General features: G+C 40.7%; 3 protein-coding genes across 8 annotated transcripts; 1 reads left to right on the top strand and 2 right to left on the bottom strand.

Annotated features, from left to right (window-relative positions):
* The first annotated feature begins 68109 nt into the window (after positions 1-68109).
* GLS (glutaminase) lies at positions 68110-141168 on the top strand. Of its 6 annotated transcripts, XM_060780623.2 has the most exons (18): positions 68111-68459; positions 80850-80946; positions 81259-81380; positions 84725-84854; positions 86195-86274; positions 87715-87878; positions 91097-91155; positions 100543-100575; positions 101093-101151; positions 102152-102218; positions 103844-103894; positions 107105-107281; positions 108137-108268; positions 109844-109936; positions 137209-137270; positions 139171-139247; positions 139344-139407; positions 140639-141168. In XM_060780623.2, the coding sequence occupies exons 1-18, from the start codon at positions 68155-68157 to the stop codon at positions 140790-140792; spliced, it is 1926 nt and encodes a 641-aa protein (XP_060636606.2). In that variant the 5' UTR covers positions 68111-68154; the 3' UTR covers positions 140793-141168. The 6 variants fall into 6 exon arrangements, with proteins under 6 accessions (XP_060636623.2, XP_060636615.2, XP_060636606.2 ...); XM_060780640.2 differs by lacking the exons at positions 137209-137270; positions 139171-139247; positions 139344-139407; positions 140639-141168 and adding an exon at positions 113885-114846 and having other exon boundaries at positions 68110-68459; XM_060780632.2 differs by lacking the exons at positions 137209-137270; positions 139171-139247; positions 139344-139407; positions 140639-141168 and adding an exon at positions 111734-113658 and having other exon boundaries at positions 68110-68459.
* Positions 141169-143334: 2166 nt separating this feature from the next.
* On the bottom strand, positions 143335-197292 carry STAT1 (signal transducer and activator of transcription 1). The gene is made up of 24 exons (XM_060780611.2): positions 197189-197292; positions 192595-192723; positions 191078-191222; positions 189371-189469; positions 188806-188895; positions 176408-176486; positions 174290-174381; positions 172378-172529; positions 170268-170426; positions 169648-169740; positions 168386-168445; positions 166485-166517; positions 166286-166376; positions 164427-164465; positions 163892-163975; positions 159269-159367; positions 157766-157901; positions 155826-155875; positions 154907-155001; positions 153562-153701; positions 151670-151855; positions 149911-149983; positions 147606-147702; positions 143335-146555 (listed from the first exon to the last, which is right to left on the bottom strand). The coding sequence occupies exons 2-24, from the start codon at positions 192720-192722 to the stop codon at positions 146532-146534; spliced, it is 2244 nt and encodes a 747-aa protein (XP_060636594.2). The 5' UTR covers position 192723; positions 197189-197292; the 3' UTR covers positions 143335-146531.
* Positions 197293-205393: 8101 nt separating this feature from the next.
* On the bottom strand, positions 205394-284866 carry STAT4 (signal transducer and activator of transcription 4). Its single transcript, XM_067470800.1, has 24 exons — positions 284483-284866; positions 281310-281438; positions 278395-278539; positions 277389-277487; positions 275758-275850; positions 274166-274244; positions 271021-271106; positions 266362-266513; positions 231889-232047; positions 230850-230942; positions 230133-230192; positions 224954-224971; positions 224769-224862; positions 223971-224015; positions 221733-221816; positions 219361-219459; positions 218663-218798; positions 217835-217887; positions 216739-216833; positions 214765-214901; positions 212812-213003; positions 210744-210810; positions 208008-208116; positions 205394-206716 (listed from the first exon to the last, which is right to left on the bottom strand). The coding sequence occupies exons 2-24, from the start codon at positions 281435-281437 to the stop codon at positions 206690-206692; spliced, it is 2250 nt and encodes a 749-aa protein (XP_067326901.1). The 5' UTR covers position 281438; positions 284483-284866; the 3' UTR covers positions 205394-206689.
* Between the last annotated feature and the right edge of the window lie 3492 nt (positions 284867-288358).

Below are 288358 nucleotides of genomic sequence, written 5' to 3'. Positions count from 1 at the left end.
TTGTGGCAAACAAAAAATCCACTGTATTGTTGAAGGCTTTCATGGCCAGAATCACTGGGTTGTTGTAGGTTTTTCAGGCTAAGTGGCCATGTTCTAGAAGCATTCTCTCCTGATGTTTCACTTGCGTCTATGGCAGGCATCCTCAGAGGTTGTGAGGACCTCACAGCCATAGATGCAGGCAAAATGTCGGGAGGGAATGCTTCTAGAACGTGGCCATATAACCTGAAAAAACACTCCCCCCCCCAAATATATATATATATATATATATATATATATATATATCCACCTTCACTTACATACTACTGGGTCTGAACTGCCAGCCATCCATCAAAAAGGGGGTTGTGGTAAATAGTTCAATAAAAATGTTGACTTAGCATGCAACTGCTGTTAATGCAGGAGACCCTTGATATCTACTGAGGTTTGGTTGCAGGAGCCCTTCTGAATACCAAAATCCATGGATGCTCAAGTACCATTACAAACAATGCACATCTGGTTCTGGAGGACCTAGGCATGCTCTAGGAATCTCTAGATCTTTCAGCGTAAATTCACCATAGAATTACACTGGATCACCTAGATATCCCTAGCAAGAACATTTTATCTGGATCCTTGAGTAATCAAATTCACAAAAGTCAAAACCACAAATGACTGTGTAAAGACTATATCATACAATTTGACAGCTTTACTTTGAATGTTCTGTTCATGGGACTAATTGAACATATGAAGGTCAGAGTTTGTCTTGTTGATTCTTCCCTTTATGAAACTGCCTTAAGATTATATGAGCATAGACTCATATAATCCAGTTGAAAGTAGATCATGTGGATTATCTACTTTGATAATCTGGATTATCTGCTTTGATAATCTGGGTTATATGGCCGTTTAGATCTAGCCTAAATTGCTGCCCCGAATTTTTCCCTTTTGTTGTTTTTAACAACAGAATTATATTAATCAACAATAGCATATCACAAAGGCACCTAGGTAACACTTGGGACCAAAGAAAAATATGGAAGGATAGCCTCATCCTGCTTTACATTGCAATACAGGATCATAACTTCCATTCCAGTCTGGCAGAGACAATCCCACTTGATTTCTCTGTCATCCTGCTTTCAAACCATCCAGTTTCTCTCCCTGCCTCCCACTTTCTTGCTTTGTCCTAATCTCACTTCAGTTCGTGTAAACAGTCTTCAAAGTGCAAAAGTACTGGTAGTCCCGTTCAAGTCAGCAGAGGAAATAAGGGAGGGGACAAATTGCTGCCCTTCCCAATAGATTGGGCAAAAAGCAAACCATTGTAGCCTTCCCCAGTTTGCCTGTTCTTCCTCATTTATAACTCTTGATCAAATTCAGATATTGCTTGGTCACAGGTGTCCCTGTTTTCATCTGTCCAACGTTGAAAAGCATGCAAGATTAATATCAACATAGAAAGAAAGCAGAACTCACTGGGGTTCTCCTTGTTCAGTACTATTCTGCCTCCCTTTGCCTACAAAGGAAGCTTCCTTCTTTGGAAGCTTTTAAACAGACGCTGAATGGCCATCTGTCAGGGGTGCTTTAAATGCAATATTCCTGCTTCTTGGCAGGGGGTTGGACTGGATGGCCCATGAGGTCTCTTCCAACTCTATGATTCTATGAAATCATGCATTATATTATCCAGTGAGTACTGTTTCAATACTCTCTCTCCTGCTTCAAGTAAGCCGCCTCACTTGAAACCAAGGATGAATCATAGCAGACATGGAAGAGACCCCAAGGGTCATCCAGTCCAGCCCCATTCTGCCATGCAGGAGGGTGGAATCAAAGCCCTCCCAATCATTGCCCATCCAATATCTGCTGAAATACCTGCAGAGAAGGAGACTATCACACTTAGAGGCAGTTTGTTCTACTTTCAGGCATCTCTTATTATAGCTTGGTATACTTAAAGGGGAAAAAAACTTCATTCTTTGCTTCCCCCTTTTAAGAGGATATGCAATGGAATTAAGGTTTTTAAAATATTTTGCACAGGCATTTAAGTTAGATAGGACAGGAGAGGGATGTTGATGCTACTACCCAATCAGTACCATGTAAAGGTGGCTCTGGCTCTAAATTGGGGGCACTCTTTCTCCAAACTTGAAATTAGCTATGTTTAACTACAATAAGGTAGTCCTGTTTCTTCTACAGCACCATCACGGCTTTTTTCCATTCAAGTATTTGGAGAAGTCAAAGGAAATATAGGAAATATCCCCCTCTACTGGACACGTGTAGGCCTACTGAAGAACATTGTACTATTGAGATTTGTGTGTTTGATGGTTTGGTATACCCTATTTGGGACCCAGTGTGGTATAGCGGTTAGAGCACTGGACTATGACTCTGGAGACCAGGTTTCAATTCTCCACTTGGCCATAGAAACCCACTGGGTGACCTTAGGTAAGTCATATATTCTCAGGCCCAGACACCCTGTAATAGGTTCACCATAGTACAGGGCACACAACAACAACAAATATGGGAGATGATTAACAAATATCAGGTCACTTGTATTTCAGAAGAAGGAAATGGGAAAACCATCATAAGTTCACCATGATTTGACAGGTGATTTGAAGGCACATACTGACATTGACATGAGAAGGGCCTTTGTGGTGGCTGCTCCCAGGTTGCAAAACTCTAGTCCAAAGGAAGTTATTGTGAACCCTGCACTGCCAGCCTTTTTATTCTGCCTGTGCTTTTGGCAACTTATCAGCTAATGAGAAGCACTGTGTTTCCCCCCTTTTAAACTAGATATAGATATGGCTTTTGATTTGCTTTTAATTGTTGTATTACATTTCATTTAATTGAATTTTAATGCATAACTTATTTATTTATTTATTTACAGTGCTTATATTCCGTCTTTCTCACCCCAAAGGGAACTCAAAGCAGATCACAGAACACAAATACGGCAAATATTCCATAATACCATGACAAGACAGAAAACAGATAGAGGCATATTTGGGCTTTTTCTCAACATTTGGTATCTTTTGGAGGCTGTCGTCAGTTCCGGCCACAGGGGGTGCTGTTGCTCCATCTCCTTCTGAAGAGCTTTCTTTGGTCATAAACGTTCCTCCAAAATGCAGTGCCTAAAATAACTCCCCACTTAATGCAGTTCCTATTCATTTACTCACTATGATGTTTTCGATCCGTTAGGTGGGTGGGGGAGCTGGGCTGAAGGTCAGAAGCTCACCCTGACCCAGCTTCTAACTGTCAACCTTTTGGTTGGCAAGATTTACTACAGCTAGTGATCAATCTGCTGTGCTAAAGTCGGTCCTTTCATGTGTTGCTTTATTTTAGCCTTGTTATGAGCTGCCTTGGGCTCCTTCCTTGGAAGCTTTTAAACAGAGGCTGGATGGCCATCTGCCAGGGGTGATTTGAATGCAATATTCCTGCTTCTTGGCAGGGGGTTGGACTGGATGGCCTATGAGGTCTCTTCCAACTCTTTGATTCTATGATTCTATGAAAATAAAATAAAACAAATTCTACAAAAGGAGCCAGCAAGGAAATGTTACTGTATATCAGCTCACCCTGTCTTTCCACACTGTAGCATTTGCTTGAAAAAACTGATGTAAGAATTCAGCTTCTCTCTCTTTCCTCCCATTATTCTTTCTTTCTCATCAAACTGACATTTAAGATCTTATGATTAGTGAACATACTCTTTCTGGACTGGTTTTCTCTTTTATAAAAAGATTTCTTGAGTCCCAGCAAATGTTGGGTTTCTATCCTAATGGTCCTTGACCATCCCAGATCTGAATGCTTGTCTTGCTGGCACGCACCAGCTAGGTTAGCTTTTAGTAGGAGAGATGCTTCTCATTCTGTCAACAATGAAAGTGTTAGATGTTATCATGAAACTGATGTAATGGGATCTGTTCAGAAATGATGAACTATTACTTGCATGAACTTTTATGACTCTTAGAGAAGAGGTGCGCTTGGTACTATTGCCAGCCTCAGCTGACACAAAATAGGTCTTTCCACATGGATGAGCATTGATCAAGAACTTGAAAAAAGTTATTTCATGGATTAACATTTGTAGAGTCCTCCAGTTAATATAGTTCTTGGTCATCTGAAGTTTTGGAGTTTGATGCCACCTGTACACAGATGACATCCAACTCTATCACTCCTTTCCACCTGCTGCTAAGGAGGCTAAGGAACTGGTGTTTGGTGGCTGTGGCGATCTGCATGAGGGCGAACAAATTGCAATTGAATCCAGACAAGACAGAGGCACTCTTGGTCTCTCAAAAGGCCAAACGAAGGGTAGGGTTACAATCTGTGCTGGATGGGTTACACTCCCCGTGAAGACACAAGTTCACAGCTTTGGCATTCTCCTGGATTCATCACTGAGCCTGGAAACCCAGGTTTTGGCAGTGGCCAGGGGAGCCTTTGCAAAATTAAAACTTGTGTGCCAGCTGCACCCATACTTTGGGAAGTCAGACTTGGCGACGGTAGTCCACACTCTCATTACATAGACTACTGCAAAGTGCTCTACATGGGGCTGCCATTGAAGACTGTTTGGAAGCTCCAAGTAGTCCAATGGGCAACAGTCAGGTTACTTAAAGAAGTACCGTGGAGGAGCATACAATCCTCCTACTATGTCAGCTCCACTGGCTGCCAGTCTGCTACCAAGCAGAATTCAAAGTGTTGGCTTTGGCTTATTAAATAGCTCTAAATGGTTCCAGCCCAACTTATCTGTCCGAATGTATCTCTCCCTATGAACTAGCTAGAGAGTTAAGATCCGCAGGGGGTCCCCTGCTCTCAGTCCCACCCCCATTGGAAGCAAGACTGGTGGGGAACTCCCTATGGAACTCCCTCCCTAGTGAGATCAGATTGGCTCCCTCCCACCTGGTGTTTAGAAAAAAAGTGAAGACATGGCTCTACAATCTGTAGACAACTCCAAGATCATGTGGCCGGCATGACTGCACAGAGTGCCGTTACCTTTCCGCAGAAGCAGGACCTATTGATCTACTCACACTTGCATGCTTTCAAACTGCTAGGTTGGCAGGAGCTGGAGCTGACAGTGGGAGCTCATCCTGCTCACTGGATTCGAACCACCAACCTTTCGGTCATTAAATTCAGCAGCTCAGCATTTTAACCTGCTGTGCCACCAGGATGTAGTGTATTTTATCTTGTTTAATTTGTGGCATTGAATATTTCAATTTGTATGTCGCTCTGAGTCCCTTGCAAGGGTGAGAAGAGCAGTATAGAAATAAAGTAAATGAGATAAATAAATGCTGGCCGGGAGATTCAGGGAGTTGCTGACAAAAAGTAATTTTCCTAAGCTTTCTGCAAAGCAGAAGATGGCTATTTTGTGACACATTAATAGTAGACCTTTTATTGCTTGGTCAGATGATAACAGGTAAATGCTAATCATGTGTCTCTTTAAGCTGGGAACAGGCCCGTAGCCAGGATTTCGTTTCGGGGGGGGGGGGGGGGGCTGAAATTTTTTTCAGGGGGGTTTCGGGGGGGCTGAGTTTCGGGGGGGGGGCTGAGTCTGAGTGAAAGAGGGTCTAGCCTAGCAAACCTTTTGTATCATTACCCCAATACCCCCCCCCCATGCATATGGGATATATTGAGTATGGTGATCAGATCATGATATGAATAAACATAACAGTTTAAATAATGCACCAATAAGGCCTTTTTGCGAACCACCATGAAAATTTCGGGGGGGGGGGGGCTGAAGCCCCCCGAGCCCCCCCCCCCCCCCCCCCGGCTACATGCCTGGCTGGGAATTTCAATTTAATAAATTCTAATGCAGAAGAATAGAATGCAGGTGCAAGCTGACTGTTTATTTCTCCATTTGCAATAGCATGTAAACTGGGGAGTCCAGGACTATTTCTGTAGCCAGAGCCTTGCTAGAGACTTCTGGTTGTGTTTTTTTTCCTAGGAAAAAGGATGAGAGTAATCTTTTCTGGAAACCTCCTGGGGAAGTAATTCACCACCTAATTAGATTACAAAGTCCTTGCATCATTTAGCATTAAAAACAAGCAAACAACCAGCTTGTTTTTCATCAGGTTCTCTGTTAGTGCAATTTGCAGGTAAATCATAAAAACTAAGACCACATTTACACTGCCATATAATCTAGTTTCTGGATCTAGATCAGTGGTTCTCAACCTGTGGGTCCCCAGATGTTTTGGCCTTCAACTCCCAGAAATCCTAACAGCTGGTAAACTGGCAGGAATTGCTGGGAGTTGTAGGCCAAAACACCTGGGGACCCACAGGTTGAGAACCACTGCTTGGGTGTGACCCTGGACTCATCGCTGAGCCTGGATCCCCAGGTTTCAGCGGTGACCAGGGGAGCATTTGCACAGCTTCGGCTCGTGCGCCAGCTGCGCCCGTATCTTGGGAAGTCTGACTTGGCCACGGTGGTACATGCTTTGGTCACATCCCGCCTCGACTACTGCAACGCTCTCTACGTGGGGCTGCCCTTGAAGACGGCCCGGAAGCTCCAGCTAGTCCAGCGCGCGGCAGCCATGTTGTTAACCGGAGCGGGACGCAGGGAGCACACAACGCCCCTGCTGTCCCAGCTCCACTGGCTGCCGATTTGCTACCGGGCCCAATTTAAGGTGCTGGTGTTATCCTACAAAGCCCTAAACGGTTCCGGCCCAAAATACCTTGCGAACCGCATCTCGGCCTACGAGCCCACGAGGACCTTGAGATCATCTGGGGAGGCCCTTCTCTCGGTCCCGCCTGCCTCACAGGCACGCTTGACGGGGACGAGAGAGCGGGCCTTCTCGGTGGTGGCCCCCCGGCTATGGAACTCCCTCCCTGCTGAGATCAGACAGGCGCCTTCCCTCATGGCCTTCCGCAAGGGCCTGAAAACCTGGCTCTTCAAAAAGGCCTTCAACTAAGTGCTCTTTTTTTTTTTTTTGGAATGACCACCGGAATGGACTATGACTATGAGATTGACTATGACCCCAAACTAGACGAAGCGGATTTTTAGATGTTGTGTTATGGTCTTGATCTAATGTAAATTGTTGTCTTTTCTATGTTCTGTACACCGCCACGAGTCGCCCTCGGGCTGGGAGTGGCGGTTAACAAGTGCAAATAATAAATAAATAAATAAATAAAATAAATTTGTTTTGAACTGGATTATATGGCAGTGTAGACTCATATAACCCAGTTCAAAGCAGATCACCTAGATTCAGAAACTGGATTATATGGCAGTGCAGATCTAGCCTGACTTGACCCATGAACCTGATATTTTGTGGAGTAAAATAATTGTACTTTCCCCCTTTGCGGATTAAACAAAGACCCATATTTCATTTTTTTTGTCCTTGGAAACTTGGAGGAGCATTGTCCTTCTCTCACTTGAGACATTTAACCTACCTGTCCTAATCTCCCTTAATCGGTGATTAAGATAGTTTGGGAAGGTCCTGCTTTCGGTCCCACCTTCTTCGTAGGCACAGTTGGTGGGGATGAGAGGCAGGGCCTTCTCAGTGGTGGCTCCTTGGGTGTGGAATTACCTCCCTAGTGACATCAGATCAGCCTCTTCCCTATTAACCTTCAGGAGGAAAGTCAAAACCTGGCTCTGGAATATGTACAATTTGACTACAGATTGGCCTTTAGACTACGACTCTGGATGACGTGATTCATTGAAATGTATTTTTATTATGCTTACTATGTTTTAATGTTTAACTTATGTTTTAACTGATATGGTATGTTTTAAGGCACCACAGAGGTGCTATTGTACGCCAACTTGAGTCCCATCCGGGGTAGAGAAAGGCGGGATATAAATAAGATAAATAAATAAATAACATTTTAGATGGAGTCCCCCTCACAAGGAATAAAAATGTGATTCAAAACCACTGAGTTCCACAACAACAACAAAAATTGCCATTGCTATTTGGGGGCACTTCACAAAGAGTTAAACAACAAATCACTTTTTCAATGTGCCTTTCCAAATGCTGTCCAGGCACTCCAAGGACCTGCATTTACGTCACAACAGACCTGTAATTTAGGAGCTTCTATTCAGATGACACTCGGCTCACTTTAATTGCAAAGCTCGCTCGCTTGATTGGGAACAAAGCTATTTAAAATGTGACAGAGGCTGTACATTCCCAGCCTCTGTTCCTTCCAAGTTGTGATGTGTCCTGTGAGTAGGCAGAGCGTTTGCCAAATGGAGGCCTGCTCACCTCAGGGTGGTTTGGGCTTTTTCAAAAGAGCTGCACCTCCCGACAATAGCTTTGATGTGGCTTTTGTTAGAGGCACTGGGAACTGATGTTTCCTGCTGCGGCATCAATGTTTCTTCCTCTCCCCTCCAGAACCGACCGCAGACCAGCTGATTTTTAAATTCTCACTCAAATTCTGGAAGCCTGGATCAACTCATTTCCTCTAAACAGTCCACAAAATGTAGCTACAGAGGTATTTTAAACAGATGGTGGCTTACTTACTTACTTACTTAGGCGATCCTTCGTAGTCCGAGGATGATAGTCCTCCAAGTGTAGCATCCTGGCGGTGGGTCCGTAGGTGACTGTGGAGCCCTATTCTTGATCTGTATCTTCTCCCACAGCGAGGGCATCGGTTTCCAGGTGGAAGGCGGTCCTGGTCGGGGTTGGATTGATGCGCCTTCCTCTTGGCACGTTTCTCTCTTTCACCCTCCATTCGTGCCTCTTCAAATTCTGCAGCACTGCTGGTCACAGCTGACCTCCAACTGGAGTGCTCAAAGGCCAGGACTTCCAGTTCTCAGTGTCTATGCCAGAGATTTTAAGGTTGGCTTTGAGCCTGTCTTTAAGTCTCTTTTCCTGTCCTCCAAAGTTCTGTTTTCCATTCTTGAGTTCGGAGTAGAGCAACTTCTTTGGGGGACGGTGGTCGAGCATTCAGACAATATGGCTGGTCCAGCGGGGTTGATGGCGGAGGACCATTGCTTCAATGCTGGTGGTCTTTGCTTCTTCCAGCACACTGACATTTGTCCACTTGTCTTCCCAAGAGATTTGCAGGATTTTTCGGAGGCAGCGCAGGTGGAATCGTTCCAGGAGTTGCACGTGACGTCTGTAGACTGTACTCATATCACAGGCGTATAGCAGGGTTGGGAGGACAATAGCTTTATAAAAAAGCACTTCAGTATCCCTACGGATGTCCCGGTTCTCAAACACTCTCTGCTTCATTCGGAAAAATGCTGCACTCGCAGAGCTCAGGCGGTGTTGTATTTCAATGTCAATGTTGACTTTTGTCGAGACGTGGCTGCCAAGGCAGCAAAAATGGTCAAAATTTTCTAATGTTACACCATTAAGCTGTATTTCTGGCATTGGAGAGGGATTGGCCGGTGACTGCTGGAAGAGCACTTTGGTTTTCTCGATGTTTAATGACAGGATGGTGGCTAAATTCCAATGTTAGATCTCAGTAGAGCAGATCCACCAAATCAATGAGAGTATCTTATACGTTGACTTAATGCTTCAAAAGTTGATCATCAGTTGATTCAATGTGTCTTGGGATTAGCCAATAGGATTATAATAGGATATGATTCAAATAGGATTCTAAAAACCAATCCTATTTGTGTATAGTGTCTAGATACAGGGAAGTCATGCTACCCCTTTAAATACAAGTATCAAGTCTTCAAAATGATTGTCTTCAAATTCCAGGAAGAGTTCAGAAGAAAGTCAACTGCTGCTGAATAATATCCCCCTCCTTTCCTCTGACACATCCTTCTAATTTGCTCCTCCATGGTGCAACTCAGTCATAACCACCCACATCCACTTGTGCGCAGCCAGTCCTGCCCCCAGCTCTCGCCCTGCCTGGTCACACTGAATCATCCTTCCTGAGTACCCAGCCATGCCACTGCTGGCTGCTTTACCACTGCCTCTTCTTCTTTTCTTTCTTTAATCAAGAAAGCTCCAAAGAATAGGATAGGTATTTGAAATAATGAAAGTGCCCACTCGCTTCCACACAGCAAATGCCACCTTGTGATTCAAACAAAACAAATGCTGCCACCTCGAAAGAGAAAGAAATAGGAGCTTCTCTTGTGCCTTCAAGAGCACAGAGACAGAAACATTGAGAAGGTTATCTCCCCCCCCCCCCCAAAAAAAGAAAGATTTGTTGTAGATGTCATTTATCATTGTTTATGTTCCCAGTTCCTTCAAAAACCAGATCCAAAGAACTGCTTTGGATGCGAACATCTTCTGAAAGAGCCTCACATTGATCAAATCTGTCAGTTGAACCAATATCAGGCCAATCTGACTTGGCTGAATCTACCAGTCAAGTTAACACCCATGCTGTCAAGAGGCAAACGTAGTCTGCAACCAAGGGCACATCCACATTATAGAATTAATGTAGTTTGACGCCCCTTTAACTGCCGTGGTTCAATGCTATGCAGTCCTAGGAGTTGTACCCTGGAAGGCACTCTTTGGTGGAATGAGTTAAAGATCATGTAAAACTACAGCTCTCAGGATCTCAGAGCGTTGGGCTATGGAAGTAAAGTGGTGGCAAACTACATTAATACTGCAGTGTAGAGCCAGTTGCACAGGGGACCACTTTTTTAAAATCGTGTCAGAAGCAACTTGAGAAACTGCAAGTCACTTTTAGTGTGAGAGAATTGGCCATCTGCAAGGACATTGCCCAGGGGATGCCTGGATGTTTTATTATCCTACGGGAGGCTTCTCTCATGTCCCTGCATGAGAAGCTGGAGCTGACAGATGGGAGCTCACCCATCTCATGGATTCGAAACACCAACCTTCAGGTCAGCAGTTCAGCCAGCACAAGGGTTTAACCCATTGCACCACCAAGGGAAGGGAGGTATGTTTTCACAGAGCTGAAGTTACCACAAAGTCTGCACTTTTACTCAATATGCCACTACCATCGAAAAGTTTTAAAGAATATGACATCAGAGCATATTATATTTTGCAGGTTTGAGTTGTTTCCCACAGGGAAAAGAGAAAACAGTGGTTGTCGGTCCCAAGAAGGATTGATTGGCGGGAGATGGCTTTCTATTAGACAATCATTCCTCTTCAGGCCCCTTCTATACTGCCATCTAATCCAGATGATCAAAGCAGAAAATCCATATTGTCTGCTTTGAAATGGATCGTATGAGTCTACACTGCTATATAATCCAGGTCAAAGAGGATAACCTGGATTTAATATGGCAATGTAGAAGGAGGCGTAGACTCATATAATCCAGTTCAAAGCAGATAATGTGGATTATATGTCAGTGTAGATGGGGCTTCAGGTTGGATCTTCTGTAGCAAACATGAATAAAAACATTATCCCTGCACGAAAACACCATGGATGTTTCTCTTCCTATTCAATCCTTATTGATAAGAAGGCTTTCAGGTGTCACCAGGGTCATCCCTCCATTCACACCTCACCTCCACGATTGCACTTTCTTTCTCCCTTCATATATACCTTTGAAACAGCCAAAAGAGATCATTTTCTTCTGCTAATGCCAAGATTGCAGTTGCTTCCTCCTACTCTTCATCCTCCCTAACCTAGGAAATAAAATAAACCCAATCCCCCCAGTTTTTCTTATGCCAAAATAGTGAATGACCTCACTCACCTCATGCTCTCAGCTTTCCTACCTTGCTTAACTAAAGTGAACACCAAGAAAACCAATGTGCTCTTCCAGCAGGCACCAGCCTATCTCTCTCCAGTGCCAGATATACAGCTTAATGGTGTAACATTAGAAAATGTTGACCATTTCCACTACCTTGGCAGCCACCTCTCCACAAAAGTCAACATCAATATTGAAATACAACACGGTCTGAGCTCTGCGAGTGCAGCATTTTCCCGAATGAAGTAGAGAGTGTTTGAGGACCAGAACATCTGTAGGGATACCAAGATGTTTGTTTATAAAGCTATTGTCCTCCCAACCCTGCTATACTCCTGCGAAACATGGACTGTCTACAGACGTCACATGCAACTCCTGGAACGATTCCATCAGCACTGCCTCCGGAAAATCCTGCAAATCTCTTGGGAAGACAGGCGGACAAACGTCAGCGTGCTGGAAGAAGCAAAGACCACCAGGACTGAAGCGATCGTCCTCTGCCATCAACTCCGCTGGACCGGCCACGTCGTCCGGATGCCCGACCACCGCCTCCCAAAGCAGTTGCTTTATTCCGAATTCAAGAACAGAAAATGGAATGTTGGAGGACAGGAAAAGCAATTTAAAGATGGGCTTAAAGCGAACCTTTAAAACGGTGGCATAGACACTGAGAACTGGGAAGCCCTGGTTTTTGGGTGCTCCAACTGGAATTGCTGCCAATTTGTAAGCCGCCTTGAGTCACCTTCGGGCTTGAGAAAGGTGGGTTAGAAATATCATAAATAAATTAATAAAAGGGAGGAAGGCACATCAAGCTAACCCTGATTGGGACCATCTTCCACCTGGAAACCGATGCCCTTACTGAGGAAGAACATGCACATCAAGAATAGGGCTCCACAGTCACATACATATTCACCACCAAGACACTATACTTGAAAGGCCATCATACTCGGACAACGAGGGATCACCTGATGTAAGAAAGTAAGTCACTAAACCCCTGGCCTTCCCTGCTCACTTCTACACTTACTGGAGACACATTCCCAGCTCTCTACAATGTAAATGTTTAAGAAATTATCAGGTGTTCCGACTCACAATAAGGGAACATACGGTAATGTGGTGTAACTGTAATAACATGTCAAAATATATCCTTAATGATGGATCACAGCACTTTCTCTTTCAAGCATAACATTAGCTTCAGATGAGTGCCCGTAAAGATACCACTGAATAAGAAAGAAGACTCAGTTTTATCTTATATATACTTTTTTACCAATAAGACTTTAAACTTAATTACACCCCTGAATGAATGTGAAAGCTTAGAATCTATTACCTCTGCAACTGTCCAGCTACGAAAGCAAGATATTTCAAGTAGAAGGTGATGGAATCACCAGTGCCTCCAGTTGCTCCAGTGGTAGAAGCTGTCCCTGTTGCTTTGGTGGTCCCAGTGGTGTTGCAGCAACCCCAGTTTCCGACATCTGTCCCATAATTGCCACTAACCAACAGGTCCAGCTACCTAACACTAAATTAAAGTTTGATAATATGGCTACATTTCCCCTAGACTCATCAAGCAGCCCTTTTCCCTCTTCAATGTGGCTACAAGGACAATCCTGTAATGGTCTAGTTCAGTGGTTCTCAACCTGCGGGTTCCCAGGTGTTTTGGCCTACAACTCCCAGAAATCCCAGCCAGTTTACCAGCTGTCAGGATTTCTGGGAGTAGAAGGCGAAAACATCTGGAGACCCACAGGTTGAGAGCCACTGGTCTAGTTCCATTTCAGATTGACCAAAGATCAGCATGTTGTCTAAATATCAAATTCTGATTATTTTAACATGCTTCTGGTGTGAGAGGATTGGCCATCTGCAAGAATGTCGCCCAGGATGTTTGATGTGTTACCATGTGGGAGAATTTTCTCATGTCCCTGCATGGGGAGCTGGAGCTGACAGAGGGAGCTTAACCCACTCTCTCCGGATTCAAACTGCTGATCTATCAGTCATCAATCCTGCCAGCACAAGGGTTTAACCCATTGCACCACCGGGGGCTTCTAGCCACAGTTTCATAAAATATGCATTGAAATTGGTTTATCCCTACTATCCATAGTTGAGATGCATTATAGTTTGTTTGAACACAGCATACATCAAATTGGTGAACTTTGAAGTAGGTGAATTGCTAAGTAATCATAACTGTTATAATTTAACTTTCTATTGACTGCCAGAATTGGGGGAGAAATTAGTTTAGTTTCAATTAAACCAAACCAAATTCATTTATTTTCAAAATTCTCACGTCTCCAAATGTTGTAATGCCCTTCTCCAACCAGGGAGCATATTTTAGCAACATCTACCAATATTTGGGAAATAAGTGCACAACTAGTTCAGAACTATATGTTGTAAATGAGTTATTTCAGGGGTCCTGGAGGGACTTGGTCTCTCATCTTCCACATTTTCACATTGTCTATCGGAATCCTAACACCCACCTTAGAAACTTCTGGGGTGAATCAATGTGGCAAAATTATTTTCACTAAAAATATTATATTGTATGTATTTTCCCCAAAAGCTCAGATAAATATTTTTGTTACTACATCTTCAAGCAACCCAGCAACTTTACATATAGTATGAGGAGAAAATGCACAAAGAAAATTGTGCATGCCAAACCTAGCCTGGTTTTTCAACCGATCGCAATCAGAAATCCTGACAAATCTAGAGGATTCTGACTGAAGGGTTCACAGGGTTGCCCCATGGGCTTCTTTCGCTAATTGTTGAAGTATTTTTATTCATAATCAGTATATGAAATTCGCTTGTGTCAAGTTAAATAATTCCTCTTGAATGATTTCCTTGTCAGGTATTCATTAAAAAGGATTTTGCGTCAAACTGATATAGTCATTAATATAATGAAAACATCGGAGGATTGCGGGTGGTTAGATGGCATGACAATCACGTTACATTCGATCCAAATTCATAGTCCTGCTCTTATGTAAGTTTGGAGCTTTGTGAAAATTACATTTTGGCCAATTACCCCCAGAATTCCCCAGTAAACATGGCCAGTGGCCTGGAGAATTCTGGGAGTTACCTGCAGAAAAACTAATCCTTTCTATTTCTAAACCCTGGATAATGCGGTGGTGCAGTGGGTTAAAGCACTGAGCTGCTGAGCTTGTTGATCGAAAGGTCGCAGGTTCGATTCCAGGGAGCGGCGTGAGCTTCCGCTGTCAGCCCTAGCTTCTGCCAACCTAGCAGTTCGAAAACATGCAAATGTGAGTAGATCAATAGGTACCGCTCCGGCGGGAAGGTAACGGCGCTCCATGCAGTCATGCCGGCCACATGACCTTGGAGGTGTCTACGGACAACGCTGGCTCTTCAGCTTAGAAATGGAGATGAGCACCACACCCCAGAGTCAGACATGACTGGACTTAATGTCAGGGGACTACCTTTACCTATACGTACTGTGGGAACCCTGGTGGCGCAGTGGGTTAAAGCGCTGAGCTGCTGAGCTTGTTGACCGAAAGGTCGCAGGTTTGAATCCAGGGAGCGATGTGAGTTTCTGCTATCAGCCCCAGCTTCTGCCAACCTAGCAGTATGAAAATATGCAAATGTGAGTAGATCAATAGGTACCGCTCTGCCGGGAAGATAACGGTGCTCCATGCAGTCATGCTGGCCACATGACCTTGGAGGTGTCTACGAACAGCGCCGGCTCTTCGGCTTAGAAATGGAGATGAGCACCACACCCCAGAGTCAGACACAACTGAACTTAATGTCAGGGAAAAACCTTTACCTTTACCTATACATACTGTATTGTGCTTAAGTTGATGACAAAACTTTGCTGGCTCCAGCAATGCCTCTCTGTCTATAAATATCTGCAAGTAGAATTTTATCCAAGCATGGTAGGACTTTCTGGGCATGACCTTAGTCTGAGATCTAATAAAACAGCCATGATCAAACTAGAATCAGTAATGCTCAAAGCAATTCTTTTTAAACTGTGGGTCCCAGCTCGAAACGGGGTCCCTTTAGTCCAATGTTGGGGTCCTTAATTCTTTTTTTGAACATCACTAAGTGACTGTTTTAGACATTTCAATTAATCTGTTGTGCAGGGTTTACAGTGGCCTCAAAAATAGCAAGTCATGAACAGGGCTTCTTAAATTTTTCTATTCGCAACCCCTTTCGGCTCAAGAAATGTTTACGTGACCTTGGATATATAGGTATATAACATAGGTACAAAACTCAAGCATTGACTGATGACATACCAGCTTTTGCAAGGCTGCCTAAACATACTGATTTCCCTTTTTTTGTAGTATAACCTAGGCCTCTTCCACACAGTTGAATAAAGTCCCACATTATCTAATTTGAACTGGAATATATGGCAGTGTGGACGCAAATAACCCAGTTCAAAGCAGATATTGTGAGATTTTCTGTCTTGATATTCTGGGTTATATGGCTGTGTGGAAGGGCCCCAAGAAGCAGGTTAGAATGGAATTTTTCTCTCAATATGCTAGTTTCCTTACTTGCAGAAATAAGGGAAAGCAGTTCTTTAAAATGGCTTTCAGCCTTAAGCATATACAGACACCTCGCGTTTTTCTACTTCATTGTATTGTGCTTGGAATTCAATTTCACCTTGGTTTGTCCCCTATGACCAAACCAAGGTTTATCTATTTGCATTGGTTCATTCAGACAACCTTTTTTATGCCCTCCCAAGAGAAGATGACCATAAAATTGGTAACCTATCAAATGGGAGCAGTAGCATCAAAGGAATCTCTCCCTCCCCTTCTTGCAGACATGCCGTCTTTTGTTCCCTCTAAGACAATGCTTTGCGATGCTTAGTTATGCTCAGACTATGCTAACACAATCTGGAGGTGCAAGCTGACAGCACAATAAAGAAAGATCGTTTTCTTATTGTATTTTTACAAAATAGGTTTTTGTTTGCCTCTTCTTTTCTAGGTAAAACAAAAGAGGAAGAAACAAGGCAGCATCGTGAAGATTAACATCTCATCAACAAATTTGTCTTCTGCTGCTCTGGAGCAATGGCTTCAAACTGTGGGGAAAGAAAGTCAATTTCAACATTAGGAAAAAAAATCCTGATGGCAAGAGCAGTTTGGTTGCCTTGGAGTGGGGTGGAGTATTCATCTCTGGAGGTTTTTAAGCAAAGGCTGGATGATGATCTCTTGGGGGTGATTTAATTGTGTATCCCTGGATGTTAGCAGTGATTCTCAACCTGTGGGCCCCCAGATGTTATGGCCTTCAACTTCCAGAAATCCTAACAGCTGATAAACTGGCTGGTATTTCTGGTAGTTGTAGGCCAAAACACCTGGGGACCCACAGGTTGAGAACCACTGTGCTAGAGGATTGGACTGGGTGGTCATTGTAGTCTCTTCCAACTCTGTGATTCTATAAAATGGCATGTACAGGGGATTTCAACTCCAGCTTGTACATAAACGATCACTAACCTGGTACCATATCTCCAAAACCAAGGTCACAACAACATCTTTTATAGAACTCCAGTATGTTGAAGACAACGTTGTCAGAAGAATACCTACAAGCCACTCTAAACACCTTCGCAGAAGCATACAAGAAGCTCAGCCTCTCATTGAACAGCAAGAAAACCAAAGTGCTCTTCCAGCAGTCACCAGCCAATCCCTCTGAAATGCCAGAAATACAGCTTAATGGTGTAATGTTAGAAAATGTTGACCATTTCCGCTACCTCGGCAGTCACCTCTCCACAAAAGTTAACTTTGACACTGAAATACAGCACTGCCTGAGCATCACAAAGCATTGTCTTAGACTAGAGGGAACAAAAGACAGCATGTATGCAAGAAGGGGAGGGAGAAGAGGTGGGATGCCTGGATAGATGGCTGGACAAGGAAGAAGCCCCTCCACACATGGGAGACCCAGAGAGAGAAGCAGAGACCACACTCACGTTGAGACTTTAATGAGGAAAGGGAGCAGAATTCCCGGAAATGTAGTTTAGGGCAGGGCCTTTTCAATTCTCTGGCGCTGCTGAGCTGGAGGCAATGCAGCACCTGAATTTTAATACTAACTTCTTCAACTTGGAGAGGGAAAACCCAAGTGCTTTAACACCGTAAACGAGGAAAAACTCTGAGAATTGCATTTTAGAGTGGGCCCTTTTGAATTCTCTGCCACAGGTGTCCTCGCCTTCCCAAACTACATTTCCCAGAATTCTGCTTAACACCTTGTGCCTTCTCCTCCCTGAAAGTTTTGGTGGAGGAAAAACCGTGTTCATTCTCTAAAGGGATTTTGAGATAAAAGAGGTTGCTTGGAGTTGAATCAACCCAGTAAGGTAGACAAAATTGAGAGTCAGTAACTCCGAAGTTTACCTAGGATTCCTATTATTATTATTATTATTATTATTATTATTATTATTGGTATTATTATTTCAAAGGCTGGATGGGCATCTGTTGGGGGTGCTTTGACTGTGCTTTTCTTGCCTGGCAGAAGGGGGTTGGACTGGATGGCCCCTGGGGTTCTTCCAGTGAAGAACTGGTAAATTTATATTGGCTAAAATTCCCTAAAAATCAATGGATGTGCAAATCTATATGAAACTTGGAGAGAATGATGCCCAGGTTATGTTGTATCATTGAAAATAGAAGAGCTTAATAGTTCATTGGTCAGTTTTCCAAATCTTTGGAACTAAGCAAGTGAGTACATAATTTATTGGCATTGTATGCTTAAGGCATGTTAATGCTTCCTGTTAATGAATGTAAAAGGAAGTTAAAGAACTTCTCTGGGAACTTCAATGGAACTTCTTTATGAACAAATGTGCTCAATGACTGTACCTTCACACTAGGTGCACTTTTGCATGTGATGGTTCCATAATTCCTTAAGTACCGTGTGCACTTGCATCTGCTTTGTACTCTGAATCAATAAAGATCACAAGTTGACACAGCTTGGCAGTAAAGCTTGGAACACATTCCTTTTTGAAAGATAACAAGGACACAATGACTTTATTTTGCTAAGCAATATGACTAGTGTTAACAAAAAGTTTTCTTTATAACATTTAAAACGTGAGTTTTGGATGGGGAGCATTCTGGAGATTTTGTCCATTTTTCTGTTCTGAGGGCATTTTTGGAGGATGAAGAGCAGTAGCAGCAGTAATATATTAGTAATGATGTCTAAAATATTTCTTTAACCTCTGAAGATGCTTGCCATAGATGCAGGCGAAACGTCAGGAGAGAATGTCTCTAGACCATGGCCATATAGCCCGAAAAAACCTACAACAACCCAGTGATTCCGGCCATGAAAGCCTTCGACAATACATTTCTTTAACAGTTTAATATTATTTTATTATCTTGTATATATTGATTACACTAGCCATGTTTATTACACAAACCCACTGAGCAGTTTCAGTTATATGGGAAGAGCTTTAAATACTGTGGGTTCCCTGGTGCCGTAGAGGATTAAAATGCAGAGCTGCTGAACTTGCTGACTGAAAGGTTAGTGGTTCGAATCCAGGGAGTGGGATGAGCTCCTGCTGTTAGCCCCAGCTTCTGCCAACCTAGTAGTTCGAAAGCATGCAAATGTTAGTAGATTAATAGGTACTGCTTTGGTGGGAAGATAACAGCACTCCATACAGTCATGCTGGCCACATGACTTGGAGGTGTCTACGGACAATGCTGGCTCTTTGGCCTAGAAATGGAGATGAGTACCACCACCCCCCACCCCCCACCCCAGAGTCGAACATAACTAGACTTAATGTCAGGGGAAATACCATAGAATCATGCAGAAAGTCTTCAGGCTTGTGATTCTAGGGCCAACATCTGGTGGAAATTCTGCCAGATGTTGACCATAGGATCTCACCGGAGTTCTACAGAGAACACTATGCATTTGTAGGATCTGCAGTGCAACTCCATGATATTCTTCAGCCAGAAGCCCAACACATGGTTGATTTCAGATAAGAAAAATAAGGTTCCAGTTTATCTGCAAAAATTGTATAAACAAATGGTCCTGGAACAGATCCTTCACATAATATGCAATCTGACTGTATCATTTAAGTTATATTTGGATTCTGTAATTTGTTTTGCATAGATTCATATTTATATTCCTTCCTTCCCCTGTGTATGTATATATATACTGTGTTTCCCGGCGTATAAGGCTATTGGTTAACCCAGGAAAATCTCAGAAGTCAGGGGACGTCTTATATACTGGCTGTAGTCTTACAGGGTGGCTACTGAAACTTCCGAGCTGGACTGGAGAATCTGCGGGCATTGCATATGGTGGGGGGAGCTAAAAAACAGCCGTGGCCACATCCCCTCCGTATGTGGTAGAAGAAAATCCACTCACCAGGATTTGTGGAAAGAAGTGACTTAACGCGGTCCAGATGACGAGGTGAGGGGACGCCTCACCGGGAAGGTGTAAGTGAAGGGTGGAGCAAGCTGCCGGCATCTAGGACGTCCGAGGAATGGAAAAAAGAGATAGAGCAGTGCAGTGTATATATGTGTGTTTGTGTATATATGTGGTTTTGCACATGTGTTGTAATGTATTTTTTGTTTTTTGGCTTTTTGGTCTCTTCTGCTGCATTTTTCAGTGTTTTTATGAATGATGGTCACTCGTTGGCCTGGTTGGCGTATTGTGTCCAAATTTGGTGTCAATTCTTCCAGTGATTTTTGAGTTATGTTAATCCCACAAATGAACATTACATTTTTATTTATGTAGATGCTGTGCAGGAGTATGACACAAACAAAACAATGGCCAGGAGAAAGAAACTAAGCTTTACTATAGGCACTCCAGGGAGCAGATTTAATGCAACTACATCTTAGAAGGTCAAGAGGGGACTCATGGAAAGATGAGATGGAAAAACATCTCTATAAATATCAATTTACATCACGCAGGAGTCAGGATAGGTAGACATATAGGGAGAACACTTCTGGTCATTCAAACTATTTAACCCTTTATTGACCCCCGGTGGTGCAGTGGGTTAAAGCGCTGAGCTGCTGAACTTGCTGACCAAAAGGTTGCAGGTTGGAAACCAGGGAGTGGCATGAGCTCCCGCTGTCAGCCCCAGCTTCTGCCAACCTAGCAGTTAGAAAACATGTAAATGTGATTAGATCAATAGGTACCGCTCAGGCGGGAAGGTAATAGCACTCCATGCTGTCATGCCTGCCACATGACCTTGGAGTTGTCTGTGGACAATGCCGGATCTTCAGCTTAGAAATGGAGATGAGCACCAACTCCCAGAGTTGGACACAACTGGACTTAATGTCAGGGGAAAACCTTCACCTTAACCTACTGACGTTGACTGTGAGCCATTCTCCAACATCTCTGAATACTGGTTGCTGGGGAACAAGAGTGTGAGAGGATGATTGTGTCCATGCTTGCTTGTAGTCTTCCCTGGATGATCCGGTCTGCCACAGTGAGGAACATGAAGCTGAATGAGACAAACCTTCCACCTGATCCAGTTGGCCTCTTAAATTATAGTGAAATGTAGTACCAATATATACCAGTGTGTGGCATTTGTGAATGACATATCTAGTTTACAATAAATGCTAAGGACCAGAAGTGTTTTGGATTTCAGATATTTTTTCAGAGATTTTGTTGAGTATTTCCAGATTTTTTTTCACACAAAAGAAGAAAATATAACAGGTGGAGAAAAAGAAAAAGAGAGGGGTGTGTGTGGGGATAGTGGAGTTACTGTTAGTAGATTAACTCCTAGATTAAATATGTAGTACAGTGGTTCTCAACCTGTGGGTCCCCAGGTGTTTTGGCCTACAACTCCCAGAAATCTCAGCCAGTTTACCAACTGTTAGGATTTCTGGGAGTTGAAGGCCAAAAGATCTGGGGACACACAGGCTGAGAACCACTGATCTAGTATGTCTCAAGAGGATTGAGGGGCCGGAAGGAAAAACATTATACAAAATTAAAATTACATCTAATTCTTCATAGCTATTATCCTTACACACATTACTTAAAATACTACAAATTCCATATATCCTCTATAACAAAAAGAGAACTAATAATCCCCTAAATTGTCATCTAATTTTAAACCTTGAGTCGCATGTGGGCTGAGAAAGGCGGTATACAAATACAGTAAATAAATAAATAAATATGCTCTTATATTTTCTGTGTTATTCCATATTCTTCTTGTGTTCTGCTCCAGCTCTTCTTCATTGAAAGTTCATCTTGATTATTCTTATTTGCATTGTTTATTTTAACTCTTTTATCACATTGTAATTGTTGTCTGAATTATTGTTGAAATAATCTAAAGGCTTTAATCTATTAGTAAATTAGGGTAAAAGTATGATAGCTGGGACCCAGTGTTTGTAGCGCTACGCTGGTTGCGCAACGTGGCTCTCGCCAGACAGCACACCGAGTGAGAAACGCAGCTGTGGCAGGATACCAGTGAAGTAATGTAACGCAAGTGGGACAGGATAACAGTTAAGTAATGTAACAGTAACTGGATTGGATTCCTTTTTCACCACTGCTCGTACTTCTCCCCTTCTTTTTATCCTTCTTTCCAATGCAACAACGTTTCTGAACATGTTTGCATAGGATCTCTGGATAGCCTAAATCATTCTGCTAGTCTGTTTCCCCTCCCCCTTTCTACTGAACTACCTTGTCGACTCTGTCACAGCTGCATCTCTCACTGCGTCCGGTCTCTTGTGCACATGGTGCTGTGTCTCGCGGACGTGTTCCCTTCTCTAATTCAGAGCTGCGTTATGCAACCAGTGTAGTGCTACCAGCACTGGGTCCCAGCTATCATACTTTCACCATAAATTAGTATTGTGAAGACAAAAAATTACTATATAACACTATCATCCCCCCCCCCCCAATTGATCCAAATCTAATTAGGGGGCATCAACTCCTGTAGTGTCCAGAGATTCTTAAATGAGAGGTTAATAAGTATTACAAAGAGTATATGTAGCGTAATAATAGTGTTTTTAGCCAACAAATCTTGAGATTTTACTCTTCTTGAACCACACCCCACCAGAAGAAATGGGGTTCTGGTGGGAGCATAAAGAAAAGAAGAACTTCGGAGATGGGGAGCACAAGGAGTAGCACAACAGGGGAAAGGAGAAGAAGTAATTATATGAATTATAGAAAAAAAATGGTAATGAAATGAATATAAATGCAATAAAATTATTTTAAAAAAGAAAGACAATTGTGTGTGTGGTTATTAGTTATATAGCCAAAATTAGTATGTCCATTTTGATCCCTTCACAGACTTCTATGTTCTCCCCAAGTCATTAAAAATGATGGTTTTCTTGACATCCATTTTTACAAGATTCCCCTGTTGTCACCTGAGGATTGAGTTTCTTAATCTCCTCTTGACAAATGCTACTGCCAGTCCATCCAACCATTTTGGCTGTACCTTGGTGGTCTGCTATCTGGGGATCACTCTGTTATTGTTCCAATTTAAGTATTTCTACTTGGCTGTGATCTTGATCACCTCACTTGATTCCTGCCTCGCATACCGCTGCTTCATCTTCGATTGGTCAACTTCATAAACCAGATTTCCCAACCTGATGACCATTGATTGGATCTTATTTGAAATGCCATCAAGTATATCCAATATATTATTAACTCTGTTCACTCATTCATTTAGATTTTTAAGCTGTAACCCAATGAATTGTATCCAATCATTTCTTTCTTTTTTTTCTCTTGAACCTTGAAATTAGTCATCCTATCAAACATTTGGATTAATTGTCCACCAGATGTCCTCCTTCAGTTGTCTTTTGCAAAGATATCTATTAAAAAAAATCCAAGATCTGCTGTTTGGAGTAGAATGGAATATATTTTGACTCGGTGATTTTTTTTCAAGGTCATGTTGTCAAGAATCTTTTAATTTTTTCTCTTTAGTCAAGCAGCTTCCAAATATTATTGCTTTAGATTTATCAATGGCTTTTTTTTTGTCGTGTCAGGCGCGACCTGAGAAACTGCAAGTCGCTACTGTTGTGAGAGAATTGGCCGTCTGCAAGGACATTGCCCAGGGGGCACCCGGATCATTTGATGTTTTATCATCCTTGTGGGAGGCTTCTTTCATGTCCCCGCATGAGGAGCTGGAGCTCATCCGCCTCTCCCCGGATTCGAACCTACAACCTGTCGGTCTTCAGTCCTGCCAGCACAGGGGTTTAACCCACTGTGCCACCAGCTAATTCCTTATAAGAAAATACTGCACTTTACACTTCAATTTGAAAGTATCTTTCTCTCCTATTTCTATTTCTCTCCTATTATTAAAATTTCTGAACAACGTCAACTACTATTAATTTTATATTATCGTTTTTCAGTCTTTTTAATATGTTCTTTTTGAAGGTAACACAGTTAAAGACATAAACTCATTAAGTCATTCTTTCTTGGTATTTACCATTAATTCTGTAACCCACAATTCATTATTATTTTCTCCTTCTCTCCTTTCTCCTCTTTCTCCTTCGACATATATTTCTTTGTCTTCCTCCTGTGCAGCTACTGCTGATCCAAGAGTTTACACATTACCCTTGACCATTTATTTAAGTGACCTTCCTGACCCTTAAAGGATACTTGGGAGACACTTCAAATCATTGCTGTCTGGAGCAGGTAAATTTCTCCTACTGTTCTCGCGCCATGTTCAAGCCATCTCAGATTTTGGAATCCCTGATTTTACATGTATGTACACGCTAAGATATCTGAGAGTCTAAACATAGAATTAGTTTATATTTAATGTACACCTTACTCACAGGTTCGGCTGGCGGGGACGAGAGACAGGGCATTCTCAGCGGTGACCCCTTGGCTGTGGAATGCCCTCCCCAAGGATATTAGATTGGTCCCCACCCTCTTAACGTTTTGTAAAAAAGTCAAAACCTGGCTATTTGAGCAGACTTTCCCAAATGCAGTGTCGCAGACAAACTCAGATCTTGGAATGACTGGACAACTCGACTGGATAATAATTAATTAGTATTAATAATTTTGGTAATGAGATGCAGAGTATTTATGTTTTTATTCGTGTTATTATTTAGTGAATTTTATCTGTGTTTAAATGTTTTAACTGTTTTTATATTATTGGGCATCGAATTGTGCCATCCTGTAAACCGCCATGAGTTGCCCTCGAGCTGAGAATGGCGGTATAGAAATATAGTAAATAAATAAGTAAATAAATAAATAAGATAGTTTTGTAGAACATTTTAAATTTATGCACGAAGCTGAGCCTGTGTACATTGAACCATCAGAAAGCCAAGGTGTGAAGATCTCAACCACCCATGAGGACAATTTCAGATTCAAAAGATTTCAGATTTCAAACTTCCAGATAAGGGATGCTCACTCTGAATTGCATAGTAGCTACTTTAAAAGGAGTGGGCTTTCTAATGGTGAAATCTTCATCACTTGGATTCACCTTTGAGGATGTATAGCAGATTTCCCAACCCAGAGATCTTTCTGATGTGTTGAGCAACTCCTGTGATCCTCCATAATAAGATTATGGGATTTGTAGTCTGACATATCTGGAAAATATGAGTTTTGTCAAATAAGGTTTCATTCTTTGAATGAGAAAAGAAGAAAAAAATCACTAGACCAAAGCAAAAGTCTCTATTGTGCTTTTTACACTGGAAGTAGTTTATAAATATCCGGACAAGTAGCCAGATGAATATGAAAAACAGCTTTACAAAGCCACTACTTTTGTGGCCACTGAGAGAGTGTTGCTGTTTCTTAGGGTAAAGAAGGGATATTTCCCAGGGCTATGGTGCAGTAGAAAGGACTAAAACACTGTGTACTGCAGTCTTCACCATATTCCCTCACCCCATCCTACAGCTGCTATTTTTAAAGTAAGAACAAGACAGGTGAAACGCCTACATGCCTTTACCATAGCAGCTGTTTTGGTCGTGGCTGTACAAGAACAGTTTGTGTGGTGCTCTCTCCTCGCCCACCTCACCTCCTGCCATTTCACTTCCTAGTTTGTCGTCATAATGCAACTAACATGGGTAGATGGAGCTACCTGTGTCAGCAGGGCAGCAATTCCACCTCAGGTTTTAATTCAGACTTGTCAAGAGCTTTTTAAAGCATTGGACTTTATTCTTAAACAGATTTGGCATCTTGGAGAGCTTTTTTTTTTTTACAGCTTGGACAAATCCTGAATGGGTGCACCACTTTGCTAGTGTGGAAGCCATTAACTACATGCTATAGATAATATTTAATAGCCACATTTGGTATACATATTTTTTGCTGTTTATTCATTCAGTTCCTTCCGACTCTTTGTGACCTAATGGACCAGCCCACGCCAGAGCTCCCTGTCGGCCATCACCACCCCCAGCTCCTTCAAGGTCAAGCCAGTCACTTCAAGGATACCATCCATCCATCTTGTCCTTGGTTGGCCCCTCTTCCTTTTTCCTTCCATTTTCCCCAGCATCATTGTCTTCTCTAAGCTTTCCTATCATCTCATGATGTGGCCAAAGTACTTCATCTTGGCCTCTACTATTCTTCCCTCCAATGAGCAGTCGGGCTTTATTTCCTGAAGTATGGACTGGTTGGATCTTTGCACAGTCCAAGGCACTCTCAGAATTTTCCTCCAACACCACAGCTCAAAAGCTCAGCCTACCTTATGGTCCAGCTCTCACATCCATAGGTTACTACGGGGAATATCATTGCTTTAATTATGCAGACCTTCATTGGCAGTGTGATGTCTCTATACATCACTATTTTATCAAGATTGGCTATTGCTCTCCTCCCAAGAAGTAAACAGCTTCTGATTTCCTGGCTGCAGTCTGTGTCTGCATTAATCTTCTTTGCCTTTAAGTAAAGGTTTGCCCTTGACATTAATTAGTCTAGTTGAGTCCGACCCTGGGGGATGGCGCTCATCTCCATTTCTAAGCTGAAGAGGTAGTGTTGCCCGTGGGCACCTCCAAGGTTATGTGACCAGCATGACTGCACGGAGCTCCGTTACCTTCCCACCAAAGCAGTATCTATTGATCTAACCACATCTGCATGTTTTCGAACTGCTCAGTTGGCAGAAGCTGGGGCTAACAATAGGAGCTCACCCCATCCTGCAAATTTGAACTGCTGACAGCAAGTTCTGCAGCTCAGCGGTTTAACCCACTGCACCACCATGGCCTTAACATTTGCTTAATAGTCACACAAACCTGATCTCAACAAGTATGGATTTTAATACATCTATTCATTGTAATTATCTGTATAAAAAAAATTAAAACAGGTGGATTTGTCCTGCTCTCCTAAATCTCACCCCTCTTCAACTGAGTTTAGACCTCAGATATTGCATGAGTTTCTGCTCTTCAAGCAGTTGCTCGAACTTTCAGTGAATTAATCTCTCTACTCATTTTGTGTAGTACTCTACTGCCATGTAGTGGGAGGAAAATGAATCTCTGGTATATTTGATTTTTACACAATAAGCTATTTTAGAAGTGGGCAGAATGTAGATCAGAGTATCTTGGTATTCATTCATTTCTCAAGTCGCTCCTGACATGAAAGAAAAATCCATTCATTCAATAATGAATTCATTCAGTTAGTTCAGAGCTTTCCAGATTTTTAATTTCGGTGACATACTTTTTAGATATGCATCATTTCATGACACAGTAATTTAGTTTTACCAGCATACAGGCACATACATATATGGGGATGCATTATATGAAAACATTTCATATATATATATATATATATATATATATATATATATATATATGATTAATTGCTTATTTTACATGGATTAAATATTTTTCCATTGTGTGTTCATGCAACACACCAACACTCTTCTGCCAATGCACTGACATGTCACAACACAGTTTGATTTCATTCATATCCCACCTTTCTCCCAGGAAGGGCCCCAAAGTAGTTTACAAAAATTTAAGATAAAGGTTTCACTTTTAAGAAAGAAATTTTTAACTTTTGTTTTCAAAACAAAAGTTAAAAATAATAAAATACAATTCTGATAAAGGGCACACAGGAAAAATATTTATAGTACTCTTAAAGCATACTTAGATACAAGAAAAAACAAAACACATCCCTATTAATTAACATGCCAAGGGGTCAACAGCAAGAGTATCGGAAACCTACCACCACCTTTTGAATCTTCTCTAGAAAAGACTGATACCCCTGAAAAACAGTGCCCCAGGCCCCATCCTTGAGAAATAGCCCATAAGGATACCATGGTTGATATACTGAAACCTTCTGACAAGTCCAACAGAAGCAACAATGTCACTCACACCTTGCCTAATTCCCAATATAGGTTGTCTATTAAGACAACCAAAGCTGTCTCTATTCCATCATCAGGACTTAAGCCAGATTGAAAATAGATCCAGACAATTTCCTTAATTCAAGAACTCCTTGTAGATTTCTGGGTGATTTATAGCTGCCAGCAGCTTTCCCAAATGTCTGACTCCAAATTTAAGGAGAGATTATTGCTTGTGTATGGTAGGGGGACGAAAGAAGGGGAATTAAAAGCCTTCCTTTCAGATTGTGTCTTTCTAGTGGCTATTTTATACCCCTTTAGTCAAGAGCAAGCCTTATTGAGCACAACCGTAATGCTTCTGAGTAGACATTATAGAATTTCACATTCACTTTCTTACTAAAAGTTGATGAGGAGCTTTCTCCAGTGGTTTAGAAAAAAATTGTAGGTACATTAAAAAACAGCCTACTCATTTCTCAGAGGTAAAATAGTCCGGAACAGCATTATTTAATTTGGACGGTGCCACTATTTTAATTTGGACAGTGCCACTATTTTAAAAGTGTATCTAAGTTTACAAAGCACCTTTGTTATTTTAGCTCAGTAATCTTGACTTACTTCAGGTATGAATGCTGATATTTGAATTTAAATCTCCCTCTTTGTAAAAGAAAAACCAGATTTCTTGTAATTTATTAGTAGATTATTTCATTTATGTTCAGAATTGCAAAATATATTCTTTTGAAGACAGCTAGTGTGGTGCAATGGTTTGAGTGTTGGACTACAACTCCGGAAATCAGGGTGTGAATCCCTCCTTGGCCAAAGAAACCCACTGGGTGGCTTTGAGCACATCATACTCTTTCAACCTGTGGAGAAATCTTATTCAGGAAATCCCGTGATAGGGTCACCTTAGGGTCGCTAAAAGTCAGAAATGACGTAAAGGGACATAGAAACAACACTGATTGATTAAATCTTGAATCATAACTGTTCTGAGGTTATCCTTTTTACTGAGTAATAATTTTTCACAATATTTGTAACCCTCAAACTCTATCATATCTAACCCTTTAATAAATTGTATCAAATTAATGCTTTATGTACAACTTGTATCTTTCTTACTGTGTGCCAAATCAATTTCCTATATGAAATGTATAAACTATTTCTTGTATATATCCAAATGTATCTTGAAGGCAGACACCTCCCTGGGACCCTATTTGCATAATCCTTTGGGAACATGGACGTTGGCCAAATCCCTCCGGCTATTTCCCAAGACAGATAACAATCAGATTCATCGTGTGTATGTTAAGATAAGCAATCATCTTTACCAGCCAGATAAGCTCAAAATGTATTGTTAAAGGCTTTCAAGGCTGAAATCACTAGGTTGTTGTAGGTTTTTTCGGGCTGGATGGCCATGTTCTAGAGGCATTCTCTCCTGACATTTTGTCTGCATCTATGTCAAGCATCCTCAGAGGTTGTGAGGATGCTTGCCATAGATGCAGGCAAAACCCGAAAAAACCTACAACAACCCTGAGCTCAAAATGTTGTCCATTTCACCTAAGGATGAGAGGCTGCTGCTCCCATGGAAGAGGGGGCTTAGAGTCTATGCATTCATTAACTTTCTATACTGACAGCCAAGTCCTTGATTACCTAAGATAAACACCTTTGTCTTTTGAGCTCTGCACCTTTGTTTCACAAGGAACTGGATACCTGAGTTCAAAACTCATGATCAAAACTCATCAGCATATCTGTACCACAGTCTCTTCATGGACTGCACCCTCCAAGGGGGCATCTCTACAGCTGATTGGCTTCCTGCATAGACCAATCCCTAGCTGCAGTTTCTCCCACACTGGGAATCCCCACCTGCAGGCGGTAGTCAAGGGAATCCCCAGCCAATCACGGCACAGATCCTGGCCAGCCCTTTTCTCAGCCAATCAGGGGAGGGAGCGGGAAGTTTAAAGGGCTGTCTGAACTGTATAAGATGTCTTGCATTTCTCTGTATGCTTATACGTGAACCTTTTGAAGCAATTTGCTTGTACTTGCATCCTTTTTGGCTGAATCATATTAAACCTCTGTGGCGTAGCCTTCAGTCTGGTGAGTGTGTTTCTCTATCCTAGCCTATCTGATTTAGCATATTCTCGCTGGGCATGGACTCTCTAACCACAGTCCTAGCTAAATAACTACAAGGACACTGTCCTTCAACAACAACAAAATAAAAACTACAAAGGATAATTGGAAAGGGAAACACTGGAATTATAATATAGCCACAAACTCCAGTTCATCGACAGTGGATTGAACAGAGACAATAGTCTCCTAGCAAATTACACATATAATAATACTTGTTAATATCCCAGTCAAATGAGGGCCCTCTTGGCCAGTTTATCACATATCTTTGCAGATTTCCAGCCAACATCATTCTATATTTTAGTTTTCCCTCCACCATTCATTTGTTTATCAACTCATCCTGGCTTTAGGCAACATTTTTCATTCTGCCTTTAAACTTCAACAGCCATAATTAAAACTGAATGTGTGACTTCAGCACCATAGGTTTTGCATTTCTGCGGCTGTTCTGCCTATAAAGGGCAGTTCCTATGCACCTCACTCCATGCAGCAGTGGAAGTAAACATTGTGTGCATCTATCGTAGGTTCAAATCCGGGGAGTGGTGTGAGCTTCCACTGTCAGCCCCAACTTCTGCCGACGTAGCAATTCGAAAACATGCAAATGTAAGTAGATCAATAGGTACCACTCCAACAGGAAGGTAATGGCACTCCATGCAGTCATGCTGGCCACATGACCTTGGAGGTGTCTATGGACAACGCTTAGAAGTGGAGATGAGCACCAACCCCCAGAGTCGGACACAACTGGACTTAATGTCAGGGGAAAACCTTATCCTTATACTGTGGAATGAATGCATTTTAACACAACAATAGAATCCTGGGAGTTGGCAAGGCACCAGCACTCTGGCAGAGCAGGCTAAAACCCTTGTAAAACTACAAGCTTTGAGTCATGGCAATTAAAGTGGTGTCAAACTGCATTCATTCTGCAGTGTAGATGTACCCCAAGCCTACAAAAAGCTTATGCTTCCAACCTCTTTCTCTCAATCTTTAGGGGGCGAAAAGTGCCTTTTGCATGCTAAGAAGATTTGACACACTCCGCACATGGGGAACATTTCTCTGTTGAGCAAGCTATGTTCTCCCTCCCTACAGAGTACTGAAATGTCATTCTTTAACATATATTAGCTAACTAATGTGAGAATATATAGTCTAAATCTTATTATAAGAACTGCATCTTATTGGATTTATATTCTATACTGTAAAAATATTTAATGCACTAAATATATATGGGAAATGGATGAGGTTGCTTATGCTGCATGAAAATATATCCTACCAGGGCTTAAACAAGCGTTCTATATCTATTTCTGGGCATACTTTTTTGGGCACAAGTGCTGGTGGTGGCTGCTTTTAACAGCCTGAACGGCTTTAGCTCTTTGTTACCAGAAATATCACATCCTGTGATGTAGGTCTACTTGAATGCTGCAGCCATCTTCAAAAACTCTCTTCCACACGTCATTATCATTAGTGATGAGAAAGAATGCAAAAGGACACAGAGTTTTCACAGTGTTGGTGTCCTGGTTGTGGAAAGATCTCTATAGGAAGTTTTGTCTTTTTGATGACCACCATAATGTATGTGTGCAAATCTAGGCTGCTTGTAAAATTGAGGCTTAACCTGAGATACCCATCTCAGGCTGCATCCACATTGTAGAATTAATGTAGTTTGACTCCACTTTAACTGCTTTGCTTCAATTGTTTGGAATCATGGGAGTTTTGAGTTTTACAAGGTCTTGCTTTAGGCCATGCATTCAGGATAATTCTTCCTTCTCTCTCATTGGTGAAATCACACAGCAGTGTCTTCAGATTGGGTTGGGGAGGGGGGAAATATTTTCCCCTTTTCATCAAAAATTGAATTTTAATCCCAGATTATCTGTTTACCACTGGGGAATATGAAAGCATGTTATGAGAAAACACTAGGCGGATTAAAGAAAGGTTATAGAAGGACACCATGTAGAAAATCTCCTCCCCCACTCTCTAGATTGAACTAGATCAGTGCTTCCTGAGCTCTTAGTGCTTCCTAAGATCTGGGGGAACTGCAGGGTTTTTTTGAGCCTAATGTACCAAGGACCACACCTTTTTTTTGCCCCTTGACTACAATTGACTCTTTCTTTCTGGGAAACGCAGTGTAGACTAGCTGACAGTAGCTTGCAGACTACCACTGCTTTGTGGACCACCACTTTATCTCAATGGCTGCCCTTTTCCAAAGAAAATGGAATCAATCTTGGTCTGCCTGCCTCTAGTAAGGATTGGTGCTTTGCTTTTCCAGAGTGAAAATCTGCTGGGAGAGATCTGTGCTTTATTTCTCCCAGGCGCTGACTATCCTCCAGCTGTATAGATTTGGCAGTGCCCCCATTAATCATCTGTTCCATTCCTTCCACTGGTTTTTACAATGTCCCTATTTAACCTCTTTGTTGTTATTTGTTATAAACTTAATTCAAAAGGGAGTTTGCACTCAAATTGGCAGGAGGACAGAAACCAAAGGGGGAAGAACCTTCCCCTTCCCAGCAGGGTTAAGCAAATGTAAACTGCTGCAGCCTCTGCTAGCTTCCTCATTCATTTTTTATCATCTTTGGTCTCAATTTCAATCTGTGACAAATTGGTAGGGTGAGCCTTTAGCTATGTGGCACTATGTGGCACTGATGTGGCTATTGCCTTTAGCTCTACTTCTGCTGTACACTGAACATGAAAAGATTATGTAGGAAATTAAACGGGCAGCTCAGCTGATGCTAATAACACCGGGTCAGAAACAAAAAAAGTAGGGTGATGGAGGAAGCTGAATAGAGAAGGCATTGCAAGTAGTGGACTGTCCTGAGCTAATGATATAAAGGGAGCATACAACCCCCCTATTACGCCAGCTCCACTGGCTGCCGGTTTGTACTGAGCACAATTCAAAGTGCTGGCTTTAGTCTATAAAGCCCTAAATGGCTTCAGCCCAATTACCTGTCCGAACATATCTCTCCCTATGAACCAGCTAGAGCAGGCATGGGGAAACGTTTTTGCCTTGGGGCTACATTGTGGATCTGGCCAGGAGGGCCAGGCCAGGTGGCAGGGGTGCTGGGCACACGCTGGGTGGAGTGGGTCTGGGAGAGGGCAGGGCCAGGAGGGGGCAGGGCTAGGCCGGGCCAGTCCTGTGTCATCCTCTGGTTGGCCTCCCAGTATAACAGCGGGGCAACTCGTCTCATCCTTATGCTGGGAGAAAGATGGAACATGCGGAAACTGCACCAATCTTCCTTCCTATCCTCCTCCCCCAGTCCTAGGGCTGTTCTCTCGGCATTATGCTGGGATGAGAGTGGGATAGGTGGTGACTGAGTGTGCTCTAGAGGGCTCTCAGCTGCCACATGCCTTCCTTGAGTCATCCTTCCAGCATAAGGATGGGGTCACTCGTACTGCTCTTATGCCAGGAGAAAGGTGAAGCACATGGTGGTTGAGAGCACTCCAAAGGGCTCTCAGCTGCTACGCGCCTTCTTCCCCCATCATTCTGGCATAATAATGCAGTGGGCCACCATGCACAGGGAAAATGAGAAGGACCTGGGGTAAGCACTCAGGGGGCTACATCTGGCCCTTTGGCCTTAGTTTGCCCACGCCTAAGCTAAAGAGTTAAGATTGGCTGTGGAGACACCACTCTCGGTTCCACCCCCTTCACAAGCACAACTAGTGGGAATAAGAGACAGGGCCTTCTCAGTGGTGGCCCCCCGGCTATGGAACTCCTTCTCTAATGATATTAGATTACCCCCCTCCCTCCTGCTTTTCAGGAAAAAAGTTAAGTCCTGGCTCTGGAACAAGGCATTTGGGGAACAGGGCAATAATGCAATATGGAACAGACACAAATGCAATAGCATATTTATTTATGATTTATTTATTTGAAACATTTATAATCTGCCCTTCTCACCCTGAAGGGAACTCAGGACAACCATGAGTTTAGGATTGTGTTTTTAACCGTTTTAAAAGTGTTATTGTATTTATATGTTTATTTGTTTGTTGCTTTAATGTGACGTTTTTATACACTGTGTTTGCTATGTGGCACTGATGTGGCCAAATTAGGGTCACTCTGAGTCTCCTTCGGGGTGAGAAGAGCGGGGTAGAATTATAGTAAATAAAATAAATAATGAAGGGGTCAGGTCCTGGTGTTGATCCTGTTCCAAGGATGCGACTAATTTCCTCTCAAAAAAATTATTCATGTTTACATTCCTACTGCTGCATCTTGGACTTATCTGTTGCAATTTACTCCATGTCTCCACTGCAGTCCATGTTTATCAGACTGCTGCAAGACCTAGATAAAACCAGGGTTCTTTCTTCTTAATGAAATTTAATTTTAAAAGCATTCTAGTATTTGGAAAAGCTAAAATATGTAATACACCAGGCTCTTGGTTCCAGGATTGAAGACCTTGTAAAACTACAACTCCCATGATTATGCAGGATTGAGTCATGGCAGTTAAAGTGGTGTCAAAGTGCATTAATTCTACTGTGTAGATGCACCCGAATTCATCTTCATTGCTTTCCTCTCATCGATGCTGAAATGAAGATTTAACTGCCAGTCTGTGGAATGATAGTGGCATCTTGACCTTCATCTCAGGCAGCAAAATACCTTGGGCCAAACCTTTTCTGAAACGACCTCAAAGTGTCCTCTGTCCTGATTCCAGGCTGTAACTCTGACGGCGTGGGAAATGGCAAGCCAATAGCATGCGCTCTGAGCTGGTGCTATATATGGCAACTGCTGAAACGAGCAGTTCGTCAATGAGATTCTTTTTCTGAGGGCAAATTTAGGGAGGAAATGCATTCACTCCCAAAATCTCACAAGTCTAAATGCAGGGTTTTCATTTGATCATCTCTGCTCACGCAGCCATTCTGAAGTGCTGTGATGCAAAAAGCAAAACTCTCATGCAGCAAATCCTTTCTTTAAATCAGAAAAAGCAGGTGCCAAATCAGTAATCCTTTCGTAATAGCATTTCTAACACAATCCTGTATTGAAGTTACCAGGGAATAAACCACACGGAACTCAATGGGTCTTACTCGGAGCTTGGGAAGTCAGAATGTTGCCTTCTGGAAAAACACTTTTTATTACTTCTTTTGGGTAATGACTGCTAATAACATTTATTTTTAGTGCAGGTAATAACATTTGGATTTCTTTTAAATAGAAAGGTATAATTTTTGAAGAGTCATTTGGGATTTTTAACCCAGTGTTTATATTCTTAAGTGCATTGTAAAATTAAAAAGTTAATATCTGCTATTAATACATTGGCCATAAAGTAATGAGCAAAGAGTAATAATTAATGATTTTTTAAAAAGTAATCTCTATTATGAACCCATTAGTTTTCCAAAATAGCATTCCAATGTGTCTTATTTGTGATAGGATATATTAGGATTTGGTTGTTGTTAGTTGCCTTCAACGTAACTTTGTTTTACAGCACGCCCATGAACAAGAGCTTCCAAGTCACTTTGACTTAAACAACCTTGCTCAGGTTTGCAGATTTGGAACCATGGCTTCCTTGATTGAATTTATCCATCTGGGATGTGGTCTTGCTCATTGCCTTCTCCCTCCTACCTTACCAAGCTAAAGGCTAAAGACCTTGTGGAATTAAAACTTCCATGAATCCTTAGAGCAGTGGTTCTCGATCTGTGCGTCTCCAGATGTTTTGGCCTTCAACTCCCAAAATCCTAACATCTGGTCAACTGGCTGGGATTTCTGGGAGTTGTAGGCCAAAACACCTGGGGACCCAAAGGTTGAGAACCACTGCCTTATAGCAATGGCAGCTAAAGTGGTGCCAAACTGCATTTTATTCAACAGTGTAAATGCATCCTAAGATAGGAAAATTCCTTTGGTATGTGTTGAAATTTCAAGGGGAGTAAACCTGAGGAATGTGAGTAGTGAGGTTGAAAAGTCCATGTTTGAAATTACAAAATTCTGCTCTAAACCAACCTGGATCAAGCAGACAGAACAGGAGGAGGAGAAAGAAAAATAAGACACAAAACACAGTCCAGGCTGAGTCCTTTTGAAGGAAAAAATTAAATACACACTGAACTCTCCAGCAGCTGCTGGAGGCTCTGTGAGGACCTAGCAGCAACTGTGCCCCCAACTATATAAAAACTAAACCCTTTCATAAATATGCTAAATAATATATTGTGCAACTTGTATTAATTGTGTACTCTATTAATTCCGAAATGTATACAACTATACATGTATTGTGAAGGCATCTGTTCCTCCAGCATTCGGAAGCAGGAGATCACTGAGACCTCCAGCAATCTCCTGAACTTAATTAAATTTCCTTTGTGTATATATGAAAAACCCTTTGTCACCAGGGTTGTGTTTTTACTGTTTACTTGATTAAATGCGGCCAGAGGCTTATAGAGAAAGCTAAAACAAAGATGAATAAATTAGTCTTTTGAAAGGACAGATAAGTCTCTGGTTACCCAAGATTACCACCTTACACTTTTGTCTTTTCGGAAATGGACACTTAAATCAATCAAAGAATCATCTGCATACCCACATCATCATCCTCTTCAGCTTCCTGCCCTATATGGGGGCATAGGCAAACAATGCACAAGTAACTATAATGACATAGAACAAAAATGAACATTTTTGTTCTATGCCATTTTTGTTCTATATGGGGGCATCTCTGCAGTAGATTGGACCTTTAAACCAACCAATAATCAGGAGTTCTTCTTTCTGTTATGGGGATTACCTCGTCCTGTCTGGGACAAAAGGGAAGCCCTCAGCTAATTCCTGTATAGATCCTAGTCAGACCATTTCTCAACCAATCTGGAGGATGTGCGGAAAATCTGAATAGCTGTCAAAAATGTATAAAATGCTTTGTATTTTACTGTGAAGGTGTACTTGCATTTTTTAACAATGGCCTAGCATCACTTTAGGCCAAATTTTAATAAACCTCTGAAACTAAGTGCTTTGTTCTACATTCTGGCTGATCTGGTTTAGTGGAAGCTCACCAGGCATGGACTTTCTAACTGTGGTCCTAACTGAAAGCGCTCCAACTGGATGTCTGGAAATGCTCATTTTTCTTTCACATTTTAATGGCAGGATGCATTGAGTGCATTCTGTTCCTGGTGACACTTCCTTTTTTCTCCTCTCCCCATGAACCCGTCAAAGCAGAGACTGTTATCACCCAAGCAGGCATAATGAGGGAGCCTAGTCTTCAATCCTATTCTAATTTTGCTTGAATGAAAGCCACCACTAGGAAGGGGAGGGGAAATTCTCTGCACCCCTTTGCATGGAACCTGTCATATGTCTCAAAACCTGTCCAGAAGCCAGAGGGGAAAATGGTGGGCTCCAAAATCACAAGTCCCAGACCTCCTTTTTCTAGCAGTCATAGCAAGAAGGAACACTCTTAGGGCAAGAACATTGCCTTGACAGCATTTAACTGTTAATTTGCAATTATTGCACTGATTAATTCTATTTTAATATTTGTATATTTCTGGATTTAAATTGTATTGGAATACTTTAATGTAAGCCACTTTCAGTTTTCTTTGTGGAGAGAAAAAATGGAGTATAAATAAAAACATCATCATCATCATAACAACAACAACAACAACAACAACATGCATGTTCTTCCTATCTTAGACTTTAAAAAAAACTTGTATGGCATACTCTGATCAACTATGACCCCATCTACAAAGACATATAAAATCCATATTATCTGCTTTGAACTGGATTATATGCCTGTGTAGACTCATGTACCCCAATTCAAATCAGATAATATGGATTATATGCTTAGATTATCTGGATTATATGGCAGTGTAGATCCAGCCTATGCTGATGCTTCATATATTATATTTCATGACATCACGAAGGATCATCCTTAGGTCTCTGTTTTGAACTCTGAAATGGCAGGATCTGAGCACCAACATTAGTCAGAAGGCCAGAAGAAAGAGGGTAGGAAAGAAATAACAGTTGGGATTGTGGCCACTTGCTAGCACAATGTCAGATCCTATGTTCATGTCTTTGCCATTACACAGGTGTCCCCTGAATGTCTTATAAGATATTGGAGCAGCTTTGAGATCCACCAAGCACTATATACAGCCAGCATTTGACATGAGGGAACACGAGATTGATTTAGCAGTTCAGTTCATGAAAAACCTTACTCTGTTTTTTTTGGTAGCTAAACATAAAACCCTTCAAGAAAAATCCAAGAATAGGTGACCCTGACCTGAGGTGGTGTTAGTGGGAAATAGATGAGCAGCTAAAATCCATGAGTAGACAGGCAGTCAACGGAGCAGGTGTAGCTGAAGAATGTGGGATGTAGTGTAAAACAAACTGATCTAAAATTAGGTGTACAGGAAAAAAAAGGGGACACAGCGCCTATATCTTGGAGGAAATTCTGGCAGAGGTAGTTTGTCATGCCAGAAGCAAGAACGCCTGCCTTGGCTAAGAGGCTTTTTCCTACACAATGAACAACAAAGAGATAGAGAATGTATAGATCTCTGGATTATGTTGGATTGCAACTTCCATTGCCCTTCATAATTGGCTATGGTGTTTGAGACTGCTGGGAGTTATAGTTCAACAATATCTGAAGGGTCTCATACATTAAAAGTGCAGGAACATAGTCTTAACTTGCATCTGAAACCAAACTCTCTGTCTGAGAGATAAAATTCTGAGCAAGGTCATATTTGGAGAGCTAGCATGGAGCTGTGGTTTGAGGACTCTGCAAACCTGGGTTCAAATCTGCTGAACCATGGAGATCTATTTAAAGGCAAGCTAAATTATCTCAGTCTCTTCTGAATGAATCGTGCCAAGAAAATCTTATCAAAGTGTGGTCATAAGCCAAAGCCATCTTGAAGGCACATCACAACAACAGGATCATATCAAAGCCTGTTGTGAGCTATTGTGAAGAAGAAAAAGATAAGACATATATACAGGCATAGGTAGATAGATAGATACCCCCAAAAAATCATAATTAGATCAGCCAGTCTTAAGTGGGCTATGGATTCCTTTCCCCTCTTTGCATTTGCTTTAGCATTCATTCTCAAATAGGAATTAGAATTTTCCTAATTTAGCATCTTTTCTTCCTTGAAAAATGGTGATAGCAGTGGAGATTTCAAGAATTTAGAGAGAGCATTATTAGTGTAGGGCTCCAATATGATCAGATTGGTCCTATTAAATCCACATTCTAGGCATTTTGCCCAGTACCCATTAGGGCTATTATCCAGCCCAGAATCAAAGATTTTATTTTCAAAATGAAAATAGAATCATAATCCAAAATTATGCCTCACCTACAGAGTGAGAAGAAGGAGAAATGGAAAGAATCTGTGCTGGAGTTCAAGAGGAAATTGACCACACACAGGATATGCTGATAATCAAAAGTAATTGGAATGCAAAAGTAGGAAACAGAGCAGAAGCAAAGCTTGTTAAAGAATTTGGCCTGGGATCAATGAAAGAAGCAGGAGAGCAACTGAATTAATTTCACGAGGCCCACAGTCTGCTCACTGCAACTGCATTTTTCGAGCTATGAAATAATATATGAAAGCTACCTGATATCAAATAAAGACATCAAATAGACTAAACATTTAAAGCAGGAGAAGGAGAAGCTCAATTCTTTCTGCAAAAACAAGACCAAGAGTAGCTGTGTCATGTATCAAGACCAGTGAATATCCAAAATTAGAATGAAATAAAAAAAAAACACCAAACCAACCATCATGCTCAAATACAACCTGAAGAATGACCACACAGAACAGTAGTTGCCAACCTTTTTTGACCAGGGACCACTTTGACCAGGGACTACCCTCCAACATTAGTACCAAAAAGGGCTACAAATCAGTTTTTGCTCAACTTTAGATTTGGTTTGGTTATTTGTGGCGCTGATTCAGAAAATTGCATTGGATAGACCACATCAGCTCTAGTTTCTGATACAGAACATATGTAATCCAGTAGTCACCATCTGCTCACTCACAAAAACCCATTTTTAATAATCTAGAATTGATGTAGTAGTAGTAATCTTTCATGGGTAGTCAGCTTTTCCCCTCCCGACATCCCCAATGCCTCGGCACTATAAGAAGGTTTCCAAGACCAGTTACTCTCATTGCTGCACGGTTTTGAGGGAATGGCATAGTAATAGTGAGGCCGCAGACCATATTTTCGTTCTTGCAGACCACTGGTGGTCCATGGACCATAGATTGGGAACCACTGCCATAAAATATGAAAGTATTTTTACTTAATTAAAAGAATGATTGGCTGCGTGTAGCATACACCATGGAACTACCACCACCATCTCTTCCATTTTTGTCTGCTTTAATCAAGGAAATTTCAAAGAGGAGGGAGGGAAGGCAATCCCCTCGTCTTGAGGAAGGTTGTGAATATTTGCTGTTCAATTTGTATTCCTCACAACCATGCCCCTTTTTACTGTTACTGAACTTCAGCGAGAAGGTAGAGTGGGGACCTCTATTGCCAGAGGCGGTTCTAGGTAATTTTCAATGTTAAGCAAACAGTATTTTGGTGCCCCCCCCAACCAATCACTGATATATATTTTCTGTTCGTTGTGGGAGTTCTGTGCGCCATATTTGGTTCAATTACATCATAGGTGGAGTTCAGAATGTTCTTTTATTGTAGGTGAACTATACATCCCAATAACTACAACTCGCATATGTCAAGGTCTATTTTCGCCCAAGAGCGCCTCAAGAGCACCCCTGGGCAAAATAAACCATACTGCAAATGCTTACTTTGCGTAATGGGTTAAGCCGCCCCTGTCTATTGCACACTCTTATCTTTTGCACCCAAGGTGAAGTGTTTGCCAGTTCTCTTTATGGTCCACCACTGCCTCTTTCTCTTTTGCCCTTGAACACAAGTTTCATACAATTTGGCCCAAAGAACGATATTCAGGCTGTAACTTTTGGCCCACTTTAAGTGAATAGAGATTGCTTTTGAACTGAATTATACTGTTGGACATCTTGTAGGCAAATATAACTTATCCTAATAGTGACATTCTGCTTGGTAATACTTTGTATAATATTATCAGTCTTTGTCAGTATTTTGCCTCTTGCTCTGACCTTGTGCTTCTTTTGTAAAACATTTGTTCCTTTCGTGTCAGGAAAAGATAAACGTCACTCCAGCTCAAGCAGTGCCCACAATTTTAATTTTTTTTCTCATTGTCGAAAAGCTGTGTGCGCCACATTATGACAACTTGGAACTCTGGTCTCTGGCCTTTCATGACTCATATGCATTATTATTATTCATACTTTGCCAGAAGCTAGTAAATATTCCCCATTTTTCAGTTGCTTGCTTGAAGAACACAACTGCCTGGTTGTGTTGAAAATAAAAACACGGTGCATGAGTCAGCTGTAAATATAGAAACATCCTGCAAAATTCAATCTACTGTGAGAGCTAACCTGACACCAACTTCTACACCCAAAAACACACACCCAAGCCAAAAGGTTCATATAGGATTCTTAAAAGGTCACCATGAAGGAAAACAGCAAAGCTAAAGTCAAAATGGCAATGCTGGCTGGCAGGTACTTTCTCAGAAGTTTATATAACACAAAAAATATACTTACGAAGCTACAAATACCATCCCTAATGAGCTGTTAAGTAACTCCTATCAGAAACATCCCAATGATGTCAAAAGCTGATGTGTTCCACCTTGTGGCCAATTTAGGTGAGCGTGAATGCTTCGGGCATCAAATGTGTCGGATTTTTCCAGATAGCATGACCTTCCTAAACTGGTTTTGGTTATCCAGAGTGACATCAGTTTCTGATAGGTAATGACTGAATTTGGGGACAATTTATTACAGCATAAAAAGAAGGAATGATCGATCCTTCTCTACAGCTCTAAATATCCCTGAAAACTTTCCCACCATCCTCCATGATAGACAAATGATCTCTTGGTACTAATAGCACCAAAGGTTATAGGGAGACTGGAACTCCATGGGTTTCAGCCTATTATTACCTTCTCTAAAGGGACTAATAATTCATTCTATATTTGGCATATCCCCAAGATGTCAAGGCATGTATCATGATAGGCAAACCTGAACCAGGGAATCTGGCAGCAGGGTCCAGGACCTTCTCAGTGGCACTCCAAGGGAAACCAGAATGGTCATCTCCTTCCTCTCTTCCCAGCTGTATTGTTCTTTGCACATTTTAAGTTGCCTTGAGTTTCAACTTTAGGAGAAAGGTGGGGCTAGAGATGCTAATGATGGTGACGATGATTTGCAGAGGGGTTCCTCAGGCTTCACTTTTTATGGAATGTGACTGTCCTCATGTCAGTGGGTCCAGCTAAATGGGTCACAAAATGTGAGGCTTGCCCGGAGTAGCAATTTTTTGAACTAGCCCCAGTGGACAGCTACAATTACATCACCCACTCCTGCCCCACTATAATTGCAGATTGGAATCACAACCGCCCACTTGATGTGAACCCAGTTGGTTCTGCTGGTCGGTCTCCCTTACCTTTTTCGTCATGTGGCTACAGACCTCCTGAGAGCTCCTGGCTGTTGCTAGGCGCTTTTGCCAATGTCAGTCAAGGAATTTCATTTAGGAAAGGAAAGCAGGTTATTTTCAGGAATAACACACCCCTCTTAGCATTTTGCTTACTCTGCAGTTTGAGAGTCAAAGAAGACAAGAGAGAAATATGAATGTTTTTTTCTTTTTCTTTTAGCACACAGCATCATGCCCACACCTCCAGACCTTTATTTATGCTTGGCTGCAAGGGTGATTAGCAGCTTCAAACATTAATGCATCTGGGTGTGTATGCATGAGAGAGAGAGAGAGATTGATTCATTGGGCAAACAGTATGGAAAAGTTAAAGCCCAGTAGTCTTGGTTTTGATTCACTCCACTCTTGCCCCCCTTTCTAGGTTTGAAAATAAAATAAAGATACAGATACATTTGTGCACTTTTCTCCTTATACAGCTTGGTTCTGAACAATTCATCTTTTTATTTCTGTTCCCTTCCCTAGGTACCTTTTCAAATCTCCCTACTTTGATTGTGGGCCCTTCCAAACAGCCATATAACTCAGAATATCAAGGCAGATAATCCACAATATCTGCTTTGAACTGGGTTATCTGAATAATAATAAGCATATTACAATAATATACTTTATTTATATTTCGGTCTATCACCCCAAGGGGACTCAGAGTGGATTACCGAATACATGTATGGCAAACATTCAGTGCTGTTATACAATTAACAGCAAAACCAGACAGTACATAGACAGAGGCCAAAGCTCTCCCCTTTTTCATTTCAGGCTTTTGGAGGCTGTACTCACTCCGGCCATGGGGAGGTGCTCTTGTTCCATATACCATGCCAAGGACCCTGTTGTCTGTGGACACCTTCCTGATTGAATTGCCAGCATGTCTACATGGGTGCCTTTTACCCCACTGCCAAAGCGGTACCTATTGATCTACTCACATTACTGTTTTCGAACTGCTAGGTGGGCAGGAGCTAGGGCTGATAGCGGGAGCTCACCCCAACCCACAGCTTTGAACTGCCAATCTTCTGGTCAGCAATGTTGTCTGCAGCTGGTGGTTTAACCCACTGTGCTACCGCGGCCCCACACTGAATCCACACTGCCATATAATCCAGTTCAATGTGGATTTTATATAGCTGTGGGTCTATCTTATACAAAGCCACAAAAACCCTGTTTCTTCTTGTTATGGCCAGCCCCCACCCAAATTGCCTCCTGAGGCAAAATACAATATAGTGACCCTTCTCATTCCATGTATGGAAACCAATTTGACTAAATCTTTCTTCCACATTGATGATCATATAATGTTCTCTGACACATTTAAAGGCAGATGGTTAGTTTAGGAGGAACAACTCAGGCACACAGGACTCCATCCTCTACAAGAGGAGTATGCCCAGAGAAGAGAGTTGTTACTATTGCAACCCAATCCCTTCACAATGCCCTGGGAGATACATAATGGGCTTAATAAGAGTCACAGGTTTCTTTCCAGATGTTATCAATATTTTCCTTGGAACTTTTCCTCATTCTGATTACCCAATCGGACCCCTCCCTGGGAATCCCATTCAAAGTGTGCCAACACCCTCAGCACCCATTCTATGATCATTCCCTTGGGGCAGTTGCTTTATTTTGCCTAATGGTAGGACCGGCCACCTTTTGATCTCTGCTGCTATTTCTGAAGCTGGATCCATGACAGCCCTAGGCCACATTCCTTGCCTCTGGTCTCTGGTGACAACAAATATCACTTCAGCTCTCAATATCTTGCCATTTGCAGGGCTGGGTGACACTAATGCACAGATATAACCCATGAGTTAATGGTTTCTTGGGAAATAAGTGTTTTCTTTACATATTGTTTTTTCCAGTTTTCATCCTGTGGGAAAAAGAAGTGACAGTTAAACAAACAGTCAGCCAGATTGTAATATGTTAAGATTCGCCTACACTGTAGAATTAATTCAGTTTGACACCACTTTAACTGCCATGGCTCAATACTACAGTAGCTTAGGGTTTGTAGTGTGGCATGGCACTTTTTGGCAAAGAATGATTAAATTCCTTGTAAAGCTACATCTCCCATGTTGTAGGAGATATTTATTTATTTATTTACTATATTTGTATACCGCTTTTCTCAGCCCTCGGGCGACTCAAAGCAGTTAACAATAGCAAAATTCAATGCTCAAAACATCATAAAACAGTTTAAAACAATTAAAACAATAGCATAATAAACAATCAATAAAACATCAATATAACATCTCATTAGCGTCTCATAGTTAGAATCAAGATCTAGTCTCGTCATCCTTTGTTCAATGGTAAGCAAACAGTATTTTGCCGCCACCCCCCCCCCCCCCAACCAATCACTGATATATATTTTTTTCTGTTTGTCGTGGGAGTTCTGTGTTCCATGTTTGGTTCAATTCCATCATTGGTGGAGTTCAGAATGCTCTTTGATTGGAGGTGAACTATACATCCCAGTAACTACAACTCGCATATGTCAAGGTCTATTTTCCCCCAAGAGCGCCCCAAAAGCGCCCCTGGGCAATATCAACTATACTGCAAATGCTTACTTTGCGTAATGGGTTGAGCCGCCCCTGGTTCCATATTCCTATATTCATTACACTGCTTATTCAAATGCCTGCTCGAACAACCAGGTCTTCACTTTCCTCCAAAATGCCAATAGGGAGGGGGCCGATTTAATTTCTGTAGGAAGGGCGTTCCACAGCTGAGGGACATCACTGAGAAGGCCCTGTCTCTCGTCCCCGCTAGACGTACTTGTGATGCAGGCGGGACCGAGAGCAGGGCCTCCCCAGATTATCTTAACGTCCTAACTGGTTCATAGGAGGAGATGCGTTCGGACAGCTAAGTTGGGCCAGAACTGAATGCTTGTTTAACTTTCACTTCTTTTTCCCACAGGATGACTGTAGATGCACCCTCAAGTTAGCCCTTTCCTGTCACAGCAGATGTCCACTGGCTATTCTCTGAATCAGTTATGAGTAACACACAATATTTTTATTTTTAGTCTTTCTGCATCTCCACATCATCCAATATCCAACACTGTCTGGGTGGTTTATCTCTTTCTCTTTGACACAGACCCAGAAACACACACGCTCATGACTAGCTGGAGGGTTAACTCTGTTCTCCTCACATGACCTTTCTGATTCAGCTGTAAACAGCTGCTGGCTGCTCTGTCGAACCAACTTCCTCCTCCTGGGACACATCTCTGTAGAACGCCTATGGCTTTGACCCATATTGTTCTCATGAAGCGATTACTATGTCATATGTCAAGAAAGCGTGTGTTGACACGTGATTTCACACAGACTGTTTCCAAAGTATGAGCTTAGGTATAGAGGGGCTTCTGGGGAGATGTTGTATTGTCTCTGGCTATACCAGTCAGTGTGAGTTACAGCAAGAAATGCCAAGTCTCTTTCTCTGGCTGAAAATCACTAAATGATACATGATCTGCATGACCTATTGAGCTGTTGCCTGAAATGAATTTGCAAGCATCACGATGCCTGACGTTGCTTGTACAAGGTAACTGTGGGTGCCCTTATGCCATATGACACAGTTTTCCATTTAAGAGTTACACCTGATGTGAGCTGTATATCATTTACTGTCACCCCCATCGTTGGCTACAGTATATCTCTCAGCCCTGATATTGAAGAAACCTGGCCAACTCAAAACAAAACCAAACCATCAGGGCCAGGTTGAGCTATTCTCTTGCTTTGAGGTGCTGCAAATAACTTGTCAAGGCCCTTCCGGTACAAATCTATTGGTCCATTGGTGAATAGCAGAAACCAAAGTGAGCTTCTTTTCTATTCACCAGTCCCAAGCAGTATGTAGTAGTAAATTCTGAAGGTTACATCATTATATTCCTCTAAGAAAAGTCCAACAATACAAGCAGTTCTAGTAGTTTCTAGGAGTAGGACTTTTATAAAACCAATGCATGATCAGTCCACCCCAATATATTGTGAATTATCACAGAATAGCTCAGAAGAGTATACAGGTTGAGCACCCCTTATCCGAAAAGCTTGGAACCAGAAGTGTTTTGGACATGGGACTTCCCGCCAGATTTTGCAATGCTTCTATTTGTAAATGAGATATCTTAGAAATGGTACACATGTTTAAACACATTTTTATGTTTTATATACACATAATAATTTTGTTCATTGAACCATTAGAAAGCAAAGAGGTTATTGTCTTAGCAATCTGTATGGACAATTCTGGATTTTGGAGGATTTAAGATTTCAGAATTCTAGGTAAGTAGTGCTTAGCTTTGCACCACAAATTGGTCAATGCAAGAATTTGCAACTCAACTCAGAAGAGACAGGGAAGCTTGAATGTCAACATTGCCAGTATTCAAAAAGTCATTTATTTACGGCATTTCTATCTTGCCTTTCTCAACCCGGAGGGGACTCATTTCTCTCCCACTCTGTCAGTCCTTGGTCTGCTACTTCACTGGTTTCAAAGCAACCAATCTTTTGAATCAAGTGTGTTTTCTATCAGAGGATGCAAAGGCCTATGCTGGGAGAGATGGGCAAAAATACTCCTATGCCTTCCCAGAAGGTATTCAAAATCAATAAATGCAATGTGCAAAAAATTAACTCTGAGTTCATCTGGGGCCACAAAAACAGCCACATGTCAGATGCAGGCTATACTTTTTCACCTGTGACCTTAAGCATCAGCTATGTGCTTGCATCAATACTAGACTTGAGCGGAGATCTCTTTGGAGCCGCTTCCTTCAGCTCCTTCGGCCCTTTCAGGAGCCCACAACAGTGAAGGCCCTTCCGGTACAAATCCCTACGCGCAACAGAACCAAGCGGGAGCCAATCTTGATTCCTCCTCACCTATTGTCATGTATCATGTTCTGTAGTTGGTGGTGGTTGGTGGTGGTAGGCCTAGCAGTTGGTGATGGAAGGGTTAATGTAAGTCTTAGTTGAGTAATCTGTAAGTAAGAGTTCATGGGTGAAAGCAATTAAGGGTGGAGGTATGCAAGAGATGGGTTGCAGCTAGGTGTTTCTGGATATAATGAGCTAGCCTTGGGGCTGATCTTGGTGGTAGATGCTGCTGATTTTCCCACAGGTTTGTGGTGTCCTGGCCTGTCTCCTGAATCTTTGGAATCCTGGAGCCTTGAATCTTTGGACTGGCTTTTGACTACGGTATAGACTCTTGATCCCTGGACTTTGTTTATTGAACTCTTCGCGTTTGACCACTGGACTGGACCTTTTGACTACTGAGTTATCTTGAACCTGCAACAGTGTTTGCTCTTTTTGTTTTATATTCTGTGGATGATTGCAATCTTCATGTTTTATATTTTGGGCTATTAAAATTCAGAAAGTAACTGCTTTTTAATTAAACTGCTTGATACAAACTGGGTATTTGTTTGGTTCATCTTTACCTGAATAAGGCAGAGACATGACAGAATACCTTTCCTCCAAAGATCAGTCCCAAGGCTAGCTCATTATATCCAGAAACACCCAGCTGCAACACATCTCTTGCATACCTCCACCCTTAATTGCTTTCACCCATGAACTCTTACTTACAGATTACTCAACCCTTTAGAACTAAGAATTACATTAATCCTTCCATCACCAACCACTAGGCCTACCACCACCAACGACCATCAACTGCAGAACATGATACATGACACCTATTCGGCATCACAGTTTGATCTTTTTGAATCTCCTTTATTTTTCTTTATTTTCTCAATTCTTTTTATTTAGTGGGACTGACTGGGAGTTAGGAATGTGCAGTGGTTGGTGGGTGGGGGGCTTGGGAGAGTCACCCTTTTTGCTTTTTTTCTCTTTCCCTTACATTCCTTCAAATACTTCTAAAAGAGAATTATTATTATTATTATTATTAATCCTAGGAAACAAAAAGAAAATCCTCATTCTCTGAAAACTACTACTACCTAGTTACCTCTCCTTTAGAGTAGAAAGAAACAGCTTTAAGGAAGCATTAAACCCAGAGATTGGAGCGTGCCCACTCCAAATAGTAGAGCAAAAAGAGGAGTTTTTAAAAGGAAGACCAGGGAGATGGCCCCAGGTTGAGCGCTCTTTCTTTCTTGGGAAGTGGGGAGCCTGCTTATATGCCTTGGAAAGCTGTGTGCAGGGAGAGAGTTCACTCGTGCAACATGTCTCCTCTAGAATAGAAAGAAACAGCTTTAATGAAGCATTAAACCCGGTCTCCTCTACAGACAGGAGGGAAAGGATAGCAGAAAGAGTGTCATCTTAACTCTGATTTTTTAAAAAATCAAATCTTAATGAAGGATATGGAAGGGGAGCCTGTGGGAAGTCCTCGCCATAATGGGCCGGATAGGGTTCTTTCTTAACCCTGTTGCTGACACCCAGGTTCCCTTGACGGAAAAAGGAAAGGCTCCCAGGAATGGAAAGGGGAGTCTTGCAAGTTTCCCATTGCCACTAATGGGTCAGACCTAGCTGCATTTTTTGGCTACAGACCGAAAATGGCTATCCGGCTACCCACCCTTTTTTGAGAGTAGTGCATAAACGGACATAGCAGTCTACTGGTATCCGGCCAGCAGAAATGGATTGAAGTTCAGCTGAAATGCACAAGCCTAATCAATACCAAGACCCTTAAACCCAATTGTACCAACACATCACTGTGTAGTAGGTGACCTTAAAATTTAAGCTCTTGCTGTTGTTTCCATAACTAAACTGACAGGACTGTTTAATATCTAGTTGCTAGGCTGCCAAAATACATTACTTGTCAATGGGCTCTGTTTTTGTTTTGCTAAAAAGTGAAGTTGAAGTGTTTTTATTAATTAATGGTGAGCCAGGAGGAACTGGAATATACTAGCTAGAGCAAAAACATACACACAGAAAACAAATATGTTCCTCAGTATGTTAAGAGTAGTCCATTGCTAATCTTTAACTGAACAGGTTTCAAAAATGACCAATGATGTCTGCGAGAGTTGTCCATTCAAGATATATTGTTAGCGCTGGTCTACAATTCTTTTGAATTTAGATTTATTTCATTTTCTTTCAAATAAGTCAAAAGGCTGTGAAGTTGAACATGATTATATTATATTATTCTTTTTAACAAACCAGCGAGCCATTTCTGTTTAGTTGGAGATAAGATCTGAAGGTTAAGCGGTTCCAGATCCTAACTGGAACAAGCTGGTTAACTTTGGAAGTTAAGTGTTGCATGCAAAAGCTTGTAATGGCTCAAATCCCTGCAAACAACCTTAAAGGGAAAATACAGTACTTAACAGCATTAAAAGTAGACATACCTAGGGTTTTTGTTTTCGTTTCAGGAGCAACTTGAGAAACTGCAACTCGCTTTTGGTGTGAGAGAATTGGCAAGGACATTGCCCAGGGGATGCCCGAACATTTTGATGTTTTACCATCCATGTGGGAGGCTTCTTTCATGTTCCCGCACGGGGAGCTGGAGCTGACAGAGAGAGCTCATCCACGCTCTCCTCAAATTCGAACCTCCGACCTATTGGTCTTCAGTCCTGCTCGCACAAGGATTTAACCCATTGTGCCACCGGGGGCTCCTATACATAGATACATGCACATATATACATAGGGTACATATACACTATGCAATTAATGCAGTTTGATATGTATCTTTCATAACTCAATATTGAGGAATCTTAGAGTTTGAGACACCAGCCCTTGTAAAATGACAACTCTCATGATTCCACAGCAAAGCCATGGCAAGTAATATGGTGTCAAATTGCATTAATTCTACAATGTAGAAGCAACCATAGAGAAACAGACCTCCTCATTCCTACCCCATGAAAACTAGTTAGCTCTGTCTAGTACTTGGATTTGGGGGGGGGGGGGGGCAACAACAAATACCATGTATTGTTTCAGAGGAAGCAACTAGCAAATCTGCATCTTAGTACTTGCCTTAGAAAATGGTATGAAATTCAGGAGGTCACCATAAGTCAACAGAAGACTTGGAAGTACATACACGTACTTGCGTTGTTCAATTATTAATCAGGCCAGACCTATTTCTTCTTTTTATGTCATAAACATTCAGTCATCACTAGATGTTCTCAGGCCTAGAAATGGCTTGAAAGATTACCATCTTATTTAAACACTATATGACCTTAGACTACAACAGAACATTGTGTGATCCTAGAAGAGTTCCGTCAGAAACCAGATATATGAGACAATGGTTCCCTATAGAGAAGAAACAAGTATGTTTCAGCACATATTTTCAGCATAGATTTTTTTAAAGTCATAGAAATATCAGAAGAATTCTGCTGCATCTGATCATAGGTTCAATTCTCCATACTGTTTACATACTGGTCTACCAGTTGTCTGTGGGAAGATCATCAACTAGGAATCAAGTTCAAGAACATCTCCATGATGTTCTTGAACATCTCCATGATGGTCATGTATAAATATGTGAGGGGAAGTCATAGAGAGGAGGGAGCAGGCTTGTTTTCTACTGCTCAGAAGACTGGATGCGGAACAATGGCTTCAAACTACAGGAAAGGAGATCCCACCTTAACATTAGGAAGAACTTCCTCACTGTGAAAGCTGTTCATCAGTGGAACTCTCTGCCCGGGAGTGTGGTGAAGGCTCCTTTTATGGGGGCTTTTAAACAGAATCTGGATGGCCATCTGTCTGGGGTGCTTTGAATGCGATTTTCCTGCTTCTTGGCAGGGGGTTGGACTGGATGGCCCACGAGGTCTCTTCCAACTCTATGATTCTGTGATTCCAGAAACTGATTTATGAAAGGGGTGTATCATTACCTTTAAAATCAAAATTAGATACCAGAAATAGAAGGGGGGGGGGGGGAAGCTACATGTTCCGAATTCAAAAACAGAGAAACACAATGGTTTCATTGATTTTGACAGTTTTCCTCCAGTGCTGCCAGAACATGCTACCCATCTTGTGATACGATGGCTTTCTAAAAGTTCAAGATTTTCAGATCATGAGACCACTATTGAACAGAGAAAGGAGAAATTCAGCAGTATAGAACCACAATAAGCACATCAGTGACCCTTCTACACTGCCATATAAAATCCAGATTATCTGCTTTGAGGTGGATTAAATGGCAGTGTAGACTAATATAATCCCGTTCAAAGCAGATAACGTGGATTATCTGTTTTGATAATCTGGATTACATGGCAGTGTAGAAGGGTTCAGTGTCCTCCATCTGCCAATTTTTACAAGTTTAAAAAACTTTTAAAACACATACATTTGTTTACCTGCAAGGCATGATTATAGTTCTATTCACACCACAAAACCAGTTTCCCTTTTCATCTGCCTACATGCACACTAGTGATTTGAACATATGGAATTGCTTCAGAGTCTCATTTTTCAAATGATTCAATATGATTCAATACAAACTGGTTAAAGTTTGTTTTTTTTTTTAAAGAATCCACTCTTTGTTTGTTTGCCTTTTCAGCATTTTTTCAAGCCTTTGACTTTCTTCTGGAAGACTCCACAAGCAGCATTTTTAATAAAACAGATTTTTTTCATGTCAGGAGTGACTTGAGAAACTACAGTTTGCTTCTGGTGTGAGAGAATTGGACATCGGCGTGGACATTGCCCAGGGGACGCCCAGATGTTTTACCATCCTTGTGGGAGGCTTCTCTCATGTCCCCACATGGGGAGCTGGAGCTGATAGAGGGAACTCACCTGTGCTCTCCTCAGATTCGAAACCCCGACCTGTCAGTTTTCAGTCCTGCCGCATAAGGGTTTAACCCATTGCGCCACCGGGTACTCCAATAAAAGGGATTATTTCGTATCAGATGTGGAGCTCCTTCATCTCACATTATTCACGTGACAAACTACTCAGGTCACCTCAGACTGGAAACCTTGGTTAGTTTCAGCCAGAAATGACGGGGAAAGATACCAGAGTTCTTTTGCAAAAGCAAATACCAGCAGCCCAATTGCCGTTACCTGGACCATTGCCAAGGTTGTGAACATGTTGATAAGAGAGGGCAGGAAAGTGGGTAAAAGTGACAGGAAATGTATTTACCCAGCAAATTGAATCAGGTTGATAAATATCATGTGCAAATAACACAAGGTAACGGGAGACTGCTGATGCATTATGTTAGCGGTTGTCGATTTTCCAATAAGGTGCAACAAATGAATGACAAGGGAAGGTAGACAAACTGTTAAGTGTGCTATATTGTTGAAGGCTTTCATGACTGGAGTCACTGGGTTGTTGTAGGTTTTTTGGGCTATATGGCCATTGTTTCAGAAGCATTCTCTCCTGACGTTTTGCCTGCATCTATGGCAGGCATCCTCAGAGGTTGCCTGCCATAAATGCAGGCAAAACGCCAGGAGATAATGCTTCTAGAACATGGCCATATAGCCTGAAAAACCTACAACAACCCAGTTAAGCATGCTGTTTCTCCCATGGATTGCCCCCTTCATGGCTGTCTCACACACAACCTTTTTCCTCCCACCACCGCCATCTATGCCAGTGTAATTATGCTGATGTAATGCACTGACAAGTTTCTGCCTTTAGGTGAGCCAATATTTACACATTTAAGTGGCAATACAACTCAACCTACAGAGGAGAAAAATGAGTTCAGATGTCTCAGACAATGCAATAGGGTTTTTTATTTGGAAATAAATAGATAAATAGATGGTCCAGGACATTTTGTGGCCTGAAGCGAATGAGAATTCCCTCCCTCCTCTGGTCTCCATGAGAAAACAAAGTGGGTTTTAAATTAGATCTTACATGAATGCTGTTAATGGGACTGCATGCATGCTCCACCACATCTGTGGCCAAAGGACGGCGGAGGAATGGTTGGTATACCGCTGCCATCTGTCACCTGAGGCAGTTGCCTCATTAGGACCAGCCCTGAACTGGATTACATAAAGAAATAAATGAAATAATATCATGTTAGCATTAAAATAAAGAACAGCTTGTTTTGCTGCTGTAGTTGGAGCCATCTGCTCATGTTCCACAAAAACCTGTCATTCAGCTGCATAATGTAACGACTTTTGGGAGAATGGAAAGGAAGTTAAGAGGAAGACTTTTATTTTCTCTCTTTATATGGGTACAGCTGAACCATAAAATGTTACTGCTTGAAATACACCAACCATCCCTTTCCTTCATCCCAGCCTTAGCCAGACTGCTGGTTGATGGAAGAACCAGCAGTCTGAGGACATTTTGAGCTAATTTAGGTGCCATCTACACTGCCATATAATCCAGATTATCTGATTTGAATTGGATTTGTGGGTTCGATGCTATTTGTATGCAGCTGACATCCAACTCTATCACTCCTTTCCACCTGCTACTAAGGAGGCTGTCCAGGTCCTGAACTGGTGCTTGGTGCTTGTGATGATCTGGATGAGGGCGAACAAATTGAAATTGAATCCTGACAAAACAGGGGTACTCCTGGTCAGTCTAAAGGCTGAACAGGGTATGGGGTTCTAGCCTGTGCTGATGGGGTTACACTGCCCCTGAAGTCACTGGTCTGCAGTTTGGGAGTGGTCCTGGTTTCATTGCTGAGCCTTGGGTACACGAAGAGATTTAATGTATATAAAAAAGACAGATTGCTTAACTGATTTATTGTATGTTTTGTGTTAAAGTTAGTGTGTGATTTGTATAATTTATTTATTATGTAATAATAGTAATAATAATAATAATCATCATACCACAATTTCCATTATTCTATTGCATTGAATCACTGCAATTGAAGTGGTGTCAAACTGGATTCATTCTACAGCATAGATGCACCCTCATATATCTCCTATGGCTTAGTTTGGTATGGCGTGTGCCAACTCACAAGTGTACTGTTCTCTTGATAATTTTTGCATAATCTTACAAGGGGAATGTGTTTCTGTTGACTGAACACTGATGACAGATATGCTAACAGCAGTAAAATTGAGTCACAGCGAAGACTTTGAAGGAGTAATGCAACACTTTACTTGGAAGATTTTGTTTACATATAGAGCTTGTGGCAATTAAACGGCTCCTCAACTGGTGTCAGCTAACCAGGTGCAATCTCCATGTATACATACACTTAAATTGGTCTAGGAATATCAGTGTAGGTCAAGTTGATAAGATAAATTTATCCGAGTTAGTCAAGAACTTCCACGTGAATGGACTGTGTGACTATCACATGCAGGGAACTATTGATACAAGAGTCACACTATCATTGCCTTTCTATACTTTCTCAAAGATAACTCCATGGATGGGGAATTAGTTCAGGTGTTGGCCGCATTTTTCTTTCTTTGTTTGCTTACTCATATCTCTGAGTTTTGGAATGTGGGTAATAAATGTTCAAGGTATTTCCAAGAATGTGGGTTTCTTCCTGTGTAAGTTAGATGGATTGATTTTAACCGCAATCTGGCTTCCTGTGCCACAGGAAATGATGACCAGAAGTGGGAATTACACTCAGTGCCAGCTGAGATACTCAAATCACAATTTATAGCCTGGCAAGTCAGGTGACAAAAGACAGGCAATCTGGTACTGCTGGCTATAAGAAATCTCTTGATTATGCTACTGTCCCTGAATCTAAATTATGTACAGTAGAGTCTCGCTTATCCTTCACTTATCCGACATTCTGTCTTATCTGACGTTCTCCTTTTCCTCCAGCATTTCCCCTTTAATTAAAGGAGCGCTCCCCAACTCTCGCTCCATTCTCAACAAGTGAAAAAGGAAAGACAAGGAGGAGGAGGAAAGAGAAAGGGGGAAAAAGAGGCAGGACTGGAAGCGGAAGTGTCCTCCCTTCCTCTTTCTGTGATTTCCATGCTCCTCTTCCGCATCCGGGCACTTCCTGCTGGGCCGCTGTAGCTCCACGGCATTGCCTTGCCTTAACCCTCTGAGTCCCTGTTGTTAGTATTCTATGTATCTAGTGCCTCATCACATGGGTAACAGTAGGAGACTCCGTATTATCCGACATTTTTGTTTATCTGACGTTCTGCCAGCCCGTTTATGTCGGATAAGCGAGACTCTACTGTATTGATATTATGATTATTTCTCAGGCAGTAAATTCTGGGCATTATGAAAGGGCAGCAAATTACAGTAGGCTGTAAATAATAAATAAATAAATAAATAATGACAGTGGGCCCTTCCACATAGCCCTATTTCCCAGGGTATCAAGGCAGAAAATCCCACAAAATCTGCTTAGAACTGGGTTATCTGAGTCCACACTCAGATATTGTGTGATTTCCTGCCTTGATATTCTGGAATATAGGGCTGTGTGGAAGGGCCCTTTGTAGTTGTATGCCCAAATTGTTTCAATTCTATGGAAACCCCAAGGCAATTGGTTGCTCCAAATTTTAATTTATGTGTGAAAGGTGCTTCATGGCAGGCTTGTGGGGTGTCAACATAACCTGCAGGCTGTACTGCCACCATTATTCCCTGTGCAAAGAATTGTCTGAGTGGCAGCAACATAGATGAGATATATAGTGGGCCCTTCATACATTCTATATCCATAGATTGAACTTTCCATGGCTTGAAAATATATATATATTAATTCCCGAAAGCAAATCTCAATCTTGCCATTTTATAAGGGTTGTTCAAGTCTTTATTATTTATTCTGCTGTTGTATATAATAAGACTTGAACATCCACAAATTTTGGTTTCCATAGTGGGTCCTGGAACCAAACTCCAATGAATGCCAAGGGCTCACTGTATTCTTCTTCTTCTTCAGGGCCATTGATATTCCAGATTCCTTTTCTGACTCAGAAGTGTCCCTATCTGGGTCCTGAGTCATGATGACTGTAGGCGTCAGTGCTCTTGAAGAACCATCTTGAAGCTCCAGCTAGTGAGGAAAACTGGGGTTTTGACATTTTCCAGAAGAGCACCACATCATTCATACTTTGTTCTAGAGACAACACATAATGTTGTTTTGACCTACAATGACCTAAATGGTCTACAAGATCTTCCATAGTTTCTTTCTCTATGCCTTACTGAAATCCTTGAAATTGTTTGGGAGTTGCAGTGTATAAGAGTTATGTGACACAGAAACTGCATTTTGAACTCTGGTTGGGTTGAAATGTAAGTGTTCCTTGTGATTGTTTTTCCTGCTGCAAAAACATCGCTGTTTGATTCTAGCAATAGCAACAAGGAGGGTATTTATGGAACTGCATCGAAAAGGAATTGTTCACAATTGCAAGATGCGTGCCCATACCATGAGGGGATGAGAGGAGAATGTAGACAATAAAATAAGAGAACAAATGAAGAAAATACAAAGAGTCATGATTACAGCATTCACACTGACCAAACTGCTGCTGACAACACAAATATTTAAGCAGAGCATACAGCAAGCCATCTGTATCCATAGATTTTGTATCTATAGATTCCACCATACCTTGAAAATATTCCTTCTCAAAAACTTTAGAAAAGCAAGTGCTGATATTACCATTTTATATAAGAGACTTCATCTTACTATGTCATTGTTTAAAGTGGGACTTGAGCATCTATTGATTATGCTATTCACGGGGGTCCTGGAAGCAAAACTCAGCAGATACCATAGGCTAACTGTATATATGACATGCTGTTCGTTTGTTTGTTTTAAAGCCTTTATTCTGATTGAGATCTCAGGTGAAAGATTGGAACAGTCTAATAAATTGTGTCTCAGCAGTATTTTTGCTCTAAACTCCATTGGATATTTATATGCTCCACAAAAACAACTTTAAGATCAACAGAAACGCATCTAGGCTCGAGAATGACTGAGTGTTCTTGTAATTCTTTTTGAATATTGTGATTTCTTATGTCAGATTTATGGCCACCATTTTTTACTTTTGCGTGAAATAAACTGTTCCTGGATATGAATCTCACTGTGTTGATCTGCAATAGCTTCCACAGCTTGAAAAATGTCTGATCTGAATCCTTAAATTTAAATCTTTGTCCAAAATATATTTATATCACCAAACAAGGCTGGAGACAAAAGCCATTATCTTCCTGGCCAGCATAAGTGGCAGCAGTAGGGTAAAATGGCTTTGTCCATTGTAGAGTTGGAGGACAATGCAGTGGAAGCCAACTCTCTCGGGTGAGAAAGCCTCCTTACCAGCTCCTGAAAGCTTTATCTGAGGTCTCCTTGCCATCCCTACACAGGGCTCCAAAAGGTGTCTTATGCCCTCTAAATAAACAATACACAAGGAATAAAAGTGTAAGCACACATAATGGAAGAAGAGGCATGAAACTGAAATGTTTCTGTAATCTAGAAAGCCTTTGTGAAAATGGATATGTGGGAGGAACTGAGTCATGCAAATATCTCAAGGCAATGGATTCCAAAGATAAGGTTCTGCTAATATCATGGACAGTGGCATGAAAAAGCAGATGTATCATTAGCCTGATTCATGAGATTAGCACTGGAGGAATGCAGAACTTTGTAATGGTTTTAAGACTTAAAATTTAAGGAAGGAATATACTGCTGTGTACCTTCAAGGTATTTCTGACTGACAGTGATGATTTGTTGACAAGATTTGTTGATAAGATTAGTTCAGGGGTGGATGTGGCTTTGCCTTCCTCTGGACTGGAGAGAGTATGACTTGCCCAAGATCAACCAATGTGTTTCCTTGATACAGCAGAAAATCAAACCTTGGTCTCCAGAGTTATAACCCAGCACAGGCCCGTAGCCAGGATTTTGTTTTATTTTTTGGGGGGTGGGGGGTGGGGTCTGAGTGAAAGAGGGTCTACCCTAGCAAACCTTTTGTATTGTTACTCCAGTACCCCCATGCATATGGGATATATTGAGCATGGTGATCAGATCATGATATCAATAAACATAACAGTTTAAATAATGTACCAGTAAGGCCTTCTTGCGGACCACCGTGAGAATTTCGGGGGGGGGGGGGCTGAAGCCCCCCAAGCCCCCCCCCCCCCACTACATGCCTGACCCAGCAGTCAAGCCACTACACCATACTGGCTCTCTAGTCATGTTATTTCAGGACCCAAGGCAGAAACCCTACAAGCATCACACCCCTTGCATATCATTATAGAATATCATTAGCAAACTACCAATATTACCACAATTTCGGCTGATATGCTGCACCCTTTCCTAGACGGAGGACCTAAAGATAGTAGCTTGGACTTCTGTAATATGCTTTACATTGGGCTACCTCTATACCAACTTCAATTAACTCAAAACACAGCAGCCAAACTAGTGACAGGAAAATCCAGAAGTAAGTATATTGCTACACCTATACTAAAGTCAGTCCACTGACTGCCAATTAATTTCCGGGCAAAATACAAAGTGTTGGTTTTGACCTTTAAAGGCCTACATGGTCTGGGTTCATGTTACTTACAGAAGAGATAGGTAAGCAATAATAATAATAATAATAATAATAATAATAATAATAATGGCACAAGCCAGTCAAGGTGGTCCCAGTGGTGATCGGCACACTGGGTGCAGAGCTTAAAGACCTTGGCATGCACTTAAGCACAATCGCACTGACAAAATTACCATCTGCCAGCTGTAGAAGGCCACCTTATTGGGATCTGCACACATTATTCGCCGATACATCACACAGTCCTAGACACTTGAGAAGTATCTTACGTGTGATCCAATACAACAGCCAGCAGTGATCTTGTCTGCTGTGGACTCATCTTGTTATGATGATGATGATGATGATGATGATAATAATAATAATAATAATAATAATATCAGAGGTCCCTCAACCTAAGGCCTTTGGGCTGGATGCCACACTCCAAGGTCATTTGGAAAGTGTCAGACGTGTGATCCAATACAACAGCCAGCAGAGTGTCTGCTGTGGACTCATCTTATTGTGCTTCAAATAATAATAATAATAATAATAATAATAATAATAATAGTTGCTGTTCTTGTTGTTGTTGTAGTTGTCCTCCTCCTTATCCAACGCCATCAATTTGCTCCTCTTTTATGATGTCCAAGGAGGCTGTCTTACTTGTTTCTACTGGTAGTGCCAACCCTTCCAGTTGTTGATTGAGCACCTTGATTTATTGGAAAGGCAGAAGGAAAAGAGACATTTCTATATCCATCTGCCTTCTCCTGCAATGGGGAAAACCTGCTGTTGTGGGGGCATGCTTCAGGCAGGGAAAATAATTGTGGTCTGTTCAGTACCTGTAAAAGCACTTTGCACATGAAATATAATACCTGTTTTTTCTTCTTCATTGAAATGTCTTATATAATATCTAATCCATTTGTTTTCATCACACCAGATCTCCTTGTCCTTTCTTTCATGTGTCATTTTTCAGTCTGGCTATCAATTACTCTTCTAAATTTTTTACATGTTTCTAGGTTAAAATTACCATAGTTACTGCTCATACTTCTGTTTCCTCAGATGAATCTGTTGAAAATGAACTATTCCCACATGGCTTGGAATTATTCTGACGAATAATTGTAATTGACAGCAGAATGGTATACATATATGTGGAGTGCCAAAAATAACTTTCTATGATGAAGTTGTATACCCAGGGGTCTACTGTCTATATTCACATGGATAATCTGTGTTGACTTAGCAGTGATATGCAAGTTTCCTGGAGGAATGTATTTTTCTCTTAGAAATAAGGATGGATGTCACAGATCTTTGCGTTCCTTCTCAGAAAGTCTCTTTTATCCCTTGTATCTGCTGGGGTACAGCTACCCAAACTGCTCAAAATGGCAAAAGTAAATAACTTAATGTCATTTCCACAATAATCTTTCACTTTTGCTACTTGCCTTGCAGATCTGTTGAATAAATTCATAGTTTCCCTCGTAGTGCAAGTGATGGATTTGTCTGATCTGAAATGATGTATCCAGATTTATTTTCTACTGGAGGTTGAACAATATTTCCCTGTATTGTGAAAATTAAAGTGAAAATCTAACAATGAACTAAAGCAATTGTACATGGAATCATAGATTAGGATGGATTATTTTTTACCTGTTACAGGACACAAAACTGTGATATCTATTTTTTTAAAACAAAGGGTGCTTGTAATGGATAAAAATAATATAATATTAATATAATAAATTGGTTTTCATTCCCACAGAAATTAGAAACTTTAAGTGCTAAACATTTTGAGCATATAAAAGACTGTTGCTGGAAATATTTTTCTTTTTTACATTCCCTCCACAAAAGTTGGAACAAATAGCACTCTTAAATATTGAAGGCCTTATAAAATCCAGATGATCTGCTTTGGACTGGATTATATAGCAGTGTAGATTCATATAATCCAGTTCAAAACAGATAATGTGGTTTATCTGCTTTGATAATATGGATTATATGGCAATGTAGAAGAGGCCTCCATCATTCCCATATGGTGAGGGAACAGAACCAAGATATAGACATATAGTCCAGGACTCACAAGAGACAGCAACTCAATACATTTTGCTACCTGAAGCAAAAGATAAGATTCCCCTCCAACAGCAGGTACAGACAAATCTCACTTCAATGTTACTCTAACCTCTGGTGAAGAACAAGAAACTCACATTAAAAGTGTAACTGAGAACCCTCTGTGTTCCTAATCTCATTTTGAAAGGTGTTTTTTTTCCCCGTTGAGGTCAGTAACTGAATGTCCTAGGAGGCGGTACCTATTTTCCCACTTTTTTAATGTTACTTTTTTTGATGTCACAGTGTTCATTTATTCTTTTGTATGGGGACTGGTTTATTTACACTGCAGAGTTTTTGCCGGGGCAGCTGCATCCATTCCATTTGGGCACCATATCTGGGTCATATAAACCAATTTCTGAATCCAGATTAACTGCTTTGAACTGGATTTTATGAGTCTACATTAACAAATAATTAATTTAATTATTTATACCCCACCTTTCTCACCCTGAAGGGGACTCAAAGTGCCTTGCAACCTCTGGCAAAAATTCAATGCCATGTCATAGACATAACAATAAAACGTACCCTATCAAACTATAAAAGTTAAAACATATAGACAATTCAAAACAATTAAAAAACAATAAAACAGATACAGAGTTCCGAGTCTTGATTTTCCATACTTCCATACATAATCATGATTCAAGCTGCATTATCCTATTCTACAAATGCCTGTGTACAAAGCCAGGTCTTTAGTTTTTTCTGAAGACCAGGAGGGATGGGGCCAGCCTGATGTCACTGGGGAGGGAGTTCCACAGCTGAGGGGCTACCACTGAGAAGGTCTTGTCTCTCCTCCCCACCAAACACACTTGCGAAGGGCGTGGGACCGAGAGCAGGTCCACCCCAGCAGATCTTAAAGCTCTAGTTGGCTCATAAAAGGAGATGCGTTTGGACAAATAAGTTGGACCAGAACATTTAGGGCTTTATAGGCCAAAGTCAGCACTTTGAATTGAGCCTGGTAACAAACTGGCAATCAGTGGAGTTGACATAACAGGGGGTTTGTATGCTCCCTGTACGCCACTCCAGTAAAAAAATCTGGCTGCCGCCCATTGGATTATTTGGAGCTTCTATGTAGAGTGCATTGCAGTAGTCTATTTGAGATGTAACAAGAGCGTGGAACACAATGGCCAAGTCTTGCTTCTCAAGGTTCAGGTGCAAGTTATAATTGTGCAAAAGCTCCCCTGACCACTGCCGAAAACTAGGGTTCCAGGCTCAGCGATGAGTCCAGAAGAACTCCCAAGTTGCAAACCTGTGTCTTCAGAGGGAGTGTAACCCCATTCAACACAGACTAGAACTCTATACCCTGTTCAGACTTTCATGCCCACTGTCACCGTGATTGTGTTTATTGTAATGTTATATTGTTACTGTATTCATATGTTATTTTTTATGTAATTTTGATGCTATTGCTTGTTGCTTATGTTTTGGTTTTATTTTGCTGTAATATGTTGTCTTGGCCTCATGTAAGCTGCCCCGAGTCCCCGTTGGGGAGATGGTGGCGGGGTATAAATAAAGATGATGATGATGATGATGATGATGATGATGATGATGACTGACCAGGAGTACCTCTGTCTTGTCCGGATTCAATTTAAATTTGTTCGCCCTCATCCAGACCATCACTGCCACCAAGCACTACTTCAGGACCTGATCAGCCTCCTTAGCAGTAAATGGAAAGGAGTGATAGAGTTGGACATCATCTACATACAGATGGCATTGAACTACAAAACTGCAGATGTTAAACAACATGGGGGACAGTACTGAGCCGAGAAGTTGTCCCCTAGCAACACCTTCTGTGAACAACCTTCCAGGAAGGACTGCAGAACATATAATCCAGTTCAAAGCAGATAATCTGGATTCAGAAACTGGATTATATGGCAGTGCTGATGGGACTTGAGAGGGTTGGAAGTTCTTGATGATCTTGGGAAAGTTTCATGCTCTGAGCCCAAGAGGAAAGCAATTGAAACCCTCCTTGGAAAACTTTCTAAGAAGTAAAACTTTTCAAGAATATTCTAGATTTGAACTGCTGTAAACTGGAAGTGTCTTGAAGACACATAACAGCCACAAACAGTTGCAGCTGTGCTCAAAAGTCAAGACTTTTGGCCAACAAAAATAATCAAGTTCAATCAGCACAATAATGTTTGGTTAAACATCGATGAACCTGATAACAGGGCTGTGATTTGCATTAAAACAGTATTCACAGTAGGTTTACTAAGTATCTGTAAATTATATGTGATGTACTAGGACATGTACCTATTCTTCCATGACTGAACATGGTTCTTCTTGAACAAGAATCAGAACAAGGTGTGCGCAGCAGAATTGACTGGCTCCTCATTCAGCTCTACAGATTATACTACAGAGATGCCCTTATTCCATTATATTAATAGCTTAGTTTTATAATATTCAGTATTTCAAATATTACATTGACATGGAGAATGATCCTGCAATTAATTTTACTCCTGATCATAATAAACCTTTCTTCAGCTTGGAAATCTACTTATGTTAGATATTTCTCCTGCTGAATTTTTTTTTTTGTCAAAGGACTAGGAATCCAGCCAGGAGACAGATAGACGCACACAGTCAGGTCTCTACTTAGGTCATGGTTAGGGTTGCAGGGAACCCAGGAAAGTTTTAAAAAACTACAAATGAAAAAAGCACTATTTTGTTTTTACCAGGGATAATATCTAGGTCAACGTTGACTACAGAGTTCCACTGGAGGATCTAAATATTCTTAGACAGACCATATTAATAAAATCTGCAAATAATAACATCTGAAAAAAAATTAAACTCATAAATATGAAGAGCTGACTGTATATATTCTGTCCAAAATTGTGTATCTGTAATGAAGTTACTGAAAAGATGAAAGATATTCTCGTGTAGGTGTTTGTGTGTGCACACAGGTTTATTCACAAACAGCTCTGTTAATCCTATTACAATAAATGACTGTCTTCTGGTGTTGTGCAGCACATAGCATCAGATAATTTTGGAAATAATAAATATTACTCTTGCCCCAAAGATCTTGGCTATGTCTGATATTTTTTCTCAAACTGCTAGGTTAACAGGAGCTAGGGCTAACAGTGGGAGCTCACCCCATTCCATAGATTCGAATTGCCAACCCTCGAGTGGGTCAGCAGTTCAGCAGCACAACGGTTTGCTCCATTGCACTAGTGTTTTGAACTGGATTATGAGTCTATACTGCCATATAAAATCTAGATTATCTGCTTTGAACAGGACTATATGGCGGTGTAGACATATATAATCCAGTTCTAAGCAGATAATCTGGATTATGTGGCAATGTAGATCCATCCTCACCAGGTGACCTTGGGTATGTCACACACTGTCAGCCTCAGAGGTCAAACCCCTCTGAAGAAATCTTGCGAAGACATACCTGTGAAACAGTTATGTCTGAGTTGTCATAACTTGGAAAAGACTAGGGTCCCGTATACACTGCCTTACAAAATCCAGATTATCTGCTTTGAACTGAATTATATGGCAGTGTAGATTTATATAATATAGTTCAAAGCAGATAATCCAGATTATCTGCACTGATAATCTGGATTATACAGGAGTGTAGAAAGGGCCTAGAAGGTACATAGCAACAACAATGTATTTGATTAAAGGATATGAACCTTAAACCTATGAAAGGATGAATTGTCAATAAAGAACCACTACATTATTTTACTACACTGTGATATTTTTCACTAATCTTGGCATTAAAGGAATTTCATCCCAAATATAAGCATATGAATTATTACTGTAAGTGCGTGGCTTTTAACATCTCAGTTGAGTATTTTCCTTTTGCCCAGAAGATGGCAGCACGTTTAGTATTTCCAGAAAGCAAACAGTTGCCATGGTAAATATAGCGTAATATTACAGCTGTTCCCTCCAGTGCTAACACATTTTAAAATAAATCAGGAACAGAAACTGCTGCATATGTAATACACGCTTAAATCAACACTTCCTGAAAATCCTTAAATCATTTTAACACCAAGTTGCTGGTTTTTGACATTTTTTCTTCCTATGAAGAAAAAAACATCTCCATTTTAATGGAAACCAATTTAATGTACCATCCTGCGTGCTCTGGCCAACAGGGCACAGAAATGTATTGCTAAAAGTCGGTTGTCTTTTGAAAGCATCCACTTTTGGCAGGCATCCTCCACTGCTTTCTTCTCTCTCGAGTCTAAATGTAACGGAAAGAAAATGAAAACCATATTTTATTTTTTCCCAATGGAGATGTCAATCCAGGGAGGTTTGCTTTCCCACTGCTCTTTAGCATCAGCAAGTCAACTAAGAAAATGAGACTTCCAGAAAGTGAGAGAAAAAGAAAGATGCAGCAGGAGGAAAAGAAGATGCAGAAAGAAGGAAAAGTCTAGGGAGGGGATGCTGGCAGATTGAAGCCCAGCTTGAGCCCTTTTTTTGTGTGTGAGGCCAGCAATGCCTGTGGATCTCATCTAATCCCATCGACAGCCAACTGAAGAATCCTATAGCTACGTGCCCTTTGGCACATCTGCCTACCCACACTATTTCTCCTGGCCATCTGTCCTACACTGGCCAGGGCTCCCTCCCTTCACATCTGGGCCTCCTTCAACTTCTCTTGTTTTCTTTTCGGGTGGAGATACTCTGAGTGAATTCATACAGGTTGAGTGTCTTGCATCTGAGATATTTGGGACCAGACATGTCTAGGATTTTTGGATTTTTTTCAATTTGTGTTCCAAGAGTATGCACATGAAGTCAGCCCTCCATGGATGCTGCATCCAAGGACTCCATCATCATCATCATCATCATCATCATCATCATCTTTATTTATACCCCGCCACCATCTCCCCAATGGGGACTTGGGGCGGCTTACATGAGGCCCAGCCCAAACAACAATTACAATAAAATAAAACACAAAAACACACAGCAATGCAATAAAATACAAAAAGATATGAATACAGTAAGCAATACAAAATATAAAATACAGTATCCACAATTACAATGACATTGAGCGTGCCACATGTACAGGAAAAACACTAAAAACTCAGGGTGAGATAAGGAGGAGCAGATTATTTATGAGGGAGAGCACATAAAAGAGTGGAGTTGTAAAAGGGGGCATTAATATAACCGGGGAATGAGTGCTCAGCTATCCAAGGCTTGAAAATAGTTCCTCCAAAAGCAAACTTTGATTTTGCCATTTGATATATGCAATTGCACATAATGACACTATGTAACACAATTTGAAAAAGATTCTGTTCCTAGTTTGAAAGTGTTATTTCTTGTTTGATTGTGAAGCACTTACTTTGAAAGTGTAGTTGTTGTACTCCAGAAACTTCGTTTTTGTGGCTGCCAAAAACTAGGTTGAATGGGTTGCCTCTCAACGAGATATTCATTGAAAAACTAGAGCAAAACGTCTGCAGGATGTTCTGCAAAAAAACAAAACAAAACAAAACAATTTTTTTTGCAGTTTAATAAACGCTTTCCATAATTTTATGATATAACCAATTAGGAAATGACATTGATAACCCAGAAACAAAAATTGTATTACATAGTGTTGTTATAAATACTAGGAAACAACCTGAATGCAAACAACTGCAACAACAGAAAGCTGGCATTAAAAAAAACCAAACCCTTTAATAACTCCAATTCTAATCCTGCTCTTCCTGAAAGTCCAGCATTGCATGTATATCTATGTCCTCCATCAACCAAATATGGCTCAAAAATATTTTCCCAAAACCAAGCAAGTAAACTCCAGAAAACAAACCTTTATTTGCCATTTTATCTAAAAGACATTTTACTATGCTGCTTTATATAAAGGGACTCAAGTATCCATGGATACTAAGTACATACTGTATCTCCTCAATTCGAAGACACACTCTCCCCCCCCTCCCCGCCATAAATATTTCTAAAAACTGGGTACACTTTAGAATCCTATGTGTTTTACGTGCATGCACATATATACTCTATACAAGTTTCAGCTTTGTTTCTCCTGTTGGTAGTAACGTCTCTTAGGCCCCTTCTACAGTGCCACATAACCCAGAATACCAAGGCAAAAACCCCCACAATATTTGCTTTGAACTGGGCTATCTGAGTTCACACTGTCATGTATTCCAGTTCAAAGCAAAAAAAAAAAAATGTGGTATTTTATTCAGCTCTGTGGAAGGGGCCTGAGGCAGCTTCTACACTGCCATATAATCCAGATTATCTGCTTTGAACTGGATTACATTATTATTATTATTATTATTATTATTATTATTATTAGAAACATTTATATTCTGCCCTTCTCATCCCAAAGGGGACTCACAACATATATACGGCAAGTATTCCATGCCGGAACATAAAATAAGTATAAATATACACAACCATTAAAATTAGTTATATCTACTTTAACATCAGTTGTTTAAAACCATCTCAAAACATCATACCGATTCATATAGACTCATATAGTCCAGTTCAAAGCAGATAATGTGACTGTACAAGGCATTTTAAACTTGTGTAGAAGGGGCAAGGTTCCTGAATGAAGTCTGTAAACAAACGTGTAGCAAATGTGAAGTTTCTTTTTTTTATAATTTATGCTGTATTTTATACTGTCTTGTTATATATGCCAATAAAAGCCTATTGGATTGGAGTGTAGAAGAATTAGAATTAGTCCTTAGAATCGAAGTATGGCATTTTTCTAGAGTGGGACATGAAGGCACAATTGGGGGTTATGAAAACTTTTTTGAAATGTAAACTGGCTTTATAGGAACGTGGAACAATAAAACCTCAAAAAGACTAGATGTACTCCATCACACAGCTTTTCCCTCACCACTTGCTTTGTTGTTTCTATGGCCACATCTACACTGCCATATAATGCAGTTCCAAATGCCATGTATGGTCAGTGCTGGCTCATATAATGCATGTAGGCTGCATTATATGAGCCTACAAACCCTTCCACGCAGCTGTATAAAATCCACACTGAACTGGATTATATGGCAGTTTGGACTCAGATAACCCAGTTCAAAGCAGATATTGTGGGATTTCTGCCTTGATATTCTGGGTTATATGGTTGCATGGAAAGGCCCTGAGTCCACATTGGCATATATTCCAGTTCAAAGCAGAAAATGTGGGATTTTATTCAGCTGTGTGGAAGGGCCCTCAGATCAAAGCACATATTCCAGGTTGTATGGCTGTGTGGGAGGGCCCTGAGTCTACACTGCCATTTAACCCAGTTCAGAGCAGATATTGTGGATAGTCTCCCTTGATATTTTGGGTTGTATGGCTGTGTGGAAGGGCCCTGAGTCTACACTGCCATTTAACCCAGTTCAAAGCAGATATTGTGGATTGTCTGCCTTGATATTTTGGGTTGTATGGCTGTGTGGAAGGGCCCTGAGTCTACACTGCCATTTAACCCAGTTCAGAGCAGATATTGTGGACATTTTGGGTTGTATGGCTGTGTGGAAGGGCCCTGAGTCTACACTGCCATTTAACCCAGTTCAGAGCAGATATTGTGGGATTGTCTGCCTTGATATTCTGGGTTGTATGGCTGTGTGGAAGGGCCCTGTGTCTACACTGCCATTTAATCCAGTTCAATGGGGATTTTAGACAGTTGTGTGGAAGGGGCCTGTGTGTGTGGCACATTTTTGTGGGAAGGCAGGGCCCAAAACCACAAGAATACTGGATGCAAACTTTTCTTCCCCTCAGCCCTGCCTGTGAGGCGCCCCTTCTTTCCCCTCCCTCAGCCTGGCTGGGCCCAGCTCCAAGTGCGCCACATCTTTCTCTCCCTGACAGGGCCAGGCTCTGGAGACGGGCGCGCGTGGAGACCAATCCGCTCCCAGACCGCCTGACGCTTTACCCAATGGCGCGGCTTGGGGGGCGGGGCCGGCGGGGCGCGCGAGCGACGCGCGGGCAGCCGCGGCCACTTCCCTCCGAGGCGGCGGCGGGAGAGGACCTCGGCGCGATGATGCGGCTCCGGAGCCCGGCGCTGCTGAGGGACCTGCTGCGGCTGAGCCAGGGCGGGCCGCCGGGGGTGGCGGTGACGGGCGGGGGCTGCTGCCGGAGGCCTCCGGAGCTGCGGTGGCTCCGCCCGGCGCCTTCCCTGCGCCTCGTGCCTCGCTCCATGTGCACCCGCTCGGAGGGGATCCTGGAGGAGCCCGGCAAAGGCCCGCCGCCTGCCTCCGCCTCCTCCTCCTCTTTGGAAACGCCCAGCAACAACGGCGGCCACAGCGCGGGCCCAGGCCAGGAAGCCGGTGGATTGGGGGACGAGTGAGTATTCAGGAGGGTGAGAAGGAAGGAAGGGAGGAGGGGGCTTTGGAGGGGAAGGATGCTCTGTCTGTTTGTCTGTCTTCCTTCCCTCCCTTGGCATGTGACAGGACGCCGCCGCCTTGTGCCTCTTGGACGGCAGCAATTGAAGTTTCCGCCTCCTCTCTCTCTCTCTCTCAGGCCAGCCATGTGGCCTTTTTGGAGACTGTAGAATTGGCCCACTCTTCCTCCTAACTGCCAATGGTACGCGGCCCTGGGAGTTGTAGACACCGCCAGCACTCTTCGGCAAGGAAAGGTGGAACTGCAACTCCCAGGATGCCAAAGCGTTGAGTCACAGGCAGTCCAAGTGGGGCCAGGCAACATCAGGGCTTTCCACAAAGCCACACAACCCAGAATATCAAGGAAGATCATCCCACAATATCTGCTTTGAATTGGGATATATGGCAGTGTTGACTCTAAGTCTTTCCACACTTACACACAACCCAGAATATCAAGAAAACCCCACAATATCTGCTTTGAACTGGGTTATAAGACAGTGTTGACTCTGAGCGCTTTCACACAACCCAGAATATCAAGAAAACCCCATAATATCTGCTTTGAACTGGGTTATATGGCAGTGCTGACTCTGAGCCCTTCCACACAACCCAGAATATCAAGAAAACCCCATAATATCTGCTTTGAACTGGGTTATATGGCAGTGCTGACTCTGGGCCCTTCCACACAACCCAGAATATCAAGAAAACCCCATAATATCTGCTTTGAACTGGGTTATATGGCAGTGCTGACTCTGAGCCCTTCCACACAACCCAGAATATCAAGAAAACCCCATAATATCTGCTTTGAACTGGGTTATATGGCAGTTCTGACTCTGAGCCCTTCCACACAACCCAGAATATCAAGAAAACCCCACAATATCTGCTTTGAACTGGGTTATGTGGCGGTGCTGACTCTGAGCCCTTCCACACAACCCAGAATATCAAGGCTGATCATCCTACAGTATCTGCTTTGAATTGGGTTATATGGCAGTGTTGACTCTGAGCCCTTCCACACAGCCACACAACCCAGAATATCAAGACAGGTCATCCACAATATCTGATTTGTACTGGGGCCTTCCACACAGTTGAGTAAAATCCCACATTATATGCTTTGAACTGGGTTATATGGTAGTGTAATAATAATGATGATGATGATAAGGCCACCTTACTGGGATCTGCACACATTATTCGCTGATACATCACACAGTGCTAGACACTTGGGAAGTGTCCGACATGTGATCCAATTCAACAGCCAGCAGAGCATCTGCTGTGGACTCATCTTGTTGGGTTTTTAATAATTATAATATAATATAATAATAATATAATATTTTTGTGTCTTGAGCAATTGCAAGTTGCTTCTGGTGTGAGAGAATTGGCCACTTGCAAGGACGTTGCCCAGGGGACGCCCTGACGTTTTACCATCCTGTGGGAGGCTTCTCTCATGTCCCCGCATGGGAAGTTGGGGCTGACAGACGGGAGCTCAGCCTGCTCTCTGGATTTGAATAATTGACTCTTCGGTCAGCAGTCCTGCCAGCACAAGGGTTTAACCCATAATAATAATTTATTTATAACCTGTCCTATCTCCCCAAGGGGACTCACAGTGGTTTCTGCACAAAAAAGTGGCAAGCATTCAATGCCATTGATAAAAACACAAACCAAACCAAAAGCACAACAACATCAATATAACTTACAATAAATAAATTAAAAAAATACAGAGTAATTAATAAAAGCATAAACAATTAATAAAAGCATAGTGTTGACTTTGGGCCTTTCCACACATAGTACTCAGAATATCAAGGCAGAAAAGCCCACCATAGCTGCTTTGAACTGGACTGTATGGCAGTATTATAATATATTAATAGTAATACTTTATTTATAACCTGCCCTATCTCCCCAAGGAGATTCAGGGAGGTTTTCACACAAAAAAGTGACAAACTTTTAATGCCATTAATGAAAACACACAAACTACTGTTTGTGCTGAAGACTCCCATGGTCCAGTTGTCCAAAGGGATGCTAGTTGTAAAAGCAGTGTATATATTATTTATTAGATTACAAGCAGTCCCTGAATTACAAACGACTTACACCTAACAACAGGAAGTGAGAGAAATCTTCCCCTCAGAAGGAAAACTCACTTCTGTAAGAGTTACTCTCATGGGGAAAAGATGTCTCCACCGAAGCTTTCTCACCAATCCTTGTTTCCACAACAAGCCTTTTTTTTTTTTTTTCAAAATCCAGGGACAGAAAGTGAGGTGAAATCTTCTGAATGGGCACAGACAGCAAAACAAACTCCACACACATGTTCCCTATACTATCCAAAGCTTAATATGTTTGGCTGGAGTTACACTTAAAATGTACCTGTTCCAATTCAACTTAAGAACAAACCTATTGAACTAATCTTGTTCATAACTTGGAGACTGCCTGTACTGGTGAAAAGAAACTCAGTAGCATTACTGATACTTAACAATTAGCTGCCATTAACTGTCAAGTATCACCACCACATGTCATTCTCGCCTGACTTGGGGTGCACGTTTTGCTCTAGAATGAATGCAGCTTGACACTGCTTTAACTGCCATGGCTCAATGCTAGGGAATCATGGGAGTTGTAGTTTGGTGAGGCACCAGCACACTGGTGGAGAAGAAGGCTGAAGACCTTGTACAACTGCATCATAATTCTACAGTGTAGATGCACCTCAAGTGTCACTTTCAGACGTTACCAATGAATGATAGCTGGAAGAAGCCTCAGAGCACATAGTCTTGGATAGGACTGAACTATTGGCTTTATGGTATTTTCCATGTGCAACACAAAATTGAAATGAGTCTTGAAAGTGAACAGTAAGGCAAAAAGACAATAAACAATAACTTTTGCTAAAGGATCTACCAAATCCCAGGCACTGTTTTCTGTCTAATCTGTACAACAATGGAAACATATAATAAGGCCATACAGTCCCTTGTTCAATGCAGGAATAATGCTGGGCGCTTCTTGATGTGACCAAATTATTAAAAAGAGGAGCTTTGATCTCTTAAGCAGTGGACATCCAGGGTCATAGAGTGAAATTGGTTGCATTTGATGTTTCTGTTTCAAGTCCTCGCTGGGCCATAGATGCTCACTATGTCCCCTTGGGCAGGTCACAGCCTCAGCCTCAAAGGAAGGCAAAGACAAATTTCCTCTGACCAAGGATGTATCTACACAGGGCAGATTATATGGATTCAGTTCTACATGATGGATTTGCAGCAGAAACATTGTACCTAGTCATTCATGTGGCTCAAGGGGAAACAGAATAATGATGGACTTTTGAACAACTGGATCAACTGAATCCGACTCCTATCTATTATCCAGACCTCCATGAACCCATCACTGCATTGCTGGGCACAAATAGCTCTGTACCAGAGATTTGCTGGCAACATTGCTTCAGGTGAGGTCATGACAACAGGGCGCTCAGACATCTGACCAGAAAATGAGATGTTGCCAGCAAGCCTCTGGCAGGGAGCTGCGTGTGGCCAATGGTAATGTGTCCTTGGCCCAAGCTGCCATGTGGATGTTCATACAGTTTCAGAGATGCTCCCTTACTGCACTGGGGCAGCTCCAAAGGAGTGTACAGATGAACTGGCAAGTGTAGATGAGCCCCAAATCTTGCCAAGAAAACCCTTTGATAGGGTCACCGCAAATTGGAAATTATCTGAAAGCATACAACACCTCTATACCTTTTATTTTGAAAATTAAACAGTGCTGATAGTCACGGAAGTCATGCCAACAAATGTATTCATCACTCATATCAAAATATTCAGGTGCGGTATTTCTTTCCTGAATAGCAACCCTGGATATTGCTTTTTATGTATAATCAGAAGATGGCTGATAGCTGTCTATTTTTATATGTGTATACCATTTTTCTCCCAAGTTGGCTATTAAAGAGAATCAATTTTAAAACCTTTAACAACAGCATTGTAAAAACAATAAAAACCATCTCATCAAACATAAAATTATTTAAAACATATGTAAAGGGTCTTTTAAAAAAATAGTAAAACACACATCCCCATAAGAGGCTTCCCTACCTGCTTAAACAAAAAAAGTCATTTTGGCAAAAGGAAAGCAAGGAGGGGGCCAACCTAGCCTCCCATAAAAGAGTGTTTCACAAAGTGGGAGCAGCCACTGGGAAGGTTTTCTCTTGTGTCCTCTATTGCGAATGTCTCACTGTGTTCCCCTTGACCTATTTTATAGTAAACACATTCATGATTACTGACTAAAGAAGAGTATTTAACCATTTTTGTCATGTTTATGGAATAAGGAATTAGCTGTTCTCTTGGGTTAGTAAATATGTACAGAACTGATTTAAAAAACAGTGTGTATTCTCATTTTGGTCAGTACTGTTGACGTTTACAAATTTTATTAATATGGTCTCTAGGAATCTTTAGTTCTCTAGTGCAACTCTGGTTAGTTTCTGCCAGAAGTTGACCATAGAGTTAAACGTGAGGACCTAGTTTTCCCAGGTTAAAAATGACAGTCTTTTAATCTGTGGGTTTTCCACTTTCGCAGGGGTCCTGTGCCCCAGTCCAAGCAAATAGGGAAGGCTGGCTGAATCTTATTGTCTGCCCTTGGAGGTTTATTAGTGTGTAGGAGTAAAGAAATATGCCCTTCAGATGTCCTATCCCTTGCTGTGTCATCCCTAATTCTCCTTGAATCAGTTTTCCTCTCTTAGTCTAATACTGAGCTTGACATATACATATCCTGTCTAAAACTGAGCATGACATATGAGTTTGACCATCTGTCTTTTACGACAAAATGTTATATCTGAAGACTGCATGTAGCTTGCAGTCTCTTCTAGCTGAATTAGTCATTCTTTGGCTGTTCCTCTGTACCAGCAAAAGAGACACATAGTGAGTGGAATCTTTCCTCTAGGTATCATCACAGATTTGCTGAGATTGTAGGTGTGTGTATGTTTTCTCTCACCTGCAAATAAATACAAAAGTTTCGCTATTCACTTAGTCGGCTGGAGATATATGTTAAGAAAAAGCTGAAATCCTACAGTACACAGGGGAGCAATGCTCTATCTGAACAGTTCTGCTTCTGCCTTCTGAGAATGTTTTCTTCCTGATAGTGTGCAATTCAGTATACACACTGACATGTCTCCCCTTCACATTAGAACTGCAAGTATCCTTCTCAATTCATTCTTAAATCAGAGGGAACCTTAGGAAAGTGCTCAACCATTTTTTTCTGTTTAAATTTTCCCTTCTGGAAAAAAAAGTACTTCAATTTTAAATGCCAGATTATTAGTTAGATAAGTATATTTTTCATAGTAAATCAGATAGAGATAATCTTTAGCTTCTAAAAGCACATCTACACTGACTACCAACACACTGACTACCAGCACAGAAAGAAGCGGTTTCACTGTGTGGATGACTACATTGCAAATCCCAGAACAGGTTTGGGGGCTGTTTAAATACAATAAGAAGGCTGACTGGTTTCAGGATCTACGTTATCCTTGGTTTGACAACCATAGAGGTTGTAGTTTTCTTTTCAACTCCTCCTCCCATTTAGAGCAGGCCTGCACAACCTACCCTTTCAGCAAGCCCTGAAGGGACTCCCCCTTACCCACCCTTGAATTTTCCCCATGGAAACAGTTCAAAGCTGGGGAGGGGCCTGGGCTGAGCCTTGCAGGGGGAGGGGCCCTCCTTTCGTCAGCCTCGCATTGTTTCAATGGGAATGGTGTGAAAGTGAGAAGCGGGCTCAGCCCTTCACATGTCTACCTGATCGGGCGGGCAGGGGGCCATGCAAAGGGCCAAACGCAAAAGGGGAAGCCCCTCCACCTTTCCCCCAGCCTCACATTTCGAAACAATGCAAGGCTGAGTAGGACTTGAGTGCACTCATAGGCCTAAGGGAAGCCTTGAGCGGGCCGCACCCGGCCTGTGGGCAGTATGTTGTGCGGGCCTGCATTAGGTAGTTTTGCAGTTGAAAAGAACTAAGCATACTATTGTCAGATTAATTTTATTACTGATTATGTTTTTTATAGGGGAAAGATGAAAATTATGGCTTTGGTTCATTTGGTTAGGGTAACTATGCCAGTATAAGGGCATGGCATGGTGGTGAGTGAGATGGCCACAAGTTTTACAGGGGTGGATGTCATAAGGGAGATAGGATTGTTGTTGTGTGCCTTTAAGTCGTTTCAGACTTAGGGTAAACCCCAGTCTAAAGCTTAGGGTGGGAGCCGGGTAAATGTTCTTGGAAGGCCGCATCCGGTCCGCGGGCCTTAGTTTAGGGATTCCTGCTTTAAGTACTTCAACGATGTCAAGCTTCTTCATAAAAGTTCCAGGTACTGTTCTGTTGTCTGGGTGGAGCCCAAAAGAGGACTTCAACAAGGCAAAATGTTTCAGCACTGTGTATATATGTAATTAGGATAAAATTCCTAAAATTCAGTTTAACTTTGATCCTCAGTAGTTTAAATAGTGGTTCTTGTCAACAGCAGAAATGTTTACCTTGACATTTTAAAATCTTGTTGAATCTATTAGCTAATCTCTTTTAATTTTCTTACTTTATATATCCTTCCATGTTACATACTTGCAACTTTCCTGAATATATCACTTTTTAATTCCCCTTGATGACATCTATTAATATACGGTATATCCCCTAGCATATTTGAAACCTCCGGATTTTATATTGTTAGCATGTTGGATGATAAGCTGTTGAGTGGGCTCAAACCTACCATTAATCCCAGTGGAATTCTGCTGGGTACCACTTTAAATACAATATTTATGCATTTACTACTGTGATTTTCATACAGTTCTGCAAATTACATAATCATTATGTGTGATTTTTTTGCAACATTTCTTAAGGATTTGATTTGGGAATAGTATGTTGAACTAAATCAAACCCTAAGTAAATTGAAGTAACTAGAGTTCTCCTGGCTAGAGAAAGCGGGATAGAAGTGTCGTAAATAAATAAATAATTGCAGCTTTACCTAACTAGTTGTCTTGCCACAACCTGTTTTAAACCATACTTCTATGATTTCTATTTTCTTTTTGATATTTAAGAATTATGAGCATCCTTGCTTTCACAGCCCTTTGGGTATTGAAATAGAACTAACCATCAAATAAATCATATCGGAAATGGTTAATTTGCAGGTTTAGGTTGCACCGACCAAGAACGGTATGAACTGGATCCAGATGCAGTTGTGCTTAGTGTAGACTCATTGGAATCAACATGATTTGATTTCATTGAGTCTGCCATGAGCAAGAGGACGTCTGGATCCAGCCCTATACACTGAAGTATGTATATGTGAAAATGAATAGTTAATATATGTAAATATAAACAACTGTAACTTGCATGATAAGATTTCCAAGAGTACTGAATAGCTGTTCAATTTATCTGGGATTTTGTTACGTTTCCTCTTCTTTCACCTATACAACAAACAGTCCTGGACTATCTGAAGTCACCAAGATGTTCTGATTAATCTCACCAACAGTGTCCCTTGAAGCAATTAGGTGAAAGGGCATGTGTATTTCAGTGGAAGAGTAACCCAACTCAATTTATTGTGGACAAAATCAACCATTGTTTATAGGTCTCAAATTCATGTAAAATTTAAACAATGTGCCCTTCCCACAATTACAAGACCTATAAGGAAATACTGTGAATTCCCAAGAATAAACTGAATTGGGATATTTTTCTCGAAAAGATTTTGAAATGATTACATTGTGTTCGTTTTCCTTGCTGTTTAAAGTATTTCATAAGTGTTCTAGTAGCTCATCAACAGTCTTGAAGAGATCGTGTCCTACTCTTTTCCTGTAAGAACCAACATCTTGCAGTGTGAGAATCCTTCAAGGAGGGAAATTACATTGAGTAGCAAATTATGGAGTAGACTTTTGAGAGAGGATTTGAATTTTTTAGTTCGTCAACATCAGTGTCAAGGATTTCTTTTCTTTCATCTCCCTTCCTTTCTAGGAACATGGGACATTTCCTTGTTGAGCTGGAGGTAGAGAGCTGGTCATTCCATTTTCAGTCTGCAATGCAACTATCTCTGTTTCCCACTCCCTTTCCACATAGAAAAGAAAACAGAAAAAAATAAATAAAATAATGTATAGGGGAATTGCAGCAGGGAAGGAAGAAATATTTATTTATTTACTATATTTATATACCGCCTCTCTCAGCCCTTGGGTGACTCAAGGCGGTTTACAAGGCAAGATTCAATGCCACAGAGCACAAGTACAATTTAAAAGCATTAACATACATAAAATCATAACTATAGCAATAAAATGAAGTCAATTAAGAAATCCGTATTTAAACATTGTCCAGTCCCATCATATGGTTGTCCCATTGTCCCATAACCGCTACTCTGTATTTGCAAAAATTTGCTCAAAAAACTGTCTTGAACTTTTTCTGAAATGTCAACAAGGAAGATGCTGATCTGATCTCTCTAGGGAGGGCATTCCATAGCCGAGGGGACACCACAGAGAAGGCCCTGTCTCTCGTCCCGCTAGACGTACTTGAGAAGCTTTCTTGAGTAGCTTTCTTTATATATATATAGTAGTATATAAATAAATTTAGAAAAGAGGTACATGTATTTTGAAAACACATGTTCAGGGCTTGGTTGCATCATGCCAATAAAATGGGGGCACTGTTTAGTTTTCAAAAGAAACCTCCATAGAAGTCAAACCTATGGAGAATTTTGTCTTTTTGTGGTTAAGGTACAGAATTGTTTATTTTGACCGATATTGCCATTTTGTGACCTAATAGAAATGATTTTTTGTTACTAAGACTGGATGTAATTTATGGATTCCCTGTGAAAGTGCTTGGTTTATTATTTTTATATCCATATTTCCTTCAAGGAGCTCTATCTAGTTAGTATATCTAATTGTCCCTTCCATCATCAGCTACTATATGATCTAGATTATGTGGGAAATAATTATTGGCGAAAGGTATAATCAAGTTTCCAGGACAAGAGTTAAAATCATGAAGCTATTTGGCCTTGTAACTTCCAGAATGCCTAACTATTTGGGTATGTTGATTAGGACTGTTAGGACTTGGATCCAAACAACATCTGGGGGCCTGATATCTAATGTTTCTCTCAGCTCAGTATCTCAACAGCATAACATAGTGTTCCCCAGTAAGATGCCATCAAAATAAATGCTTTGGACAACATGTTTTACTTCCCCCGTGCATTGGCTATATTAGATGGGACTAATGGGACCATACCAGATTAGGTAAGGCTGTTCTAACAGCGGCCTTACACACTGTATCAGGGTAGAGAAACATTTATGATCACTTGTCTGAATTTGCTGGAGGTCTTGTGCCTATATTCAAAGATGCTTACCATCTTTTCTATCTGTATATCTTTTTCTTCCGCCTCATTCTAATTTGACTAAATTGTGCCTGCAGGCCATGCTTTCAGTTTGCTTCCACAGTCATAATATTACATCTAATAGTATGTATTTGAAAGTCAGTTCAGAAAATAGGAGAGTTCCTGATTGATTTTTCCATTCTTCTATGGTAGAAATGTTTCCCTACCCCTCCCTATGCCCTTTATTTACATTGGAAAATTTGACACTGTTCTGTTAAACATTTGAAAAACACGTAGTTCCCTTGATTCTTGGAGGACTTTCCCATATTTGTGCCTAAGGGGAGTAGCATAGTGTAGCTTGCACAGTAAGTAGCACTCTTATATCTGGAGAAGTTTATGTGCTATGAAAAGAATGTGACATGGCCCTTGGTTGCCAAAATTAATATGAATTTAAAGGACTGCATGGCAGATGGGTTCATTGATGCCAGGAGAAATGGGTTTTACAATTCTTACACAGGAAAGAAAAACACTCAGCAGACGTTTTGCCTCCAGCTGCCCTTTGGAGAAAGAGGGCTAGTCAAATGTCCAGTGTCCACTGAATTTTTCCTTTAGTTGCCCTAAAGGGGGAATGAGAAGAGGGAAGAGAAGGAGAACTCAACTTACACAAGGCCCCTATAAAAAGCAGATGTCCCAGACACTTTCATGCTTGCCAGGGTGGTGATCATCCTGGAAATTGCTGTGTTATGACTTTGTTGTTAACTACCTATAATCCAGCCCAGAGAAAATTAAAAAGGTTCACAGGGGCAATGAGGCGCCCTCCTGGTTCAAGCCACGGGGTGTGGCAGGTCAGAAATAAAATTATTATTATTACTATTATTTCTTCCCCTCCTTTCCTGAGTAATTGTGCCAGGGAAGCTTCAGAACATTTGCTTTTTACAGGTGCCTCCTGTAAAATTGAGATCTTCCCTCACCACCCCCCCCCCCCCCCCCACCGATAGGGTTCCTTGAGGAAAAACTCAGCAGGCTCTGGACGTGTGACTGGCCCACTTTCCCGCCATCCCTTATACACTGTGTATGTGCAAAATCAGGTATTCCAAAATCTCTCTCCCCCCCCCCCTCCCAAATTCCAAGATCAAAAAAATCTTTGGTCCCAAGTATTTTGGATAAGGGAGACTCAACCTGTAGTAGGACCTATGTTACAGACATTGTAATTTCTGATCTTCACCCAAAGGGTAATGTTGTGGGATGTGATGTGGTATGGAAAAACTTTCAGTTGCAGCATATTGATTAGAAGAGGCAAATACTGAAAAACAGTATGTTTCAGCCAGTCTTCTGATAATTCGGAGAAGCGTTCTCTTCTTTTTCCTCTGTGAACATTGTGAATAAATATATCATGTGAAATAACTTCTCAAAAGTTGATCATTCCCATTTTGCATATGAAGAGCTGAGGCTCCAAACTTGTTTCTAATTCATTGCATGGCTGCAGAGGTCAATGCTATATTTGTTGCCACACTGTGACTACTTGCATCTGCCTTCAAATCCGTTTGTCTATATGTTTTGAAGATATAAGTGCTGTGGAGAGCAAACACTCACTTCCATGCAGTAAAGATAACTATGACAATACCATGTCAGCTCCATATCATAGTTCTTTTTGGCATATGCTGAATATGTGTTTTTCTGAGTGCTTAATGATGCTAAAACGTTGCTCTTAGGCTGAATAAACATTACATAATATTATTGACTTACAGAATAGGGGGAGAAAAAGCTTATACTGCAATTTAAACTGATAAGCTTTATCTAGGAATAGTCCATTTAGAGTATTTTCTGTATGTCGATTGAGTGTTTGCCATGTTTGCTTTATCAACTGGTTCAGTGTCATAGCTAAATATTTGGTTAGTCTGCTTGATTGGACTGCAACAGATGTGAATGATATCCACTGTATAAGGTTATTTAAACATTTATGTTCAAAAATTGGAGCTTAATGCTTATAATTTTGAATATCCTATATTATTTTGATTATGCTCGGTACAGACTTATGTCCTTTCTGTAACATGGGAACTAATTTTGGAGGAAAACTAAGTAATGTTTCACATTGTCAAATATTTAGAAATTTTGGTATTGTTTTCTGTAATAATTTATGTTATATTATTCTTTATTGTATAGTAGTCTTGTAAGGTAGTTCTTCAGAAGCACTGCATGTTCTTAGTTTGAAATAATGTTCTTAGTGTAAAGTAAAATTGAAACGAACCGTTCCAAAGGTTGCTTGTGATGATAGTAAAATACTCATATCTTAGTTAGCCATAATCTTTTAATGAAAATTATTATTTTAAATATCTGTAGCAGAATAAGTATGAAAATTTTAAATAGTGATTTTACGCTGCAGTTGTTTGCAATCTTAGCTGGAAACCAGTCCCATTGAACTCTGTAATTTTAAAACGTGAGTTATTGAGTTAATATGGAAAGGGTGATCTTTTCGATAGCAGGCTAAAATCTTTTTACTCAGACAGTCTTTTAAAGATGAAGGTTTTAAAGATCTAGTCAGAGGTTCCTGTGGTTTTTAACTTGAATATGTTTAAATGGATTTTAACTGTGATTTTTGAAAATACTGTTTATATTTAATTCAGTTTTAGTGTTTGCTTATTTGTATATTTTAAATGAGGGGGTGCAATGGATTAAACAACTGAGCTGCTGACTGAAAGCTCGGCAGTTCATATCCTCAGAACGGGGTGAGCTCCTGCTGTTATCCCCAACTTCTGCCAACCTAGTAGTTCAAAAACAAGCAAATGTGAATAGATCAATAGGTACTGCTTCGATGGGAAGGTAATGGCACTCCATTCAGTCATGCAAACCACATGACCTTGGAGGTGTCTATGGACAGCGCCAGCTCTTCGACTTAGAAATGGAGATGAGCACCACCGCTCAGAGTTGGACACAACTAGATTTAATGTCACCTTTACGGTATTTTAAATTGTATGAAAATAGTTTGAGTCTCCTTTGGGAGAAATAAAGTGAGGTATAATAATAATAATAATAAGAAGAAGCATTACTGATCCATGGTTTTAATTTTTTTCTCCTGTATCATTTTCTTTTTAGTAAGACGAAGCAAGGTCTCTTGCCTAGTTTGGAGGATCTGCTGTTTTATACCATTGCAGAAGGACAAGAAAAAATACCAGTTCATAAATTTATTACGGTAAGCTTTTTTTGTATGTGTGATTAAATTATTGGGCAGGGAGTGATGTTGTATGCCTTGTTATGAGCATCTATTAGAAAGGATATTTAAGTGTCTAAAGATAACATTTACTTGACATTATTTCTTCCCTCAAATTACAAAACTGCATGTATATTGGCATGTCTTGTACACATAGTCAAAGAAATAGAACCACTCTGCAAATATGTACTACACTGTATTAAAAAATAAGACCAGATGGCAACTAGAACTGGAGTTGCATATTTTAAAATGTTCAGAACAAGAAATATCTGAAATACTTTTTTATTTTTTCAGGCTCTAAAATCTACTGGTTTACGTACATCTGATCCAAGACTGAAAGAATGCATGGATATGTTAAGATTGACACTTCAAACAACATCAGATGGTGTTATGCTAGATAAAGATCTCTTTAAAAAGTAAGCACCGCTTCTTCAGTCTGGCACAGTTTCTTAAAATATATCTCGTTCCATTTATTGACATAGAATAATGTCTTAGTTCAGAAGGGGCGGGGGGATGAGGCCAGCCACACTGCTTTTAGAAATATTTATTTGTGAAAAAACTTCATTTTGCTGGTACACAGAGTGTACTGTGAATAAGAGAACATGTTCATTTGGATCCCTCTTTTTTTTAAAATGGATTTAGTTTTCAAACACTAGCTTCTTATTTATATTGCCCAGAATTCTAAACCAACTTTTCTTACCCCCCCCCCCCCCAAGAAAAAAAACAACACCCTGATGGAAACATTCAGCTGTGTTTTGATTACCAGCAAAATTAGTCTCCTTTTCTCTGTGCAGCTGCCATGATTGTAATGGTTTCCTGCTTGCTTTACCAACTGGTAAAGCGGAGAGGTAAGAGTTACAATCATGTCAGTAGTGTCAAACTTGTGACTAAGTAGCCATTGTGAATATAGAAGCATTATCTATATTTACTTCTGCATAACTGTTTTGTATTTGCTCCTTAAGTCATGATTTTAACGCTATTGCAACATTTGCAATCCCTTCCCAACCAACTTTATCTGGGTCAGCTGCATGGGAAGAAGGAGCTGGTCCATTCTGCTGGTGACTGGAGTATGGTAGCATTACATTTCTAAGTACCTGATACAGAATTTCAGTCACATACCCTGTATTTAATTTTAATCTAGTGTGCTATCGAATCTAATGCACACTTGAATTTCAAAAAAACAAAATAAAAACCAAAACCAAAAAGTATTTGCTGGCAAATGTAATGTGCAGCAGTAGAAAGTACACTCTTTGTAATTAGTTCCAAAAAGGGGCTGTGAGCTTAGAATTCTTTCTTTAAAAATAAAAACAGTTAGATCACCAAATCTTCCAACAATGGAAAGTAACACCAAAGAATCAGGTAACCATTGATGGGAAGATGGGAAGGAAAGGAAAACAGGAGGAAATTTAAAATGGAAGGAAAAGAAAAAAAGGAGGATGACAAGGAAGAAAGGAGAAAATGGATGGAGGATAGAAAGATGGTAAGAAAAGAGAAAGGAAGGAGGGAGGGAGGGAGGAAAAGATGGGAGGAAAAGAAGAAAGGAAGAAAATAGGAAAAAAGAAAAAAATGAGAGAGGAAAAGGGAAAAAAAACAATTACATGGTTTTAAAAAGAACATTTGGAATGAGATATCTTCTTGAGCAGTGGTTCCCAACCTTTTTTTGACCAGAGACCACTTTCACCAGGGACTGTTCTCCAACATTAATACCAAAAGGGTTACGAATTGGTTTTTGGTCAACTTTAGATTCGACTTGATTATTTGGGGCTTCTGATTCAGAAAAACTGCATTGGAAAGACCACATCAGCTCTAGCTTCTGATACAGAACATATGCCATCCAGTAGTCACCATCTGCTCATATTTAATAAGACTTGACGCTATAAGAGGGCTTTGCAAGACCAGTCATTCTCGTCGCAACGGTGTAGTAACAGTGAGGCCGCAGACCATATTTTAGTTCTTGTGGACCACCAGTGGGCCACGGATCACAGGTTGGGAACCACTGCTCTTGAGGAATAAAGCTCTCTAGATTTCCACAATCTGGAAAACCTTTGATGGCTGTGCATTTTGGCAGCATGATGTGGCTTTTAATTAAAGACTGTTGCCAGAATTTGTTGTTTTTATAGCTCCTGTTAGCTTTATATGTCTGGTTTTAAAGGTTTTATAGGTTTTAATGTTGATATATTGTATTTTATTTCATATGGTATCATTGTGTGCTTTGTGAGTTACCCCAAATCCCTACAGGAGATGATGGCGGGGTACAAATAAAGTTTTATTATGACCATGATGGTGATGGTGATGGTGTTTAACTCTTTTAATTGGAGTAGTAAAGTGTAGGCATTTGGTACTAATCCTGATTGCAAGGAGTAGGCTGACTCCTAATCTTCTAGGGTCAGAAGCAATGAGCTTAGAAGAGATTTTTGGAAGTGACCCCCCCCCCCAATTTTCATAAATTAATAACTCTGGATATTTAGGCTTTTGGTTGTTTACTTGACATGTAGGCACACTGCTCTGCTGTGTAGTTACTTGTTTGCAATAATGTAATGCAGCACACTGTTCTGCTCCATTGTGTTTTTCAAAAATAGTAACTGGAAGTAATTTCTGATTGCAGTCCACAGTTCTTGGAGACCACCCCAAATAGCAATTGAACTTGTATGGTCTCTTTTTGTCTGATAAAATGGTGAGAAGCTGAGTAAAGTATAGGGAAATTTGAGGCTTCCAAAAACGGGTTGCAAGGGCCTCTTGCCTCCTGTGGATTTCATGGGGACATCAGTATAAACAAGTGGTTCCCAATCTTTGGTTCTCTGGGTGTTTGGACTTCAGTTCCCACGATTCCTAACAGCTGGGGTTTCTGGGAATTGAAATCCAAAATAACTGGAGGACAAAAGGTTGGGAACTACTGGCATAAGCAAGTACCAAACATACATTCTTCAATTTCACAACTGTTTCCTCAATAGTTTAAGAAGCATGTGGGCTATATATCCACAGGCTTTGAGTTGTACTTACATGGGTAGTATAAAGACTATTGGATTGGAAATACAGATTATTGTCATAACAACAAACTGATGCACATGCTTCTTCAGGAAATAGAAAGATAGAAACTTAACTTTGTATGAATCCTTTTTGAAGATTAAAAAAAATTCAGACATGTTGGAAGATATGTATAGCTTGCTACTTTGTATGAGATAATCCACTCCAATTACAAATCTCATATTTAATAGTTTCTCTTGAAATTTTTGGAGCTTCTCAAGTCATAGTCTCTATTACAGTTCATTTTTTTCAAAGCTCGTATCATATCTTTCCTGATTAGTAATGTGTTTTGATGAGGTGTAACTTCTTGATTGTTAAATTTTGATCTTTTACATACTTTCAAATCATTTCTATTCATTAAATATCATGGTCTTGATACATATTAGAATTTACGCTGGAGTTGTGGCTTTTTCCCCAAAAATGGAACATGGCTCTCATCTAGTTATTTCAGCCTGTTGTTAAAGCAGAAGAAAAAGCAAAATTAAACATAATGTATGTGATTGTAGTAAAAGCAAACTTTATGTTCTAAAACTCACTAGAACTTAAGGTGCATTTTTAGGAACTGATTTTATTTCTATAGGAGTGAATTTTATGCAGCTGTCGTACAGACCTTGTTAAAATGCAACAGCCAGCAGTCCCCAAAAGCATAGCCAGTTATGACTAGATTTGAGGCCCTGCAGTGAATAACAACATTCAGTGGCATTTTTACTCATATAACCATGTTTATGTTTTGCAGGTGTGTTCAAAGCAACATTGTCTTACTTACTCAGGCTTTCAGGCGCAAGTTTGTAATTCCAGATTTTATGTCATTTGCTTCCCACATTGATGAGTTGTATGAAAATGCTAAAACACAATCTGGAGGAAAGGTGAGTGCACTGATAAAATAATTGCCATGTTTTTAATATTTGTATCATATAAGAGCAACATTTTAAAGACTGAATAGTTGCTGTTGAAGTTCTTGTTTCAAAACCTGTTCCTAAGGCTGAGAAAAATTAATTTGTTTTTGCCTTGAAATGTTTTTTTTTTGTTTCTGTAAGATACCAATGTTTTGCTTTTTTATGGATACAGAGAGGCGTGTTGCCTCTAAAACATAATTCTCATAGATTTACAATAGCACTGTTTGCAATGCTCCTTTTCCTTGAAGTATACATAGTTATGTACATGCTGTAGGTTATCACAAGGATTACGTGCCTCTCATACCAGTCTAGTTACATACTTCAGGTTCAGAACAAAAGTAACCTTTATTGCGCAGATTATGTTGGAAGATTACACCTTTTCTTAAGAGCCTTGTTTATATAAACATATTTTTAGAAGGAGTTGAACAAGTAAAATGGAGAGAGCAAGACTGTTGTCAGTAAATTCAACTACAAGTAGATCTTATGTCCAATGAAACATTCTCCATTGAAAGTTGCTTATGTTAAAGCATAAGAGGGGAGATATTAGTACAGCAGAGTACTTAACATTTTATAGTTTTTATAGTTATACATTCCTTATCCTAAGAGTGTTAACTGCTTTTGCATTTCAAGGCCAGGTAGGGTAGACTTGTAAATTCTAGCAAGAACATTTTCTATTTAAGTTTTTTTCTAATTTTTGGCTGTATAGTTGGCCATCTCTTACCACAGATTCTTTTTTAATTTCCCTAAACAAAGTTTAATTTTGCAATTTCATGTAAGGGATAACATCTCATTACACCACTGTGTGTAATGGTACTTGGCAGTGCCTGGCAGTTTCCTCTTTCTTATCAGGATATTTAGCTGAGGGTTTGGAAGTTACTTTAGTCTTATTTCTTCTTTCACTGTGTATTTTGTTTTTGTTTTTCTTAGGAATTCTGTTGTCCTCCATTTTGAGGATTATTACTTGCCAAGGCAAACCTTTTCCAAATGGATACACATTCAGGTCCAATAGAATTATAAAAATGAGGAAAAGACCTCATTTTGCATAATGGCGAAGTGTTTACTATACACTTATTTTTTTTCTTCATCTTTCTAGTGAGTTTTTGTTAGAATATTAATAATATTCTGTTTTATCTCCAAAAAGATTCTCAAAGAATCTTAAACAACACTAAAACAATGCAATAAACAATTTGAAACCTAAAAAGATATAGACACTAAAATAGGATTAAACATAGAAAGTATTACATTATATTATTATTGTCAACTTGGGAGTTACCTGAAATAGTAATTTATGTTATTTTTGTTTTTGATAGGTTGCTGACTACATTCCACAACTGGCTAAGTTCAGTCCTGACTTGTGGGCAGTGTCTGTGTGTACAGTTGATGGACAGAGGTATTGTATAACATCTTAAATACAGAGATATCCAAATAATGTCGACTATTAGGACAGAAGCAGAGCTTTTACCTGGGGAAACTGCATTTGTTATCAGTCAGTTCAATCTTGTCCTATCCTCTGGGGTATTGGCTATCTTTCCCAATTTGATGTTATCTGCAAATTTGATAAGCATGCCTTCTGTTCCGTAGTCCAAGTTACTGACAAAAATGTTGAATACCACTGGGTCCAGAACAGACCTCTGAGGCACTGCACTGGTCATGTCTCTCCAGGATGAAGAGGAAGCACTCTTTAGGTTCCCAATCCACCAAGCTATAGCATCCAACTCTAGCCCACATTTTACTAGCTTCTTTGTGAGAATATTGTTGGAGAAAGGCCTTATCAAAGGCCTTACTGTAATCAAAATGTTATAGCCACAGCATTCCCTTCCTCTAACAATCTTGTAGCTCTTTCAGAGAGAGAGAGAGAGAGATTTAGTCTGGATGACTTGTTTTTGGGAAATCCATGTTGACTTTTAATGAGCATAACATTCCTTTCTAATTGTATACTTGTTGTCCGTTTAATGATCTGCTTTGGAATCTTTCCTGGTATTGATGGTGGTAATGATTCGGTGATGCCTCCCCCCCCCTTTTTTTTATGTTCAGTTTAAAAAGGAATGGCAGTTAGAGAAGTCAGTTAAGCTTTGAGCCTTGTTAGAGAATATCTATTGAGCTTTGAGTCAGCTTTGAGTGTAGAAGTATTTTATTGTGCAGAAGCTAATGTTAGAAGCTAGTAAATTGTTGAGGCTTGTATTTTCTTTTAAAGCGAGCTCTTATTGAGAGCTGTGTGGAACAGCATAGTTCGTTAAGAAACAGTTAAACTTTATACGTTTTAAGATATAAACTCCCAAAAGAAATGTACTTGTATCATTGAATGCAAGAAGAAATAAGTAAACAACCATTGTTATTGTAAAAAAAAGTCTGCTTGATTCTTTGCCTGTCTAAAGCATCAAATAAACTCAAGGAATACTCCTTTCAAATTCTGCTTCTCCTGATGGGTTGCAATCCTAACAGTTCGTGATCCATCCATTATCCTCAAAAAAATTCTTTTTAAAAAAATCTTTATTAGATATTTTCATAGTACATATAATTTATAAAGTGATAATTTTAAAATCCAATAGAACAAGAAAAAGAATAGAGAGAGAGAGAGAAAAAAAAGAGAAATGTGTGAAAAAGAGAAGAAAAGAAAAAAGGGGGGTGGGGATTGTGAAAAGTAAAAATATAGAGTTTTCAGTCTTGCTTCCGGGTTGTTTTGAAGAGGGTTTTTTCCTTTTCTTTCTTGAGAGCCTTTCTAATTTTTCTTTTCTTCATCCCCAATAATTTTCATATTCCCACCTGTCTGTTCATTTTTAAAAACAAATGGGACAGTGTACAATGACTAATAAACTTTTTTTTCTTGCAGACATTCTATTGGAGATACCAAAGTACCATTTTGTCTTCAATCCTGCGTAAAGCCCTTGAAGTATGCCATTGCTGTTAATGACCTTGGCACTGAATATGTACACAGATATGTTGGTAAAGAACCTAGTGGACTAAGATTCAACAAATTGTTCCTCAATGAAGACGGTAAGTTAATTGTATTTGGCATTGCCACTTCCCAGTATGCTAGCAAACAAGGCAGAGGTAGAAGATCCAGTAAGTGATGGAGAAGAAGGGAATGGTGTGTTTATCTCTCTCTGTGGATTAATTTTTACAGGATTTTCCTTACTATAAAAAACTACATTTTCTTCTGAAATTAGATCTGATATAAAAGAATAAGAAAAAAATATTATTTCTTGTTTTACGAAAGTGAGTAAGAAGATGGTATGTGCATTTTTAAGCACTTGGTAGAGAGTTCAGGTAGCAGGTTAATTCCAGCAAACATAATTGCATGAACTCTGTAACATTTGTAAGTCTGATATTGTTCTTGTGGAATTAGGGCAAAATGCTCCAGGGCAGGGGGAAAACAAGGCATAATAGTTGCCTAGTATATTTCTATAGCTTGACTTGGACACATCACTTCTATGTTGTGTATATTAAAAATATATTTCCCCTCTTGATATATAACATAAAAATTGAGAAGCATATAAGACTACAGGTAGTCCCCAAGTTAGGAACAAGATTGGTTCTGTAGGTTTGTTCTTAAGGTGAATTTGTTTGTAAGTTGGAACAGGTACATCTTTAAAGTGTAACTCCAGCCAAAAATCTATATTTTTTTAGCTTTGGATAGCATAGTGAAGGGTTAACACGTTTGTGGTATTTGTTTTGCTCAATGTGAAATAGACTTTAAATATGGCAGTGGTGGAAAGCATCAGGATTGTCACTACTAGAAAACTGCTACTAATCATATATGTGACATAGTAATTCAGTTATTATGTGTGTTTAAGCGACTGAGTTCTTGAGCTAAATGGACAGATATTGTACGAAGGCAAGAAATACTGTGAATTGTCTTGTGACAAAATGCTGTGTATTTGGCTCCTTCCACACAGCTGAATAAAATCCCACATTTTCTGCTTTCAATTGGAATATTTGGCAGTGTGGATTCAGACAACCCAGTTCAAAGCAGTTATTTTGGGATTTTTTTGCCTTGGTATCCTGGGTTATATGGCTCTGTGGAAGAGTCCTGAGTCCCTAGAGGCTTGGATTTAGAGTAGAATTTGTGAGACTTGGTTTGAATTAGAGGACATTCCAACCTTACCTCCTCCTCTTCATCTCAGTCCCAGTAAAGAGCTAATTCAAAGGGTAGGGGACCTGTCATGATGGTCTGGGATGTGGCAGGGGGGAATTTGGAGAAGGAGACTATCCAATGGTGGTATTTACTTATGTTTGTCCAGCCAGAAGACTTAGTTAAGAAATGTAACTTTAAAATCTCTTAAGTATTCCTGGTAAACAATATACCAAATAAAATCAAGGTTCTTATAATAAAAGTAGAAGTTGTGACTTCAATTTTTTGAACATGACTTGATTTACGCGATCTTCCAGTTCAAAATATATTACCCATTTGGTAAGTTAAACATGGTGTGCTTTTGTGTATAGCTTCTTTATATAGATTCCCTCTCACCACATATTTGTTGAAATAGGAAATTGAATTGGTGTTCTGGTGAGTAATTTAGCTCCGAACAAAATGCAGGGTTTCTTAGTGATAAATGTGCATACTTCCAGTAGCTCTTGCTTGGTAAGAGAAGACAGCTCTCAGTTGCTAAGATACTGAATTAATTTTTAATAGAATGAGAATTAAGAGATGGCATTTGAAGACCATGTGATCTTTCCACTGTGGAATACATTTCCTGTGTTTGTGCATCTGAAAGGAAATGCTACAGGCTCAGAAAAAAGCATTTTGTTCTAAAATAATGGTTACAAGGCTGATATTGATTAATACATGTAAATGGCTATATCATGCATTAATTTTATTCCCATAGATACTGATTAGACCTATTGAATCTGTACTTTACATCAAATCTGAATCTTCTAAAATTTTCAATATATTTTCTTCCCTGTCTCACCAGTAGAAAGAGAGAGGGTGCCTAGTGTTGTGTGTTGTAGTGTTTCGATGCAAGGATTTAATGGAGCATAGAAAATAGTCTAGATATATTTCTGGGTTGTACAGTAATTGACACTGGTTTTTATTGATACACTAAAAATAACCTTGAGGCACATGTTTGCTATTTCCATAGGCTCACTATAAATGTCTTCCTCTGCTCTTGCAGGATTCATTTGTTGAAATTATTAGCCTTCGGACATAAATAGTTGTGCAGTTCTTGATGTATTTAGCTTCAGATTTCAGACCGTTAACTTCTTGGGAGTGATTTACTAAGCTCTTAATGCATAAAAACTAGAGTAGTTCAGCATTTTTGGAAGAAATCCAAGTGTGCAACTGTCTGCAGCCTATTCCAAAGGCAAAACGTGTCAACTGATGTGTCTAGAAATTACGGCTGTGTGCCAGCTCAATATTTCATTAAGGGCAGGACACATGTACAGGCAGTCCCCAAGTTACAAATGAGAGTTGAATTCCCAAGTTAAATTTGCATGTACATCAGAACAAGTACATTTTAAAGTGTAACTCTCTCTCTATATATATATGGGGTTTGTATAGCATGGGGAAGGATTAAAATCCTTGGGGTGTTTGTTCTGCTATCTACTTTGTTCACAAGATTTCACTGCCTTTTCTGTCCCTGTAATAATTGGATTTTGAAAAAAAAGACTTATTGTGGAAACAAGGATTGGTGAGAAAGCTTCAGTGGAGACACCTTTTCCCCATGATCACTTTTTCAAGAGTGAATTTCCCTTCTGAGGAGTAGATTTCTCTCACTTCTTTCTCACCTCTGTTCTTAACTATGAGTCATTTGTAAATTGAATGTTTGTAACTTGGGGACTGCCTGTACTTTCATTGACTAACTTAGACATCCTGGATCACTCCGCTATCTTAGCATTTTGCATGATGAAAACACTGAAAACAGTTGAAGTCATTTCTCTTCACTGTAGTAACATTCTAAATTACTCACACTTGTTCAAAGGCTGCAACACATTATTTGTGCCTGACATGGTTCTTATAGTTCATTGGTTCTCAACCTGGGGTCCCCAGATGTTTTTGGCCTACAACTCCCAGAAATCCCAGCCAGTTTACCAGCTGTTAGGATTTCTGGGAGTTGAAGGCCAAAAACATCTGGGGACCCCAGGTTGAGAACCACTGTTATAGATCATTAATGCAATTTGTAGGAAGGATAGTGTTATTGTTAATTATATATAGTGTAAAATAAATTCACAGGAGGTAAATTTGTATGAATGAATCTCCTTTTATTTTGCAGACAAACCTCACAATCCTATGGTGAATGCTGGTGCAATTGTGGTCACTTCTCTGATCAAGGTAAAATGTCTACACTTAATTTTCTTGAGAACTGTATTGCAAATAGTTTTGTGGAGAATTATGTTGTGTAGTGTCAGGCTCCACACAAGCCCTGAAACATTATTGATAAGGCACTTTACTGTGGTTTGCAGCTCACAAAAGCATGTAATCAAACGATTGGGGCTATGAAACAGTTCCAGTTCATAAAACCATTGTCTGAAACTGTTTTTGGAGGTTGTTTTCCCATTCTTGTTCAAAAAGCAGTTTGGGAGATATGGTGCAAACATTAGAAAATATCCTGTTGTATTATATCTCCAGTATTTTTATTTTATGTTTGAAAAAGCACTCGTATAATATCCCGGACTGCTATTTGAAACTCGTTGGGTTAAAGAGTTCTTTCTCTGTAATAGTAGGCAGGCATGTGCCTCTAGATTGTGGCTAGAATTAAAGAAATGTTAGAGAACATGACACCTTCTATTTGTAATTTTTATGTTTTTCTATGAAGCACGTGACTTAATTTAAAATTTCAGACATCCATTTTGATGTGCAGTTTAAAGTGCTTCCTTAATGTCATTCTGAATATTTGCTTCTCTTAGTCTTTTGAGAATTTATAAGAAAAAATAATGCATTATAGACACTCCTGAGTATACTTTGGAGTTAATTTACAGCTTCATGAGGAACAAAGCATGTCTTCATAGCAAACCTTCTCATACTTTACCAATCTAAGATTGTCTTCCTTCTTAGATAAATCTGTTTAAGAAATGATTTAATAATGTTTTGGATGTAGTGGTTCTAACCATGTTTATACACATATTCAAATTTTTATGTTGAAAGGCAGGATTGCTCTTAATGTTTATAATTTAAACTATTTCTAGATTTTGCATAGTTTATATGCCTTAATTTCAAATTCAATGTAATATAATTTCTGCTATAAGAAAATTTTACCTTGATGTTATTAATCTCTGGAGCTATATATAGGTGTCAATGAACATTTCTGCATACTTTATAAATAGAAGATCTTAAAATGATCAATGTAAACAGTTATCTCTTAACTTGTGTTCATTTTCTATTGAATCAGTTTCACACTTAGCTGTGAAAGGGTATTTTACTCTTCGATCATAATTTTTTGCTTTTCTTTGTATTGAAGAAGGTGTAAACACGTCCTGCTTTAAATATTTATCTTTGATAGCTATAGGTGAAGGAAAATGGCCTTAAGTATTGACAGGTAAATTTATACATGTTTAATTTTTTTCCCTGTAGGTTAAATATTTAAGAGATTCATGTTGAACATGATTTTTTGAAACAAATGATAGAGCATCGAATCATTGAGTGTTCTTGCTATGGTCTAGCTTTTTACATGGTAATCTAAGCTGTGATTGGGAGCACTACTTTTTTCTTTTGAAAACTTGGTCTCCTCTAATGAGTGGAATTTCTACTATTTTTAAGACAATCTCAGAATGCCAGTGGAGGCTTCAGATTCTTGTACTATAGTGCAACGTTACTTCTTACTGCATGAAACCGTATTAAAAGAAAATGTTAGCAATTTTTTTCTAGTCAATACTGGATTGCATAAAAACTTTGCATGTCGTATCCGCATGTCCAAGAGACATAAATCACCACACTGCATCATTACATGTTGAAACTGATTGTAAAACATTTTTTGTGTTACATAGCTGCTAGGAAGCTATTTCATCAGAATCAAGGACTGAATCCAGTTCTTAGTCCCAACTAGAGCAGACTCATTGTTTAAAAGGTTGACTCTTATATAATTCATAGAATCATAGAATCATAGAATCATAGAATCAAAGAGTTGGAAGAGACCTCATGGGCCATCCAGTCCAACCCCCTGCCAAGAAGCAGGAATATTGCATTCAAATCACCCCTGACAGATGGCCATCCAGCCTCTGTTTAAAAGCTTCCAAGGAAGGAGCCTCCACCACACTCCGGGGCAGAGAGTTCCACTGCTGAACGGCTCTCACAGTCAGGAAGTTCTTCCTAATGTTCAGATGGAATCTCCTTTCTTGTAGTTTGAAGCCATTGTTCCGTGTCCTAGTCTCCAAGGAAGCAGAAAACAAGCTAGCTCCCTCCTCCTTCACGCTATTCAATAGGGCCATTCTAGATGGACTACGAGATTTAACCCCATGTGTGTAATTAGACTGACTTCAGGTTTTTAAACTTCAGATAAAATTTGCTGAATGAAATTGGGTTGCTGTGAGTTTTTCAGGCTGTATGGCCATGTTCCAGAAGCACACTCTCTTGACGATTCACCCACATCTATGGCAGGCATCCTCAGAGGTTGTGAGGTCTGTTGGAAACTAAGCAAGTGGGGTTTATATATCTGTGGAGTGTCCTGGTTGGGAGAAAGAACTCTTATCTGCTTGAGGCAACGGTGAATGCACTATTGAGGTGTTTTTCTTGGGGGGAAAATGCATCTTAGAATCGATGAAATGCAGTATATGCCCTGCAGTTGGAGCCAACCATGGTGTTACTTTAGTAATGGGCTTTTGCATTTTTGTGTTTATTATTTTTTATTTCATAATAAATGAGATCTTATGTTTTAAATAAACCAGTGTCACGTGGGTAATGAAGGCTTAATCTACATCTCCCTAGTGCAATTTTGAAATCTCTCACCCTGTCATTCTGTCAGTGGGTTTGCTGGTTTGCAAATGCTAATTGCATTGTGTATGAGGAGAGAAGAAGGGCGATTGCTCTTGGGAATAGACCTGAGGAGGGAGAATTTAACCTCCATTCCCCATATAGTGTGGTTTCTGTGGGAATAGAGCAGGAGTCAAATCTAATATTTCTAATTCAAATGTAGATGCTAATTATTCAGTTAAATTAATTTTTAATTTGATTATAGCATTTGCAACTGTATTTATTGTGTGTACAGAGCCCTTGTTAGGTATTTTTGAATACAGCACGTTGCTAGACGGATCTTTAAGTTGAGGTGGGAAAGCATTTCCTCTTTTCTTAGTGGCTGTTTTCTTTTTCTCCTGAACACTCTGTGTCATTTGCTTGTCTGTCCAGTTGCTTCCGTAGAAGATTGGGTTTGACATTGCAGCAGACAATTTTCCTGCTCAAGTTTTCAGTTTTGTTAATAAAGAGAGTTGTTGAAAGGACTCAGATCTTCCCAGTGCTGCACAACTCAGCCTTTGTGCATGAGACTCACAAACTCTTTTATAGTATTACCTTGAATGTGAGTGACACGGAGCTAGTACTTCGACAATGTGTGGAAGAGGTTCATTAACCCCCTAGACCACATTGTCAGCTGTTAGCAAAAAAAAGTGGTTATCCATGAAAGGGAAAGGCATAAGAGAAGTGATCCATGGTGCAAGGGATCTTTACAACAACTAAACATAAACAACTAAACTGATGAGAATCAGCGACTTGTGAGTGAAGAATGTAGTCTGAGAAAACAGCTAATGCAAATTTTTCGTTAATATTCTTAAGTCATGACCATATTTTATTTATATACTTTTTGCTATTTAAGGTGTACTGTTTGACTAGTAAACACCTAGGGCAATGTGCAATAAAATTAAAATTTCACATAGCATTTCTGGAATGAATGATGCTTCTTTGTTGTGTTGTACGAACTTGATGGCAAGGCACTTCTTAAGAGATTTTACTCTGTATCCATTCTCATATTCAGAAAGTTCATGAGGGGAGGCTTCTCGACTGCATACAATCCTGACCATAAGATTGTGTTTTTAATGAAGCCAGTATATTTATGCAGGAAGGACACTCCGCCATTACTCAACAGATGCCTCATTAAGAGTGGATGGATTAATATATATAAATGAGAAAATACTATTTTCTCATTCTGTATCCATTGTGTAGAAATTTGACACTTTTGAGTCTGGTTTTAAATATCAATATGTACCGAGAAGCTGGTTTATCACACCGTTAATTTGAATATTAAAATTTAATAATGAAAACTGGATGGGCATACAAAGAATAAAACAATTTCAAGCGATAATGCACACATGTTCCAGTTCCAATATCCCAAGATTTAATCTATTTTAGTTAAATTCATTTCATTTTCCTAAATTCTAGCAAATTACTTGCCCATTACAAATGGCTTTTTTGTCATCCATAGTTACAACCCAATAGATTCTTGTATCATAATTAATCCTGTGGTCTGCCCATAATTTACAACATCTACATCAGCAGTTCCCAAAGTTTTTCAATAATTGAACCCTTCAGAAGACCTTTTCCCCCATGGAACCCTAACTCTGTCCCTAAGCATTGTGAACCCACAAAGTTCTTATTTCTTTCACCTACTCCTATTGCATGGGTGTTTTGTATTAAACACAACTGTCATATATCAGCAGTAGTTATTAGTCTTTATCCCCTCTCCCTCAAAATACTGCTTTTCAGTACAAATCTGTTTGTCTTGAAATACTTTCAAGTATTCTGTGATACATTTTATTCTAACCCAGAGTAAGTTTCCAAACCCAGAGTAAATTTTGAGTTTGTCCCTAGGTGTGAAGCAGCACCCTCTTGTTACTATTTCCATAGAGACTGAGAATCTTCATTAAGACAACAAAAATGCTGAAATACCATATATAGTCATAGTAAAAACCTTACTCAGAATTTTATGTAGTGAATTTAAAATCCATTTATGTAAATGATTTCAGCAATATCAATACTGTTATGGACAGTATAGTTAAGATGCTGTTACAAGACTTAAGAATTTGGATCATTTTAATTTTCTACAAGGGAGGGACTATTTACACAGGATTTCATAAAGGTACTGTATTTATTGGAAAGTTGAATAATATTGACAATGGTTATTTTCTCATTATTATATATTATTTGATTTAAAGGCCTGTAGATTATAGGCTACCGATATTGGTTAATTATTGGTCGTCCTTGCTGCAATATTGTATTCCGATGCATAAGAATCAATGGCAGCAATTCTGGATAAGGTGGACGTGTCCTAGTGACCAAATGAATTGATGTGAGGGGCAGTCTAACAGAGAGGTGTACCCCAAAATGTATTCTGTTTACTTGGTGTCTAGAACTGAACCAACTTCTGTGGACTCTCCCTGGGTTCACTTTTTCAATTATTGTGGTAGGCTTCTGAAAGAACACTTCCTTTCATCAAGCCCTAAGCCTATGGGTTATACATTTGCATTTTCTGCTATTTTTCTTCTGTTTTTCAAATGATGTTATATCAAAGTTATTTTATTGACATAGAGAGTTGCCCAATGCATGATCTCTTGTTTTTATTGAGCCTTCATTTATATAACACTTCAACTGTCAAAAAGGTTGTTGCTTTCCTCTTGACAACAACCTTTTATTCACTTTTGTAGAAGTAGTCATGCTGTTTCTTGCCAATGGCTCCCCAGAAACACCATATCTGAGGGTGAAACTTAAACCAGGATCTTCTAGGTCCAAATTCAAGCATACATTTCAAAGTGTGTAAGTACAAAATGAACAAGAGCTGTTAAAGAGCATTGTTTAGGCATAAAACACAAAATTATCACAGTGTATTCCTGTGTTTTTGAAGGTTTTAATTTTAACCATCAGTCAGAATTTAATTTTGGTTCTTTTTAGGCCAAGCCATATTACTGTTTTTGAATTGCTTCTGAGATATGTTTATGTTTAAACATTGTATTAAATGGTTTGTGGGTTCCATTTCTGCCTATTTCTATATCCTGTTTTGGAGACCTCCATGCACACAGTGGTGATTCTTTGTATTATTTGTTTTCTGATATTGAAATGAGGAAATATTTCCTATTTAGCAAGCTGTATAGGACTTAAGGACGGGCACATATAGGGCTTTGAATCAGATTGCTTATTTTTAAAAGTACTTAAATAAAAATATTGTGATTCATTATATTATAACATTGTGCGATTGATTAGTCAGCATTTAGAAAAGATATATATATATATATATATATATATACATACATATACATATACATTTGAACAGCAATATTAAGCACATATTTATACATGGGTTTGTTCCCCCCCCCCCCAATCTCTAATGATCATAAAATTGAAAACAATGAGTTTCTGATATCAAAACTGCATGCTGATGAAATACGATATAAATAAAATCAGCTCCAACCTTCTTATTTAATATTGGCGTGTGTATTTATGCATTCATTAAATTTGCATGAGTGACTTGTGTATCATTAGATTGTCTCAGTCTTAAAGTACCTATATCCATACACATGCATTTGCATATATACACAAGCGTGCATATACACATAAATATACATGCAGGCATGCACACACTAGGTGTACATATGTATATATTATGTTTGTGAAGTTACATATTGCATGTTACATTTGCAGACAGATGAATTGCTTATAAATTTAATTAGCAAAACATCGGAGCTATTATAAACTGGAAGACTATTCCTAGGCCAAAGCATAATGGGAAGAGAACAAGCAACACTCTTTATTCTGCCGTTACATGGAGGAAATGCCTTTGAGATTGCTATAGGAAAAAATTGCCTCACTAACAGTTGGTGCTTCCCTCCCTCCATGTTATATTAACTTTACAAAGATGGACAAGTTGTAGAAAGTCTGTTTTGAAAATAATGAGGGGAACACTGGCCTTGGCTGAGTTTGCTAACAAAAGTGAGGCGGCTGAATTTGAATTGAACTTCCCACTGGAAAGAAGAGTTCATGCACTGCAGGCTAAATAAAGACTTAGGGTTTTTATTAGTGAGTGTGAACTGATATCCAAATGGTGCTGCGGAAAAACAAGTTGTTCCTTTTGTGTATCAGCTTAAAGACAATTTGACCAATGCTGAAATAAGTTTGCTCTGATTCTGTATGCTTGCACTCTGTCTTGATTTTGCTGATAATATAAAACTTGTCAAAACATATTTAAGGGGTGGAGTTGGGGAGAACCAAACATTTCTGTACTTTGGCATTAAGGAGCTTTCTCCCTCTCCTTTGAATCTAGGGAGAAACGCAAAACTTGTTTCAGTTGAACTGTGTTAACCAATATACAACAATGATCAAGTACAGCATCCCGTAACTAATGCTGACCCATTTTCCCAAAGCAACATTCACTGTGCTTTTAAAAGGTTTTTTTGTGGTTTAAATGTTGTTACATATTTTACAGCATTAGGATCTATGGAATATTTTGACAACTGCAACAGTTCAATGAAGTTGGTAATTTCTTCTTTTAATTATTTTTCATTGAACAGATTTGGAGTTACACTTTTTTAAATAGTTTGTTTTTCTAATGCCTTACAACACAATGCTTAACCTTTTTAGCATATTTCTTAAATAGTCATTGACTCTGGGTAGCAACATTTTGACTTTATTGGTGCATAACGTTGATACAACAGTGTGGTATTCTTTCAGCTGGTGATCATACGTGTATGACTGCACATCACTAGATGAGCTGGTGCGTGTGGCTTCACAGATTATCCGCAAGACCCTAAATTACTTATAGAATGGGAAATGAGGCTGGCTTTATGCATTTCATTGAGTAGAATGCTGGTTCGTACAGGCTTCATGTTGTTTATTTCCTTTCCTCCTATGCTAAATATAGTGCAAAGTAATGTTTCTTTGATTGTTTTGAGGCAATCTGTTAGATAACTGAGATGAATGAAACATTACCTAGATGTTTTCTGTGGGTTCACTGAGACCTATTAATTTAAGGTAGTTTGTTTTTTTAATGGTAGTTGCAAGTAATATTGCTTTGAAAATGTCTAGCAGCCGAGTCCTTTGTACAGAGATAAAATGGTCCTTATTCTTACACTGCACCCACGTAAACCTATAAAGATCACTGGATCTGCCGTACTCAAAGTAAACCTCCTCGCTAGTACTTTAGAGCTGTCTTGACATAATATTTGAATAACTGATTGAGCAGGCATATATCTTCCCCAAAGTAATAGGCAACATATGGGAAGAAACAACAAATATCACTTAAGATTTGGATTAAAACAAATGCCCTTTTCAGACTTTGTGTTTAGAAGAAAGGCCTGTCATACCTACTCTGCCATTGATCCAGTGAATTTCCCATGTATCCATCAAACATAGATGGTTTAGGGGGATTGAGATTTAAAAAGAAACAGTGCAAGGGAGATAGATTTGGGTTGGTGCATGTGCATCTCCCAGATCTTGCAAATTTGCTCACCTGTATTTTAGAGGATATACCAGGGAAACGTGGGGCCCCCTGGTGGTGCAGTGAGTTAAACCGCTGAGCTGATTAACTCGCTGACCAAAAGGTTGGAGGTTCAAACCCCCAAAACCAAGGTTGACTTGTCCATGGGGCACTGTGAGTACTGCAACTTAACTCTTATCTTAAAAAAGGAACCATCCCCTTCTCGGAGTAGTGAAAGACAAGAACTTACTCTGTTCCAGGAGAACCTAAAAGAGGCACTAAGCCCCCCTCTATTCTCTGCCATGGTGCTTCTTCTGGCCTTTTTTGGATGTCTGGGCAAGGAAATTTCAGTAATGACCAGGGACGACTTCCACCCCAAGGTCCCCTTGGTGCTTTCCTTTCTCTGCAGACTTATTATAACAAAATAATTTTGGCCCCAAAACCTCCCTTCAAGTTATACAGGAGGTTGGCTTGTGCATGAGTATAATGTAATCATGGAATCAAATTTAAAGAAACCCTTGATTTTCAAAGCATCATGTGATGTTGAACTAAGGGTTGTATCAGAAGGATAAGAATGAGCATAAAGACTCAGTCTAGTCCCTTGAAGGATCACTATTGCCAAACTGATCATTTCTAAATGTTTCTTAATGCATTAATGTCCCACATTGACCAAGTACGCTGAACAGTATGCTTTGCTGCTCCACTGTCTGTTAGATTGGAGAACATTACACTGTAGAACTTGGGAAGACAGAAGATTTCCCAACTGTACCTCATGTCTTCCATACTACTTGCCATTTAGTACATTGAAGACATTCCCTGAGTTTTGAGAACAGCTTTTAGGTGGCAGGAATGGTGCATAAGCAAACATTCCCACTTTTCTGCCTTTACAGTAGTGGATACATTTTCTGTCTGTTTAAATGTAAATCCCATAAAATAACTAGCCACAACAGTGTGTCGTTTTGTGTCTAGCAAAATGTAAACTACAACCTTGGACTGTAACAATGAAATGTTGGCTTACCCATCACTTGCAAAAAATCAGGATTGAATTTCTAGGCACTAATCCGTTACTAAATAGAGAGCACCCACAATAAAGCTAGCCTTATTTAATATTCACCTCTGTTCTCCACACGTTGATAATTTCTTAAAATTGGAACCTTCTATCCTATTATTGAAAAGTTTTAAGCATTTTGTAATCTAACTTTAGTTATTTAGACTAATGAATAAAACAGTCTAATATTGAACATTAGTATTTAAGTAGCTGTAGACTAAACTAGAGTTAAAAGTTCTTCTTGGATTAACAAACGTTGTAAATATGTCTTCTTTCCTTTCAGCAAGGAGCAAATAATGCTGAGAAATTTGACTATGTAAGTGAACTCTCAATATTTCCTGTGCTTAAGTTTGAAAGTGCTGTAGTGAGACATACAGCATTTCCCCATCAATTCTGATGGTGGATTGTCATTCAAAATCTGTTTGGTTTATCAGGTTCTTGAACATCTGAGCACTGTGGTTAAGCTCACCATTCTGCTCTCCTTTTCCACCCAAGTGCAAGGAAGAGATCAGAAGCACCTACTTTTTGATTTAAACTCGAGTCATTTTGTTATTTCTGATCTGAAGCAATCTTGTAACAATCTGGTAACAAGATTATAAGCCTTAGGCTGGTTTTGGTTTTCTGTTGTCAATAGTTTAAATAAAGAACAAATGCCATTTGTGGCTTAGATGTAAAAATTAATTTAAATCAAGTAGCAAATGCTTCCAGTCTTCCATAGTACGAAGTAGTGGCTTAGCACTGGGTTTGAAATCACCTAGATACTTGTGTTGCATTTTGACCTTGTGATATTTATCATTTACACTATGAACAAGCTGGGATGCTTCTTTTAACAGGTGATGCAGTTCATGAATAAGATGGCTGGAAATGAATATGTTGGGTTCAGTAATGCCACGTAAGTATGCTTCACTCTATTGTAACACCAGTTAGTATTTAAATGTAGCTTTATTAGTTAGGCCACTTTTTGTCACCATCCAGCCCCTTGTGGCATCTTTTGAGGAGAAAGGACGGATGTTGAATATCGGTAGAAAGTGTGTGCTTAGGCCTCCCATAAAAGCCTAATTTCATAATCTGTGCCTGTCCAAAAACAGTGGGTTGAGCCTTTCTTAGCAGTGTTAACATCATTAACATAGGAGTTATACAGATCGGGATGGAGGGGGGATGCATGAGGAAGGAGGCTATGGTCTTAACTGAAATGTGGAATTTTATTGATCATTGTTTCATCGTGGTTTTATCTATTTGTTCCTGACTGAAGGATTTTAATGTTTGTATGATGTTTATAAGCCACCTTGCGTTTGCATTGTGGAGAAAGGCAGGATAGAAATAACTTAAATAAATAAATAAATGCTTGCAACACCAATAAGACCAAACATTTGGATGGGATGTTGATACACACAGTATCCCAAAATCCCTTTGCATTTTTCTTCTTTTTTACACCTCCTTGTACTTAGTATGAAGATCTAGAAAGGCTTAAGGAAGTCATTCAGTTGAAAGAACTAAGAGAGATCCCACAGTGTAGAATCCTGCCCTTTTGGTGTCAACGCACCCAGATGATTGCTGGGTGCATTAACACATTGTTGGGCAGGGTTTTATGTGTGCGGCCACTTCTTTATGATTTTGCCATGCTGATGTGCAGAAGCGCCCTCATAGCACCAAAATGTCATCCGCATGTACATCAGAGGATTTCATTTCTCCTGTTTAGTTTTAAGCATTGCAAAGCACATATGTATTAATGAGTCCCTGTAAGTTGGACAAGAAATCCAACCTCTCTGTTTAAGAATCAACTGTAGTTTTTCCATATACAAACTGATCTCTAACCGATTTGTTAATTTCAAAAGCATTCAGTTCTATTCATTTCCAGTTTTGATGTGCATTTCTGCAATATTTTTTTCTAGGTTCCAGTCTGAAAGGGAAAGTGGGGACCGAAACTTTGCAATAGGATATTATTTGAAAGAGAAAAAGGTCTGTTTCTGAATTGTATTCCTTTTATTTCCTTAATGTTAAGGTACAATTTACTAAATAAAGTTCATTTGTTTCTTTAATGTTGAGTAGGAGAAGTGTAATTTCAGTAATGAATGCATGTAAACATAAATAAAATAACAGTTTCTGTTCTTTGGGAATTTCTATGAGGGAAGGAGTTGGTAGTAGCAGTAGTAGGAGTTTTTCTTTTTCCACTCTTATCTTCCAATTTTGTATTCCACTTTTCTATAAGCTTGTAACCAGTGCTAATGGACTAAGATGTCACAATGTCATCTCATCTCCATTCTCAGGGCAGGAGGCATATTTATGTAAAGTGCCAAAGAAATATTAAATTGAATAGAAGTAACATATGCAGTGCTTTAGAAAGATATTCCATTTTTTTCTTTTTGTAAAGCTGGGAGAAAGCAGTCAATTCATCTGATTTATGGTAGGGAGGGCAGACCTGAAACTGCATTATGGATTATTGATTTGTCTTTTGCAAAATGGGATGAAAGCAGAAGGAAGAAAATGTAGCAGCTGCTCTTCTGATCTGTGTGCAGTATTTAGCTTCAGTAAGAATATATTTCCACTAATAGCAGTGAGATATCTTTAAAGATACTTGCATAAGCTCCCATTAAGTCCAGGTGCTTTATGTGTCTGTCCCACCTGAAATGTATGTCCTACTCAGAGACGCAAAATATGGCAGAAACAACTACCGGAGCTGTTAGCTTTATGTAGTGGATAAAAACCAAGGAAGCAAACAAAAAAGAGGCAAGGAGGCTTAGCCCTTCATATTATGTACACTTAAAGGCTTCATTGCCATTTGTTAGAGTTATATTAAAATTATGACACAAATTAACTTGCATTTCTAGGTTTGAAATACAAGTAGCATAAAGACGCATCAAGCTTTCACATAAAGGGAAAGTTAAATATCTGATAGCTAAGTCTTGGAATTTACTTTTGAAAACTAACACAGAGCTTACACTGGCTGCTAATTCGGGGGCCAGGCACACCCAACTGTATCTGCTACAGTGCCATTTTGACATTCATATGATTCAGCCTTCTTTTGACAACATACACTTTCACTGGACCATCATCTCATCCTCAATGTGGCCATGGGAGCTCCTGGCCATTACAGATACACAATTCTGACATCAGTAAGGTGCCCATAAATCAGGAAGAAGAAAGGAGCGATCTCTCTTTCTCTTTGCAGATTGTGTGAATGCCTCTGGCTATATCAGAACAGGGCACCTGCAACTGGTATCGACATGTAGCATCATGGGTATGATCCATCCCCTGTGTGAATGAACAGGGATGATCCTGTTGTCCAGATTTTCCCAAAGCCATAGGGTCTTTCAGTTTCCAGCAAACTCTGGAGTATATCCACAGCTTTACCCCCACCCTGAAAAAAATAACCTTATGATACTCTCTGAAAGTTGGTGAACAGTCTTAAAATAATTTGGAGTAGGATTAGGTTTTCTTGCCCATGTTGCCACTCCCCCCTAGTGACAGGGGTTGAGTTGAGCTCAGGGAATTTATTGTGTAAAAAGCTTTTGTTTTCTTTCTATACAATGCTTTGGTCACAACTGCTTTATGTCTCATATTGTGCTTTTATTTTATATTTGTAGTGTTTTCCTGAAGGAACAGATATGGTTGGCATTTTGGACTTCTACTTCCAGGTAACTAATTAATCATCATCATCATGTTGGAAATCCTCAAAGAGCACATGTAAAATGCTATAGAAAAAAATCCTGTCTGAACAGGAACCAAAAATTATCATGATGAACATATTTACACATGCACATTTTGGTAAGACAATACATTATTGTATATCAATCTCATATACTACTGAGACTTACTGCAGCATTATAAACCATAAAATCAGTCGGGATGTAAAATAATAGGTTTTAGCTGCTGATCTAAACATTCAAGTCCAAGTTGTGCCAATGGTGCATTGGGAGATCCTGCAATTTGATTGAATCAATTAAAAACAAAGGCGGTTTCTCAATCCCCTTCTTTTCACTTTCAATGGGATCTTGCAATCAGAATGCCCGCAATCTATCAATATAAAAATGCTCTGTGCATAATGAGTGCCTTAAAAACAAAAGAACCAATAAATGAAATCACACCAATGTGTTTGGAATAGACTTGGGAATCTTCTTTGGCTCAAAAGGATTTTATTACATATGTTTTAAATACTATCTCTAAATTCTCCACTGATATATTAAATCATAGGGCTAATCTTTGACATTGAAGAATTCAGAGACCTCTGAAAGAAGCTGTTAGTTGGGATGTATAACCACTAAAACTATGCATCTTTGTAAATTCATTCAATTTGGAAGACATGGCAACATCATTGGAAGTATATAACACTAATAGATTTCTCTCCAGTTTATTAAATGTGCAGCTGTGTAATAATACATGGTGATAGTGCATGCAAGTAATGGAAGCTAGACTGAACTGTCTTAAAAGAGTGGAAGTTCCTTATTGGAGACCTTTGAACGCATTGACTTGAATTGTTGTATGCAGATTCAAGTGAACACAAGTACTTGAAATGGATCTACCTGGTGTGTGGATTTATTTGTGTGCTTTGATAATGTTACACAAGCACTCTTTAGAAGACCTTGACAGCGTATGAATAATTGATTCACTGCACATTTCATAAGGACAATTCAGACTTCATGTGTGTATAAAGCTATTAAGCTTTTGAGACCTCTTTTTACGTCTTACTGTTGAGTTTTTGAAGATAAGTGACATCTGCACTTGACCTTGCTGCTCTATTGTACACTGTGGCTTAGACAGAGAGAGATTAGGAACTTGACCTTCCTTTCCTGCCTGTTTATTTCCTCTGTCAGTCACCTATCCCAAAGTATTATTGGCTGATTACATTACCTGGTTCAGCTGGGGTTATTTAAGTGCCTACTCTCAGCTGTAAAGAAGAGAAACTAACCCAGATTGAACTTCTTCCATCTTGTTTTTCTGGCCTGTGCTATCTGCTTTCTCTCGCTTCATAAAGGAGGATGTGTTGTAATATGGTTGTGTTGTCTGACATCCTTATTCCTTTTAGAGTAGGTTAGGAAGCTCAAGGCTGTTTTTATTCTAAAAATGTATTTTGATACATATTCCTCCTATTCAGGCTTTTAATCTTATTTTCTGCCTCCAATTGGTTCTTTTAAGTTCATCCTCCTAAGATGAACGTTTCCACTGTTGCTGGAAAAGAGACTCTAGCAGGCTTTTCATTCCAGTGACAGTCTCTCTGCATCATTGCCTTCTAATAAAATTCCACTTAAACCTGAAGTGCAGGATACTTCCCATTCCTTGCAACATATCCTGTGTTGCCCTGAGAAGTGTCTTGATGTAAGAATGTCTTCTAGGGGGGTGGGGGGGGGGGGGTTCAGGTGTCTTCAAGGGGTGGAAAGGTCGTTTGCTTGCACAACTTTGGAACCAGTTGTGCAGTTCCAAAGTTGTGAATCATGAGGAAACATTCCATAAAATGCACTTGAATAAACCTTTTCCTGAACTTAATGAAAAGTGTGCTGTTGACTAGCACACGGCCATACAACCGGGAAACCATACAATACCCCAGTGATTCTGGCTGTAAAAGCCTTCGACAATATATTTTCCTTTTGTTTGTGACTATGTTATAATATGCTGTAAGATCAATGTAGTTTATAGCTCCTGTGGTGATCTATAAAGAGCTCAGGATATCCTAAATGCATTTGCATTGACAGGACATGTTCCAGGATTGGTCTTGATAATAATAGTAATATTAATAGTAATAATATATATAAAAACTTTATTTGTAGACTGCCCTATCTCCCTGAATGGACTCAAGGTGGCTTCCAGCATATATGGCAAGCATCCAATGTCAATTAGGAGAAACATACAAACAAATTACATCAAAACAAAAAACTTAACTAGCCCATACAAACATAAACACGAAGTATAAAACACCTAAAAACTTACCAACTAAAACCTTATAGAGAGATGAGGTAATTTTCAACAACCAACAGGCTGAAATCAATTGCAGTATCTAGACAATCTAGGGAAGGATGTAAGTCGAGACAAGTCAGTCTTCCTCCTTTCTATACGCCAGAGCACATAGATGGGGTTTTAGCAACTTTTTGAGAGAGGGAGCAGTTTTTAGTTCTTTTCGGAGGAAGTTCCAGAGGCAGCGAGTGATCACAGAGAAGGCTGTCTCTCTCATTCCACCAGCCGTGCTTGAGACGGGTGGGACTGAGAGCAAGGCCTCCTCCGCAGATCGCAGTGCTCAGGCTGGTTTGTATACGGAGATGCGGTTCTGCAGGTAGTCTGGGCCCAAACCATTTAGGGTTTTATAGGTAATGACCAGCACTTTGTATTTAGCCCAGAAGCAGATCGGCAGCGAGTAGAGCTGTTGCAACATAGGAGTCATCCTCTCACACTTCGGCACTCCGGTTAGTAACCTAGCTGCCAATCTCTGAACTAGTTGCAGCTTCCGAACTATCTTCAAAGGCAGTCCCACGTAGAGTGTTGTGGTAGCCCAGACGGGAAGTAACCAGGGTGTGGACTACCATGGCCAGATCTGGCGTCTCAAGGTATGGGCACAGCTGGTGCACAAGTCTTAGTTGTGCGAAGGCGTTCCTGGCCACCGCCGACACCTGGAGTTCCGGGGTTTTCTAAGTAGAAAATCACCATCATGCTTTCTAATCCTATTCCATGTCAAGTGGCTGATGAACTTGCAACATTTTGTAACAATTATATTTTTAAAAGGCAATTTTGTGTGATAGCAATTTTACTGCCTAATGGGAATTGTCATGATCCCATCAAAAGCCTGATTAGTGTGCTGTATATTTCCAGAGCGATTTATAAAGAATGTTAAAAGTATTCTGTTTCTTTCTTTCTTTCAGCTTTGCTCCATAGAAGTGACTTGTGAGTCAGCCAGTGTTATGGCTGCCACATTGGCTAATGGGGGATTTTGCCCAATCACGGGTGAGAGAGTCCTGAGTCCCGAAGCTGTTCGCAACACTCTGAGTTTAATGCATTCCTGCGGCATGTATGACTTTTCAGGACAGTTTGCTTTTCATGTAAGTGCTTTGATCAAAATAGTGTTTAATAGATCTGTAGAAAGAAATATTAGGGTGGCAAATACTCATTTTGTAGCACAGTAAGTTTGTACTAAAAAGTGCATAACTGGCAACTGGTTAAAAAAACCCAGAGATAGCCGCCCCGAGTACCCATTGGGGAGATGGTGGTGGGGTATAAATAAAGATGATGATGATGATGATGATGATTGAAGATTGAAGATTGAATTGGATGAATGCCTCCTTGGGTAAAATTGTGTAAGCTTTCATGTATCCACACTTGAATCTGGCCACTGGGGACAGAGTGTGCTATGTAATGGCGGGTACTCATGCCTGCAGAGATACCAAGAAAATTCTGTGTCAGCATTTCCCAAAGGATGGAATAGTTAAAGTACCAGGCCATAGCTTTGGGTTCAGCTGCTGGTCAGAGGCTCTTGTGTTACTTCCTTTGTAGTGATGCCGTTAAGAGAGAGGGAGAGACCCTAAAGTTTCCCTTTTTCATTAGCATGCCTTCAGTCTTTGTTTGTTTTTCTCATTATGAGTATTATTAGAGTTTATGGACATCCCTTCTTCCAGAGGACGTACTTGTCACTGCTGAAAGCTGAAATGAGATTGAACCCATCTTGATCTTAATTGTATATGTTTGAGCATAAGAAAATGCAGCAAGGATATGTGTGTTCCCTTGTCTTCACGTTTCCCAATTCTCATCACTGACCAAGGAGTAGCAAAAGACCAGTGTTTTATTGGTGCTAGCAGAGCAACAGGAGCTGTCTTCTATATTGTGATAAAGGGCTTATGTAGCACTGATTTGTATAGCTCAGCTATTTTTAACTGGAGCATTCTTGTTCTTTAATACAGGTGGGTCTTCCTGCAAAATCTGGAGTTGCGGGTGGCATTCTTTTAGTGGTTCCTAATGTTATGGGAATGATGTGCTGGTCGCCTCCTCTGGACAAGATGGGCAATAGTGTGAAAGGAATACACTTTTGTCATGTAAGTGCAGCTGATCACTTAAATATGGCCTTTTTATCCATCTTTTGCTAGTTTGCATACGAATTAGTTGTCTTCCTGATTGAACCTCTACCTTCAATTTGGTTATTTATTTTGGAAAGTTGTATTTGAAATGTTCCATCTTGTCTCCTTCACTGTGCTTATAATATAATATAATATAATATAATATATAATATAATATAATATAATATAATATAATATAATATAATAATTGTATATACATATAATAATGATAATATTATTATGTAATACAATATACTACTAATAATAATAATATGATATTTTAATTATATATTTTATATTAAATTTAATATTACTAATAATATTACAGTATAATGTTATAGTACATTGTAATATATAATATTGATATTGTGCTGTGATAATAATATAATATATTGTATTTACTTTTTACTTGTAAGCCGCTCTGAGTACCCTTCGGGGTGAGAAGGGCGCGCGGCATATAAATGTCGTAAATAAATAAATAAATTTACAAGCTACTGGGAAATAAGGTATGTGAAAAGGCATTTGCTGATTCACACACTTAATTAAGAGGAAAACTCTTCTGTTCAAAACACCTTATCATTCACACTTTTAAGAAGTTTGCTAAATCTCCCTTTACCTTATGTAATTTTGATTTCAATTTTATTTATATGGTGTGGCTTCATAATAATAAAATGTTTAACAACAGGGGCGAGATTTATTTATCTGTCGTGTCAGAGCAACCAGTCCATTATATTACATTTCTAACAGAACAAAGCAAACAAACAGATAAATACAATACTTGTGAGTTTGGTAGTTGGTTAAATGTCCTTTGACCAGTATCTGGCCACTTGGAGTGCTTCTGGTGTTGCCGCAAGAAGGTCCTCCATTGTGCATGTGGCAGGGCTCAGGTTGCATTGCAGCAGGTGGTCAGTGGTTTGTTCTTCTCTGCACTCGCATGCCGTGGATTCCACCCTGTAGCCCCATTTCTGAAGGTTGGCTCTGCATCTTGTGGTGCCAGAGCGCAGCCTGTTCAGCGCCTTCCAAGTTGCCCAGTCTTCTGTGTGCCCAGTGGGGAGTCTCTCATTTGGTATCAGCCATTGGTTGAGGTGCTGGGTTTGAGCCTGCCACTTTTGGACTCTCGCTTGCTGAGGTGTTCCAGCGAGTGTCTCTGTAGATCTTAGAAAACTATTTCTAGATTTAAGTCGTTGACGTGCTGGCTGGTACCCAAACGGGATGAGCTGGAGATGTCGCAAAGGGATCAGAAGACCACAAATGTCTGTTGTTGTAGTAGTTGTTGTTATTTGATATTGGGATGACTCTCCCAAAATAACGATAAACTTTATCTTTTAGAGGTCTTTTAGGGACCTTTGGAGACAGGATGTTAGCATTCTCAGACCATTTAAAAACCAATTAGAAGAATGTTTTGGAATTTTTATGTGCAATTCAGGTTTACATGAAGATTTTCTTTCAGGTTAGCTCTTTAGAATCAGATAATACAAAGTTGAAACATAACAACTTGAAATAGTGTTTACATTTGTGTATGTGTAAAACGATGTCATGTTTTCACCATTGCAGGAACTTGTTTCTTTGTGCAATTTCCATAACTATGATAACTTGAGGCACTTTGCAAAGAAGCTTGATCCTCGGAGAGAAGGCGGTGATCAGCGGGTAAGTTGATATTTCATGCTATTTAAGCAGCACGTGTGTGTGAGGTTTCTTATTTTCAAAATAAGTGTTCAATAATGTTTCGTGCATCAGTACTTTGAGATCTGAGCATTCAAATGTAATTTAAATAAAATCTGTAATACTTCGAACATTATACCAGATGCTGGCACTCACTGGTGATTGTTCTGCCTACTTTCCTAGAAGTCATCAGGCAGACTAATAGCTGGAGGTTTTCTGTCTGGTTTTTTTTAGCTTAGCTAGTTTTGATATATTTATATAAGCTAAACTGGGAACAGGGCATATACATCTTCTCTGGATGGTGTGCAAGAAGTTAAACTTTAGCCTTTTGCTCCTTGTGCCGCAGCAGTTGCCACACCATGGGAAAGATCATTGTTGCTTGTATTCACTGGTGGGGAAGAGACAGGGGTGCAATTCAGACAGTGAAGATGTGGTTGGCCTGGGCTCCAAGGGGAAGGAAAAGGAAGAAACACTCCATCTGTGTGTGTCCTCTCTTTTCTTTTCCCCTCTGCATTGAGACAATCGTCTTCATTGTCTGATCTGCATCCTTCTTCCTATTCCCATTGGAATTCCTCCTATGGGATAGAGGGGAGGACACAGAACTATATGGGGGAACCTATTACATTCTCCCTTCTCAATGTGGGATCTGAGCCAGATAATTTTCTAGGAAGTTCTTATTTTGATGGGAATGGAACAGGAACTCATATTTTGTGGCTGGCTAGAGTAGCCATGTTAACGTTGGCAGAAACTCATCCTCCCAGGTGACAGAAGCGGTGCTGTGTCATAGTGATATTAGTGGAAATTCCAGATTTCCTCACTAGGTCTTCATTTGGAGCTGGCATGAATAGCTGAGCCTTCCTGATTTGACCCTGTGCAATTGAAATGCTCCAGTCCTTTAGCAATGTGCGAGACACCTCGAGTCCCTTTGGGGAGATTGTGGCAGGATACAAGAATAAAATAATAATAATAATAATAATAATAATAGTTATTATTATTATTATTATTATCATCGGCCTAACCTCACAACCTTAATAATAATAAATTAATTTTTGTATCCTGCCACCATCTCCCCAAAGGGACTCGGGGCGGCTTACAATGCCCAGTCAAACAGAGTTAAAATATAACACAATAAAAATATGTATACAAAACATAAAAATATAAACCATCATACAACAACCATTAGCCGGGCATAGTGGGCATTTCAGGACCAAGGGGCACAGATTCCTGTGTAATCATGGAAAGCAAAGTGTACATACTTGCTATAGTGTACTGAAATGTAAAAGTCTATTCGAGAACAAGTAGTTAGTCCAAAGGGAGCCTCATCAACCATAGTATGGGGTGAAAGCCTATATGTTGCTACCAATCTATTCTACTCTGAGTTAAGTAATCCACCCAGATTGCACAAATCCTTTCGTTCTATGTCAAAACTTTTAAAATTAGTTACTCAACACAGGTTGGTCTACACTGTAGATCTAACACAGTTTAACCATCATGGCTTAATGCTATGACATGTTGGGATTTGTAGTTTTATAAGGTATTTAGCCTCTTCCAAAGAGTGCTGGTGCCTTACCAAACTGCAACTCCGCAGCATAGAGTCATGGCAGTCAAAGTGCTGTCAAACTGCATTAAATCTACTGTCCAGACGCACCCCATGTCAGGAGGAAATGAAGGGTGGGGTGATACTTGACAGCCAATGAAAGCTGATTGCTAAATATCAGTAATGCTAGACTGTTTCTTTTCACCAGTAATCTAATACATAATGTGTGTTGCTTGAACAACTAGCTTTCCTATGGACCAATGGACTATGAGAGTCTTCAACATGAACTTGCATTAAAAGAGACTTTGTGGAAAAAAGTGTCACCTGAGTCAAATGAGGACATCTCCACCACTGTAGTGTATAGAATGGAAGGCCGGGGAGAGCAGAACTAAAGGCGCAGGCTCTAGTGTCAGAGAGGCCGCTTCGTCTGTTAAACATGATCCAGATCTTCTAGACCACAGAGTTCTAGATATTAAAGCTTTGTTCTTGTACTTTCAGTGTTTTCTAAATACTGATAGAGATACCAAAAATTAGTATCTAATTTTATACTAATTGCTTTAATTGCTTTTTCAGAAAGCAGGTTGAAACCAAATCTGAAAATGTATGTTGTTTAAATTTTCAGTTGCATCATGCTTAAGGAATGGATTTAAAAGGGAATTTTAAGAGTGAGGGGGATGCCGGAAAAATCTGTGGAAATGCAAATACAAATAGTGTTAACTATTAAGCAAGAAAATGAGAACAGTAGATATAGGAGGATTTAATTGACAAATCATACATTTTTATAAGTGGCTGTATCTTCCGATTGTTAGGATGTCCTGGGGCATTAGTATTTAATAGCCCCATGTTGGATATGTTTTTCCTCATAAGCTCTGAGGTTCTGTTTATTAATCAAGGTAACTTGCTTTCAGTGTAAGCAGCAGCAAATATTCACCTTCTGCAGCATGGACAAAACTGAAAACAAATATGTAAACAACTATATACCCATATATAAACGTCTTGCTGAAACACACTTAAAATATTAGTGTACTAGTGTACACTAGTGTACATCTTCTAGTAACAGCACATTAGAAAAGTCTGTTTATATTAAGCCTTCAGATATGACTGTAACAATTGTTCCTGCACCAGGTTGAGATACAGCTTCACGTACGTCCTTTCTAATATTAATAGAAAGCTTCCTGTTTGCAAGATTGGCCCGTTAATTGCTTCCTTACTTAGTGTGGCTTTGCGATTGTGACAGATGGCCCCTACTTAGTATGTGTCTATTCGGGGATGTGAGGAAAGACTCGTTTGCTTGCTATGACATTGTAGAAGGACTCTTGGAAAAGTTTACATGTTTTATTGCTCCTTTTTTAAAATAAAAAGAACAGTTTGCTACTTCTTATCTTGGATAGTGAGCAACGCTGCTTGTTCATAATGGGTTGCAGACCTTCTGGTATAAAAATCTCCAAAGTGACCCAACATAACATTTTTAAATTATTATGCACGTGTTAGTTACTCTGTGCCTAGAAGTCTAATGACATCAGTAGGTACTGGATTTTTTTAAATCCACAGTGTTGGTAGTCTTCCTATGCTGAGATAAGCTAAGGCTATATCAAAATTAGGATGTGTTTTCTTTAGAGGGAAAGGATGCAGAGGAATAAACATCTCTGCAGCATAGTAACCAGGAGAACATGGACAGCCATATAACAGGGCTGGAATGCTGCACATGTGTTCCTGTTAAGATTGATGGGACTGCCTTTAAAGATAGCGTCCCAGAATATTTGTGAGGGGTAGGCAGTTGGAGTACATTTCATATATGTTGCCTCATATATGTTATCCATTTATTTCTGGGGTCTATTTAAAATCTTGGTAATAACTTCTAAAGCTGAGTGGGGAATATGTGGTTGTCCCGATGTTGTTAGGTCACAGCTCCTATCTACCCTCACAGTGGTGTGAGATAATTCTTCATAAACATTTGGAGGGCCACGTGTCATATAGAAACATGGGTGATTCATAGCCAGGTTTTTTACCAACCCGTGTTTACACCTGTCGAGAAGCAAATAACAGATTTAATACCCAAGGTGTCTTTATCTCATATCACTGGTGGGGTACCAGGAGAATCTTAAACTCATATTTGTGGTATTTGTTCCTTACCAAATCAATTTCACCCCAAAGTCCTGTAAGGCTTTTTTTCATTAAGCTTTTTATTGATTCTGCTGCTGGCTAGTATGCAAATATTATTGGATGCTATTTTTAATTTGCATGTTGAGTTGCTTTCATTTTACTACTTTCATTTAGTTGTCCTAAAATGTGGGTTAGACACAAATAATAATCCTTTCATTGGAGGAGGGGGAGAGATCAGAGGTCTGTTTTGGCCTTGTGCACTCCCCCATTTTCCTGCATGTTTGTCCTCCTAGGTTTCCTTAGGCACTCCTGCCTCTGGCTTTGAAAAGTATGAATCTACACAAGACGTACATGGAGGATGGCTTGCAGAAGACCATGAAACACTTAATCTGTGTGACGTGGAATTTTATGCTAAGAGGATGGGTTTCAGCTAGATTGAAATCTAGATTGGGATGGAGACAAGCGCTCTCCCTCCTGACACAGTGGCTCTCTTTCTACTTCCCTGAAGCTGTGGGCTTCAGTAGTTACCTGCAAAATATTGTGCATCTATGAAGCATTTGACATAACACAGATTGGTGTCCTTCCTTTGATTGCACTGTGACTTGCTTCATTATGTTAAAATCCAAAGCAAAAGGGGCACGTCATGACTAAGAGTTTTCAAACACCTGGAAGAATTGTCTTGTCTTTAACATCATGCACTGTTATGTGAGGTACTGTTTATGTAGAAGAAAGGTGCTTGTAATGTGAATCCTGTTCATTGTAGGTTCGTGTTTACATTTAAAGCCAATTAGAGCAAGAACTTGCTCAAATGTGATGTGGGAGAGTAGTCTATATGACCCTAAGAAAAAGGATGTGAGCTCCAATCTAGCCAGCATGATTATATAGTAAAGTGGCTGAATCTCAGTGAAACCTGTGATGAGCAAAACCAAAACATGATACCAGAAGCTGACAGAGCATCACAATTAACTGTTTTTTTGTCTAAATGTTCTCAATGCTTAGCAGGCACTCCTGTTTACAGCAGTAACAGATCTTGATATTCAAGCATTTTATTTGTCGTATTTTTTTCTTTTATTGTCATCATTAATGCTTCATTAGAAATGTCAATGCTTTTAAACTTTGTTTTAGCATGTGTTGTATGCCTTCCCTTAGTTTCAGTTATTTGTCATGTGTTCCATTTTTTCATTTGCATTGTATGTTATTTATGTATCTTCAGCCCATATACTTTTGTATCATAATAAATTTTATTTTAAGCTGATCAACTTGTATTTTGGTCCTTTTCGTATGCATCTGAAGTCATGATTTGAAGTTAAAAATGGGGGAAAGCCCTTTAATGTTCTATGTTTAAATGGAAATTTTCTTTATAAATCATTGCTGTTCATATAAGCTCAATTACAAAATTTTGGTTACATCTTGGATTACAATGTGTTAGAGAACTTATTTTAGGTGTATTCTTTGCTCTTCCCACCCCCTTCCCCCCCTTTTGGTATATTTTTGGGATATACTGCCTTGAATGCAAAGAACTACATTTTATGTTCTGCCTACATTTACGTCCTTCTCAGGTATTAAGAAAGGTAGGTAATTGTAACACAAGAGGAAGGCTGCTCTTGCTTAACCTCCAATGCAGTCACATTAATCACTTGAAAAGTAGTTTTGTGAAAATGGCTTTCTTTTTTCCATGGAGCCTCTCCTCACAGCCTGGTAACCAGGAAAATTGGTTTTGTCTTCCCCCATTGTATAATACCTTAAAAGGTATTTGGTCCCCTTTGCTCCACTTATTTTCACCTGAATGAGCTACCTAAAAAGGCAGTGCTGGAGTCTGACAGGTTGCTTGTAAGTGTGGAGTGTGGCAGGACCCTGAGTAAGAGTAAGAATAGGTGACTCCTCCTACTGTTCAGAGCATAAATACCTCACATTCACCCACTGTACATCTGGGATCAAAACCCATGTGGACTTTTTGAATGCCAGGGCAGGAAAATGGCAGCAGTGGTGGCCAAAAATCAATGACCCTCGAGTGGCACTTTCCCCTCTGCAGAATGACATTTATCTATGGGTCATATCGGAATCCAAAATTTTGGCCCCCAAACCTGTCCTCGACTTGAGTATATATGGAGCTTGTCAAGCTAAACAAGCTTTCAATTGAACAGATCTTATAGACTTATTCTATGATTCTATGACTGTGGTTCTGTGCATTTCATGCAAATGCAGACCACACAGATTTGTGTTTCTGTTTTTATGAAACAGGTCCCCAGTGGGTATATTTGCCTCTTTGGCAAGGAGAATTGATGTGCTAAAGAGACCTTGTTTCCTGTCTCGCATGCAGATATATTTCTGATTTTCAGCCCATTCGAGGGAGTTGGTCCCACTGAAATCAGTGGCAGAAAATCCTGGGGCTAGTGGGAAGTGTAGTACTCTGCATCAGCAACAGGACCCCCAAGATAAGGGGGGCATTTAGTTGGGCTGAACCAGGTTTGGCTGTCTGGAGGTGCCAAACCCGGTTCAGCCCAACTAAATGCCCCCCTTACCTTGGGGGTCCTGTTTCTGTTGTTGCAGTGGCTGCCAGGCTCCTAGCGTTCCTTGGACACAGGCTGATGCTTGAAAGGAGGACACCCTTGTAACTCAGAAAGGGAGAGGAGGTGACGATCTCTCTTCCTGCTCTAACTTTTGTAAATGTCGGAAATGGCACCCAGGGACAGCAAGGAACTCTTTGGAGCCCAATGGCCACCGCAACATTATGAATAACAGAATAATAATACAACTTTATTTATAGGCCGCCTTTGTCTCCGGGGGGACTCAGGGCAACTTCCATGCAAAAAATGCAAACATTCAATGCCTTGGTAATAAACTAACACACAAGACAAAAATACGGTGCATGGTAACATCATTGTAAACTCATAAATTACTAAACAAACACACAGCTCATAAAAACCAACAATATCAAAATGCATAAAATGAGAAAAATAATTTAAGATGATTTATCACAGCATGTCAAGATAAAATTGCCAGCATCCCGGAAAGTGGTCTTTACAATGTCCTAATCTTCCTCTCCATAGGCTAAAGTGCATAGATGCGTTTTCAGCAGTTTTTTTTTAAATGGTTTATTTTAGTTATGGTACATAACAAAACAACAAATCATAAGAGATATAGTCAGGTAACAATAATTTTGAAGTATACATGCCTATCTACCTTAGTCAATCAACCAGTTAATTCTGACACTGAGTACATATTATTATCAGTTACTTAACTTAAAAGCAATTTGTTTAAAGGAGAGGAGGGAGAGAATGTTTTTATTTCTTTGGGGAAGGAGTTCCAGAGGTGTAGGATGATCAAGGTAGGTGACACAGTGGCATCTTTCTATCCACACAAAATGGAGCCTGGGGAAAGTGGAATAGTTGGTGGAGCAGAACAGGCCCAGCTGTTCACACACGGGGCAAAACTCTCCAAAGTGGTCTTGTCCCTTGGGAGACAAGGAGTGGCCATGTGTCATGCGGATGCCATGAGGCCGATTCTCACCCGCCCTGAGTCATACGGCCTATGTAGATATGCCATGGATTTCAGCCAGACTCAGACATGAGTCATTACTTCCGGATTCGATTTTGTAGTTTTTACTTCGCTTAGATACCTTTATTTATTAATTGTGGTTAATGTCTATGTGGAAATTACCCAGACTGGAATAGAGCTTAGACCAAAACATTAGGGAAAGAAAATAGCACAAGTCTTGTCTTCCATATGTATTAAAACAATCTCCTTTGCTTCATGTTTGAAGTTGACCTCATAATTGTGAGGTTTGTCCAGAGCTGTTTATTGAGAGTTACTTTTAATTTTCAAAGTATTTATTCTAAACTAGTATCAGTCAAGCAGATCTGCTGTAGGTATCACCTCTTGTTTTTTGTTACCAGCCATTAGGTCCAACTTATGGCGGCCCAATCCTAGGGTTTTCTTGGTAGAATTTATGTCAGTGAAATTTGCCATTGCCTTGCTTTGAGACAGAGAGGCTGTGACTTGCTCGAGGGCAGCCAATAGCTTACAATTACAGATGGGATTTGAACACACATCTGCCAAAGTCCTAGTCCAAGATTCAGCTTTGGTGTACAGCTGAGTCCCCTGAAAATGGTATCACTGGTAGGGGATTGGCCAAAGACCCTTTTGAAGTCTTTTCCTCAAACCAGTTATAACTAAGGGCAAGAGATGAGCTGTATTGCAGATGAAAGATAGCAACTGCAAAAAGATATGCAGGTAAATTTGGTCCAAGATACCAAGTACACTCATCAAAAGAAAAAAAATAGTATTGTTTTATCTGATTGTGTGGCCCATGACAATCTCAGAAGGTTCATGCTTAATAGAGAATTTAATATTAAACATCTTTCTCTGCTTGGGATATACAGACAGGATTGGCTTTGGACATTTTGCTTCTTGAAGCAAATATGATCAATGCACAAAAGTTAATCATCTGGTGGTTAAATGTTATTTTAATTCAGGGAAGACAGTGAGCTCGTTTAGGAACACATGGCACACAGTCCTCCCTTTGAACAGCTGCCTGCCACTCCTCACATCTGCTGCCTCAGAAATGGTCTTACTGTGCTTAATGCTATATTCAGTCTAGTTCCTAGCATACGGAATGCTGATAGTATGTTCAGAAGGATAATCTCATTTTGCATTCCAAATCATAGAACAATTTGGGAAGGAAATATAGTCTGGCTTATCCAACCTTCGCACATCCAACCTTCTGTATTATCCAACGCAGTCTGCCTCCCACCCGGGGTCCTCAAACTAGGGGCCAGATACGGCCCTCCAAGGTAATTTACCCAGCCCTCACTCAGTGTCAACATAAGTCTGAAATTACTTGAAACCACACACAACAATCCTATCTCATCAGCCAAAATCAGGCCCACATTTCCCATTAAAATACTAAGTTAATATTTGTTAAAATTGTTTTTCATTTTAGTTATTGTATTGTTTCAAAGTGTTTTTTTTACCTACAAATAAGATATGTACATTGCATAGGAATTCATTCATGTTTTTTTCAAATTATAATCCAGCCCTCCAATAGTTTGAGGGACTGTGACCTGGCCCTCTATTTTAAAAGTTTGAGGACCCTTGGTCTAGATCCAGGGAAGTCATGCTACTCCTCTATTCTGCCTTGGTCAGACCACACCTGGAATCACACTGTGTCCAATTCTGGGCATCGCAATTGAAGGAAGGTGTTGACAAGCTGGAAGGTGTCCAGAGGGTCTGGAGAACAAGCCCTATGAGGAGCGGATTAAAGAGCTGGGCATGTTTAGCCTGAAGAAGAGAACACTGAGAGGAGACATGATGTGGGCCATGTATAAATCTGTGAGAGGAAGTCATAGGGAGAAAGGAGCAAGCTTGTTTTCTACTGCCCTGGAGGCGAGGACACGAAACAATGGCTTCAAACTACAGGAAAGGAGATGCCACCTGAACATGAGGAAGAACTTCCTGACTGTGAGAGCTGTTCAGCAGTGGAAGTCTCTGCCCCGGAGTGTGGTGGAGGCTCAATCTTTGGAGGATTTTAAACAGAGGCTGGGTGGCCATCTGTTGGAGTTGCTTTGAATGCAATTTTCCTGCTTGGCAGGGGGTTGGACTGCATGGCCCATGGGTTCTCTTCCAACTCTATGATTCTAAGGGTCACTTTGTCAGTTCCTTCCTCTGAAATAGAGCCTACAGCACTTGGTATTTGGTGATGGTCTCCCATTCAGGACTCACCAGGGCTGACTCTTCCTGGCTTTCAATGAATGCTTTGCCTGGCTTCCAAGGTATGCTTTGTCTTGTTGGGCTTTAGGGAACTTTTGCGGGTCTCAAAATGATCTCAGGAAGCTGTATGTGGCTAGAAGGTTCAAACTGTGACCATCCCTGGTTTAGAGTGTAGACACACCATGTGGTATTTGATTTCCTTGCATTAATACCTAGGAAGGTTTCAGGAATCAAAGTGACAGGTATTCTGAGTCATTCGCTAAGCTGGCCACAGCTGATTGGGTTGCAGTTCAACAACATCAAGTTCTTTGTGATCCACTTTAGCCTCTATGGCTGTACCTTGTGGAATTCTGGGATTTATAGTTTGGTCAGATGCATCCGAGGAGAATTCTCTACCTAAGGATTCGAAATAGCCCCCCCTTTATACTGCCAATTGCAGGATTTCATAAGGTTGTGAAATAATCCATAGGTTGACCACGTGGTGTTAGATTTCATGGGTAGGAAACTCATGGAGTGAAGGCTACAATTTGTCTGTTCTGATTTATTTCACACTCCATTTTCAGAAGTCTTCTAAAAATGTTAATGGCAGATCAGACTCCACTTGCCCCCCCCCCCCCCCCCTTGTGTCTGTGTGTGGTTTGGCTACTCTTGCATAGAGAAATGCTAGATGAGCATCATTTCAAGTTAATTCCGCATCTCTGCTTCCCAAATGAACTCCATGGAAGCAGCTTTACCAGTTAATACAGCAGCCAGCTTCCAAAAATAAAAGCCACGCTAACAGCATTGTGAAGTTAATGCCAGTGCATTTGCAGGGAAGCAGCGGATTGACAGAAGGCAAAGCGGGTGGCAGCTATGGATCTGCTCGAGGACCTTTGTGCACCATCTAGAGGGCAAAATATGTACTGGAGCTCTATACATTATGAGTTACTATTACGCAATATTTACATGTATTGTCGAAGGCTTTCATGGCTGGAATCACTGGGTTGTTGTAAATTCTCCTGCATCTATGGCAAGCATCCTCAGAGGTTGTGAGACCTCACAACCTCTGAGGATGCTTGCCATAGATGCAGGTGAAACGTCAGGAGAGAATGCCTCTAGAACGTGGCCATATAGCCCCAAAAAACCTACAACAACCCAATATTTACATGCTTTGACGTGCTGCAAGCGGTCATGCTCTTAGTTGGGTCTTACGATTCCAGCTTATTGTGATGGCTAGTTCACTGGTGTGCATTCGCCCAAGAGAGATTGAAAATGACAGAGAAGTTACAATTGATAGAATAGTATGTTTTTCTTCAAGTAATTTCAGACCTATGGCGACCCTAAAGCAAACCTGTCAGAGGGTTTTCTTGGTAAGGTTTCTTTAGGAGAAGCTTACCTTTGCCTTCCTCTGAGGCCGAGGAAGAGTGATTTACCCAAGGTCAGCCAGTGGTTTTCAAGGGCTGAGTGTGGATTCAAATGCCAGTCTTTAGAGCAGTGTTTCTCAACTGGGGAGGTCACGGGGGGGGGGGGAGGGGGGGTCAGAAGGGTCGCCAAAGACCATCAGAAAACACCAGATTTTTGTGTTGGCCATGGGGGTTCTGTGGGGGAAGTTTGGCCCAATTCTATCATTGATGGGGTTCAGAATGCTCTTTGACTGTAGGTGAACTATAAATCCCAGCAACTACAACTCCCAAGTGTCAAGGTCTATTTCCCCCAAACTCCACCAGTATTCACATTTGGGCATATTGAGTATTTGTGCCAAGTTTGGTCCAGATCCATCATTGTTTGAGTCCACTGTGCTCTCTGGATGTAGGGGAACTACAGCTCCCAAACTCAAAGTCAATGCCCACCAAACCTTTCCAGTATTTTTTTGTTGGTCATGGGAGTTCTATGTGCCAAGTTTGGTTCAATTCCATCATTGGTGGAGTTCAGAATGCTCTTTGATTGTAGGTGAACTATAAATCCCAGCAACTACAATTCCCAAATGACAAAATCAACCCACCCCACCCCACCAGCATTTAAATTTGGTCGTATCGGGTATTTGTGCGAAATTGGTCCAGTGAATGAAAATACATTTTGCATATCAGATATTTACATGACGATTCATAACAGTAGCAAAATTACAGTTATGAAGTAGCAACGCAAATAATGTTATGGTCGAGGGTCACCACAACATGAGGAACTGCATTAAGGGGTCACAGCATTAGGAAGATTGAGAAACACTGCTTTTAAGTCATAGTCAACCGCTCAAGCAATGAAATCAATTTGGGTCTGGCTATAGAATGGGCCCCCCTGGTTGCACAGCAAGTTAAACTGCTGAGCTGCTGAACTTGCTGACCGAAAGGTTGGCGGTTCGATTCCGATCTTTCAACCTAGAAATTCAAAAACATGCAAGTGTGAGCAAATCAATAGGTACCACTCCGGTGGGAAGATAACAGTGCTCCATGCAGTCATGCTGGCCACATGACCTTGGAGGTGTCTAAAGACAACACCGGCTCTTCGGTTTAGAAATGGAGATGAGCACCACTCCCCAGAGTTGGACACAACTAGACTTAACATCAGGGGAAGCCTTTACCTTTACTTAGAGAATGGTACATAGCTTTGCCAAAATTAATTTCGTTGTTTCTGTTTGAATCCTGGATGAATCTCATCTTTTCCGCCTCTGCTTGTACTTTTCAGTTTCGTCTGAGATCTAAATGATCTCTATGATTTAATGTTGACATTTCTTGTCTATCAGATTACTGGCACTTTTCTCTCGGGAGAACTTCATGTATAACAAGCATTTCAATTACATATTTCAATAACAAGCAGGCACACCCCAGACTGATCCCTGGTTGGTGTAGTGAGGACGTTTTAACGGAGTTGTTGCTTTCTAGGCAGATCTGGTCATTTTATTTCAACATTGAAGGTCCGTAGTAGAATTTATCAACTTGCATTCCACTTCCAAGTACTTTGTTGCAGCTTGGATTAATATATTTCATAGATATGTGATGATGTATTTTGGGTATGATTCCATATTCCTACCTAATCTGACGGGAAGGTAAACGGCGCTCCATGCAGTCATGCCAGCCTTGGAGGTTGAACTTGCTGACCAAAAGGTTCGTTGTTCAAATCCAGCGAGCAGGGTGAGCTCCTGCTAGGCCCAGTTTCTGCCAACCTAGAAATTCAAAAACATGCAAGTGTGAGTAGATCAATAGGTACCGCTTCTGTGGGAAAGTAACGGCGCTCCATGCAGTCATGCTGGCCACATGACCTTGGAGGTGTCTATGGACAACGCCGGCTCTTTGGCTTAGAAATGGAGATGAGCACCAACCCCCAGTTGGACACGAGTGGACTTCACATCAAGGGAAAACCTTTACCTTTTTTACCTACCTTATTGTGACCAAGTTTGGAACCCTATAAAAAGATTGGTTCCCTATAAAAATGCCATGTAGATTATCATTTTTGCAACCATTTGATCGCTACCGTTCTGTCTATTTGACAGGCATCTGTGGAGAGAAATATTGTGACTCTAGCTGCAGTGAAATACTCTCCTGGGTATACTAGAGACACATCACCTCAGACAGAGCTGGCTCTATTTTTTGCACATCAGCGTTAATCTCCTTTGAGCTGGCTTAGCAGGGGCATATCCTGTTAACAATAGGTGCAAAGGTTCTGCAAGGACAACAGCTGTTTCCGCGCTCTGCTTTTGGAGACGTGCCCTCTATAGCATGCAAGATCATACGGGAGCCTGTGATCTCGCCCGTGTGTTTAATGTGCCAACACGATTAGGACCTAACGGGAATCAAAGATTCCTTTTGGATGTCATCCAAGTGAGTGAAGAGTGAACTCGGCAGGCTCCACTTCTTTGCTGACAAATTCCTTCTAGTAATGGCCAATAGAGCAGAAGGTTTTTAAAGCCTGGCACAGAGTCCAGAGTGTTGGAATACATGTTACGTCACGTCAGCAGCATGGATAGCTAGGAGCATGGGAGTTGGAGGGCCTGCCAGATTGGTGGGGGGGGGGGGGGGGGAGATTCCTAAAAGGGAGCTGCAAATCCTGGATCGCTCTTGGAAGACAACCAGCTCATTCGGGAAAATCATCAGGAGCAGCAGGCATGAGGGCAATCTCACCAGAGTCATTCTGTGCCCATCCATATATAGCAGAGGTCCTCAAACTTTTTAAACCGAGGGCCAATTCGGTTGTTTGGGGGGTGGGCTATAGTTTGAGAAAAACATGAAGGAATCCCTATGCACACTGCACATATCTTATTTGTAGTGCAAAAAAAAAAAAAACCATGAAAGAACAACACAATATTTGAAATGAAAAAAAGTTTCAACCAACTTAAACTTACTGTATTTCAATGGGAAGCATGGGCCTGCTTTTGACTGATAGATAGTCAAGTTAATTAGGATTATTGTTGTGTATCTTTAAGTCTAAACTTTAGGGTGGGAACCGGATAAATGATCATAGATAGCTGCATCCGGCCCACAGGCCTTACTTTGAGGGACCTCAGATCTTCCTCCTCCTCCTCCTCCTCCTTCTGATTATTATTATTATTATTATTATTATTATTGGAGCCCCTGGTGGTGCAGTGGGTTAAACCCCTGTGCCGGCAGAACTGAAGACTGACAGGTTGCAGGTTTGAATCCAGGGAGAGGCAGATAAGCTCCCTGTATCAGCTCCAGCCCCTCATGCTGGGACTTGAGAGAAGCCTCCCACAAGGATGATAAAACATCAAATCTACCGGGCGTCCCCAGAAGCGACTTGCAGTTTCTCAGGTTGCTCCTGACACGACAAAATTATTATTATTATTATTATTATTATTATTATTATTATTATTATTATTAGATACATAACAAGATTAGTACACAGCAAACAAGATCACTATGCTGGCTTTTGTATTTGATCACACGTCGTACACTTCCCACGTATCTAGGATTGTGTAATCTATCTGTGAATAATCCATCCAGATCCAAGTTGGGTGGCCTTTTGCAGCTGACAGATGGTAATTTTGTCAGTGCTGATTGTGTTTAAGTGCAGGCCAAGGTCTTTAGGCACTGCATCCAATGTGCCGATCACCACTGGGACCACCTTTACTGGTTTGTGCCAGAGTCTTTAACCATTGAGACACCAAGAGGAAAGGATCTGCATGGCGATGGGACATGGGGGGAAGTGGTCTGAGCAGCGAGGAGGCATGGGATAAAGGTCCGTGCCCTGGGAGGACAATGCTGCTGCGGTTTATGGCAGGAGCAGAAAGGAGACCTGAGCATGGAAACGTAGCCCAAGAGAGACCTTGCCTTCCTTTTCAACAGGGCCTCGCTCCCTTCTTGTGATGCCTTCCTTTCAGGGCCTGTATTCATTCCCTCTCTCCCTCACTCATTCCCTCGTGCTGGGAAAGCTGCTGTCCTGTGCACTAGGAGGGAGGGAAGCAGGAAAGAGGAGGAAAAGCCCCAGTGGGCACACTGTTCAAAATATATGCCAACTAGTTAATGAAGGGATAGCAAATAATAAGGTATTAAGAGGACTTCAGACCAACTTCTGGAGAAAGTTGGCCACAGTTGCCCACTGCCAATATTTGGAAAAGCTCTTCCTGATGCTACATTACCAGAATCCTCCAAACAGAGACAGTAGGTGACCTTCTTCAAGCTTCATTCACTCCTAAAACTATGATTATTGCTACTACTATTCCTCTTTCTCTTCCTCTCCTCCTTCTTTTCCTTCCTCTTCCTCTTTTTTTCCTTCTGTCCATTTATATCTCACCTTTTTCCCATTAATTGGACTCAAGCTAGCTCACAACATTTTATAAACAATATAGATTTGAAAAAGATGTAAACCTTCTAATAAAAGTTTAAAGATTAATCGAAAATCAAACACTGTGTAAAGTTAAACATTGAACAGTAAAATATTACATTTCATTAAGAGATTATACAAACCATAAAAAGGGTGACTTAACCCTATTGCCAATATTAAAATGTTTGTTAGACCAGTGGTTCTCAACATGTGGGTCCCCAGATGTTTTGGCTTACAACTCCCAGAAATCCCAGCCAGCTTACCAGCTGTTAGGATTTCTGAGAGTTGAAGGCCAAAACATCTGGGGACCCACAGATTGAGATCCACTGTGTTCGAAGAGTGGAGCTCCTCTGCTTTTGGAAAAGACATTATTTCTTTGCTGTGGTGAAATGAGCAAGATGTTCTCATCAAAGCAACGTTACATAGAGAGGTTGTTCCACTACCCTTCCTCCCACAGAATGACCTCATAGAAAGACTAAACGCTACTGTAGTCTATATTTAATCAGGGATCTAAAGGACTGAAACTTCTTCCAGAGAGCTGTGAAAAGAGTAGTTATGAAAGAAGGGCTTGCTCAACAAAAGAACAAGTCGTCATCATTTCAGGCAGGAGGTTCTGAAGGAATTGCTTCATTTCTGAGCAAAACTGATTTGTTTGCAGAACCCTTTTTGTCCACATAGCAATCGGGGGGAAATTCTGAATAAAAACCAAACTACCAACTAACCAAGTTATAAATAATTTATCTTGGTATTTTCAATGAATTTGTTAGAAAGATTAAATCTAGACCATAAAGTCTGACCAATATTCTCCCATCCAGAGATTGCTTCAGGTACATTCAACTGTGTAGATCATAATAAATTGTGGCAAGTTCTTGGTGGTATGGGCATACCAAATCACCTTGTCTCTCTCCTGAGGAATCTGTATAAGGACCAAGTAGCAACAGTCAGAACTGACCATGGAACAACAGACTGGTTCAAGATTGGAAAAGGCGTACAGCAGGGTTGTATACTCTCACCCAACCTATTCAACTTGTATGCAGAACACATCATGCGATGTGCGGGGCTTGATGAATGGAAGGCTGGGGTAAAAATTGCTGGAAGAAACATTAACAATCTTAGATATGCAGATGATACCACTTTGATGGCCAAAAGCAAAGAGGAGCTGAGGAGCCTTCTAATCAAGGTGAAAGAAGAAAGTGCAAAAGTTGGATTTAAAAACCAAGATGATGGCAACCAGACTGATCGATAACTGGCAAATAGAGAGAGAAAACATGGAGGCAGTGACAGACTCTAGGTGCAAAGATTACTGCAGACACAGACTACAGCCAGGAAATCAGAAGATGCTTACTTCTTGGGAGGAGAGCAATGTCCAATCTCGATAAAATAGTGAAGAGTAGAGACATCACACTGGCAACAAAAATCCGCATAGTTAAAGCAACTTTGGATTCGGTTTGGTTGTTTTGGGTGATGATTCAGAAAATTGCAGTGGATAGATCACATTAGCTCTAGTTTCCGATACAGAACATATGCCATCCAGTAGTCGCCATCTGCTTGCCCACAGAAAACAACATTTAATAAGTCTTGGCACTCTAATAGGGTTTCGCAAGACCAGTTGCTCTCATTGCAACAGTGACTCAGGCAATAGCCCTGAGTTGCCTTCGGACTAATATGGGTGGGATACAAATAAATAAAATAAATAGTAACAGCGAGGCCGTGGACCATATTTTTGTTCTTGTGGATCACTGGTTGGCCACGGATCACAGTTTGGGAACCACTAAGCTATACCATCTGTCCTACATGCAGCTTCATTTCCCCCCATCCATCCTCTCTGTCCAGACTTCGATTTGGCTCCATGGTTTTCTTGATACTATTTTATTTCTAACAACTGGAGACTAAGATCTGCTATTCTGTTCCTACTAGAGACATATGTAAAACTATGGATGATACCACTTGGCACACCTATTGTGTGCCTTCAAGCCATTTGCAACTTATGGCGGCTCTGAAGCAACTCTGCTGTGGGATTTTCTGAGGCTAAGAGTGAGGGACTCATCCAAGGTCACCCGACTCAGTTGGTTTTCATGGCTGAGTGGGGATTCAAACTCTGTTTTCCAAAGTTGTAGTCCGGCGTTTAAGCCACTAAACTGACACAGGAATGTAAAACTTTTTGAAATTTTGAGATAAAAAATGTATATGTTTTCCAGAAAACAATACTTTTTGAGAAAAATAGAAATTAATTACCCAGCTCTCCTTGTGGTCTGAGGAGAGGTGTGTAAGAAATAATAATAATAATAATAATAATAATAATAATAATAATAATATAATACCTTTCACAAGTTGTCACCTCATTTTTTGGCTCACTTGCGTAAATCTTGTTACTCTCATCTAGAACAGACCCACAGAATCAGTTGGGTTTATGTATGTGTTAACTCCCATGCAACAATTGATTCAGTGGGTCTGCTTAGATGGAAACTAAACAACAATATTTCAGCGATCATATATAACTTAGTTGGCATAAATGACTCCTGTTTGATAAATAAAAGGTACAGTTTAGTCAGGAAATAATTACAAACTGTAATTACTTTCAAAAGTACTATTGTTACAGTTAGAGCAAAGAATTCCTCAATGGTGGGAAGTGCCTGGATGATAAAGCACCTCTGCTATTGCCTATTTGTGAGAAGCAGACAAAAAGAAAAACTGCAACACAAACAGACCAACAAAGAATATCATTTTGTCTCTTAGTCCTCCATAGTGGCAAGCAGAGATAAAGCACTCATTCCCATAGAGAGAAATGACAAAAGGATGCCAAGATCAGGATTTTCAATGGCGTGAGATATTGTACATAATCTTTCCTCAAAGACTTTCCTGTCACGTAGTTTTAAAATAATGTGGGAAGAGAAAGTATTTGAACTGCTTGTCTCTGCTACGTTAAGTCATCTTTAAAAAATGGACAGTTTTTCTCAGGCAAAAAAGACCTTGGGAAAAATAAGCAGAAAGAAAGCCTTCCACCCCATTTATTTTTGCATCTTCTTATCTTGAAGCACACCAAAATATGAGACTGATGAGATCGGGATGCCGTGAATTTAAGCCTTGGCTCATATCCCACTGTGTTCCCAGTCCAAGTTGTAGCCCTGACCCAAGTTGTGATCCAAAAACTTTATTTATTTTGTTGTTGTCGTTGTTGTCGTTGCTGCTGCTACTGCTGCTGCTCTGGAGCCTACTGGCTGGAGGATTATGAGAGCTATCTTGTGTGTGTGTGTGTGTGTGTGTGTGTGTATTTATTTCCAGGCTCCTTTTCAAATTATGTTGCATAGTGTAATCTTTCCCACCTCCCACCAAGACCAAGGAGCCCCCAGTGGCGCAGTGGGTTAAACCCTTGTGCCGACAGGACTCAGGACCGACAGGTCGCAGGTTCGAATTCAGGGAGAGCGCAGATGAGCTCCCTCTATCAGCTACAACTCCTCATGCGGGGACACGAGAGAAGCCTCCCACAAGGATGATAAAACTTCAAAAAATGTCCGGGCTTCCCCTGGGCAACACCCTTGCAGACGGTCAATTCTCTCACACCAGAAGCGACTTGCAGTTTCTCAAGTCACTCCTGACATGACAAAAAAACAAAAACAAAACCAAGACCAAAGCCTCATTCACATTTTTGCTGTAATAGCCAACCAAAGTGTCCTTTCTGTGGTTATGTGCCCATGTCTTATACATAGCCAGATGCAGACCAATGCCATCATCCACCAGATATCAGTGGATCTCTGCAGAAGATATTGGTTTGTACGAGGCAATTGGGCAGAACCAGATATTTCTCTGACACCTCTACCCATTCACACTGGGTAGAGGTGTCCATGGTTCTTCATGAACCACGGAACGGATATTCAGGGAGGCTACTGCCGCAAAATCGTACATCCTGGGGGTGATGAATGGTCAATTGTGGTGGCGTTCCACATCTGGACCTCTTACATTATGCTGGACAGTGAAGGATCTCAACCTAAGTGTTGTTGTGTTGCCTTACTCTTATCTCTGATAGCCATAGAGTTTTCCAACTGGCGCTATGGAAGACTAAAATAGCCCTGATACAAGGTCAACATCATAATGTTCTTTAACTTTCTTCGGTCACACATGGATTCCCATTTGGGTTGTAATGGCAATGAAGAGAGAAAGGATGTTTTAACTTTTCACTGTGCCATTTCTAGATCTTGTACTGTAATCCTATCTGATGGGAGGGTGGAAATCTAAGGGTTGCCCAGCCAAGAAGACTATGCAATGCCATATTGTTGGGAAATAACAGGAGTTGAATACTCCTTACCCTCATGCTGCTATTCTGATCAAAATTATATATATATATATATATATATATATATATATATATATATACACACACACACACACACACACACACACACACACACACACATACACACACACTGCTTTAACACTTTTTTAACAGTTGGCAATCCAGTTCTAGCCACATCACATTTATTTTAGCTGTAATGATTTTTTTGCCTGGCCCTCGTGACGTGGCTACTGGTGGAACTATTGTAGGTTATAATTGAGGACATTCATTTAGAGCCATTTGTATTTGTGTGGTGTGAGCTGATGCTGTACGTCTCTCCCTGCTGGGTGTCTGCTGTTCCCTCTGCTTTTATGTATCAAACACAGTGACTGGCTTTTCATAAATCTAGGTTGTCTTGATCCTTCTATGGGAAAAGGACAGGAATGATATATAGCTTCAAACTGTACCTCTACGGAAAACAACTGATTGAAATTTGCACCATTTATTGACAGGGATCTTTTTAGTCTATAGAGTTTTTTTTGTATTAGGCATTCTGTTGTATTTTGTTAACCCACCACTGAGCACACATGTAATAACTGAATATCTAAACTTGAGCTGGCTTTATATACATGTGTGTGTGTGTGTCTGTACATTCACTAACTTAGGTATTCGGCAATGTGTGGGATAGATATTTGATAATTTGTAACACTACATATTTGAAAAAGTTATTGTTTTTGGATTTTATTAATGGTCCCATTAAGAAAATGCATAAGGACTACAATTCAAATCAAGCCACGTGAACCACCCCAACCCTCACCAGTCCTTAAAGTCGGCCATGTTGGTCATGTATTCCAAGTTTTGTCCAGTTCTGTTATTGGTGAGGTTCTCTGTGTTCTCTGGATGTGCAGCGAACTACAACTCCCTTCATGGTGGGTCAGCCCCTCCCCCCATCTCCTCCAGAATGCTGTGTTGGTCATGGGGGTTTTGTGTGCCATGTTTGGTCTACATTGGTCGCTTACTTACTTAGGCGATCCCTCATTGGCCGAGTAGGATTCAGTATTTTTGTGGGTCCGTAGGTGGCTGTGGAGCCCTATTCTTGATCTGCATCTTCTTCCGCAGTGAGGGCATTGGTTTCCAGGTGGAAGGTGGTCTCGGTTGGGGTTGGCTTGACGCGCTTTCCTCTTGGCACGTTTCTCTCTTTCACCTTCCATTCGTGCCTCTTCAAATTCTGCAGCACTGCTGGTCACAGCTGACCTCCAGCTGGAGCGGTCAAGGGCCAGGGCTTCCCAGTTCTTAGGGTCTCAGGGCTCTTTGAATACAGAGCTAATTACAATTCCCATTATGTTGGGTCAATCCCCCCAAACCCTACCAGTATTCAAAGTTGGTCATGTTGAGTATGTGTGCCAAGTTTGGTCAAGATCCATTGTAAATGGGTGCACAGTGCTCTGTGGATACGGGCTAACTATAAATCCCAACCTCTAAGATCAATTCCCTCCAAACCCCACTAATATTCAGTTTGCCATGTCAGGTATGTGTGCCAGGTTTGGTCCAGATCCATCATTGGTTGGCTTCAGAATGCTCTCTAGATGTGGGTAAACTACTAAGTCCCAAATTTTATAGTCAACCCCCCCCCCTTCTCCCCAAAACCTCTCCAGTATTTTCTGTTGGTTGTGGCCAAGTTTGGTCCAGATCTGACATCAGTGGGAGTCACAGTGCCTTCTTGAAGTTGGAGCTATCTTGGAAATCCATCGCTCAACTTTGACTTTTCTTATACATATAGATATAGATTTGACTGACCTCGGTCGCTCCCATTACACTCTTTCCTTCCACACCTTGTTCTCCCTGTTTCTTATCTTTGACAATACAGTTGTTGCCTTCTCAGAATCTATAGATTTTTTTGTTTAATGAGCTACAAGTATAAATCCTTCGGCAACCCTTTATCTTGTGTGTGGGAACATAGAACTGCTGGAAACATTTGACCCTTGTGAATCCACAGTTACCTAAATTCCCACATTACTCTGCCAAGTTCTTTTTGCAGTCTTTGTATCGAAGTAAAATGGTAAGGGAGCTGTTGCCTCTTGACCATCGTGGACAAGGAAAAAAACACATGCTTTTGCAAATAACTCTTTTGTAACGTTTCTGATGAACTGGATGACCCTTGCAGTCCCTTCCGTCTCTAGGATATTTTGATTCTCGTTGACGGTTTCGAATTCTATTTGCTGGATTTAGGAAGAAGAGGGACAATAAATTTTAGCCACTCTGTGAGGCATTGATTCTCTTCGATGCCCAAGTCCTGCTAAAACTAAAGATGGACTTGCAACTCAGTTACTTTTAAAAAAAAATAGAATTGAGTACCGTATATACTCAAGTATAAGGCAAGTTTTTCATCACCCTTTTTAGGCTCAAAAAGTTCCCCTCGGCTTATACTCGAGTCCAAGTTATTTATCACTACCCGTCACCTGCCACACGTTGCTGTGGCCCACATGGAGGTTCTATGTGGGAGGTTTGGCTCAATTCTATCGTTGGTGGGATTCAGAATGCTCTGTGATTGTAGGTGAACTATAAATCCCAGCAACTACAACTCCCAAATGTCAAGATTCTATTTTCCCCAAACTCTACCAGAGTTCACATTTGGGCATATTGAGTATTTGTGTAGAGTTTGGTCCAGATCTATCATTGTTTGAGTGCACACTGATCTCTGGATGTAGGTGAACCATAACTCCAAAACCAAAGGGCACTGCCCACCAAACCCTTCCAGTATTTTCTGTTGGTCATGGGAGTTCTGTGTGCCAAGTCTGGTTCAATTCTGTCGTTGGTGGAGTTCAGAATGCTCTTTGATTGCAGGTGAACTATAACTCCCAGCAACTACAACTCCCAAGTGTCAAGGTTATTTTCCCCAAACTCCACCAGTGTTCACATTTGGGCATACTAAGTTTTTGTGCCAAGTTTGGTCCAGATCCATCATTGTTTGAGTCCACAATGATCTCTGGATGTAGGTGAACTATAACTCCAAAACCAAAGGACACTGCCCACCAAACCCTTCCAGTATTTTCTGTTGGTCACAGGAGAACTGTGTGCCAAGTTCAATTCCATCAGTGGTGTACAGAATGCTCTTTGATTGTAGGTGAACTGTAAATCCCAGCAACTACAACTCCCAAATGACAAAATCAATTTTTTTGAGTGAAAGACATACATTGGGTTGTTAGGTGTCTTGTGTCCAAATTTGGTGTCAATTCGTCCAGTTGTTTTTGAGTTCTGTTAATCCCACAAACGAACATTACATTTTTATTTATATAGATTTTACTCTGTTAGTATTATTTTTATTACATTTATTATTTTACTCTATTATTATTACATTTATTATTATACTCTATTTATTATCATTATTACATTTATTATTTCACTCTATTATTACTGTTATTATTATATTCCATTATTTTCCTCTATTATTATTTTTATTACATTTATTATTTTATTCTCTATTATTATTGGAAGGATGCGTAAGCACATTTACATTGAAGAAGCATAGAATAATGGTTGAATCATTCATTCTCTACCTATTCTTGGTGATCTGTCTACCTACTATCTATCTCTATCTAATCTATCCAGAGAATTGCTGGGAGTTGCAATCCAGGAATAGGAAATAGGAAATATGTATGGATTGAGATGGTCTCAAAGAAATCCAAGGAGAAGCAAGCTTGCATCTTGGAACCAGTGCATTTGGAGCCTCATCCTCCCCTAAAGAGCCTGGTCTAGGGAATGCTGGGAGCTGTCATTTTCGTGCATGCGCTGTATTGTCATTTAGCTTTGGGGGGGGGGGGGGGTTAAGTCCTTTCCCCTGTTTTTTGGGAGGGGTTCATGAGTGATGGATGGTCACTCGTTGGTCTGTTAGGGGTGTAGTGTCCAAATTTTGTGTCAATTTGAGATATGATAATCCCACAAACGAACATTACATTTTTATTTATATAAATTATGGTTTTATGTAAATATTTAAAAACATTTAACCTACTGATGCCTCAATTAATGTAATTGTATTGGTATCTATTTTTATTTTGAAATTTACCAGTAGCTGCTGCATTTCCCATCCTCGGCTTAAACTTGAGTCAAGTCGTTTTCCTAGGTTTTTTTGTGGCAAAATAAGGTGCTCGGCTTATATTCAGGTCAGCTTATACTCGAGTGCATACAGTACATAGGTTTGCTCAAGGTGATGACCTACCCATTTACACAGGCTTCCCATATAGAGGGAAATATTGGCCATTACAACTTGCTATAAATTCATGGAGCCACTAAATGAGAATTGTATTGTCAAAGACTTTCACGGCTGGAATCACTGGGTTGTTGTAGGATTGGGCTATATGGCCATGTTCTAGAAGCATTACTCCTGATGTTTCGTCTGCATCTATGGCAAGCTTCCTCACAACCTTTAAGGATGCTTGCCATAGATGCAGGCAAAACGTCAGGAGAGAATGCTTCTAAAACATGGCCATATAGCCCGAAAAACCTACAACAACCTAAATGAGAAATGTTTGTGCACAAGATACCTCCGATGATGCAGTATCATTGTTCAGGCTTCCTGTGTTTTAAAATGCAACATGTTGGTTTGCTTTGCATCTTTCTCCTGGGGTAGGACTCAAGGTGGCTTTGAAACAGGTCACAGTTAAAACCAATTATAATGATGAAAAGCAATTAAAAGATCAAATCATTGAGTTTAATTGGCATTGAATTCAAAGTATTTGAATTGTAACAAAAATAGTAACATCCGTTACAAAACTCAATAGCCATCTAAACAAAATGTCTTTGCCTGCCAGCAAAAAAGAGAGCCAAATGAGACTGAAAATATATAAGTTTGAAATCTGTTAATTGCAATTGTAAAAGAGCTGCTCTATCTATGGAAAGTCAACCCTTAACACATGTTCTAGTAAATCAGTAGGTTTATTATTAGTTTGCACTAACAATTGAGATGATTCATCTCATTACACATATAGTTGTCATAGTCGACCTGAATAATTAGGTGAGCATTGCCCGAAGGATCACTTTGGATGTATAATTACTAGGCTTGTGTGATCCATAAAAAATGTACTTACAAAACTGGTTGTTTGCTGGAACTTTGTTTCTAAGGTATTTCTAAAGTATACTTAGTGAAAAACATATTACTATAACTATAACTAAATTTTGTTACTATTTTGTTATAGCCATTGTGCATGCACATAATTAAATTGCTATAATTGGGGAAAATTCAGGGGCTCCTTTCTCCCTCATTTTTTTAAACCTATTGGGATGAAACTTGCTGCAATGGTAGAACACATCTACCACCGTTAGCCCACCAAATTTCAGAGTGTTTCAATTATCCACAAAATTTTGGGGAATTTTCAAAGATTTTATAAACAACTTTTAAAAAACGACAAGAGCTATCTACTTGGATTTTATATACAATGCACAAGATAACCAGGACACCAATTTCCAGATGTTTCAGAGAGATTCACACATCTACAGATTTTTGGGGATTTTTAAAAGTTTAGACAAAAACTATTTATCCCTCCCCCCCCCCAAAAAATCGACACAAGCAATCCACTTGAATGTCTATTTGCCTTTATGACACACAATCACATAACTTCAACTTAGCAAATATTTATACTGTTACTTACTTACTTTAGTCCTCTTTGCCGATTCAATAATTTTATTTATCATTATTAGACTGACTCTAAACAGCTGGCTACTGCAGCTCATTGCTCAGCACTGCATTCTGGGAAATGTAGTTTAGGGCAGGGCCTTTTGCATTCTCTGCCACAGGGGGCCTCACCTTCCCAAACTACATTTCTCAGAATGCTTTGTTCTCAGTCTCCCTCCCATTAACTATAGTCCTGCTCCCAGTGACTTTTTCCAAACACTTTATGTTCTCTTGGCTTTACCAAAGTTGCTTAATGCTTATACTGAAAATTAAATTGACCTTGAGAGGCATCCAAATGTTACAGAATCTTAATCAAAATGATTGGTGAGTGTTTCGATTTCTAAATTCCCCCCACCTTTGCTGCATGTTTCTAATATCAATTTGTATGCACAAATTTAACAAATTTGATGCAAAATATGAATTAAAAACAAAATTCTGCACACTCCTAATAATTACACAGTGATCAATGTCATCTCTCCACCATTGGTACATTCAGCTTGGGTTTTTCAAGGATCCGGATATATGGCTTATTGGCCTATGCATTTTGACTAACCCTGTATATCTCCAGTTTTATCCCTTTATTTATTTATAACTTTTATATCCCGTTCTTCTCTACCTCCGTGGAGGGATTCAGAATGGCTAACAACAGCAAAAATTCAATGCTACACAATCAATAACATTTTAAAAACAACATACATAATGAATAGGTTATAAAATACATATAAAAGACTGTTCGTTGAGTGAAAACATCATCCAACTCAATCCAAACATTGTGGTCCAACAACATTCAGTCTTTACTGGTTCAATCCATAAATCTGCAAATGCCTGATTCCAAAGCCAGGATTTCAACTACTTCCTGAAAGTCAGGGGGGAGGGGGCAGACCTAACCTCATTGGGGAGAGAGTTCCATAGCTGGGGAGCCACCAAAGAGAAGGCCCTGTCCCTCATCCCACCAAGCACGACTGCGAAAATGGTGGGACCGAGAACAGGGCCTCCCTGGATTATCTTAAGGTTCTTGATGGTTTATAGCGAAAGATACGTTTGGACAGGTAAACTGGGCAGGAACCGTATAGGGTTTTTATAGGTTAGAACCAGCACTTTGAATTGTGCTTTAATCATGGAAGAGTCTTTGAGACAGTACAATGCTCAATGTTATTGAGTCCTGGGATTTGTAATTTGACAAGATCTTTTCCCTTTGCAAAAGCATGCTGTGCCTGGCCAAACACTAAATCCCAGGGTCCAATAGCATTGAGGCATGACAGTTAAAACAGCCTCAAGCTGCATTAATTCTACAGCGTAGATTCACCCTAAGAGAAAATTATCTGTATCTACTCCAAGAACACCTAGGAGTGGGCTATGGTTGTTTATGAACTTGCGGTTGCACAACTTCTGGCTGCAGAAGTTGTGCACAGCCCTGTGTACAGAGGTATGCAAACTATTTTTATGTTCATATTACATGTATTACGTGAAGAGTCTGTCCAGCAATCTCGGGCTTATGTTTATACAGTGGGTGGGAGGACGTTGCAAATAAATCTAAAATATGAACTAGGAAGAGCCTGAACACTTGGTACTTCTGGAAACTTTTCTGTCCATTCAGCCCATACCCAATGGCATTGCTAAAACAGTAAGATGGTTACAGCAAAAGAAAAAAAATAACCCCTACCTACCAAGCCTGAAACCCTATTCTGTCATGGATTTAAGTGGAGCCCCCAGTGGCACAATGGGTTAAACCCTTGTGCCGGCAGGACTGCTGACTGAGAGTTGAGCTCCCTCTGTCAGCTCCAGCTCCCCATGCAGGGACATGAGAAAAACCTCCCACAAGGATGATAAAACATTAAAAAAAACCAAACATCTGGACGTCCCCTGGGCAACGTCCTTGCAGACAGCCAATTCTCTCACACCAGAAGTGACTTGCTGTTTCTCAAGTTGCTCTTGACATGAAAAAAAAATGGATGTAAGTTACTTGACACTCACAAGCATTTCTCTGAGTCTCGCTTGCTGTCTGTCTCCAGTGCCAACTGTGGCTCAAAAAATTCACTCTGTTGCTTTGAAGTTTTCCTGAGCTGTTATATAGATATAGATGCACAGTCATAGAAAAAGATGGGAAGATTAAAGTTGCTTTTATGGATTTCTTAATATTGCACTTTCTTTCAATCCTCCCAATACAAAGACAAAAGGAGGCAATAATCTTAGTCATTCTTCTTTTTTCCCCTTTTCAGGTGAAATCTGTGATTAATCTCTTGTTTGCGGCCTACACGGGTGATGTGTCTGCATTAAGAAGGTAAAATCAATATGGCTGAGAAATGTTGGCACCGTGTGTGTACGTGTGGGTGCATTTGTGTGCAATAAAATCTTATTTCTCTTTCATCTGTCCGTTTAAAGGACAGCGTGGGTGATGGATTAAATTTGCACTGTAGAGTTGGACTTGTTGTGGCTCTTTTCTTTGCAGATAGTTTTCTTTAAATGTATTGTTCTGATCTTGTAAACTGCCCTGAAATCATGATTACACGCAGTACAGTGGTGTTAGAAATTAAATATTTCCTACCACCTCAGAGCAGGAGTGGAAGATTTTGACTTTACAAAAGTTTTAGATTGCAGTTCCGTACCCATGGCCATTCTGGGTGCAAATTATTTTGTTCCAAACATAACTTTAAGGTGCATCTCCACTACATAACACTATCTAAGAAAATTTGAACATTTTTTCTGTTCCATGTTTGAAAGTTTAATTGTGTGGTACTTACTTTGAACCTAGTTGTTATACTCCACACATTTAATTTTTGCCACTGCCATTAACTGTTGAATTGGTTGAGACTGCTGTGGGTCAATGCTATTGAGTCCTGGAATTTGTAGTTTAGTGAAGCACCAACACTCTGCTTAGAGAAGGCTTGTAAAACTACAAACCTCAGGATTCCATAACATTGAGCAGGTAAAGTGTTGTCGAACTGTATTAATTCTGCAGTGGAGATGTGTCCTTAGTTTCTTAAACATCAACATTGGATAGTCTACATTAGTCTATGTAATTACTAAGTTTTTTAGAAATGAGTAACATCTCTTGGCTTGACCATAGCACCAGTTAATCATAACAGTGAGCAATTGCACAAGCTGGAATGTGTCCAGAGGAGGGCGACTAAAATGATCAAGGGTCTGGAGAACAAGCTCTATGAGGAGCGGCTTAAGGAGCTGGGCATGTTTAGCCTGAAGAAGAGAAGGCTGAGAGAAGACATGATAGTCATGTATAAATATGTGAGAGGAAGTCACAGGGAGGAGGGAGCAAGCTTGTTTACTGCTTCCCTGGAGACTAGGACACGGAACAATGGCTTCAAACTACAAGAAAGGAGATTCCACTTGAACATTAGGAAGAACTTCCTGATTGTGAGAGCCGTTCAGCAGTGGAACTCTCTGCCCCAGAGAGGTTTTTAAACAGAGGCTAGATGGTCATCTGTCAGGGGTGCTTTGAATGCAATATTCCTGCTTCTTGGCAGGGGGTTGGACTGGATGGCCCATGAGGTCTCTTCCAACTCTATGATTCTATGAGTCTAGGAGGGTCCATGTTGTTCACCCTGTCCAAATCGGGATATTTTTGTCCCTCTTTGACCAGTGAATGAGGCAGACAAGAACTGCTTGGTGATGGGAAGGTAGCAGAGACATCCTCCTCCTTGAGTCCTCATTGGCAGTGGAACATGATGTTATTTTACCAAACACAAAAAAAATGGTTAGGTTACACATTCATAATTTGCTTGAAACTCCAGACTGTCTCATACCTTTGGGGTCAGGTCGATGGCTAGATCAGATCTGATTTCAGATTGATTTCCACCTTTCCTTGAACTCATCAGTACAGGGAAAGGGGGAAGAAACATGGCTACATTGTTGACACTCTTAGGCTCCTTCTACACTGCCATAAAACCCAGATTTATTCCTTTGAACTGGATTATAGGGCAGTGTAGACTAATATAATCTCATTCAAAGCAGATAAAATGGGTTATCTTATTTGATAATCTGGATTATATGGCAGTGTAGAAGGGGCCTCTGTTAGCCCCTTCTGCAACCTCTTTTTTAAAACAGAGAGGAAAGAGTTTCCAAATTTAACTATGCTTCAAAACCAGGAAGTCATTGCCTTAAGCATTTGTGCCTTTGTTGTATGAGTGGATTCTTCTCCTTATATTTCCCTACTTTATTTTCAGATTTGCCTTGTCCGGCATGGATATGGAGCAGAGAGACTACGATTCCCGGACAGCGCTGCATGTAGCGGCCGCAGAAGGTTGGTGCAATGAGTGAATGACTGAAGCAGCTGTTTCCCTTTAGGCCAGCATATATAATGAGTATATATATGTAATTATCCATTTCTGTATTGTAGGTCACGTCGAGGTAGTTAAATTTTTGCTGGAAGCCTGCAAAGTGAATCCTTTCCCCAAAGACAGGTGAGCATCTGCACTAAAGGTATAGCAGAGCCTTAGCAGTGAGTTCAATTATGCTTGCATTGGCGTCACAAGCAATGGCCTCCAAGGATTTCAACCTCATGCTTTATATGGAACTTAATGAGAATTCTCTCCAATTTAAGTTGCCATCTGTTAGCTCTTTTGGGGCTGGGACTGACAATCAGAGTTATTTACAGAACAAAACATCAGAAGTCGGGTGGGATGAGGTGAGGCTGGAATAACCGAGCAAGGTAAAAGGAGGATACAGAGCAGGGGAAATGAGACCTGTGACTACGTGAGTTCCCAAACCTCAATTTTGTGGCAGTCAGGAGGGAAGATCTTGGGTATTGTAGAGGGAGGAAGGGAATACCAACTTCTGCAGCACCCAGAAAAGGACATATGCACATAAGAGAAATTCTGCCCAGTCTCAGGATAAAAAGATTTTATCAAATGGCCACAGTTCATTTTAGGCAGTCATCTTTCAGAATCTTAAATGTAAAGGAAGGAAAAATAATCCCTGTGATAAAGGCAAAACATAGGCAAAAGAGAGTAAAGTGTTGTAAATAAACATAATGGAAGGAAAAAGGAAGAGGGGCTGACCAAAGGCAAGATGGATGGATGGCATCCTTGAAGTGACTGGCTTGACCTTGAAAGAGTTGGGGGTGGTGATGGCTGACAGGGAGCTCTGGTGTGGACTGGTTCATGAGGTCACGAAGAGTCGGAAGCGACTAAACATGTGCCATAAGCCAGTGCAGTGTTATGATTTGAGTGTTGGACTGTGATTTGAATGCCTAGTCAGACATGGAGACCAACTGGATGACTTTGGGCAAGTCAGACTTTCTCAACTTAAGAAGGAAGCAAAGGAAAACCCTCCTTCGACTGGAAGGTAAATGGCGCTCCATGCAGTGACATGACCTAGGTGGTGTCTACGGACAACACAACCTCATCAGCTTAGAAATGGAGATGAGCACCACCACCCCTCAAGAGCCAAAAGGCCCTCAAGAGCCTTTACCGTATCGGTGTTTCTTGGCATTGAATGTTTGCCTTGCGTTGTGTATTCGCCCCGAGTCCCCACAAGGAGAAAGGGTGGAATACAAATAAAGTATTACTACTACTACTACATTACAAACCCAACAACTAAAGGTACTTTCCCAATGTTCTGATTTGAGCTTGCTTTGTGTAACTATGTGGATTTCTTCAATCATATTAACCTTGAAAATGGTGCTTTTTACAGGTGGAACAACACTCCTATGGATGAAGCTTTGCACTTTGGACATCATGATGTATTTAAAATTCTTCAAGAGTATCAGGTTCAGTATACACCTCCAGAGGGTCCCAACAACGGAAAAGATCAAACTGTACAAAAAAACCTAGATGGCTTACTATAACCTTCTTCTGTTCCCAAGAATCAAAGTTACCTATTTAATTGTGGAAAAAATGATTATGAAGAGCGTGTGTGTTTCTATTGGATAGTGATGTATATTTTCCAGAAGTATCGCTTTGTTTCAGTGTTTTAACGGGAGCTTTCTTCATTGCACGGGACAAATCTAGTTTCTCTTTCAGAAAATTCAGGGAAAGAAAAACCTCCCCGCGAGTCTCCATTTATGTGAGCAATTATTACCTCGTGCAACATGTAAACAGATAAGAGGAGGAAAAACTTGGCTCTCATTGGCTTTCTGCACTACTTAATTTATTTCTCCATCCTCCATGAAGCTTTACTCTGTGGTCAAGAGCTTTTTCTGCTCCGTTTTTTTAAAAACAAAAGATTAGATAACTGAAGCTGTCTGGAAGTGTGTCTGTCCGTGTGTGGAATTGGGCTGCTATCATGTGCCAGTGTAAATGTGGTCTTGCTAGATTTCAAGAGTTGTTGCTGATGTGGATTTAGTCTGAATGCACCGAGCATCAACCTGCACTTAACATTTTATTTGTGTCTTTTTAATTCCTATGATACCCATTGAGATCATGCAATTCTCCAAAAGAAGTATAGACTGATGACTGTGGTTCATGGTTTATGCTTTTGTTCGGAGAGTTTTTATCAGGGAAACTGTTTGACGGTTTGTTTGACCAAAAAGCATAGAGGAATGTAATCACATAATCTTGGAAATTTAGAGTTGGAAGTGGTTCTTCCACATCTTGATCCCTTGCCGGTTCCCTTCCTCCCTTCCCCACACATTCGACGATCAACCGCTGATATTCTTCAGTCGCAGGCGCCTGCTGCTCCTACTTGTTTTTGTCACGTCTTGTATGTGTATCACATAACACCAAAAGTGTGTGTTTCCCTTCCCTATACTTTAATGATGGCAGATGTTCTATTCAAGGGCAGAACCTGATGATCTAAAGAAGTTTTCAGATTTCGCTTAAGCTCACACTTGGATAAAGAGGTCTTTACTTCAAACTGACAGAAGACAAGGATCATTTTAAGAAAGAAGACATTGTTCAGTCTACTGATTGAGATAGTAGCAGGACAACATAGAGAGGGATACACCAGAGTCATTGTGTCACTTTCATTTGACTGTTTTGCCTTTTATCTTGTACTTTGGGCTGCTTTTTGATGCCAGTAATTTACAATATAGCAGACGAGGAATATAAATATGCATAAAGTAGTTAGTGTTGGATTACCAGCTGAACACATTTAAGGATATGTGTACTATAAAAGTTGAATGTAAACCTAGAACCATAGAACCTCTTGATTATTTGCTAAATACATAGGTCTGGTGATAATTATTGGTTGAATAAATAGGACTGACCCTTGTGGCGCAGTTGATTAAACCCCTGTGCTGGCAGGACTGAAGACTGACAGGTCATAGGTTCGAATCCTGGGAGAACACGGATGAGCTCCCTCTGTCAGCTCCAGCTCCTCATGTGGGGACATGAGAGAAACCTCTGACAAGGATAGTAACACATCAAAACATCCAGGCGTCCCCTGGGCAACGTCCTTGCAGACGGCCAATTCTCTCATACCAGAAGCGACTTGCAATTTCTCAAGTCGCTCCTGACACGACCAAAACAAACAAACAAACCTATGTTGAGGTGTGAAGTTCCAAGAATTTCCACCAAGGGTTTCCCCAATAAACAGCATTCGTGTACTCACAAGATTAATTCTCTATACAATCCTCCTCCTGCTATTTTAGTCGAAATCATTTTCTGGACTGCCCTGCGAGTCTCCAGCAATACTGTCTGAATAACCGACAGGCCTAAAAATATGTGATGCCTCTTAGCTTTCTTTTCTCCAAAACGAACGCACGCCCATGAACACCTGTCCATTAAACTCTTTGAATTTCTCCCGACAACTCAAAATGTTTCTGTCGAATATATTTAGCAACCATTGTTTACTTTATAACCGAATGCTATCGCTGCAATAAGCATACAAGTCTAAGTCATTTAGCCTAAATAGCTTAAGAGATTATGTTGGCCTTTCCCTCGCACTGCCAGTATGTAAGAGCTACTTTAGCATCAGCTTCTTCTGCAAAAGTATTCTTAGCTTTTCCTCATTGAGAGGAGGTTGTATTTCGTAAAGTCTGTGTGTCCAGTGGAGGCAGTTCATTTCTCTGTGGATTTATTTTGCTAATTCCGCAGTGCTGTTCTTTAATTATTTCCATTGAAATGTTTTTATCTACGAAGAAGCCAGCTTTATATTGCTCCAACACCACATTATCCAAGTATAATAATAATTCAACATAATATAAATAATGTTGAATTATTGGGTATAACAATCCAACAATTCTCAGAGCCTCCAAAATTGATAAAAGCCAGCCAGTGCTTTGTACACTGATATTACAATGGTCCCGTCTCCTTTTAGAAGTGTTGTCTTTTAGCGTCAGAGCAGGACGGCCCGTGACCGTTTTTAGTGACCTTCTGAGTAAACTGTGACTGACATTTGGCTTGACATTTGACATTCTTTGTTGTAGAACATAAACCACAATGAATGTATTTTGCTTCTGACAAGTTTCCCATGATTTAATTTAATCTTAAATATTTGAGCTGTACCAGTTCTGAAAGTAAGATTTATTTTAAGGATTACAAAACCAATGGTGTTGCATTTTACAACATGATAATAAACAACCATACCAAAAAAAGTATGTTCTTGTCTAGCTTGCTCATCTCTGTATTGTCAAAGGCTTTCATGGCCGGAATCACTGGTTGTTGTAGGTTTTTCGGGCTATATGGCCATGGTCTAGAGGCATTCTCTCCTGACGTTTCACCTGCATCTATGGCAAGCATCCTCAGAGGTAGTGACTCACTAAAAACCTACAACAACCCACTTGCTCATCTCTTTTTCTAACCTGCCATCTCTGTTCCAACAAGAGGAGTGTACTAAGATATTCAGGGCCCTTCCAGACAGCCCCTATATCCCAGGATCCGATCCCAGGTTATCTGCTTTTAAGTGGATTATATGAGGCCGCACTGCCAGATAATCTGGGAAATTCAGAAAACCTGGGATCAGATGGATATAGGGCCTGACTGGAAGGGCCCTGAGGGTCCTTCCACACAACCCTATATCCCAGAATATCAAGGCAGAAAATCCCACATTATCTGAGTGTGGACTCCGATAACCCAGCTCAAAGCAGAAATTGTGGGATTTTCTGCCTTGATATTCTGGGATATTCTGCTGAATAAAACCCCACATTATCTGCTTTGAACTGGGATATAGGGCAGTGTGGACCCAAGGCCCTTCCACACAGCCCTATATCCCAGAATATCAAGGCAGAAAATCCCACATTATCTGAGTGTGGACTCGGATAACCCAACTCAAAGCAGAAATTGTGGGATTTTCTGCCTTGATATTCTGGGATATACTGCTGAATAAAACCCCACATTATCTGCTTTGAACTGGGATATAGGGCAGTGTGGACCCAGGGCCCTTCCACGCAGCCCTATATCCCAGAATATCAAGGCAGAAAACCCCACAATATCTGCTTTGAACTGGTTATCTGAGTCCACATACAGATAATGTGGGATTTTCTGCCACGATATTCTGGGATATAGGGCTGTGTGGAAGGGCCCTCAGTCTTTAAAGAGATATCAAAAACATTGATTTTGTTGACTGATGTGGGAGATGGAGATACCTATCGTGAAGATATACATTTGTCAGTAAACTGGCTCAGTGTTGCTTTTCTCTTCACAAAACCATGGAAAAATGCAGAGATTGAAAAAGTTGCCTTTTTGGACTCCCCATAATTTGCCAGCTAGCCTTGCTACTGCCCCGTATGGATAAGAGCCTATGACGGATGGAAGATTCTGGGAGATGTTGTCCAAAACAGTAACTTTTCCAAGTGCTGGAGCAGGATTAACATACACTACAAAGAAGGGGTGAAAATCAAGCCAGCACCCAAATATTGTTGGAATGCAATACCACTATGTTTGCTAGGACAAATGGGAAATGCAATCCACAACTAGAAATCCCACAAGTCAAAACTCGGTCTACAGTACCCCTTAATAAGCTTGTGAATTTTCAGTTGGTTGAAATATGGAAGAATCTCGTGTGAACCGCAGTACCCTGAGGTAATTGGATTACCTATCTCCAAGGACTGCAAGCGGAAACACAGCAAGCTGCACTAAATACACCTCATGCACTAATCTTCTTTGGACTTGCACTGAAGCATGCAAGACTGAGTCATCCCCCCACACACCAAATGCAACCCCCATAGTCTGATGCACACAATCACAGAGGAACGCAGTGGTTTGTTAGCACACAAAACAAATCTGCTTGACCACACCTCGACTGGCTGCTGGCTTGGCTTGCTTTTAGCGCCCCTGCTTGAACTCTGTAGCAGCATCACTTTGAGCACTATCACTTGTTCTATTGTCAGAACAGCATTGGTTACTACCTCAACAACCAAGGCAATGTTGTCTTAAGGCCCCCAAAAGGAGTGAAGCAGCTTATCCCTTTGAAACAGTGGTTCTCAACCTGTGGGTCCCCAGATGTTTTGGCCTTCAACCCCCAGAAATCCTAAAAGCTGGCTGAGATTTCTGGGAGTTGAAGGCCAAAACAACTGAGGACCCACAGGTTGAGAACAAGAGCAAAAATTGCTAGGTCAAGGAATATCCAAGAAAAGCTGAGAGTAAGGAAATGTATTTTTCGCCAGTCTTTGAAGTATACCCCCAAAGTTTGGCCTACTCTCTTGTGGTTGAACACTACTCCTCTGATTCAATCCCTCCCAGAACTTTGCCATTTTGGAAAAATGTGCTGTTTCTCTCTTGGATTATCGTTCTGCTACTACAAACCTAACTCCACCCTTCCCCCATCTTATAATACCAGGGGATGGACAATTGTGCCTCTCTGCGTATTTCTAAGTCACAAGTCCTAACTAGAATTTAATCACTACTAACGGATTCTGGAAGTTGAAGCTGAAAAAATATGGGGAACCAGCTGTCCATCTATATATTATATACGATAGCTTCAATGGTTCCAAGGGCACAATTTTTTGCCAATTTTAAGGCAATTAATGGGCATGTCTACTACCCAAAAGATGTATGGCATTGTTGTTATGTAGCTTGCTCCCAGAAGATCTGACATTTCTTCTAAGTCATAATACCTCTCAACCATTACGAAGTTTTGACTACATAAGGATGCAACTAACACTGTTTTTGAAACACTTACTACAATGTTTCATCCACCTACATTTATACCAGTGATGACAAACATTTTAGAGATGGAGAGCCCAAACCAGTGGGGAGTGGGGGCACTTGGAGAGAGTGGGCTGGGGGTGGGCAAGCAAGTGGGCAAGTGGGAGTAGGAAGCGAGCAAGCAAGTGGGGGTGAGCAAGTAAGGGCTAGCAGTGGGGGAAAGAAGTGGGCGATGGCACGTGTGCCAGGAGACAGGGCGTTGTGTGCCCCTTCTGCCATAGGTTCGTCACCACTGGTTTTGACTGTCACTAAATAGGGCAGCAGGAAAATGTTACACGCAAGATGGCTAGCTAACATTTCTCCTTGGAGACAAGGATGCCTTCCTATGTTTTCAAGTGACTCTTGACTACACAAAGGGCCAGGGCTGTAGAGTATACTAATAGAGGGCAAGCACACACTACAACTTCCAAAGCCTTAAGAAGGTGCTCAAGCAGTTGCAAGCTAACAGATAGATAGATAGCAAAATAACAAGCTTTGTTGTGGGTCAGTTCAGCAAACCCTTATGATGCATATTCTGAACATATCTGGAAAAGAACAAAACACATCATTAGAGAGAGGAACAGTACTTAAATGCTACAGGCAGGCAGCTGTGGCCCTCCAAATGTGTTAAGGTGACAACGTGCACTATCCATTGACAGTGGCTATGAGACCAAAGGTTGATGGGAATAATCCAAAAAACTGATAGAGGGCCAGATGTTTTCAATAGAGCATTTGAGTTTATAAAACTTTTATTCATGTACAAACCCTGCTCTGAAGCACCACCCATTTGCTTCCTCTCTTCAAGCAATGTGAGTACCATGCAGTGTTGTCTAAGGTGGATCCAACACTTGAAATTTCAAATAAGATCAATACTGGCTTCAAATAGGATCTTGGCCACAGCCTCCCATGTTAGGATACTATACAGCACTGTGAGACCAAGATCTTGTCTCTAGCAAGGCTTCCCATCAAAGAAGCAAAACTAAAGGAGAGGTGCAGGAAATCCACACCTAAGACATTTCCAAAAGGTTGGAAAACACCCATCCATTTACAAATGTAAATAAGATGCATGTGAAGAGAGAGGGGGCCAGAAGACAGTTTCACCTTGTCCCCTGTGCTATGCTAATAATATAATATAATATAATATAATATAATATAATATAATATATTGTATATACATATAATATTTATAATATTTAATGTAATACAATATAATACTACTACTACTAATAATATATTATAATTATATATTTTATATTACATGTAATATTACTAATATTACAATATAATGGTATAGTACAATATAGTAATATATAATACTGATATTGTATTATGCTAATATTATAATATATTGTATGTATGTATATATATATATATCTTGTAAGCTGCTCTGAGTCCCCTTCGGGGTGAGAATGGTGGCATATACATGTCATAAATAAATAAAAAAATAAAAACAGGTTTCTACTTACAGCCATAGGTTCTAACATAAGCAAGGTTTGGGAAGCCCAGTAACTATTTGCAGAGATATTTACTCTTTGCGATTATCTTAATATTTTGCCACAAAAAAAAGCTGATTGGGGTGTTTGCTGTTTACTCACCATAAGTTCTGTAGGGCTTATCTCTTGTGTAACTGCACTAAAATCTTCAGGAGACAGAGGCAAGAGGTTCTCGGGGGAGAGCAGTTTGGAAGGATGGCTGCCAGACAAAGAAGGGACAAAAGGAAGAATAAAAAATTAACTGTTTCAAATGAGCTGGTAGCAACAGTAGGTCATCAATCCTAGCACAGAGTGCCTCCATCTACAGAAATGTTTTAGTGCCCAAGAGATATTGCCCAGAGGTGAGAAAAGCCTGGACAATACAGACCCTCCCTGTCCTGTTGAAACAAGTGGCAGGGCTCTAATTGTGAATACAATAGGTTTACTATATTTTCTATTTATATGGCACAAACAACACTGCATCATGGGTGAGCAAGAGCCAAGGATGGTTTTATCCCCTCGTGCCTCAACAACACATAGGAGTCCAGGAACCAGGCTTGTGTAAAAGAAGAAAGGTGTGCCGCAACCTGCAGGTGTGATACACAAACTCCAAAGGATTCTAAATTTCGCTGCATTTCATATCCTACAAAGAGTTACTATGCCAGACACATTTCCATGCCTAACAGCACTAAAACTATAATTGCGACTTTTAAAAATGAATGGCAAACTCAAACTTGTAATACCAACCAAAGGCACCTTTAATCTGTCAACACATTTGAAACAATATTTCAACGTTAACATGCCTTCATAGGACAGTAATTCTTTCTTCATCCTCATACAGGGGACTCTCTTAAGATGGGGACTATTTTCAAGTATGCATGCACAATCCTTTTTGGAAAAAAAAAACATTAACATGTCTCTCCCTGCCTTCAAAAACCATTGTCAGAGTTCCAACTGATTACGAACTCATTTTCATGAACTGGCAGATAAAACTCTCCTGCACACGTATGACACCCTGGAATGGACACAACCACACTTAATACACTTCTTTCATGCACCTGAAGATCCCAAGAATTATAAGAATTACTTACAATGCCTCCTTATCGTATACTATGACAGCTATCATGGTGTAGTAGGGGATTGCGTGTCAGACTAGGATTCTAGAGACCAGAGTTTGAATCCCTCTAATCCAGTGTTTCTCAACCTGTGGGTGTCCAGATGTTTTGGCCTTCAACTCCCAGAAATCCTAACAGCTGATAAACTGGATGGGATTTCTGGGAGTTGTAGGCCAAAACACCTGGGGACCCACAGGTTGAGAACCACTGCTCGAAGGCACGGAAACCTACTGTGTGATCCTGGGCAAGTCCCAGTCTCAGAGAAAGACAAAGGTACCCCACTCCCAAACGAATATTGCCAAGAAAACCCTGATGTTAACATCAATTGGAAACAACTTAAAGACACAGACTCATATATTGCTCTTAATTGTTCTCTAAACAGTTTCAGGCACAATTCTGATGAATAAGTATCCTACTCAATTTATTATGATGATTACACACATAAAAGCACCCATTGTAAATGTATGTACATGCATACATACCAGAAGCTTGGCCCTTGAGCATTACAATCTAAGTAGCTCCTAAACCAAACACGTGGGGCAGAGAAAACAAGGGAAACCTATAGAATGAAGAGCAGTTTCAAGAAACAATCACTTTGGATCTGCCAATAAATGTAACCCTATGTTGGAAAGGCTGGATAAGCAGAGTGAAGCTGGAATATGCCTTCCTGCCCTCAGTCTTGCCTCTTTTCGTCCTAAGCCACCAATGCAACCAATTCCATCTTATCCAGGTTCACTCTTAGACCCACCTCTCCTTGTCACCTGCAGCCCTCTCCATCTTCCATTTAGGAATGCTACACTCTTCCCTTTCTCAGTTTCCCTTCTTTTACCCCTTTTCTGCATCCACACACTCACACACACCCAACAGCCATGCAACAAGTGGCTAATGCTTGATACACACATACCCCACTCCCCCAAATTTGAGAAAACCAAGCTTCTCATTTCCAAGAAGTACTACATTCAAATTAAAAGAAGCACATTATACCAAGATATACAAAATCACATTTTATTTTTACAGCTATGTACCAATTTTTTTTCAAGTGCATGAGTGAAACAGTAAGGCAGATGGTGTAAAGTAAGGATAGCTGGTGTCAAGTGAGTGAGGGTGGCCTGATGTTAAGAGTAGGCGGGTTCACAATGCAGCATCCAGAATCAGCACAAGTATGAACCCATGCGTGTGCTGATCCAAAAGTGCCGCTCTGACATACGTGCTGATGCTGCGTGGCCTCCAAAGAAAGGGCCCTCCCAACCTGTCAGAAACATTGTGACAATTCTAGAGGGAAATGTACTCAGGTGTCTTCTTGGCAAACTCACACTTCAGACACAGAGATTAGTTCAGTTTTGATGTATCCTTTCCTTCCGCCATCAACATCCATGGGTTCTGCAGCTTTAAAAGGAAACAGAAAATTCTCATGTAAGCATCTAGAGAACTAAACATGTTATCCACATACTCCAAAACTACGTTAATTTAGCATAATTCTAAGCGAAGCAACTAAGATGTGTGTTTATTTCCAGTTCATTGGGTATAAGGCTGCATCTACACTGTAGAATTAATACACTTTTTGCCAGAGATAACCTTCTAAAAATGACCAGTTTCATGATTCCACAGCATTGAGCCATGGTAATTAAAATGGTACCAACCACATTAATTTCACAGTGTATTATTATTATTATTATTAGTAGTAGTAGTAGTAGTAGTAGTATTTTACTGACACAAAACCACAGTATGTCACAGCAAACGAGATCTCGATGCTGGATTTCATATCACAAAATCACAAGTCGAACACTTCCCAAGCATCTAGGACTGTGTGATGTATTTTCAAATGATGCGCGTAGATCCAAGTAAGGTAGCCTTTTGCAGTTGGCAGATTGTGATTTTGTCAAAATACAAATGAACAATCACAGAAGTGGCAGAAATATACAATGCCAGAAAACCACACAATAATAATAATAATAATAATAATAATAATAATAATAATAATATATTGACAAAATCAAGATCTGTCAATTGCAAAAGGCCACCTTACTTGGATCTGTGTGCATCATTCGAAAATAGATCACACAGTCCTAGACGCTTGGGAAGTGTTCGACTTGTGATTTTGTGATCCAAAATCCAGCATATAGATCTCGTTTGCTGTGACATACTGTGCTTTTGTGTCAGTAAAATAATAATAATTATTATAATTATTATTATTATTAGTAGTAGTACCCTGTCACCATTTCCCTGAAGGGACTCGGGCAGCTAACAAAGAACTCCAAAGTACAGCACATAAAACAGTAAGAATGACATAGCGATGAAAACATGGAGTGTAAATTCACCCTACGACTGCAGCCCAAATCAGCCATGACAGCATAGACTAGTGTTTCTCAACTTCTGGGTCCCCAGGTGTTTTGGCCTACAACTCCAAGAAATCCCAGCCAGTTTACCAGCTGTTAGGATTTCTGGGAGTTGAAGGCCAAAATATCTGGGGACCCACAGGTTGAGAACCACTAGATAGGAGAATAGAGGTGAAGTGCAAAAAAATGATTAATTTTCCCTTAAAAATCCATGTCTGAGCTTATATTAGGTGCAATAGAAATAGCTACGCCTTGCAACAATAAGTCTGAACTATATGCTTTGCAATCAACTCTTTTTCTGCAAAATAAAATGGGAGGTGGAATGCTTAACTAAAACCTAGTAAACATGATAAAACATGCTTCAATCTTCAGACACAATGCTGTCTCCTCCTCTGGACCCATTTTGGAGGCAGGAAAAAGAAACAGGACACACTTACAGTAGCCTTTGACTGTGCACTGTTAACTTCAATAACACAATGGATTGCTAGCCATGCATATTGATCAGTGATCTACCTATGTTGAAATATTTTGTTATTCAGTGTTGGGATTGCAGTGTAATTCCAATGATAGATATTTACACTATGCTGAAGTATCTTGGCCAATAATTTCCACCACTCCCGATAGCAATACTAGCAAGAGCTGATGGAAGTTCTTGAGTCCAATAGTATCTGAGGTGCCAGAGGACCCTTACCCAAGGTAGCTTTCAAATAAAACATAAAAAATATAAACTGCTCACAGTCTTTGGGCCTGCTGTAGTATTTGCCAAATGCATTGTCCTTGGGGATCTCTGGATAAAGGAACTTCAGTGGATTTTCAGGAATATTCTCTGCTGCCATCACTTTGTAGTTGCGAATGATATCAGGGAGACTAACGGCAGTGAGTTCCTTCCGTGTGTAGGGCTCCACTGAGTGGAAGTAAGGATCTGGGGGGGGGGAAACGAGAAAAGAAGCAGAAGGAGGGAAAGGTTAATAATGCAGGATGATTAGATCGGCTTTCTATGCAGTCTGTCCAATCTGAAGCCAAAAGGACGTTACATACCCCAATCTACTATATATACTTGTTTTAAGTAGAAATTTTAGACAAAAAAACCCCCAAAAAACAGACCCCCAAAATCTGGATAGACCTATCTACGGTTCATTGTGAGACTGTATCGAAAAAGGAACCATCTCCTTCTCTGAGTAGAGTGGCAAAAGGCCCTTTGAACGCCTGGGTGGGAAAGCGACAGAGGTGGCCAAGGTGACACTGGTACTTTCCCTTCTCCAAGAAAGGTAAAGCTATCCATAGGTTATATAACAATTGATGGGGGTGATTCTATGCTATAAAATTAAAGCGGTTTAACAGCACTTTTAACTGCCTTGGTTAAATGTTGTGGAATCATGGGAAGTTTGGTGTAGTTTTAGCACAGGGGGCTCAAGGCTATGTGAAACTGCAATGCCCGTGATTCCATAGCCATGGCATATAAGTGGTGTCAAACTACATGAATTTTCCCACTGGAATACATACCCTCCAAATGGGAAGTTTAGCTTCACAACTCTGTGTGTTTTTATGAGTTCCCTGCAAATAACTTACTCCTGTTTTTATCTCATTAGAGTCTTCTAATCGTTTTATCCTGTACATGTGGCCCGCCCATTGTTATTGTGATTGTGCTTATTGGAATATTACTTCATGACTGTGTTTATAATTTTTTCCCCTTTATGTAATTTTGATGTTGTTGTTTATTGTTTATACTTTGGTTTTATCTTGTTGTAATATGTTGTTCAGGCTTGGCCCCAAGTAAGCCGCTCTGAGTCCCCATTGGGGAGATGGTGGCGGGGTATAAATAAAGATTATTATTATTATTATTATTATTATTATTATTATAGCATAGATGCGCCCGCAGTCAGTTCTGATCTTTTCCCTCATTTCTCAAATCTGCTGCGCAGAATTTAACCTCTCTTGTTGGCTTCACTTCCCTGATCCAATGTGTTCTCTGCATGGCCACCAACTCAATAATAATAATAATAATAATAATAATAATAATCAATAATAAACTTTATTTATACCCCGCACCATCTCCCCAGAAGGGACTTGGGGCAGCTAACATGAGGCCAAGCCCGAAGATACAATACAGCAAAATAAAATACAAATACAAAACAGAAACTACGTCAGAATCAAATACATACAGTAGCAAAATAAAATAAATAAAGCAAAATAACATAATGGAAAATCAAACACAATGGGCAGACCAAATGCACAAGATAAAATGATAAAACCCCGGATGAGGTAGGAGTAGAAAAAGTGTATTTGAGAAGAGACCAAAAAGGACGAGCAGTGGGGATAGGCCTTCAATTTAGGACAGGGGAAAGTGCCTCATAAGGACAACACTGTAGATGGAACAGACAGAAATGGGATGGATGGTCACTCTCCAAAGGCAGTGTGTATTATAACTATGTCTACATTGTATATGGTGATTTCATGTATAAGGATGCCTAACCAAGATTTAGAGGAGAAGTGAGTTAGATGATAAGGCTGCCACAGTCAATAGATATGGCAACTGCGGGAAGAGGATCAGGATCTTGAAAACTGTAGTCCAAATGTGCAACATCCCAAATCTCCAAAGAGAGGGGTTTTTTTTCCAATTCTGCTTACCGTTTGCTGGTCCTTCTACCCAGGTAAAGGTGATTGCACCTTCTCGGCTACTTTCGCTGAATCGCAGGAGAAAAGTACCACTTGCTTTACCATTTAGCAGGGCTCGCTCCCGCTCTTTGCTAATAAAACCCACGATACTTCTGTAACAGGGGAAAAGAAGAAGCCATACCTGTTCACTTTATCCACGTTCACAACAACAACAACAACAAAACTTTATTTATACCTTGCCACCATCTCCCCAAGGGGACTCGGGGCAGCTTACATGAGGCCAAGCCCCACAGTACATCAATATACAACAGAACACAGCAAAAAAATACAAGGAAATAAAAATACAACACAAAACCATTAAAATAATACACCAACCTTCCTTTCAATGCCCAGAACTACCTGGGGAAAGCTTTTCTTTTATGCTTCTTATACATTACAAGCTGGGTATCCCTTATCTGAAATGCTCGGGACTAGAAGCATTTGGGATTTCTCTCTCTCTTTTTTAAATATGTGCATTTGCATGTACAAACATAATGTGATATATTGGAAGTGGAATCCTAGTCCGATCTTGACACTGTATAATTAATGCAGTTTGACACCATTCTGAATACCCTGGCTCATGGAAGTTGAATTTTAACCATGTCTTTAGCCTTCTCTGCCAAAGAGTACTGGTGCCTCATCAAACTACAAATCTCAGGATCCCATAACATTGAGTCATGGCTTTTAAAGTGGTGTCAAACTGCATTAATTCCACCTTTAGAGTGCTAATATTATATTAGGTCTTTTCCACAGCTGCAAAATTTCCAGATCTTCCACTACAACTTTTACAAACTGGTTTGAGAGTAACTGATTTTATCATTTTTTATGGAAACAACAGCCACAAAAGAAGGGCCTGGAAATATGTAATGCTCCATATCGTGATGGACTACAGCTCCCATTAATATCAGCAAACAGAGCCAATAGTGAAGGACACTGGAACCTGGAACCCAACACTAACAGAAGGGCCATCCTTTGTCAACATCAGTGGTTCTCAACCTGTGGGTCCCCAGGTGTTTTAGCCCACAACTCTCAGAAATCCCAACCAGATTACCAGATGTTAGGATTTCTGGGAGTTGAAGGCCAAAACATCTGGGGATCCACAGGTGGAGAAGCACTGATCTACATAATTGTAAAAAATCAAAAGTGAATCTGATTTCTCATCCAAGTTTGTCCTTTATTAAATTCCCATGTCAGACATATGAAATTGATAATATTTCCCAAGACAATTAAGGTGCCCAAATCTAACAAGAATTACAACAGACACCACTATTTTAGTTTGACATTAAGATCCCAGGAAAAATACTTTTGAAATCCTTACCCATCATTCCAGAGGGAGAGGAGGTGTTTCTTAATGAGTTCAAGTATTCCTTCAACCCATAACCAGAAGGGGAAATTTTTATCATTTATGTTTTCCTAAAATTCAAAGGGATAAAAGAACGATGTGTTAGAAGTAGTGAGTCTACCTAACTCTGCTGGATCTCCAAGCACCAATAACGCTGCCTGCCACCTGCTCCACATTTCATACTTCTCTCAAAAGAAGGCGACTCTAGTCTTCTCCGTAATGCTTAGAGCCCTCTTCAGGCAGTCAGTAAGAATACAAAATGGCAAAAGAAAATTGAGAACTCAGGTTATTTGCCCAAATAAATGGTTGATTTCCCAGGAAGATGTGCAGGAAAGCCATGGCTGATGTCCATGTTCACAGCCATAATTTTTTCCTGTTCATAAATCTTGAAGGAACTCAAAATCTCATAGCCTTTTGGACGGAGGAGAGCCAAAATACAGAAGCCTCTATCACGCCACTTGAAGAGGCCATTCTTGTTTACAACTCAAATACAGAAATTCAAAGATATTCTGCAACCGAATGACTCTGCAAAGGATGAGGGATACCACTACATTGAAACATTTTTCTGAGCAGAAATCCCAACAAGTTCCCAAAAGTACAACCTGCAGGAGATAAACAAGTGCATTCAATATACTTCAAATGTGAGCCCAACAATGTCAGGTGTGGGATCATCTCTCCTAACATCACCCTGCTTGCATAAAGCACCTGGGATTGAATGGAGATGGACTCCAGGTCCCAGATGATTCCAGTTCCCAGTCCATAATTGCCCAAGCCGAGAAAGACGCAAACACATCCATTTAAATGTGGGGAAAGTTAACAAACAAGAGTGAACTGGAGTATCATAATGGCAGAATTCTGCCCCCATTTAAACAGGATGAAGAGAAGTAGCTCTCACCTTACAGAACCGTGCCCAAGAAATAAGGTCATCTGGGTTGCATCTTCCACCTAGAGGAAACAAGTTACCATCATGACTCAGCTGACTACTCGCATGGCAACTCCCAATGGTCTGGCAGCCCTATAGGCCCACAGCCAAACCATGTTTTAAAAAAGAAAATAATTTCAGATGAAAAACTTTCTCAAACTTTCTAAGGATCCATTCATCCTTCTGGTTTGTTCTATGAGGATGGGTGCATCTACACCAAGCATGGGCAAACTTTGGCCCTCCAGGTGTTTTAGACTTCAACTCCCGCAATTCCTAACAGCTGTTGAGCTGGCTAGGATTTCTGGGAGTTGAAATCTAAAACTCCTGAAGGGCTGAAGTTTGCCCATGCCTGATCTACACTAAAGAATTAATATAGTCTGACAGTTTTTGATCTGCCACGGCTCAATGCGATGGAAACATGGCAGTTGTACCTTTATAAGCTTTCTTTGCACAATTGTGCTGCTGCCTCACCAAATCCCTCCTTCCCATGCGTTCATTGAATTGACCCATAGCAGTTAAAGTTATATCAAATTGCCTGAATTCCAAATGATGCGCCCTATGAACTCTTTCACATGACACATTTCCACTTTAACTACTATGGCAACATCCGTAGATTGACTGTTGAGGGAGGGTTTTTTTAGAATATAATAATAATAATAATAATAATAATAATAATAATAATGGTCATCGACACACTGGGTGCCATGCCAAAAGATTTCAGCCGGCATTTGGAAACAATAAACATTGACAAAATCACGATCTGTCAACTGCAAAAGGCCACCTTACTTGGACCTGCGTGCATCATTTGAAAATACATCACACAGTCCTAGACACTTGGGAAGTGTTCGACTTGTGATTTTGTGATACAAAATCCAGCATATAGATCTCATTTGCTGTGACATACAGTGTTTGAAAACAGCTTCAGCTGTCATTAGAAAAATTATGTACCGCTAAAAGCAGGGGAGGTGTTTTACAACGCCATAAAGAAAGATCAGAAAATACTGGGTGATCGAAAGGAAGGAGGAAGTCCTAACACCTCTTCGTCATAGAGGATGGAGTGACAGCACCCCCTGTGGCTGGACGCGAGCCCAACCTTCCATGGCATCAAAACAACACACCTCCTTTCTGTTCTGTCTATCTGTCTGTGTACTGTCTATACAAAATGGCATTGAATGTTTGTCGTGTATGTGTACTGTGATCTGCCCTGAGTCCCTTTAGGAATGAGAAGGGCAGAATATAAATAAAGTGGTGTTGTGGTTGCTGTTGTTGTTGTTGTGGGCAGAATATAAATAAAGTGTTGTTGTTGTTGTTGTTGTTATTATTATTGTACGTTAGATCAGGGGTATTAAACTCATTTTCATGGAAGGCCACAGCAGCTTCATGGTTGATTTCAAAGGGCTGGTGAATCCATGGATGGAGAATTCGTGGATACTGAGGGCCAACTATAATTCTTATATATAGTGATCAATGCTCTTTAGTTTTTACCCAGTTTGGCTCTCCAGATGTACTGAATAACAACTCCAATCCCTTTGATAATCTGACTGCAGATAACTGGAATTGCAACCCAACAGCAGTTGTGGCTCTGAGGTTGGGAAAGGTTAGAGGACATTATAACATCAGGCATCATATCCACAAGCCTTGGATTTAAATGGAAACCCCACTCCCCTGACTGAACAGAACAAACAGAACATATTACTGTATGCCAACTCCCATCATCTCTAGTCATGATGTCTAATGAGGAGGAAGACAGGAGTTGTAGTTCACTATCTGACATGGTGGGTCGTATTCACCCATGGGCCTTGAGTTTGACACATGTGCATTAGATGATAAAACCAAAAAAGAGGGGGAAAAGAAGATAGAACAAAAATAAGAAGGACTCTCAAGGCAAGAGATAATTTTTAAACATAACCTACCAAGAAGTTTTTCCCCCAGCATGTTTAGCTGGTCTACATTGAGTCCTCTTTTAGTGACGGAAGAAAACTGCCAACTTAGGACATCAGAAAGCTGAGACCATCTCGCACAAGGAGGGTTAAGGAAGAAGTATACGTTCTGTGGAAAGATTTAGAATGCATATATCGAATATATTTCCTTCACTTCTCCAAAAGAGAGACCTCCCCGCAACATCTTCACAAAATGCCTGGCAGACATTGGCTTCAAACTACAAGAAAGGAAATTCCATCTGAACATGAGGAAGAACTTCCTGACTGTGAGAGCTGTTCAGCAGTGGAACTCTCTGCCCCAGAGTGTGGTGGAGGCTCCTTCTTTGGAAGTTTTTAAACAGAGGCTGGATGGCCACCTGTCAGGGGTGCTTTGAATGTAATATTCCTGCTTCTTGGCATGGGGTTGGACTGGATGGCCCAGGAGGTCTCTTCCAACTCTATGATTCTATGACTTGGCATAGACGAGGCAATGAATATCAGAAGATCTCCAGAGGTGTTTCATGGTGTTGGTGGAATTCGAACACAGATTTCCTTAGTCCTAGTTTTAAATTCTAATCCACTCAGCACCTTCCAAATATGCAGAACTTCAACTTCCATCATCCCAAGTCCCCACAATGCTTTCTGTGGATGATGAAAACTGGAATCCAACCTATCTGGACTATCTGATCTAACCACTTCAACACAATGGTTCAGATTCAGTGCTTATGTGGGAAGATTCCCTGCCTCCATCAGGGGAACATCTCTATCACATCCCAGAAAAAAATGTCAACTCTTCAATCTGAAATGTTTTGGAGTTGGTTTCAGATGCAGCTAACTGGAAATATACTGATAAAGGAAGTCTACTGTGCAGAATGAAACTGGGCACTCAATCAAAGGGAATCTCTGAATTCCCATCCAATATATGCAAAATTGTTATCCTTCCCTTGCCCCAAAAGTGGCTTCAAGGCTATATTTTATACCAGTGGTTCTCAACCTGTGGGTCCCCATGTGTTTTGTCCTACAACTCCCAGAAATCACAGCCAGTTTACCAGCTGTTAGGATTTTTGTGAGTTGAAGACCAAATCATCTGGAGACCCACAGGTCGAGAATCACTATTTTAGAGGAAGGAACGGGCAATTCATAAACTGCATCTTCTCTTGAACTTCTGCTTCTGTGCTAGTACTAGTTTAGAATATGCAGTAGGTTTTTGAATCTGCATGGAATCAGGTATAGTTTGAAAAACAAACAGAATAACCTCAACATCAATACAAAGTTGTGACAAAATTAGGACAACATACTATTTTACAGGAGATTAAACACCTGCTCTGTATTGTAAAATTGTCTTACAATATACTCTGACACAAATCCATTGAAAAGGAAGTCTCATCAAGCTAAAAAGGCTTAATTTTAGAAGAAGCAAATGTACGATTACAGCCATTTTACTCCCCCCCCCCTTTTAGAATTAAACACAATATGAGGAGAGATCTTGCAATTTACCTTTGGCTCATTAGTCAGCATGTTGTACCACAAAATAGATGCCCATCCACTTGGCAGCTGGCTGACATTGGAAATTACAACAATAGGAAGGGAGGTTGTCTAGAAAACAGAAGCAACAAGGGAAATTTAAGCAAATACTTAAATATTGTGAGTTAAGTTAAAGCAAAAATGAAAAAAGACGTCTTGACTAGGATTAATGGAAACCCACACATTTGAAAGATACAAGGTTAAGGATTTTGTTATATATTACCGAAGACTAGAGCAGAAATAGGAAATGCCCTTCAGATAGGTGATACTACCACAATCTGGTATCATAGGTACTGTGATCCATATTGTGTGAAGTCAGGGCATTGAACCAAGTGCCTGTTAGGATTCAAACACATCCCTTGAAGCTTATTAAAGTGGCACAAAGGCAGCACTAAATCAACTGATAGATACAGATACAAATCTATGTTCTGACTCTCTTAATTAAAGGTCTGGCTAACCATGGGTCCCTAAGAAAGTGAGTGCCAAGAAAAAAAGGATGATGTGTTTGGATATAAAGCAAGAAAAGTGTGGCAAAAAAGGCAATTGTCAGTGAAGAAGATGTGAAGGAAAATACATACTCAACACTTAATTGTGAAGGAAAATACATACTCAACACTTAATAAATCCAGTTTATTTCTTTACATTCTTTTATTATGTATTATTATTTTGTATATATTTGTTACTTATAAAGTAATTTTTTTCTTATTTCAAAATACATAACAAAAAATTGGTGTGGTTTTTGGGGGTCCGGAACGGATCAATTCATTTCAATGGGCACATCTGATTTGACATAAGAGCAATTTGAGTTAAGAACTTAGTCACATAACAAAGAATGTAATGTACAGGTGGTCTTTTCATCCCTCCTCCCTGTTGTAAGACACGGACCCACAAGAGCCAGAAAAATAGTACAGGTCAATGACTGGCTTAGAAAATGGTGTCAGGAGGAACGCTTTGGCTTCCTCGACCATGGCCTGCTATTCCAGGAGGATGGCCTACTGGCAAGGGATGGGGTGCATCTCACACAAGTAGGAAAACACTTTTTTGCTCACAGACTCGCAAACCTCATTAGACGCACTTTAAACTAGGTCCACCGGGGGAGGGGGACAACAGCCTTGCGAACGCTACTTTACCCATAATGTCTGGGAATCGCCAGAAGGCTAAACGGAGGGCTGCACAAACACAACAAGGACCACGTACCAAAAGCACAATAATCCCAATTAAACAGCTCAAGGGAAGATTCCAGGAGCTCACATGTCTTTACACTAATGCACAGAGCATGGGAAATAAACAAGACGAACTCCAACTTCTAGCACAACACCACAAATATGATATCATAGCCATCACTGAAACCTGGTGGGATGACTCCTATCGCTGGAATGTAGATATCGAGGGGTATAACCTCTTTCACAGAAACCGAACAAAGGGGAGAGGAGGCGGAGTAGCCTTATATGTCAAAAACTCTTATGCTGCAGAAGAAATTCAAGACAGCAATCTGGGAAACCAGCTTGAAATCATCTGGATAAGAATCAAGGGAACTGGGACTCAAAAAGATGTCGTTGTAGGCGTCTACTACAGACCCCCAAGCCAGGAGGAAGATCTTGATGAAGTCTTCTGCCAACAGTTGACCAAACAGGCACAGAAAAGAGATGTAGTAGTCATGGGCGATTTCAACTATCCCGATATTTGCTGGAAAACAAACTCGGCCAAGAGTACAAGGTCCAACAAATTCCTCGCTTGCCTTGCAGACAATTTCATGGTCCAGAAGGTAGAAGAGGGAACAAGGGGATTGGCTACTCTTGATCTCATCCTAACAAATGCGGAGGACCTGATCGATGCGGTCGAAGTGGTAGGATCCTTAGGGGCAAGTGACCATGTGCTCCTGCAATTTGAGGTACAAAGGAAGGCCGAAACTAAGACAAGTCAAACCCGCATTTTGGACTTTAGGAGAGCTGATTTCCAAAAAATGAAGGAAACGCTGAGCAGCATTCCGTGGACACAGATACTAAAAGACAAGGGAGCTACGGATGGATGGGAACTTCTCAAGAGTGAAATACTCAAGGCGCAATTGCAAACCGTGCCAACAAAGAGAAAAAATAGGACAAGTGCAAAGAAGCCAGAATGGATGTCCAAAGAACTTCTAACTGTGCTAAGACACAAAAGAGACATGCACAAGAAGTGGAAAAAGGGAGAAATCACCAAAGAAGAATTCAAACAAATGGCCAACACCTGTAGGGAAAAGGTCCGCAAAGCTAAAGCAAAAAACGAGCTCAGACTTGCCAGGGACATTAAAAACAATAAAAAGGGCTTCTATTCTTATGTCAGTAGAAAAAGGAAAAACAAGGAGGCGATAGGACCTCTTCGAGGAGAAGATGGGGCAATGCTGACAGGGGATAGGGAAAAGGCAGAACTACTTAATGCCTTCTTTGCCTCGGTCTTCTCACAAAAAGAGAGTCTTCAACCTCAGCAAGATGGAGTGGATGAGGGATTGGAGGACATCCAACCCCAAATTGGGAAAGAAGTCGTCCAGGAATACCTGGCCGCTCTTAATGAGTTCAAGTCCCCAGGACCAGATCAACTACACCCAAGAGTATTGAAGGAACTAGCGGAAGTCATTTCGGAACCATTGGCAACCATCTTTGAGAGTTCTTGGAGAACGGGAGAAGTTCCAGCAGATTGGAGGAGGGCCAATGTGGTCCCAATCTTCAAGAAGGGAAAAAAGGACGACCCAAACAACTACCGTCCGGTCAGCCTCACGTCGATACCGGGCAAGATTCTGGAAAAGATTGTTAAGGAAGTGGTCTGCAAACACTTAGAAACAAATGCAGTCATCGCTAATAGTCAACATGGATTTATCAAAAACAAGTCATGCCAGACTAATCTGATCTCTTTCTTCGATAGAGCTACAAGCTGGGTAGATGCAGGGAATGCCGTGGATGTAGCGTACCTGGATTTCAGTAAGGCCTTCGACAAGGTCCCCCATGACCTTCTGGCAAGGAAACTAGTCCAATGTGGGCTAGGCAAAACTACGGTGAGGTGGATCTGTAATTGGTTAAGTGGACGAACACAGAGAGTGCTCACTAATGCTTCCTCTTCATCTTGGAAAGAAGTGACAAGTGGAGTGCCGCAGGGTTCCGTCCTGGGCCCGGTCCTGTTCAACATCTTTATTAATGACTTAGATGAAGGGCTAGAAGGCATGATCATCAAGTTTGCAGACGACACCAAATTGGGAGGGATAGCCAATAGTCCAGAGGACAGGAGCAGAATTCAAAACGATCTTGACAGATTAGAGAGATGGGCCAAAACTAACAAAATGAAGTTCAACAGTGACAAATGCAAGATACTCCACTTTGGCAGAAAAAATGAGATGCAAAGATACAGAATGGGGGACCCCTGGCTCGAGAGCAGTACGTGTGAAAAAGATCTTGGAGTCCTCGTGGACAACAAGTTAAACATGAGCCAACAATGTGATGTGGCGGCAAAAAAAGCCAATGGGATTTTGGCCTGCATCAATAGGAGCATAGTGTCTAGATCTAAGGAAGTAATGCTACCCCTCTATTCTGCTTTGGTTAGACCACATCTGGAATATTGTGCCCAATTCTGGGCACCACAATTCAAGAGAGATATTGACAAGCTGGAAAGTGTCCAGAGGAGGGCGACTAAAATGATCAAGGGTCTGGAGAACAAGCCCTATGAGGAGCGGCTTAGGGAACTGGGCATGTTTAGCCTGAAGAAGAGAAGGCTGAGAGGAGATATGATAGCCATGTATAAATATGTGAGAGGAAGCCACAGGGAGGAGGGAGCTAGCTTGTTTTCTGCTTCCTTGGAGACTAGGACACGGAACAATGGCTTCAAACTACAAGAAAGGAGATTCCATCTGAACATTAGGAAGAACTTCCTGACTGTGAGAGCCGTTCAGCAGTGGAACTCTCTGCCCCGGAGTGTGGTGGAGGCTCCTTCTTTGGAAGCTTTTAAACAGAGGCTGGATGGCCATCTGTCAGGGGTGATTTGAATGCAATATTCCTGCTTCTTGGCAGGGGGTTGGACTGGATGGCCCATGAGGTCTCTTCCAACTCTTTGATTCTATGATTCTATGAAATTAAACTCGTAATTATAGGTGTTGCCTTTGTAAAGCCGCTCTGAGTCCCCTTCGGGGTGAGAAGGGCAGAGTATAACGATTATTTTTTTTGTCGTGTCAGAAGCGACATGAGAAACTAAAAGTTGCTTCTAGTGTGAGAGAATTGGCCGTCTGCAAGGACATTGCCCAGGGTATGCCCGGTTGTTGTGATGTTTGTGGGAGGCTTCTCTCATGTCCCTGCATGGAGAGCTGGAACTGATAAAGGGAGCTCATCCGCGCTCTCCCAGGATTTGAGCCTGTGACCTGTTGGTCTTCAGTCCTGCCAGCAGAGAGGTTTAACCCACTGCACCAATAATAAAATACTGCCTATCATAGTACCTAGAAGGCCCTCATATTGTTCACCACTTGTCCAGATTGCTCTAGAACCCACATTTCACAAGTTGGGGAACGTAGCTTTTCAATAAAATGTTATTGAGTTATTGAGTGACCATTCCTTGTCATTTCCTCTTTAGGATGCTTACCTCTAATTTAATGTTGGTCCCACCCTGTTCCATTGTAGTTTCAAAACTGAGAGAATGCAGTTCCTCTGTTACTATAAGAGGTCCCTGTAAAAAAAAACAACAACAATGTTTTACTGCATATAAGGACAGGATGCTCAGAGGCTGTGAAACAGCAGAACAATCAGAATAATTGTCATGCAGAGCAAAGATGTTCAACAAGTGGGATGCTCTGCATCTTCCCCAGTTGTACAACCGATTGTATAATTGTGCTAAGCAATATATTCATTTAACATTTGCAGGATAGATTAAAGCAAGATGGTGGTATTCAATGGTGACTATTGACAGGAAGCATTTGCTTCAGTGTCTATCCTCCTTGAAGCTAGTTATCCTCAGAAGAGATGTAGGGAACATAGCCAAGGACCAACTGTGCTAGCTGGCAGTACCATCCCAAAGAGTAACGTTTTCAATCATTATCCATTAGCAGAATTCCAATCAGACATGTTGCTGAATAAAACAGAAATTTTAAGTAAGAGCAGTAATAAGGACTGATTCTTACCTCATTAGTCCTTGAAACATTTTTTTGTTCCTTCAATTGCTGTAAAAACAGGAGAACATGTCAGAGTAAGTGACATTCACATTTTTCAAGTACGTTCCTGATCAAAAACCATTCTACACACCAACAGGCCTTGTTCCACATCATGGCTTTAATTTATACCAGTTAAGGAATAAACTGGAACTGCTGTCATAACCACAGCAGTTCCAAAGCTTATAAAGCAATGGGTTCTCAAAATGTAAATCACCATGTTCAGGAATAGATGTGTGGGTAAATGTGTGGACATTTCAGTATAGGGATACAAGATATAGCCTCGTGCAACCTTCAAACTAGTAGAGAAAATATCCTACTATGCCAGGATATTTCTTTCATTTCATTCCTAACAATTCCACCTAGGAATTGTTAGGAATGAAATAAAAGTAATAATAATAATAATAATCATAATAATCATCATCTTTATTTATACCCCGCCACCATCTCCCCAAAGGTGACTTGGGACAGCTTACATGAGGCCAAGCCCAGAAGTGCATTATAATACAATAGCATGAAAAGCATAAAATAAACATCACAATCAAATAAATCAGGCATAAAATATAATAATAAACAGTGCAAAGTACTACAGTAGAAAATCAAACACCTTCAAAATGAGCGGACCACATGTGCAAGATACAATGATAAAAACTAAGGAAGAGATAAAAATAAAAACCTATATATTTATAAGGGAGGATTCTAACAATAAGACAAAGTGTTGCTGTCAGGGAACGTCAAGCAACAATCCCTGAAGGCACTGCCACGTGAATGAAATTTCTCAAACAAAACACACACACACACACACACAAAAACAAGTAGAGGCCGGTCTTCCCATTCCTAGGACAGAATGGAAATTCCTAATTTCTCCACCCCCTTTTCTATCACAATCTAAATTCCATGGCAGGTTCAAGGCATAGAATACACATAACAAAGTGCATGTAAAGAACATGGCAACCTATAGCAAAGCCTATTGAATATGAATGTGTACATTGTGTACTTAACCCATAGCTCAGGAGTGGTGTGGGGCTGCATTTGTATTTGCATTTGTATGATGCTCTTAGAAGGATAAGAAGATGAATAAATGCTAAGGCTTTTCTTGTGTCCCCACATGAGAAGATGGAGCTGACAGATGTGAGCTCACCCTGCTTCCCGGATTTGAACCACTGATCTTTCAGTCAGCAGTCCTGCCAGCACAAGGCCCATTGCACCATATCCCAAGGTTGGGATCTTGCAGATTTGTTGAACAGTTAAGAAGCAACCTTCAAAATTTGCATGAAAAATACTGACAATTTTAAGTTGAATCATAAGCATCAAGACTGAGAAACCTCAGACAACATATATTAAGGGCTACTGTCATTACTATTTATTTGTCATTACTGTCATTGCTGTCATTACTACTGTCATTACTATTTATTGTTTTTAGTTATGAGACGCTAGTGAAGGGTTATCATAGTAATTGTGTATTAATTGTGTATTAGATTAGGTTATTAACTGTTTTATATTGGTGTTTGAATTCTGCTGTGTCCTGTGTCTTGTGAACCGCTGTGAGTCGCCTTCGGGCTGAGAACAGCGGTATAGAAGCAAAGTAAATAAATAAATAAATAATTTTATATCTGCTTCCGTCTTTTAAACGAGACTCAGATAGGCAAGCTAGATCAATGACTAGAGGAAGGATCTCGTACTTCTTCTCCCCTCCTTTTTGACTAGACCCATTGACACAATTACAAGATGACTCATGATGTTGCAGAAGGAAAACCCACAATTTTGTAACTCAGTATGAACCCTCACCATTTAAAGAAAAAAGATGAAACAAGGAAGAAAATATTTCTCACCAAATGTCTAAATTCTGCCGACAGGCTTCCATTTGACTCCTCCATGTTCATCACTTTGGTATTTGTTCCTAAGATATTGAATTTTCTAATCCTGCAAAAAGATATATGTTTTAAAAATCCAAGAAATCTTTGAGTAAAAATGCATATATAGAGGGGGGCGGGGAGAGTAATACGCAAAAGAGAAGTCTCAACAACATACCCTTTCACTGGGGGATTTTTCTCACCGATATCTCTGTAAAGGACAAGAGAGAGAGAGAAGGGAAGAATATCACACAGTGTATTACAGTGTATTACACTATATGGCACTTCAGATGCTTCTCAATTTTATTGAAGTTTTTACTCAATTAAATATTTCGCAAACATTTTACTGTGCAATCTGAGATCCCCTTCCCCGCATTTCCAAATGATAACCATGGAAAAATTAACAGAGGATTCCTTAAAGTAAACTTATCACAAATGTGGTACGAGAAGGCTATTGTGTACAGACAGAAATCCCTCCGTTTTTTCCTTGGAGAACTTGATGCTTCCCCCTCATCACTTTTTCATTCATAGATACACCGCCAAATGTGTAGACAACCAAATATTTACAACTCAGTAAATGCCAAGATGCCAGTATTATGAGGAATGGGGTAAAACCCATCGCATCTAATAAGGTTGAGTCCCAAGCAAGTGTGCTTAGACGATCTCTTTTTGTCTGAGTATGATGGCCTTCCAAGTTTAGGGTCTTGCCGGTAGATAAGTGGGTGACTGTAGAACCCTATTCTTGACCCACATGTTCTTCCACAGTATGTGGAAGTGTACAAAAAGTGAGCAACACTGTTCCTATTCAGAGTGGAACAGGACAGTCTAAAGTAGGAATGAAAAAAGTAAGGCCCAGGGGGCAGACACCTCAGGCCCTCCTCATTTTCCCTGTCCGCTCAGCATAAGGCCATGGTGGCCTGCCACATTCTTATGCAGAAAGGATGAGGGAGGAAGGCATGCAGCAGTTGAGATCCCTCTGGAGTGTTCTCAGCCACCACGTGTCTTGCCCTCCTCCTGGCATAAGGACGGTGTAAGCAGCCCCATACTTATGCCGAGAGGACAGCCTAAGGAAGGCACACAGCAGCCGAGAGTCCTCTGGAACGCTCTCGGCAGTCACCTGACTCGCCCACCTTTTGGAATAATTCCAAGCGGGCAGCCCGAAGATTGGGGGAGGAGGATGGGGGCAATTACCGCATGTCTCATTTTCCTCCCTGAATAAGGATGAAGCGAGTAGTCCCATCCTTATGCCAGGAGGACAACCTGAGAATGACTAGGGCCCTACCTTGGCCCTTCCCAACCGCACCCTCTCACAGACCCTCTCTCTTCAATGCCCGTCCTACCCAACATGTGCCCGGCTGCCCTCCCTCCCAGCCCAGCCCTCTTGGTCAGGCCCACAATACAGCCCCGAGGCAAAAAAGTTTGCTCATGCCTAGTCTACAGGCATTTCTCTACATTTGCATTTTTGACTTTTGCAGATTCAATTCAATTTGTTCTTCTAAGGAATCTTTAGATCCTCCAATGATATGTTCAGTTGCCTAAAGAGTTGTGCTAGAAGGCTTAGGAATTTAATGCAACAGAGCTCACTTCTAAATATACATGCTGAATTACAGTGTTTCTAAAGAACTGGAAGTATCTATAGGAATTATCAACTTAATTTACCCCTGGCAAAGAATCAATAAAACTTCACTAAATTGTTTGTGGAATATAACTGTCTTGCCCTTGGACAACGTGACTGGATAATGATTGGTAATGAAATGCGGAGGACTTATGGTTTTTATTGTGTTACTGATGTTAATTGTAATGAATTGTTTACCTGTGTCAAACGTTTTTAATGTTTAAATTATTTTTGTACTGTTGTGGGCATTGAATTGTGCTGTTTTGTAAACCGCCATGAGTCGCCCTCGGGCTGAGAATGGCGGTATAGAAGCATAGTAAATAAATAAATAAATAAAATCTGCAAAATCGTTTCAGAAAAAGCAAAGGATGCCACTACCACTCTATTTCTCTCTGGGAGCACAACAAAAATGGAAAAAAGTTTTCTGCAGGGAAAAAGGTGGCCCAATGTAAGATATTACTCACTTATCAAACACAACCTGGACCTTTAATTTGTAGTTCAGCTCTTGTAGTTTCACCAGCAATCTGGAAAGACAAGCAGCAGATATATTAATACATATAAGAAGAAATAATTCCATAATGATCTTCATGATACTTGAATATTCTTAAATGTCTCAGGCTCCTGAACAAAGCGTCAGTCCCAAAATTGTCGTTACTTAAGCATTAATATTTATTGATGGCATTTATATGCCGCCCTTCTCACCCCGAAGGGGACTCAGAGCAGCTTACAAGATATATATACATACAATATATTATATTATTAGCATAGTACAATATCAGTATTAGATATTACTATATTGTACTATACCAGAGGTCCTCAAACTAAGGCCGGGGGGGGCACATACGGCCCTCCAAGGTCATTTATCTGGCCCTCGCTCAGGGTCAACCTAAGTCTGAAATTACTTGAAAGCACACAACAACAACAACAACAACAACAACAACAACAACAACAATCCTATCTCATCAGCCAAAAGCAGGCCCACACTTCTAATTGAAATAATAATAAGTTTATATTTGTTAAAATTCATTTTAATTATTGTATTGTTTTAAAGTGTTTTTTGCACTACAAATAAGATATGTACAGTGTGCATAGGAATTCATGTTTTTTTCAAATGATATAATCCGGCCCTCCAACAGTTTGTGGAACTGTGACCTGGCCCTCTGTTTAAAAAGTTTGAGGACCCCTGTGATATGCCATTATATTGTAATATTATTACTAATATTACATATAATATAAAATATATAATTATAATAAAATATTATTGGTAGCATTATATTATAATATTATAAATATTATATGTATATACAATATATTATATTATATTATTAGCATAGTACAGGAGACAAGGTGGAATAGGAGATATAATTAATAGCTAAAATTTAAACAGTCTTATTAATTGCAATAAGAGTTCATTCTGACAAGCACTTAACATGGGAGACCCCAAACCCATATCCCGAAAATGTAAGAAGCTGTAGCCCCTTCCACACTGCCACATATCAATGCCTTGGTCCTTTCATTTCAGGCTGTTACTTCCCAATGGACGTCAAGTGGTATGATACCAGCTAAACAGTATAATTTCTTCAGTGGTGTAGGGCGTAGACGTCCTGTAATAATGCGGCATGTCTCATTAAGAGCCACATCCACTTTTTTAACGTGGTGAGATGTATTCCAAAGTCAAGACTACAGAAAAAAAGACAACGGGATGATTTACATTTTCTTGCCTTACCTCAGCTTAACCGTAAACTGGACTCCAGTCTTCAAAACCAGCGGCCTCTGGGGATGTGTAGGCATGCAAGGCTGCCTTTCTACTACAAAGGAACTGGATAAGGAACACACGGTAGGTACTTAAATACAGAATATTTAAGTATACAAAATATTTATTTATTTATTTACCATATTTATATACCGCCCCTTCAGATCTGAGCTCAATGTATCTAGAAAACCCCTTTTTGTTGCTCTTTGCAAGCCTACCCTTGGCCAATTCTGAGCTTTAGCTTTCCTTATATCAGTGTTTCTCAAACTCTGCTCCTCCAGATGTTTTGGACTTCAGTTTCAACAATTCCTAACAGCTGGTAAGCTGCCTGGGTTTTCTGAGAGCTGAAGTCCAAAACACTTGGAGGAACAGTTTGAGAAACACTGCCGTATATTATTCCTGAAAACTGGGGCTACCCATCCATACTTTTCCTTACTGAGCAAATTATTTAGATCAAGACGTGTGTTTGTGTGAATTGACACTTGCTATGTGATATCCAAATTTTAGTTTTCCTCAAGCTGATGCCCCCCTCCAATAAGTCAGACTGCAACTGATATAATCCACAACCTCTGAGCAAGAAGACGATCGCTCACCTCTGAATGAGCTGATTGAAAAGATTCAGCGTCCGGTCATGCAGTCCTTGCTTCTGCTGTGGGATAGGATCTGTTTCATATGAATATTTTTGCTCCAGCTCCTCCAGTTTTTTCAGCTGCTGGCGAATCTGCTGAAGACTCTCAGCGACCGTGGTAAACCTGCCATGACAAGTTACATCTTAGTACTAAACTCACTTTGGCTGCAAATCTGGAAGTCAACGAACTCAGGATTATACAGGGGTTGAATGAAAAGTAATGCCCCCACCTTCGTTACTTGGGTTTGGATGGGGATATTTTAATAAATCAACACAGAAATAATCCTTAGAATGTGCTCTTTAACAACCACTATTCATTATTCCACATAATCACTAGACAATTGATACATTTCTTCCAACAATGAATAAGTTTTCTGAAGCCGTCACAGAAGAAGTCAACACTCTGTTTCTCCAACCAGCGTCTCACAGTTCTCTCATCCTGGGTACCAATCGTGCACAGATCTTATGATAGTCAAGCAAAGCAATAATGTGACCCAAACATTCTTGTGAAATGCCAATTATGCTTGAAATTTCTCTCTGAGTGATACAACAATTGTCCTGAATCAATCTGTCAACCTTTTGCTTGTGAAACTTAGTGGCTGCTGTCACAGGATGTCCAACTTTTTGTCACACAAGTCAGATGTGCCCACCTCAACATCTTTAAACTTACTCGCCCAACAACGCACAGTACTCATATCAACACAATCACCATAAACAGCTTGAATTCTCTGATGAATCTCCTTTGGGTGACACCTTCTGCTGTCAAGAATTCAATGACTGTACGTTACTTAAGTGGCATTGACCGACCATCTGCACAGGGTTCCATATTTCGCACTTTAACAACACAACTGTTCAATGCTAAGGCTTCCCGCCAAAATGGAACTGAAGAGGAGAGTCTACTGAACAAGCTAGTACCTGCTGCATACCAGTACTACCATCTGTTGAGGAGTTACGAAGGTGGAGGCATTACTTTTCATTCAACCCTCATATATGATCCAGACATTCCTAGAGAGGTATCTTAGAAAAGATGTGTCTATGCATGTCTAGATTCTCCAATGCAACTCCATTTTAATTTTTTTTAATTTATTTATTGTTTTACCCCACTCCCATCCTCTGCCCCACCCTCCCTGGATACACAGTGTGTACAATAAATTACACAAATTACATTTGAAATATCAGTCTTAATATCAATTTTTCTACTCCACTTCTTAATACATTCTCTAAATTATTCCTAACTGGATCCCACATACTCTTAATTATTATAACATGTCTATTTTATCTATATTGTTCAATTTAGAATTGGTTATTTCCACATTTAACATACTGAGTATATAATTATACCAATTTGTCAGAGTCCACTGTGATTTTATCTTTCCAACCTCTAACTAAAACAATGTGCACACATGCTATTAATTTGTCAACCACTCTTTCCTTTTGCACATTATACACTCCTGGTATCCTTTCATGTAATACATTTCTATAGTCCATTATTACTTGAAGATTTAACATTCTATTAACTTCTTCAATCGTTCTCCAGTACGTCTGGACTTTATCACATTCCCATATGTGATTAAACACATCTCTGTGTTTACAGCCATGCCAACACCTGTCCTTTACCCCTGGTAAAAAAAACGTGAAAGTTGTGCAGGAGTCCTATACCATTTTTATAACATTTTCCTTCTTACTTCCCTTAGTACATTATATTTTTCCTTTACTATATTACTTATTTCCTTTTGGGTATCTACCTTCTCAATTTCCATATCCATTCTCCACATTTGAAATATTTTCTCTATTATTTCTTCTTTTACTGTTATAATTTGTTCAATGCGACTTTCCATTAAAAGCACTTCAATACACTTTAAAATCTAAAAATATGCAAACATTAAAACAGAATTAAATATAAATGGTATTTTAAAATTCTGATAAAATCCAGAAAATAATCGAAGCTAAACCACAGCACCTCCTGACGTGATCTGAAAAAACTCTATCCCTGTGTATACAGGGGTGTTAATGTACACATACCACATATCTTGTCAGCAAAATGTAATCTTCTCTTTTTGTGCTTAGAGACTTACCAGTTTTGAAGCTGGTCGAGACATGCATTTGGTGGGCCTCCAATGCAAGCGATCTGTTGCCGACTCTTCCATTCCACAAGTTCCTCTTGGATCAAAGCGTTCTGAGTGTGTTCTGCTAAAGTCAGCGCAGTCGCAATCTTGTGAAGTACATCCTGAGAAGATTAATGACCAAACCATTTTAAAAAGACAGCATGATAGTTATCATTTCTCACTTGAGGCATCTGAACTGCCCCGTTATTGAAGGGCTCCCCTAGAATCATAGAAAGAAGTGAGAGCTTTTGATATATAAAGCCTTGGTTTTGTCCATCTTTATCATTGCTCTCTCTGCTTGTCCCAGTCTTCTTGTTAGTTGCCCTTAGCTACTTCTTGAGTGTGTTAATGAGCTAGTTAAATTGTAATTGAAAAACAAATTATATCACAAAACATGAGTTCATTGATTGACTATGGCACTATTAATTAAGTCTGAGGAGAAGAGAAAGAATCATATTGTTTCCACAAGTGATAAGGAAATATGATGTACATATATACTCAGTTTCATTATATCTTATATTTATTTACTGTACTAGCCGCCCCTGCCACGCGTTGCCCACATGGGGGTTCTGTGTGGGAAGTTTGGCCCAATTCTTTCGTTGGTGGGGTTCAGAATGCTCTGTGATTGTAGGTGAACTATAAATCCCGGCAACTACAACTCCCAAATGTCAAGATTCTATTTTCCCCAAACTCCACCAGTGTTCACATTTGGGCATATTGAGTATTTGTGTAGAGTTTGGTCCAGATCCATCATTGTTTGAGTCCACAGTGATCTCGGGATGTAGGCGAACTACAACTCCAAAACCAAAGGACACTGCCCACCAAACCCAGTATTTTCTGTTGGTCATGGGAGAACTGTGTGCCAAGTTTGGTTCAGTTCCATCACTGGTGGGGTTCAGAATGCTCTTTGATTGTAGGTGAACTATAAATCCCAGCAACTACAACTCCCAAATGACAAAATCATTTTTTTAAAGTGAAGGACATACATTAGGTTGTTAGGTGTCTTGTGTCCAAATTTGGTGTCAATTCGTCCAGTGGTTTTAGAGTTCTGTTAATCCCACAAACGAACATTACATTTTTATTTATATAGATTGTTATAAGTGTCTTATTTTAACTTACTACACAGAGTGCAATCAAGTCTTATCAAGACTTGTTGTTCCGTTTGGTATTGTGATATGGCCCAAGGGCTAATCAATAAAATTATTATTATTATTATTATTATTATTATTATTATTTGAAACACAACAAGATGAGTCCCCTCCCTAGGGATAACAGATTGGCCCCTCCTTTTTAACATTCCGAAAAAACCAAGACTTGTCTTTTTGAGCAAGCGTTTGCAGATGTAATATAACAGACATAGGAAAGACTAGGCGACGCTACTGGATTATACTTTTAAGGAGGAGACTCTAATTGAGATGTGTTTTTTATCGATATTGACTGTTTTAATTGGTTTTTATATTTATATTAACTGTTTTAATTGTATCTTATGTTTTTGATGCTCACTGTAAACTGCCCCGAGTCGCTTGTGGGCTAAGAGGGGTGGTATAAAAGCATAGTAAATAAATAAATAAAGACAGACTGAAAAACGTTGCGATAAATCAAGATTATTGGGCCTCGAAGCTAGACCGTATTTTTTGAATTCGATTGTAAGACACACTCTAACTTCATTACCAACACCAACGCCAACAAAAATAAGTAAGATACCACTGGATTCCAAGACACACTCCATGTTTAGAGATGTTTAGAGAGGTCTTAGAATTGAAGAAATACAGGAGTTGGGTTGAAATTCCCCCAATGCCTAAGGATGTGCCATACCACCATTGGACACCTTGATTTACAAAAACGTGGGATGCCTCATTCACAATTAAAGTAAAAAAATCACCTTTCTCATGTTGTGAAGCTGCAAATACATGGCGTGGAGCTGCAGTCCTTCCTTTTTGCAGTCATCCTGGGTCATGCCATTGGCTTCTCCTTCTGCAAAACAGATCACAGTGAAAAGAGGACCTTGAGGGCCTCAACATTTAAACAGCAAGGTTTAAGAGAAATGCAGAACTTGATCTCATAGGCCTGAGCTTCAGAGGAAGTGGAAAAACTTCTCTTTTTGCCAAAAACATTTCTGTCCTCTTCTAAAGCAGAAGTACTGTCAAAATCAGGAATCAAATGCCCCACCCCAGCCAACTTTCCCATTAGGATTAGAAAGAAAGGGTATTATTCTGCAGGAAAATGCTAGAAATTCCATGAAGCAGAAAATTATTATTATTATTATTATTATTATTATTATTATTAACTTTATTTGTACCCCACTAGCATCTCCCGAAGGACTCGATGCGGCTTACAAAGGCCAAGGCCTCAAAACACAACATAACGATACAAAAACCTAAAGCAAATTAAAAACAAAAAAAAAGTCAGATATTATAAAGCCAAGAGAAAAGAACGCAGGTTTCAGTGCAAAAACCCAGGATCGTCCTATGCTTTTAGCTTGGCAGGCTTATGATCCTAAAGCAATAATGAACAAAATGTTCTGTACAGTGATACCTTGAGTTAAGAGTTTAATTCATTTCATGACTGAGTTCTTAGCTCAAATTGCTCTTATCTCAAAACAAATTTACAATTGAAATGCTATTAATCCATTCTGGTCATCCGAAACCCCTTATTTTAAATAAGAAAATGTACTTTATAAATAACAATGTATAAATGCACATTCACAATAAAAAAGAAAGAACAAAGTAGTGGCAAGGAAGCAAAAAGTGAAGAGGCAAAAGCATCATTTTCTTCATCCTGTACTCATTCCAGACTGCCTCTCTTGCTCTCTCTCCCTCTTCATGAAGCCAAACATACCAGGAATAAAAACCACGCAAAACCAACTAGCCCAAAGTTCCTCAAAGCAGACAAGAGCAAAGTGGACAGCAATCTCCCAAAGCAGATAAGGGCACGAAGGCAGCTCCCTTGAATCCTTGAACTCTCGTGCTAGCACTCCCTCTGGCGATAGCTCTTAACTCTAAATGCTGCTTGTATGTCAAAGCAAAATCCAGGCCATGGCTCCTAACACAAAATGCTCTTAAGTTGGGATGCTCTTAAGTCAAGGTCATACAGTATTTGGAATGAGATACTTTGTTTCTGTGAATGCACATTTTAGCTGTCAACACGAAAGTGTAATAAACAAAATAGGATGAATACTAAACGCATTCTCCATGTTTAGCTAATTTTGTCAAAGTGGTTCCAAATGTTGCGTAGCATGTCCTTACTTAGTAATAACATACAAATGAGTTCATAAAGCAGGCATCACCCACTTTTTGACTATTCAGTTTTGACAACTTGCTCTTTTGATCCTTCTAAATTTATACCTTGAACCGTATTTCCAATGCGTGGTTGCTCTTTTCAACCATTTTGCAAATGCACACGGCTTTTTATCAACTTAAGCTACTCAGCACCCTGGATTTTTTCTCCTCTTCAGTCTGTATTCAGTTTCTGTGATGTGCCTTATAAATTATAGGCAGGACATATCTGATACAGCACTGTACAGTATTTGTGCTCATTATGCAGTAGTTATATATTACTTGTGTTTAGAACATAAAATATAAGCAGTCATTTATCAACATTTGCAGTTTTAACATTTGTGGATTGGATTAAAATGTTCTCTGTAGGAATCTCCAGTCATGCTGGAAGATCTGGAGGGAACACCTCTCTAGAAATCTCTAGGTTTTCCTACACAATTCTTTGGCCGGCTTCCTGAGTTTGGACAAGTCTAGACAGTTTGCAACCTAAAAAGTAACCTTTCTGTGCATTGTTATATACACTCTTCAGAAAACTCTTTAGGGAAATATCAACAAGAGAAGAGAAAGGAAATGCTTAGAAATTCACATCAAGTTCCAAACTTTCTCAACCATCTGTTCACATCAGGCATGTCCATCTGGATTCCAAACAGGTTGACCCGCAAATCACAATTTCTAATATGCAGGAGATTCGTACACTGGAATATCTGTGAATGGAAATTCCTCACCTCTAACCTGCAAGGTCTTAAATTTGAAGTCATATTCATCTTGGGCATCCTCCAGAGTTTTGATGATCTGCTCTATTTCCTATGAAAAAGCAACAACAGCACATTTGTTTTGTTTTAAATACAGGTTGACATAAAAGCAGACATTCCAAAAAAAAAATTGGGGGTGGGGGGTGGGGAGCAAAATCCAAAACAGTTCTCGTTCCAAGCAATTTAGATAAGGGATACTCAACCTGTATTAAAATGTATAATTCTTTCTCCTGCCTTGGTGGCAATTTCTCCCTTTATATGTCCAGGTCTCTGGCAAAACCAGCAATGAAACATGTGGAAATGCAGCACACTCTGATGACAACCACACTGATGCTTCAAATCTGGGTGCTCAGATAAACCACTGCTTCGTAAACTATGGTCCGAGAGCCCAAATGGGATCCCTTTGGTTTAATGCTGGGGTCACAAAAAACTAGCAAAAGTGAGAGATCTCTGAATGACACTTAGTGGCTGTTTTAGGGATGTACATGAATTTATTTATTTATTTACAGTAGTTATATTCCACCCTTCTTGCCCTGAAGGGGACTCAGAGCGGATCACAAAACATATACATGGCGACTTCCGGTTGGAGCTGAGGAGAGAAAGTCGCATGGAGCCTCGGCTCCATGCATCGGAGAGACGGTTGGGGGGGAAAGCATATCTACACCCCTCAAATTCCTCATCTTCGGGCGAGACGAAGAGAGGAGAGCAGTTGCCAACAAAAAGCATCTGGAAACGGACAGCTTAAAGGCACAAAGAAAGATCTCCCATCTCCGGATTCCTCCTCGTGCAAGGCTCCAACTTTTTTCTAGTAAGCACATGATTTACGTTTATTTGTTTTAGCACTGAGCACTGAAGCTATAAATAAGCTCCTTGAGAGTTAAACACTTGAATTTTCCTGCTGGAGGCAAGATAATTTTCCAAGCTGACTCTTGTGAGCGAATAGCCTCAATACGACTGTGTTGCTAGTGCAAAGGCTGCACTGAAAGATTTTGAAAGACTTTGAAATACTTTGTAGAAAGAGGCAGGTCGTAATAAAAGACTATGTACAAACGCATTAACGATTCAGAAGATGGACAGTCTTAAGGACTTAAATTGATCTAAAATTTGGAAGAGTAAATTTGGATTAAAGAACATTTTTCCCTTTTATGTTTAAGGGCTAAGTATACCTATCCTGCCTATCCCCCCCCCCCCCACCTACCCACGCTGACAGATTCCAACAAGCAGTAAAGAGAGGCACATTTATTTTGTCTACGGAGGGAACTGGACGGCCTTGAGCAAGAAGGAGGGGGTGTGAAGGAGAGGAGAAGGAGAAGAAAAGGAAAAAAATTAAAGTTAAGAACCAGATACATACCAGATACATTCCAGAGACATACAAGAGAAGGAGTGGGGGGGGGGTGGATAAACGCTCCCCCAAAGTGTCGGGCCCCGGGATGAAAGGTTTGATATCATCATATGCCACAATCCCTTCAGCCCATGAAAAAACAAAAAAACAAGCCTCCACGGCAGCAGCAACTCCAACTCCAACCCCAACTTCAACCCCAGACCAAACCCTCCTGGAGATTAAATCAATGTTTGAAAACCTGACACAAGCAATAGGCTCACTACAGCTCACTGTAGGCTCACTACAGCTGGATGTACAAAAAATTGCTAACAGGCAAGACCAAATGGACAATAAGTTTGCAAAATTGGATAAAGATCAAAAATCTGTTAAAAAGAGAGTGGAAAGACTGGAAGAACAGAGTCAAACCTATGAGGTCCAACATGAACAGGTCTTAGATGCCATAGCAATGCAAGAGCTGAAAGCCTGTGAGTGTTCTCTGAGGATTCGAGGTCTCAGAGAGGGCCTGGAAGGGGAAAGTCTCATCTCTTTCATAGCTAATATGCTGGCAGGGCTACTGAAAGAGCAAGATGTGGACATTATTCATGCTTCAATCTCGACATGTTTCAGAATCAACTCAGCCTTCGCAAGACAAAAAAAAGTACCTAGGGATTGTATAATTCAATTTGTTGCCAAAACATTTAAGGAGATAGTGCTGAAAAAACAATATGAATCCCCAATTGTGATTGAAGGGAAGAAAATATTAATGATGAAGGAGATCCCAGGAAGGCTTCTCAGAAAAAGAAAAGAATTCAATGCACTGGTGGTTAAATTGAAGAGCAGAGGAACCCCATTTCGCTGGCTGTTTCCACAGGGGGTCTCATTCTACCATAAGGCAAAGAGACACTATATTACAGATACAGGGAAGGTTGAACAATTTCTAAGGAAATATGCCCAGGACTTCCCGGATGGAGAAAGACTGCATGTAGGCGATGAGCGACAAGGACATGGAAGGGGTAAAGGGGTACTACAGGAAAGGAGAGAGCCAGAGTGGAAGGAAAACGAGAAGGAGAGCACTCAAATGGATGAAGAAAAAGAGGAAAATGATAAAGAAGTGGAAGAAGAAGAAGCAGCGGGGGAATAGACTAATAAATAATGGAACATTAAGAGTAATGTAATGAGTATCAGGAAATGTAATGTACTTTTTTTTCTTATTGGAAAGGGTGGGGGTGGGGGGGGATAGGATGGGGTAGAGTAGATTAAAATGTCTATACAAAGTGTAAAAATTATAGCTTCCAACATTAATGGCTTAAATAACGGCTATAAACGCAAGAAAGTGGTTCATTACTTGCAGAAAATCAAACCAGACATAGCATGTTTAGTTGAGACACATCTGATTTATGAGGATAGTCACCTGTTAAAAAAAGAAAGGTTGGGCCAATTATTTACAGCTTGTAACAACAAAAAGACCAATGGAGTACTGTTCTATATAAGAAAAGAACTGTCACCAGAGAAAATATATTGTGATGAGGAAGGTAGAATATTAATAATAAAGGTGTGTATTCAAAAAAACCCTGTACTATTAGTAGGAGTGTATGCTCCCAACAACAAGCAAAAAGCATTCTACAAAAAGCTAACATGCATATTAGCAGAATATGGTGAAAAGGAAACGTTATGGATGGGGGATTTTAATGGTGTCATGGTGCCCAAAGAGGATAGAGATAGTAAAGTAAAAAAGGACAGAAAGGAAGGCAAACTCCCGGGATCCTTCTTAAGGGAAATCCAGCATTGGGAACTTTATGATATTTGGAGGGTCCACAACCCAACAAGAAAAGAGTATTCATATTATTCACATAGACATGGCACATCCTCAAGAATTGACTTGATATTTGGTACTAAGGAACTAGTGGGGAAAACAGAGAAAATTGAGTTATTACCTAGAGTATTAGCTGACCATAACCCAATATTAATGAAATTAAGAGTGGGATACAAAAGAAACAGAGCTTGGAGAATGAATGATTACATTTTGAAAATTAAGTCACATAGAGAGAAACTTAGAACGGGAATTATTAATTACTTAAAGGACAACTCTAAAGAAGGAATGAAGGAGGGAATAGTTTGGGAGGCTGGAAAAGCAGTAATTAGAGGGTTACTGATACAACAAAACTCAATTTGGTTCAAAGGAAAAAATAAGGCCCAACTGGAGCTGTTGGCAAAAATTAGGACAAAAGAATTAGAAATAGAAAAAGAAAAAGGAACAAAGATGAGACTACAAGGAGAATTAAAAAAACTGCACCAACAATATGAACAGCTAATTGCCAGTGAAATAGAAAGGAAAATGTTTAATAGATACAACTTTTTTGAAAACGCAAACAAACCAGGGAAATTATTAGCTTGGCAAATAAAAGATGTAAAGAAAAAACCATTGATAATGAGAATAAAAAATAAAGGTGAAATTATCACTGATTCACAACAGATACAAAAACTATTCGAAGAATACTATGCAAACCTATATAAAAGAACTCAGGGGGAGATCAGGACAATCTCGCAGTATGTAGAGGAGACAAATTTAAAACAAATTTCAGAAGCAATGAAAGCTGATTTAGATAGAGAAATCACACCAGAGGAAGTAATTAGGACAATAAATTTGGCTAAAGCAAACAAGTCCCCTGGGGCAGATGGACTCTCAATCCTATATTATAAAACTTTTAAGGAAGAGCTGGTCCCATTGTTGGTGTCAGTGATGAACTCGGTAATGAAAAAGGGGGAACTTCCAGAGTCATGGAAGGAATCCATAATTGTTTTAGTGCCCAAACATGATAAAGATTTAGATTTAATTAAAAATTACAGACCAATATCTTTGCTGAACTGTGATTATAAAATATTCGCCACTATATTGGCAAACAGAATTAAGCAAGCATTGGCACAGGTAATACATAAAGATCAAGTGGGGTTCCTCCCAGGAAGACAAGTAAATCAAAACATCAGACTGATATTGAACACCCTGGAAATAGCAGACAAAGACCCAAATAGAGATCTGGCATTGTTCTTCATTGACGCAGAAAAAGCTTTTGACCATGTTAGTTGGGATTATTTGGAAAAAGTGCTAGAAAAATTCGAAGTTGGCCACCAATTTAAAAGGGCAGTAGGGGCAATATACACCAATCAAAGAGCAAGATTAAAAATAAATGGTCAACTATCGGACTACATTGACATACAAAAAGGGACAAGACAAGGCTGTCCGTTGTCCCCACTATTGTTTATTATGGGATTAGAAATCTTAAATGTAAGGATAAGGGAAGAGAAAGAAATCACTGGTTTAAAGATCAGCGGCCAAGAACTAAAAATTAGGGCTTACGCAGATGATATAGTCTGTATCCTAACTAATCCACTACAAAGTATTAAAAAACTATTGGATACAATCCAAAGATATGGTGACATATCAGGATTTATCATAAATAAGGAGAAATCTAAATTTTTAGTAAAAAATATAGATGTTAAAAGTCGCAAGAAATTGGAGGCCGCAGCAGACTGCGAGGTGATAACGAAAGTAAAATATCTAGGAATATGGCTCTCAAACAAAAATATCAATCTATTCCAGGATAATTATGTTAGAACGCGGGAAGACATAAAAAAAGATCTCACTAGATGGCAAACAATCCCTCTAACTTGGATGGGCAGAATTGCAGCAATAAAAATGATGGTACTCCCCAAAATGTTATTCCTGTTTCAAAATATACCTATTATTAAAGGACCCCCTCGATGGACTGTCACCTTGTCGTGGTGAGGGGGCTTGCGTGTTCCGATGAACCTGTAGGCACAACAACTGGAGTCGTGCACTCCCAGGAGTGGCTGCGGGGGAGGTTCCAGACCAAGCACAGTCTGAAGACCCAAAGACCTCAACGGCGGAGCAGGCGGAGGATAACATGGTACATGTTACAACGGCTGCGAAGGCGGAAGAAGGCTGCAACAGACTGAGAAGCCACGGTCATTGTGTTAAACTACATCACCAGTGGAACCTCACTCTGTGAAGTCTGTGTGTTGATCAGCTGTGCACTGACCTCCACACATTAAAAAAATCCACGCACAGGCGTCTTCCAAAGAAAATAAAAACCAAGCAACCAAAGTCCCATGGCGATCAGCGAGTGGCGACGGGGGCAGGACTGTGAAATCTGGAAGCCCTTAGTCACAGACTGGCACATGGGCGGTGGGTACGGACTCAGTCGTTCTACCTCAAGGTCCGAGGCAGTTGAGTAGTTCGGCAGCTGTATCCGCGACTGAGCAGCCCTATTGAGGACCCACTCTGCTCACCCCACACGGGGAGGGGGCTAGAAAAGGTGCCCCAAACATAGTCTGCCTCACTCATCCCTGACTGGACTGCCGCGTCCAGTGGGGTCACCACCCTGCGGCCAAAAAAGAAAAATGAACTTCGGTACGTGGAACGTACGGACTCTGATGGACAACAGTGGCAGTGAACGCCCCGAACGCAGAACTGCCATCATTGCAAGGGAGCTGGGACGCTTCAACATCGACATAGCAGCCCTTCAGGAGACCCGGAGAGCAGGAGAGGGACAGCTGAAGGAAGAAAAAGGAGGCTACACCTTCTTCTGGAAGGGACTGCCCGAAAAAGACCAAAGAATGCACGGAGTTGGCTTCGCCATCAGAAATGATCTGATGAAACATCTGTCCGAAGCACCCACTGGCATCAACGAACGACTCTCAACCCTCCGAATCGATCTTGCCAAAAACCAACGGGCAACCATCATAAGTGCCTATGCACCAACACTAGATGCTGACGAAGACATCAAGGAGAAATTCTACTGTCAGCTGGACACCGTCCTATCGGGGATACCTAAGGAGGACAAAATCATCCTCCTGGGGGACTTCAATGCAAGAGTCGGGCGAGACTTCGACCTGTGGCCAGGGACCATTGGAAAAGACGGGGTTGGAAACAGCAATTCAAATGGCATCCTGCTTCTCACCAAATGTGCAGAACACAACCTTGTCATCACCAACACGCTCTTCCGCCAGAAAAACAAGTTCAAGACATCATGGAAGCACCCCCGGTCAAAGCATTGGCACCTCTTAGACTATGTAATCACACGCGCCAGAGACCGCCGTGACGTGCTCCTCACAAGAGCCATGATAGGTGCTGACGACTGCTGGACTGACCACAGGCTAATTCGATCCTCGATGGCTATCAAGATCGCCCCCAAGCGCAGACTCCAAGGAAGGAAGACAAGGTGCAAAATGAACACCCAAGCCCTTCAGGAGCCCTCCAGACGAGCCCATCTCCAAACAGCACTCAAGGACCATCTACCCACAGAACACCCCGAAAATGTTGAGGAACATTGGAACAAACTGAAGACCTCCATCATCCAAGCCTGCGAAGAAACTATTGGATACCAAGCCAAGAAACATCAAGACTGGTTTGATGAAAATGACATCGAGATCCAACAGCTAATTGACAAGAAAAGGAAAGCCTTCCAAGCATGGCAGAGAGACATCAACTGTGCTGCTAAGAAAAAGATCTACGCCAGTGCAAAAGCTGAGGTCCAAAGAAGGACAAGAGAACTCAAGAACATCTGGTGGACAAAGAAGACCGAAGAAATCCAACACCTGGCAGATAGCCATAATGCTCAGGGATTCTTCAAAGCCACAAAGGTAATCTATGGACCAAGAAACCATGGCATACAGCCTCTACGCTCATCAGATGGAACCAAACTCCTGAAGGACCAAAACTCAATTGCACTACGTTGGAAAGAACACTACCAAAGCCTCCTGAACCGCAGCTCCAATGTGGCCGAAGAGGTCCTCTCACAAATCCCACAACAACAAACCAGGGATGAGCTTGCAGCACTGCCTAGTTTGGAAGAAGTCAGCAATGCCATCAGCCAACAGAAGAATAACAAAGCCAGTGGACCAGATGGGATCCCTGCTGAAATCTTTAAAGAGGGAGGACCTGAGCTAACACACCAACTCCACCAGCTCATAGAAAAAGTGTGGGTGACCGAGAAAATCCCAGCAGATTTCAAGGACGCCACCATCATCACCCTCTTCAAAAAAGGGGAAAGAACAGACTGCGGAAACTATCGAGGTATCTCCCTTCTAACCTCCGCTGGGAAAATCCTCGCAAGAATCCTTGCAAACCGCCTTCTGCCCCTCTCAGAAGACACCCTCCCAGAATCCCAGAACGGCTTCCGCCCCTCCAGAGGAACCGTGGACATGATCTTCACTGCACGACAACTCCAAGAAAAATGCAGGGAACAAAACCAACCCCTGTACATGGCATTCATCGACCTTGCAAAGGCATTTGACACAGTGAATCGCAGCGCTCTCTGGACCATCCTCCACAAAATCGGGTGCCCTAACAAATTTGTGAACATCCTGCGGCTCCTCCACGATGACATGATGGCAACAGTTTTGGACAGCAGTGGCTCCCAAAGTGACCCATTTAAGGTGGAATCCGGTGTCAAACAGGGATGTGTTATCGCCCCAACTCTATTCTCCATCTTCATCGCTATGATACTTCACCTTGTTGATGGGAAGCTTCCCACCGGAGTGGAAATAATCTATCGGACAGATGGCAAGCTATTCAACCTCAGCAGACTGAAAGCCAAAACCAAGGTTACAACAACATCTGTTATAGAACTCCAGTATGCTGATGACAATGTCATCTGTGCGCATTCAGAAGAAGATCTACAAGCCACTCTAAACACCTTCGCAGAAGCATACGAGAAGCTCGGCCTGTCACTGAACACTGAGAAAACCAAGGTGCTGTTCCAGCAGTCACAAGCCAATTCCTCTCCAATGCCAGTAATACAGCTTAATGGTGTAACATTAGAAAATGTCGACCATTTCCGCTACCTTGGCAGCCACCTCTCCACCAAAGTCAACATCGACGCCGAAATACAACACCGCCTGAGCTCTGCAAGTGCAGCATTTTCCAGAATGAAGCAGAGAGTGTTTGAGGACCGGGACATCCGTAGGGAGACCAAGGTGCTTGTCTATAAAGCCATTGTCCTCCCAACCCTGCTCTATGCCTGTGAGACGTGGACAGTCTACAGACGTCATATGCAACTCCTGGAACGATTCCATCAGCGCTGCCTCCGGAAAATCCTGCAAATCTCCTGGGAAGACAAGCGGACGAACGTCAGTGTGCTGGAAGAAGCAAAGACCACCAGCATTGAAGCGATGGTCCTCCAACATCAACTCCGCTGGGCCGGCCACGTTGTCCGGATGCCTGACCACCGTCTCCCAAAGCAGTTGCTTTACTCCGAACTTAAGAACGGAAAACGGAACGTTGGTGGACAGGAAAAGAGATTTAAAGATGGGCTGAAAGCCAACCTTAAAAACTCTGGCATAGACACTGAGAACTGGGAAGCCCTGGCCCTTGAGCGCTCCAGCTGGAGGACAGCTGTGACCAGCAGTGCTGCAGAATTCGAGGAGGCACGAGTGGAGGGTGAAAGAGAGAAACGTGCCAGGAGGAAGGCGCGTCAAGCCAACCCCGACCGGGAACGCCTTCCACCTGGAAACCAATGCCCTCACTGCGGAAGAAGATGCAGAGCAAGAATAGGGCTCCACAGCCACATACGGACCCACAGGGAAATCCATAATGGAAGACCATCTTACTCGTCCAACGAGGGATCGCCTAAGAAGAAGAAGAAGATTATTAAAGGAACAAAAATCTTTGAGAAATGGAAAAGAGAGATCACTAATTTTATTTGGGCTGGAAAAAGAGCGAGGACAGCATACCAAAATTTAATTGATGATAAAGGAAGAGGGGGGCTAAGCTTACCCGATTTAAGGACCTATTATGAGGCTGCAGCAATGTCCTGGCTGAAAGAATGGATAAAATTAGAAAACAAGACCCTACTAGATTTGGAAGGATTTGGACTACGATTCGGCTGGCACGCATACGTGTGGTATAATGGAGATAAATTAAATAAAGATTTTAATAAACATATAATTAGAGGGGGACTATTGGATATTTGGAAAAAATACAGAAAAGGTATGGAACCCAAAACCCCCCTTTGGCTGAGGCCACTAGAAGCAGTCACAAGACCAACCTTAAGGGTAGAAACAAGAACATATAAAGAATACCTTATTAAAGAAAATGAAAAGTGGAAATTAAAAGGGCGGGAAGAATTGGAGATTAATGATTGGTTTCGATATCACCAACTGCATGAAAGATACAAAAAAGACTTGAGGATTGGATTTGCAACCAAAGAATCAGAACTGGAAAAAATATGGAAAAAGGGGGATAAAGGGTTAATCTCTAGATTGTATAAATACATACTAAGTTATAACTTGGAGGACAACAGAGTCAAGACAGTAATGATATCCTGGGCCAAGGACCTAGGCAGACCAATAGAATTGGACAAATGGGAATACCTATGGAACAAAGAATTCAAATTTACTTTATCGGGTTCAATTAGGGAGAATCAATACAAAATGTTTTACAGATGCTGTATCACTCCAGCTACATTGGCTAAAATAGACAAATCACAACAAGGTATTTGCTGGAGGTGCAGGAAACAGAAAGGGACATTTCTCCACATGTGGTGGACCTGTGTGATCATACAGGAATTTTGGGATAAGGTAATTAAGGAGACAAATAAAATGTTACATAACAAGATTAAAAAAAAGCCCAGGACTGTGTCTGCTAGGTCTACAGAGAGAAAACAATAATCAAAAGGACCAAGAAATATATCAATATAGCTTTGCAGCGGCAAGATTGACCATAGCCAAAGATTGGAAAGGGGAAAAAGGTCTAACCAAAAAGGATTGGAGGGAAAGAATGCGAGAATATATGCTAATGGCCAGACTAACTTATAACAGGAGGAATAAGAGTAATGAGGACTTTCTAGAAAAATGGAAGTTGGCCATGGCATATCTGAATAGAGAGTCAGTAATATAGAGGAGCTCCATTAGGAATTTAGGTTTACCATGAATAAGGATAGATAAATAGGCTTAAAGGCTTCATAGTGTTTCGGTGCGGGAAGTCATGGTGAAGGGTGCACGGGTGTGGGGATGAGGGTTTAGTTTGTTCAGGACAGGGGTTTTGGGTTGAGTGTAAGGGCTGGGGTATGTGTGTAAAATGCCATGTGCTGATTTCCTGAATGTTATGAATTTTTTTAATATTAAGCTCTGACTGAAAGCAGTGGAAAACAGCCAGAAATAGCAAGTTTATGTGTATTAAGATATGCAATTGATAATAATTTGTACATAACGTCAAAATTAACTGATTGATTGAATAAGGTAGATAGGCATGTACACGTCAAAATATTGGTACCTGATTATATTTGATTTGCCATGGTTTGCTTTTCTGTTATGTACCATAATCAAAATTAAAAAAAAGACTCATAAAAAAAAAGAACTGAAATATTATTTTAAAAAATATTCAAAGTATGACCAAAAGCAATGTTTCCTGAGTGTCAGGAAGCCTTTACAAGGAGAATCCTAAACTGACACGAATCTTCAGAGTTCAGGACTGTGCAAGATTTGTGCAGAAAATGCTGTTTACTGTGTAGAGCAGTGTTTCTCAACCTTTCTAATACCACGACTCTTTAATACAGTTCCTCATGTTGTGGTGACCCCCAACCATAACATTATTTCCATTGCTACTTCATAACTGTAGTTTTGCTTCTGTTATGAATCATAATGTAAATAGCTGATATGCAGGATGTATTTTCATTCACTGGACCAAAATTTGCACAAATACCTGATACGCCCAAATTTGAATACTGGTGGGGTTGAGGGGAATTGATTTTGTCATTTAGGAGTTGTAGTTGCTGGGATTTATAGTTCACCTACAATCAAAGAACATTCCATCAAGGATCGAATTGAACCAGTCTTGGCACACAGGACTTCCATGACAAACAAAAAATACTGAATGTTTTTTGGAAAAAAAATGAATTTTTTTTTCATAGCATTCTGGAAATCAGCACATGGTATGTGTGTAAAATGCCATGTGCTGATTTCCTGAATGTTATGAAAAAAATTAATATTAAGCTCTGACTGAAAGCAGTGGAAAACAGCCAGAAATAGCAAGTTTATGTGTATTAAGATATGTAATTGATAATAATTTGTACATAACATCAAAATTAACTGATTGATTGAATAAGGTAGATAGGCATGTACACGTCAAAAATATTGGTACCTGATTATATTTGATTTGCCATGGTTTGCTTTTCTGTTATGTACCATAATCAAAATAAACAGTTTTAACAAAAAAAACCCCCAAAAAAAAACATATACATGGCAAACATTCAATTCCGTTATATATTAACAGAACAGAAAAGAGTACAAAGATAGAGGTATATAGGCTTTCCCCATCTTTGGTGTTTTGGAGGTTGTGCTCAATTTTGGCCATGTGGGGTACTGTTGCTCCATCCCCCATGCCGAAGAGCCCTGTTCACAGACTTCTCCCTTTTGATCGAATCGCCAGCATTTTTTCTGGTATTTCCTTATGGTGCCATTAAAATACCTCCCCACTTAAGCAGTAGCTATTGATCTACTCACAATTGTTTTCAATCTGCTAGGTGGACAGTGAGCTGGGCTGAAGGTTGAGCACTCACCCCCGACCTGGGCTTCGAGTTGCCAACCTTTCGACTGGCAAGATTTATTGCAGCTGGTGGTTAACCTGCTGTGCAAAAGCCCAACCCACCTGTTGTGTAGTGTTTACAGTAGACTCTGCAGAAGATGCGTCAGCTGAACCTCATAACAATGAAAAATCAGCCTGTTTAGCAAGCCTTGCAAGTGCTGATTTGTTGTGTGTAAATGCTTAATTTTATACCCATTTCATAGATAGACAGACAGCTGAGTCTGTGTATAAGTTTCTCAGGTGAAAGTGGTTGTGCATCGGAAAAGTTTAAGAAGCCCTGAGATAAACAATTCCTGATCAAATACATCCAAAAAGGGGAAGGTGGTATTTGATTCTAGTGCCATTTCAGTATACTTTCTGACATACCTTCTACATCAACAACCTTTTCCATGACATACCAATTTACTTATATTTACATTCCAGTGTCTGGAAGGACTTTCTACTTACTGTGACGCTGTCCTTCACGCCTTTCACTTTACTGTCCCGCTCCCTCACCCGACACAGCGTTCCTGTATTCTGAACATTCCCCACCTGCATCTGGAGTTTGGAAGGAAGGAAAAAAACACAAACACATGTATGTCAAGAGCATCACACCTTGGGACAAACTGAAGATTGGAAAAGTCACTTGGGGACTACCAAACCCAGAATTCTGATAGTCCAAAGCTGGACATTTTCAAGATCTATATGTGAAAGCCAATGAACATGGCAGTTTCAGTTAATATGGTCTGGAATTTATTTCAGACACTGAAGTAGTTACCTGAGATGCTGGACCTATTTTGGCAATAAGGTCCCACACCTAGGACAGACTTCTTGAAGCTCATTTAAAATCTAGTGTGAATTCACCAGCTAATGAATAAAGAACCCAACACAATCCCAGCTGCTTACATGGAGGGTAAAGCCTTGCATGTCAAGTTGAATCCAGAGCTGCATGGGACCACTCTCAACACATGATGCTGTCCCCCACTTACCCCACCCCTACTCCAGAAATTTAATACTCCAGAGAAAATGTTACCTGTTCTGCTGACTGAGCAGCTTGGAGGATTTTCCTTTCTTCGTTCAAACACTTGGAGATCATCATGGCCATATACATGGGGTCTTCCTCAAAAGTAGTCTAAGATCAAACAGCAGAGGGCAGAACCGCATATTGTAAAATTAGGCAGACTTCAGGTTTCCCAAACCATCTCTTGCTTTTTTATTAGTAAATGTTTGATTTGAATGCCTATTTTATATACCTGTATACCTAGGGCCCATAAAAAGTTCTTAGATATAAAGGTGTCGCTTTCCACTCCGATTTGGACAACATATCATGCATTGTTTCAGAACACTTTCAGGGCTGAGAGTGATGCTCACATGAAAGGAGCATCAGAAATGTGAACTGTGTCAACCAAAAACTAAGCTTGATGAAACAACAGCAGAAAGCAACTTTATAGAATATTACCAAGACTTGGTAAAAAAATATAGTGGGCCCTTGGTGGCCCCTTATATACAGTGAAATGAAAGTTTGCTTTTTTTGGAATATACTAGCCGTCCCCTGCCACGCATTGCAATGGCCCAGTCTATGTATGTTTTGTGTACATATATATTTGCATATATGTGTATATATGTGGTTCTGCGTATGAGCTGAAATGTTGTTTAGTTTTTGGTTTTTTTTAGTCTCTTCCACTGCGCTTTTCAAGGTTTTTATGAGAGGTGGTCACTTGTTGGCCTGATAGGTGTATTGTGTCCAAATTTGATGTCAGTTAGTCCAGTGGTTTTTGAGTTATGTTAATCCCACAAATGAACATTACATTTTTATTTATATAGATATATATGCATATATACATGTGTGTGTGCACACACACACAAGCTTAGGTACCCGGCATTAACCTGGTTATTTGAAAAAGTTTTTTTTAATTATTTTACAAAATGTGTAAGATTGTGGGTGAACTACAACTCAAATACTAGGTTAACCCCCTGAAACACCATCAGTAGTTAAAGTTTGTCATGTTGGGCATGCTTGCTCTAGATGCACCATTGGTAGGGTTCAGTGTGATCTCTGGCTGCAGGATGAACTACAACTCCCATTATGGTGGTCAGTAGCCTCAAACTCCTCCAGTAGGTTTAGTTGGTCATGGGGGTTCTGTACAGGGGTCACAGTGCTCTATCTTGATGCAGGGTGAACTACAACTTTCATCATATTAAGTCAGGCCCCCAAACCCCTCCAGTATGTAAAGTTGCTGATCAATTCTGCTGTTTACAGAGTAGGAAAGTGTTGTGGAGAGGCAGTGGGTGGGATCACGCAAATTCCACACCAATGGAGAGAGTCAGGACTGAGGTGTTTGTGGTGGACAAAACACATAAAATCCAGGATGAAATTATCCCCATATGAAAGCATTCACTTGGGTGCTGGGCAGTATTGTGTTTGTGGAGGACACTGGCAGGTGTTGTACATGTTCATTGTGCTTGCTATAATCTGCAATGTCATTGGAGGGAGGGCCTTTGGTAGGTCCTCATAGGTAGGGATCATAGCCGTTTGTGGAAGTGGGAACCTGTCTGTGAAAGTGGGCACATAATACTTTGACTTTTATTATGGATATAGATAAGATATATGCAGGAATATTTTCAATGGTTGAATCTGAGGAGATGGCAGGCCAACTGTAGTTCAAAGAAACTGGGGGAGGGAGGGAGGGGGCAGATAATTAAATAACTCTTCTTTGCCAACAGATGGATAGATACAAACCTGCAGGTTCCTTTTACTTTTTCGGATGTTGTGCTGCAATAGAAAGTTGTTCTCCTGTGTGAATCGGCTGTACTGGTCATCCAGCTGTGACAGAAGGTTCTGGAACAGCAAGGTTGCCAGCGAAATATCACTGCTGGCATGGTCCCTAGACACAAGGCATTTTGATTTCATTATCACTTTTCATCTTCCATGAAGCAAACCTCAGCATTATTTCTTTCTACTTCTGAGAAACCTCCGCTCATCACAATGCCCACAATCCCAATCAATTTATTAATGCAACGATTGATGCCCCGTATCTAACAAAAAGAAGCACAGGTAATACATACAGACAATACGTTAGGCTGGATCTACACTGCCATACAATCTAGATTGCCAATGCAGATAATCTGGATTATATAGTTTGAACTGGATTATTAGAGTCAACACTGCCATAAAATCCAGGCCAAAGCAATAATCTGGATTTTATATGGCAGTGTAGATAGGGCCTTATAGTGCTCTAGGCTTAAAACTGGATTGAGCGATGGCAATGGAGAAACACCAAGATACTGTTGCACTGCAATTCCTGGATTGTGAGGGCTGTTCAGCAGTGGAACTCTCTGTCCCGGAGTGTGGTGGAGGCTCCTTCTTTGGAAGCTTTTAAACAGAGGCTGGATGGCCATCTGTCAGGGGTGATTTGAATGCAATATTCCTGCTTCTTGGCAGGGGGCTGGACTGGATGACCCATGAGGTCTCTTCCAACTCTAGGATTCTAAGTCCAACCAATGAAACAACATTTGGAGGGCAATGTGTTTCCAATTTCCAAATTTCAGGATCGTACAGCTTTCTTTGCTCCTACAATGAGAAGTCCACCCCCTTCGACACTGCCATATAATCCAGATTATAAAAGCAGAGAATCCATATTACTTTCTTTGAACTGAATTATATGAGTCCACACTGCCATATAATCCAGTTCAACACAGATAATCTGGATTTTATATGGCAGTGTCGAAGGGGTTGACATCTCAGTGTTTTAGTTAAATAGGTTGGTTTTTTAGGCATTTGCTACGTAATATATGCATTTGCGTACAATTATTATTATTACTACTACAGGTGTCCTCCATATTTTCTGTTCTGATACCTGTGGATTTGTTTAATTAGAATTATTTCTCCTAATTTCCAGGACAGAAGCAGCATTTGCCTCTCCTGACGATCTCAAGTGCTCAAACAGCTCATGCAGGAAGGCACCATCACCCAAATAGCTTGGACCTCGGCCTTATAGAAACATAGGTCACAACCAGCACTTCAGTGCAATTTACTTCCTTGCAAGCTGTGCAGTCACCTTCTTCGGAGGTCTTCAAAAAGAGGCTGGGAAGCTAACGATGGCCCATAAGGTCCCAACTCTATGATTCTACAAAGTAGGCAAAGATCTATACCTTTAAAAGCCTATTTCTCCAAGGAAGGAGCAATGTAACTGCGTGGACAACTGGGCCTTAATTGGGACCACAGCCTTTCACGTCTTGCTCAAGTTAGGCTCTTACCAGTCTTGGCCTTCCAGCCACTGTGCCAGATACTGTCTGATTTCCATCGGAAAGCTATCATCGTAGAGCTGGTGCACTTGCTCCAAGAATTTGGAATCTAGCTGCTGTAGTTTATACCACTGACTCATCCTGTGGAAGCAAAAAAACAGATGTGTCTGTAGGGAGATTTCTTGCCTCACATTCTCTGCCATACCTCCATTAAAGTATTCAGATCCGTTGAAGTGTCGTGCTCTGGGGTACATAACACCCCAAAATACACATAAAATTGACCTTTCCTTTTAATTATACCTACAGTTTACTACTAACACATAAAATGCATTCATACAAGCCAGAATGGTTTCAAAAATTACCGCGGGAAAATAGTATCTGCTGGAGTCAGTTCCAGGACCTCTTGTGGATCCCAAATCTGTGGATGCTCAAATCCTATTGCAAACAATGGTGTGGTTTTTAAAAAATGTAAAGGTTTCCCCTGACATTAAGTCCAGTCGTGTCCGACTCTGGGGATTGATGCTCATCTCCATTTCTAAGCTGAAGAGCCAGCACTGTCCGTAGACACCTCCAAGGTCATGTGGATGGCATGACTGCATGGAGTGTCGTTACCTTCCTGCTGGAGCGGTACCTATTGATCTATTCACATTTGCATGTTTTTGAACTGCTAGGTGGGCAGAAGCTGGGGCTAACAGCGGGAGCTCACCCCGTACTGTGGATTCAAACTGTCAACCTTCCAGTCAGCAAGTTCTGCAGCTTAAAAATGTATCTTATATAAAATAGCAAAATCAATGTTTTTTATTTATTTATTTTGGAATATTGTCAAACTAGATAGATGCGGAATCCATGGATATGGAGAACCAAATCTACCTGATTTTGACATCAAAATATTGTGGTAGCTTCAGATTTATTGAACTCCCCTCTTCTGAAAAGAAAAAAAAGCAGTCAAACTGAGATTCACCTTAAACTAGGTTTGTTTTAAAATTAATCAACTTCAAATCAAACATGATGAAGCTAGCTTGTTTTAAACTGTCCTGATTCCTTCATGGAGAGAGAGCGGGTTATAAATAAAGATTATTATTATTATTATTATTTGATGACACAATAGCTTCAAGGTTCAGACATCACATTAATGAAAAACAGAAGTTTCCAATCTTTGTGAGGGGTATGAAACAAAGGCAAAAGTCACAAAAACTTTTTATTATTTAATGTTTAATCATGTTAAATTATTTAATGTTAAATCAAAAAGTAATTTAGTTTTATTACTTTTTTTGGCCAAAATTCTTCTACCCGCGCCTGAAAACATATACATTTTTGGGTTGTTGTGAGTTTTCCGGGCAGTATGGCCATGCTCCAGAAGCATTCTCTCCTGATATTTCACCTGCATCTACGGCAGGCTCCCTCAGAGAGTGTGAGGTCTGTTGGAAACTAGGATAAGTGAGGTTTATATAACTGTGGAATAATGTCCAGGGTGTGCAGGACATTCCACAGATATATAAACCCCATTTTCCTAGTTTCCAACAACCTTTGAGGATGCAGGTGAAATGTCAAGAGAGAATGCTTCTGGAACATGGCCATACAGCCCGGAAAACTCACAGCAACCCAATGATTCCAGCCATGAAAGCCTTTGAGGATGAATACATTTATTTTTATTTCCAGGGTGGATTTCCCTTATGTTTAGTCAAAAATTACCATGATGAGGATTTTTTATATTTTAATATTATATTAATATTATAGTATTAAAATATAAACATTTATTATTATTATTATTATTATTATTATTATTATTATTATTGCCACAGGACTGTTTTGTTGTTTGTCTAGATTACAAAATTGATCCAGGATTACAATCACCCATGAAAAGAATAATTGACTCAGAAACATGCATCAGTAGTAGTATCTAACACAGTAGTATCTAACACAGTAGTATATAACACAGAATATCAAGGCAGAAAATTTCATGATATCTGCTTTAACTGGCATATCGGAGTCCACACTGCCATATATTCCAGTTCAATGTGGGATTTTATTCTTCTGTGTAGAAGGGGACTAAGCTCCAGCTCCTCATGCAGGGACATGAGAGAAGCTTCCTACAAGGATGCTAAAAACATCAAAACATCCAGGCATCCCCTGGGCAACGTCCTTGCAGACAGTCAATTTTCTACACCAGAAGCGACTTGCAGTTTCTCAAGTTGCTTCTGACATGACAATATATATATATATATAAATGGCAGGGAACAGAAAGTGGTCAAGACTATATATTCAGAGGTGGACATCGGAATAGATCTTGGGTTGATGTGAGTTTTCGGGGATATCTGGCCATGTTCCAGAAGCATTCCCTCCTGAAGTTTCACTCACATCTATGGTAGGCATCCTCAGAGGTTGAGGGTTCTGTTGGAAACTAGGCAAGTGAGGTTTATGTATCTGTGGAATAATGTCCAGGGTGGGAAAAAGAACTCTTGTCTGCTTGTGGTAAGTGTGAATGTTGCAACTGGCTACCTTGATTCACACTGAATGGCCCTGCAGTTTCAAAGTCTGGCTGCTTCCTGACTGGTGTATCCTTTGTTGGGAGGTGTTAGCTGGCTCTGATTGTTTCATATCTGGAATTCCAATTTTCTGGGTGTTTTCTGGATTCCCCTTGGCAGGAAGCAGCCAGGCATTGAAGCTGCAAGGCTATTAAATGCTAACCAAGATAGCCAATTGCAAGATTCACACTTGCCTCCAACAGACAAGAGTCCTTTCTCCCACCCTGGATATTCCACAGATATATAAACCCAACTTGCCTAGTTTCCAACAAACCTCGCAACCTCTGAGGATGCCAGCCATAGATGTACGCAAAATGTCAATAGGGAATGCTTCGGGAACATGGCCAAACAGCCTGGAAAAATGACAGCAACCAGTGATTCTGGCCATGAAAGCCTTTGGCAACACATGGAACAGTTCTTGCCAAGAGTAACCTGTTTTGAGATTATCCAAAGGTCTGGCTGCACTTGAAGGCAAATAACAAGAAAAGGGAAGGAGGGGAAAGACATATAGGTGGCACCTTTAAGATCAAATGATTCTTATCTGACACATGTCCTTCATGAATATCCAAAAAATCAGTCTTAAAGATTCTGCCGTGTACCAGTTGTTGTACTCCTCCCTTTCTCCTTTTAGGCTACTTCTCTGAAAACAATAACTGATGCTTTGACAAGGCTGCTCAACCCCAGAATGCCACACCTGCCATCTGCATGAAATATGAACATTAAAAATAAATGTACTCCAAAAAGTTGGATTTGGCAATTACATGCCCCTGGAACACAAGAAAGTAGAACATACGAAAGGCTGGGATAAGCAGGTAATCTTAAATGGGCGACCAGATGTCATGAAAAGACAGCTCTACAATGTATTGTCGAAGGCTTTCATGGCCGGAATCACTGGGTTGTTGTAGGTTTTTTGGGGCTATATGGCCATGTTCTAGAGGCATTCTCTCCTGACGTTTTGCCTGCATCTATGGCAAGCATCCTCAGAGGTCTCACTACCTCTGCGGATGCTTGCCATAGATGCAGGCGAAACGTCAGGAGAGAATGCCTCTAGAACATGGCCACATAGCCCAAAAACCCTACAACAACCCAGACATCTCTACATTCATTAAGAACTAACAGATCTCTGATGCCTCTGCAACACTCCATACAGCATACAGATTATCTGCTTTGAGCCTAGCTGCTTTGAACTGGATTACATGGCAATGTAGACTCAAATAATTCAGTTCAAAGCAGACAATGTGGATGATCTGCATTGATAACCTGGATTTCATATATCAGTGTAGATGGGACCAGGAGCCCCTTCCACACAGCTGAATAAAATCCCATATTATCTGCTTTGAACTGGAATATATGGCAGTGTAGACTCAGATAATCCAGTTCAAAGCAGACAATGTGGATGAACTGCACTGATAACTTGGATTTTATATATCAGTGTAGATGGGACCAGGAGCCCCTTCTACGCAGCTGAATACAATCCCATATTATCTGCTTTGAACTGGAATATATGGCAGTGTAGACTCAAATAATCCAGTTCAAAGCAGACAATGTGGATGACCTGCATTGATAACCTGGATTTTATGTATCAGTGTAGATGGGACCAGAAGCCCCTTCTACACAGCTGAATAAAGTCCCACATTATCTGCTTTGAACTGGGATATGTGGCAGTGTGGACTCAGATAACCCAGTTCAAAGAATATATTGTGGGATGTTTCTGTCTTGATATTCTGGGTTATGTAGCTGTATGGAAGGGCCCTGAGGGAAGTCTAAGGGCCCTTCCACACAGCCACATTATCTGCTTTGAACTGGGAGTGCATCTATACTGCAGGATGGATGCAGTTTGACTTCACTTTCCATGGCTCAAGGAATGCCTGGATTTGTAGTTTGGTGAGGCACCAGCACTCTTTGGCAGAGAAAGCTTTAGACCTTGCAAAACTACAACTCCCCTGATTCCAGAGAACTGAGCCTGGTCAGTTAGAGAAGTGCCAAACTGCATTATTTTTCTCCAGTGTAGATGCACCCCATAGCAATTAAAGGAGAGGGGATCCAATTGCATTAATTCAAAAGGTAGGTGCAGCACTCACCTCACAGTTTTCCCACTCCACAATCGGACACACAACCACAGCAGCACTGCCTCTCCTTTCCTTCCTTCTCTGCTTCTGTAGAAAACGAAACTGCCTCTGACCAGGAAATAGCAAACTGCGAGAGGCAGGCGACCAATCAAAAAGAGGCTGGCAGCTAGGCTCAACCAATCCGGAAAGACCGCCGCCTCTTGATGGAATACCGCTGTTCCTGCAACTTCTCCTCCTCCCTCTTCTGGCTTGTCATTGATGCAAACAGCAGAGTTGTCAGTTTAATTTAGTTTTATTACCTTTTTTTGGCCAAAATCCTTCCATCCGCGCCTGAAAACATAGACATTTATGGGTTGCTGTGAGTTTTCCAGGCTGTAAAGCCATGTTCCAGAAGCATTCTCTCCTGACGTTTCGCCTGCATCTAAAGCAGGCAACCTCAGATATTGTGAGGTCTGTTGGAAACTAGAACAAGTGATATATATCTGTGGAATAATGTCCAGGGTGTGCAGGACATTCCACAGATATATAAACCCCATTTTTCTAGTTTCCAACAGCCTTTGAGGATGCAGGTGAAACGTCAGGAGAGAATGCTTCTGGAACATGGCCTTACAGCCCAGAAAACTCACAGCAATCCACTTATTCTGGCCATGAAAGCCTTTGAGAATGAATACATTTATTTTTATTTCCAGGGTGGATTTCCCTTATGTTTAGTCAAAAATTACCATGATGAGGATTTCTTATATTGTAATATTATGTTAATATTATATTATTAAAATATAAACATTAATAATAACAACAACAACAACAACATGGGACCTTCAATGTCGCATGCATGGGAACAGATACAAAACAGCAACTTTCTGTTGGAATGCAACTCCCATGACTTCCATGATTCAATGCTATGGAGTCCTGGGGTCTGTAGATCTTGTAAAATTACAACTCTCGTGAATCCATAGTATTGCTCCATCATGGCAGTTAAAGTGATGTCAGAGTAGTATACACCCAACAACAACAACAACAACAACAACAACAGGATTTAAAGATCAAAGTGCAAAGACTCTGGCACAAGCCAGTCAAGGTGGTCCCAGTGGTGATCGGCACACTGGGTGCAGTGCCTTGGCCTGTGCTTAAACACAATTGGCGCCAATACATCACACAGTATTAGACACTTGGGAAGTGTCCGATAATAATAGGATTTAAAGATCAAAGTGCAAAGACTCTGGCACAAGCCAGTCAAGGTGGTCCCAGTGGTGATCGGCACACTGGGTGCAGTGCCTAAAGACCTTGGCCTGCACTTAAAAACAATTGGCGCCGATACATCACACAGTATAAAGACTCTGGCACAAGCCAGTCAAGGTGGTCCCAGTGGTGATTGGCACACTGGGTGCAGTGCCTAAAGACCTTGGCCTGCACTTAAATACAATCTGTGCCGATACATCACACAGTCCTAGACACTTGGGAAGTGTCCAACGTGTGATCCAATACAACAGCCAGCAGAGTGTCTGCTGTGCACTCATCTTGTTGTGTTTCAAATAAAATAACAACAACAATAACAACAACAACAACAAATCTGGGCTACCAAACAGCAAGAAATTCACCAAAAATGTCCCACTTGTTGTATATGGATGATCTACAGCTTTAAGGAAAATCAGAAATTGAGATCCAGTCACTGACCAACACAATCAGAATTGGCACACTGGGTGCAGTGCCTAAAGACCTTGGCCTGTGCTTAAACACAATTGGCGCTGACTAATAATAATAATAATTATAATAATTATAATAATAATTATTATTTATCTGCCTCTTCTTAAGGCTCGAACTCGCATTGAGGAGCTGTCAAGGTAAACATTTGCAAACCGCAACAAGTCTTCCTGGCCTGACAACAAAAATAATTCTCCTGATTTTCCTGGAAAGACAAAAAAAAAGCTAAGAGCGCGGGGGGGGGGGGGGGGAGAGCAGTGGCCGCAAGGGCAGGGGAGGGAGGTGGCGCGTTCCAGGGAACAGCCGCCGCCACGTGGTTTCTGGGAAACAGAGGCTTGTAGAGGAAAAGCCTCAGGCAGAGAAAGCGAAAGTTAAAAAGGATCCCCGGGAGGGGAGGGGGAGGGAGGGAGGATCCACCTGCAGATCTGGCTCGGAGGAAGCGGAAGGGTTCTAGGCTCAGGCTTCTAGGCTCAGGGCCCTTCCACACAGCCCTATACCCCAGAATATCAAGGCAGAAAATCCCACAATATCTGCTTTGGACTGGGTTATCTGATCCCACACTGCAATATAGTCCAGTTCAAAGCAGATAATGTGGGATTTTATTCAGCTGTGTGGAAGGGGCACCAGACAGGCCCTCTATCCCAGGATCTGATCCCAGGTTTTCTGCTTTAAACTGGATTATATGAGTCCACACTGCCAGATAATCTGGGATAAACTGAAAACCTGGGATCAGGTCCTGGGATAGAGGGCCTGTCTGGGAGGGCCTTAAGATATTGTAACCTTATATTAGAGAGTACCCATGAGTTTCCTTTTTAAAAAAAATATATTAAAATCTTCGGCTAGAGGGGCAATAATAATACCTTTATAAATAATGGTATTATTATTTTACTGACACAAAAATACAGTATGTCACAGCAAATGAGATCTATATCCTGGATTTCGTATCAAACACTTCCCAAGCGTCTAGGACTGTGTATTATTATTATTATTATTATTATTATTATTATTATTATTATTTGAAACAGTACAAGATGAGTCCACAGCGGACACTCTGCTGGCTGTTGTATTGGATCACACGTCGGACACTTCCCAAGTGTCTAGGACTGTGTGATGTATCGGCAAATAATGCGTGCAGATCCCAGTAAGGTGGCCTTCTGCAGCTGGCAGATGGTAATTTTGTCAGCATCAATTGTGTTTAAGTACAGGCTAAGGTCTTTAGGCACTGCACCCAATGTGCCGATCACCACTGGGACCACCTTGACTGGCTTGTGCCAGAGTCTTTGCAGTTCAATCTTTAAATCTTCATATTGTGTCAGCCTTTCCAGTTGCTTCTCTTAAATCCGGCTGTCGTCTGGGATTGCAACATCCACACTCTGTTTTGTAACATGATCGTGAGGTCAGGAGTCCTGTGCTCCAAAACTCTGTCTGAATTCAGAAGTCCCAAAAGCGTTTGGTGTGTTCATTTTCTATAACTTTTTTCCGGCCTGTGATTCCACCAGTTCTTTGTCACAGGCAGATGGTATTTGTGGCACAAGTTCGAATGAATCATCTACGCAACGGTGTTATGCCTCTACTTGTAGTGATCTTCTTGCATCAGCTGAAGATGTGATCTATTGTTTCCTCTGCTTCCTTGCAGAGTCTACACTTGGGATCTGTCGTTGACTTTATTATTATTATTATTATTATTATTATTATTATTAGAAATGCAACAAGATTTGTACACAGCAAACAAGATCGCTGGCTGTTGTATTATTATTATCATCATCATCATCATCATCATCATCATAGCCAATGCATCAGTGACTTAAGTCTTTCTAGCATAAATCTATTGTGTCCATGGGATAGGATTTGCACACAGGAGAAGCAAACAGTTCAATGATTACACTGTTTGGAAAAAAAATGAAAAATGTTCTGTTCTTGGTTTGAAAGCATTATTTCCTGTTTACTTGTGCAGAACTTACTTTGGGCTCTTCCACACCTCCATATAACCCAGAATATCAAGGCAGAAAATCCCACAATATCTGCTTTGAACTGGGTTATCAGAATCCACACTTCCATATATTCCAGCTCAAAGCAGATAATGGGGTTTTTTATTCAGCTGTGTGGAAGGGGGCTTTGAAAGTAGTTGCTATACCCGAGAAACTTCATTTTTGTGGCTGCCACAGACAATGTTGAATTGGCTGAGACCGTATGAGATATTCATTGGAAAACTATAGCAAAATGTACTGCAGGATGTCCTGCAAAAACAAATAACAAACCTTTTCCATGTTTTTTTTATCATAATTCCAATTAGGAAATAACATTTATAACCCAGGGAAAAAATTGTTACATTATGTGTCATTTTGCAAGGATGGAGCTGCCGCTGGAGAACACGGGATCGTGCAGACAAAATGTAATCCTCTGAGCATGTGCAGAATGCCTTCCCTTGCCAGCATACACACAAACAGTGGCGTGCAAGGTAAACTTTAATAATTTGCATTGGTTGAGCTAATATACATTGCACCCTGTATCATTAGATGTCAGGGTAATAATAAAAGCAAAATCAATATAAGTAGATCTTTAAAAACGTAGAACCAAAGAAAGCAGTGTGAAGAGACTAAAAGCACACTAAACAATTTGACAAGTTACGTGAGCTGCATTTCAACACCAATTAGTACCAATGGTCTGGGTGATGTGAATCACCATCCAAAACATGTGGAGGGCTATCCTGTCTCTGGGTGCATCTAGACTGTAGAATTAGTGCAGTTTGATACCACTTTAACCGCCATGGCTCAGTGCTATGGAATCATAAAAGTTGTGGTTTTAACCAAGTCCTGCCAAGAAGTCCTTGAGCCTCACCAAACTACAACTCCCAGATTCCAAGGCATTGAGCCAAAGCTGTTCAAGTAGTGCCAAAGTGTATTAATTCTACAGTGCAGATTCACCCTCTGATGTAAATAATCAGTCTGTCCCTTCCTGGTCCTATGGTAAGGATTCAAAATTGCAGCCAGAAATATGTCTAGTGACAGCATGGAGATTTATCACATGTTCAAAGCTATCATTGAACATTTAAAGACTAGGGAGTGCTCAAAATACTTTCACAAAGTCTTTGTGATATGTCAGTTTTTATTTATCTTCATATGCCAAGACACTTGATGAAACACCAGGAACATCCTCTTATTCACACAAAAATGTCCAGCAGAAACATTAATACCAACTCCATTTCAGATATCAACTGATTTCATTTACTTATCTGTTGTCCCTTCGACACTACCAGATAATCCAGATTATCTGCTTTGAACTGGATTATACGACATTGCCATATGATCCTGTTCAAAGCAGATAATCTAGATTTTATATGGCACTGTAGAAGGGGCCAGAGAGCAGCATATAATTTGGCTAACGAAGATTGTAAGTTCATGGCCCTTCAGAGCTCGGCACAGGAAATCTGAGGTTGGGGCTTTCCAGCTCAAAACTTTTGTTCTTACAGACCATGCTAGACCAGTTCTTTAGTCAGACATTGCAAATCCACGCAGGGAAACGGATTGTATAAATACCAGAAGCAGTTTTTGTTGGCACCAAGACATTTTTTGTGTGTGTGGATGGCTGGGAGTGGGTCTCTCTTAGTTCTGGTTGATTTTGTCATTTGGGAGTTGCTGAGATTTATAGTTCACCTACAATCAAAGAGCACTCTGAACCCCACCAACAATGGAATTGGGCCAAACTTGGCACACAGAACTCCCATGACCAACAGAAAATATTGGAAGGGTTGAGGTGACATTGAGTTTTGGAATTGAAGTTCACCTCCATCCAGAGAGCACTGTGGACTCAAACAGTGATGGATCTGGGCCAAAATTGGCACGAATACTCAATATGCCCAAATGTGAACACTGGTGGAGTTTGGGGAAAATAGACCTTGACATTTGGGAGTTGTAGTTGCTGTAGTTCATCTACAATCACAACAGGAGGCGAGCTTTTGGTGGGAGGATTTCCTGTCTATTTCCAAAAAGGAAGAGAAGGACAGGCAGAGATCTTCAGACTTCTCTGCTAAAGGGCTTCCTAAGACCATCAGAAATATGTGTCTTCTGATGGTCTTTGGTGACCCCTTTGAAACCCCCCTCATGACCCCCCAGGGGTCTCAACCTCCAGGGCAGATGGATGGGTGTGTATGCAAGTACAGATATTCCAAAATTTTAAAAACATCCAAATTCCCAAACGCTTCTGCTCCCAAACATTTTGGATAAGGAATACTCAACCTATCACTACTTTTTCTGGTAGAAGATTTCTCTTGATGGTCTTGAGCAGAGGTCTGTTCTCTGATGCTGTCATGTGGAGCTGCCAGTCATTGAACTTGGGATCGTCTTTCACAAACAAGCAAGAATCACCAACTGGCTTATAGAATACAATTACATGTATTCAAGCCCTGTCAGTGAGGTTTTATTGCTCTTGTGACTTGAAAACTTTGGAAAGTGATATAATCACACATGGCTCGTAGCATGAATTTCAAGTTCCCTGGCTACAAACAGAAGCTATTGTTGCTGCTGCTGTTATTCTAGTTGCTTGTATCTCACTATAAGATACAAGAGTTGAAGCTTGATTAAACAATTAGAAAATTTGGCACAGTACACTGTTACTGATGGTCGTCAATGTAGTTGTGCTTTCTCAGAGTTTGCATAAGTGTGATCTTTAGTGCAGCTGATGTTTCTGTAAGCACATATATATTGGCAACCCCCTGGGTGGATAGGAAAAGTGGATTGCAAAACAATCAGTGCACCATATGCATCACAATTATGGCATCTAAGACCACACTGGTAAATAGTTACATCATGCGAGGATTGTACAAGCTTTTGTCTTTCATGCTGAAACATCTTGGGGCCCTTATATGCAGCCATATAACCCAGAATATCTAGGCAGAAAATCCCAAAATATCTGCTTTAAACTGGGTTATCTGAGTCCATACTGCCGTATATTCCAGTTCAGACTAAAAAATGTGGGATTTTATTCAGCTGTGTGGAAGGTGCCTTAGACTCTTAGACTGGTTCTCAACCTGTGAGTCCCCAGATGTTTTGGCTTTCAATTCCCAGAAATCCTAACAGCTGGTAAACTAGCTAGTATTTCTGGGAGTTGTAGACCCAAACACCTGGGATCCACAGGTTGAGAACCACTGCTTATGGATAACTTGAGAGAGAGACACAGAGAGACAAGCAGATAGATATATTTATATTTGGGGAAGATTTGAAACAGGCTTCTTCAATCATAGATTCCCAGAAGTTGTTGGACTAAAATCCCCATCACTCCTGACCAAAGTCTTTGCTTGCTGTATATGACTGGAAGTGTAGGTCTAGGAAATCAAAGTTGAGGCAGGCCATTTTTAAGTATTACAGTCAGTTATATTTTATATCATTTTATTATTACAGCTGAAAATATGGTGAAGAATGTCTACCAAAAATGTAGACCAAGACAGAACTGACAGAGTGAAGCAAAGTTTTTAAAGTGCTGCAAAAATTCAATCAGGGTGATTTAAATTGGGTGACATGCAACTGGGACCTCCCAGAGCTCCCAGTTTAAGTTTCCATCTACACACATACAGACTTTCATCCATTCCTGGCCAGGAAGCATGGGTGACACTTCCAGTGGATCAGCATCAAAACTCTTTTGAGGTTCAAGGTGTTGTTTCCACCTTTTGGAATTAGGACTGCCTCCCTTTTAAAGAAAAGTTCCTACCTGTGCCAAATCATTTGTAGCAGGTAGCTGGGAAAAATCCTAAGGGTTCTTTTTTAAAGACAGTAAAACCTTTGGAGGTTCTTCTGTTGTCGAGCCACAACATCTCTGCCCCCTGAAAGAGTTCTAGTTCACCAAGGGCTCAGAAATAAATACTGTATGTGATTTTTCCTTTTAAAAAAGTCCGTTTTGGACCTGTGCAAGTTTAAAGCAATAGAAGAAAGAGACCAAACCACCAGGGCTGTAAGCCCCTAAACTCTGTCATATCTAATCCTTTAATAAATTGTATCTATAAATTGTATCTATGACTTTTTGCATAATTTGTATCTTTCTGTGTACTGTATCTATTTCTTGTATATAAAATGTATAAAACTTCTTTATAAAGAGTAATAAGATGTAGCCCAGAGACAGTCCCTATAACCCTGTTGAGATAATCCTTTGAGAACAGGAAGGTTGGGCAAATCCCTCTGGCCATTTCCCACACCAGATAATTACCAAAATTAATGTGTATGCCGATATCGGTGACTTCTCATGTCAGCCCAGATAAACTCAAACCTGTTTGTCTAATTATATCAGGGGTCCTCAAACTAAGGCCCGGAGGCCGGATGCAGCCCTCCAAGGTCATTTACCCGGCCCTCACACAGGGCCAACCTAAGTCTGAAACGACTTGAAAGCACACAACAACAACCCTATCTCATCAGCCAAAAGCAGGTCCACACTTCCCATTGAAATACTAATAACTTTATATTTGTTTAAATTGTTCTTCATTTTAATTATTGTATTGTTTAAAGTGTTGGGGTTTTGTTTTGTTTTTGTTTTTTGCACTACAAATAAGATATGTGCAGTGTGCATAGGAATTCATTCATGTTTTTTTCAAATTACAATCCGGTCCTCCAATAGTTTGAAAGACTGTGACCTGGCCCTCTGTTTAAAAAGTTTGAGGACCCCTGAGCTATATGGTTTACTTGAAGATGAGAGATTGCTGCCTGCCAAAACAGGGGCTCAAGTGTATGTGCATTTGCTAAAGCTCTTTTCAGGCCAATCAAGGGAAGGAGCAGGAACTATATAAGATGTCTTGTATTTCTTGTATTTCTCTGTATGTTTATGCTTGTACATTTTGAAGTAAATTGCTGTACTTGCATCCTTTTTGGCCAAATCAAACAAACCTCTGTGGCTTGCCTTCAACCTAGAGAGTTGGTTTCTCCATCCTGGCCTATCTGGTTTAGTATACACTCACCAGGCATGGATCCTCTTATCCATGATCCTAGCTAACCACTATACTTCCATCCTCCATCTCAATCTAGCTTATTTAACTCCTCTGTTTTGTTTAGCCCAGTTCCCGCCATATGAGCCCAGCCTTAACAGATCACATAACTTGAAGTCTGCAGGGAAACAGAAACTGAAATGTCCTGGCACAATTCTACCAGACAACAGTCTCCACTTAATCCTATCTGCACAGAGTCAACATCACATTATCACACCTTTTGTAGCATATCAGTGCCCAGATTGTCAACAGTTGATTGATTTCTTTGATTTGTTCTCTAATGACTTTTTTTTGTAAACAATCTTTTTCTAGGCAAAGTTCAGCTTGGTGCAACTAAGCACTGTTGCAAACACAAGTCTCGAGTGTATGCTTCCTCCCTCACCACTTTATGTGTGAGGCAAGGTACCGAATGCTTCCACTTTCAGATTTGAATAAACAACTGTTTCCTGTGACCTCCAAAGTCAGGTAACTGTGACATATATTGTACATGGTTATTTCAAACAAACAATGCAAAGAGGAGTTGGGTATTAAGTGAGCTAGCCCAAGCTAGTTCTTGGAAGGCTTGGAAGTTTGAATTATGAAGACAGGCTTTTTTTGGATGTTGCTGGACTTCCGGTTGCACCAGCCCTAGCCAGCATAGCTAGTGGTTGGGAATGCTGGGAGATATAGTCAAACAGTGTCTGAAGGACAAGTAAAGAAGCTATGCGTGAAAGGAGATTTAGATCCAAGAAGATAAGAGTGTATACAAGTACATATTGATATTTACAAGGGAAACAAGAAAGTGGTTTAGGTATTCCTCTTTTGAAATGTATCTACATCGGTCCTTTAGATTCTTCAGTAGACAAATGTTAGTCAGTTGAATATGGAGAACTCATCTAGGAGAAAAGAAGACATTCGTTCATTCACCGCTGTTTGTTTTTCTCAAGTATAAGCCAGAGCTCGTAAAAACAAATCAAAATACAAAATATGCAAACACTGAAAAGTGAAAGTTGGAGCAGACAGTTGGTATTTTTCCACTCAGTGAAAAACGCAGTTTAAACAAAATAAAGCAATTTTTATAGAGTGCCCTTGTGAATTTAACTTACAAAAGGACAATTATTCAATTAAACAGGCCAAATACACAAGCCAACCTTTTAGGCCTGTTCCTGGGGTTATTTGGAGTGATGATTCAGAAAATTGAATTGGACAGACCATATCAGCTTTAGTTTCTTAGATATGGTTATCTTGATATTCTCTGGATGAGCAGATGACTTGCTATATGGCGTATGTTGTGTACCTCAAAAAGATACACAACAGAGCTGGTAGGGGGAAAATGGTGTCATTTTTGGAATCAGCAAGGCAAATACATCCAGAAAGAGGGCTAATATTTGAGGCACCAACATGTTATCCATTATTCAAAATATTATGTTTTGGCAGCGAGTGTCATATGTGTTTGACAAAGGAATAGGCAATATACAAGTTTGTGAGTTTTAAATAACTGCTTATCACACTTTGGATGGACTTCAGACACAAGACGTTTGGTTACATTTGTAGATTATTCGGTCCCTCCAGACACTGCCTAATAGTCTTGGGCATTCGTATAGAATTACTACTCATTTCTGTTTGTTTCATTCATATGGCCCTGTTTTCATTTCCGAGCGCTGCTTCCCAAAACAGGCGCCTTTCCGAATTGGCATTATTGTCCGGCATCCAAAAGAATGAACATTTTCATCCCATTAGAGGCAATGGGAGGGCTTCCCAGGCTTCCCTTCCCCTCAGTTTTAGGGCTAGCGGGAGGGAGAGGTTTTTCCAAGGGACTATTAGTGAGGGCCCACAGAAGGGGCAAGATCTGTGTAGTGTGACATCAGAAGTTTGACCAAATGTGGTAAACTCCTTTGAAGGTGACACTACAGCACCTTTTCCCAATCCTATCACTGCTTTCCTTTAAAAGTATTACAGATGTGATTTAACTATCCCAGTACACCATGTGATGTTGTCGTGACAGTGAAAGTGGAATTGCACTACACAATAATAACACTATAATTCCACTTTGCATGGTGATGGAAACTCAGTCTTTGTGTTTCATGATCCAGCCAGCATCTAGCAAAGATATGATTACTTAGTACATATTGGACACTTGTTTGTTTAAGATTAGTTTGTAAGTTAAAAAATAACCTGTTCACATACAGCAGTTTCCATTACAGTAGGACTCAGGTGTTCCCTCAAAACAGCGTAGACACTGGGAGACATGGGGAGAAGGTCTGATGGTGAAGGTGGGTCTGTTGAATCATTCAGACTTCAGAGAAAAAAACAGACAAAAAGGATGTCCTTAATGAATTATAAATGGCAGAAAACCCTGTTACTCAGCATATGATTTAAGAATAAAAGAATCAAAAATTGTTAATGCCTGTCAAACACTAAAAGTCTTGTATTGTCGAGGGATTTCATGGCCGGAATCATTGGGTTGTTGTAGGTTTTTTTGGGCTATATGGCCATGTTCTAGAGGCATTCTCTCCTGATGTTTCGTCTGCATCTATGGCAAGCATCCTCAGAGGTCTCACTACTTCTGAGGATGCTTGTCATAGATGCAGGCGAAACGTCAGGAGAGAATGCCTCTAGAACATGGCCATATAGCCCAAAAAAACCTACAACAACCCACTAAAAGTCTTTCTACATAGTCTATTGATACCAGAGGTCAATTTGCACTACACAATAATAACACTATGATTCCACTTTCACCGTCATGGCAACATCATATGGTGTACTGGGATTGGCAGTTAAAAGAAAACCTTCTAAAATTCATGGCCAGAGAGCTCTAGATGATTTCATAGGATATTGCCATGGCAGTGGAATTGTAAGTATAAATGGTACATGGAATAAAGCGGAATATATTTTATAGGAAGACCCACATTTACTCAAGTATAATGAGCCACTGAGTGTAATGCACACCTCAGTTTTGAAGCATTTGCTATTGAATGTAATGCAAGGTTGTGGTGGTTGTGGAAAAACTGATGGGGAGGCACAAGTCTCTGTCTGGCCTTCCTGATAGGAAGCCTTTTGCAGCCATCATCAGCTTCCCACTAGCCTTTTCATGGCCACTGCTGTCTCTCCCCACTCCTTTGTTACCAGCTGGGATCTCTTGCCCAACAGCGTAAGATATGTAGGTGTGTGATCCTAAAGTACCATTGAATCTAATGTGCAACTCAATTTTAGCAATGTAATTTTGCTAAAAAAAGGTGTGACTTGAGTAAATATGGTATATGCAGGCAGTCACCGAGTTACTAACAAACAATTCATAGTTAGGAATAGAGGTGAGACAACAGGAAGTGAGAGAAATATATCCTTAAGAAGGGAAATTCACTCTTTGAAGAGTTATTATCACAGGGGAAAGGTGTCTCCACTGAAGCTTTATCACTAATCCTTGTTTCCACAACAAGCCATTTTTTTTCCAAAATCCAATTATAGAACAAACCTACAGAATCTATCTTATTTGCAGCTTGGGAACTGCCTGTACACTACATTTGTGTGGTGTGAAAGGGTCTAGAGTTTGGAAATATACTTTTTGGACTAGAACTCCCAGAATGCCACTGACCATGCATGTACTACTTAGGACATTATGGCACCTGTATTCCATAAAAACAATGTTTCCAAGCTCCTGTTCATACTAACATTTTCTTGTCCAGTAAGATCAATGATGGAATTTTATAGGGCAGTCTTAAATAATTAGGTACATTCTTTTATGAACAATGTAACACGCTCATAAAATTAGACCAGTGCCACCCAAAGTGGTCCCTGGCCCAAAGCCGGCTATGCCAAGTTTCCAAGAAAGAAAGAAAGGAAGGAAGGAAGGAAGGAAGGAAGGAAGGAAGGAAGGAAGGAAGGAAGGAAGATTTTCAGTGAATAGGCACAAACATGATGTGGATCCCTGTCATATTGAGAGGAAGATATGAAAAATACTTTCCCCCCACCACAAAAAAAGAAAGAAAAGGAGCCAAGTAGATAAGGGAATAAAATATAACTTCTGATCTTTTTCTCAGCCTTTGTCTATGCACACACTATTCATCTCTCTCTCTCTCTCTCTAATATTAACACCAGATCTCCTCTTTCCATAATCAAGCCCTTCTTATCATCAATACCAAAAAATTAACAGACTTGGTACATAAAGCATCCATAAGTGTTCCTAATGACCTTCCAAGCACTACTATTTTCACCTTCTGCTAAATCAGTGGTTCTCAACTTGTGGGTGCCCAGGTGTTTCGGCCTACAACTCCCAGAAATCCCAGCCAGTTTACCAGCTGTTAGGATTTCTGGGAGTTGAAGGCCAAAACATCTGGGGACCCACAGGTTGAGATTCACTGTGCTAAATCAATCAATTTCACCAAGCACTCCTCTGTAGTCTGAATTCTTCCACCTTTGTGCATGTAACTAGCATGTTCGATATGTAACTAGTTACAAATAACAATAGATTTACAGACATTTCACTTCCAGTCTCTCTGTATAGAAGAAGCACAAGTCTTGTTTCTCAGCAGCTTTTCCAGAAGGCTATCTAATAGAACATGGGCACAGAATTGCACTGGAGGGCCTAACTATTCCTAGAGGAATTTCTAGGTCTTCCTATGGCCAACATCTGTCAGAATATAACCACAGAGTTGAACTGGAAGTCTCCAAGGGAGGTCTCAAGTTAAAAACAATGGTTTATTGTCATTGTTTTCCCATTTTCGCAGGGGTCTTTTTGCCCTAATCCCTGCAGAAGTGGAGGGCCAACTGTAGTAGATTTACCTTGTTAGTGAGTTTGAGAGAGCCTTGGATATTAGGAGTGTATGTTGAAATGCAGCTGAGTAAATAATTTCACCTCGTTCAAAACCAAAAAGTTTCCCAGAGCACTGATTCATCAGACTTCCCAAACAAAGTTGTATTACTCACATTTTGGAGACTGGAATAAATACAGAAGGGACGTAGCCTGTAGTCCCTCCTTCTGTAGGTCTTGGCACTAAAAATTGAACAAAATTAAATATGATGGATATTAAACTTGCAATGAAAACTGGATTCACTGAGCACGTTTCAATAGGAAATGGGATACCACTTCATGTTGTACATTCAAGAGGGCACTTCAACGTATTGCTTCATGATTTCTCCTGCCTACATTCTTCAGTGATGGTTTAGTCCAGGGCTAGATTGGCAGCTAGTTTTTACAGAAAGCAACCTCCTACGTTCCTGTGTTCCTTTGTTCCTTGCTGCACATTAAACAGCCATGCTATATATCCACAATGCCCCAACTGCTGTTGTACACAGGAAAAGATCACAGAATCAAGGTGAAACTATCCAGGGTGAAACTACCCAGTTAAACCATCTTATTATACAACTGTTAAACATTCCCCTTATTTGGTACTGCAACTCAATCAATTTTACCCTAAACTTGTTAAACTCCTTTCTTCCATCACGTGCTATGTTTACTTAATAGTTTTAAGGCATTTTCACATCCTTTCCATACACTCACTAATGAATTTGTTCAACTTTTCCTAATGAAAGGAAGTGAGTCAAATTGGTCTTGGGATTCAACAATGCATGCCATGAAGCTCTTTCTATGATAAACACCCTTATGGGACTGTAACTTTTTCTCTTTCCTTTCCCTTTCATTCAATTCCTTTTCTTTCTTCTCTCTCCTTTTAACACTTTCTCATCACATGTGGGGAAGTGTCACCGTGCGGCTTAAGCTCGCAGTAGACCCATCGTTCCCAATGGAACACAGGGAGGCTACTCTGTTGGCGGTGCAGTGTCCTATCACGCTGCTGCCCCTGTTCAGCCACGGAAGACAGCCTACGTTGTCTGATACAGGCCTATAGCTTGAAGGGGGGTGGGGGCTTGAGGGGCTTCAGCCTCCCCCCCCTGAAATTCTCAGGGTGGTCCGCAAGAAGGCCTTACTGGTACATTATTTAAACTGTTATGTTTATTCATATCATGATTTGATCACCATGCTCAATATATCCCATATGCATGGGGGTATTGGGATAATGATACAAAAAGTTTGCTAGGGTAGATCCTGAGCTTCCCCAAATCAAACTCAGTCCCCCTGAATCAAATTCAGCCCCCCACCCCCAAATCAAAATCCTGGCTACGGGCCTGGTCTGATAGGTGGCATGGGGCTCAGTGAGTGAACTGGGACAGAAGCATCCTAGGATGCTTATTTTTTAAATGTGTAATGAAGTTGTATATCTGGACAAAGGAGTTTGTGGCCCTCCAAATGTTGTTGATCATAAATTGTATGATCCTCCATACAGCTATGGTTGGTGAAGGTCTCATCCTGACTTTGATTCTGGCCATCTTGATGTCATTTCTTCACTTCCGGTAAGTATTTCAGGTTAAGTCCAGTTAATCTGTTTTGGCCCTATGTTAGGAACAAATGGGAGAAGCTCCTGATGTTGTCTGAAACTCTGTGGTAACCCCACAGCTTGGGGACAGTGTGGACAGCAGAACTGGGTCTTGTAGAGCAGAGGGGAAACTGCCATTGCTACTCCTGGACAGCCACAAAGCTCTGTGGAAGCCCCTGGCCACCACAGGCACGTCTACTGAAGTCAGCACAAGGTTCTCGCAACAACAAGGAGGTCATACAGAGCTCTCCAGCCACTTGGAAGTGGCAATGGTGAAAGGGATGGTGTGTGGGTCTTGCGAGGCTGATGTAATCTTGGCCTGACTGGATTGTGTAGACTCCAACATGATACTATAGCCTCTAGGGCCAGTATAGAGCATGTGTGCATGAGGCTAGCCCCATTGTTTTCCTGTTAAATGCAAAGACCTTTCTCTCACTACCCTTATACGCCACCAAACACCACCAATGTGCAGTGGTGATGTTTGAATAGGCCATACAAGATTTTAGTAATTAAAAATATGGAAAGCAGCCCCCATTTTAATTTAAGTGTCTCTTTCTTTCAAAGGTAAAACTGTAGGAAGGAAATCTTAATAAGGGAAGACATTCACAACAATATTATCCAACCTTCGCTTGCTTGTGAGCTGTAATGCCTTCCGAAGGCTGTGTCTTTGGGGATATCTGGATAAAGATATTTCAGAGGGTTTTCAGGAACATTATCTTCCGTAATAACTTTGTAATCTCGTAAAATGTCAGCAAAAGGCAATGCCGTTAAACGACCCTTGTTATATGGTTCCACAGAATGGAAATCCATTTCCCCTGCAGAGAGAGCAGATGTGTTAGTAAGGAGACAGATAATTTTTTGCAGAATTTAAGAGGGAAATGAAAACAAACCACAGGGCCCTTTTTAAAATGAGTGTTCAATGTACAAAATGCTATCAAATTCAAAATGTGCGATAGAGCCATTGTTTTATTAAACTTCTAAAGGATGCAAAATAATTTGCTACACAGAAGATTATGGTGCAGTATCTGGTCCAGATGAGATCTAAATCAGGAACAATGGTACTTTTTATATTTTATATTCATACTTAATATACCGTATATACTCGAGTATAAGCCGAGGCACCTAATTTTACCACAAAAAAACTGGAAAAACATATTGACTCGAGTATAAGCTGGGGATGGGAAATGCAGCCGCTACGGGTAAATTTCAAAATAAAAATAAATACCAATAACATCACATTGATTGAGGCACCAGGAGATGAAATGTTTTTGAATATTTACATAAAACTGTAATTTGAGGTAAGACTGCCCAACTCTGATTAAATCATTATTTTAACCTTCTTCAATGTAAATATACTTGCACATTCTTCCAACAATAATAAAGAGAATAAAATAATAAATGTAATAATAATAATAATAATAATAATAATAATAATAGGGTAAAATACTGTAAATGTAATAATAATAAAGAAAGTATAACAATACATGAAATAAAAATAATACTAATAACAGAATAAAATAATAATAACCTTGACTTGAGTATAAGCCGAGGGGAGCTTTTTCAGCCTAAAAAAGGGGCTGAAAAATTAGGCTTATACTCGAGTATATACAGTAACATTTGTATTCTTAGGCCAAAATCCATTTAAGCTCTGGCAGAAAATAAAGCTCTGCTTATCATACATACCATACATTGGGAGTCTGATGGCAACATATTTAGACTGGAGGAGGGTTAACAATGCTGGCTGGCTAGGCAATACTAAATAATACAGTCAAATCAATAAAGAAAATTCCATGCATGCATTCAGATTTGTTCCATTACTGTTTTTTCCCCCAGAAAGCCCATTGTCATCATTTAGATAGTGCTAAGGAAGTTGGGTTGTTGATCGAAAGGTTGGCGGTTTGCATTCAAGGAGCGGGATGAGTTCCCGTTGTTAGCCCCAGCTTCTGCCAACCAAGCAGTTCAAATACATGCAAATATGAGTAGATCAATACCTTCTGCGGGAAGGTAACCGTGCTCCATGCAGTCATGCCGGCCACATGGCCTTGGAGGTGTCTATGGGCAATGCTGGCTCTTCGGCTTAGAAATGGAGATGAGCATCACTCCCAGAGTTGGACACAACTAGATTTAATGTCAGGGAAAACCTTTACCTTTTTAAGGAAGTGGCAGAATGGGCAAGGAACACAGTATGAATTGCAAGTACAGAATCACAAAATCGCTTCAGATTAGTTGCTGTGATGTATTCTGATTATTAAAAATAAAACCACAATCTGAATGGGAATAAAATGTTGTTGCTGGTGTGGGAGTTGCCACCAAATGCCTATTTGTTTTTTCAAAGTAACAACAATAAAATAATATAGGCCACACCAACTTCACCATTGTACCTGATTCATTCCACTGGTTACTTCCACTAACTACTAAGGGTTAATAACAATGGGAATACTGCAAGTTGAAAAAGCAGGTTGTCTCTGACAATTGAGCGGTGGGTAGGTCATAAATGTGCACTGTAATTTTGGTACCGAAATTCCGTACTGCTGCTTCTGTGAAGTGTTTGGTAGCCTTAAAACAAATGCACGTACCATTTTCTGACTGGGATACCCATGTAAATGTAATCCCTCCTAGGTTGCTTTCACTGAATCTCAATAAAAATGTCCCTGGCATCTTGTCCTTGAGCAAACTTCGCTCCTTCTCTTTGCTCACAAAACCCATGATACATCTGTAAATGAACAGGAGAAAACATGACAGCTTTATGTAAACACATCCCTGTTGAACATTTTCAAGCATTTCACTTGGGAAAATGTTATACAGTTGTCCCAGAGAATTGATGGTCTAAGACAGCCAAGCTGCACATTGTATAGGACCAGCCAGTGTTGTTTTCTGAACACACTAATTTTGATTAGGAAATAGGTTTGGGGAAAGGAATCAAATGTGTTTCCTACTATGTTTCATCACTTTAAATGCTTCCCCCATCCAGCAATTAACCCGACTGGGATAGAAAAACATCAGTACAATAATTATGCTTTCTTCCTAGCAAGGAAAAGAAGAGAAATAAAGAATGTTTACACACTCCATAATGAAATCATTAGTTAGTTACTAATGTGTGGCCTACAGTTACATATTTATAACAGGTTCATGTGCATAATCACTATGTAGTCACTGCATAGGAAAAACATAGGGATTGTGAAAGTACCCCAATATTTATTTACGAGACAGCAGCTATTGCAACTGATGAAGGTATGTTTCCCTACTGATTGGAAAACAGGTAACTGATGTTCCCACCCACCCTTGTTTTGTATACTTGTTTTGTATATGATCCTGTTTGCTTATTGTATTGTATATGTATGTTTTGGTATGCAGCTTTCCTTTTACTCTATGTTTTTTGAGGTTGTGGGAGGGGCTGCAGACCACATGATCTGATCTGGGACTGCTCAGATCTCAATTTTAGCACACCGAGACGTTATTAGCCTTTGGACTGTTCAGAGCAAACTCATGTTGCTGTTGATTGTAAGAAAGAGGCCCTGTGTTATCTACACAGAGAAACTACTTCAAATCCATCTGTAACTGGATTGACAAGTTATGGACCTGTATGCTGAAAATATGAAGATTGTGAGTAAACCAGGTATGTTACTTTTAACGAAATCTACTTTCTTTTTGTCTATTTGATATTTTATGGGTCAGTAGATGTTTTTGCGCACTGAAAAGAACACTTCTGAAGAACTGCTATATTTCATGCATTGGCATAATCTCTGTTCCTAACAGATCAGAGACAACCAGGTTATCAGTGGTTCTTAACTTGTGGGCCGTGGACCACCAGTGGGCCATGAAGACAAAAATCTAGTCTGTGAGCCTCCTTCCTCTTTATTTAATTTATTTTATTTCCACTCCTTTCACACCGCCTGCTACTCCTTCCCTGTGGCTGACCAGCCCTGACACCTTGGATAGAACCCATCAGCTCTGGATTATTAAATATGGCTTTCTGTTGGCAAGCAGATGGTGGCTACTGGATGGCATGTGTTCTGTATCAAAAACTAGAGCAGATGTGATTTATAGAATGCAGTTTTCTGAATCAACACCTCAAATAACCAAACCAAATATAAAGTTCACATCTTTATTACCTCCCTGCTAAAAGTGGTACCTATTTATCTACTCACATTTCTTCTTTCGACCTGTTATGTGAGCAGGTGAGCCGGGGCTAAAAGCAGGTACTCAACTCGACTTGGGTTCGAACTGCAGATCTTTTGATTGGCAGAATTTTTCTGCAGCACAGTGGTTTAGCCTTCTGTGCTAAGCTCGGCCCCTATAATCTAATATGTTAAAAGTGTGCATGGTATTATGTCTTGTTTATTTAAGATATCTTTTGATTTATTGCTTGTTGCCCTCGTTGTTGAATATTAGCCACTGTATTTTATTTTGCTGTAAGCCGCCATGAGTCCCCTAATAATAATAATGCATTATTATTATTATTATTATTATTATTATTATTATTATTGAGACTCAAAGCGGGACAGCATTCTTCACAGCCAACAGTGTATAAATACCAAAATGCTACTCACCCATCAATCCAAAGAGGAAGAATATGCTTTTTAATAAGCTCCAAGATTGCTTCAAGCCATACCCAAAATGTAAATGATTTCCCAGGCAGGTGCTCCTGTTTATAAATCAAATTAATGTTTTAAGGGATGTAGCAAACTATTGATGTAGTCTTATTCCAAAGAGGTGCACGCGCTCTCTCTCTCTCCCTCCCTCTCTCTCTCTCTCTCTCTCTCTATATATATATATTCATATATAAACATGTTGATAACTAAAAACAAATATGTGTATGTCTTAGGCTGAAAACCTGCATAGACCTTTTAAGAGCAGAGAAATGATGAATGTGGAATCAGATAATTTTGCCTGCTTAGCCAAAAGTTGCTATAAATTATGCAATGTGTAATGAGCACAATAGAGATTTTTTCCCACATATGCTCATCTTGTGAATATGTATTTTCCCCCACAGGTAGTTCCAGCATATTTTCAAAGAACATAATTAACTATAGTTAGTCTTTTGCAAAACAGCTTTGAAATTTTCCTTTTTCTTTCTTTGAAACATTTTGTTTTAGAAACACCTTTCCCTAGCATTATCAGTGAAGCAAGATAGCTGTGTTACATCTGCACTGTAGAATCAATGCAGTTTGGCACCACTTTAACTGCCATAGCTCAATGCTATGGAATCTTTGGGAACTGTAGTTCTGTGAGGCACCAGCACTCTTTAGAAGAGAAGGCTAATGACCTTGTAAAGCTACAACTCCCATGATTCCATACCAGAGACCCTTCAAAGCAGATAATCCACATTATCTGCTTTGAACTGGATTATATGAGTCTACACTGCCATATAATCTAGTTCAAAGCAGATAATCTGGATTTTATATGGCAACAGAGAAGGTGCCTGAGTCATGGATAAAAGGTATCCATGGTCTTCAGCCTATGCCCACTCATTTTACTTGCATTTCCTTTTGCAAAGGTACATGTGGAAGTTGCATGAAAGGACTCCACCTTCTTAGAGAACAGACTTATCATATGGAGACAATCTATTATACAATTGAACTAGACCCATGCTGACACTTAAATAAGGAGGAAGGAAGCATTTTGAAATACATGAACACAACATACCTTACAGAATTTTGACCAGGAAATGTGTTGTTCAGTATAGATGACTTGCTGTCCTAGAATGTTAAGGGAAAATGAATGGACTGGTTTTAAGGCAAACCCTGCCAGAGCTGATTATTTTAAAACACAATTGCAACCCACATTTTGCCACATTGCTATAATTCAGGCTTTTCATATTGCTGCCAGTCAAGAAAAAAATGTTGTGAGGGTATAATTAAAATCAGGCATAGTTCAAGTTTTATCAGTCCACACACTGTCTTGCCAGAGAAAGAAAACATGAGATGCAGATGATCAATAGAGAACAAGTAGTTTACTCTTTGTAATGCAGAACAACATATTTACAATCAGGAGATCAGTCGCAGTGACTCACACAATGTCCTTTTGGTGTCCATGTGGAATATCTCCTTCCAGCAGCTCATGAAGCAAGAACTGTTGCCAAAACTCCCAGGCTCAGCTAGCTCCCCAGGCATGGCCCAACCAGTTTTGCGCTTTGCATTTTACAGTTAACACACTCACTAACTGATTTCTTACATGTCCTAACAGGCTGAAAGGTCGGAAGTGATGGCCATTTTACAGTAAATTCACCAAATACTACTACTACTGTATTTCTTTGGTTCTGGGGCTGGTTCTACACTGCCATATACAATCCAGATTATCTGCTTTAAACTGGATTATATGGCAGTGTAGACTCATATAATCCAAAGTAGATAATGTGGATTATCTGCTTTGATAGTTTGGATTATATGGCGGTGTAGAAGGGGCCTTTATATTTCTGCATTGTAGTTCAAACGAGAAGAGTGGGTTTTTTTTTTGTATTTTCATGCTTCTTACCTGTCAGTTTTTCTGCCAGCATCCCAAGTTGGTCAGAATTGAGTCCACGGCCAATATATGAAGAAAACTGCCAACTCAGAACCTCCAAGATCTGACTCAATCCAACAGATGGGGGATTGTTGAAGAAGGTCAGGTTCTGCAGTCAAATAAAGATTAACACAGAAGTTTGTTAGTGACTTTTGTTATTTTTATATAGTCGTGTTTGAAGTAGTCTATAATTCACTGTTCTGGTACTGTAGGAAAACACAACACACGACTATTGCTACTTCTGGCTTTTCACAACACTGGAGCAAAGCACCTCAGGGGGCTATTCATGAGATTCCCCTATTCCTTGAAAGATACCGCCAAACAACACGTGAAAAACTGGTTTGCGATGCAACTGAAATCCCATCTACACTGCCATATAAAATCCAGATTGTCTGCTTTGAATTGGATTATCTGGCAGTGTAGACACATATAATCCAGTTCAAAGCAGATAATATGGATTATATGGCAGCGTAGAAGGAGCCTGAGACAATGTCATGCGAAAGGAGCATTTTCACTAGTCCAGAAGCCACTAAAGTGTGCCTCACCCTTGTGCGATAATCTCCAAAATCTGATATCTGCATTTTCATATCAAAAGGTAACATCCCTGGAAAGATGTCCTGCTAATTCCACACCGACTGTAATTAATGGGAAAATTGCAACATAAAACATACCTGAGATTCCTTTGTGGACAGGTTGTACCATATAATAGAAGCCCAAGCATTAGGCAATTGACTGACATTAGAAATCATCACAACTGGTAAAGAACATGTCTGGTGAAAGATAAGCGATGTCAGTATTAATGTTGCACAGATTTGGGGATTAACAACAATAACAACAACCTGCCTTTCCTTGTGGATTAGGGCAGGGAACAACATATGAAAATACAGCAAGAAAGAAGAAGACATATAACACAATTAAAAACATAGACATCATTTAAAAGTCAGTAACAATTTAAAGAGTGTTTATATTACTAAAAATAATTCATAATTTTAAAACTTGTAACTTATAACTAATTGAATAGGTCTGCCAGAAGAGGCTAATATTTAATGTTGTTTTAAATGCAACAGTGTATCCAGCTGTCGAAACTCTTCTGGTGGGTCATTCCACGTTTTGGGGGCAGTTGATGAAAACATGTATTCTTTGATTCTAAGACACACTTTTTTCTCCATATAAACATCTCTAACCAGTTGTCAGCTTGATCCTCCACTACTGGAGTAAATAACCCCAAGAAAACCCAAGTGTACAGGGTGGATTATACAGGAGAAGGTGATTCCATAGCTAATTATAATGAGGCAATGTCCTTCAACAGGAGATCATGAAGATCTCTTGCTGCCTAAGGCAAATAACAACATTCACTGCCTCCAACTGTAAGTATAAAAATTCAACTGGACACACTGCTGAATCCATTCCCAAAAGTAATGCCAAGAGACTATCTCCTATTACACCTGAAGGCCAAGGTTCCAAGCCATGGGATCCACCTCTCCACAAAAGTCAACATTGATACTGAAATACAACACTTCCTGAGCTCTCCGGCTGTAGCATTTTTCCGAATAAAGCAGAGCATGTTTGAGGATCACAACATCTCTAGGGAGACCAAGGTGCTTGTTTATAAAGCTAGTGTCCTCCCAACCCTGTTATATGCCTGTGAAACGTGGACAGTCTATAGATGCCACACCCAATTCGTGGAATGATTCCATCAGCATTGCCTCTGAAAAATCCTGCAAATGTCTTGGGAAGACAGGCAACCAAATGTCAGCATGCTGGAATAAGCAAAGATCACCAGCATTGAAGTTATGCTCCTATGCCATCAACACCGCTGGACTAGCCACATTGTCTGAATGCCCGATCACCACCTCCCATAGCAGTTACAACACTTCTAACTCAAGAACAAAAAAGCGAATGTTGAGGAACAGGAAAAGAAATTTAAAAATGGGTTTAAAGCCAACCTTAAAAACTGTGGCATAGACACAGAGAACTGGAAAGCCCTGACTTTTGAGCGCTCTGACTGGGGGTCAGCTGTGACCAGCACTGCTGTGGAATTTGAAGAGGCATGAATGGAGGGCGAAAGGGAGAAATGCGCCAAGAGGAAGGTGCGTCAAGCCAACCCTGACTGGGACCACCTTCCACCTGGAAATGGATGTCCTCAATGTGGAAGAATATGTGAATCAAGAATAGGGCTCCACAGTCACCTACATATCCACTACCAAGACACTACACTTGAAAGGCCATCATACTTGGACAATGAGGGATCACCTAAGTAAGAACACCTGAAGGCATCAGGGGATGCAAAGTGGAACCCTATGGCACACAACTAACAGTTTACAACCAATTTTCAAAATCAGCTACCAAGTTTTGCTTCATTCTGTCTCCCCAAAACATAGTTGAGTAGGCATGTCTTCGTCCAGACCAAAAATATCCCAGTTCCTCCTGGGATTAAGGGCAGTGTAGAAGGGCCCTTAGTCTACTCAAAGTTTGTCTTTAGCCTAAGAGAAGTATATACAGTTAAGCAAAAAGTGAACACAGATTGCCACCAGTATAAATATGTATTGGTTCCTAGCTAATGAAATTTAAACCACAATGAAACAACAAAATAACAATAATAAAAACAAAAAATACCAACAGGACTGAGAAAGCTCTAAAAGGAAGCATTTTAAATTGGGGAGTAACAGCTGTTCTGAGGAATTTCTGGGAATCTAGTTCTTCTAGCAAGGAGTAAATAAACAGATGTTTGGCAGATGCCTAACTTTTCTTGTGTTAAGAGAATTGGATGGAAGAGTGGTGGGATGGTTGAAGAGAGAACAGAAAATGTTTACTCAGCTTCGACTTATGTTTATTGACTTATGGAAACAAAAATGTTCGTATTTTCATTTCAGGTTTTTAAAAAAATGATATACATATTTAGTAGAGTTATTTTTAAGCTTTTTTATAAAGTAGAGGAATTTTCTACTGAGTAATATGGATCGTTTTTATGTAAGTTCTTTTTTCATTCACTCCTACCACATGGTTAGATGGCTGGATGGACAGACAGAAAGATAACACTTACTTCCAAGTCTATGGTCAGCCCATACAAGCAGACTTGCGTTTCAAAAGTAATGGAATGCAATTCTTCAGTAACCATTTGAGGACCCTAAACAGAAGAAAAATAGTTTTTAGTAACTGAAACACATGCTGGTTACTGAACATGAGAGGGTTGGCTACCAACTCAAAATGTAATATCAAAAGACCACACATTCTTCATTATATTTAGAAAACAGGGTTAAATGTGTTTAAAAAACAAAACAACACCAATTATGAATGTCAACAATGTGTTTAAGGTTTTTCAGCTTTCAAAAATATAACATTATGGATATTTTTGTATGGCTGCATGACCTGGGTAAGTCTTAAATTGAAAATCTCTTTCCAAGCAATTAAGGCAATATTTTTAGATATTATGGGAATCCCACGAATTTCATAGTTTTATTGAGTAAGGAACACACCAGTAATTTTTCCCGTTCCTTCTCCGGAAATCCAGCCAATGACACTTGGTATTCATTAATGTTCTCCCATCAAAGTCCTAGCCAGAGCCCACCCTACTTAGGATCCAAGATCAGGCAGGATCTGATAAGGTATTTAGGCCCTACTAAATATATACGTGGAGCCCCCGGTGGCGCAGTGGGTTAAAGCACTGAGCTGCTGAGCTTGTTGATCGAAAGGTCGCAGGTTCGATTCCAGGGAGCGGCGTGAGCTTCTGCTGTCAGCCCTAGCTTCTGCCAACCTAGCAGTTTGAAAACATGCAAATGTGAGTAGATCAATAGGTACCGCTCCGGCGGGAAGGTAACGGTGCTCCTTGCAGTCATGCCGGCCACATGACCTTGGAGGTGTCTACGGACAACGCTGGCTCTTCGGCTTAGAAATGGAGATGAGCACCACACCCCAGAGTCAGACATGACTGGACTTAATGTCAAGGGACTACCTTTTACCTTTTTAAATATATACGTAATATGAATTTTCTTAATGTTTGTCTTCCATGAGAAAACACAATTTGATCCAGAAGGGGGAGCCCTAACCTCAATGCTCTGTTAAATGCCACCAAGAGATGGGAAGACATAAGCAACATCTTGGGAACATTGTAGTGATAATATTCTTGTGTCGTAAACAGATAATATTTTCATTCTGGATGCTCATTCCAAACTCCCATATCAAACTTTTGACTAAATTTAGTTATTCGCTTTTAAGAAAACATAATAACTGTACTTATTATATTGTTGCATACCATCTAAACATTTGTGTATCTGACTGCCACCACTTCATCTGTCATAAGGAGTGATACTTAGGACAGCTGATACAGTTATTCTTAAATACTGTACATTGATAAGCTCATTTAAAATCATTTTTCAAGTCGGCATCCTGCAGTTATAGTCAGAGAGTCATAACTGTAGAGTTGGAGAGGGCTTCATAAGCCATTGACTTCACCAGTGCTCAGTGTAAGGCCTCTTCTTCTACACTGCCATATAAAATCCAGATTATCTATTTTGACCTGAATTATATGGCAGTGTAGACTTTGGCCCCATCTACACTCCCATATAAAATCTAGAATATCTGCTTTGAACTGGATTACATAGCAATGGATTCAAGTTGTCTGCTTTGAAATGGATTATATAAGTCTACACTGCCATATAGTTCACTTCAAAGCAGCTAATACGGATTTAGAAACTGGATTAAATGCATTGTAGATGGGGTCTCAGCTAATTTTGATCTTCAGCTTTCCTTCTGTTATACCTGCAAGCTTGGCTACACATCTGCACCCTTCCTTGATGCTTTGACCTGTTTTCTGTTCTATATATCTACACACAAACTTTTTTCTTTTCATTTTTTCTTTGAACTTGTGCATCCACGTTGGCTTTTTCAGATGTCTCCTATTTTCCTTCATCTTTGGAATTGCTTGTGATTTTTGCAATGCCATTTTCAAGTGTTGCCACCCTTGTTGGATGTCTTTTTCTTTTAGCATGTCAAACCATACTATTCCACTCAGTATTTCCCTGAACTTGTTAAAATTAGCTTTCCAGAAATCTAAGGTCCGTGTCTGACTATATCCTTTTTTGCCCTGCCCAACAACTGCAAATTCTAGCACTACAAGGCCACTTTCTCCTAAAGTACCAATTGCTTTGATTCCAGTGACCAAAATCTCTCAATTGGTTAGGATTAAATCTAGGTTTGTTAGCCCTCTTCTTCCTTCTACTTTATTTTGAGATATTACCTGAAAGGCACATCAAGGATTTCTTGGACAATTCATTCTTCCTACCTCATTTCCTTTGTTTCCAGCGCTTGCTTTCATTTCCTTTGGTTGCTATAAAGTTAAAAGATTGAGAACAAAAATTACAAAAACAGTTTTTTCATGTAGACAGTTTGTGACATTCAATGGCGGCTGGCAACTTTTCTTTACCACTGGACCAATGGATCTACCCTTTTAACCCAAACTTTAAATCAGTATCATAGCAGTATCAGCTCCCTCTTCTCTGCATTGTATCGCATTCATAATTATTTTTGTTTGCTTTTTTAACAAACAAAAAACACCAGTCAACATAAGATATCACACGTTGAACTACTCTCAGGCCCTTCTATAGTGCCATACAAAATCCAGATTATCTGTTTTGAACTGGATTGTCTGGTAGTGAAGACTCATATAATCCAACTCAAAGGAGATTAATGTGGATTATCTGATTTGATAATCTGGATTTATATGGCAGCATAGAAGGGTCCTGAGCCAAATGCAAAAGGTTCAAACAATGCAGAAATGATGGCACTGTCAGTGCAACTCTTCTCTGATTTGTGTGTGGAAATGGCTCCCACATTGTTGCTCTTTTGCTCTTATTTATGTTATTTAATATGTTCTTATTGGTTTAATACACTATTATTTTTATAATTAATCACTGTATACTATTTAATTGTATTGTTTATTTATTGTATTTTTACAGCATTGAATATTTGCCTTTTCATGTTGTAAGCTGTGCTAAGATCCCACTGGGATATGGGCAGGATTTAAATAAAGCGTTGTTGTTGTTGTTGTGGTGGTGTCACAGCGAATGAAGCGCTGACTTACCAGATGTCGAAACTCCACAGAAAGACTTCCATTTTCAGACTCATCCATGTTCATTGCTTTGACATGAGTACCGCAAAGGACAAATCTGCGATTACTGGAAGAGACATTCCAATAAAGCACCACGGAAAATAATAAGGAATAATGTGCACTCATTATCACAAGTACAACCATTTACATTTTCTTACCTTATAGTAGAAGCATTCCTGGGTGAAAAGAAGCAAAGAAACAGAGAAAAAACATGAGAATTTATTGTGCAGATATGCATATGCAGAGAATGCTCAGATAAACATGCATTAAAAAGAGTTATTTGTTTAAATTGGAGAACCAATAGAACCAATTACTGCAGAAAAAAACAAAACAGATTGGGAAGCTGGGTCAATTTCTTCTCAAAGACTATACAACTGATGAACAAGTAAATAATGCTATGATCTAATGGGCAAAAAATAAAGGCTGAGTAATACATTTAGAAGAATGGGAAGAACTTTGGGAAAAGCGACTAAAATTTACAAGGAGCTATATTATCAATGAAAGATTTTTTCAAAATAATATATAGATGGTCCATAACTCCAGAAAAACTTTCAAAGATTTAAAAAAAATAAAAAAATAAAAAAATAATAGAAATAAATAAATAAGAATATAAAATAAAATAAAGTAAAATAAATAATAAGATAATCAATAATAACACAAAATTAAATAAAATCAAATACATATATATTTATATATATATATATATATATATATATAATAAAATAAATTAAAGGCTAAAGAAATCTGGATAAAGATTCACAGAGACATGGAGAGTATTCTAAAAACACAGAATTCCTCTAAAATCAGAACTCTTCCTACTGAAATTAATGAACAACCAAATATTAAAACATTAAGGGTTATTTTTTTCTCTATATGACAACAGCAGCAAGAATCAAATATGCAAAAACTATGGAAACAACAAAAGATATCAACATTAGAAAAGTGGATTAAAAAGATTTTGAAATGGCAAAAATGGACAAATTAACTTTAGCACTACAACAAACTAATACACAGTAGCTTCAAGAAGACCTTTTATTGAATTCATGGGAAACCAGAGGATGATGACCACAGTAGGATTTGTAGACTAAAATAACACACACAGTATATAGATGACCTCAGGTTCCTCCATAAAAATCCCAATGGAAATTGATCATAAAATCACACTGGAGGACCTAGAGATCACCAAAAATAACGTCTTAATCATATCTGCCAAAAATTAAATCCACCAATGGGAAGGAGGACCAACTGTAATGTGTAACTTTCTGCAGAGGCCTAAGTGCATGACATAATTTTGTCCGTGCAATCACAACTGGTGGTGTAATGAAGCTAACCCTTAGGACATTTGGTTAGCAAGAGTGATGGCATTATCTGCCATCCCACACAACTTCCTTGTTCCCTCTGAGCTTGCTTGCAGTAGCTTGCCATGGATGGGATGGGGTGTTCCAGCAGTAAGAATGGCTGTGAGCCATTCTTATTGTGTAATGAAAAGCTGGCTTAGTTTTGAATGAGCAAACACCAAGATCTATTCACATTACAAAAATCTGCTCCTGGTGGAACAGGAGCCTGCATTTTTGATCCTCTTTAAGGATGTGGCTCCAGGAACTAATGATGGTCACAGTCGTTCCGAGTTTACAATACCACTATAGATTATCTTGGGTTCTTTTCCTGTCTAATAGTTGGTTTGTCCAAATCCAGTATCACTAGTCATCAATTCAATAACATATTACAACTTTGAAGTATTTCTTAAGACAGTTTTGGTTATGTGTATGTATCATGTTGCCTTTCAACCCATGGCAACCCCATGAATTTCATTAAATTCTTTTAGGTAAGGAATTGTCCAAGTTGAAATAGCTCCACTGGCTGTCAATCCATTTTGGGCGGAATTTGCAGTGGTGGTTATAATCCTTAAACTCTTTAAAGCAGTGGTTCTCAACCTTCCTAATAACAAGACCCCTTAATACACTTTCTCATGTTGTGGTGACACCCAACCAGGAAATTATTTTTGTTGCTATTTTATAATTTAAATGTTGCTACTGTTATGAATCATAATGTAAATATCTGATATGCAGGATGTATTTTCATTCACTAGACCAAATTTGGCACAAATACCTGATACACCCACATTTGAATACTGGTGGGGTTGATTGATTTTGTCATTTGGGAGTTATAATTGCTGGGATTTATAATTCACCTACAATCAAAGAGCATTCTGAACTTCACCAATGATGGAATTGAACCAAACTTGGCACACAATGGCTAACATGGGAGTTGGTCATGAGCATCATGAAATGGCCAATATGGCCAACATGGGAGTTGGTCATGAGAGTTCTGTGTGCGTTTGGTGGGTATTGACCTTGAGTTTTGAAGTTGTAGTTCACCTACATCCAGAGAGCACTGTGGACTCAAATGATGGATCTGGACCAAACTTGGCACACAGAACCCCCATGACCAACGGAAAATACTATGTTTTCTGATGGTCTTTGGTGACCCCTCTGACACCCCCTTGCAACCCCTTTGGGGGTCCTGACCCCCAGGTTGAGAAACATTGCTTTAAAGACTTACATGGCTCATTTGGAGCCATCACTGCTGTCTTTTTTCTGGAAGGCATTTTTATTTAGGCAGACATTTGCAGCACTTTCAACAGGAGCAGTGTTTTGTTTCTATTTCATTATGTGTTCTTATAATTGTTTCATTGTGTGTTTTTTTAAACTGTGTGTTGTTTTCAGTGTTCGTGGGTCTCCTTGAATCCTGTACTAGGAGAAAAGCAGGCTATAAATAAAACAAAACAAAACATCATGACTCTAATGGAAATCCACCATCAGTTTCCTGTGAAAAATCTGAAGACCTCCTTTTGGTGACAAACTTCAAAGAGGCTACAATTCAGTTGCAGTTCTAGAGACAATGATGAATTTTCTGAGTTTTAGATTTACACAGTGAGGAACTCAAACAGAACCACAACCCAAATTATGCAGCTTTGTTTTTCGGAAACAATGCTAGCGCAGGGAAGTGGAAAGTTTTTCATGAAATAACACTGCTGAGGTGTTGATGATTCAGCAACCTACATCTGTGTCATTTTGCTGTCATTTAATAAACTAGTTGGTTTCTTTCCCCTGATTTTTACAGACCTATCTGTAGTTTGACACATACCAATTGTAAAATGAGACTAATATCTTATACTGCAAGACTTTGAAAACTATATCTAATAGAAGTAACGCAGTACAACTCCCATGATGCCATAACATTGAGCCACAGCAGTTAAAGTGCAGTTAAACTGAATTCATTATACAGCGTAGATGCATCCTAACACTAGACTTGGGTCCACAGACCTAAGAGCAAAAGGTATGCATTAAAACTTAGTGGGAAACCAGAAAAAAGAAAAAGAAACATAAAGATCTATGAAAAATAATTGTTTCCGGAACTTCACCAACATACTGAAAAGACAATGAAATGTCATACAGTTAACATGTTGAGGATGTGATGTTGGGGGGTGAGATGCAGAATATGGATTACTTACTTAGGCGATCCCTCGTTGGACGAGTAAGATGGTCTTCCTTGATGACTATTTTTGTGGGTTTGTAGGTGGCCATGGAGCCCTATTCTCGACCCGCATCTTCTCCCACAGTGAAGGCATTGGTTTCCAGGTGGAAGGCGGTCCCGGTCAGGGTTGGCTTGATGCGCCTTCCTCCTGGCACGTTTCTCTCTTTCACCCTCCACTCATGCCTCCTCGAATTCTGCAGCACTGCTGGTCACAGCTGACCTCCAGTTGGAGCGCTCAAGGGCCAGGGCTTCCCAGTTCTCAGTGTCTATGCCAGAGATGTTAAGGTTGGCTTTGAGGCCATCCTTAAATCTCTTTCCTGTCCACCAACGTTCCGTTTTCCATTCTTAAGTTCAGAGTAGAGCAACTGCTTTGGCAGACGGTGGTCAGGCATCCGACAACGTGGCCGGCCCAGGGGAATTGATGGCAGAGGACCATCGCTTCAATGCTGGTGGTCTTTGCTTCTTCCAGCACGCTGACGTTTGTCCGCTTGTCTTCCCAAGATATTTGCAGGATTTTCCGGAGGCAGTGCTGATGGAATCGTTACAGGAGTTGCATGTGACATCTGTAGACAGTTCACGTTTCGCAGGCATAGAGCAGGGTTGGGAGGACAATAGCTTTATAGACAAGCACCTTGGTATCCCTACAGATGTCCCGGTCCTCAAACACTCTCTGCTTCATTCGGGAAAATGCTGCACTCGCAGAGTTCAGGCAGTGTTGTATTTCAGTGTCGATGTTGACTTTGGTGGAGAGGTGGCTGCCAAGGTAGCGGAAATGGTCAACATTTTCTAATGTTGCACCATTAAGCTGTATCTCTGGCATTGGGGAGGGGATGGCTGGTGACTGCTAGAACAGCACTTTGGTTTTCTTGATGTTCAGTGACAGGCCAAGCTTCGTGTATGCTTCTGCGAAGGTGTTTAGAGTGGCTTGTAAATCTTCTTCTGAATGCGCACAAGTGACATTGTCATCAGCATACTGGAGTTCTATAACAGATGTTGTTGTAACCTTTTGGCTTTCAGTCTGCTGAGGTTAAACAGCTTGCCATCTGTCCGATAGATGATTTCCACTCTGGTGGGAAGCTTCCCATCAACAAAGTGAAGTATCATAGCGATGAAGATGGAGAATAAAGTTGGGACAATAACACATCCCTGTTTGACACCGGATTCCACCTTAAATGGGTCACTTTGGGAGTCATTGCTGTCCAAGACTGTTGCCATCATGTCATCATGGAGGAGCCGCACAATGTTCACAAATTTGTTAGGGCACCCGATTTTTTGGAGGATGGTCCAGAGAGGATTAATAGGGAACATGAAAGAGAACTAAGGCAGGATTTTATTTAATGTATACCACCCTCCATAAATACACCCCATAAGCAGATGAAAATGGGAGCGAGTATACAATGACATGCAGATCTTGTAGAGTTATTTCCCTGAGAAATACAGAAATTAATAGTAAAAATAAGTGTTTCTGTTTTGCCTAAAAGAAAAACAAAGACAGCTTACTTGAGCATGTTGGAGGTCCTTGTACTTCCGGATGGGGATTCAAGTCCTACAATCATCTTGAATGATGCCTAAAATCTAATAATTAATCCTAGCTAGAGCAGACCCACTGATTCAATGGCACTTACATAAAAGTTGTTTTAACAAATTTCGATTGATTCTATGTTCCTATTGTCACAGGAAGCACCAACTGGATTTAGGCTGCTGCTTCTGTCTATTATGTCTATGATATGAATATATTTCGTCACTGAGAATCTGTAGTTTTTTCCACTACAAATCACACATTTTTTTCACATTACTTACTTGTCAATAGTAGCTTTCACTCGGATTTGGTAGTTCAGCTCTGGCAATTTAATAAGTAGCCTAAGAATTTAAAATACACAATTCAACTTTAGAGGAAACTGCTGTATACACTTCACAGCAAATATTACTACTAGATAAAGATGCAACTGGTAAGGCAAATTAGTTCTCCCAAAAACAAGCACTACAATTGATTGTTGAAGGTTTTCATGGCCGGAATCAATGGGTTGTTGTAGGTTTTTTCAGGCTATATGGCCATGTTCTAGAGGCATTGCCTCTAAAACATGGCCATATAGCCCAAAAAACCCCTACAACAATCCACTACAATTGATTAATTTGATGTTACTGAGACTCCTGTCACCAAAGGCATGTATTGCAAACGTATTTTTCCATTCTAGATGAGAAAAGATGTCTCTACACAATGAAAAACTTATCAAGAATATAGTCAACCTTCTACAAATTATCATAGATTTTTTTGGACAAAGCTTTTTTTTTTTTTGCAAAAAAAATGTTTTGTGAAAAAACAGTTTTTCCCAAAACATTTTTTTTGGCAGGATTTGTTTTCAAACAAGTCCTGATCTCCAGTATCAAAATAGCTTTTACAACACAAAAGCTAATGCAAGTTTTGAGACATTATATAGACATAAGAATGAAAAGTTTAAACAAGATTCTAGGATGTCACACAATTCAAGTTCTTGACTAATGAGACCGTTTACTCACCGAAGTTTAACAGTGAACTGGATTAAGGTTTTTAGAACCAAGGATCTCTGGGGATGAGTTGGCATGCAGGGCTGTCTCTCAACTATAAATGAACTAGTATGAAAGGAAGCAAATTATTTTAGTTAATACTGTAGGTGTAAAACAAAAATTAAATATTCTGATCTGTTTTAGTCAGCCTGGGAAACTCCCTTTTCACAATAGCTGATGTCTACTCATGGCTTGCAATGTTTGCTGTCTTCTGTCATTTGTGTTGTTCTAGAAATGCTAGAATTGCAATATTATGTGCACAGGACCCAAAACCAGGAGTTACTCTTTCACATATTGTCAGATCCTGAGAACATCCTCTTGGATACATTATGTGCTGGTCTGTCAGGACATTGGTAGAGGATGAGGATAATGGGGAAGAAGGTTTTCTACCAGCTGTAACAGGGGCAAATGCAGAACAGCCACCTGAGTAGCCTGACACTTTGGAGCTCACTAATGCTGAGCAGGAGCAGGCCCCTCCAGGCTTGGAGGGAACTGAGTTGAGGCAGGATGAGGCTCTTGAGGGGGAAGAGCAGGAGCTGATTAATGGTTGATGCCATCCAGCTGAGAAGGTCCAATAGGCTGGCTCATAATAGGGTCTCTCAACTGTAAGGGCTTTATTGGGCAGCATAAATAGCTGATGGCTGCAGCAGCTCTTTTACTGAGAGCAAAGTCTTGGAAAGAACTACAGCTAGTGCCTTTGTTGATAGACTTTGTATTTGGACTTATGATTGCATGTTGGAATCTTGACTTGGACTGTTCTTGAATGTTGGTGAGTGTATATGTTATTGACCCTTTCAAACAGACTCTTGACTATCTATCTGCTTGGCTCTCTGTTGTGATATATTACTAGATAGGCAGGATTCTTTAATCCCAACATGGCATATTAGGGTTCCATTATCCAATGAGATTTTCAGACCTTTTGGGACAAAATAAATATTCCCATAAAATTCACAATTTTCAATAACCTTTCAATTATGTTAAAAGATAGTGCTAAATCAAATAATTTACATACCTTTGGAAAAGGCTGTATAGTAAGAAGTTTACTCTTTCTAGCAAATGAGGTTTTTGCAATGCGATGGGATCTCCATCGTATGTGAGTTTGACCGAAAGCTCATCCAGTTTCTCCAGTTGTCGTTTTATTTGGAAAAGACTTTCTGCCAGCAGTGTGAAACTGAGCAAATGCCATAGAAAGAAAAGTTCAGGTTAATTAGAGACACAGACTAGATATTTGAATATGATGCTGAAGGAAAATACCTTTTTCATGTAATCTATATAAATAAAAATGTAATGTTCGTTTGTGGGATTAACATAACTCAAAAACCACTGGACAAATTGACACCAAATTTGAACACAATACACCTATCAGGCCCACAAGTGACTATCACTCATAAAAACACTGAAAAACACTGTGGAAGAGACTTAAAAAGACAAAACAAAATACATTACAATGCATTCGCCAAACCACACACATATATACACACACAAACACACATATATACATGTATACAAAAATATATACACACATGCAAAACACAGACTGGGCCACAGCAATGCATGGTAGGGGATGGCTAGTGTATATAATAAGTTTGCTTATGAAGGCATACGAGAACTGTCTAGCCTACATCTTTTTTCACAGGCACATTTTCTTAGTCTCTGATGATGGTCCACATAAAGAATTTCGTAACTGATACATCAGAACAAAGGTGCTGCCTTTCTTTTAGATGTCTAGAAAATACCACATCAGATTTTGAGTGCTTCTTTGTGTGTATTGAATGTGCATTGCCAAAATGTTTCAGGAGAATACATGAGAAGGATAAAAGAGAACATGAAATGGGTCCCAAAGTGGATCCACACTGTATAAGTAACTAGCCGTCCCCTGCCACGCGTTGCTGTGACCCTGTCTGGTGATCTGGAAAATAAAGTAATGAGTAAGTGTTGGTTTCTAATATATGTAATTTTTTAATGCTTGTAGGTAAACAGTATTTCTTTTTGTTTCTTTGTCATTGTTGATGTGGTTTGCCTACTCTAGAACATGCAACATATAATTGTCCTTCTTTAGGGGTCCCTTTCAAATCTAGGATACTATATCTCTCTCTGTGTGTGAATCATATCTATCTATCTGTATCTATGGCTAGATGGCTCTTTGTCAGGAGGGCTTTGATTACGTTTTCTTGCCCTGGTGAAGGGAGTTGGACTGGTCGGCCTTAAGTATTTTCTGTTGGTCATGAGTGTTCTGTGTGGGAAGTTTGGTCCTATTTATTTATTTACTTCATTTGTATCCCGCTAACATCTCCTGAAGGACTAGGTGCGGCTTACAAAGGTCAAGGCCCTCAACAAAACAACAGCATAACAAATACAACAATAAAACTCGTAAAGCAAACCAATAAACATTAAAGCAATAACAGTAAAACATTAAGACAGTAACATCATGACACATTTAAAAACTAATGGCCGGGCCAAATGTAATGAATAAAATTAAAATTCTCTCATTGGTTCAGAATGCTCTTTGATTGTAGGTGAACTATAAATCCCAGTAACTACAACTCCCAAATGTCAAGGTCTATTCCCCCCAAACCCCATCTGTATTCATATTTGGACACATGGAATATTCATGCCAAGTTTGGTCCAGATCCATCATTGTTTGAGTCCACAGTGCTCTATGGATGTAGGTGAACTACAACTCCCAAACTCAAGGTCAATGCCCTCCAAACCCTTCCAGTATTTTCTGTTGGTCATGGGAGTTCTGTGTGCCAAGTTTGGTTCAATTCCATCGTTGATAGAGTTCAGAATGCTCTTTAATTGTAGCTGAACTATACATCCCAGCAATGACAACTCCCAAATGACAAAATCATAATTTTTGAGTGATGGTCACTCCTTGTGTTGTGAGATGTTTTGTTGCCAAATTTAGTGTGATTTCATTCATTGGTTCTTTTGTTTTTAAGGTACCCATTATGCACAGAGCATTTATATATATATATATAGATGTAGGTTGGCATCTCTTTACCTGCCATAGCTCAATGTTATGGAATATGAGAAGTTATAGTTTGTGCAAACAGCATTAATTCTACAGAGTTGCCACCACCTCCTCTCCAGTGTAACTGAGCAGAAATATCACTAAGAAGGAAAGGATGGCTTTCTTACCCAATCAAGTCTATTTCCAGGGGAAAAAATCTAAATAAATTGCGAAATACTTATTTGATAATTTGGGTTTTCTATACGTTCTTCACATTAAAACACTCTCACAGAAATGCAGTACATGGCAGAAACTAGGGGTGGACAACAAGTTAAACATAAGCCAATAATGTGATGTGGCAGCAAAAAAAGCCAATGGGATTTTGGCCTGCTTCAATAGGAGCATAGTGTCTAGATCTAGGGAAGTAATGCTACCCCTCTATTCTGCTTTGGATAGACCACACCGGGAATATTGTGTCCAATTCTGGGCACCACAATTTAAGAGAGATATTGACAAGCTGGAATGCGTCCAGAGGAGGGCGACTAAAATGATCAAGCATCTGGAGAACAAGCCCTATGAGGAGTGGCTTAAGGAGCTGGGCATGTTTAGCCTGAAGAAGAGAAGGCGGAGAGGAGATATGATAGCCATGTATAAATATGTGAGAGGAAGCCACAGGGAGGAGGGAGCAAGCTTGTTTTCTCCTTCCCTGGAGACTAGGACACAGAACAATGGCTTCAAACTACAAGAAAGGAGATTCCATCTGAACATGAGGAAGAACTTCCTGACTGTGAGAGCCGTTCAGCAGTGGAACTCTCTGCCCCGGAGTGTGGTGGAGGCTGCTTCTTTGGAAGCTTTTAAACAGAAGCTGGATGGCCATCTGTCAGGGGTGATTTGAATGCAATATTCCTGCTTCTTGACAGGGGGTTGGACTGGATGGACCATGAGGACTCTTCCAACTCTTTGATTCTATGATATTGGGAAGATGATTACCCTCAGAAGAACGCAGCTGAAGATATTGGAAGAAAGGATTCTGGTTGGGGTAATTAGTTGCTCCTTTAAAAAGGTGCCTCAAGTAAAAACATTTTAAAAGTCCAGCCTCAGCTACACGCACCACCAATACTCTAGTCTCCTAATGGCTCTTATTGCCATTTACAACAGCTAAGTGTTTGTTTGACATTGTTGTTCAAAGGCATTCTAATTGTTTGTGTCCCTCCTGTTTATTACAGGCTTTCTGCGGGCAGAGCAGTGGTTGGGTTCCAGTGGCTGAAGAGGAAGCAAGAAGTCATCTTAGCTCAAGGTGAGACTTGTCTCTTAGAGTGCCCTAGAAAACTAAGCATTTTCTTGTCTGTTGTTGTTTACAGGCCTCCTGGGGAGAGGTCCAGTGGTTTAGTTCCATTGGCCCAAGAGAAAGCAAGAAGGCATCATAGCACTCTATGTCTCAGAGTTCACTCAAAAGCTAAGTGTTTGTTTGACTCTTGTTGTTTAAAGGCATTCTGGGCTGGGGTGAGAAGTTTGTTCTAGTGGCTGAAGGAGAGGCAGAGCCATCGTAGCTCGATGTGAGGAAGCTAATTGTTTGTTTCCCTCCAGTTTATTACAGGCTTTCGGGGGCAGAGCAGAGATTGGGTTCCAGTGGCTGAAGAGGAAGCAAGAAGTCATCTTAGCTCAAGGTGAGACTTGTCTCTTAGAGTGCCCTAGAAAACTAAGCATTTTCTTGTCTGTTGTTGTTTACAGGCCTCCTGAAGAGAGCTCAGGTGGTTTAGTTCCAGTGGCCCAAGAGGAAGCAAGAAGGCATCGTAGCACTCTACGTCTCAGAATTCACTCAAAAGCTAAGTGTTTGTTTGACTCTTGTTGTTTAAAGGCATTCTGGGGTGAGAAGTTGGTTCTAGTGGCTGAAGGAGAGGCAGAGCCATCTTGGCTCAACGTGAGAAAGCTAATTGTTTCCCTCCAGGTTTATTACAGGCTTTCTGCAAGCAGAGCTGTGGTTGGGTTGCAGTGGCTGAAGAGGAAGCAAGAAGTCATCTTAGCTCAAGGTGAGACTTGTCTCTTAGAGTGCCCTAGAAAACTAAGCATTTTCTTGTCTGTTGTTGTTTACAGGCTTCCTCGGGAGAGCTCCAGTGGTTTAGTTCCATTGGCCCAAGAGGAAGCAAGAAGGCATCATAGCACTCTATGTCTCAGAGTTCACTCAAAAGCTAAGTGTTTGTTTGACTCTTGTTGTTTAAAGGCATTCTGGACTGGGGTGAGAAGCTGGTTCTAGTGGCTGAAGGAGAGGCAGAGCCATCGTAGCTCGACGTGAGAAAGCTAATTGTTGTGTTTTTTTTAATAATCTTTATTTTAATAATCTTTCATACAAGTATGCTTATAGGTTAAAAAGAGAAAAGAAAGTAAAAATAAGGGAGGGGGAGAGGAGAGGAAAGAAAGAAGAAAAAATATAGGGATTGGTATTTAGCATAGGTGGAGTATAAAGAATGGGAAAGAGTGGGGTTAAGTGTAGAGGTGGGGAAGAAATGGAAAAGGGGGATGAAGTGAAGAGAGCAAAAAAAAACAAACGAAAAGAGGTTAAAATAGAAAGCCCCAAAGTAGGAGTATCTCGACCTCCTGGTGTCTTCCGAAAATCTTCTGTTCATTTTGTTTAATCTTGTCTTAAAGTAGAAGATAAAAATAAAAAAGAGTAGATTTCTTTATTTTTCTTCTCTTCTAAATTTCTTTCCCCTCTTCTTTGGTTTTCATCCTTGATTTCTCCTTTTCCCTCTAGATCATTGTCTCTTTCTTCTTTCCCCTTAAGTATTCGATGATGTCTTTCCAGTCTGTTTCTTTTCTTCCGGTTTCCTTGTTTTTCAGTAGTAGAAAAATAAGTCTGTCTAAGTTACTAATGTCCAACATTTTTATTCTCCAATCATCTTCTCTGGTGTTTCTGTTTGCCTCCATTTTTTTGCAAAGCACATCCTTGCAGCCGTTAACGCTAAAAATAGTATTTTGTCTTTATTTTTTTTCTATATTGTTATCATACATTCCCAGTAGGAACAGCTCTGGTTTCATTGGTAATTTTATTGTTAACATATTTTGTATTTCTTTTTGTATCTTCTTCCAATATCTTTTGTATCTTCTTCTTCTTCGCAGGTCCACCACATATGAAAGTAGGAACCTTCTTTCTTCTTACATTTCCAACAGGTCGAACTTGTATTATTATATATTTTCCCTAGATCTTTTGGAGTTAGATATCATCTTAGTGACATTTTGATCCAATTTTCCCTAAGGTCGGTGGCGTATGTGTATTTTAGTCTTTTCCTCCAGATTTCCTTCCACTCTGTTTGCCTAATACTACTTCTTAGATTTTGTTCCATCTTTTCATGTAATTATCTTCTCTAGATTCTGATTGCCATTCTAAGAGTTGTTTGTATAGTTTTGTTATTAGTTTCCTTTCTGTTGTCTAATATTTTATCCCAAAAATCTTTACCCTTTGAGAACCCTATTTCTTTATCCAATTTATACTTCTCTTTGATTTGCCAGTATTGTAGCCATATTTTTTATCTATGGTAATTAAATTCCTGTTGTTCCTTTAATATTAAATCTCCCTGATAATTTTTCAAAATTTCTTTATATTTTGGCCAATCGTTCCATCCCATACATCTCCTTTGAGTCGCCTCCAATGGTGATACCCATAATGGTGTCTTTGTATAAAATTTCTTTTTATATTTTTCCCATACTTTCAAGATTGCGGACCTCACAAAGTGATTTCCATTTTTTTTTTCCTTTTCCCTCCCCTTGTACCAAATGTAGAGATGCCACCCTCCCCTTAGATCTATTCCTTCTGATGTCAATAATTTTTTCTTTTTTAGCATTGCCCAATCTCTAGCCCAGACCAATGCGCTTGATTCATAGTATAATTTCAAATCTGGCCCTGCTAACCCTCCCTTATCCTTTTGTTCTATTATTGTAGTGGATTCTTGGTTTTTTGTTATTCCAAATAAATTTCTTTATATCTCTGTTCCAATCTTTGAATAATTTCATGTTTCTTACTATTGGCAAATTTTGAAAGATAAATATCATTTTCGGCAGTATCTTCATTTGGATTGTTGCTATCCTTCCTAATAATGGTAGATTCTTATTTTTCCAATTTTCCATGTCTTTTATTTCCTTCCACTTACTTAGGTAATTGTTTTGTAGCAAGTGTAAATTCTTCGCTGTTAAGTTGATTCCTAAATATTTTAGTTTTGTTACTATTTGTACATTCCATTTTCTCCCTATTTCTTCTTGTTCTTTCTTGTTTATATTTTTTGTTACTGCTTTCGTTTTTTCCAAGTTAATTTTAAATCCTGCCACTTCCCCAAAACTTTTTATTTCTCCTAACCATTGGTCTAATTTTGTTTTTGGATTTTCTATAATAAAAAATATATCATCCGTTAAGGCTTTGTATTTGTATTCTTGTCCCTGAATTTTCGTCCCTGCCAAATTTTTTTCCTCTCTTATTTTTCTTAATAAGACTTCCAATGTTAAAATAAATATTAAAGGAGAGGGGGCACCCCTGTCTTGTTCCTTTCTCTATCTTTATTTTTTTAGGTTCCTGTCCGTTTACTATGACTTTAGCCTCTTGATTCTCGTATATCGCCTCTACCGCATTTTTAAAACAATATCCCATATCCAATTCCTTAATTAAGCTTTTGAAGAAATTCCAATTAACGTTATCGAACGCTTTTTCGGCGTCTACTGCCATGAACATTACTTTTCTTTATGGTTAGTTTTGTAGTACTCAATTAAATCTATTATTGTCCTAACATTCTCTTTTTGATGTCTATTGGGTAAAAAACCCGCCTGATCTTCATCTATATATGTAACAAGGACCTTCTTCAGTCTCTCCGCTAGAATGTTACTAAAACATTTATAATCCACGTTTAACAAAGATATAGGCCTATAATTTTTTACTTCTTCTGGGTTGGAATTCTCTTTATGAATTACTGTTATGTTCGCTTGTTTCCATGAATTGGGTATTTCTTTATTCTTATATTATTCATTATCTCCTTTAGATAGCGCGTTCGTTCTTGGTGGAATATTTTGTAGTAACGCGAAGATAAACCATCGGGGCCTGGGGCTTTATTGGGTTTTAGATTTCTTATTGCTGTCCTTATTTCTTGTTCCGATATTTCTTTATTCAATATTTCCCTTTGTTCGTCTGTTATTTTTTGTATTTTCTGTTTTCCTAGATATTGGTGGATCTTTTCCTGATCTATTTTTTCATCTTGATATAGTTTTTTATAAAAATCAAAAAATTGTTTTCTTATTTCCTCTTCTTGTGTATACACTATGTCGCCATTTTTTAACTTAGCTATGTGCGTTTTTTCTTTTCTTTTCCTTAGTTTGTTGGCTAACCACCTTCCTGATTTATTCGCATTTAGAAAGAAGTCTTGTTTTATATATTTCAGCTGTTTTTCTCTCTCCTCTAATTCTAGATAACCTAATTATTTGCGCAAGTATTCTAGTTTTCTTATTATTTCTTTCTTCTTTGGGTTCTTTTTTAGATTTTCCTCTTCCTTATTTCACCCATAATTTCCTTAGTTTTCTGATATTTTTGTTTATTTTTTATTGCTTTTTGTTGTATAAAGTTTCCCCTTAACACTGCTTTGCTTGCTTCCCATAAAGTCAATATATTTGTCTCAGAATTGTCATTTATCGCGAAGTATTCCCTTAAAATCTTTCTGTTTTTCTCTATATCTTCTTTTTTTATTAAATTTTCATCTAATCTCCATCTCCTTGTTTTCTCTGCCAAGTCGATTTTTATTTCAATGGGACAATGGTCCGAATCCAATCTGGGTACAATTTGTATACTGGTCACGTTCCCTAAAATTTGCGGCGATGCCCATGCCATATCTATTCTCGACCAGTTTTGGAATCTGGCCGAGTAATATGTATAGTCCTTTTTATTCCCATTTTAAATCTCCGTATGTCCTTTAATTTTAATTTTTCTAACCATTTTGTCAATATTTTCGGTAAATTCCCTTTATCTTTACTTTTTTTTGTCATATAATTTTGTTTGCTTCTATCTAGATCCCTGTCAATGACCCCGTTAAAATCTCCCAGGATTATTAGTTGATCATATGTTTGGTCCTCTATACTTTTTTGAGCTTTTCTGTAAATTTTATTTTTGTTTCATTAGGGGTGTAGAATTAGTATTTTTTTTTGTTTTTAATTTTAATATTAACTCCCACCATTCTTCCCTCCTCATCTTTGAAAGCGAGTTCCGCTGGGATGTTACTGTCTATATATGTCACCACCCCCTTTTTCTTTTCTTGAGCTGCTGATATAAATGTTTGTCCTAATCCCTTATTTTCTAATTGAGTTATGTGTTCTTGCTTTATGTGGGTTTCTTGTAAAGCCACAATATGGAACTTTTTATATTTCAATCTATTAGAGATTTTATTTTTTTTCCCCAGAGCATTAATGCCATTAATAATATTTGAGTATATTTTTAATTCATTCATCCTTGTTTTTCTTGATCTGCTGTGTCTTCTCCTTCCTCTTCTTTTCCGTCCTTCCTCTCCTCCTCTATCTCCTCTCCTTCCTTCTCTTCCTCACTCTCTTCCTCTGTCTCTCCTCCTTGTGCGCCTCCTCCTGTTTGGTCTCCTTCTCTGTCATCCTTTCCTTCCAGTCTGTTCTGGTTATTGTTATCCTCCTTGTTTCCATTTTCTCCTTCCTTTTTTGAATCTTCTTTCTCATTGTCTCTTTCTCCTGCTCTCTCCTCTCTGTCTCTTTTCTTCATTTTTTCTCTCATTAAAACTCTTTCTCTGTCTCTTCTCTTATCTTCTCCAGGAATTCCTTGGCTCTTTCTACGTTTTTAATCCAATACCTTTGCTCTCTATACGTGGCCATTAGTCCTCCTTCTCTTTCCCATCTATACCTTATCTTGTAGTTTTTTAACTCCTCTGTTAAGAAATTATACTTTCTCCTTCTTGCAATTATCGCATTTGGAAACTCCTTCAATATAATAATTTTCTTCCCTTTATAGTAGACTGTTCTTCTGTTGTTTATCTTCAAAATTTCATCTCTTGTTGACTTTTTGCAAAATGTACCACCACATCTCTCGCAACTCTATTTCTCATTGCCAAGTTGGAGTTTACCCTGTACACTCTATCCGTTTGGTCTTGCATTTCTTGGTTTGTATATTCTATTAGTTCCGCTAAAATTTCTATCACTTTGTCCCTTATGTTCTCCTTTGGGTCTTCATCTATATTTCTCAATCTTAGTTGAAATTCCAATTCTTTCATTTCCTTTCTTTCACATCTTTCTTCGAGTCTCGCCGCCTTTTGCTCTAAATTCTTCATTTTTTCTTGTATGCCCTCTTGCGTTTTTTTCTCTTTTTTCCATTTTCAGTTCCTTTAGCTCTTGCTGCATTAGAGTTAATTCTTTCTTTACTCCTCCTATCTCCTCTTTTATTTCTTTCTTCAATTCAGTCATTTGTTCTTTGGATACTTTTTGTGCCAGGTCTTGTTTCTCTTGTACTGTTTGGATCTCTTTCATTACTTTTTCTGTCATTTTTTCTAAAAGATCCTTCAAGTTCTGTTCCTCTAGAATGGATGCTCTTCTTCCTGTACCTTTTGTTTCTTTCTGTTCTCTTTCTCTCTTTTCCATTTTCTCTGTCTTGTCAGTCTTCTCTGTCTTATTCCTTGTATTATACATTTTGTTGTCTTTATAAGTTTTACTTGTCTTTATACTGGTCTATACACCAGCCCTTCTCTTGGTAGTCTTGTGCTTTGTTTTTCCCCCTTCAATAGAATATATTGTTCTTATTATACTGTCTTTATTTTATTGAGTATTTTTATAATATTTTTGTTTTTATTATTATTGTTATTATTGCTATTTATTGTCAGTATTTTTTAGTTATTTATTCGGCGTTCTTCTTCCTCTCCTCCTTTTCTTCTGCTCTTCCCTGTTCTTTTTTCCCACCTCCTTTCTGCTTTTCTCCTCTCCTCCCATTCAATCTATTTCTTCTCTCAGTCTTACCGTCTTTGAATTGGTTCCTTTTCCCACCGTTCCGTCACCTTCTTCCCCTCTTGCCTTGCCGCGTTCTTTCTCTCGTCGCTTCCTGCTCTTTCTTACTTTTCCCCTTCTTTCTTCTATCTTCTGTGTGGCTCTCTTTTTTACTTCCTTGTTTGGGTCCCTTCGGTTCTCTTTCCTGTTCCCGTTCTCGCAGTTTTTCCTCTCTTTGCGCTCTCGCATTCACATCCAAATCTCATACTCTCCTGTCAACTTCTCACGTTGTTTCCTTGACTTCCTGGTTCTTCTCTCGTCGCTTCTCTCGTCTCTGTTATCGCGTCATTTGTCTTCCCGCGAGATATACTTTCCCTCAACTTCCTCTTCCTCCTCCTAGCCTCGTGGCGTCCTCCAACAGCCAGTCCTCCTCCTCCTCTTCTGGACTCCGCCCTCACCTTCTCCGCAGACAAAACAAAGCTCTCTCAAGGTCAGTTTTTCCTTTTGTTTGGTTTGTTGATGTTACTTTGGTGTTGCCTTAATGTATTAGCTGAGTTTTCCCTGTATTTCTGTTTTTTCTATGTATTATATACTAACTATATACTATATCTCTGTTGTTTAGTTGCTTAGTTACTTAGTTTCCCAATTTCTTAAATCGGTCCTCTCTCTCTAAATTCTTTTCCAGCTCTCTTCCCACAGTCACCAATCACCTCTATATTCCTCTCAAGCGCCTCTGTATTTCTTTCAGTATTTTTTCAAAGTCTCTCTGTGCTTTGCACTGTGCTTTACGCTCCTTTCTTTGTCTTCTTATATCATTCTTTCTTACTTTTTTGTTCTCCTTTCTGGACCTTCACTCCACCTTCTCCTTCAGATTCTTTAGACTTTTAATTTTAGACTTAAGTTTTTAGGCTTTTAAGCTTGGACTTTCCTTCTCTTTTCCCAGTTTCCTCCTCCTAGTTTCCCTTTAGCCTTTCCGGCTGTACTTAAACCTCACCAAACTTTGTTTCCCGAATAGTTGCTATTTATTTCTTTGACTCTATTGCCTCCTCTCCTCTCCTCCTCTTTCTTCTTCTTCCCCTTTTTTCTTCACAAAAATCCTTATTTTATTAGGGAAAGTATTTTAAGGTTTTCTTCCGACACCCCCTCCTTCCTTATAATTGTTTATTATCTCCTCCTCTCCTTCTCTTTGCTTTAAAAAAGCATGCGGTCGGAGATATGCAGACTGTATGTCTGCTGCGTTTGGGGCGATCCGCCATACCTTGGAGTCAATACCGGGTCCTTTCAGGAGCCCCCTCTTGAGGAAGGGACCCCCTTTCGGATGGTCGGCTGACACACCCGGTTTCGCTGTTCCCCTCTGACTCGATCCACAGGGGGGAAGGGAGCCAAGCTCTACCCGATTAGCCCCATTGCTCACACACTTTTGCAGAGCTCTAGTGCGTGCGTCTCTCTGCCATGACCATGCACCCGGAAGTTCCGAGAAAGCTAATTGTTTGTTTTCCTCCAGTTTATTACAGGCTTCCGGGGGCAGAGCAGAGATTGGGTTCCAGTGGCTGAAGAGGAAGCAAGAAGTCATCTTAGCTCAAGGTGAGACTTGTCTCTTAGAGTGCCCTAGAAAACTAAGCATTTTGTTGTCTGTTGTTGTTTACAGGCCTCCTGAGGAGAGCTCAGGTGGTTTAGTTCCGTTGGCCCAGGAGGAAGCAAGAAAGCATCATAGCACTCTATGTCTCAGAGTTCACTCAAAACCTAAGTGTTTATTTGACTCTTGTTGTTTAAAGGCATTCTGGGCTGGGGTGAGAAGTTGGTTCTAGTGGCTGAAGGAGAGGCAGAGCCATCTTGGCTCGATATCAGAAAGCTAATTGTTTGTTTTCCTCCAGTTTATTACAGGCTTCCGGGGGCAGAGCAGAGATTGGGTTCCAGTGGCTGAAGAGGAAGAAAGAAGTCATCTTAGCTCAAAGTGAGACTTGTCTCTTAGAGTGCGCTAGAAAACTAAGCATTTTGTTGTCTGTTGTTGTTTATAGGCCTCCTGGGGAGAGCTCCAGTGGTTTAGTTCCAGTGGCCCAAGAGTAAGCAAGAAGGCATCATAGCACTCTATGTCTCAGAGTTCAATCAAAAGCTAAGTGTTTGTTTGACTCTTGTTTAAAGGCATTCTGTGCTGGGGTGAGAAGTTGGTTCTAGTGGCTGAAGGAGAGGCAGAGCCATCTTGGCTCGATATCAGAAAGCTAATTGTTTGTTTTCCTACAGTTTATTACAGGCTTCCGGGGGCAGAGCAGTGGTTGGGTTCCAGTGGCTGAAGAGGAAGCAAGAAGTCATCTAAGCTCAAGGTGAGACTTGTCTCTTAGAGTGCGCTAGAAAACTAAGCATTTTGTTGTCTGTCGTTGTTTACAGGCCTCCTGGGGAGAGCTCCAGTGGTTTAGTTCCAGTGGCCCAAGAGGAAGCAAGAAGGCATCATAGCACTCTATGTCTCAGAGTTCACTCAAAAGCTAAGTGTTTGTTTGACTCTTGTTGTTTAAAGGCATTCTGGGCTGGGGTGAGAAGTTGGTTCTAGTGGCTGAAGGAGAGGCAGAGCCATTTTAGCTCGACGTGAGAAAGCTAATTTTTCTTCGTGTATTCCGTGAAATGCGCACCTATGGGTTTTCCCCTGCGCCTGCGCAGCAATCCGGACATTCTAAGATTTAATGATTTTTTTAAATGATTATTTTAAATGATTATTCTGCTGACACGGAAGCCCCGCCCATGTCCCCGCCCCCTTGGCGTATCTGCCGCGGCGTGCGGCTTCTGGCCAGTTCCTTTTTCCGCGCCAAACAGGCAGCATCTCTCGGACTTCGCTCTTCGACTACAGATTCTCTGACCATTGGATTGTTTTTCTTCGATTAACTACCTTCTCGTCTCCTGGACACGGACCGGCTCGACTACTCTCTCTCTCTAACAGGCTAGATGTCTTCCCTTTACTTTAAAAACTGCTCGGCCTGCGGGGCTACCCTCCCCAAGGCCGATAGCCCGCATGGCACATTATGGAGTCTACACGAGTGTCTACCAGACCCTACTCTGGAATAAAATCTCTCCATATCTAGACCTATTACCACCAGCTGACCAACCGCTGGCTAAGGCCTTTTCGCAAGAAGCCCTGTTGTTGGCCAAACTACAAAAAGACCTAGCAAAAAATACAGCCGACACTTCAGGCAAACTCATTACGGGCTCTGTTGCTCTCAGACGCCATGCATGGCTAAGAGCTGCGATTCTTTCTCAATCACAACGTGCCCTCATTGAAAACCTCCCTATGGATGAGGCGGGCCTGTTTAATCCTGAGACTGACTCTCAACTTGAGCACTCTCACAAAATGAAACAAACTGTTTACAAGTATGATCAACAACCATACCCCTACCAACGCCAAAGATGGGGCTCTTACTATTACCGCCCCCAATTCTACAACAGGCCCTACAACACCTCCTTTTATAGGGGCAGACAAAGACCTTACGCCCCAGCTACAGCCGCAAGACATCCGTCTCTTCCTTCCAGAGGTCAGTACCGTGGTACCAGACCTCCCAATAACAATAAACGTCGTTTTTGACACACCTTCACTTGACACTCCCCCCCCCCACTCTTCCACTTACATACCTGAACAGACTTCATCACTTTCTTCCACAATGGCAATCCATAACTACAGACACCTGGGTCCTCGATATAGTGGACAGGGGATATGCAATAGAGTTTGATACATACCCGCCAGTTGGCACTGTCCTTCTCACTCAACTCTCCCAAGCAATTTGGGAGGAAATAAAGTCCCTCCTTGATAAAGGAGCTATCTCTGCCACTCCTTCACATGCATCCAACACCTGCTTCTATTCTCGATACTTCCTGGTAGACAAGAGAGATGGTGGCCTCCGCCCCATCCTCGATCTCCGTAGACTCAACACCTTCATCACACCACGCAAGTTCCGTATGGTCACCCTACCTAACATCCTCCCTTTCATTCCTGAAAACTCGTGGTTAGCAACAGTGGACCTACGAGACGCATATTTCCATATCTCAATTAGACCATCGCACCGCAGGTTTCTCACCTTCGCGGTTCAAGATACACATTTCTCCTTCAATTCACTCCCGTTCGGTTTGTCCACGGCACCCAGAGTATTTACGAAGTGCATGGCCGTCATAGCCGCACATCTCCGTCAACAAGGCGTCACGGTTTTTCCGTACTTTGATGACTGGATGCTTTGCTCTTCTTCAAGGTCCAAATTGTGCAAAGGTATTCACTACACCTTATCTCTTTTGCAGGTCCTTGGGCTGGTTATAAACCAGGACAAATCCCATCTTCAACCGACGCAACGCATCCAATTTATCGGAGCTATCTTGGACACCACGCTCCAAAGGGCGTTCCTCCCGGAAGACCGGTTCCTCAACCTCCAACAAACTATTATTACCTTACAACATTCCCAACAGGCCTCGGCTTGGGCTATCCAGTCCATCCTTTGACACATGTCCTCTACCACAAATGTGACCCCATTCGCTCGCCTCCGGATGCGGCCCCTTCAAAACCCTCTCTGTGACTCACAGTCCCGGATTCTTTATCCACCTCACTCCGTTCTCCACTCCCTCACATGGTGGACAAAGGCGCACAATGTTCGCTTGGGGATGCCATTCAATCAACCTCGCCCCTCCGCATCCCTCACAACAGACGCCTCCAACTCGGGCTGGGGGGCACATCTCAAGGGATTCCAGGTCAGCGGTCACTGGTCCCACAGGACCAGAAATTCCACATCAATGCTCTCGAAATGATAGCGGTGGAAAAAGCCCTTCGGGCCTTCGCCCGAATTATATCCAACCGCATGGTCCAGATAGTGACAGACAACACTGCGGTCAAATACTACATAAACAAGCAGGGGGGAACAAGATCACAGACACTCCTTTCAATTGCCACACGTATCTGGGAATGGTGCATTCAACACAATGTCCTTCTCACAGCCATCCACCTCCCGGGGCAGGACAACATCTTAGCAGACTCCCTGAGCAGGACAACAAAAAACAACCACGAGCGACACCTCCACCCAACACAATTCAAACTCATAACACGCAAATGGGGCACTCCCAGGATAGACCTCTTCGCCTCCCCACTGAACACCCATTGCCCTCTCTACTGCGCAAGGCTCCGCCCTCATGCATCCCCAGGTTGCCTCGGAGACGCCTTCCTGTTCCGCTGGACACCAGGCCTCCTCTACATCTCCCCCCTCCCTCTCCTGTCCCCGGTGATAGCCAAAATAATCCAAGACAACTCGGACTGCATTCTAATCACCCCGTGGTGGCCACGCCAACATTGGTTCACCCCACTCCTCCTACTTTCCAACAGTCAGTTCCTCAAACTCAACCCAACCCCGGACCTCCTCACAGTGGAGAACGGGTTGGTGCTTCACCCAGACGTCCAATCCCTCCGCCTAACGGCGTGGAGGATCACACCTCAATAAATGTGTCTGAGGCAGTATCCCGTATACTCCTCGCCGCCCACAAACCTAACACTAAAAAGTCATACAACTATAAATGGTCCCTCTTTACAGCTTTCGCAAGATCAGCGGGACACAACCCCACTACAGCACCTATCCCAGTAGTGTTGGACTTTCTGGTGCACCTCTCCGACAAATGCTCCTCCCTCTCATCTGTCAAATGCTACCTAGCAGCCATTTCATCCTTTCGAAGACAAGCTGGCTTGCCGTCCCTTTTTCAAAGCCACCTGGTTCAGTTGTTTTTAAAGGGATACAAAAATGTCCACCCTCCTACCTCCCTTCCCCCTCCCCAATGGAGCTTAGAGTTAGTACTATCCCAGTTGTCAAAACCACCTTTTGAGCCCATGGCCTCCAATGATATCTCTCACCTTTCCTGGAAAACAGCATTCCTGGTGGCCATCACCTCCGCCAGGAGAAGCAGTGAGCTCACGGCTCTTCGCTCAGACCCACCTTACATTAGGTTCCATGATGACAAGCTCGTTCTCCGTACCGACGTCACGTTTCTCCCAAAAGTGGTTTCCCATTTTCATATGTCACAAGACATCATTATACCAGCCTTCTTTACAAACCCAACCTCCCCGTTGGAGGTGACCCTTCACTCCCTTGATGTTAAAAGAGCACTGTCGTTTTACTTACACAGGACATCCTCTTATAGGAAGTCTCCTAAACTCTTTCTAAAGTATAGGAAAGACACTCTAGGCTACCCTGTGTCCTCACAAGGGTTGGCTTTCTGGATCGTTTCAATGATCCGCCTAGCCTACCAATTGGCAGGAAAAGAGCCACCATCTCACCTGGTGGCCCACTCCACCTGATCGGTCTCTACCTCCCAAGCTTTTTTGCGAGGGGTTCCACTGGATCAGATCTGCAGAGCAGCTACGTGGTCTACGCCTTCCACGTTTGCCTCTCACTACACAGTGGACATACAAGCCAAGAAAGATGCCGCTTTCGGCAGAGCAGTTCTCTTTTCCTGTGTGGCATGACCCACCTCCAGGTCAGTAGCTTGCTATTTCACCCATAGGTGCACATTTCACGGAATACACGTAGAAAAAATAAAGGTTGCTTACCTGTAACCGTATTTCTTCGAGTGTTATTCCGTGAAATTCGCACGGCCCGCCTGCCCTCCCCTCTGTCATGCCTTGCCTGGCTGCTGTTTAGCGCTGGGGAACTGGCCAGAAGCCGCACGTTGCGGCAGATACGCCAAGGGGGCAGGGACATGGGCGGGGCTTCCGTGTCTGCGGAATAATAATTAAAAATAATCATTTAAAAATTCATTAAATCTTAGAATGCCCGGATTGCTGCGCAGGCGCAGGGGAAAACCCATAGGTGCGAATTTCACGGGATAACACTCGAAGAAATGCGGTTATAGGTAAGCAACCTTTATTTGTTTGTTTTCCTCCAGTTTATTACAGGCTTTCGGGGGCAGAGCAGAGATTGGGTTCCAGTGGCTGAAGAGGAAGCAAGAAGTAATCTGAACTCAAGGTGAGACTTGTCCCTAAAAAACTAAGCATTTTGTTGTCTGTTGTTGTTTACAGGTCTCCTGAGGAGAGCTCAGGTGGCTTCGTTCCATTGGCCCAAGAGGAAGCAAGAAGGCATCGTAGCACTCTATGTCTCAGAGTTCACTCAAAAGCTAAGTGTTTGTTTGACTCTTGTTGTTTAAAGGCATTCTGGACTGCGGTGAGAAGTTGGTTCTAGTGGCTGAAGGAAAGGCAGAGCCATCTTAGATCGACGTGAGAAAGCTAATTGTTTGTTTCCCTCCGGGATAACACTCGAAGAAATGCGGTTACAGGTAAGCAACCTTTATTTGTTTGTTTTCCTCCAGTTTATTACAGGCTTTCGGGGGCAGAGCAGAGATTGGGTTCCAGTGGCTGAAGAGGAAGCAAGAAGTAATCTAAACTCAAGGTGAGACTTGTCCCTAAAAAACTAAGCATTTTGTTGTCTGTTGTTGTTTACAGGCCTCCTGGGGAGAGCTCCAGTGGTTTAGTTTCAGTGGCCCAAGAGGAAGCAAGAAGGCATCATAGCACTCTATGTCTCAGAGTTCACTCCAAAGCTAAGTGTTTGTTTGACTCTTGTTGTTTAAAGGCATTCTGGGCTGGGGTGAGAAGTTGGTTCTAGTGGCTGAAGGAGAGGCAGAGCCATCTTACCTCGATGTCAGAAAGCTAATTGTTTGTTTTCCTACAGTTTATTACAGGTTTTCGGGGGCAGAGCCTTCTTAGCTCGACGTGAGAAACCTAATTGTTTGTGTCCCTCCTGTTTATTACAGGCTTTCTACGGGCAGAGCAGTGGTTGGGTTCCAATGGCTGAAGAGGAAGCAAGAAGTCATCTAAGCTCAAGGTGAGACTTGTCTCTTAGAGTGCCCTAGAAAACTAAACATTTTGTTGTCTGTTGTTGTTTACAGGCCTCCTGAGGAGAGCTCAGGTGGTTTAGTTCCATTGGCCCAAGAGGAAGCAAGAAGGCATCATAGCACTCTATGTCTCAGAGTTCACTCAAAAGCTAAGTGTTTGTTTGACTCTTGTTGTTTAAAGGCATTCTGGGCTGGGGTGAGAAGTTGGTTCTAGTGGCTGAAGGAGAGGCAGAGCCATCTTACCTCTATGTCAGAAAGCTAATTGTTTGTTTTCCTCCAGTTTATTACAGGCTTTCGGGGGCAGAGCAGAGATTGGGTTGCAGTGGCTGAAGAGGAAGCAAGAAGTCATCTAAGCTCAAGGTGAGACTTGTCTCTTAGAGTGCCCTAGAAAACTAAGCATTTTCTTGTCTGTTGTTGTTTACAGGCCTCCTGAAGAGAGCTCAGGTGGCTTCGTTCCATTGGCCCAAGAGGAAGCAAGAAGGCATCGTAGCACTCTATGTCTCAGAGTTCAATCAAAAGCTAAGTGTTTGTTTGACTCTTGTTGTTTAAAGGCATTCTGTGCTGGGGTGAGAAGTTGGTTCTAGTGGCTGAAGGAGAGGCAGAGCCAATTTACCTCGATGTCAGAAAGCTAATTGTTTGTTTTCCTCCAGTTTATTACAGGCTTTCGGGGGCAGAGCAGAGATTGGGTTGCAGTGGCTGAAGAGGAAGCAAGAAGTCATCTAAGCTCAAGGTGAGACTTGTCTCTTAGAGTGCCCTAGAAAACTAAGCATTTTCTTGTCTGTTGTTGTTTACAGGCCTCCTGAAGAGAGCTCAGGTGGCTTCGTTCCATTGGCCCAAGAGGAAGCAAGAAGGCATCGTAGCACTCTATGTCTCAGAGTTCAATCAAAAGCTAAGTGTTTGTTTGACTCTTGTTTAAAGGCATTCTGTGCTGGGGTGAGAAGTTGGTTCTAGTGGCTGAAGGAGAGGCAGAGCCATCTTGGCTCGATATCAGAAAGCTAATTGTTTGTTTTCCTACAGTTTATTACAGGCTTCCGGGGGCAGAGCAGTGGTTGGGTTCCAGTGGCTGAAGAGGAAGCAAGAAGTCATCTAAGCTCAAGGTGAGACTTGTCTCTTAGAGTGCCCTAGAAAACTAAACATTTTGTTGTCTGTTGTTGTTTACAGGCCTCCTGAGGAGAGCTCAGGTGGTTTAGTTCCATTGGCCCAAGAGGAAGCAAGAAGGCATCATAGCACTCTATGTCTCAGAGTTCACTCAAAAGCTAAGTGTTTGTTTGACTCTTGTTGTTTAAAGGCATTCTGGGCTGGGGTGAGAAGTTGGTTCTAGTGGCTGAAGGAGAGGCAGAGCCATCTTACTTCGATGTCAGAAAGCGAATTGATTGTTTTCCTACAGTTTATTACAGGCTTTCGGGGGCAGAGCAGAGATTGGGTTCCAGTGGCTGAAGAGGAAGCAAGAAGTCATCTTAGCTCAAGGTGAGACTTGTCTCTTAGAGTGCCCTAGAAAACTAAGCATTTTCTTGTCTGTTGTTGTTTACAGGCCTCCTGGGGAGAGGTCCAGTGGTTTAGTTCCAGTGGCCCAAGAGTAAGCAAGAAGGCATCATAGCACTGTATGTCTCAGAGTTCACTCAAAAGCTAAGTGTTTGTTTGACTCTTGTTGTTTAAAGGCATTCTGGGCTGGGGTGAGAAGTTGGTTCTAGTGGCTGAAGGAGAGGCAGAGCCATCTTACTTCGATGTCAGAAAGCGAATTGTTTGTTTTCCTACAGTTTATTACAGGCTTTCGGGGGCAGAGCAGAGATTGGGTTCCAGTGGCTGAAGAGGAAGCAAGAAGTCATCTTAGCTCAAGGTGAGACTTGTCTCTTAGAGTGCCCTAGAAAACTAAGCATTTTCTTGTCTGTTGTTGTTTACAGGCCTCCTGGGGAGAGGTCCAGTGGTTTAGTTCCAGTGGCCCAAGAGTAAGCAGGAAGGCATCATAGCACTGTATGTCTCAGAGTTCACTCAAAAGCTAAGTGTTTGTTTGACTCTTGTTGTTTGAAGGCATTCTGGGCTGGGGTGAGAAGTTGGTTCTAGTGGCTGAAGGAGAGGCAGAGCCAATTTACCTCGATGTCAGAAAGCTAATTGTTTGTTTTCCTCCAGTTTATTACAGGCTTTCGGGGGCAGAGCAGAGATTGGGTTGCAGTGGCTGAAGAGGAAGCAAGAAGTCATCTTAGCTCAAGGTGAGACTTGTCTCTTAGAGTGCCCTAGAAAACTAAGCATTTTCTTGTCTGTTGTTGTTTACAGGCCTCCTGAAGAGAGCTCAGGTGGCTTCGTTCCATTGGCCCAAGAGGAAGCAAGAAGGCATCGTAGCACTCTATGTCTGAGAGTTCACTCAAAAGCTAAGTGTTTGTTTGACTCTTGTTGTTTAAAGGCATTCTGGGCTGGGGTGAGAAGTTGGTTCTAGTGGCTGAAGGAGAGGCAGAGCCATCTTACTTCGATGTCAGAAAGCGAATTGATTGTTTTCCTACAGTTTATTACAGGCTTTCGGGGGCAGAGCAGAGATTGGGTTCCAGTGGCTGAAGAGGAAGCAAGAAGTCATCTTAGCTCAAGGTGAGACTTGTCTCTTAGAGTGCCCTAGAAAACTAAGCATTTTCTTGTCTGTTGTTGTTTACAGGCCTCCTGGGGAGAGGTCCAGTGGTTTAGTTCCAGTGGCCCAAGAGTAAGCAAGAAGGCATCATAGCACTGTATGTCTCAGAGTTCACTCAAAAGCTAAGTGTTTGTTTGACTCTTGTTGTTTAAAGGCATTCTGGGCTGGGGTGAGAAGTTGGTTCTAGTGGCTGAAGGAGAGGCAGAGCCATCTTACTTCGATGTCAGAAAGCGAATTGTTTGTTTTCCTACAGTTTATTACAGGCTTTCGGGGGCAGAGCAGAGATTGGGTTCCAGTGGCTGAAGAGGAAGCAAGAAGTCATCTTAGCTCAAGGTGAGACTTGTCTCTTAGAGTGCCCTAGAAAACTAAGCATTTTCTTGTCTGTTGTTGTTTACAGGCCTCCTGGGGAGAGGTCCAGTGGTTTAGTTCCAGTGGCCCAAGAGTAAGCAGGAAGGCATCATAGCACTGTATGTCTCAGAGTTCACTCAAAAGCTAAGTGTTTGTTTGACTCTTGTTGTTTGAAGGCATTCTGGGCTGGGGTGAGAAGTTGGTTCTAGTGGCTGAAGGAGAGGCAGAGCCAATTTACCTCGATGTCAGAAAGCTAATTGTTTGTTTTCCTCCAGTTTATTACAGGCTTTCGGGGGCAGAGCAGAGATTGGGTTGCAGTGGCTGAAGAGGAAGCAAGAAGTCATCTTAGCTCAAGGTGAGACTTGTCTCTTAGAGTGCCCTAGAAAACTAAGCATTTTCTTGTCTGTTGTTGTTTACAGGCCTCCTGAAGAGAGCTCAGGTGGCTTCGTTCCATTGGCCCAAGAGGAAGCAAGAAGGCATCGTAGCACTCTATGTCTGAGAGTTCACTCAAAAGCTAAGTGTTTGTTTGACTCTTGTTGTTTAAAGGCATTCTGGGCTGGGGTGAGAAGTTGGTTCTAGTGGCTGAAGGAGAGGCAGAGCCATCTTACTTCGATGTCAGAAAGCGAATTGATTGTTTTCCTACAGTTTATTACAGGCTTTCGGGGGCAGAGCAGAGATTGGGTTCCAGTGGCTGAAGAGGAAGCAAGAAGTCATCTTAGCTCAAGGTGAGACTTGTCTCTTAGAGTGCCCTAGAAAACTAAGCATTTTCTTGTCTGTTGTTGTTTACAGGCCTCCTGGGGAGAGGTCCAGTGGTTTAGTTCCAGTGGCCCAAGAGTAAGCAAGAAGGCATCATAGCACTGTATGTCTCAGAGTTCACTCAAAAGCTAAGTGTTTGTTTGACTCTTGTTGTTTAAAGGCATTCTGGGCTGGGGTGAGAAGTTGGTTCTAGTGGCTGAAGGAGAGGCAGAGCCATCTTACTTCGATGTCAGAAAGCGAATTGTTTGTTTTCCTACAGTTTATTACAGGCTTTCGGGGGCAGAGCAGAGATTGGGTTCCAGTGGCTGAAGAGGAAGCAAGAAGTCATCTTAGCTCAAGGTGAGACTTGTCTCTTAGAGTGCCCTAGAAAACTAAGCATTTTCTTGTCTGTTGTTGTTTACAGGCCTCCTGGGGAGAGGTCCAGTGGTTTAGTTCCAGTGGCCCAAGAGTAAGCAGGAAGGCATCATAGCACTGTATGTCTCAGAGTTCAATCAAAAGCTAAGTGTTTGTTTGACTCTTGTTTAAAGGCATTCTGTGCTGGGGTGAGAAGTTGGTTCTAGTGGCTGAAGGAGAGGCAGAGCCATCTTGGCTCGATATCAGAAAGCTAATTGTTTGTTTTCCTACAGTTTATTACAGGCTTCCGGGGGCAGAGCAGAGATTGGGTTGCAGTGGCTGAAGAGGAAGCAAGAAGTCATCTTAGCTCAAGGTGAGACTTGTCTCTTAGAGTGCCCTAGAAAACTAAGCATTTTCTTGTCTGTTGTTGTTTACAGGCCTCCTGAAGAGAGCTCAGGTGGCTTCGTTCCATTGGCCCAAGAGGAAGCAAGAAGGCATCGTAGCACTCTATGTCTGAGAGTTCACTCAAAAGCTAAGTGTTTGTTTGACTCTTGTTGTTTAAAGGCATTCTGGACTGGGGTGAGAAGTTGGTTCTAGTGGCTGAAGGAGAGGCAGAGCCATCTTAGATCGACGTGAGAAAGCTAATTGTTTGTTTCCCTCCTGTTTATTACAGGCTTTCTGCAGGCAGAGCAGTGGTTGGGTTCCAGTGGCTGAAGAGGAAGCAAGAAGTCATCTAAGCTCAAGGTGAGACTTGTCTCTTAGAGTGCCCTAGAAAACTAAGCATTTTCTTGTCTGTTGTTGTTTACAGGCCTCCTGAAGAGAGCTCAGGTGGCTTCGTTCCATTGGCCCAAGAGGAAGCAAGAAGGCATCGTAGCACTCTATGTCTCAGAGTTCAATCAAAAGCTAAGTGTTTGTTTGACTCTTGTTGTTTAAAGGCATTCTGTGCTGGGGTGAGAAGTTGGTTCTAGTGGCTGAAGGAGAGGCAGAGCCAATTTACCTCGATGTCAGAAAGCTAATTGTTTGTTTTCCTCCAGTTTATTACAGGCTTTCGGGGGCAGAGCAGAGATTGGGTTGCAGTGGCTGAAGAGGAAGCAAGAAGTCATCTAAGCTCAAGGTGAGACTTGTCTCTTAGAGTGCCCTAGAAAACTAAGCATTTTCTTGTCTGTTGTTGTTTACAGGCCTCCTGAAGAGAGCTCAGGTGGCTTCGTTCCATTGGCCCAAGAGGAAGCAAGAAGGCATCGTAGCACTCTATGTCTCAGAGTTCAATCAAAAGCTAAGTGTTTGTTTGACTCTTGTTTAAAGGCATTCTGTGCTGGGGTGAGAAGTTGGTTCTAGTGGCTGAAGGAGAGGCAGAGCCATCTTGGCTCGATATCAGAAAGCTAATTGTTTGTTTTCCTACAGTTTATTACAGGCTTCCGGGGGCAGAGCAGTGGTTGGGTTCCAGTGGCTGAAGAGGAAGCAAGAAGTCATCTAAGCTCAAGGTGAGACTTGTCTCTTAGAGTGCCCTAGAAAACTAAACATTTTGTTGTCTGTTGTTGTTTACAGGCCTCCTGAGGAGAGCTCAGGTGGTTTAGTTCCATTGGCCCAAGAGGAAGCAAGAAGGCATCATAGCACTCTATGTCTCAGAGTTCACTCAAAAGCTAAGTGTTTGTTTGACTCTTGTTGTTTAAAGGCATTCTGGGCTGGGGTGAGAAGTTGGTTCTAGTGGCTGAAGGAGAGGCAGAGCCATCTTACTTCGATGTCAGAAAGCGAATTGATTGTTTTCCTACAGTTTATTACAGGCTTTCGGGGGCAGAGCAGAGATTGGGTTCCAGTGGCTGAAGAGGAAGCAAGAAGTCATCTTAGCTCAAGGTGAGACTTGTCTCTTAGAGTGCCCTAGAAAACTAAGCATTTTCTTGTCTGTTGTTGTTTACAGGCCTCCTGGGGAGAGGTCCAGTGGTTTAGTTCCAGTGGCCCAAGAGTAAGCAAGAAGGCATCATAGCACTGTATGTCTCAGAGTTCACTCAAAAGCTAAGTGTTTGTTTGACTCTTGTTGTTTAAAGGCATTCTGGGCTGGGGTGAGAAGTTGGTTCTAGTGGCTGAAGGAGAGGCAGAGCCATCTTACTTCGATGTCAGAAAGCGAATTGTTTGTTTTCCTACAGTTTATTACAGGCTTTCGGGGGCAGAGCAGAGATTGGGTTCCAGTGGCTGAAGAGGAAGCAAGAAGTCATCTTAGCTCAAGGTGAGACTTGTCTCTTAGAGTGCCCTAGAAAACTAAGCATTTTCTTGTCTGTTGTTGTTTACAGGCCTCCTGGGGAGAGGTCCAGTGGTTTAGTTCCAGTGGCCCAAGAGTAAGCAGGAAGGCATCATAGCACTGTATGTCTCAGAGTTCACTCAAAAGCTAAGTGTTTGTTTGACTCTTGTTGTTTGAAGGCATTCTGGGCTGGGGTGAGAAGTTGGTTCTAGTGGCTGAAGGAGAGGCAGAGCCAATTTACCTCGATGTCAGAAAGCTAATTGTTTGTTTTCCTCCAGTTTATTACAGGCTTTCGGGGGCAGAGCAGAGATTGGGTTGCAGTGGCTGAAGAGGAAGCAAGAAGTCATCTTAGCTCAAGGTGAGACTTGTCTCTTAGAGTGCCCTAGAAAACTAAGCATTTTCTTGTCTGTTGTTGTTTACAGGCCTCCTGAAGAGAGCTCAGGTGGCTTCGTTCCATTGGCCCAAGAGGAAGCAAGAAGGCATCGTAGCACTCTATGTCTGAGAGTTCACTCAAAAGCTAAGTGTTTGTTTGACTCTTGTTGTTTAAAGGCATTCTGGGCTGGGGTGAGAAGTTGGTTCTAGTGGCTGAAGGAGAGGCAGAGCCATCTTACTTCGATGTCAGAAAGCGAATTGATTGTTTTCCTACAGTTTATTACAGGCTTTCGGGGGCAGAGCAGAGATTGGGTTCCAGTGGCTGAAGAGGAAGCAAGAAGTCATCTTAGCTCAAGGTGAGACTTGTCTCTTAGAGTGCCCTAGAAAACTAAGCATTTTCTTGTCTGTTGTTGTTTACAGGCCTCCTGGGGAGAGGTCCAGTGGTTTAGTTCCAGTGGCCCAAGAGTAAGCAAGAAGGCATCATAGCACTGTATGTCTCAGAGTTCACTCAAAAGCTAAGTGTTTGTTTGACTCTTGTTGTTTAAAGGCATTCTGGGCTGGGGTGAGAAGTTGGTTCTAGTGGCTGAAGGAGAGGCAGAGCCATCTTACTTCGATGTCAGAAAGCGAATTGTTTGTTTTCCTACAGTTTATTACAGGCTTTCGGGGGCAGAGCAGAGATTGGGTTCCAGTGGCTGAAGAGGAAGCAAGAAGTCATCTTAGCTCAAGGTGAGACTTGTCTCTTAGAGTGCCCTAGAAAACTAAGCATTTTCTTGTCTGTTGTTGTTTACAGGCCTCCTGGGGAGAGGTCCAGTGGTTTAGTTCCAGTGGCCCAAGAGTAAGCAGGAAGGCATCATAGCACTGTATGTCTCAGAGTTCACTCAAAAGCTAAGTGTTTGTTTGACTCTTGTTGTTTGAAGGCATTCTGGGCTGGGGTGAGAAGTTGGTTCTAGTGGCTGAAGGAGAGGCAGAGCCAATTTACCTCGATGTCAGAAAGCTAATTGTTTGTTTTCCTCCAGTTTATTACAGGCTTTCGGGGGCAGAGCAGAGATTGGGTTGCAGTGGCTGAAGAGGAAGCAAGAAGTCATCTTAGCTCAAGGTGAGACTTGTCTCTTAGAGTGCCCTAGAAAACTAAGCATTTTCTTGTCTGTTGTTGTTTACAGGCCTCCTGAAGAGAGCTCAGGTGGCTTCGTTCCATTGGCCCAAGAGGAAGCAAGAAGGCATCGTAGCACTCTATGTCTGAGAGTTCACTCAAAAGCTAAGTGTTTGTTTGACTCTTGTTGTTTAAAGGCATTCTGGGCTGGGGTGAGAAGTTGGTTCTAGTGGCTGAAGGAGAGGCAGAGCCATCTTACTTCGATGTCAGAAAGCGAATTGATTGTTTTCCTACAGTTTATTACAGGCTTTCGGGGGCAGAGCAGAGATTGGGTTCCAGTGGCTGAAGAGGAAGCAAGAAGTCATCTTAGCTCAAGGTGAGACTTGTCTCTTAGAGTGCCCTAGAAAACTAAGCATTTTCTTGTCTGTTGTTGTTTACAGGCCTCCTGGGGAGAGGTCCAGTGGTTTAGTTCCAGTGGCCCAAGAGTAAGCAAGAAGGCATCATAGCACTGTATGTCTCAGAGTTCACTCAAAAGCTAAGTGTTTGTTTGACTCTTGTTGTTTAAAGGCATTCTGGGCTGGGGTGAGAAGTTGGTTCTAGTGGCTGAAGGAGAGGCAGAGCCATCTTACTTCGATGTCAGAAAGCGAATTGTTTGTTTTCCTACAGTTTATTACAGGCTTTCGGGGGCAGAGCAGAGATTGGGTTCCAGTGGCTGAAGAGGAAGCAAGAAGTCATCTTAGCTCAAGGTGAGACTTGTCTCTTAGAGTGCCCTAGAAAACTAAGCATTTTCTTGTCTGTTGTTGTTTACAGGCCTCCTGGGGAGAGGTCCAGTGGTTTAGTTCCAGTGGCCCAAGAGTAAGCAGGAAGGCATCATAGCACTGTATGTCTCAGAGTTCAATCAAAAGCTAAGTGTTTGTTTGACTCTTGTTTAAAGGCATTCTGTGCTGGGGTGAGAAGTTGGTTCTAGTGGCTGAAGGAGAGGCAGAGCCATCTTGGCTCGATATCAGAAAGCTAATTGTTTGTTTTCCTACAGTTTATTACAGGCTTCCGGGGGCAGAGCAGAGATTGGGTTGCAGTGGCTGAAGAGGAAGCAAGAAGTCATCTTAGCTCAAGGTGAGACTTGTCTCTTAGAGTGCCCTAGAAAACTAAGCATTTTCTTGTCTGTTGTTGTTTACAGGCCTCCTGAAGAGAGCTCAGGTGGCTTCGTTCCATTGGCCCAAGAGGAAGCAAGAAGGCATCGTAGCACTCTATGTCTGAGAGTTCACTCAAAAGCTAAGTGTTTGTTTGACTCTTGTTGTTTAAAGGCATTCTGGACTGGGGTGAGAAGTTGGTTCTAGTGGCTGAAGGAGAGGCAGAGCCATCTTAGATCGACGTGAGAAAGCTAATTGTTTGTTTCCCTCCTGTTTATTACAGGCTTTCTGCAGGCAGAGCAGTGGTTGGGTTCCAGTGGCTGAAGAGGAAGCAAGAAGTCATCTAAGCTCAAGGTGAGACTTGTCTCTTAGAGTGCCCTAAAAAACTAAGCATTTTGTTGTCTGTCGTTGTTTACAGGCCTCCTGGGGAGAGCTCCAGTGGTTTAGTTCCAGTGGCCCAAGAGGAAGCAAGAAGGCATCATAGCACTCTATGTCTCAGAGTTCACTCAAAAGCTAAGTGTTTGTTTGACTCTTGTTGTTTAAAGGCATTCTGGGCTGGGGTGAGAAGTTGGTTCTAGTGGCTGAAGGAGAGGCAGAGCCATTTTAGCTCGACGTGAGAAAGCTAATTTTTCTTCGTGTATTCCGTGAAATGCGCACCTATGGGTTTTCCCCTGCGCCTGCGCAGCAATCCGGACATTCTAAGATTTAATGATTTTTTTAAATGATTATTTTAAATGATTATTCTGCTGACACGGAAGCCCCGCCCATGTCCCCGCCCCCTTGGCGTATCTGCCGCGGCGTGCGGCTTCTGGCCAGTTCCTTTTTCCGCGCCAAACAGGCAGCATCTCTCGGACTTCGCTCTTCGACTACAGATTCTCTGACCATTGGATTGTTTTTCTTCGATTAACTACCTTCTCGTCTCCTGGACACGGACCGGCTCGACTACTCTCTCTCTCTAACAGGCTAGATGTCTTCCCTTTACTTTAAAAACTGCTCGGCCTGCGGGGCTACCCTCCCCAAGGCCGATAGCCCGCATGGCACATTATGGAGTCTACACGAGTGTCTACCAGACCCTACTCTGGAATAAAATCTCTCCATATCTAGACCTATTACCACCAGCTGACCAACCGCTGGCTAAGGCCTTTTCGCAAGAAGCCCTGTTGTTGGCCAAACTACAAAAAGACCTAGCAAAAAATACAGCCGACACTTCAGGCAAACTCATTACGGGCTCTGTTGCTCTCAGACGCCATGCATGGCTAAGAGCTGCGATTCTTTCTCAATCACAACGTGCCCTCATTGAAAACCTCCCTATGGATGAGGCGGGCCTGTTTAATCCTGAGACTGACTCTCAACTTGAGCACTCTCACAAAATGAAACAAACTGTTTACAAGTATGATCAACAACCATACCCCTACCAACGCCAAAGATGGGGCTCTTACTATTACCGCCCCCAATTCTACAACAGGCCCTACAACACCTCCTTTTATAGGGGCAGACAAAGACCTTACGCCCCAGCTACAGCCGCAAGACATCCGTCTCTTCCTTCCAGAGGTCAGTACCGTGGTACCAGACCTCCCAATAACAATAAACGTCGTTTTTGACACACCTTCACTTGACACTCCCCCCCCCCCACTCTTCCACTTACATACCTGAACAGACTTCATCACTTTCTTCCACAATGGCAATCCATAACTACAGACACCTGGGTCCTCGATATAGTGGACAGGGGATATGCAATAGAGTTTGATACATACCCGCCAGTTGGCACTGTCCTTCTCACTCAACTCTCCCAAGCAATTTGGGAGGAAATAAAGTCCCTCCTTGATAAAGGAGCTATCTCTGCCACTCCTTCACATGCATCCAACACCTGCTTCTATTCTCGATACTTCCTGGTAGACAAGAGAGATGGTGGCCTCCGCCCCATCCTCGATCTCCGTAGACTCAACACCTTCATCACACCACGCAAGTTCCGTATGGTCACCCTACCTAACATCCTCCCTTTCATTCCTGAAAACTCGTGGTTAGCAACAGTGGACCTACGAGACGCATATTTCCATATCTCAATTAGACCATCGCACCGCAGGTTTCTCACCTTCGCGGTTCAAGATACACATTTCTCCTTCAATTCACTCCCGTTCGGTTTGTCCACGGCACCCAGAGTATTTACGAAGTGCATGGCCGTCATAGCCGCACATCTCCGTCAACAAGGCGTCACGGTTTTTCCGTACCTTGATGACTGGATGCTTTGCTCTTCTTCAAGGTCCAAATTGTGCAAAGATATTCACTACACCTTATCTCTTTTGCAGGTCCTTGGGCTGGTTATAAACCAGGACAAATCCCATCTTCAACCGACGCAACGCATCCAATTTATCGGAGCTATCTTGGACACCACGCTCCAAAGGGCGTTCCTCCCGGAAGACCGGTTCCTCAACCTCCAACAAACTATTATTACCTTACAACATTCCCAACAGGCCTCGGCTTGGGCTATCCAGTCCATCCTTGGACACATGTCCTCTACCACAAATGTGACCCCATTCGCTCGCCTCCGGATGCGGCCCCTTCAAAACTGGTTCATCAGAACCTTCGACCCTCTCTGTGACTCACAGTCCCGGATTCTTTATCCACCTCACTCCGTTCTCCACTCCCTCACATGGTGGACAAAGGCGCATAGTCCAGATAGTGACAGACAACACTGCGGTCAAATACTACATAAACAAGCAGGGGGGAACAAGATCACAGACACTCCTTTCAATTGCCACACGTATCTGGGAATGGTGCATTCAACACAATGTCCTTCTCACAGCCATCCACCTCCCCGGGGCAGGACAACATCTTAGCAGACTCCCTGAGCAGGACAACAAAAAACAACCACGAGCGACACCTCCACCCAACACAATTCAAACTCATAACACGCAAATGGGGCACTCCCAGGATAGACCTCTTCGCCTCCCCACTGAACACCCATTGCCCTCTCTACTGCGCAAGGCTCCGCCCTCATGCATCCCCAGGTTGCCTCGGAGACGCCTTCCTGTTCCGCTGGACACCAGGCCTCCTCTACATCTCCCCCCTCCCTCTCCTGTCCCCGGTGATAGCCAAAATAATCCAAGACAACTCGGACTGCATTCTAATCACCCCGTGGTGGCCACGCCAACATTGGTTCACCCCACTCCTCCTACTTTCCAACAGTCAGTTCCTCAAACTCAACCCAACCCCGGACCTCCTCACAGTGGAGAACGGGTTGGTGCTTCACCCAGACGTCCAATCCCTCCGCCTAACGGCGTGGAGGATCACACCTCAATAAATGTGTCTGAGGCAGTATCCCGTATACTCCTCGCCGCCCACAAACCTAACACTAAAAAGTCATACAACTATAAATGGTCCCTCTTTACAGCTTTCGCAAGATCAGCGGGACACAACCCCACTACAGCACCTATCCCAGTAGTGTTGGACTTTCTGGTGCACCTCTCCGACAAATGCTCCTCCCTCTCATCTGTCAAATGCTACCTAGCAGCCATTTCATCCTTTCGAAGACAAGCTGGCTTGCCGTCCCTTTTTCAAAGCCACCTGATTCAGTTGTTTTTAAAGGGATACAAAAATGTCCACCCTCCTACCTCCCTTCCCCCTCCCCAATGGAGCTTAGAGTTAGTACTATCCCAGTTGTCAAAACCACCTTTTGAGCCCATGGCCTCCAATGATATCTCTCACCTTTCCTGGAAAACAGCATTCCTGGTGGCCATCACCTCCGCCAGGAGAAGCAGTGAGCTCACGGCTCTTCGCTCAGACCCACCTTACATTAGGTTCCATGATGACAAGCTCGTTCTCCGTACCGACGTCACGTTTCTCCCAAAAGTGGTTTCCCATTTTCATATGTCACAAGACATCATTATACCAGCCTTCTTTACAAACCCAACCTCCCCGTTGGAGGTGACCCTTCACTCCCTTGATGTTAAAAGAGCACTGTCGTTTTACTTACACAGGACATCCTCTTATAGGAAGTCTCCTAAACTCTTTTTAAAGTATAGGAAAGACACTCTAGGCTACCCTGTGTCCTCACAAGGGTTGGCTTTCTGGATCGTTTCAACGATCCGCCTAGCCTACCAATTGGCAGGAAAAGAGCCACCATCTCACCTGGTGGCCCACTCCACTTGATCGGTCTCTACCTCCCAAGCTTTTTTGCGAGGGGTTCCACTGGATCAGATCTGCAGAGCAGCTACGTGGTCTACGCCTTCCACGTTTGCCTCTCACTACAAATTGGACATACAAGCCAAGAAATATGCCACTTTCGGCAGAGCAGTTCTCTTTTCCTGTGTGGCATGACCCACCTCCAGGTCAGTAGCTTGCTATTTCACCCATAGGTGCACATTTCACGGAATACACGAAGAAAAAATAAAGGTTGCTTACCTGTAACCGTATTTCTTCGAGTGTTATTCCGTGAAATTCGCACGACCCGCCAGTTCTCCCCTCTATCATGCCTTGCCTGGCTGCTGTTTAGCGCTGGGGAACTGGCCAGAAGCCGCACGTTGCGGCAGATACGCCAAGAGGGCGGGGACATGGGCGGGGCTTCCGTGTCCGTGGAATAATCATTAAAAATAATCATTTAAAAATTCATTAAATCTTAGAATGCCCGGATTGCTGCGCAGGCGCAGGGGAAAACCCATAGGTGCGAATTTTACGGAATAACACTCGAAGAAATACGGTTACAGGTAAGCAACCTTTATTTGTTTGTTTTCCAAAAGCTAAATGTTTGTTTGACTCTTGATGTTTAAAGGCATTCTGGGCTGGGTGAGAAGTTGGTTCTAGTGGCTGAAGGAGAGGCAGAGCCATCTTAGATCAATGTCAGAAATGTAATTGTTTGTTTCCCTCCAGTTTATTACAGGCTTTCGGGGGCAGAGCAGAGATTGGGTTCCAGTGGCTGAAGAGGAAGCAAGAAGTCATCTTAGCTCAAGGTGAGACTTGTCTCTTAGAGTGCCCTAGAAAACTAAGCATTTTGTTGTCTGTTGTTGTTTACAGGCCTCCTGGGGAGATCTCCAGTGGTTTAGTTCCAGTGGAGCCAGGAATGCAGCAGCCAGAAATGCAAAATCACCTCAGCATCGCAGAAGAAAGTGTAGGAGAGAGCGGGAAAGAGAAAGGCAGCGGTCAGCAGCCTGAAGAGGACTGAAATCACATCAGCATTCAAAAAAGAAAAACTGCAGGAGGGAGAGAGGAAGGTGGAGAAGACTCGTGGCCATTTCGTGAGGAGGGAGGTCGTCCCTCGAAGATGCCAGCAGGTCATCCATCGAGACTGGAGGACAGCGGAGAAGAAGCAGAGAGGGGAAAAGGAGAAGAATTCCTTGCACCATCAAAAATGGACAGTGGTCTGGACATTTGGTCCAATAGAAGCCAGACTGAGTTTAAACTGTGAGACATTGTGTTTAAACGATTGTACATTGCCCAAAAGAACACTTATGTCAAGAGAAGAATGTGGAACTGTGTGGGGGTGTATTGGTCTGCTGTAATTTGAGACTGGGTATCAGGGAAAGGAGAATTGGAATTGGGTAAAAGAAAAAGCAAAAACCTTATTCTCTACAAGGGCCAGACCAAATAACACATTGCGTAAAAAAAGTGTTAATGTAGAAAGGTAATGTATGTGTAATGTAGTGTAATATTTTAAAAATGGTTACCCTGTTTTATTGGAGACTTGTAAAATGTATGGTGTCATTACAAACTGTATATGTTTCATACAACAGATATAAGGTATAAATATATTATATTGAAGTGTGATAGGTATGTAAGTTTTGCAATAGGCAATGAATATTTACAAAGTCACTGTATAAATATAGAAATGTTTAGATAGATTGTTTATAAGAAAAATGTTAGAGATGTGAGACTTTGATATTGCATACATGGATGATATTGGATAACTGATCAAAATATGGTTTGTATATAGTTATATGATGTTGATATTATCCAAATTATTTTTGACCATTCTAGTTGGTAGAAAAGTCAAAAATAACCCCTATGGGTTGGGAGGTGTGACGATGTGTAAGTTTTATCCTTTGGTTATGTGTAGTTTGGACAGTGGTTTAGGGATGGTAAGTATGTAAGATTATGTTTTGTTGGAGAGGGTGGCTTGGCGTTAGCTGAGTTGCCATAGCAACAGGGGCGGAGCCAACTGCCTCTTCAGGAAGCAGCTGTTTTAAAAAGTCAGTCAGTACGCCGGCGAGCTACTGAGTGGACTGAATCTCTTGGTGGGGATTCAGGGAATGTGTCTGTAGCCAGTGTGCTATAGGGAAAGACTGAATTTCTTGGTGGAGATTCAGGGAATCAATTGCTGACCAAAGTGGTTGCAGAGAAGGACCCGGTACAGGGGGTTGTTGATTCTGAATTAAGAATCAAGGTTTGGTAGGGTTTGAGCCTGTTGTGCCAGCTGTGAAACCTTTTGAAGTGTTTGCCTGAGATTACTCATGAAACCTTTCCAATGTAACCATCAAGATTTGTGCCTCTTTTGAAGAACAGTTATACATTGTTATACTCCTGTTAAAATAAACTTGTTACTGTTTTCCTCAAGCCTTGCCTGATACAGTTTCTCCTAAGTTGAACAGCCTGCAATAGTAAAGTCAAGCCAAGAAAGTAAACGCTACACTATCAAGTGAATAAAACCTTCTGTAATTAACAGTCCCTTTATAAAATAGCTCCTAGGTTGATATTGATCGTTGCCCGGCTTCCCTCATAGATTAGGTGGCAGTGGGTGCTTTACCACGCGCACCTTCACAATTGGTGGCATTCGGTGGCATTAAAACGGTCATCGTTACAATTGGTGGCAGCAGTTTAACCACTCCTTCACAGTGAGCAGTTGGTTCTAGTGGCTGAAGGAGAGGCAGAGCCATCTTAGATCGACGTTAGAAAGCTAAGTGTTTGTTTCCCTCCTGTTTATTACAGACTTTCTTTGGGCAGAGCCAGTGGTTGGGTTCCAGTGGCTGTAGAGGAAGCAAGTAGTTATCTTAGCTCAAGGTGGGACTCATCTGTTAGAAAGCTATGTGATTGCCTGTTTTTGTTTAAAGGCTTTCTGGATGCAGAGCTAGCAGTCGAGTCGTAGTAGTGGAAGAAGAAGCAGGAAAGCATCTTACCTTGAGGTAAGCCTTGTCTCTTGGAATGCCCTCTACGATTCTATTAATCCAGTTTAAAGCAGATAATCTGTATTTTATGGCAATGTAGCTGCAGCCTGACTATTTCTGTGATAAAATGAGTCTTGCGCTTCAGAGCAACGAGACACATTGAACATCATATCTAGAATAGCCATCAAATTTCAACTATGGAATATAGAAAGCAAGCAGGCAAATGAGAACCTCAAATTGTATATTTGTATGTGGTGGAAAGGGAGGACTTCTAATGTCTTATGCTTAAACCTGCATCAAAAGAAACATAGATACAAATGTAATACTGAGGTTGGGATCTGCTTTGAATCTGATACTTAATGAGCATGGCAGAGGTTTCAGGCATGGTGTATTGATAGCAAATTGTGGAGGTTCAACCCCAGCTCCCTCCCCCATTCACCCTTCTCCTTTTGAAGAATCTTCTTTCACAAATAGCACATGATGTCTGCTAAAGTGATATTCTAAAGATTTCAATGGCTGTTGGTGTTCAATCAACAATGTCATCCCTTATGTGCTTTCAAGTCGTTTCAGACTTAAGTTGACCCTAAGCGAGGGCCGGGTAAATGACCTTAGAGGGCCGTATCCGGCCCCCAGGCCTTAGTTTGAGGACCCCTGCCTTAAATGCTCAAATGAAATGTTTACTATAAATGTTGGCCTTGGGGGAAAGCAGCAACACACAAGCAACACACTTCCTGTTGTTCTTCATGCAGAAACTGGAGTGAAAAATTTACCAGTTTTGTAGCTGATCAAGCCCACTGTGCAAAGGACCTCCGATGCAGGCAATTTGCTGCCGCCTCTTCCAATCCAGTAATTCTTCCATCAGCATGTTATTCACAAAGCCTTCAATTTCCTTTATTATTTGTTCCACTTTACCAAGAATCTCCTGAAAGAATTGAGCATTGCATTACAAACATTTAAGAATTAAGTTTCCCTTTAAAAAAAATACAGATTGATATGTTGTGCCTTGTTCTTGTAGCATTAAGACTAATTTTACAAAGGATTTTGTAATCTACAGTAGAGTCTTGCTTATCCAACCTTCACTCATCCAACATTCTGTATTATCCAGTGCAGTCTGTCTCCCACCCAGATCCACAGCTTTTTCAATACATTGCGATGTTTTGGTGCTAAATTCGTAAATACAGTATTTACTACATAACGTTACCGTGTATTGAACTGCTTTTTCTATCGATTCATTTAAAAACATGTTTTGGTGCTTAATTTGTAAAATCATAATGTAGACTTTTCCTTAATCCTTATTATCCAACATTTTTGCTTATCTAACATTCTGCCGGCCCATTTATGTTGGATAAGCGAGACTCTACTGCAGGGGTCCTCAAACTTTTTAAACTGTTGGAGGGCTGGATTATAATTTGAAGAAAAGAAATATGAATGCATTCCTACGTACACTGCACATGTCTTATTTGTAGTGCAAAAAACACTCATGTTAATACAATAATTAACATGAAGAACAATTTTAACAAATATAAACTTATTATTTCAATGGGAAGTGTGGGCCTGCTTTTGCATGATGTGATAGGATTGTTGATGTTGTGTGCTTTCAAGTTGACCCTGAGCGAGGGCTGGGTAAATGATCTTGGAGGGCCTTATCTGGCCCTTGGGCTTTAGTTTGAGGACCCCTGCTCTACTCTACGTATATTTGCAAGAGCTTCAATAAGTACTTATTGTATTCCTGGTTAAAAGTGAACTTTTGATTTTCTGAGAGCAATAGCATTAGCTCTTTCAGTAGAGAAAAGCTTCCTGGAACATGGGATATTAAATAAGCATTATTGCTTAGCTGTTCTTATATCTAATTCACATTCAAGGGAAGTGATTCCCATAATTGTAGTAGTTATGTGCTTTCAAATCATTTTTGACTTACGGGTTTTCTGGGTTGAGAATGTGTCACTCACATGGTTCACAGAGTGGCAGGCCAATGCTCAAACCACTCTTATCACATTGTTGATCACAATTGTTTATTTTACTTTATTCTTCTGTCAACATCCCCTATGTCAAAATACACCAAGATCTGTAATGGAGCCACTGCATACTCATATTACTTCAATATTTAATGGAGTTAGCAATGGAACGTTGCACCATTCTCCATTCTGCTTCTCAGCCCATCTGTCCTGATTCCAATGCCATGGACCTTTTGTGGCTATTGAGCATGCTTGGTCCTCACTTTGCTGTTTTGAAGTTTGGCCACTTTTATTTGTTTTTTGATCCACTTCTGCAAACTGTTGGGTTTTCGTAACTTTCTTTTGCGTGGCTGGTGATGCTTTCTTTACAAAAGCGCTCAATTCTGAACAGTGTATGTGGAGAGAATGATTTCCATTGCTTAGTATTATCTCTTATTTAAATCTGTGGGGAAGTTTAAAGTGCAATATCTAGCTTTTATGAGCAAAGGAAATAATTGAGTCTGATGAGCCTTTTGGTATAGTGGAGAGAAGGTGTCAGATCTCTACTAGTAGAAAACGGTTCCTGTTTACATATGGCCACAAAGCCCACAAGAAAGAAAGGCAATTCTGCACTTACCCCCTAGATTCCTCGCTGCATAGGCATGTGTATCATGACAATGTAAGGCTGTATTCTTGAACATGCTCACTAATGCAAAAGCCTCAGTGAAGACAGTGAGTCTTCCAAACACACATAGGTTTCAACTGCACAGACATTTGTTTGAGATAGAAGGAGTGGTGGTCCCAATCAGGCCTGTAGCCAGGATTTCGTTTCGGGGGGGGGGGGGGGGGGGGCTGAATTTTTTCAGGGGGGGTTTCGGGAGGGGCTGAGTCTCGGGGGGTGGGGGCTGAGTCTGAGTAAAAGAGGGTCTAGCCTAGCAAACCTTTTGTATCATTACCTCAATACCCCCATGCATATGGGATATATTGAGTATGGTGATCAGATCATGATATGAATAAACATAACAGTTTAAATAATGCACCAGTAAGGCCTTTTTGCGAACCACCATGAGAATTTCGGGGGGGGGGGGTGTGAAGCCCCTCAAGCTCCCCCCCCCCCCCCGGCTACATGCCTGGTCCCAATGCACCCTTGGCCCAGTTGAGCCACCCAGGCACCAAAACCTCTCTAGGAACAATCTCAGACAGAACCAGCAGCTTACCCCAGAATATCTGGGTAAGTGTTGACATACTCTGTCGATTTTAAACTATTTATGAGGGATGTCATAAGAATGATGGATTAGATCTCTGGATGCTGCTCCAAGCTATCTACAGAAAGGCCAAATTAAAATTAAAATAAAATGAAAGTGAAAAATGTGTATGTGATGGAGGTATCCACTTACACAAACAGGATATAGTTCCAAGTGCTGAGAAGCCTCCAGAGGCAGTCCCTCAACTGACATTGCAGGTTAGAGTGAGTACCGTGAACATGGATCCCAGATGTTGCAATGTCCTCCCCAAGCACTACGGCCTACAACTCAAGGAATGCTTTCATTCGGAGACAATTTCATCCTAGATTTGATGTGTTTCCTCCACCACAGGCAGGTATTCCAGGGTTCCTTGTGTTGAATTTGCATGACCCCACCCACTGCCTCTTCCTTAACCCTTTCCTACGGTACACAGTAAACAGAGAAATTGACCAACAACTGAACAGACTGGAGGGGTTTGGGGGACTGGTTCAACAGTATGGAAGTTGTAGTACACCCTGCATCAAGGCACAGCACTATGACCCCTCTGATAACACTGTTCAACGGAGAAAAAGTTGCGGGCCTGAAAATAGCTGTTCTTTTATTATTTTGGGGTGCTGAAAATGAAAATGACATTTAAAAATGTATATTGGCTCTAGTTTTTATGATATAAGCAATCACGTGATCACGAATGGTTGGAAAAATGCATGTTGCGACTTACACTATGGAAGATTCTAGAATACTCTAGATGATGCAGTATTAGTGCCGTGTGCAAAAGCCAGAAAGCCCTATATAAGGCCAGACTTTTGAACGGTGAGGGTCAGGCAGTTGAAGACTGAGACAGTATCGTTAAACATCGTTCTACATTGTTCTTTTTACTGTAGTTATGCCTCGCACGTGTGTAAATAAAGCACTATGGAAAAAAGATATCAAGGTAAATGGACTCCGTCAATGCTGTCAGACTATTGCTGGAGCATTGTGAGAGACAATCCTTTCCTTGAATACAAAAGAAAAGTCAAGAGAAGCAAACAGGATAGAAACTAAAGTCACGATTCAAGCGACATTTAAACTTTCAGACTTTTCAACTGCATTAGGCCTACTAATATAGTTTCTTGCTGCACAAACATAAACAATAGACTAATTAAATAAATATTTCTCATGTATAAACTATTGACAATATAATTTGACTAAAATTTAGTAAATATTCACGGTTTATATACATACAGTAAGGTTAGGCGCATTATCATAATGTTAACGAATTACCTATTGTGGATAAAATTGAAATAGCTGTTGCATAAAAGCCAGAGCCAATTAACACATTTAATTATTATATTTGAATTCAGCATGTTAAATTTATTAAGAAACGGCACATTTTGTTTCCGTAACTGAGAAAAACTGAAAATTTGTAGAACAGTGTAATGGACCTGGACTATATTTGGCATACAGTACCCCCCCCCCCCAACCCCATGACCAGGTTTTGGGGAAATTGACCTTGATTTATAGGACTGAAACTGTGGCCTCCAGCAACAATGGACCAGGGCCAAGCTTGGCATTAAGAGGCCCCATGACCAAGTGAACATACTGCAGGGGTTTGGGGGGAAATGACCTTAATTTTGGGAGTTGTAGTTCACCTGCATCCTGAGAACACCCAGCCAAGCTGACGATGGATCTGGACCATACTTGGTGCACAGACCTAACATGGCCAACTGTGCATATAGGCCTGGTTTGGAGAGGGTTGACCCACGGTTCTGGGAACTGTAATTCACCCACACTGATGTATTTTCTGTTGGGAGCAAAGAGTGGCTTTTCCCTAATGGTTTTACTAATTAACTAAACCTAACTCCCCAAAACAAGCAAAACCTTTTTAAAATCAGCTGGGCACCGCCGGGTACCCAAGCTTGTAACAAAAAGGAAAACGTTGTCATTATTGTGGTTGTGGTCCTGCTTGGGATGTTGACATCATTCTAGTTTGCCCGGTTACTTGGCATTTTCAGGCTCTTTGGAATTTCTTTCTTTTTATGGCACATCTATGCTGAGCATGTAATCCAATTTGAAGCTTCAACGTGGATGCCACCAGGTAAATCAAGATCTTTTAAGTATATCAAAGTTAGGAGACAGTCTTAATGCGCTTCTGCAAGCCCTAAATCTAAACCATATCACATAGTGAAAACGACTCTGTAGCATGGAATGTGCTTTGTCTGTAATGCAAAAGAGCAGGAGGGATGTTACAAAATATATAAAAATAGCAACCCACCTTTCGCCTGTAGTCTAAGGTGTTGAATATTCCCTGCAACATCAACATCTCCTGCTTCATGGCAGCACTGTTTTTCTCATTCTGTTCTGAAAGGGAACATAAAAGAGTAGTTGTGCAGAAGGAAGGAAGAAAATCCCAAAATATGTCAATAGGAAAGTGTGTGGGAGAATTTCCATAGAATCCACATTGTCTATGTATACTTATTTTGTGCCATTTCTTGTCATTGTCAGCATGTTTTTTTTTTTAAAAAAAATACAAATCCACACTGCAAACAAGGCTTTCTACTTACACATCAGTACTTACAAATGCAAGCTCATTATAACTAAACTTAAATGTGTTACAAAAACTACAAGTGAGGTGGGGGAAACGTGTGGCCTTCCAACAACAGCAGTTCCTATGATCTTGCATCATTGGCTACGATGCATAGAGTGGATGGTAGCATTATCTTTAAAGATGGGCTTAAAGCCAACCTTAAAAACTGTGGCATTGACACCAAAAACTGGGAAGCCCTGGTCCTTGAGCGCTCTAACTGGAGGTCAGCTGTGACCAGCAGTGCTGTGGAATTTGAAGAGGTGCAAATGAAGGGTGAAAGGGAGAAATGTGCCAAGAAGGCGGCATGTTAAGCCAACCCTGACCAGGACTGCCTTCTGTCTGGACACTCACTGCGGAAGAACATGCGGCTCAAGAATAGTGCTCCACAGCCACCTATGGACCCACTGCCAAGACACCACATCTGAAAGACCATCATTCTCGAGCTATGAGGGATCACCTAACTAACTGAAAATAGGCCAACATGTATGGTAGGTGAGTTCTTCTCATATTTTAAAGTTGTTCTGCCAGCCATTGGGGGTGTATACTCCCAAAATTCCTGAATATAGCCCATGCTAGCTGGGACTTCTTAAGATCTCAAGACTAAAATGTCTGGAGAACCAGCATTAGAGAAACACTGATGTAAAACCCCACAGGTTGTTAACACATCTTGGAGAAATGTGGCTGTAAAGTTGCCAAGTTCAATCTTTGGCACTCCAGAGATTATTTGACTCCAACTTCTCATTTTTGCTAGCACAGCCAATGGTGAAGGATCATTGGAAATGCAAACCAACAATATCTGGAATGCTCTGTCCTTGGGCTTCCATTTGTTTTCAACAGCAGGAGAAAAAACAACTTAGAGAGGCACTTTTGAATGGAAAAAAACACTGATGCAAAGAGAGTGAAACATCATCTCTTTGTGTAATATACTAAAACTGACAGCTGTCACAACAGGGAAGCAGCTTGGGGCCGGTCTATGAACGTATTTCTGTCATTGATTATAAATTTATTTAGACAAGTTGTTAGGATATAAAAAGGCAAAGATTCAAATTAGATGTAATACACAGATAAAGACCACACTCGCCAACCCTTTTCAAAACTAAAAATTACCCTGGGAAAATTCACATCAAGAATTTCTGCAGAAACTGAATTAAAACTTTGTTTTCATCATCCAAAAATTAAAAAAGAATAGAAAAGACATTCTCTTGCTCACTCTGTTTGTTTGTTACTCTCTTGCTCACCCTTTAAATTCAAAAATCACACAGAAGTACCATGAATTGCTTTTTCCACCCCAGAGAAATGGAAAAACAAAATCTCCCCTCCCCTCCTACAGGCCAAAACATGTTTCTAAAATGGTGGTTCCCAACCTTTTTTTGAGCCGATACCACTCAAAAGGTTTGCTAGGTTAGACCACTGAGTGAAAGAGGGTCTAACCTAGCAAACCTTTTGTATCATTACCCCAATACCCCCATGCATATGGGATATATTGAGTATGGTGATCAGATCATGATATGAATAAACATAACAGTTTAAATAATGCACCAGTAAGGCCTTTTCGCGAACCACCATGAGAATTTCGGGGGGGGGGGGCTGAAGCCCCCCGAGCCCCCCCCCCCCCCCCCCCGGCTACATGCCTGGGTAGAGGCAACTTTCATGTGGGAGATGTGTGGTCTTAGCTGCAACTTCAATCTAGGTTTTGAGATTTCAGGAAGCAAATGCAACAAAAGGAGGAGGACAGCAGGCCAGCCAGCAGTGCTACCAATTGTAATAACACACAAAATGGAGGACAAACGACAAGGTCTGGCCCAAGGCAAGGCTGTGAGGGAATCGGAGCTCACACACACACAAGGCCAGACTGTGGGAAGCTACCACTGTATTTGTTATTTTGCTTTTGCTGACTCTTATTTATTACTGCTGCCACCAATTTATTATTTTAATGGGCCACTTCCTTCACTGGAAGGTTTAAAAAGCCACACAAAGACTTCAGTTGAAATGAAACAGGAATATGTTGTTTATTATGAACAGTCAATATGCGTAATAGTTTCAAACAACTTGTCAGGCTTTACTTCTTACAGAGGACGGTATTTATATTTTTCATTTCTTAAAACAAAGTTCCACACACAGAGAGAAATCCAAACAGGATCTTTTAAACCTTTTGAAATCTCTCTTCCTTCACAGCACTCTATTCACTCTAGAGGCCTTTTAACTATTATCCTCAACGAGGTATGTTTAGACCATGAACAGTTTCCACACCCTTCCTTTCTTCCCACTTCAAGACTACTGACTATCTTCTACCCCACCAAACTCCTGTTGTTGTTGTTCATTCGTTCAGTTGTCTCCGACTCTTCGTGACCTCACGGACCAGCCCACGCCAGAGCTCCCTGTCGGCCATTACCACCCCCAGCTCCTTCAAGGTCAAGCCAGTCACTTCAAGGATGCCATCCATCCATCTTGCCCTAAAATGGCTGCCTCAGTTTCTTCTCTCCTTCTGGCTCCGCCCATCTCTAGTTGCTGAGCCAATCAGACTGCAATCCCAGCTCTGAGGCTGCCTGTTTGCTCCTCCCCTCAGCTCTCCTTAGCTTTTGCAAGCTGGGCCTGGTTTCTGCTTTTTACACCAGTCCTTTAAGGTAGGCCAATCCATTACAGCAAACAATAGCTGAAGGGTGAGTCTTTGAACTTAACACTGTCTGTTTCTCTCTCCCCCACAAAAAATTACTTCTTTTCCACAGACTCTTTGGATTGTCGCCTGCTTCAGTTATACATGGCATAAGTTTGCCCAGGTTCTACATCCATGTAAGATTAAAGACAGTTCTTAATATTTTATGAGGAAGCTTACCTATACTTTGCATCGTTTTGTACCGAAAGTCAAACTCCTCTTGCAGATCTTCTAAATATTTCACGTCTTGTTCGGTCATCTGTTTTTCATTTTTTTAAAAAAAGGCAAATTGATCAACCAAAAGTCTAATATTTAGCAAGTAGCAACATTCCTCAGATTTTAAGAATACATTCCCCACTGCCTCACATCTACACTCATTTTACTTATAAGATGCTAGCTGTTTAAAAATTTTATTCTGTTTAAATTCAACAGAATATGTCTGTTAGGGTTGTTAAGTTTTGTTGTTTTGTTTTTTTTTTGTTAAATTTCTTTCTGGCATTAAGTTTACAGTAATGGCTGTTCTATTATTTTTTATGTGTATTGCTTTGATGTAATTTGTTAATAAGTCTTTTTGCTGGCATTGAATGTTTGTCGTATGTGTTGGAAACTACCCTGAGTCCCTTCGGGGAGACAGGGCGGTCTACAAATTTATTCTTATTCTTACTCTTATTATTATCTTTGGCTCTGTTTTGGGTGGATAATACAGACAGAACAATTTTATATCCCATATTCAATGCACTTCGTAAAACATACAATTGGCACTCTGTATCCATTCGTTCTTCATTTATGGATTCAACCATCCACAATTTGAAAATATTTTTAAAATTCCAGATAGCAATTTTTTTTTGCCATTTTATATAAGGACATATAATTTCACTATATCTATCTCTATCTATCTATTAGGCTTGGGTAACCACGGAAAAATCTGGTTCTAAAATTGTTTTGTTTTTAGGGGGCCTTTGCGTTTCGTTTTTTTTAATAATTCCGAAATTTTCCTTTTAAAAATTTTGAAATATACGAAATTTTGTAAAATTACAAATTGATTCGTTAATGGCGGACGTGATTGTGCAATATGCTAAAAAAAACCTCCAAATGGGACAGGGGGAACTTCTGAAGCTTCCCTCTCCCTCTGTTGTTGACTGTTGGTGTGATAAAACAAACAACAACTATAAAACTTGCACCAGACATGCGAAAATGATTACGAAATGATTACGAAATGATTACGAAATGATTACGAAATAATTACGAAATAATTACGAAATAATTACGAAATAATTACGAAATAATTACGAAATAATTACGAAATAATTACGAAATAATTACGAAATAATTACGAAATAATTACGAAATAATTACGAAATAATTACGAAATAATTACGAAATAATTACGAAATAAATTGTTTCGAATCTAATTTACTCCTCACACTATTCCTGCATGGCTCAATATTGGATCGTAAGCTAATTTAAATACGAATTAATAACGAATTACGAAATTAACGAATGAAACCGCCCAAGCCTACTATCTATCTATCTATCTATCTATCTATCTATCAATGGACTTAAGCATCCAAGGATTTTGTTATCCACAGAGTTGCCTAGAACCAAACCAAAGCAAACTTAAGAACCCACTGTATAATCAAATTGCATCCACGACTATTCAGGAAAAAAATTAGCTTAGTTAGGTTGCATTATATCAACACTGAAAGTATGTTAGCTCCTATACACAGCCTTCTTTGCATTTAGTACTCAAGTAGCAAACCATTAGAACTTGCCTGAGTGCTGTTCTTAATTGTAGATGCCTTATGCTCAACTTTTCTTTGTCTTTCTGAATCCAGGTTGTTTTGTAGTGATTTTTCTAGTGGGCCCTAAAGAATAAATAAAGGTGAGTTCAATAATATTTATTTATTTACAACATTTATATGCTGCCCTTCTCACCCCAAAGGGGACTCAGAGCAGCTTACAAGATATACATAAAATATATTATATTATTAGCATACCATAATATCAGTATTATATATTACTATATTGTACTATACCATTATCCTGTGATATTATTATTAATATTACATGTAATATAAAATATAAATTATAATATTGTAGTTATTAGTATTCTTTTGTATTACACTATAATATTAATATATGTATATTTTATATTATATGCATATATTTTATACTATATCAATACTATATTATAATACTGTTCCACTCTGCACAAAATGCACTTTATTAAATAACAAAAAAGCAGGATTAGAACTTTACTTTTCACTCTTCCACCAACCCCCCCCCCCCCCCTATTTCTCTTTTTATTGTTTCATCCAATCTCGACATCATTTATAAGAGAAAACCATTAGGAAAAAATCGACCGTTCCCATATTTCTGCATGAAGAACTCAAGAGTATAGAAATCATGCATTTATAACTTTCTCACAGTGCCATGCATGTTTTGGGAAATAATATTTGCTTGTCCGGTGTACAGTTTCCATTGCGGGAGACTAATGCAATCAAAAGAAGGACTCCAAGAGCAGTAACAGAAATATCTGAAGGTAGTGCTTAATCTTCTCACCAACCCTCCAAGTTATTGCAACAAAATATTTCAAATCTTTCTATAGTCACTGCTGCAGTGACATAAGCAATAGGAGAAGTAAGGGTGACAGTCCCACTAGGCTGAATCAGTTCCACCCCAACTGCACTTGGTGGACTCCATCCTTGCTTGTGTCACGAGTAGGAGACAGTGTATGAACACCTTTGTGGCCTCTGAGAGACAGTCTGAAACATTTTTGTTCCAGGCTCCCTCCCTGGATTTTGGGTTATAGGTAGATAGCACAAGGAGTTACACTAGCAAAATGCCACAATTTGATTCTGGCAAGTGCTCCTACTCTGCCCTAGGTTATGGTAAACGAGTGGTTCTTAACTTGTGAGCCGTGGACCACCAGTGGGCCACGAGGACGAAAATCTTGTCTGTGAGCCCCCTTCCACTTTATTTTATTATATTTTATTGTATTGTATTTTATTTTATTACTTTATTTTATTTTTATTTTTATTATTATTTTGGCTCCTTTCACGCCGCTTGCCACTCCTTCCCTGTCACTGATCAGCCCTGACCCCTTGGATAGACCACATCAGCTCTAGATGTTTTTATGTGGATGAGCAGATGGCGATTACTGGATGGCATATGTTCTGTATCAGAAACTAGAGCTGATGTGGTTGATCTAATGCAATATTCTGAATCAGCACCCCAAATAACCAAACCAAATCTAAAGTTGACAAAAAATGGATTCGTAACCTTTTTGGTACCTTTTTGGTTGAAGAGTGCTCCCTGGTCATCAAAAGGTTGGGAACCACTGTGGTAAACTCTAGGAATATTTTTAAAACAGACATTACTATCAAATATAAAACAAAATTACCTGTACAGGCATACTGGCTGAAGCCAATATTCTTCTTTCTTCTCTTAAACAATTTGAAACGACTACTGCTACGTGCACAGGATTATTGTGATATTTTCCCTGGGGGAAAAACACATACACACAAGGGTATGTTAGCATAAAAAGCCAAGCTGTTTACGGGAAAATATATATCTAGTGATGGTAGGTATTATTACAGATAAATAATATTGTACTCCCTAGGAAGTAACCCTTAAGAATGTTTTAATAGTTTACTTTACTTGTATACTTAGAAAAGCAATTAATAAAATTTTATATATATATATATATATGTTACTATTAAAACATTCATATATATATATATATATATATATATATATGAAAGAATGTTTTAATAGTAACAGTGATACTATGAACACAAGGAGGCCTTGTTAGTCCTAGAGATCATTGCAAAGATATGGGTGGTTATAACAAATCAGTGAATATTTTATATTATTATATGACTGATAAAGACTATGGGGTTGAAAAATATATAAAATAAATATATAGAACTGACCAATGCAAAAATACAGATGAAGTTGTTCATTAAATCTATTCTTGAATATAGCAGTGAGTAACTTAAGTATTGTTGTACCATTCAAGCCCAAAAAAGTCTCTTGTCACGTTTTGGTTGGGTTTATGGTAAAATTATGAAAAATTCTCTGAGAACCAGGATATTATTACTAGAACTACTCATCTGTATTGAGTGATTATTTTAATCTAGGTCAGATAGAGGAAGCACATAAAAAAAACCCTTCCGCAACGCAGTTGTAGTATTGCTTTCAAGCCACAGGTGTAAATTGCTTCCCCCACCTTATCCACCCACTTCCTGAAGACTGCTAATATAGACATCTGCTAGCATAATAGTCTCAAATAATAAGAAGTGCATCACAACAAGAGATAGCATGTGTAGCTATTCCTTAAACCATACAACAAATTCATAGTTAGTGGAACGATTTATTCTTTAAACTGAAGGAGTTAATACTCTTACCTGAAGCATCTTCCTGATTCTCTTTAGGTTGTGTACCAAGAGGAGATTCTTCTCTTGGGAAACACGGTCTAAATGTTCATCCAGTTTTATTAGCAAGTTCTGTAGGAGAATGGTGGCCATGGGCTCGTTGTTATATGCAGATTCCCTATTCAACACAAAGTGTATAAGAGCAAGTCACATACATGGAATAAACATGGAACTGGGAGGACAGATTACAGTTTTCAAAAATAATATATTCAAGATGTATATTACATCATAGAAGAGTGGTCTGGAAAACAACTTTTTTGCAAGTTTGTCTTTGTATTAAGCCGCTAATCCTAAACTGAACAGGTTAATTTCATTTGGGTAAATCTGGAATAAATATATCATTCTTTTGAAGGGGCCAAAAATCCTTTCTTAATAATATTGTTGAAAAGTTTATTTATAAAGAAGTCTGAATTTTAAGAAGCACGTCTTGTTTACATTTCAAAACATTTGAATTTAAAGAAGAAAACAAGACCCAGCACTTCTGAAAATTATATGCAGTTAGAAATTGACCATAGAACAGAGAGAAACACTGGGTCAGTATGTACAACAAACTATCTGCTTGTCTCACATGACATCTACATGACTACTGGAATAAACACAGTGACACCTTGATTTAAGAACTGTATTCTTAACTCAAAACATTCTTGTCTTAAAGTGAATTTTCCCATGGAAATGCTATTAATCTGTTCTGGCCCCCCCAAAACCTCCCCGATTATTTTGTTATGTGTTTTTAAATAAGAAAATGTACTTTATAAATAACAAATAATATATAAATACACATTCACATAGAACAATAAAAAGAACAATCAACTTTCAAATGGTAGAAGCACAAAGTTGTGACAAGGAAGCACGTTTGAGGCAACAAAATGTGTGTTGGAACATTTGTATGTAGACGTTATACTGTAAACAGAGATACTTTCAGATGTAGTGTGTGTAGTGCTTCAGGTTTTGATTCTTGCATAAAATCACACTCTGAGTTCATTGTCCTCCCCTTGCTAACTTCGAACTGTCTGAACATCAGATATAGCACGGCCTCTGTAACCATGCAGGATACATTCCTGAACTTACTATAGAAATCGAAAACTGTGGATAATAACAAGCCTTATTGAGATGAACAACTTCTGTTGAAAGTTATCCAAATCCAGCTTTTCACCTGTTTTCTGGGCTTGGTTCAAGGTGTTGATTTTAAACTTTAAAGCTCCAACAGGTTGGCCAAATGATGCCCCCTGAAAACACAGGAGGAAGAGCAACAAAGCACTGAAAATGCAACATTTTCAGTTGTGGGAATGTCCCAGTTTTTTTATAAAATCAATGAGGAACAGACACGTATAACCCAGGAACATCATCCTGTTGTTTCCAGGCATGAGTACACGACCAAACCTGTCAGAACACATGGCCATGCAGCCTCTGAATGATGATAATAATGATGAAGTTCTGGTCCTGGCTTGAAAGTATCAGTTCCTGTTTAATAGGGTAGTCCTATTTGAAAGTAGTGGTCCTACTACTTTATTAAACATGTGGAGGACAAAGTTTCTCCTGACAGGACAAAGGTTTGCCCTCTTGTCAACTTTTACCATCTTTTCAGGCTAAAAACAATGAGGAACAGGTATGTACAACCCAAGAATAAAACTCGATGAGCATATTTGCATCTGCACATTTAAAGTTGAAAAAAAATGGCAAAATTTCTGGCGGATGTGCCATGGTGGCCTCAAATTTTCAATAAAAGTCAGCATCTTCCAAACTTGACAAACTTCATACATTTGGCTTTTTCTGATCAGCCAGCTTAGGAAAATGCTCAAATTTTCTATAAAAGTCGACCTTTTCAAAACTTGAGAAACTTCAAACATTTAACCTTTTCTGACCCACGCTTTGAAATCCCATAACGAAGCAGCAAGTCTGGACATGGCAGGCAAAAACGCCAGGACCAACAGGGTTTTTTTTTACCCCTCATGGAAAATCTGTGATTTGGTGCTATCTTGAAACATCCCTTAGACTTAAGGTGACCCTATGTTAAAGTTTTCTTAATAAAATAGTTTCAGAGTGGGGTTGCCTTTGTCTTCCTCTGAAGCAGTATCACATACTGTATTTACTCGAATCTAATGTTCACCTTTTTTGCTAAATTACCTTGCCAAAATTAAGGGTGTGCATTAGAGTCACGAAATACAGTAATCTTGGTGCAGAGCCAAAGCAAAAGGGGAAACTGCTGAAGGATGTCACCTGTCATTTAATTGACATAGCTCAAAGCTGTGTAATCCTGGGGTTTTTAGTTTGGTGAGGTATCTGCACTCTTCAGCAGAGAAGGCTCAAGACCTTGTAAAACTCCAGCCCCTATGACTCCATAGCACTGAACCAAGGCAATTAAAATACAGTCATTCGACAGCATAGGTGCATCCCAAGGTTTTCTTTTCCATTGCTGAAAGCTTTGGGGTTCCTTCCAATACACTTGTTTTTAAAGGAGGAAGTCTAAGCGGGCAGCAACTGTAATGGGCATATTACAAAGTGCACCTTTTGATGCTGCAAATTAGATTGTCAGCAAATACTTTTTTTGGTTTCAGGGTTTTGAAAATTGAGCCGCGTGTTAGATTCAATGGTGCATTAGACTCGAGTAAATATTTGGAATATTTTGTAGCATATTAATATTTTCCTTTTATACAACAATAAATCCGAGCTGTTGTAGTTACTGCAATCAGACTATGATGGTGTCAGAAAAACAAATTGATAAAATAAATAGTTAAAATGTACATTATAAGCAATATTTATTTGAATAACAGAAGATAAACACTCTTTCCAAGAAGCTATAAGTGTACATAGGAACTAACACGGTGTCCAATATCTGCTGGTACATTAGCTTCCTAAGGTTTAACATATGGAAAAGAAGAAGGAATTACCAGTCTTGGTTTTCAATCCATTGTGCTAATAGGTGTCGAACTTCCATGGGGAATTTGTCATCATAAATCTGATCGATCTGCTCCAAAAATTTTGCTTCCAGCTGCTGGATTTGATTCCACTGAGACATACTAAGAAGACAAAGACCTGTTTCAGCGATGCAATACATCTTACCACACAGTGATTCTGAAGTTTACTGTATTTCAGCATTCAAAATACACTTGCTGGTACAGAGTGAAGAATATTATTTTTTTAAAACATGTACACATTTGTTGCATTGAGACTGAAAATCTCCAGATTTTATTTTTAATTAGGAAACCCTTTAGCTGAAGGTTTGTGACCAGAAGTATTTTGATTTTGTGAAATGACAGGAATCCTAAAGGAGTGCTCAATGCAAATCTATGCTTCTCACCATTTCACAGTTTTCTAAGATCTACAGAGACACTTGCTGGAACACCTCAGCAAGTGAGAGTCCAAAAGTGGCAGGCTCAAACCCAGAACCTCAATCAATGGCTGATACCAAATGAGAGACTCCCCTCTGGGCACACAGAAAACTGGGTGACTTGGAAGGCGCTGAACAGACTGCGCTCTGGCACCACAAGATGCAGAGCCAACCTTAAGAAATGGGGCCACAAAGTGGAATCCACGACATGCGAGTGTGGAGAAGAGCAAACCATTGACCACCTGCTGCAATGCAACCTGAGCCCTGCTACATGCACAATGGAGGACCTTCTTGTGGCAACACCAGAGGCACTCCAAGTGGCCAGATACTGGTCAAAGGACATTTAATCAACTATCAAGCTTGCAAACTTTGTGTTTTGTATGTTTGTTTGCTTGTTTGTTTGTTAAAAATGCAATACAACTGTTTGGTTTGCTCCTGACACGATAAATAAAAATAAATACCATTTCACAGAGCCTCACATCTCTCCACAGCTTCAGGCCTTTTCCAGCCTCATATTTGGTCTGTTTGCTACTTATGTTGTGTATGAGATACAAAGATGGAAAGACACTGAGGATCTAAGAGAACGAGCATATAAGGGAGGAAAAAAGCCCTTCAGCTACTCATTTCCGCCATGCTAGCAAATGAGATGCAACAATGATGCTCAACTTGTACATATTTTCACAGTTCCATAGCAATGAGCCATGGCAGTTAAAATGGTGTCAAACTGCCTTGATCCTACTACATTGTAGATGCAACCTATCTTAGGATCCCATGCATCCCCTGAGGTCTCTCTTTCTGTTAAAGAACTCTCTCGTACACAACGTACAACAAAATGCCACATTGTCTCCACTGAGGCCTTCTTAGCCCAGAAATATTGATTTGATAAAATATTGTTGAATCATATTGGGATACTCATGGAGTTATATTTTAAATGGCATGGTAATTTCTAATTTACTGATGTTACCAATGCTAGTTCCATACGCTCATTTTTTTTTCTTCTTTATTAAATAATGCACATCCTTCTCGGGCAGTGTTTTTCAACCTTCCTAATGCCGTGACCCCTTAATACAGTTCCTCATGTTGTAGTGACAGACAACAATAAAATAATTTTCGTTGCTACTTCATAATTGTAATTTTGCTAATGTTATGAATCGTAATGTAAATATCTTAAATGCAGGATGCATTTTCATTCACTGGACCAAATTTGGCAGAAATGCCCAATATGTCCAAATTTTAATACTGGTGGGTTGGGGAAGATTGATTTTGTCATTTGAGAGTTGTAGTTGCTGGGATTTATAGTTCACCTACAATCAAAGAGCATTCTGAACTCCACCAACGATGGAATTGAACCAAACTTGGCACACAGAACTCCCATGACCAGCAGAAAATACTACAAGGGTTTGGTGGGCACTGACCTTGAGTTTTGGAGTTTTAGTTCACATACATCCAGAGAGCACTGTGGTCTCAAACAATAATGGATCTGGACCAAACTTGTCTCAAATACTCAATATGCCCAAATGTAAACACTGGTGGAATTTGGGGGAAATAGATTTGACATTTGGGAGTTGTAGTTGCTGGGATTTATAGTTCACCTGCAATCAAAGAGCATTTGGAACCCCACCAATGATAGAATTGGGCCAAACTTCCCACAGAGGACCCCCATGACCAACAGAAAATACTAATGTGGACCAAAGAATGGATGACACTAAAAAATGAAAAAAAAACTTCTGACATTAGAGGGATTTGATCTAAGAAGAAGGTGGCATGTCAACCTATGGTATGGCCAAAAAAAAAAAAAAGGAAAAGATGTCAATCATATCAGAGTGGCTCAAATAATAATTTGGCAAAAATATAATGTGATAATGTCACATGTTGATGTTATTTTTTAACTGTTTGTATTGTTATTATGCTTTTATTATTGTGTTTGGGCTCAGCCTCATGTAAGCCGCACCGAGTCCCTTGGGGAGATGGTAGCAGGGTATAAATAAAGTTAATAATAATAATAATAATAATAATGAGAGACTGTACCAGAAAATCCCTCTTTGGAAATCTCCATTAGAATCTTCTCAAAGAAGATGATTAGGGTGGATAAAGTGGCCAACATATAAAGACATCTGTGGGAGGCTTCTCTCATGTGCCTGCGTGGGGAGCTGGAGCTGACAGACAGGAGCTCACCCCGCTCCCCAAATTTGCTGTCAATTCGCCCAGTGGTTTTTGAGTTATGTTAATCCCATAGAATCAAAGAGTTGGAAGAGACCTCCTGGGCCATCCAGTCCAACCCCCTGCCAAGAAGCAGGAATATTGCATTCAAATCACCCCTGACAGATGGCCATCCAATCTCTGTCACAAATGAACATTACATTTTATATAGATAGTTAGATAGATTATTATCAATATTCCACATCTACAGCGTAGAATCAGTGCAGATTGGCACCATTTTAACTGCCATGGCTTAATTCAATGTAGTTTGGGGAGGCAGCAGCATTCAGCACTCTTGCAGAGAAGGCGAAAGACCTTGCAAAACTGCAGCTCCCAGGATGTCCAGTTTGCACAGTTTAACGCACTTTCCCCCCTCATGCTTTTGATGATAGAGCCAATTCGCTAAGGCAACAGCAATGGTGTTGCAATAGTTGGAGACGGGACCCCTTTGTCTCCTGGAAAGCAGTATTGGGAGACCCAGCTCCTAGCCAAGAAGCTGATGGTAGGGGCAGCCCAAACCCTCCATGTGCGCACCTTGGAGAAGGGCCTCTTCCGAGCGCGGCGGCTTCTTCTTCTTCTTCCCGGGAGTCTTGAGATGAGACCGAAGGCGAGGCGAGTCCAAGCCAGAGCCAGGCGAGGGAGAAGGACAGGAGGCAACTGCAGACCCCGATTGGCCTCTTGTCTGCCCCGCAAAGGGCCAAGCCTGCTTCTCCTCCTCCTCCGAGGGAGGCGGAAACCGAGCCGCTCCGCTTGGGCTTCCACTGGCGAAGGCTTTCTTTCCTGTGCGTCAGGGGCCGAGGAGGGGACGTCCCTGCCTGCCGGGCTCCCAGGCTCAGCTCCAGGGTTGCGGCTTTCAAGCCACTGCTCTTGCGCCTCTCTCTTGCCTCCTGTCCTCCTCATCCACGCCTGGCCTTCTCGCTTGTTGCCTTGCCCAAGGCTTCCAGGGCTGAGCCAGGATGTCATCAAGCTTCCAAGAGGCCTCAAGCCACCACCCAAGGGCCACTCACTCACTTACTTACTTAGGCGATCCCTCAATGTCCGAGTAGGATAGTCTTCCAGGATCAGTATTCTGGTGGCTGTGGAGCCCTATTCTTGACCTACATCTTCTCCCCCAGTGAGGGTATTGGTTTCCAGGTGGAAGGCGGTCTTGGTCGGGGTTGGCTTGACGCACCTTCCTCTTGGCACGTTTCTGCCTGCCTGCCTACCTGCATGATTGCATCTCCGTTTATGAACCCTTCGTTCATCCAGAGAGGCCCTGCTCACAATTCCACCTGCGTCGCAGGCACGTTTGGTAGGGAAGAGGGACAGGGCCTTCTCTGTGGTTGCCCCCCCGACTCTGGAACGCCCTCCCCAAGGACATTAGACAGGCTCCTACGTTGGCAGTCTTTAGGAAGAACTTGAAGACTTGGCTATTCCGGTGTGCCTTTCCAGAATAGGAAACTCCAGCAACATGTCCCAGAAGCACTTTATTAGAGATTAAGATTGTCAGCACGTTGCGCTTACCCAAAACCCTTATATTTCAACTGTCACACTCAGCACTTTTAATCTGTACCCATTTACACTTGGCCCAGCCTTAGTTTTATTGTGTTGTGGTGTATTGTTTTTACTGTTTACTGTTATTGCTTTAATTGTTTTGATTTGCTTTATGGTTATTATTATTATTATTATTATTAACTTTATTTGTACCCCGCTAGCATCTCCCGAAGGACTCGATGCGGCTTACACGGGCCGAAGCCACAAAACACAATACAATAGAAAACATAACACAGCAATAAACAAAGCAAATCAAACAATTAAGCAAAATAACCACAATGACAATACATCAAGACACTATTAAAACTGGTTCGGCCAGCGCAATGGGGTACAGGGTTAAAAGTGCTGAGATGGCAGGAGGAACGTAGGATTAAAGTGCGGTGTGCAGCAATATTAGTTGTGCTAAAGTGCATCAAGGACTTGGGATGGGGATTCCTAATCTGCGAAGGCACATCGGAACAGCCAAGTTTTTAGGTTCCTTCTGAAAACTGCTAGAGTAGGGGCCTGACGAAGCTCTTTTGGAAGGGCATTCCAAAGTCGGGGGGCCGCCACAGAGAAGGCCCTGTCCCGCGTCCCCACCAAGCGCGCTTGCGACGTAGGTGGGATCACGAGCAGGGCCTCCCCAGATGACCGGAGCGAGCGTGTGGGTTCGTAGATGGAAATGCGGTCACGCAGGTAGGGTGGTCCCAAACCGTTCAGGGCTTTGTAGGTGAGCACCTGCACCTTGAATTGGGCTCGGAAAATAAATGGCAGCCAGTGGAGCTCCTTGAACAAGAGGGTTGACCTCTCTTGATAATGAGCTCCAGTTAGCATCCTGGCTGCTGCCCGCTGGACCAATTGTAGTTTCCGAGCCGTCTTCAAGGGCAGCCCCACGTAGAGCGCATTGCAGTAATCCATTCTAGTTTATGTATATTGTTGTATTGTTGTTTTATTGAGGCCTTGGCCTTGTAAGCCGCATCGAGTCCTATGGGAGATGTTAGCGGGGTACAAATAAAGTTAATAATAGTAATAATAATTTCTCTCTTTCGCCCTCCATTTGTGCCTCTTCAAATTCTACAGCACTGCTGGTCACAGCTGACCTCCAACTGGAGCGCTCAAGGGCCAGGGCTTCCCAGTTCTCAGTGTCTATGCCAGAGTTTTTAAGGTTGGCTTTGAGCCCATCTTTAAATTCTCCAACATTCTGTTTTCCGTTCTTGAATTTGGAGTAGAGCAACTGCTTTGAGAAACAGTGTTATTTGGGCATCCGGACAACGTGGCCAGTCCAGTGGAGTTGATGGCGGAGGACTGTTGCTTCAGTGCTGGTGGTCTTTGCTTCTTCCAGCACGCTGGAAGAAGAGATTTGCAGGATTTTCCGGAGGCAACGCTGATGGAATCATTCCAGGAGTTGCATGTGACATCAGTAGACTGTCCATGTTTCGCAGGTGTATAGCAGGGTTGGGAGGGCAATAGTTTTATAAACAAGCACCTTGGTATCCCTACGGATGTCCCGGTCCTCAAACACTCCCTGCTTCATTTGGAAAAAGGCTACACTTGCAGAGCTCAGGCGGTGTTGTATTTCGCTGTCAATGTTGACTTTTGTGGAGAGGTGGCTGCCGAGATAGCGGAAATGGTAAACATTTTCTAATGTTACACCATTGAGCTGTATTTCTGACATTGGAGAGGGGCTGGCTGGTGACTTATGGAAGAGGACTTTGGTTTTCTCGATGTTCAGTGACAGGCCAAACTTTGTGTATGCTTCTGCGAAGGTGTTTAGAGTGGCTTGTAGATCTTCTTCTGAATGCGCACAGACAACATTGTCATTAGCATCCTGGAGTTCTATAACAGATGATGTTGTAACCTTGGTTTTGGCTTTCAGTCTGCTGAGGTTAAACAGCTTGCCATCTGTCTGATAGATGATTTCCACTCCGGTGGAAAGCACTCTCTGCAGGCATAAGGATGGGCTAATGAACGGCTATGGAAAGTTTGGGCTAATGGGAAGCCCAAACTTCCCATGGCTGAGCAGTAAATGTAAACCCTGCTCTTTCAGAGTCCTGATCCAACATTCAACACTCAAACCATTACATTACTCCAAAAGCATATTGATGGGCTAATGAACGGCTTACTTTTTTCTTTTGGTTCATATATTTGGTTTTCTTTTGGTTTCATTAGGCAAAAAAAAAAAAATGAAATGCAAAGATACAGAATGGGGGACGCTTGGTTTAAGAGCAGTATATGTGAAAAAGATCTTGGAGTCCTTGTTAAACATGAGCCAACAATGTGATGCTGCAGCTAAAAAAGCCAATGGGATTTTGGCCTGCATCAATAGGAGCATAGTGCCTAGATCTAGGGAAGTCCTGGGGATTCTTCCATCTGGTTTGAAACAGGCAGTGGTTCGTCCACTCCTCAAAAAAGCTTCCCTTGACTCCACGGTGCTGAATAACTACAGGCCAGTCTCCAACCTCCCTTTCTTGGGTAAGGTGCTGGAGCGGGTGGTCGCCTCGCAGCTCCAGGGCTTCCTAGATGATACCAACTACCTAGATCAGGCACAGTCTGGTTTCAGGCCTGGTCATGGCACCGAGACAGCCTTGGTCGCCTTGGTGGATGACCTCCGCAGAGAGCTGGACAGGGGGAGTGTGACCCTGCTGGTTCTCCTGGACATCTCAGCGGCTTTCGATACCATCGATCATGGTATCCTTCTGGGTCGTCTCTCTGGGATGGGCCTTGGGGGCACGGTTTTGTCGTGGCTCCGGTCCTTCCTGGAGGGACGCACCCAGATGGTGAAGCTGGGAGACGCCTGCTCGGACCCCTGGCCTTTGACCTGTGGGGTCCCGCAAGGATCTATCTTGTCGCCCATGCTCTTCAACATCTACATGAAACCGCTGGGAGAGGTCATCCGGA

This window comes from Anolis sagrei, chromosome 1, assembly GCF_037176765.1.
Source record: "Anolis sagrei isolate rAnoSag1 chromosome 1, rAnoSag1.mat, whole genome shotgun sequence".
In the NCBI taxonomy this organism is placed as follows: domain Eukaryota; kingdom Metazoa; phylum Chordata; class Lepidosauria; order Squamata; family Dactyloidae; genus Anolis; species Anolis sagrei.
This window is presented reverse-complemented; position numbering and strand designations above follow the sequence as displayed.

Coding starts and splice junctions, on each gene's coding strand:
- STAT1 (XM_060780611.2), bottom strand. CDS start 192,722: ATGAGTCAGTGGTATAAACTACAGCAGCTAGATTCCAAATTCTTGGAG. Junction 166,518..168,385: donor GTCCAGGTTGTGTTTGATAA/GTGAGTAATATC, acceptor TGTCCTTTACAG/AGATATCGGTGAGAAAAATC. Junction 159,368..163,891: donor GGACCAACATTAAATTAGAG/GTAAGCATCCTA, acceptor TCTGTTTTCTAG/ACAACCTCCCTTCCTATTGT.
- STAT4 (XM_067470800.1), bottom strand. CDS start 281,437: ATGTCTCAGTGGAATCAAATCCAGCAGCTGGAAGCAAAATTTTTGGAG. Junction 230,193..230,849: donor CAGTTCACTGTTAAACTTCG/GTGAGTAAACGG, acceptor TTAAATTCTTAG/GCTACTTATTAAATTGCCAG. Junction 206,717..208,007: donor CTACTGTAATGGAAACTGCT/GTATGTGAACAG, acceptor CTTTTCTCCTAG/ATGAGTTCTCCATATTCAAC.
- GLS (XM_060780623.2), top strand. CDS start 68,155: ATGATGCGGCTCCGGAGCCCGGCGCTGCTGAGGGACCTGCTGCGGCTG. Junction 81,381..84,724: donor GATAAAGATCTCTTTAAAAA/GTAAGCACCGCT, acceptor TATGTTTTGCAG/GTGTGTTCAAAGCAACATTG. Junction 139,408..140,638: donor AATCCTTTCCCCAAAGACAG/GTGAGCATCTGC, acceptor TGCTTTTTACAG/GTGGAACAACACTCCTATGG.